The following is a 288,358-nucleotide window of genomic DNA, read 5'->3' as shown; positions in this document are numbered from 1 at the left end:
CACCACCCCAAAAATCCCAAAAGTGATGCCCCCAACAGCGACAACTGATGTATATTAGTTTGAGAGGAGGTCAGTTGTGGGAGATACAAGGTTTTCATGGGCACTTTGTTAGTATTAAGAATTGCTGAATCTGTCTCCTAGTTGCTCAGGAGTCATCAATCCACAAGAGCTGTATCTTGGACCAATAGTTAATCTCTCCACTATCCCGCTCTGTCAGGATAAGTAACAATACTAAGTCTTCATTTGCCTCCTCTTGCCACTCGCCTCCCTCATAAATAAACTAATTTACTTGGGCAGTGCTTGGTGAGTGGCTGCCCCACACACATACAAATAGTCACAGGAATGTACACACCTGGACATGCACATATACTCAGAGATAGATATCCCGAACACACATACACTCACGTATTCTTGCCCACTCGCTCCTCCTTTCCTTCCACATGGTCCAGATGAATACAAATCAAGAAGATGCTGGTAATCCTACTTCAACCACCGGGACAAGAGTGTTATTTCAAAGATGATGATTCTTTTCAAACATTTGTGGTTCTTACTGTATGTCCTCACATGGATCCCTAAACTGCCAATTCACTAGTGCCCTGATAGTCCAGAATAAGTTAAATGGAAGAGGGAAATACACGATTAGATGGCCAACAAGTGCTGGTTTTTGCAACGCAAGTGGCGTTGCTCTATGGATGGCAATGTCAATCTGTCGGTCCAGACTGAAATATCTCAGCAACTGTTAGATGGATTGTCATGATATTTTGTACAGACATGAATGATCCCCAGAGAATGAATCATAAAGACTTTGGTGATATTTATACAGTGATTATTTTCCAGAATGTCAGAGGTCAAAGGGAAAGGGATTTTTGGCAAGTTGTACTTTTTGGCTTATAAAAAATAATTAGTAAATAATTTATTAATGATTAACTAAGCCAGTAGTTCCAGGTTATTCATTCTTTATAAAGAAAGATTTAGTAGAAGGTGATACCAGTCATTGTGTGAACTTAAACATCAATGAGGCAACATGTCTTTTATTTTGAAATCCTCAGTTTGCTTGTCAGCTTCACAGTGAAATATACAATCTACCTGATTAGTGGGGCTTTATTACTGTGTATTTCATATCAGCATGCTGCAGCAGTAAAAAGTTACTGATTGAGTCTATATAGGTACTACATGGGTGGCAGATAATGGCCTCAATACTGTATATTCCCTTATGATATTGTTTTGAAATCGCTTCCTCCACATCTACCAAAGGCTCCAAAATAACCTCTCATACTCCTCATGGAAACAGATATACAAAAAGCCAATCTATTGCAAAAGCCCTGACAGAAATCGTATACATTATTTTTGGGGAGTGCAGAGGAAGAGTGAGCGTGAGGGTAAAGGTAATCCATTTTAATAGAGCTGTCTCTGTATTATTGGCAACTTTCCCTTCATGCACCTCTTTTCAGTTTCATATAAGACACTACATGCAGTAAGAGTGTGTGTGTCAGCACAATACTGTAAATAATAAAAGAGCCACAGTAGCAATAGGAAACTGCAATTCTTGAAATAGCTTTGAGGGGAGAGAATATTTATTCACTTTAATGATCAAGCCCTTTATTGACTTTTTGGAAAATCCAATATTCAGCTTGCAAGCCAGTGAGAATCTTTCTCATCGCACTGCAATTTCACATTGGTATCTGGGATAGTAAGCATTTATAACCTTTGAACAGACATTACACGCAGGCACATATAGACATCTCCACAGACCTAAATGTAGACAATGATGTACTGTATATGTACATACGTGCACACATAACTCCCATATAGCCTTTAAAGTGAACCATAGATTACTAATAAATGCAATCTATAAGTGATTACTTTCTGTCATCAAATTTTCAGAGGGACAACATATTCATGCAGACGATGCATATGGTTGTATACATATGTACCTATGGAAACGTTAACTTCCTGTCTTTGCCTTTGTCTGTGGTCACACCTGGCTTTCTTTCTCTTGTTCCCAATGTCATACGCTGTTGGTCCTCATCACACTGCAGTAGCCAAGGATGAGACAAAACATGATTTTGTCTGGCAGCAGTTTCTGGCACTGCATTGATACATGGTAATCCAGCTGTCAGCAGGGAGCTGGGGGTGAAAGCTGAAATAGGGAAGAGAAAAGGGACAGAAAAAGAGAAACAAAGACAGTAGGATGGAGAAAGTAAAAGAAATAAGTAGAAAACTGAGAACAACAGGCAACACATATACGATATAGATGGTTTGCAGTATTGCAATGTTACAGCAGACATGTGGAGCGCCATCAAGGAATCCAGTGGAGAACTGGCTGTGCAAACATAAAACATATGACAACCTGCAAGTAAAAGAGAGCTACCTTGAAATGACTGCAGTACTGAGGGGTGATCACTTCAATTAGATTGATGTTAAACCAGCTATAATCAGTATTTTCATTTTAATGGATCACATGACTACTACTACAGCTCTATACAGAGTGTTTCTTCAGCTTATTGTTTTAATTTTACAGCCTGTAACTTGACTGTTTTGGTTCACTCTCACCGCTCTCATCAGTATTGTTTTGGACGGCAGTAAGCAGCTGTTTTCAGCAAAAAAGCTCTGGCTCTGGCTAAGGTTAGCTGGAGATTAAAATAGAGCATTCAGCAGCTGAAGAACCAGATATATCCCTCCAGAAATGGTTGAGACCAAACCAGAGCTAAAAGGAGAGTGAATGTTGGAATTACATTCATCAGGTGGACACAAATGCGACTCCAAATTAATTCCAATATTGCTCCATAACTGCTGAATGTGTAAACAGGCAACTATGCAACAGGCAACTATGCTAACAAGTTCACCATATCAATTTTAAAGGTGATGGTATGTCAATGTTGTGTTTAGCTTGTTTCTGCTGCCCTTAAGTGGCCAAATAAATCTCATTACAAGTTCAAACTGAGCAGTCAGATATTTTGATTTGTTTCCAATTTTTGTTTAACATGACCCAATAAGCTACAAATTGTAGCTTGAAGAAATAGTTAGCTCAGTTCTTTCACACTGTTAGCTGGCTAACTAACCAGCCATCTAATTTTGTAATCAGTGCTATTGTTAGCATGCAAATGCTAACCACTGGTTAAGTTATCTAATGTGCAAATCATGTGTTTATATAGACCATTTGATGTCCATATACTTTTAGCTAACTTCTCAGAAGGAAATATTCAGTTCCCAGCTAAAATGCAGTCAGCTGTTGTACTTGTACTTGTTGCCCCACAGTGAAGTTCAGGCATGGAAGAGTCCACTTCCATGCTGGTACAGTAACTGTCTTGCTCATAGACAGACCATGATCCTTGAATCCAAGACTTGATTATCAGCTGAGCAGGCAAGACAAATTCATCAGTGGCCCCTGACCATCAGGAGCACTGAACAATATAGTAATGCATTTGTGTGTAGATAAACATGTGATATTTCATCAATGTCAGTTGGAATATGTTCAGCTCCTGTGTTCATACAATACCAACCACACAGCGGTTCATAAATGCATTAAATTATCCTGCTATGATAGTGAGAGAAGCTATCAGGAGACAAGCTGTCTGCACTGATTAAATGTCTCCAGTCTTGGTATTAATGATGTATTATTGATTTTGCAGTTAGGTGTTGGGATTGATTTGATGGCAAATGTCCAGTGAAAGCTTTTCAATAAAGACTCTTGAGCAAATCATAATTTCTTTGAACTACTTAATCCTAAACTTACATTTTAACCACAAAATGCTATCATGTGGTTAAGATAACATCTAAACAAAATGTACCCTGGTATTTGCCTCTTCTTTTGCACTACACAATTATTGTGTCCTAAGTGTTTCTGCCCTGTTGAAACCATTTTTTATTTTGGCAGTGGGTTAATTTAAGCCTGTATCTCACTGTTAAAGCCTGTACACTTTGCCCTTTCTAATCTGGTGAAACAATCTCAATGTATGACTTAATGGTTGTATATATCTGATTCCTTATTAGACCCAAATCTAGTTGTTGTATTATTTCATTTTGCATAATGCATTTTTCATATAATCCAATAGGTTTTTAGCTTTAGATGTTTTATTTAGTTTAAGAAGTAGGATCATTTTCTCAACCCATAAGGAACACTTAAAACTTAAAATCACCAAATTTGGAGACACATGGTTTTCACTGGACAGTAACAATGTTGATATATGATCTCTTAATTGGCTGGGTATTGTGTGATTACTTAGCGGTTTTGATTTCCACAATTTGTAGGGCAAGTACTTGACCTGATAGGTACTTAACGGGGCCGGGTGCAACTACAGGCTCAGTGATTATGTGGGATGGGGGGTGGTGGTTGGGGTTGGGTAGCATGGACCTACAGAAAGAAGGGGTGGTCTGCAGCTGCCTTGCTGCCCAGTTTCAGTGTAAATGATTCAGACACATTTGAGTCAGAATATATTCTGATATATCAAAAAAATCATTATAACATGTTTTTTGTTTGTTTGTTTGTTTGACCAAAGTTGTTGCTCCTGTGCATGTTACTGTATTCATGAAAAGCTTTCGAAAAATAATTTGTAAACAGTTTGTTATTCATGTATAAATGTGTGACTGAAGCTCTGAAGTTAAATCCTGTCAATGTATTTCAGATTGTAAGATCTTTTTTACATGCTGTGTTTGCCATGTTTACTCTAAGGATAAAACTCAGTCTGCATGACATGGCTGTACAGATTTGAAAGTTTTCTGTTTGTTTCTTGCTGTAGTAGTGGAGCACAGTTGGCATACAGAAATATACTTAGCAGTACTTAACTCCCCATGGATTCATATTGAGCAGCACCAAAACAAGTGGTGGTGGTGTTGGTGAAAATCCTGAGGCAGTACCAAACAAACAAGAGTAGCAACATTTGTTGCATGTTGAACATGCTGCCAGTCTTTATACTTGGCTATAATCAATATGGGCCAGTTAAAGCAATAATGACAACTAATATTTTGAGTGCTGTCTGCACTATAGAGCATAGCTCCATGTCCAGAATTAGTGTGGCAGCATATAGCCTTAACAGCAGTGTTGTGGAGCCCTGAGGAGGGCACTGTGGAGACATGGACAGAAACAAGTCTGGATTTAAAGAAGGATACAGTTCAGCAGCACAGCTGATCAGACTGAAGCTCTGTTCTAATAGAGGACATGGGATTGACTTATTATGCATCTAGATAACTTCCTCTTGCTCAAGGGAAAGCAAAATGAACATTGTACATAGGCAATAAATATGCACAAAGGATGGATATAATTTTTTTCAGACAATGCTTGTGAAATGATATGGATTGCCCACATACAAATTTCTGCCATGTATAATTGCTCATTCCCTAATTATTTTTTTTAAATTATAGGAGAGTTATAGGGAATTATAGGGTATAAAGCATAAAGGAATGGACTCTTCAATTCAAGCTGCTTAAAAAACTAATTTATTTTTTCAATGGAATTGGGGATGGTGGCATTGTCTACTGATAGAGAAGGCAAGAGGTGTATGTTATAAAACAATGTTAACACCATGGCTAACACCCTGTGTGTGTGTGTGTGTGTGTGTGTGTGTGTGTGTGTGTGTGAGAGTGTGGGTGTGTGTGTGTGAACGAGAGATAGAATAGTTTGGACAGAAAACTAATCAATACATGGAATCCAGGTCAGATGAGGAGCAGATAGTCATTTCGGAAGGCGCCAAATATTATGTAATAAACAGCAACACTCATGGAATCCATTGGCGAGACAGTGCAAAAAACAATGACTGGCTTGTTAAAGAAAGATACATTTAAAATGAATTCTGTAGTGATCAGTTCAGTAATGTCACCCTGAATAGTCTGATAAGCTGTTTTTTCCCCCCACAAAATTTAGTTTAGCATGAGACAAAACTGTCCAGTATTTAGTCTGTGCTTCTTATTATGCAATAACATTTAGATGTGGATATTTTTTATCTTATGATGTTTGACATGTTGACAGATTGGATTTTTTTTTGGATTTCAATTTCATTTTCATTGTGTGTTAATAGCATATAGAAGACTATTTGAGCACCATGGCCAACACTGTGTGTGTGTGTGTGTGTGTGTGTGTGTGTGTGTGTGTGTGTGTGTGTGTGTGTGTGTGTGTGTGTGTGTGTGTGTGTGTGTGAGAGGCGGATGCTGAGTGGATGGACAACTAATCAACAGATGGAATGCGGAGCAGATGAGAAGAGAGCTGATACTCATTTCTGAAGTAAATAGTCCCATGCTTATTGTGACCAATTGAGTGTGAGATTAATTATTAAGCATACTCAGAGGAGACTCTCAGCAACGTTGAGCAAGAGCTATACTGTTAGTGGCCTTGGTCCAGAGGCAATGTTTCTCATGGTTATAGAAAATGAATATTTTCTACTGTATAAATTTATTCATATTCTGGAGCTGGAGCTCACAGTTCTTTAAGCCCTGCAGACACCCTGCTTAAAATGTCTCCCTTTCACTCCTGAAGTACCTACTATCATATCATATTTTGTCAGGTTAGTTAAAGCTGCTATAATCAATATCTTTATATTAACATTGGATCTAATAACTACGTGTATTTGAAAAGTGTCCCACAACCCACAGAAAATCATGACCCGACTACAGTTCCTCTCAGCTTTTTAGCACCTTTAGGATAGTAATCATGTGGACTCACTCTGGCGCTGTGACTTGCTCACAGTTTTTGACTAGAGTGGTAATGTTACTGGTAGAGTTTGAGATGGTGGCTATACAATATTTTTTTATTTTTATAAATTAAAAAAAAGGTATTGTATGTTATTGTATATTTACCACTTTTCTGGCAGAATGATTAAACTAAGCATGGCCATCTTAAAGGGACCGTTCACTCCAAAATCAAAAATACATATTTTTCCTCGTACCTGTAGTGTGATTTATCTATCTGGGAACTATTTTCTTTCTACCGATAGTTCCTACATGAAACTGCTCACGACAAGGTCTGTGGATTATTATGATTTCTGGAAAGAGACATTGCTGTTGAGTTTTTCAAATGTATTTTTTGGCGCTTTGAGCACCACATGCCAAATACCATATACTCCTATTATATTCAAAAAATGCAGACATCTCTATGGCCGATATCTCCAAAACTCAACAACTCACACCAAAACAATCCAGATGGATAAATGGCACTACATGTAAGAGGAAAAATATGTATTTTTGATTTTGGGGTGAACTGTCCTGTTTGTTGCTTTTAAGTAGCTGGGAATATGATAAACTCTTGTAGAAATGCAGAAAATGGTATTCAAATGTTTCTTTTACCCCTATGGTGGGTAATGTCACACACGACTCACAAAATGCATCGACTTTACAGATACCAAATCTTACTTCAAACTAAATTGAAAAGCTGGCAGCCCTGGTTAACAAGTTTGCCATATCAACATGATAATATGTCAGTGTTGTGTTACAGCATGTTTCTGATGCCCCCAAGTGGCCAAAAAACCTCAGTTAAAGCAGGTTTAACTTATATCTCAAATGTCTGTATATGAGGTATTATTTGACCCCATATTTAAAGCTGTACTAAATAGATAGATATTGGCGCCGACATCTTTCTTATTTTCTACTATTTTTCCCCCCAGTTCTTTTACCTTACAGCCACCCGGTATCCAGTAGATGGTAATTTTGCATATTGAGAGTGCTTTAGTACATCATATTCTGTAAGCAATTACTGCCAGCAGAGAATTGCTGAGGCCTGGATGTAATAAAACAGAAACCCACAGTTCATAGCACAGTCATAGTTATAAATCTGAAAAGCAACACAAAATATTCCTCAAGATTGTAAGTGATATATATGATATAAGTGTTGATACACAAGTAAATACTAAGTATGTAACAATATATAAAAATGAACATTTGACAAATGGTGCTGAACATAAGAAATATCAATTGCCAGTGATATGATAATATGATTGCGATGTATACAGGGATGTCAGAATAGTGAGACATAACTTTAAGCAACCAATTCCATGGCTTGAAAAAAATCAGTTAATGGACATCTAGTCTTGATTTGTGTGCCATTTAGTGTAATGAATAATGCCTCTTTTCCATTACTAAGTGCAGAGAAGGAAAGGTGAGTTCTTTATAGATTGGACCTCAGCAGGCAGCGAATCATTGGGCACAACACCTGGCAACTTTATCAGCAGAGATGCTTTTGAAGAACTGCATTTCACAGATTTCATACTCTGAGGAGTTCAAATTGGTGTTTAACTTGATCCTGAGGGCATGAAAATAGGTCAGGGTATAGGCCTACCTCCCCTGTCATTTCTTCTTTTTGAAAGTCTTGTTGGAACCTGAGGACACGAAAGCAACTCATTCACTGGATTCATGGTATATCTCTTTCAGGTTGGGCAGCTAATTAGACTGCTTTCTAGGGAAGTACTTGACTGCAGGAATGACTGCAATAAAGACAGTGCTACTGTAGGGTGTTGATCCTTTAGATGAAACATATGGATACATGTTTCTGAGTTTGGACCTGGAAATGGAGAATTGTGATCAAGAAATAGGGACAGTCTGTGGTTCTTGCTCTTGGCCTCAGTATTCTGGCTTAATAGCAGAAAAAAATGAACAGGTTTTTCTTTTAAGCATTTGATCTGCAGACTCCTCAAAGGAAATCTGTCATTTTTAGATATGAATCCTTTCCAGATATGAATCCTGCATGCTAACTAGATTATTCTTTCAGTACTGCAGTTTACAACAAGGTGGTGTTCACAATGGCATTAGAAAACACAACTAGACAGAGATGTGAGAACAGATAATGCTCATACAGGTGCATGCAGTACACATGGCAGGCACAGTGCGTATATACACACATGCGCACACCAGGTATTTTGAGGCAATGTCTTTGTTTTTAACACGTAAAAGCTGGCAAAATTGCCTGGGGATTTGGAATCAGAGCAGCGCCTACAATTGATTCTGATGTTTGTCCGCTCTCTCTGCATCTAAATGAGGACAGGAAATGCTTGTAAATACTGACAGTGCAACCAAGATAGTCTCAGCACAGATCCTTCTGGCTACTCACCCTGAATTTAATAGATGGTATACCATACTTAAGCCTTAACATTATGGCTGTGTCTGTTTAAGTGCACGTGTGTGTGTGTAAGAATGCAAATCAGTGATTCAGTTCCATAGACATGATTGTCATTACACATCACAGCTGCTTCTGCCAACCTTGTTTTGTGCCTCCTTACTAGTTCTGTTCAGTCTTCTCCTGGCTCATGCCTCCTATGTGCTGGACACTCTGTCTGACCACTGTGACACTGTAAAATATGAATTCACCTTACATGCCCAGTGAAATTGCAGTGTACCTCACAGTAAAGTAGTTCAAGAAAATGAAAAAAGGGCCAAAAATTGACAAAACAGATGCCTGTAGGGAGTTTGAACTCAAGATGTTGTTCCTTAAACACTCTGTGAAAGGTTAGATACCCATCCAGCACACAGGGGCGTGACATTTTGATTGACATCCCTGAGCAAGCTGTGTGGGGAGTTTGTTTCCAAAGTAATGCGTATTCGATGCTTTAGTACATCTGTTGCGTGCTTACAATAAAAAATGCCTTCTATCACCTTTCTCACCCCCCACCTTTCTCAAAAAGAAAAAAATACACAAAATGTACCCAGCAGAAGTTGAACATTTCAGGAAAGTCACAAAATGATAACACACCAAAGCGTTAGAGTAGTAGTTAGGCACATTTTCATTACAGCAGGGGAAAATTGCCAGTGCCAACGGCCCTTTAATTTAAAGATAGAAACCATCAGGGATCTAACAGATGTCAAAATTTTGACAGGAAACTCTGGGCTTCTGTTGAACATCCCATCATCTGCAAGACAATAAAAAAAAGTACAGATTTGGCACAGTTCTACGGAGCATTTGCAATTTTGCATTTAGCCAGCCACATTTCATGTCAGACGCAGATCATCAAGTCATGATTAAGTTCTGCCTATTGGGAGATCAGATACACAGCATTGCTTGTATTGTATCATTGTTGAGAAGACCCTTTTCATGCATATTTATATACATGTCATGTTCTGATTATGAGTGCGAAATTTACATGTTTCTTGCACATTGTCACATCTTTACCTGTTCGTACGCTGCAAATCTTTATGATTTATTATATAGTACTCTCTAATTGCCTACACTCACGTGGCCGCATGCCCCCCTGTAGATCTATTATATCTCGAATACATCTTTGCACACATGCTAGGCTTAATCACATACATCATTTTTCTATTCACATGGTACAGAAGAGAACACGCCAAGTGTTGTCCGTGCCAAACTGTGCTTTCATTTCACATTCTCAGCAGGTGATTTCTGAGCCCACCCATAACGTACACAGTGCTGTTTATGTTCTGCTTGTGAGCAGAGACACGGTGTGATGGCCCCTGTGCTGTAATGACATCACGGTCAACTGACTGGCTCAAGCATGTGTGGCCATGCAGGGGACAGGAAGCGTGAGACGGTGACATTTAAAGTGTTCAGCAGTGTTGTTTGGAGCTGAGTTATACTCCTGCATTTTTGTTTCATTCATCTTGCAGATAGCAGCCTCAGCTCCCCTTGCTTGAGCTTTTTCCACAGCTGTAATGAAAGTCCATCACTCCCTTACAATGTTAATCTCAACAATTCCTGCTGCTGTTTAACAGTAAAAGCCTTCCAGATGTGCAGTATACAGTTTGGCTCAGCACAGGTATCCACAGCCCAGGGAAAAGTCTGCCCATATTTTTTTCTTCTTCTCTATTATTTCTTTCATTGTTATGTAGATTAATGCCTCTTATGTCCCAGTATGTTCTGCTTCCATGGAGACTGTTACAGCTGTTTTGCAATTAATATCTTCTATAGCTTTTGCACATTTTTAATCATATAGTTTTACCTTAATATATTGTGTCAGGATTGTTGGTTGGGTGTGTTTTTTAACCTTCATTTGGTATATTATTAATGTTCATTAATCCACCACTTGCTGCTGCAATGTACCAGGGATTACTGTTGTTTCATTGCATCAAATCATATCTGAAAAGCATAAATAATCAAAGACATTGAATATGAGTAGTTTTTTCTGAACAATTCAGATGAATGCTGCGAGTTCATAAAGATTAAAGATTCAGTGAAATAGAACATGAACTTCAATTCTACATACTGCAGTGCTCACAATCCAGCTGCCAATTTCCTCTGCCTGTGATAATGCACAGACATAGAGGAGAAATCTCAGTGTCTGAAGCTGAATTGAATGACCTGACTTTGTTTCTCAATACTATGGCAAAACAGATTTTTGTTGATGCTATGCAACTGTTTTGGTGAGATTAATGGCAGGCGTCCATAACTGCTAATTAGGAAAAATTGTTTAGAACATTCTAGGAGAACAAATTGTTGTAAAAACTATGAAATCACCAAACGCAGCTGCTAGCCAGTATTTGTGTATTTGCATATATTTTCAGAAATTGCTGGAGATTTAGGTGACATTTCTGAAAGAGGAAACTACATGAACCTGCAAGTAATGCAAGCAAGCAATCTCCTATGATATTAGGACATTAAATTTTTTATGTGGCAATGACCTATTTTCAAAATCAAAGCTCACAATGCTACCTGTTCTTTAAAATAACCTGAAAATTGTTTAGCTAGTTGGCTTTAGTAATTGCTATAAATAAACTTCAAGGTGGGGTATACGATTCTAATCGTTATTTGAGTGTCAGGTAAAGTTAAATGACTTGCCCACGGACAATCAGCTTACTTTCTAGTTTGCCAAGATTTGCTGTTGTTGTGCTGTTAGCTATAGTAGCAGGAGAGTTGTGAGTATCGCTGTCTGGAGCTCCTTTGCTGGCTCTAGGAAACCGTGTCATCCTCCCCTGTTGTTAGCTTTGCAGCTGCAACTGTAGGGACAGTTTGCTAACCCATAACCTAGCAAAGCTAACCCACAACCTAGATAATGTTAGTTATATTACTTGCTGTGTCGCTGTTTGCTCCATATCATGGTATTTGTCATGGTATTGAATTTCTCCAGAATTGTATACACCACCTTTAAAGCCATCCAATTCACTCAAGCAACATTGGACCCACTTGTGCCCCCCTTGGAAAATTCAGGAACCAAGGTAAACCTTGCATCACTTTTTGTTTAACCTAGCTTTAACTGTTATTACTGTTGACTATCACTTTAATAAAATATATTTATGTCACATAACACACACTTCTCATTTTGCCTTGCTATTTCTTCAACAGTTCTTCTTGAGTTCTTTAAAAAGTGGTGAAACAGTGCCCCCCTGGATTGTAACGGCTGGTCAATGTTAGTCAGTGTGGTGAAAAAGGGCACTGCGTACGAAGAACGCGAAGAGAAGCCAGGTGAAGTTGATATCACATGATTACATAGATTTTAGTAGTGTCAAGTAGTCAGATGCAGCCATTTTCAACCCACTGCTGCACTGTGAATGGACAGGACTCTGGAGAAGAAATGAATTTTGAAAGGTGTTGGACTACAGTGCTTTTAGTTTGATAGCAGTGATGGAAGGTTTGAGATGAGGAGTTCTGTCAACAACTCCACAAAACTACCATGGCAACAAGTGCAGAAATTATTACATGGCTGTATTGACCACTTCGCCTCTGTGAATGAAAGGAGAGATGACTATAGCGTAAAAGGTGAGTCAAACACTGTCCTTTTTTCTGCTTGCTGATGACTTAACTGTTGAAATGGATGTGTATATATGTGGTTGTTGATATGTTGGAGGTTATATTGGTCAAATGTACTGTACTGGATAACAAAGCTGTTGTGTTATTGCCTATTTGCTCAACACAATAAGCAGGGACAAAGCAACTTTTTGGAATTGCCCCCAATTTTGTATTATTTGTTAATTTACCTGTTGACTGTGTGTAACTTAATTTGTGGTCTGGTAGTTGCTTGTTAGATTTTTTTATACCCATGTTCTGTTTGTGCTGTATAATGATTGATTAGCTTTAAAACTATTGGCCTTGTGGACAGTTTTTGTATGCTTAGCATTAAGAAAAGATGAGTGTATTTGATACATGCACTGGTATATTTTTATGTGAACATAAACTTTAAAGTGTGTGAATGAATACTGTGTGACGTTTTAGTATTCAATACTGGTCTGTACATGTATCAGGGTAAAAGCTTTGTAGTACTGTGCGTATGTGTCAAGATGAAGCATCTTTGATTTTTGCAGTATTTCTTTTAAACTGAATTTAAATCTGTTGGCTAAATGTTGTGCAGCGGTTTACTAATTGAATGTAATGTGATTTGTTGTAATGCACCACAATGGAGCGGTGCCACAAATCAGACTTGTTGGAAAAATAACAGTGTCCTACTTTAAACTTTTTTTTGGACCTGTCTAACTTGGCTGTCTCACAAACTCTTCCTGAGCTACACCACAGCTAAAATGAGCCCTCACAGTATGTTCACCGTTAACTGGTGCCCCTAAAACAACACCTGGTCCCACTCTGGCCCATGCAGTTTAAAGAGGCCAGGATTGCCACTGTCTTATAGAATACAGAATTTTAAAATCATAAACATGAAATCATCGTATCATGATATGGTAGAAAACAGTGACGTATATAAAAGTAAACAGAGTGTGGCAGCTGTTTCAAGAAACGGCTGGATTTCCTGAACTTGGGCAACATGGTGCTGCTGATCCCCGGAGTAAAGGTACATTACACTTCATCTTCTACCCTCCTTGGACATTAGAGCCCCCCCCCCACACACACACACAAACTCATACACGCTCACTCCTCTCTCAACTGAAATGAAATAAACACAACTGAACTGCATTCATTCTGAGTTGAAAGGACATATAAACTGTTCCCCAGTGAACACACACACACGCACACAACTCCCACTCGACAGCCTTCACTGAACGGTGTTTATCTGGAGTCATTTATTAAGGGACATTTGATTTTCTTATCAGGAATTTGAATTTCCTTTCTGTTGATTAAATGGCATTTTTGAGTGAAAGACTTTAGTGTTAGCCATAACCATATGAGATGATTATCATTCAGTTTAAATACAACGCGATTTATTCGATGAAACTGAAATGATGCTGTGTTTTCTTTTATCTTGTGTACTTTTGTAGCGAGGGTAACAAGCTATCCTGGTCATCTATCCAACTTGTTTATATCAATAATTTTAAAGTGACAGGTTAGGAACGTGATTATTCTCCTGTCTGGCGCCCAAGTCTTACTTTGGATATTTGGGGATAAACCTATACTACAGGATCAACGCAAAAAAACTAGTATTGTCATTAGGCACTCGTGTTGAATAGCATTGCTTATAATGGCCTAAAACAACGAGAAGCATTAAACCCATAGATACCTCATTAGAAACAGTATGGCAAAAATGTGAAGGTTATACTGTATATTGTCATATTGCCCAACCCTGTTAGAAATACAACATAACACTCTAACATCTCAGTCAGTCTTCAAGTGAGTTTTTGACAGATGTAATTCCTGTGAGGAATCCAAGCAAGACAGTTTTAATTTCCTTTGAAGCCAACAGCATGTTCTTCTATTATTGGTGTTTACAGTTGTTGTGCAGGTTAATGACATCATCAGTGCACAGTTGTGTCCAGTAATTACTGGCAACACAGGGCTGTGTGGCTCCATAGCGTTGCCCAGTATAGCACACATTACTGTTGATCACATAATGTAGCGGCTCATGTTCCCTTGACTAAATGTCTGAAGTTAACGAGTCATGAAAATTTGCAGTGTGCAGTCACCCACTGTGGTGGTGTTGTTCCTGTTGTGAACATCTGATCGTTTAAAAAAAAATTCTTATCAATTCCCAACACCTGCCTTGATGACATCAATTGACATTTCTAATGTTTCATTAAATTATTGAAGCTGACCTTTGCGACATCATACATTTATTTATGAAAGGAGCGTAATTTATTACACCATGAAAGTTTTAGCTGACCAAAATAGCCTTTTAATCTTCTAATTCAAGTGGAAGTGTCTTCTTTTACTTTGTACAGAACCCCCCCCCCATTTCCCAAAAAACTGCAAAACCTCTTCTCTCTCTGTGTCCTCTGGCTGTCTCAGTCTGACTCCTGTCAGACCATCAACAGATAAGATGGGTGCTGCATGCAGTTTTCTCTATGTTGGCTGTGCAGAGTTGGTTTCTTCCAAATGGTCAGAGGTGCCTGCCATAAACACCCAAAGTCATGTTTGAACATATATGGCTGTTTAATTCCTTCTGAAGCTTCCTTGAATTGTCTACTTCTAGTGTAACACAAGCTAATCCTTACACGCCTGTCAAGTCCCCACATTGTAATGCTGTGTCTTTTTTTTGGAAAGCTGCCGCATTAATTCATTCTCACCTTATTCTATGAATGGGAAGGCATTAAAGGTCTCCCAAGTCCCTCATCCTTTTGTGCCACTCCCCAATGGCAACACCTAAAGTATGAATAGAAATGTTATTTCAGTAATTTGAAATTTAAAAAGAGGCTCCATAAAACACCCTGCTCTTGAAGAAATTTTGAAGAACAAGATGATTACATATTCTCAAGTGTGCACTGGTTGTTCTTATCAACTGATTAGACAGTTTAGGCAACAGCAGACTCATTTTATGAGGCACAAAAGGGTCATTTACATTTAGCTATTGCATCTAATGGTCATAAATGTCACTTGGGTACGGGTGAACTTTTACTGATTGGTTGTTTTTTAGGAGTTATCGTCAAAACAAGTGAAGTATGCAAGTTTCCAAATGGACATAAACCTTTTAGTCTGGATTTAATTTGAGATGTAAGAGTTTTAAATATTAGTTGACAACTCACATTTCCCCATCTTGTTGCTTCTATTACAAAATGTTCATGGAAGAAATGAATGCTGAGCCACTCAGTCCCTAATTTTAGCTGAAGGCATTTTTAAACTTGAAGGGAGAAGATGCTACACATTAATGGGCTCTAATTGCTAAAATATTTCTGTGTTGCCCTCTCCATATTTCATAAATATTGTTGTTCATTCTCAGTTGATCTCCCCTTATTGAATTGATGTGCATACAGTGAGGATAGGGATGGCTAAAACAGAGTTTTTTGTCAACAGAGCAACAGTCTGATTACAGAGTGATGATCACAGTCCCAATCTGGTCAGGAGTACTCAAGGCTGAGCACTAAAGAGGAGGCAGGCTGTAATTTTTGGTCAGGCTAATGGGCTATTTCTCACCTCTGCAGAGCATAACTCTGCCATCTGCTGCAGGGAGTCTCTCTCAGCGCCTCGCTGCTCTCTCTGGAACAGGGAATGGACAAATGGCAACCTGAGAGCTGCACTGAGCAGCTGAGTACAGGACTGGACGCACATGGACTCTTTGCTATTCTCCCTTGCCTCATCCCCCCACCTTTTGTCAATTTTATTTATATAGCCCAATATCACAAATCACAAGTTTATTTCAAGGGGCTTTACAATCTGTAGCGCATACGACACCCTCTACCGTTAGACCCTTGATTCGGTCAAGAGAAAAATTCCTACCCCAAAAAACTTTTTAACAGAAATAAATATGGAAGAAACCTCAGAAAGAGCAACAGAGGAAGGATCTGCCTTCCAGGATGGACAGACATGCTAAAGATGTCTTTCTTTGTTGCTCTAACCTTTTTTAGTTTGTCTTTGAAAAACAATGACACACAGTTGCATGCACAAGCATACTGATGCATCTTACAAGCTTGAGTTTGTAAGAAATGAAAGGATTCATTAAAGGTCCTGAAACTACGGAACATATACTGTATACTACAACCTTTCCTGACAAAAGCAGCACCCATGTAGAAAAATTTGCAACTTGCAGTAATTTTTCCTTTTGACATTAAGTGGGTGTTATTGGGTCTTTCTCACTGACTCATGTTCGAGCACTCGACTACGAAACTAGGCAAACAGAACTTCACGACATGCTCCTCACTTCTCCTTCCAGTAATTTTCTCAAACTTGTTATAGATGTCTAAACACTAGCCCTGTGCTAAAATAAGCCGAGACAGTTCGGGCATCTGCTTTGAGCTTCCTTGACCCACTCTTTTAAGTCTTCTGCAATGCGCACAGATAAGCAAACCTGGGAGAGATGCTATCGGACCTTTGGGTTAAAGAAACTGACAACTCCATCACCCCTAGTCAGATCAGAAGGGAACTGGAGAGCAATGCATATGGAGTAGTTTGAGATGAATCCTTATGATTCTTCGTATGGCCATTATGGCTTCTCTGTGTGACGCTCTGCACAAGATATAGCTCCATAGGAGGGCATAGACTGCATGCAGGCTTTGAATAAATGCAGGGGAAGGGAGGCATTTATATGTCAGACTGTATTTAACAATCTTAAGTCAGACATGATGCCCTAATGTTATGCCCTAATGTGCTGCAATTTGTCTTGGTTTCTGTATATATTACATTCACACATTTACTGGGTAATACTATATTGCAAAATGTGTATGATTACAGATTATCTGGAGAAATGGAGGTTAAAACATTAAAAACCTTTTTCAAGGCGACATTTACCATTTTTGCCTGTATTAGATGTATTAGGATACAGCTTTTAGTGCCTCTCTGACCTAAGGACAGTGGCAAGGTGAAATGCAGAAGGTTATGCAACCACAGGCCAGTCCAGGAGAAGAAAATTACAACAATTTAGCAGAGTGACAAGCCAGGCCTGGAGGCACGGAGCCATATCACTCATGTTCCCTCATGTATGACAGCCGGGGCACACTGCCCTCTCTGCCGCCTTAGGAATACAATAATGACTACACATTGTGTGTGTGTGTCTGTGCGTGTGTGTGTGTCTATGTTAGCCTGTGTGCCTGTGCCCATATGTGTGAGTGCATACTGTATGCGCACAGGCTGTGTTTATATGCATACATACGGTATGTGTGAAGGCGTAGTGCTGCTAAAGCAAACCTTAGCTCTGCAGAACAAGAGAAGTCATGATTCTTCTGATGAGCAACACAGTCGGGCGATTAGGCTTTGTTTTTGTAATATGGTGGCATTCTGCCTCCAGCCTGCAAGTTGAGGCTGAACACAGAGGCATCTGTATCCACATCCTCTGAGTAGTCTGAACATGTACTTGGTATTCCTGATAGGACAGAGCTGGCTAACTGAGCTTTCCTGGCAGTCTGGCAGATCTGTAGAACACATCTCTGTGGTGGCACAGTAGAATAGCAGTACAAAAAACAACAGCAGCTATGGATAGGCTCTGAGTCAACTGAATGGACTGTGTGTTCATGACAGGAGAAGAATAATTGGTCCAATTTATGCTGTGTGGATTTATGGCAAGCTGTCGCACATTTGGTACAGGCCTTAATGTTTTTTTTTTCCGGCTTCGATTTGTCATTGATGTGTCAGGGTTTAAATAAATGGGAGCGCATAAACACGCGTGATGTTTTGAATGTTGGCAATTGTTGCCGAAAGAAAATCTGTTTGTGTGCAAGCAGACAAATTCAAATGATCACAATATTTTTATCTTGCCATTAAACCCAGTAAAACAGCCCAAATGGAAAGATGCAAATGGGATTCTGGCGACTGCAACAGAAATCTGAAAATGTCGTCAGCGTTGCGGTGCATGCGCTCGTACTCATATCATTTCAGTGTATCCCAGAGCCAAGTCCAACTTAACTGTACTGTGATCCTGTCTCTTGCATATGGATTGCATCTTAGGTCTTTCTGTCCTGCAAGGTTTTAGAAGTGTTAGCCTGAGAGATCAATGAAATGTACTCCAGTGGAAGCAGGAGTGAAAACGCAAATCAATGTACTCGTAACTGTCAGACATGAAGAATAATATATTCCTCCTGCAGACTTGTTATGTTGATCTGTATCAGTGCATCTATCAGTTCAGTACTAGGCTCCTGATGAAATACTGAAGTAAAGAATATTTATGTTGCTGTGCATATATGCATATGTACATTAGTAGTAAATATAATACTAATATAAATTAATACTCTGGTTTTGAGTTGGGCTATGCAAATGCAAGTATACTGCAAGCATGATAAGCTCTTTTCTGAATTCTGAAAAATCCCAACAAAGTACTTTGAATGTTGAATGAAATGTGTGATTTCTGTGTACAGATGAAAAATGCATCCAGGGTTAGCGTTAGGTTTAGGGTTAATTATTACCCTGACGTTACATTAAACTATCATTCCATTATTATTTTATTATTATAGGGAAGTCCCAATCCAATCCAAATTATCACAATTGGGGCCAATCCAGGGATACTTCAATGGATCATGTATGTTGCTCCACATATGCATGTGTCAACTGTCAAGAATGCCCCATCACGCTCTGTTATTACACACTGGAACCATACAGCTTTCTGAGCTAGTTAATACTGAGTTAACCACAGACCATATAAAATGCATAAACAGCAGCTAGCTTATAGGTTAAAAATGGTTTACATTTTTGTCAAGTTCAAACCTTCATTTTTGACAAAATCCTTATTGTCCGAACAAACTCTCTCCGAATGAACTCTTTTAAATATGCTAGATCTTCTAAATTAACTTTTTTATTTTGCCCCCATGGCTAAATTGCTAGACCCCAGTTGCAGTATTTCTGCTTGCAGCTGTAATCTTATTGCTTTGCTCATTTAAGAGGCTTCAGTTCTGCTGCAGTGTCCTTGAGCAAGACACTTGAATATCAGCTCTAGAGACACTGATAATTTCCCTGTGGAGATGAATTGTCATATTACAATTAATTGACTGTCGCAAAATACACTAACCTAAATGTGTATGAAACTAATAATGTAATGTCTTTTTTCTTTTCAACAATCATTATTAGGCTAAGATCTCTTCAAATACTGAATACATTTCACACTATGCAAATTGCAGGGTTTAAAGAAAATACAGTAGTTAACTTTTTTTTTACCGTCTACCGTATGCTTCAGTTTCACCTGACAAACACCTAACTATCATAACAGCTGCAATCATGAAACAGTGCTGTGGGAGACAGCCTGGGAGCTATTGATAGCTGCTGAAGTGGAAATATGGAACTTTCCCTCTGTTCTCTGCAGCATGTACAGGATAAATTGTAGGATTCATACTGAGATTCTCACCTTCGCCCACATCACCGGGGCCTGCTGCTGCTTCCTTTTACAGAAGCTCCTCGCATCGATTGCTCTGATATCCCTCTGCACCCGGTGCTCAGTTGAAACAGAGTGTTTTTTTCCCCATGGAAGATTAATAAGGGGCACAGCGGTGGGTCGCTGGAAACGGCAGATGAAAAGAAACACGGGCCAGAGAGAAGGTCGTCTGTAGAACCCGCACACCTTTAAAAGAGCATGGGATCGCTGCATCACATGGGCAAACGACAAACTCAGTGTAGACACACACAAACCCATGCTCGATTGTTGTTGTTTTCTGTGAGGTTTTTTCTGCTGTCAGCATGAAGCATGTTCTCTCATTCCCCAGGTAACTGGGAAGATGAGATTAATCCCGGACACACCACTCGGAGTTCTTTCCATTGCCCCAACACACCGCCCATTCCTCATGTCTGTCGCTGACCTTTCCTTCACTGACTGCTCAACGGTTATTTCAGTAATAACTAGGCATCATTCAAGGCACACTCTCCACAAACAACACTGCCAACACTCAAGACTGTTTTCAAATTATTGGTGTGGATTCAGCAATCCGTTGTTTATAAGCATGCAAGTTTTTTTGCTGAAGTACAAGAATGTTGAGATTTAAAGGCTGTGAGGTTGTTAGAGGGAAGTAGCAGATGGATAAGGACTGTCTGTTGATTGGCTCCAGGAAATTAAAACTGTCTTTATTACCACTCATCCTCTACCACCCACCCCCCATACAAACACACAAACACACACACACAACATTCCACTATTACTACTACAATACAGCATTGCATGGCAGCTCCCAAAGCTCAGAGAGCGGGAGAGCGAGAGAGAGAGGAAATGTCAGGATTATGTGAAAGCGTGAGCCGTAATGAGATGATAATGGCTTCTCCCATGCTGACGAGTTGACAGAAGATTGAACAGGCTTCTGGGATGTTGCCGTCAATAACCTGCTGAAGCAGATAAAATTACATTACAGTCAATTAGCTCTCGAGTTTGCATGGATGCATCCTGTAGCACCGCATTTGGTAACACAACACTTGAACCCCCACAGATCACGATGACACTTGCTGTTTTGCTGTCATAAGCACAGCCAAACATGTCTTACATTCTGTAAACAAATTACGGTAATGTATTATATAATAGCAAATTTTAAGCATTTAGGAAGAAACTACTAAAAATGATGTTTTGGATGATGGGTAAGATGGAAACTAATTGCAGCTGGCTTTGCAATTGTCCCTGATATAGAACACATTTTGTATGCCATTCACAAAGCTAATGAGCAGCGGACTGAAAAGTACATTGACAGTATAGGGTGAAATATTTTATTATAACACCTCAGTGAATGCACAATGTCTTGCCCTTCACTTGTGAAGTGTTCACGCAAAAGCTTGTAGGCACTTTCTTTAATGAACATTACGATGCCTTCTGTTTCACTTTTATCAAGCTTTCAGACTTCACAGTGATCGTCACACAAACGAAAAGAAATAAATCCATAGGCACCAAGGAGGGGAAAGAAAGGAGTAAAAAAAATAACTCACATATTTTTTTGAACCCAAGTGTAGAGTCTGTTTCATCTTCATAAACTCACCTCCACTCCTCTCCACTCCCCTTTCCCTTTCAGTGCGCCTCTCGCTCCCTCCATGTGCTCAAATCACCATCTGGGAAAGCCTGATAAGCTCAGAGGCAGACACCAGCATTTGGGCGTTGAGTTGAAGAGCTGCCTTTAGACAGCCGGTAGGTTAACCCGACCAACTAACACCCTTCCAAGCATGGAGGTTAGGAAGTGGCACACAGTTCATCCTCTGCCTGTTTGTTTCTGTCTGTCTTGTTTATGTGTCTCTTTGTCTAAATATGTTTGTCCCCCTCTTTCATTCCTCCTCCATTTCCACTCAGGGAAACTGTACGATTGCACCCTATTTAAAAGGAAGTGAAGAGATTTACGTTGGACTTATTTGTTAAAGGGACTTAAAGTATGTGTCATCCTGCAGGTGTGAGAGATTATCCTCCTTCTGACAGTTTATGTTCTCCAAATATAGGGAATTTTCTCTACTGAAGGCCATAATTAAACAAAGCTCATGTTTATTCATTTGATCCTTAAACCCAGACATAATTAACACTGGAGCTCAGTTGTCACAAGCTGGAGTCCATGTGTCCAAACTATTAGTCACAACCCTCTTTGTTGAAATCCTGCATGGAATGGATTTCGGTGTAGTTCGCTGAAGGTCTCCGAAAAGCTGTGTGTCTGACATGCATAAATACACTTGCAAATGATACTTTGCAAGACCCCAGCGTGCTGTCACCAGCTCTTGCAAGCGTTTAATTTGGTTGCAGTTTCCTTCATAAGGGTCTGGATCATGCCGTCGCTTGAAGTTTGGCTAGAATTCCTCTGCGGATTTCTCCATGGTCCTAGCTAGCAAATACTTCCATTAAAAACACATTACCTCCAGTACACTCTTTCTCTTCCTCTCCACTGTTTTTGTCCTTTTTGCTCTCTGCGTCTCTCCCACACATAGGTGAATGTGCAAACACAAAGAACACATTCCAATTAATAAATGAAATTATAGTTATATCTAAATATAATCAGAAGGGCTGCCATCTGAATGTGGCAGCTCCAAGTGACAAAAAGCATGTCTGTGTTAACCTCGCTCCATAACTTTTCTGCATGAAACAAAATCATTAAATAAACAATTGAATGAATGAATTGCCAGAAATAAAATTTAAAATTATAATGCAAAGCAATAAAACACTCCATTGCTCAATTTAGTAGGGTTTTGCTGCTACAATCTTACTTGGTCTGGTATGAGCAGTAGCTTATGGTGGTTAATGTTAGCAAGTGGTAGCAAACTTGGATATTGCTGTATAATGGGCATTACTGAGTCAGTTCACTGACTTCATGACTCTTCTTCACTTGTGCTACTCTAACTCTAGGTTTTTGCATTCAGCATTACCCCATAATTGTCACTGCTCAGCAAAAGTTACATAGTCTTGCTTTAAAGAAATAAAAAATAAAACTAGTTTTGTGTTGATCTCTCTGGCTTTCATTATCGATTAATCGGCCAATTATTTTCTCGTTCATCGATCAGTTGTTTGGTCTGCAAAATATAATACAATTGTGAAAAATGTTCATAATTTCCAAAAGTACAAGGTGATGTCTTCAAATTTCTTGTTTTGTCCGAATAGTCGAAAACCGGTTAACAATGATACAAATCCTCATAACTAAGGGTAATGATTTGCGTTTTTGTTGACCGAAAAGATTAATCAATCAATAGTTGCCTTAAGAGCTGAAATGATAAGTCGATAAGTTTATTGATAGAAAATTAATTGGCAACTGATTTTTAAACAAAAATAGCAAAAGTGCACTGCTTCAACTTCTAAAATGTGAACAGTTTCTGGTTTTCTTAGTCTTCTATGATTGTAAACTGAATATCTGCACTGTTGGTTGCACAAAAGACAGAATTTTTGTTTGCAATTTATAGACCAAACTAGTAATCAAGGAAATACTAAATTAATCTAACGAAAATAATTGTTAGTTGCAGCCATAGTTGCCAAAGACCTCTCTGTTGATCGACTAATCGACTAATTGATTAATCAACTAATCATTTCAGCTATAGCAGCAACCCTGGACATTTGATCCAAACTGGCCGTCACAATTTACCCACAGATACTCCACCCACAAAATGGACACCTACAAAATAGACCAAAGCACATGGCTTGTTTTTACAAATATTTAAAATAAAGTAGAGGTTTTTTATATGGAATGATACATATACTTGATACGTAACGCTTCCCACTCTGACTGTAGTTATCTCTGTGTTTATGCATGCTAAACTGATAACTCTTTGTAAAAGGCACCTGTAGGCAACATAATTTTAACTTAAGTTCTGTCAAAATTTCAGCACACCATAATCAGTCTGTCATTGTCAGCTCAGTGTCGGAAAGGCAGTGTGCACTAAAGTGACATGAAGCATTTCTATCTAGGCTACATCGCCCACACACCTGTATGGAGACAGACAGCCAGTCAAACAAAGGATCAAACAGCATGGATTTTTTTTTTTTTTTCAACCTTTAGACTCTTTGCTTGATTGCTGGCCCACAGGTCAAAATTCCCACGTGGAAAAGACCAGATGGCCGTTTTGCCTTGAATGTGAGGTGGTTTGGAACAAAAATCAAAATTACTAATTGTGTCAAAGGCTAGGGCTTCAAAATCCATGAATCCAGTCCTGAATAATCTAATGTATGCAGATTTATTTACAATATTTATGACAAAAGCAGAGCCCAAATTGCAAAGACCAAAAATTGCTATTAATACCAATACCAAAATTTTGTGTTTTAAATATTTGACTGGTCAAGTATATGTTTGACATTGAACCCTGATCTGATGTAATGTATGTTTGCGTAATTAATTCAGTCCACCTGATGTAAGCCCTCCTGTCTAGTTAGATCCTCAGTTTCTTGTGCTCAAATACCAAATGTAATGGTTTTGTTCTGCATAAAGGTTCTGTTATAGTCAGAACTTCTTCGGCTCTACAGTGGAGGGTTTTTTTTCTTCTTCTACCTCCTCTGCAAATAAAGATTTTATGCATTATCATTTAATCTGACAATTAGTTTCTTTCCTAATTGATTAATCATTCCATCTTCAAATAGAGTATTTTGTCTGACCAACACCCCAAAACCCAAAGATATTCAGTTCTTCCCAATTCATCACTGGAAAGCTCAAACTAGGTAATGTTTAGCATTTTTGAAAAATTAAGATGACTAAAAGACAATACATTTTCTGTCAATCGAATAATCAATTAATAGACTTGAATTGTTTCATCTCTACTCTTTTGCACTATTCTTTGTACCGTGTGGTTCGTTCGTGTACTGCTGCTCTAACATGCAAATTTCCTCCCCGGGGATAAATAAAGCATCTGTCTCTCTGTCCCTCTCTCCACTGCATACTATGCCTACAAGAGGACACATGTTTGCCAGTACTTGTCCTATCCCCATGTTCCTTTCACTGCCCTCTGGTATTGTGCTAACAACTGCTCAATAATGGCAGCTCTGAATGCATCCTGGATTTTTACATGATTGCTGCTACATTATGTAATCATCAATATATTTACACACTGTCAATATATATATTATATACACTGCCTCCAATTCTAAATATTCATATCAAGTGATCCACAACATCACTGATTCAGGCTGGGACCTTAATTTAGAAGAATGGGAATGTTTTGAGGCATCCTAATGTCTGTACTCACAGACAGTCTTTCTATTCGTGCCTTTCATTGATATCTTTGAAACTCCTGCCTTTGAGGTGCTAGCAGCATCAAAACATATCAAGACATTGCCTCTGAGGACTATTGAGACATTTTTGTTTACCATTTTCTCTTTATTGACACATTGAACCGGCATCCTCATTGCAGTCTTGTGTCCCCTGGTAGCAGCCGGCACAGCAAACACATTAGAATCCATTTTGTTGGAAAATTTAAAATCATCTTACTTTGCTTCAACCCACAAATTTAAACACCGTTCTTTTTAACTCTAGTTCATGTGTTTCAGTGTCTTGGCATGTCTCTTGAACCATAGAAAAAGTAATTAAATAGGTAGTCGCATCTGCATGAACCTTTTTCATGCGAACCAAATGTGTGAATCATGCCTTTGCCCTAAATGGACTGTGTTCCACGAGGCAGGATGGGGCATCCCAGAGGATATCTAAAGAGATCTAGACAACCCTTCCTGGACACTCACTTATTCATGTGGAGCTGTGGGAGGGAGGAGGGAAGGATACACGCCAGCCCAGTAAGCCGAAGGCCATATGGTCTAATGCAATGCAGGATGAGTGTGCAGAAAGGCTTGCAGGACAGATATCAGATAAGGTCAGGGAAAAAGGGATTTGCCGTCCATTCCTGGGGATTTGATAAGTAGACCATTGCCAACAACATCCACCCATCCCCTGTAACACTGACACCTCGAGCTTAGTTTGAGAATATCAAAGGTCCGATGGGCAGTGAAAATTTGTTGGGTCGACTCTGCAGTGAGTGATAATGTCTGGATTGATGATTTGAAGATTGAACTTAATGCACACAGATGACTTCACTGATGGGTCATTTAGAAAATTTGTTCTGAATTCAAATACAAAAAAGTTTTAAATAACGCAATGCAAGAAAATGAAATGTCCTCGAGGACCATGGCAGAAATGATGCTGAATATATTTCATTGTGTAAGCTACACATTCAAATACAGAAGAAAAAAAGTGTGCATAGTGGAAATGAAAATGAAAATAGTATGATCAAAGGTCTAATGTCCTTGCATTTTAAACCAAGTTTCATTTGGACTCCCTCCATCAACTTAACAGGCACTCTGGCAGCTGTTTCTGTAGTCCTATAACCTCTGATGATAATTATAACCCCAATACTATAGAGAGGGGATTTATTCAAATTAGTCATGTCATTATCCCCAAGATCACTCCACTAAATATTACTTAGTCATGTCTAGTCAGTGACAAAATGTCCTACTCTGCACCGTCTGACCGTGTCACGGCAAACCCTGAAGAAAATTAAGCTGAATGTAAACTATGCAAGAAGGAGGGAGTTGCATGAAAATATTGGCAGACAGCAACACATCTGCTACACATCTTTCAGGAAAATGGCGACACAAAGAAAAAGGGATGAAAGACAGTTGCTGATGTATAATTTCCACTTTCTCCACCACATCAAACAAGATTGGTTGAGGAGTGTTGTATCACACTGAAGCAGTGTTTAATGGCAGACATGTTACAGGACTGTAAGAAGTACTGCAATGTCCTTGTGCATCTGACTGGCGTAGAGTGCAGGACTAGATAACTGGGGTTGCAGTGTGAATATAGAATAATGAACATAGACAAAAGGAAGATGGATCACATTAATCTGAGCAGCAGAGTCCCCTCCCCAGCTCTTCTTTTTACTGTGAATACTGCAGTTGTGTAGCTGACACCGCAGCCTTCCCATTTGATGAGCAATTAGCATACTCTCGCCTGAGTTTGTATCGTGATGATCCATTCATTTCCATGGTGTAATTATGTGTATAAGCCTGCTCATTTGGAAAACATTGAACTCATCAATCTTTTTGCACCCGTTTTCTAATTCGGCCCATTGAGAGAACCCTGGGGGACACCAAAACCGCACTTAATTGTCCTCATTCCAGACAGCTTCTAATTACACCCAGTGCTTTAGATCTCGTTAGAAAAAGTTCAAGATCCTCCTTGCCTTTTTTTTTTCCTCGCAGAATTGTTCTCAATGTGTATGGAGCAACAGGGAGAGAGAAATTCCCTCGCCACCTTGCCCTCTGGCAGCTGCGCCCTGGATAAACAAACACGCGTTGCTGCACATCAGTCAGCCAGCTGGGAGCTGGGGCTTGATTAAAAAGCTCCCTCTGCTGTATCTCCATGGCCTTGCCCCTGTTAGTGTCCAGATAAATAAATTAATGAATAGCTCTTGTTGAACTAGTGGAGGGATGGGGGTGGTTGTCTTAACAGCTGCTCTACTGTATTGTGTTAAATTCATATGATTGAGTGGCGAGCAGAGCACATTGAGCCACACTATAAATCAGTGGAGTCCCGATTAGCACTTAACACTGCCAGAACCGCCAATGGGTAAGATTTACCCGCTGCTGTTTTTCAATTGTATGTAACTTTGTTTCTATACAATATTCAAGTCCCCCAGTCGTTGACTTTTGCTAGTGTGTTATGTAGCACCCCCTTTTGTTAAAAATTGTCAAGATAAAGCCAGATTTAAAAAATGGGCATTTATACCTAATAGAGAATGCAATCATTTCCCCCCTATTAATTTCGTGCATTTAGATAAACATTCTATTGGCACCTGGTCATAGGCTAACCTTCAGTTTGGATAAGAGAAAGAGAGTTATGAATGCAAAACAGGCATTAGACTTGCTCTATGCATTGACCTCAAGGAGAGGTTTCAGGACTGAGCGACCTGTCCTGGGTTGATTGACGGGTCATCATCTGACAGCGATCCAGAGCCTTTGTGAAAAGTGAGGCAAAACTATTATACTAATATTATCAAATGTAGCCTATAAACATACTGTATATGAAAAAGACTTAGTCTAAAGTAGTCTTTCCCTCTGACACAGGTGTGTTTTGCGGCCCCTTCAGGTGGTGTGCGGCTCCCTTATGTGTTTTTTGAACTGTGGAGAGTATGGGTTTTTCGACCGCAGTGTAGGCCTATTGTTTAGCAAAAGTGGTCATTATATTTTGTCGTTGGGTAAAAATCTACTTTGAATTTTGGAATTGATTAGAATTGTTTCTTTTCAATAAATATTTTTGTATGCGTAATTGTTTGGATGCACGCCAGTCCGACACAAACAAACAGGAAGAACTTAGATTATTATTCTACATTATTATTATTATTAATATTATTATTATTATTATTATCATCATGTAGGCCTATAAAAACACTGCAATAGTCAATCGTTTTTTCTTAATTGTATGCTGTATATGTATTGTATTGACTGTTTAGAATATAACTACAACAGCGCAGAGTGGATGGCATCAAAAGAACAATCACGCGTGGATGTGCCCTTCACAGCAAATGTTGCATCTGACCGGAAAAGTCTCTGCCTACTAGGGTTGGGAACTTAAAAGTGGTTGCAAATTAGAGCCAAATCGAAAACGCCAAGAACCAGGTACCCGTTAAATTTTTTAAATTTTGCTTCTGCTTATCGGTTCCTAAACGTGATAACCATTTTACTGTAGCAAACAAAGGCTACATATCTGCAAGGACATGGCTGTCACCCAGGACCTGTCTACGTCATGCATCAACGCAACAGTGTGTCGAGTTATTTAGATAGAGCGTGCATGTCTAACGTCACAACAGTAGTGAAAAATGGACCGCAGTATATGCTCAAAAGTGTGGCTTCACTTTATTAAAAACAAACAACGACAAGGCAAAGTGCAATGCATGTGGGAAGCTAATTAGCTGTAAGTCAGGTTGCACATCAAATTTGACCAAACATTTAAGGCAGCATTACAAAGCCAGGGCTACCAAGCTGCGACACACCGTTCTCTTTGGCAATAAAGAGAAAGATGACCAAAGAGAAAACTGAGTAGTGCTTAAAAGAATAAAGATATTTTTGTTATCTATTTTTTTTTTTTACCATATTGGAATTGAAACTGGGAATAGATAAGCAGAATCGGAATCGATAAAATTCAAACGATAGCCAACCCTACTGCCTACATCTCTGGTTTAAGAATACAGATGTAAGAAACTGACACAGGTGGTGGAGTTAACTTAAGTTGCTCATTAAGTCAAAATCTGAAGGTACAATGGAACATTTTGTTTGTGTGGAGGACAAGGGAGAATAGCATTGGTACACACTCAAGCTGGCCTCAATCAGGCTACAAAGCACCCAAGGATAAAACTTATTTCTCTGTTGAGAGATAGCAAGAGGCTTTATATAAGACATAATGTTCTGCAGGAAAACAATGGTTCTTTGAGAACATATTAAACTGTAGTTTATGTCGCACAATGACACCCCATACAGAGCAATTGCCTTCAGCAGTGATTCACTTACAGCTTTTTATTGTGTGTGGCAGGCAGAAGACATTGTATCTGTTGCAATGTAGCACTTATACACACCATGTAATGTATAGAAAGATGCTAACAAAAGGTTAAGATGCATTCTGGAGGTGTCAAGTTTGTCTGGTGTCTGCGGTGGAACTCATTAGGTTTGAAGAGTGAAGTAGTAGAAATTAGTGTATTATTTTCTAGTTCATCAAGGAAAATCATACTGCAAAAGTATGAACATGCATCAAGAGACACATTTGTGCTTTTGCGCTTTCTCATTTGCCCATACTACCACAATATTTCACATTTTCACATTATATTAGTTACATAATAGGCCTTTTTCATAGATGACATTTTGACATGTGACAGTAGGAAAAACAAATGCAAATAATAAAATGAATGATGGCTGATTTGGCTGCTTCAGTTTCAGTATTGTGCATGCTGGCTTGCTGTCACCACGTTAATGTTTAGTAACACCTGTGCTTTTCCTACCGTGGCATGTCAAATATCTCTTGTGAAAAGGGTCTATGGTCTAAATCATGCTTTAGATTTACATAACATAAAAAATGAACAACAAACAAAACAAACATTTTTTGGATGAGTTTCATTTGCTGTTGATAGTGTTTACATTAGCTCACTCCCTCTGTCACCGAGCTAAAGAGCTCGCAGAGCTATGATAGGCAGATAGGCAGGTAGTTTTATTTATTTAATTTTTCTCCTCCCTGTCTTTCTATTTATTATTTCTTTATATTAAAAAAACTCATAATGCAATTATATGTACACACACATAATTATTACCATTATTATACTACTATTTTCATCATTATTATTATTATTATTATTATTGTTGTTGTTGATATCGTTATTATTATTTTTATTTATTTACTTTATTTTTATTTGATCCCCAATTTTTGTTTTTTGGATTATTAGTTATTTTTTATTTCTCTTCATTTTCTGTTTTTCTTCTTTTCTCTCCTCCCCCCTTTCCCCCCTCTAGAATCTGATTGCATTCATAATAGGTAATTGGTAACTATAACTCCTGTTGGGATTTACAGTGGTTAAAGGGGCACCAAATTGTGTAGGTGTAATCAATTCATTATGGCTATAAGAATTATCAAAGATAATCATAAATAATAACTTTAATGAATAAAGTCATCGGGGAAATCACTCTTAAAGAAGAGAAAATTATAGCCAAATAACTGAATGTCATATACTAAACTATTAATTTGAGCTGATTAATAGAGTTGGGTCTACCAAATTGGCATGTGACAATGTCCACAGTGAAACATTGAGATGGACGATAACATCCTCATCCACTCCCAGTCTTTCTTTACTTTTCCTCGCTATTTGTTTTAAAAGTAGCGTGGTTCCTTTTAAGTAACAGGGCAGTGTGTAGTGAGTTTGTGGGTGAGCGAGAGAGAGCGTGACGATGACTCAGTGTAGACAGGTGCTGGCGATCGGAGCAGAGGGAAAGGTTAGCAGTGACGTTGTGTGGCAGTAAACATACAGTGTAGTTTAGTTTGCCCATGAATTAACGTTTGAGCTCCTCAATACCCAAGATGTACCCGTGTCTTGCTTCCCATCTGCTGGGTAAAAGTGAAGGGGGTTAGCCCCGAGGTTAGCAATCAACCTCAGCCCTGGAGGAAAACAAAGTCTTCCCTGTGCTTCCCAAACACAGTCCGAAAGCTGCAGCAGGAACGGTTAACACTATGCTTAAGTTACATCCAAACATGCACACACACACATATTACAAACACATACCCAACTTAATCTAACCTTATCTCTACTCCCTCTTATTATATCATCACATTCATCATTGTAACTGCTTTGTTATTGTCTGTATGTCTGTCCATTATGTCTGTCTTATTTACTGTATGTTCTATGTCACACTATTTCCCCAATAAACACATTTTTGTGAAATTAATTTTATGTCCTGTATAAAATTGGTGTGCGAGTGTGCAATTTTATAAACACATTTATTCTTTCCTGCTGATTACTCGGTTGGTACACACAGTCAGGCTTTGGACAAAAATGTATGTTGGATATGTTCAGAACACACACACACACATATACATACACACACACACACACATAATAAATATATATATATATATATATATATATATATATATATATATATATATATATATATATATATATAAATACACAGTTGTATGCAAAAGTTTAGGAACCCTGACAATTTCCATGATTTTCATTTATAAATATTTGGGTGTTTGGATCAGCAATTTCATTTTGATCTATCAAATAACTGAAGGACACAGTAATATTTCAGTAGGGAAATGAGATTTATTGGATTAACAGAAAATGTAATGTATTTATAAATGAAAATCATGGAAATTGTCAGGGTTCCTAAACTTTTGCATACAACTGTGTGTGTGTGTGTATATATATATATATATATATATATATATATATAATCGCATCTCGCCCATTTCCGTCTTTCCGTTGCTGATGGCAACATCAGGAAAAAGGGACATGAGAAACTACAGAAGTACCAAGGGCTCAGAGAAGAGCTGGAGAAGGCCTGGAAGGTGAAGGCAACAGTGGTGCCCGTGGTCATCGGAGCACTCGGGGCAGTGACCCCCAAACTGGAGGAGTGGCTACAGCAGATCCCTGGAAGAACACCAGACATCTCGGTCCAGAAGAGTGCAGTACTGGGAACAGCAAAGATACTGCGCAGAACCCTCAAGCTCCCAGGCCTCTGGTAGAGGACCTGAGCTCGAAGGATGAGACCACCCGCTGAGGGTGAAGGACAAAGTTTTTTTTTTGTTTTTTTTTATATATATATACATATATATATATATATATTTTCTTGCTCTCCCCTGTAGAGATACACTCACATACATGTAAAACACGTTAACACACACACGCACAGACCCCTGCCGCCTGCTAAATATCAAGGTCAAATCAGATCTGTGTACCTGAGCCAGATCACACAGCTGGACCACTGCGAAGCTAATGACCTTGTGTATCTCCCTCTTCCCCTACACGCACGCGCGCACACACACACACACACACACACTCTCCCATGCTTGCGTGGTGTGTGTACTGCGATCAACAGTACACTTGCACAAACGCACACCAAATGCATTATTCAGAAAGCTATGTACATGTAAACATCTCTTCAGTTCAACACATTAATTGAATGGCATTTTTGACCTGTTGGCTCTGACTTAGCAGTCAGATGCAATCATCATGTAAACAAAGGTCCTGCCATCACTATTCACCTTTTTGAAACTTCAGAGCTTCAAATAGGGGGTCACATTTGTAGGACAAATGCATTTCTTGCACTTGTGCTTTGTAATATATGCAAGGAGTCAACAAGAGCATAAACCAGCTGTGTGCACGTAAACACTTGAGCAGACTTTGAAGTAGTGTACAGTGGTAGAAAAAAGTGTGAAATGTGGTGTGACAGCCTAAAGCCTCAGCTGAACTGAATGTGAACTGTAGACTAGCAACATTACAGTATACTGTCTATCGCTTCCATTTTTATCCTCTATCAGTGGTTTTATTTTGAACAGGCTATTGTTTATCATGCTGAAGATGTTGCAGGACACTGTGGAAACTTCCACGTGTGTGCTGAGCCAACAATGGCTACATGCAGCAGCATCAACTGGAGTATGCAAGCCACTTCATTGTTGTATTGATTTGTACCAGTGCTTAACTGACTATATCGTAGCATGGAGTATCATGATTGATTATTGATATCAGAGTGTCAGCAACCCAACGCATTAATCAAGCCTCTTCTTCTGGCAGTGACTCTCCACACAATTCACATTTGAATTGTAAACTAGGAGAGAACAAGGTCTGTCTGCATGGTTGTGTGTGTGTGTGTGTGTGTGTGTGTGTGTGTGTGTCAGGAGCAGAGAGCGAAGCACCTGAATCCTAATCACATTTGCTGTTGCAATCGAACGCACACATGCTGATTTCATAGAATATTTAACAACAAAACAACTGGCTGTAAAGAATAACTTTTCTGCAGAGCGGGCAAAAACAACTTTGCAACACATTCTCTTATCTCTTCTCCTCTTCTGATCTCAGAACAAGTGAATTAACAATCTGAAGGATGAACTTTCCTCAGCCTCAGCATAACAATCCTGTTTGAATTTGGGCCGTCAATTTACTTTTGCCAGCTGTGAAACCGTTCACATGAAGCGAGCCTGTGTGTAAGTGTGTTTAGGTGGGTGTGTTTGAGTGTACACTGTGTGTGAGACACATCAGCATGTGCCTGCACGTCCAAAGAGATTAGTTAGTCATCTCACACTTTGTGATTCTCAATCCTCAACATAATTTTCTTAATTTGCGTGATTATCAAGAAACACTCACCTGTGAATTTCACAATGTAACACCACAGGATAATCCTGCTTCGCTCTGTATACAAAATTCAGACAGAAAAAACATTGGAGAAATGGAGCGAGATACAGTATTTGTCGGACTGAAAATGCTTTTTAAAACCTACTGTGCTTCAGGCCGCCGAATAGATCAAATGAAACAATTTTGTTTTGTGTGCATTTTTCCTTTCCTTGTTCAAGAGTTAAATTATGTCCAGAAATAATAAAGGTTATACTGCTGTGTTTCTGTCTTTTCAACTAATTTACAATGGAGTTAGGTAAATTACATGGTGCCGCTTGCGAGGCCACAGATTTGTGCACATATGAAATCAAAAAGCCTAAGCTTCTCAGAGCTTATATTTTTTAACCAGTTTTGCAAATACATAGCAGTTTATCCTTTCTTCTCCTCTAGTTAAAGTGCACCTTACATTGGGATGTCACTGGTGGGTGTGATTATAGGTGCAATAGAGCACCCATCAGTGATGTCGGGTGTGGTCAGAGGTGAAACAGGAACAGAACACTTTAACATTAAAACTCACAAGCACAGTGGTGAGTAAGCACAGAAAGCTTTATCCACAGATGGAAACAATTGCTTCTGTCGTTGCAGAATCCTGACAAAAGGGGTCTTAACAAATCTCATCACCATAGTGCGGATGCTACTTATCACATTGGGAAGAAAATGTTTCAGTGCCTCTAAAAAGCTTGTTATCTAGCCTTGTAGCAGTGGCCAGTACCACAGGTGGCATATGGTGTAAAAACATCCTGCTGCCTTAAATGTGCAGACTTTTCTGCTCAGAATTACAGAGGACAGTCAAAACCTCCCTGAATTCACTTTAAAAAATAAATAAATAAATAGAATTACCTTTGATTACCACCTAATGTTAAGGAAAGGCTGGACATTGTCATACATGATTAATGAAATATAATAAATGAAATGCTGACATAATGTGTAAGTTCTAAAGGATCAATCCAACAACAAGTAAAAAGTTGATTGGGCCAAATCTGCCAGCTAAAGATCGGGCGTGCTAAGAGCAGAGTGGTTTTCTGAAATATTGTACATTAACTAAGTGGTTTTGTTTGGTACTACTGATTAATCAATAGATGATTAATAAAGATCGTGTGAATTAATTCACACTTACTGTTTGTCCTAGCAGAGTTTGTTTTGGTTGATGACTCCTTGGGTTGTTACCTTTTTTATATATGTTTTATTTTTCGCTGTTGTGCCTATAAGGAGTTACATACGGAGTTCTATGTTGCCCCAGAGAGCCATATGCTATATGTTTAGTAAGCCAGACTGATTGTCAGTAGAGTTAAATGGTACAATAGTGTTTTTGTTTTTTCAAATCAGAGAGATCTATTAGAAAATGTGTTGCGTGAAAATATGTGTAATATTATTTAATCCTCAGGGGAATCAAGTTACTCACATTTTGATGTTGTCAACACTTGTTCATTAACTCAACCGTTATTGATTTAAATAAGCAGAGAGGTATAAGTTTCTATTGGTGAGGCAAGTGTATGCCTTTAGTTGTTGTGCGACTCTATTTATGCTAAAGGAATATCAATGTCATGCAATCGATTCCCTCAAGGGCAGCACAGCTGCATGCAAACCCACTGGCAGAATATACACAGGCCACAATAATAGCTTCTTTCTCTCTGACATACATTAATATGCTGTTGTCATAAAAATTTGATTATTGTCATTTTTTCATTTGATACACAATCACCATAGTAATGTAACAGTGATTAAATAAAGAATTCTGTATCCCTGTGCGGACAGTTTCCCTATTAATAAAATGTCAAAATCAGGTTATCCAATGCATATTAAAAGTCAGGAGGCTGCATCCTGGCTCACTGGCTCAAAGCTCATCTCAGGTGGTGATTTGCAGCCTATTTTCCATAAAAAAGAGACAGATTCCAGTTAATTCATCAAGCTGGAAAACCAGGAGCGTCTAGCTCTCTGATATAGTAATTTGCTACTGTTATACCTGAACTAGTTTTCAGTTTGTGCTCTGGCTTGGTTTCTGTCGAATATCTCCATTTCAGCCTTAACCTCCCAACACACACACACACACACACACACACTCAATCTCATGTAGCCGCTTCCCGAGGGACAGGAAGTGCTGCCAGAGAAAGTGTTGTATGTTTATGTGTGTATTTTCTGTCTGTGCAGTTGTGCACATAAGACTACACCCTTTACGTCTCTGGGGATTGAATCAGGCATCATTCACAACGCACTGAACCTCAACCTGCCTGCTCTTTTCACACACACACACACACACACACACACACACACACACACACACACACACACACACACACACACACGAATGCGCGCGTGCACACACACACACACACACACACAAAGTTTGCAGTTGTATAAACGAAGAAGAGAGAGTGGAGTCTGATGGAGTTTGAGTCTGTGGGAATATAGACTCGTGGGTCTGCGCTTCATGACTCAGAGGTGGTGATGGGCAAAATTACAATAGCAGAACATTTTATAAGATTACAATATTAGATAGACGAAGCATTAAATTAATGCTAGTGGACTGAAATGCTGAAACAGGGCGGGAGGGAGTGCAGGGAGGCTTTGCCTGTCTCATATTGCTATTCACTCTCTATTACCGGACCACAAGAAATAATATGAATGTGGAATTATATTCTCAGAAAAAAACTTTACTGCTAGCTTGCAATTGTTTTTATGCTAGAGAGACTATCTGTTACTCTGTGTAAAGCCAGATCGAACTCAAGAATACAAATGTTTCCATTACATGCATATCCCTACTGTAGAACAGACTGAAAAATATAAATAAACATCTCTGTGCAACCAGCCCAATCTTTTAGCTTGTCATTACATTCATAACAGTGGTTGGTTGTGATCATACTCTAAATTGTCCAGGTGCACAAGCAGACTCAAGCCCCCGGCCTCATCTCTTCAAATCTACCTTGTGACCATTGCATCTTATCCCATCTGTCTTTTGTTGTCTCTCTCTGCTCAACAGCATGTAATGAAACCAACGTTAGGGAAAAGCAAAGGTTTGAAAAAGATTTAGTCTGGAGTCATCCGGCGAGTAGGGAGAATTGGTATGGAGCCCATGTGTTCTTTGTGAAACACGCTGAGTCCCTGTGAGCTCTGTGGGTGCTCCTTTCTGCTGGTCTGTGCTCTTTGACCTGCCAGTGGAGGGGGCAAGCAAAACGAAAACGTGCATATGACGATAAACTCAAACACTGGTATCATTGCTGTTGTGTGCAACACACAGTCCTATAAAGGCTTTAACAGTGCATGCATTTCCTGATTATTTTTAGGCTGTTACACTGTTATTGGTGCAAAGTAGCTAATTATGAAGAGATGTAAAGTAAATATATGTATTCATTAGTTGTGTTTTCACGTGCAGTGCATAAGGTATTCATTGGTTCCAATATTTTTTGTTTTCATGAGCAGAATTATTTTAAGGCATATAATATACCTAACATAATGTAATGCTTAAAGTTTGATTATAGTTCAGTGCAGAACCCTATACACGCTCTGTGCTTGTGTTTGGTGGCAGAGTTAAATGATCCAGTGCACACAGTCATGTGGAGATATGATGTATGAGGCTTTATATGGAGTCACCACATTGTTTTTCTGTTTTGACACAAGTGTTGATACATAATTTTAAAACAGTCTGGAAACTTTTTACTGTATTATAAAGGTATTGGATCGGGCGTTCCAGATAGAAAAGCTGTGAGGAATTAGATAATAAATTGGTCTGAGCGATATCAGTAAATTGGTCTGGGCGATATCACCTGAAATCATCATCATGATTAATTGCCACATTTACCTCTTAAATGATCTCTCTGATTATATGACACAGTTGTTAAAGAAAACAGAATCCATCCTGTCTGAGCACCAACCCCTGGCACCTAGAGTTTCCCACTAGCCAAAACCAACTGATCTTCACACCCTCAGCCATTTCACTGCTAAACTCCAATAATAAAAGGTAAAATCAGCTGGACCACCTAACCACGCTTGGTTAATATTGCTTAACTTTTTGTCATCAAAAGTGGACCTCATATTAATTATAATATTCTATAGTTGAAATGTCTACTTGTCAATTCATTACAATGTAGCACTTACTGTTAAATTTGTCAGCCATCAGATATGTTTCCAAATGTGTGTATTTCTCGCTCTAATAACCCTGGTTGTATTAAACCCTTGTGGGCAATATTGCAAATCAATTAACAGGACTGATTTATCACAATATTGGGGTGTTATATGATTTTATTCCCCACTCCTTACTGTGATTGTGAATTTTATTTTTATACAAACCAGTTGTGTACAAAATGGCAAACTTGAGCTGTTGAATTTCTACGTTTTTGTCTTTAAAATTTTTTTTTTTATTAAGATTATAATTTTTTTTTACACAGATGAAGAGAGACAGGAAATGTGGGAGATAGAGAGGAGGGTGACATGCAGCCTAAGCCGCTGCGGTAAGGACTCAGCCTTGTACATGGACGCATGCTCTACCAGGTGAGCATGTTTTTGTCATTTTGTAATGTTTGCAGACACACTACTCATGTAGAAGTAACAGACCAAAGAAATCACAAAACACTGAGAGTGTTGGCTTCAGCATGACTGTCAACAATCTGGAGATGCAACACTAACACCGGGCCAGAACTGTAAGCTATTACAAATTTTAGTAGTATTATGCTTATTATTACAGGTGAGCAATGATTTGCAAGTGATAATTATCAGTAAATTGAGAATGCATTCATTAGTGATGTGTTGTCTTTACGTAATTAAATTATTTATAATGTGGTTAATTAGTCAGCCAGTAGATAATATACATGAAATTAAAACTGCATCTTCAATTCTGTGTCTAATGTAATGACTCATATCACACTTATAGCACTTTTCAAACAATTTTCACAGGAATGTTTGCAATTATCACAGACAGTAGCCTCCCTTTAGTAATGAACAAAGATCTTCCGACAGTCTGGCTATAAAAATGTGCTTGGAAGCACAATAAATCTCTCTATAATCCACACCAGCTAGCTTTAGAAATACTGAATCAAAAATTCAGACAACCTTTAAAGAGAGATTTCACCACTGGAAAAATGGTATTTTCATAAAATTGGGCTGTCTATGCAATAGAAAGATTCAATATTTTTGTAATTGGTGCTACATGACCAGAGAAAACAGAGAAAAGGGGCTGTAGTATTCCCTTGTGCTCAAATGGTAGAAAATCTACAACAACCAGAATGCACTGCGCCCGGTGCCTTCCAAGGCCACTCCCACTCCTAAACTTCCCCAACTCCTACAAACAGCTGGTCAGAGCTACTAATGTCAGGCTAAACTCTGATAGCACCGCCGGGTAACAAACTTGTATGTGCTAAGCCTCATAAAAAACTACTGTATGTTTTCACACTGTAATCTTGCCCTGCTAATAACAAAACACTGTTGCTCAGATGTCCGCTTTGCCCCACCGGCTAAACTCTTGACAACACTACCAGGTAACAAACTGACGTAGCTTGTATGTGCTTAGCCTCATAAAACTGTGCATTGTATGTTTTCACACTGTAACGTTGCCGTGCTAGCAACAAAACACTGTCGCTTACTCTATGCTCAGACGTCCGCTTAGCGATATAACAACTGTTTCTGGTTAAACAAAAAGGTCTATCTCTGTAGGGTCCTTGGCATAATGTTGTCACTTAAAATAACAATCTGAGCCTGTCTGTGAGAAAAACTTATGTAACTTTTTCTACTGTTGCTGTGCTAGTAACAAAACACTGTCGCTGTTGCACTTACTCTATGCTCAAATGTCCATTTTGGCCCGATGGCTTTGGTTGTTTTTTCCAGTGTCTTTTCGGGATCCTGAAGTATGTCTCAAACACTCCCCTGTCCATATGTGGCCCAAAGCTTTGGTGTAACACACAGTGACTCCACTTCTGTTTCTGTTTCCATTGGTGCACATTTACTGCAGTGGCACCACCATTTGTCCCTTGTACAGGACAGCTCTGTGCCGCTATCCTCACCGGCTGGCGGTGCTTGACTCTCTGCTGTGGCGGCCTCTTTCTCCTCTATATAATTCCTAAGTAGCCCAGAATGTCGGATTCCAGTATAACTATTAAAATAGTTTTCTACCATATCTACAAGAACATTGCCTTCTGCCAGTGGTTGTTGAGCCAGTTGATTTTGGACAGGATGTTTTGATTTTGGACTGTCCGTGGAGGTGGGCATACAAAAAATGTGGAAGTACAATCTGTAGTTCAATCTGTGGTCCTACAGCCAGCAAAAGACAGACTTTTGCCAGCAAATAAACGGGGAGCTCTGGGTGCAGGCAACATGGAGGGAAATTAACCATTGTTCCTTTGCATATACTATCCACACTGTAATTATACAAAGCTGGTTGAAAATCAGCAAAGTTTCCCTTTAAGTGTTTGGGTTTTATAATTGTAAGAATAGTTACTATGACAAAGGGAAGCAAAATGAATGGCAAACAATCAAAAACAAAAGTGAGGAATTCAGATGTCAAGGTATTTCTTTACAGAGTGCACAATAAAAAAATCATCTGTCACTGCTGCTAAACCGGGTGCTTTAGAGGTAACACTGAAACCAATCATGAGTGCTCTGACTCACTGTACTTAAGTTCAGTGTATAGAAAAAGTTCTGCAGTATCAAAAACTTTGGCCAAATCAAGGATGGAGTCTAAAAAACATCAGCTTTCGATAAACAATCAACCAAAGATGGTTCAGTAGAGAAAACTAGTTTTAAGGTCTGGTGGGCATTTATAAATTGTGATCATTTCAATTAATTGTCATTTCACACTAGCCTCTCATACTATTGGTAACTGTCCATGTTACCAAAAAATACTGAGACACAAACCTAGAATACTTTGAATGAAAACTCTCTGTCCACAGAGGAATTAGGAAGTGACTGGCGCGGCTAAGGCCAGTCCATGGAGCAAGCTATTGATATTCTTGTGAGGGTCCAACAAACTAATGCCTCTCATTTGTACCTAAGGCACATCATAAGTGCCAGTCTTTACCCTGACGATCTGGCTCTTTGACTTCAAAGGGTTGCGTGAAGAAAGATCCTATTATTCTGCTGCAGCAGAAATCATTAGACTCCAAATCTCTGATGTGGCTGTTGAGGAAAGTAAGTGGTGAATTAATACTTAGCCACTGTACTACTTCTGTGGTCATGTCTTGCTCAGAATATATACAGTATCCCTCTCTCTGTATATATCTGCAGTATGGGAGTGAGAGAGAAAGACTGTAAATGAAAGGGATCGATCCACAAGAATTAGCTTACACAACATGAAAGCTAATGCTTTTTGAAAAATGATATTTGCCACTCAAGTCCAAAGTGCTTTTGAAATAGACAGTTTACAAGTTTTTCAGAAATGCATTTGTTTTTCTCCAAAGTCAGCATAACCTCAAAACAAGCGTGTGTGTCAGGAAACTATCCTGCTGATTGTGTCCTTGAGCAAGACACAGAATCCCTACCTGATATAGGGATGCTGTTGTGTAGCTGAGTGTAACCTCTAGCCTCCATGTGGGGGGAGATAGGGAAAAAAACAAACTTATTTAAGGTCAAAAGCTTGGATTTTTTTGTCCTCTCCAGTGGTGAGCTGGTTACAATTTTATAATTTCTGCTGTTTCAGTTTGTGAGAAAGCCATAATTTTGTTCGCATTGGTTTCACTGCATTGACTTTATCGGCCACAGGTGCAAACTGACAATGCTGAATTTATATAGCGTCACATCGAGTATCGTATTACTGTAGCCAAGTTTCTCTCCAAATGCAGCACACATTTTAACTGACTTTCCAAAAGACTGGCTAAAGAAAATGCAAATTAATGTGCATTTCCATCCACTACTGTTAGGCCAATATTAGGAGTTGGCCGTCTCGAGTTGGTGGCGCTAATTCTCCACTCAGGTGCTAATAAATCATTGCAAAAAGGCTTTTATAACGGTGTCAAGAATAATTCCCTTGACCTCAACTACAGTGGTACCATTTGGACTTCTCATAAAGATGTCATTAAATGTGATGAGGCCTTTTTTTGACGACAGTACCCAGGTGATTCACGGAATTTCCTTATGGACAGATAGCTTTACTTTTTGCTAAAGTAGGCTAACTGTTGCTAACTGTAGCTGTCGTTAGTTAGTTAGCTTGATTAGCCATGCAGCTAGCCTTCCCATTAGCTGACTCAGCCACGGAGTGCCAAGAGCCAAACCCGGCAAGGAAACCTTGGCAAAGATGATCTGACGCAGAAGGAAGCACACAGACTTAAATACACAGGTAAGGCCAGGATTATTAGACACAGGTGCAACTTATTAGGACAGGGCAAACAATCAAAACTGTAGAGAAAAGCAAACAAAGATAGGAAGTAAAACTACACAAGACACATGAGGCCGAACACATTACAAAATAAAACAAAAAATAGCTGAACACAAACCCAAAACCATGACAAATAAATTACTTCGGTACTGTACTCTGTTGTCAAACTGGCCTCATAACATGTTGGAATCTGGTAGGGCAGGTTTGGTTATTAGCAAATATCAAAGATATTTATTGATAAATAAAAGTATTAATAGCAATAAAATTATTAATAGAAGTTAATAACGTGGCACCAACCTGGAATCAGGGACCAATAACTGAACCGTGGATGCAGTCTTAAAAAGGGGGTGTTCACTTAAAAATGTCAATATTTAATAACTATTTTACATTTATAAGGTGAACAGTGAAGTGTTGAATCCGAGCACTGACTGTCACAACCAACTGTTACCACAAAGCATATGCACAAATAATCACAGGCAACTGCTCTGTAAAAGTACAATATAATTTATTTAACTTTAGCAACAATGATCAACAATCATTAATACTTCAATCAATAAACATCCATTGTCCAACTACAACAACAAGCATAAAGGTAATAAGCAAGCATGTGGCACGTGAATGTGTGTATGTGTGAATATGTATGTGTGGGTGAGTGTGAGTCAATAAAGTAAACCTTTCACAAAAATAAAGCTTAAGTTACAGTAACACACTATTATTAACCTGTGTTGGAATTCAGGAAGGAAATGTTTGGTTATTATATTATATTTTAATAACAGTTGTTTCTGTTAACAAATAGGTAGTGTAGGTAGAATACACTCATTATTATATATTTCACTTGCTGACTAATATACTTAAGTAAATAAAAAAAACAATTTGCATTTACTACCTTCCAATTTTTTTTTACAGTGTATATGTAATAAGTGACATTTCTTTCTACTCTGGACATGAATTTAATATTAGTATTCAACACTCATGCACACACACGCCAAGGCCAAACATGTACAGAACATCTTGTTGAAGGCAATGGTCTCATTTTAAATTTTGTAAATTTTTTTATTATTCTCAGTTTACACAGACTTAACAACATGTGTTTTGAATGTGAATACAGCTCAAATCCCTGCAGTCACACACAGCAGTGGAACCAGAATGATTTGGAGCTTATCATGATGTGCCATGTGTAGTCTGGCTTATATTTTACATGGAAAATTTGATTCTCATGTTGTGACATTCCTTTATATTGTTCAAAGATAAGGCTGTTGATATTCTTTATTTTTCTTATTGTCAACAAATCCCATGACCAAAACCAACATGAATTTATTCTGTGTAGCTGAAGCCTGATATAGTTTCCTCTGCGCCATAGATGTCCATTGTTGTCCAAAAACTATTATAAAAACACATCAATGATCCACACTGTTACGCTGAATACACATTACTTCATTGAGATGAACATTGGCACTTTACTGTAGTGTAGCATTTACTAATGCAGTGAGCACTACATTGCCAGAGTAAAAGACTTTAGCTGTGATGCTTTCTGTGCTGCTATTATAGTCCTGTTTGAAAGCAAGGCCAAAAATCCATCAATCTCTATTTAGACATTTTCTGCGCTTTTGTGTTGGCAGATCAGTTTCGAAAATTGCAAGAGAGGAATGGCAAACGAAGATGCAGCCATAAGTGAAGTGATTAGATGAAGAGCTGCAGGTGCTTATTGCACTTTGAGCGAACCGTAAACCTTTACTAGTCGCACTTTTTCCATTAAGGATACCCAAAACGTCCTGAGCTATGAATATCAAAGCCATTTCAGAAGAGTCAGATATTTAGCTTCTGCCCAAGGAATGTGAGTGCCAAGGAGTTCACCGTCCAGAGGAAGGCAGCAAATTAAAAGCAACATAATATTCAGCACCTGTAGCCCAGCATATGTATCGTCCATTTATTTGTGAGCAGTCAGGACTTTGGGTTGAAACTAATTGTGTTGATTAATGGTGGAGAACCAGCCACCCACTGATTAAAACAGGCATTAGGAAACAAACTGGAGCGCTCAGGTCAAATTAACTAGGCTCTTTTTTTTTTTTTTAATCGACAGCAAGTCATTCGCTAACACCAGACAGCGGCTAAAAAGCTGCAGCAGTGGCCTATGTAAAGACTGGAGAGAATGCAGAACTATTCAGTGCCATTAAATGTACCCAGCCACTGTGTAACAACACATCATGCTGTTGTTGAGTAAATGAGGATACATGATGAGTAAATGTGCTTGTCATCAAGGTGATGATGAGCAGTATGTCAGCATCTCATCCATATTTCAAAATATACTTGTAATTTCAGACTATACCTAGCAATTGCTGCCAAACTATTACTTGTTAACATATAAACAAACCTGCAAAAACATAACTTAAAACATAACTGATAAATGCATTACAACAGTCAGGTAAGACACAGATTAGGCGGAAAGAATAACAGCTGCACTTAATGAATAGCAAATTTGGCATCTTAAATAGACTGTCCAGTAGGTGTTGACAATATATAAGCTCATCTTAAAGCATCAGCTGATTCAGGATGCAGCGCTACTCAAGTTTTCTGCCTGAACTAGCCGGCAGGCTTTGCGTCATTAATATTCAGCACTAGTCAACACTTGAATGCCAACATTTTATAAGCTAAGGTATTACATTAGTCAAATAGTGGACATCATGTTTTGGATTCAAATCCCGAAATACTTTGCATTATGTGTGTCACACTGCAAGAAATACTTTGAGCAGCAGTTTTTTACTTTCTACAATCCCAGTAAGGATGTGCTCTTCTACTATTTCCGTCCTGCATTTGCAAAGCTGTTGTTGATATTCTTTTCAGGCAACAGCAAACCACCAAGCACCTCCAAAACATTTGAAAAATGTATGACTGAAACATCATTTGCTTCAGTCCTCAATTCCTAGCCTACACTACATACCTCCTTTCTGGTAAGTGCACACATACATCATAAGACTGCATAAAACAGCCAAAGACCTATAAATCATGCAGTAAGACACATTTTCAGTGCTGCAGTCTATATGCTTTTGTGTTTCATATCCACCCTATCTTTCAAAAGCACCACTCTAATGTATGTGCACAAATATTAGCCATATAATATGGCAATATACTGTTTCTAAATTTGGGGTCTCATGTATTTATTAAAGCAGGAATGGCTATGGATCACTATTTGGACCTACGGATGAATGAACAGGTAGTGTGAGCAGAGTTTTACAGTATAATAGAGCGAGCCTGCATGTTTGATTGAAGCTTAAGCTTGCTTCAATTTCCACAGAGCAGTGTTCAAAAATTTAATTTGGCTGAATTTCAATTTTCTAATCAATCAGCCTTCTTTTTATCATAGCAAGTTGACTGGAAACTATTGTGCACGATTCATTAGCGGAATGAAGACGGAACAATTCTGCTGCAGTCTTTTCAAAAGCAAATTCACGAGTACATATTGGCTGCGGACGTCTGAGAGATTGTTGGTAAATTGTTTTGCAGATGAAATGGGCAGGTGACAGTAAGCAAAAGAGCTTATCACCGGCATACATCTCACTTTCGGAGCACCTTGGTATTGGTCTTCTATCTGATAGGAGCTCTCTCCTTCCACTTCACTGACTGTCCCCACAAGAGGAGAGCTCTCAGCTCCAACTCCAACCACTTTCCCATTATGCAAATGATTTCCCCGCAGAAAAGCTCCACGCCTGGTGCCCATCAATTCAGCGAGGCCTCCAGTTTGAATACATGCGTTTTTTTCTCTCCTCTACCCCCCACTTCCTCCCTCCATACTTCTGTAAAGAAGGTCTATTTCTGATGCATAGCACTGGTGTTCACATTGCTGTGGTGGGGGAATAGAAAGAGCTCTTACCCAATCAATTTATACAACCCCCTTTTGAAGAGAATGCTTTTTTCTATGGTGAGGAGTGAAATTATACAAATGTATGGGGAATACCAGCTGTAAAAAGTAAGTTGCACTCATTCCGCCATGGGTTGTTTAGGAGTGACAGCATTGCCATTCCAAATGCATACATCATACCAGGGTACATAAATAAACTTCCACATTTGATTAACTTCTTAGAGGCCCTGGAGGTATGTGGCCTTAAAACCTCACCATCGTTTAATCCTTTCTTCTGCAGAAAATTCCCGGAGTAAGACCATCAAAAATATCTTCATTTGCTGCATTGCCACTGGCACAGAGTCCATCTGCAAACTGAATACGTAGTGAGAAGTATTACGGTTATTTTTGTATTTTCACTCATACTAGTCTGAATATGCATCTTTGTTTTCAACCAATAGATGATAGAAAGATAACACATCATGTATAGATAAAATTTGACCTAATATGCTATAGAAATGCCATTTATTGAAACATTACCACCTAATGTGTTTTAAGCATCAGCACAAACTTTAATAAATACCAGTGAAATAAACAAGGCACCGTTTAGCAACTGAGAAGTTTTGGAAAGTCCAGGGAGATTATTATTAGGAATTATTGCTCACCTGAAGTACTCTTTCATACCTATGTTGATGGGAGATCCTAATTTCATTCACTGTTTACTAATTGTCCTTATTAAACTAAAGCACCAAACCCCATATCACAGTGGAAGTATCTGTTGTTTCATCGGAGAGATGAAAGGCGTTAGAGGGGAAAAGTGAAGCAGTGCCATTCTTCTTGGGCACTCTGTGGGCAGTCGGTCCTGGTAGGCATCTGGGTTAGCCCTCAGTTCCAGGTGAAACTCCTCAGAGTTCCATGTTTCCGGATGCGCTGTTGGTCCCGCTGGGCGACTTCGGTTCGAGTCTTATTCCTCCTTCCATAATCAGGCTGATGATGTTCGGTTGCAATGGCAATGCGGTGTGAGCGTCTTGCCAGATGAGTTTAAAGTTTGTAACTTGTTAGGACTCAGGTGCTGCATCCAGTTGCAGCACCTTCTTTAATCTGTTAGCAGCAATTTAGGACCGCTAATAGTTTCTTTCTTTAAGTGTTAACTCTTTGAGTCTCCTTCACTCCATCGCTCTCCATTTTTCCTTCTTTGTACCACGTGGCTGGTGCGTAGGGCCCAGGGTTTTTTCTTTTCTAATTTTGTCATGTTAGATCTCAGAAAAGGCACAGGCTCTTTTTAGCAGGCTTCTTTCTTTCAGAGTTGTAGGATATCTGCATTTCTCCAACATGTTCTGTGTGCCTTCGGTTCCTCTGCAGGTCGGTTGAAGTCAGCGGGCCTCTGGTTGAAGTCATCCCCCCCCCTTCTCATCTTCAGTAGGGGGTGAAGTGCAGAGGATAAGAGCGTAAAAGAGTGAACAAGAAGTTTAGTCTCATCTTAAACTCTTCTGTAAGAAGGGGCAGGGTTGTTTGTGCACCCTGTGCTGTGTGGAGGGGGGGGCAGAGATGACATCGCTACTTGCATTTCATCCTATTGTAAGCTATGATCAATTCATTTGTTGTGTTCATGCATATTTACATTTCCTGTTTCATTAGCTATTCAAAGAGACTAAACACATCATTGAGGCTATAACAAGTGGAGTGAAGACAGAATAAGGCATCATAAATCATAATACATCATAATAGGCTAGTATGTAACATCAAGTAACCTTAGGCATGTTTAATTGATCATACACACTTCATTGTTTGTTCATTGTTCTTTGTCTGCATCAGCATGACAACATCGAGCTTCACATTCTTCTTATACTGTCAATTAAGCACAACATATCAGTTAATATATTTTGATCCTGTATGGCAAAGTCATTTCTCTGTTCTGTGTCTTAGACTTAGTTTTAAGTCTTGAGTTTCACTTGATGGAAACCAGAGGTAGTGGAGTTTTCAGTTTATACCAAGTTGGTGAGGGTCATAAATGAATAAACTGGATTATCACCCTCAACTAGCACTCAACATTCCTTTGTGATTCCTGCAACATAATGTGACGGGTATCCCTACAGGATATCAGATTAGTTTGATTTCAAGTAGACCTGCCGTAAATCGAGAGATTGTCATTCAACTTTCCATTAGTGGCCTGGAGTCCGGCAAATGGTCATGCGACAGACGTAGTTATTGGGGGAAAGCTTATCAGTCCTCTGTTTGTGAGTCAGAGGCCAACTTTCAGAGAAGTTAAATTCTTTTGTCAATTTATCAATTTTATTCAATTCTTTTATCAATAAGGATACAAAATGTGAATCCGAATCGGGGTTGATCACGCTACATTTGGCAGACATGGGTGTATACTAGACCCTCAAGCAGGAAATAATATTGACATTTTAAAAGTGGTAGATCGTCACAAAGTGCAGGTTAAACTGGATCTGCAGGTTTCAATTCTAGTGATAAAGGGTGTGTTAAAGGGCGTTAAAGGCCCTTCACACCTGTACAGTAGTTTTCACTTACCAGCAGTTGATTACATTGAATTTGGCGGCACTATGCAGGGATATAAATCATGTCACCATACTCTGTGTGCTAATAAATATGACGAAAGTGCCCCACCCTAACGTGCTCAGGAAAGTGAGATAGATGGCAATTAAGTACATTCTGTATACACCCACACTAATCAAGAAAAATAATTGAAATCAACTGTGTGGGTGACGATGGTAGTGTGAGGGCTTTTAAGACAACGTAATATATTTTCATTTTATTTTATTCTGGAGTCTTCGCACAGTGTGTATCAGACTGTTTGTCAGTTGTCATTTTATACTGAAGCATGTGACAGCAAACTTTCATTTTAATGTCCTCCCTTTGAACTTGTCACATCAGCTGGCATTTAATCAATACAACTTGACAGCTCTCTTCTTTCATGCTCCAACTGTGCGAAGTCTCCCAACTAGTGCTGTACCGAATGTTTTTTTTTTTTTTACATTTGACGCTATTGAGGTTTTCAAATGAAGCTTCGAATGTCTGTCATCATATTTTATGATGTCATCACCCTAAAAAAAAATCCTCCAACAAAATCCTCAATTTGAATAAAGTGATTCATCAGATTAAATAAGTTAGTCTTTTTTTTTATTAAATCAACTTTCTTTAATGAATATCACTCTTTGGTGCTGTTAGAATGGTGCTAGATTGCCCCTTTAATACAGGTGCGTACCTCCCTTTGCATGCGGCAAGCGGGAGAGCAAACAGCTTTTTGACCACAGTAAAAAATGTTGTTTTTGAAAGTCTAAATGCCAACAAATTTGGATTGAAGCTGAATATTTCTTTAGATAAAAACATATTGTGAATTTTGGAAATGATTTGTTCAATAAATTTTGACTTTTGGACTGTACGACGCTCTGGAGTTATTGGAAATGTCTGGCTCATATGAGTCGGAAACAATCCTACGCAGCCACCACTGGAATCTAATTCTACAAATAGTATAATCCTAATAATGTTAGTGTAGCCTAATCTTTATCTGCAACTGTGCAGAAATACTGGGTTTAAACAGAATGAATAGACGGAATTTGGAATTCAAATGTCAACGTTATGAATGAAGCTTCGAACTATTCGGTACAGCCCTACTCCCAACCATCAAAAATTGGACACTGCACTAACTCAACCTGACCACAGGTTAATTCATGAGATTAACAATCCCCCGCAGATATCTTGCATAGAACTGCTGATCCTTACACTAACATTAGTTTTTCCATGTGTGTGATCTCGCACAAGCTGTCACTGGCAGTGGTTGTGTTCACATTTACTTCTTCTCAGAATGCCAGCAATGATTTTTCATTCCATCACAGACAAGGAGATTATCTCTCCAGGTTTATAAAACAAACACACGGCAGATGAAGAGGAGGCATGCCTCTTAATGAGTGAGTGGCCCGTGCTATTTCCTTGTGATTCACCAGCGATTAGTGTGATTACAGTGTGACAGCTGTGTAATTACATGGGAAGCTCCCAACAAGAGAGTAGATGACATGTTTGAACAGCTGCAAACAGTGACATTGTCCCTCTGTCACTTCACTGTGTATCATTCCCTGATTGTGCATGAGTCTGCATTTATTTGTGTTCCAGAAAACATTTAATGGACAGGTGATGTTGTGCAAGACTTTGTACCATAAGAGGTACCAGTGTAGAAAAATGGTGTCGGTAGATGTGGTGGTGATGACGGGGTGTGTGGGTACCCCCCATCACATGTTTTGTTAAATTAGGAGCATGATGCCTCAAAAAATCTCAACAGCTAACATTTTACAAAATCGGTGTCTCACAAATTACTAAAAAAACTGCATGAACTTACTTGTGACCCCTCTGTTTACACATGGCACATTTTTCAAAAATGTTTACAGTTTAGGGTTTGCTATTGTACAGATATAGATTTTAAATAAGGCTGCACAAAAGTAAGGCAAAGAAGTGATGAAATGTAAAGCAATACAAGGTGAAAGCAGACTGTTCACTTCTGCTCTGCCAATAAAGTAACACAAGTCCTCCCTCAATCTACCTCACTCCTGTAGTTATGAATATGATTATTTCTGTTTGTGGTTATTTTTGCGATTATTTTCACATGAAACGAGGTGTCTAAATAAAAAACGAATTGAAATGGAAAGTAGTCTGGACTGTAATATGATACATTAATGATTCACTGAATTTGTGATTGAGGATTGCTTTGGCTAAATTTCCCTAGTTTCTTCCCATCCTTTGCCTTCTGAATGTAAAGCAGAAGACACTGACAGCAGCCCGCCTCTCTGGGTGTAGCGTTCAGGTTTTTATTCAACACAGTCACACTACGAGGACATCCCTTTGGATTTACAACGCTGATGTGGAATGTAAGAAATAATGGTAATAAACAAGAAAATAAAAATATATGTTTTTAAGAGGTGAAAGTGAGATGTGTAAACTTAATACTCACTCCCTTAACTAATTTTTCAGGATCACAGTGTGCTCTTCATAGTAATACTTTCTTCACATTTCTGCTTTATCGGATGCAGGATCTCCAAGTACAATTACCCTCATAATCAGATTCTGGAACAAATTTTCTTCTTTATTAAATTATTTGTTAATATAGTTTAAAGATGGTCACCACCCCCCAGTCAAAATAATTTAGCAGTTAAAGTTAATTAATTGAAGAAGAAAATTTGTTCCTTACAGTATGTTTAGGCTGGTTGGAATTTAGATGCTACCTGAGGAAACAGAGCTTAAACAGGCCTGCATTTAACCAATCTTCTGCTGCTTTTTAAATGTAACGAGCGATTAAAAAAGCATCTTAATTAAAGAAGAAACTGATGTTGTAAAGCCAGCAATTAAGGGGAAGGTACACTGAGTACATATTGAGAAGCAGGACTCATCATCACCTACTTATCGATGTTCTTTGTTAGTTTCTTTTCATCTTTTCTTGACACTCTCTGTGACTAAGGACTCTATTTTAGTCTGGTATATTGCACAAGGCACAGCTTTGCGCTGTTGAAGTGGCGTTTTTCCAGAGCAGTGAGGTTTCTACCTGCCTGCGTGTGTTTGGAATTTTGGTGACTAACCAAGTGCCTAAGTAGAAGAGCAGCACAGCACGGGGGTGCATAGTTGGCAATTCACTACAATTTTGGTATCAGTATTCACAATGTTTGGTGGAATGCGCTGCCAGCGTGCCTTGTCCAGGTCAACATGTCAACACGTATGCTGCATCTGTGTTCTGTGCTATTTTCTTCACTTTAATTGGTGGAAACATACTCACACAAAACCCTCCAAAATAACGTAAACCCTTTCTATGTATATTTAGCTTGTCGGTTTCATTTTCACTTTACATTCATCAACATGTAGACACATCTAAATGCACAGCAAAAATACAATTTCACAACAATTATGTCAATAATGCCAGGAGGGCACAGTAAAAATTCATGTCTATTCTTATTAGCATCTCTCATCCACTTTCGAGTTAAGCTGATCAACTCTCTTTACAGCCATCTGAAGGTGACAGGTATGTTTTCCATCTACAGTCTCTAATTTGAGTGACACACATTGTCAAAGTCTAGTTATGCATGCCAGATCCACTGTGGTTAAATTGATTAAATCATGCACAACCACACCAGGCTGCTGCAGAACAAAGATGCCAACATCTGTGCTCTCATGCACATCAAACTGGTAATTTATATCCACACAGCCTGCCAGTTTATGTAGTGAAAATCAACAGGTGTGTTGCAGACTTGGGAGACATCCTCAGGACACACTGGAACACATTTCAGAAAACACAACAACATTTCCCAAAACACAGGGACATTTCACAAAATCATGCAAAGGGTTTTGTTTTTTGCGTTTTGACCCTCAGGGCCACCGTACTGGACACTCGTTCCACTTTCCATTAAATCAAAACAATTGACCGTTAGCTAAATCCCTCTCCTGAACAGCATGTGTCCAATCATAACTTAGCAACCATAAATGGGAACAGCTGGTCTGTCAAGCTTTGGATTTCTCCACATGCTGAAACAGTGTACATGGGGCTATAATAATCAGTCCACCCAATAGTTGTGATGTTTCAGTATTAACCAAAAATGTCATCTAGCTGGTGATGCTGTAGGAAAAGTCAGGGATCACCAGAGTCAGTGGGATACATTGTCTGGGAACTATTAAGGTATGTACAACATTTTGTGCCACTCCATCAAATACATGTTGAGATACTTCACTGAATAAGTCAAAACTTTTCATCCTCCAGGGACTTTGAATATATATAGCAAATTTTGTGGCAAGTTGTCAGGTTATTTTACTCTGAACCACTAATGTCAACCTCAGGAAAAGTCAGGGATTTATCAAAGGCAGTAGGATACATCCTCTGGGGACCATGAATGTCTGTACAACATGTCATGGCAGTCTATCTAATACATTTAGAGAGATTTCAATCTGGACAGAAGTGGTGAACCAACTGACTGACAGACATTGCCATCCCTGGAGCCATGGAGACGCTAGCATGTCTAAAAATGCTCTTGTTAGAATATTGTACTGACATATGTACATTTGGGAAGCTGTACATTTGCAATTGTGACTCTGAATGTCCTCAAACATCCAAGGAGAAGCTGGTCTGCACTTTTTGTTAAAAAATAAAGGATGGTCGGCTATTTTTGCTGCTGTTTAAGTTTTCACATTGTCACTTTTTTGAACCACCTGTCTTTATTTATCACACAAACTGCGACTGACTTCAGTCTGCATCTGGCATCTTACAGACTGTGATCGTTTTATACCCACAATCTGTCTGGCCAAGTTGTGACAACAAGCATGATGGCTAATGTGTATTATGTGTCTGTTTGGTGTGGTTTTCTGTGTATTTGTGTATATGATAAATGCTAACACATTTGTTCTTATTGGCCTCCCTAATGGAGAAGCATGGCTGGCTATGAAAGTCTGTCAACACAACAGCAGAAAAAGATCTGTCTTCTCTGTTTCATACTGTCTTTGCCAATCCCCTTCTGCCACATCAGTGCTAAGCTGTCTCTTGTGAACCCACTCGCACAGCACACAACCCCCGCTATCACTTCTTTTTGGCAATCATTTCTTCTTTTGAGCAGGAGATGGACAATTGCCATGATGAACCTGTTGTCATTCGGAGCAGACAAAAGTGTTTACCAGTTGTGGGGTTTTCAAAGATAAAAACATCCTGTTGTCTTCACACTGTCTTGGGTCACAGAATGCAAACAAATTATCATTTTACAAACATAAAAGGTGTTGATGTAAAACAGATGCAATCATACCCTGCTGTCCCTGGTTCTGTCTTTTGTTAGTCAAACTTTGGAAGGAATAAACTATGTTCACTTTCGGTTTTGTAGATGTATAAGTTACCCGAGTTTCTTTTCACACAGTGGCCATGTCTGCTGATGCTTTGACAATATGTGGCTGATGGTTGGTTTACTGAACAAAATCTCTTTAAAAGTGTTTCTAAAACATCACTATCCAGACAAAGAAATGTGAAAAGAAGTATAAAAAAAATAAGGTGGCTTCTTGCTTTAGGGAAAGATTTTCCAGGTAGAGAGAAAAATAAAGTCTCCCAAAGAATGCTGTAAATACTATATGGGAGGTTGATGGATGAGATGATGTAACTCTAGTACAATTCAGTGTTTCTGCCAAGGCAATGGATGGAACCAGAACTGTGAGAGGTAGATGAGAAGCCATCACTAGCCACTAGAGCAGGACAGAAAACTTGATGACACCAGTATGCCCTTCTAACAAGAAGCCACAGTTCCCTGAGATGAGTTTTGAAATAACACCCCGTGTTTTCATGTTGGTTGTCCTCAGAGGATCTTAGACCATTCAATGTCATTGAAAATGTGTTTTGATGTTTTTTGAAAACGGTGTAATTCCTTTTGTTCAGATTCACAGCATAACATCCACGGCTCACAGCATGACATAGATTGTGTGTGTTTGTTCGAAGTCTACATTGTGACGATGTATACATGCATTTTTAGTGCCTGTTTTGTATCTGGGCACATGAATTCTAGCTTTAGTGCTCCAGGAAACATAGGGCGAGTCTACTCATTTACATAAAAGTGTAATGGGAAGTTTTCGTAATGAATGGGACAAGTGCTGCTTGTAATGCTTACATGTGTATGTTTATGCGCATGAACAGTAAGTTTAATTGTATAGGAGTCTTCCAGTGTGTGTGTTTGCATCGATACTGTATTTCCAGCCTGCCTGTGTGTGTCAGCCTGCTCCTGTGTATGGTGCTGCAGAGAGCAGAGCAGGACCACTGGGCTGAGGCTGTGCTGCTACAGTAGTAATGAGCTGCCTGGTGCCTCAGCATTTCTGATGAAGTCTTCCCTGTGATCACTTCTCTATCTAATCCCTGTCGGCCAGGTTCCTAGCAGCCTGCCTCCCATTAGTACAGCCACTATCTAATGCATGCTGAGGAACTCTCACATTAACTCTCTCCTGACCGGATTAATAAAAGCTTCTGTCCCACAGTGGGGCTTTGCATGTATTTCCATGCTTACAAACCTCTTGTAAAACATGATGCACATTTCGCACTGCCTAATGAGGCCTAGATACAACACAGTGTGCAAAAAAGAGATAGTCTGTCTTTTCCAATGATGCAGCTGTTTCTACTAGTTCTGATTTCATGGGTGTGTAAGGTCAGATCTTACGGCGATGTGGATTAACTTGTGCTCTTTCCTGCTAGGTTATGTCTCTCGGGGTCCTTGCAAAGGCCCATCCGTATGCCACTGTATCCGCGGATCCTTGTGTCCTTCTTGTGGGCTGAATTATTCATGTACCGAAGCCACTGCTCATATCTGTGGAGGCAGCAGCTTCCCTGCGTTATGAGCCTGCAGTAATGTGACTTTATGGGGACCAAAGCTCCCTTTACCCAACCAGCCAATCCACACTCTTTACTCTCTGCCTCAGACCCCCCCCCCAACACCAACACCACCACCACCGCTTTACCTCTGTGTTACATTTTTCAATCCCTTCCTCTATCCCTTTTCTCTCTCTCTCCATCTTCTGTGTCCTTCTCCCACTCTCTGACTTTATAAGGACAGACACTTTATACCTTTTGCTTACAGGTTTTCTTTTCTCTCCCTCTAATATTTCACTCCCCTTTTTCTCCCCCTCCAGCCTCTGGCAGTCAAACAAAAAACCCACTCCCACATATCTTTGAAGCCCTATCTCTTCCTCAATCTTTCTGCCACACTCCCTGTTCTCACCCTTCCTGTTTGTCAGTCTCCTTACTTCTCCCTAAGCAGTCACTATCCACCCTGAGAAGATGCTGACCTGCCATTTACGTACAGTAATGTGTCCTAGATGCACATCCATGCCCCTGTCCTGCACTGCCCAGATGATAACTGGATCCAAGGGTGTTTGTCATTATTGCCATTGAACCATACAAAATAATGCATGTGAGATTTGCAGGGATCTCAGAGACGCATGGCTGCCTCTAACAAAGTGGCCCTGTAGGAGTTATTGTTTATTGTTGTTGTTAGTTTTGGGTGCTGTTCCGTATGTGTTCAAATGTCACAAAGTCAGGGGTTGGAAAGTTTCGAGATCCCTAAGAACTTGAACTGATCACATTTTTTGCTGCTGATACAGATTGCCAATCGTCTATTATAGAAGTTATTAGTTGTAACCCATAGAAGACAATCCACAAATGTGTACCATGACCCACAAATATTTCACTATGCACAAATATGTATTTTTTTATCTGTGTTGTGTAAAGTCATATCCACAAAAATACAGAGCAATTTGCAAATACGCATAACTTAGCCTACTCTGTAAAAACTTTAATTTCATATAATGATATAGGTTTTACAAATGTAAATAGTTTCACCACAACAAATACATGTAAAGGGATTTTCCTTTCCCTTTCCTGTCAGCTTGTGCCACGTAACATTTGTGACTTCCCTCCTATGTATCTGTGGAATTTTGTCCAATTCATACTTGGAATCTGTAATGTGAGGTGCAGTTACTAGCTACACCAGCAGGTGGAGAGATTTCCTCACATGAGCTGACAGAACTACAGTCTGTATTTGAAGAAGAGTCATCTGTAGACCTGTCCCTACTCTGCCTCTGATTGGCTATACTGTTCCAGGCGTCTGCTAAACGCTAATGCTAGCCTAGCTATGATTCTAATCGGCACTACGACCTAGACAGGCCCTGGAGAAGAGCGACTCAGCCACGGCAGCTCACATTTTTGTTCCTGTAGCACCAAAGCAGCAGAGAGAAGCTCCACAAACTGTTGCGACCGCAAGCTAGCACCTGCAGGGGTCGCTAGCACCTGCAGGGGTCGCTAGCTAGCCAGCCGGCCAGATGCGCTCACAGACGCCGCTGTGAGCTGGCTGGAGCTCTCTCAAGTGACCGGTCTCTTACTGGAGCCACAAAAGGCTTTATACAATTTTTTCACATATGCCATAGTAGTCCCCAAGACCTGTAAACTACTTTAATACTAATACTTTTAGAGACAAATTTTGACCTTTTTAGTGATACAAACTAAAAAAGTATTTTTCACATAGACCGCAAATCTGTGAATGCTAATTCGTCTTCTGAATTAGATTTTCCTCTAACATACAGCAGCACATCAATGCAGTGCTTTTCAGTAGCGACTATATGATCTTGGATGTCAGAAAATCCTTGAAAATTGTGCTTGCAACTGCATAACCACACAACAATATCATAACTTTGACAGCAAAATTAAGGCAATAAATTCTTCACTGTGATAAATTACCTATCTCAAGCAAGTTCCAGTTCCCTGTGACACGCTGTTAAAAAAAAAAACAACCACCCAATTTATATTTAATGGACAACCACATGTAAAGGTGACACATTTGTTACTGATTGGCCTAGACAGGCATGTCATCGTTCATAGGGAACAACATGTTAACTGTTGCCATGGTATCTTTTTTTGGTTTTTCAATTTCACACTCCCACACAATTGCAACTGATTCAGGCTGTTACCTTACCCTACATGACATTTCAACAACTGAAAGTTTCTGCATTCAACTTTACATCAAAAAGAACTCATATACAGATATACAGTAAAACTCAAATTAAAAACACTTTTATGAAATCAATAGGCCAATGTAATAAAAACATGAAAGGAAATAAAATACAAAATGGTATTTTATATCATATTTTTATTAGGCCAGCAAAACAGTTCAAGGAAGTAGAGAGAGAGAGAATTGAGGATGATTGTGTTGTAATGAAGATGTCTGTATTTCACTATTGGCACCCATGGCTTTCCTGTGTAAGCTCTATGTCTATTTGTAGCCTGGTTTTAACGTGACTGTGTCATTGATTTTGATTTGTATTAGCTCTGTGGGCATTCACAAGTCATAGAAATGTCTCCACACCATTTCGCACATTGTCACACACAGAGCAAGGGGTCCTTCAGAAATAATTAGTTTGTTACATGCTGTCAGGACCAGTAATGCAGATCATGGTCCAACATCTTGTTATGTGATAATTTATCGATCCAGTCAGAGAAGATAACATCTAATTAACTAATGGAGGCTGACTGTACACCTCAGAGGGGGGAGAGAGCAGGAGACACAGAAGAGACTGGTGCTCTACTCAGCCGGCTGGATGAGTTTTTTTTTTCTTCCTCCTACTATGTTATCTGAACAGCTTGCTAATAGAAATTCTCTCTTCCTATTCTCTCTCCTATCCTACACATTGGAAAGATATTCATCACACTGCTTTCAGTGAGATGATGCAGTAATGCATTTTGGACAGACCAATTCTCCTGGAAGCTTAGCAAGAATAACATATTCTTTTGGTATTTTTTCTTTTTCTTTTCAATTTTTGATATAAGGTGTTGGAGTTTCCTGCGTATACTAACTCCTTGTCTTTTGGGGTCAAAATTCAAAACAAGGGCAAAAATGTTGTTCTATACCAATGCTACAAATGTTGAGGAGTCACTGAGTTTTGTAATTGTGCCAAGTATCAGAGCTGAGCTTTAATATCAGTCTCAGAGGTAGTTTCACCTCAAGATGATGTATCTGCCAAAGTGTCAGACATACTGGTAGACTGATTAATTTTTCTGCCTGCTGATTTGAAACTGTGAGACTATACTTTTCTAAGGATATGTCTTAAGAAGCATTTTATTGCTTTTGAGACCAGCCAAGATCTGTGTTTTCCTTAGCGGCGTCTTTTTCCTTTGAGAGCTTATAAAACATCCTCAATGAAGACCACAGTGTTCTCTATTTGTTGTAATAGCACAACTGAGCTGCTAGTTTTATCGTACCAGTACACTATGTTATTATTGAAGAACTTCAGTTCTGAGTGTAATCAGGAGAGACCAGTTTACAAATGTAAGCCGTTATTTGATGAAACAGAATATGATTTTGAATCACTCTGCATTTTATTCTTGATTATGGGAATTAGCCCCTTAGCAAGCAACACAACCCACCAGTCATCACAATGAATGGAGTCCAAATGCTACTGTTGGTGTGGAAGATGGTGGTTGTATGTAGGTATTAGAGTAAGATCTGGAGGCAGCATGCTACAGGTGCAGCTAATTGGGTTTATAAAAAACATGCTAATTGGTAATTGACTCCTGTGTGGGTAAGAGGTGAGTGGTAGTATTAGCTTACTTGATAAGAATGGTGTGAACCAGGAGGGAGTTGCCTATTAGCTTTTAATCTGATAGGATAATAGAGGGAAGTGGGGAAAATATATAAATGAAAGACGATGTGGCTTTAGCTTATTAGAGGAAACAATGAATCAAGAGGAAGAATGAAGAAGTATTCTTACAGATTGAATAGTTTCTATATTCAGTTTTATTGTTCAGATGAAGGTTACTTCACTGAATAGAGAAAAGACCATTTTTACTGTGTATGATAAATGCTAATCACATCAAATATGTTAGTACTGGTTGTGGATGAGGATCAGATTCTCAGAAAGAAAAAGTTCAGTATTTGCAGCAAAATGTACTTTAATATAAAAGGTATTCATTGTGCAGAATGGCGCCCTTCAGGAGTGTAATATTGTTATATACTGTACGTATTACATTATTGGATACTCAATATTGATGCATAAACATGAATGCATTTTAATGTTGTAGCTGGTGAAGTTGGATATAATTTCAACCACTTTATACTGTTGGGAAGATAAAACACTGTGTTATATTTTATAAACCAATCCAATTTTCTTGCATATAAAATGTTAATCTGCAAAGTAACGACTAACTGTAGCTGTAAAATAGATGAAGTGAAGCAAAAGCATAATATTTACCTCTAAAATGTAGAGTGGAATTGTGAAGCAGAATTTAAAAAGTACCTCTAAATTGTAGTTAAGTTACAGTGCTTAAAGGCAGAATAAGTAGGATTTTCCTAAAAAAAAAAAAACAATGTATAGACTCATACAAAAAGAATCCCTCTCAATCATCACTTATGACCCACTAGAAGTGTGTGGCGGTGTTTGTATCTGCAGAGACCCTGCCCTCTGCCTGTGTTTTCTTAGCTTCTTATTATTTTGCTGTGTTCGGGCCTCAATCTGGTGTGTAGCCTCCAGCCAATAACAGCGCACAGACTGTGAGGTCGGGACTCTGTAAAAACGTAGCGAGCAGGTTACATCGGTGTCTCCGTCTCTCTCTTCTGCTCTCTGTCTGTGTCACAGATGTATCTCCAGCACTGGCACAGTGCTAAAACGAAGTGTGCAGATAGGTCTGGCTATGTAGGACTGTAGATGTATAAAGAGTTGCTCTTTATTTGGTGACTGAGAGCAGGGCTGCACACACACAGGCAGAGCAGAGGCGGAAGCCTTGCTTCGCCAGCATTCACGCGAAATCCGACAATGTGCCTCCTTCCTGCAGGGTTGTGTGGAAGTGTGGCCGTGTTTATTTGTGCTTTAGAACGTAACCACTGTGAAACGATCAGAAAATAACATTTTATTTCTCTGATTCACTGCTTTGTTCTCGCCAATGGCGCTCTCTCTCTTCATTCACTCTCTAGCTCTCACTCTCTCTCTCTCACTCTCTCTGGGGAGGAGGGGCCAACTTTGAATCGTGTGTTTACAAACAGCAACCAATAAATTCTACTTATTCTGCCTTTAAGCGAATATAATTTGTTGCTTTCCACCACTGTTAGTACAGACAATATTAAACATCTCGCTAAGCTTGACTTATACACCCTTATCCGAATGATCAATTTAATGTGTCTGGGCAGTATAAATCCTCACAGCTGTTGGTCTGACATGTTTTTCTTGAAACAAAAGTTATTGAAAATATCAACTGGATTTTTGATAGTTTCAGCACATGTCCATCAGTGCAGAAATGTACTGTCATCCTGAATTGAATTGTTTTTCTTATACACTATGACAAAAACAAAAACAAATGGAGCTGTGCAGTGTCAGTTCAAGATTAGACTTTCCTCACAAGAGAAACTACAGTATTTGTGGTTTGTTCAAATGCCTCTGTTCATATGTATGTTGACCGGAAAAGGACCTCTTGTGGATGCGTGAATTATTACTGTTGTCTGTCAGAGGCAAAAGCAGAAGTAGCACAAAGGTTTTTATCAGCGTCGCAAAACCTTGTAGGGAGGAGGTTGATGTGGATGGATGTATTTTTTTCTTGTTACTCTCTGAAAGTTGATGTTTTTCTTTTGACCATGTCTGTGATTCTTCCCTAACCTTAAAGCTGATAAACATTATTTTTATATTGGCAATGTATCAAATGTCTGTGTATGTGAAAGTGGTTGATTGTAGTGATGAACTCACAGAGAATTATCACCTGACTCTGCAGTTCCCCTCAGCTGTATGACACTTTATAGCTTCTTTTAGCTCATGGTTTTGGTTTTTACGGCCCACCCTTTCCTGTTTTGCGCCACTCTTCCTGCTTTCATTGACATCGGTTTTAGTTGCAGCAGGCAGCTGTTTTCAGCAAAAAGCTCTGAAAACCCAATCTGTCCAGCAACAAACGGCAGGCAGACATAGTTAGCAACTAGCTGGTGAACATCGTGGATCATTTGGCAGCTAAAGAGTCAGATATTGCTGGCAGGAAATGATGGAGACCAGACAAGAGCAAGAAGGATAGTGACTAACATTCATTTGTAGACACAGAACATGAAAATTAATTCAAATGAATGCTGCTCCTTATCTAATGGATGAGGCAACTGATGGCAAAACATTTGCCATATCAACTTTATGAGGTGATATTATGTCAATGTTGTGTTTACAGTTTGTTGTGCTGCCCTCCTGGGGCTGAAAAATCAATAAATACGGGTTTATCCAAGTAGTTTTTTGCATAAACCTAAGCAAATCATAGCTTTTGTTTGAGATACAATCTTCCATGTGAATTGATTCCAGAAAACAAATAATATATGCATGGACAGACAGCCACCTGCCAAACCTACCAACTATTGCATGCACCGACTAGCTCTAATCTATGAACATTTTCCAACCAAAGCCCCTGAGTGACGCTCTTTCCTTTCATGTCCGCTGGAGCTCTGGAGGAAGCTTCATCAGCACTCTCTTCACTTCTTTTCTTCCTCTCTGTCATATCTGGCGTATTTTGGAGGTTTGCGCTGGCATCCCTGCTCTGTCCTGACATCCTGACCCTCCTTACTACAGTGTGGCACAGCACTCCTCGTTGCTTTGTCTGCAAATGCCAGAGCCGTTTTGTGCCTTAGGGAGTATGCAGAGATCAAATGGCCACAATTCAGTGTTGTGAACCACAGAAGAGGGAGAATGTCACCAGAGGTCTCCCTAGAGCAGACTGTGTGCTAGGATGAAGAGGCTTGCTGATCACTGACTGATAGAGGTCTCAAGGATAGCACCTGTGCTTTCCTCATTGATATTGGCTGTCCCACTGACAGATAAGATGGACTTTGGTGGGAACGTGCTCTTGTGATTTCCCCATCCTCTTAAAGTGTCCATAAAAGAGGTTTTTCAGTATGAAATTGTTGCAGGGGTGTGGGATACAGGACCTTGAATTACCTTGCTGATATTCTTTGAAATAATGTCTGGCTACTTTGGGAATAAAAGCTGAAAAGTGCTGAAAAGTTAGTTTAGAGCTAGTCTTTCATAAAGTTTAAACCCAAAATACATATGTAAACAGCTATCATGACACATGACACTAATAATTTAGAAAAAAGATAATGCATGATGAGTCATCTTTTAATATGTAGTGTGCATGCATGAAGGGTGTTACTAAAATAAGTTATTTGCATTTAATTAGCCATGAATAAACATGAGCCAAAGAAGAACAAAGGACAGCCACATGAATTTTCGACTCCAGCCCCTGTAGGGTTGGTGCCTGTATGAAGCTCTGAAAATGTTATGCTTGCATAATAACACTTAACAGCACCATGTTCACAGAGATGAATAAAACCTCTCACTTCCAAATAATTTGCGTTGTCTTGGGAATTAAAGCTTTTTGCACACTTCAGTAAGAATGGCCATACTAAATGCTTACACAAGATACTGTTGTTGTTACATAAGAAACACAAACACTTTGCAAGGCTAGCCCGTTTTAGGTGTTGATATGCCATCGTCTCTGAGTGCATCGGTACGTGGGCGGTGTGCAAACCAACACTGTGCAGGAGCCGATCGAATCTGCACTGTCAGCGCAGATGGGATTTCCTGGACAGGCGGAGCTGCCTCCCTGATTGGCTGTCACTCAGCGTCAGTCACTCGCAGCACGACTATCAGTCATACAGAACACACACACACACATACAAAGAAGTGAATTGGGCTTTGGAGAAGCCAAATTATTTGCAAGTAAATTGCAAAACTTTCATTCAGAGAGAATTACCCCCGAGAATGGATTGGGAACGGTTGCCTGAGCCCACAACTCTTCCGCAGCAGCAGTTTACTTGTTGAAATGTGAGAGGCTCATTAGGCCTAGGGTTCCCTGATGAGACAGTTTAATTACATGCCATTGGGACTTGTGCAAGTGGTAGAGATGCCATTACAACCTTTATTAGCACTGTGAACCAGCAAAACGCAACATAAATTCTTTATAATGTCATTGTTTCCACTTGCAATAGTCTGCACAACTGTGTGAGTCACACAAGGTACATATATGTAGCTTTTGTTTTGTGAAGCTAAGGATTTTATTTTGTGAAACTGATACATTATAGTGCTGTGAACCATGTATCTCTAAAGCAAGGTGAACAGCTTCCATTCAGCACTAAAGGGCAGAGAGTAGGTGCCAGTTCTGCTGAGGATTTGCTTGCTTGTGTGTGTTCTGCATTGTGTGCACATACATGGTCTTCTAATGAAGTGGATGGTTATTGCCAGAAACACCTGACAAGTGTTTGCAAGCTGATCTCAGGCGCAACAGGTACTCTGACATGTACAAGAGGCCACCCAGAGTGCGCTGTGCTAGTTCCATTTGTAACTGATTTACCTCTTACTTTGCCTCTCACATCCTTCAGTGTAGACCTTGTTCGGTTGAACCCTGAGCCATACCTCTCAGGCAAGAATCCTGCTGGTTCTCCCTACAGATCAGTTCCTGGAGAAAATTGTTCCCATTTCCTACCTCTGTGGAGCCTTTTGTTTCCCTGTGGCCCAGCGGTCTCTTTAGCATGCAGATGTGATTAGCTAATGTCACTGCGCACCAGGCCTGATTCAGACCGTTCCTCTCTGTTGGAGTCGCTTAGACATTGCAATCCCGGGAAAATCAAATTATAGAGCCATTAATTTGTCTAGGTAATCCAGCCTGTCTGCTGCTCTGGAGAAGTAATCTCCCAGGACTGCGTTCATCAAGTGTGTGATGCCAGCAGAAGTGAAGCATTATCTAATTAACAGGAGAGGACAGAGTGGCTAGGAATTACATCAGGCCTGAATCACCTGCCTTCACACTAAAACTGTGTTGACATGTAGATGATGTTGGGTATGTATGATTCTAAAATATAATCTACACTGATTACCTGTTAAAGAAAAGGCCTGAATCCCAGGTCCTGAAATTTAAAGTAATCAAATAATGCTCATTGTTTCTGACTTGTTATTGTACATGACTGATGTTTCCACTGAAGGACATCACACTTGTGAACATCCATAAGTGTATTCTATAAACACAATTTGTAAAAAGTGTGGAGCTCGCAAGGCAAGTGAGACAGGGTCTGCAAGAAACCAATGCATATTCAAGACTAGGAACTCTTAGAAAGGATACAAACTTCCATGTCAGCAAACCCTCACAAGGTGACTGCCCAATATTTAGCTTATTTGTACTGTTGAAAGTGCACAAAGAGCAGTTACATGCATTTTGTTGTTCTGCTCATTAATAGAAGGGGACCTTTTTGAGTTGATTCATTTATAGCTGGAGTGAAACTTCTAATTCAGGCAGTTAATTATATAAAAGTAGGTGACATTATGATCACTACAATAGCACCAGCAACAGTAATCAGATAAGGCACTTATTATCCTGGACTGTCTTCAAAGGCACATTCCAGTTATATTTTTGTTACTTTGGTTACCATTCACGTCGGTAATAATAATGTTGTGCTCACCAACTTAATCTGAGATCTGGGAACACAAGAAAGAGCAAGCAGTCGGGTGATCATACAGGTTTAAACAAACCCCCAGGTTAGCCAAAATTATTTTTGGAAGAGAACAAAAGCTTTCTTAAACAAATAACTTAAAGAATATTTAAGTTAAATATTCTTTAGCATGTTACATAATTTAGCATATACATTGACAACCAATTCTAGAAATGAAAACAGAGAAAATAGAATAAATAAAATAAATAGCTAAATAAACATCAGTACTGTATGTTCAGTATCCGTCAGTTGCTGAAGTAGCAGAAAATGCCATGGAAATACTCAAGTAAAATACGTCTAAATTGTACTAAAGTACAATACTAAATATACTTAGTTACATTCCACCACTGCTCCCTACTAAACCACATATTCTCTTACTCTATCAAGCTATGAGATTCATGCTACAGCTTTGTTCCGATTCTGAACCATTATTTCAATGGATTGAACTCCAATCAGAAATACTTTTTTCTTGCTAATCAACATGTCGCAATATTTCGCTGTTAATGTCACAAACGGTCACAAACATTAACTCATCATTCGCTGCTGCCAAGTCATAAGATTAACACCGCCTCTGCCATAAACATTCAGGGGAAACACTCAAAATATCCAGTGAAAAAACAGGCTCCTTATGGCTGGCTAGCTACCTCACTAACACAGCAAACAGTTGTGATAAGCATGAGTGACGTGACGGTTGTCAGGGACAGGGTTATATTAGAGTTATATTGAAAGGGGAAAAGGATGGGTTCATTGTTTATTAACTTTCCAGAAATGTATTTCACAAACTTGTTAGCAACTTACCGCAAACACGCCGCTTTGACTTCACTATGTCTGTTCAGCTGTGCGCAAGGCACCCTATTACATGTGCTGCCTGGTGCTGAGAGTATAGTAGCCATAGCGATGGCCCACATTTCCCAGCATGCACTGCCTAGTGCTGTTTCTTAAGTTAGCTGCCTTATGTTCCAAAATGCAAATGTTACTTTCTGTTAGTGGTATGACAGATTTTTCTGAGAGCTGCTTCTTCTCTCTAATGTTACATTGCTTGCAACTGTAGTGACAGCCCACTCTGCTGGCTGAAGTTTGTAGTGAAAACAATATATTAACTCAGGCCTTTCTTTCTGTCTAACATATGGAAAAGATAACAGTTTTATATCGGATAACATAAATGCAAATACCGATATATTGGTATCAGCGATAGGCCAATGTCAGCTGATAAATTGGTTGGGAAATGATACCCAAAACTATGTGAAGAAGACCCACATTTTAATAAACCAGAATCTTCCTTTAAATACAGTTTAAAAGCCAAATCTCAAGCAAACTCCAGCAAAAAATGTAATACTTGACACCTCAGCTGGGTCGATGCTTGCAAACTCAAGCATCCACCATCCAGGTGCTTGAACCAGCACACTTGGGTTAATAGTGCGACTTTTGCTCACTACAACACCCTGCTGCCCTTTTATATTCACAGTTTGAACCTCATGCACCTAACCTAAGGGTTAGTGTCATTAAAGGATGATCAGAACCTAGATTTAACTGCCTGAACATTGAGCTTGATCTGAATTCTGTATGCATGGATCATGCAAAAACATGTTGATTATATCCAACTTCCTGATGATGCTACAGGTCTCTCCTTCTGCCTTTTTTTAAGTGTTCAAATGTATTAATTATTAACAGTTCTCAGTCTGACAGTAGAGTCATCTAAGTCCACATTACATTATGCAAAAACCTCAAGATACATTAATACGTCCTTGATACTACAGGTTGCTTTGATACGTATCTGATCTATCCTTCATATTTTTCTCATTCAATTTAACCAAACAGATTCCAGTTTCTGATTCTATTTTGAGCCGCACATAATACAAGCAGTACTGCTCTGATTAGGCTCTAACAAAAAGGATATGGCCAAGAACAGTAAAAACTATCTTATATGATCTCATCTGGCACACTGTAAAAACACAAATGAACTGAGCTCCATGCTTTGGTCAAAAGGGAGCGGCCAGTGAAGTGATCCTGTGTAATGTAGAGAGAAGGCAAGAAGGGGATAATCAAAGAGTACATCAGCCTGTCTAGTGTATGTACGCCTCTCTCATTAGCAGACATGAATAAAGTTGAATATTGCTCAGAAAATATGATTTTGAAATATTAATTTTCTACTTGATTAGATATGAAACTGATGAGAAACCTAAAGCGTAATTAGGCATTGGTAATGTCAGCCTTTACAGCAGGACTGCAGTGAGAGAGTGAACAGAGAGCGAGGTATAGGAGCATGTCTCTCCTGTGATCATTTTAATTTCGTTGTGGTTTTAAAGCAAGTAATGTTAGCAAATCACTCAGTACTGAAAGACGTATGTTCTCACCCTGCTCTCATTTGTTTTGTTTTTTTTTGCCATGTCAAAGCTTTTTGCCAAACATCATCCCACTTAAAAAAAAAAACACTCTTCTTCCTTGCTTCCTTCTTTACCATTCACTTTCAGCGCTCAGGGGTATTACTCTGTAATCACATTAGCAGATCATTTGTGACAGCTCTTTCACAACACGCAATGTGTTTAACTCCAAAAAGATCTTTTCTGTTTCAGCAATGTGCCAGGAGGAGTCTTGAAGCAGACATTTTGCCAAAATAAAGACTCGGAGGATACAAATAGAATGCACTTTTGTAATTCTGAATGTAATCATCGGCAGTGTTTGTTTGCATGCAGTCGAATGTGTCTGCACATGTGAGAGTGAATAAAAGATAACGAGACCTCATTATCACCAATCCACTTCCTTTTTGTGTTAAACGTGGCCTCAATCCTGTCAGAGTATTCCACCATTTTTAATACACACAGGAGAGCTGGTGTCGCAGGCTGTTGAATAAAAACAGCAAGGAGCTGTTTTTATTCAAAAGCACTGAGGACGTAACCAAAACCTTTGCAAATGTCATCTTCCCTGTGAGTTTACTGCTGCTATTTGTGTCACAACAAACAACCCCTGGGTGTGGATGATTGACAAGTTGTGAGTGATAATTTGTCACATTCTGTCATTATTCCTTTATGCCGACTCAGTGTTGCTGCGCGTTTCAGAATAAACAGTGTCAACCGGAACCATGATGACACCTGACAGCGAATCATAAGAGAAGACAGGATGCTTTTATATATGAGTGAAAATGTTTAAACTTTCAGTTTAAGTGTTGGGACTCCACAGATGAATTCATTCATTTGTGTGATTTTTAACTGAACTTTATTAGGAGACTGCATTCTCTTTTGTTCCACAATCCTGAAAGCTATTGAACGCAGCATCCCAGCCACAAGTCGCCAGTCTGACCTATGACCCGTGATGTCACCAGGTCAATAAAAGGGGTCATAGGTCATTTATTCTCTCTCTCTTTCCTTCTGGCTTTGCCTCCAGCCAGCAGCAGACGGCTGCCTGCTCCCCGTGTAATCTGCTTGGAGCAGCACAACTGAACTCTCTTTTTTACTGCAGTGACGCGAGAGCCTGCATAAGATTCCTGCAACCAAGTTTAGTTTGCGCCAGCAGCTACCACACAAAGCCTGCCAGCTAACTTCTCATGCTAACAGTAGCACAAAGCAAGTTAACACCAAGCTGTTAGGACAACAAAGACGGAGCGACCGGCTTCCTCCGATCTCTACAAGCAGACACTGCACAGCAAAGACTTTCCCTGGTACCACAATTCTTTTCAGCTTGGCTCTTCTACAACAGATGGACCGCCAGCCAACAGCAGCACCAAGGCAACCTTTTCCCTCCTTGGACTGGTAATGTAACTTAACTGGGCATTATATAGCTTCACATAGCTTAATTGTGTACTTGGCTAAGCACAGGAATGTTTAGTTTTAATGATGTAAATGTACTTATGTGTTCATTTGAATTTTATTGTGGTGATGTGGTTTCACTGTTAGGTCTTTTGGTAGTCACATGCTAAGTTGATGTTAGTTAATGTTTTGCTCCACACAGACAGAGTCTTTGCATGCTAACTAACTCCTTTTAACTTGGCACCATTATCCTAAACAGATCATACACATACACCTCTAGTTTGGCCCTTAAAGACAACCACATCCCATGTAGAGAAACTTTACTGCTCCCTCTGCATATGCTTTCTTGTTCTGACCATGTGTGCTCGTGCACGTGAGACATACAGAGGCAGAACAAAGAAACATACACCAGTTCTTTTGCTTGACGCCATCTTAGATCCAAACATTCATCTTGGACACATACACACACACACACACACACACACCCCTTTGTTCTATAGTTTAGTATTTAGAGTTAGACTTCACACTGTGTTTTTGCTTTGTTTATTTTTTAAATAAATGCTTGTGTTTAATTATGCTGGTTTCTGAGTAAAGACTGAATCATTTGCCAACCTCTTCTATGTTGAACTCCAAATCCTTCAACCTACTAGCTATTAATGGTAATTTGGGTTATAGTTATTTATTTAATTATTAATCAGAGTTCCAAATTGATAGTGTAGTGTATTTTATGAGACTTAATCAATTAATTGGCTATCATTTCTCTTCTTTAAGAAGAGTGGTGCCCCTGAGGACTTCTATCTATGATTGGACTTATCTATGATTATCTTTGATAATTCTGATAGCCATAATTAATTGATTGCACGTACACAAGTGGGTGCCCTTTTTTAACCATTTTAAATCCCAACTAATCGCACACTGGGAAAAATACATGTTTGCATATCCCCTTGGGTCAGTCTTCATACTATCAACTTCCTTTTTCCATTTTGGTTATCTTCATTACCATTGGGTGGGAGGGTATTGCTTTAAAGGCTGCTGCCACATGTGCTTTTTGCCTAACAGCACATCTCAGCTGAAGATGAGGCATGGTGTGTGTGATGCATGTGCAAAAACCCCTTTATAAATACATAAACAGGCCACAAAAGTGCCTCGCATCGACCACAGCCGCCATCCCGGCAGTCAGCTCTGCGCGGAGCTGTTTAGCAACTCGCGCCATTGATCGCTTAAAGTGAGTACCCGCCACAATCGGCATCCTATGACACAGGGGGGAAGCGGGGGAGTGCAAGAGGTGCAATTAGCCGCTCCCAGGAGCACAGAGGGAGTGACAGACAATCAACATGGAGAGAGAGAGAGAGGGAAAGGAGTGAGGAGGAGGATGGGGGACAGAAATACAAAAGAGGGGAGGAGATGAAGGAGAGGTGTATATAAGAAGAGGGAGGAAGGGAGGGAGAGGGAAAAGATGGTCATTACCCAAATGGGTCGTTATGCCCCATCTATCCATCCCATGCTGCCATACCCCCTCGCCCACGCCACAGGAGTTTTAATTGGCCCAGTACACAGTGTTTGCTCAAGCACTCTCCAAGTTTGGAGAAGGGCTCTGTAGGGGAATGTGGTAAGCTCAGTCATGCTGGAAATATATAAGATGGAAAAGAGTGGGTAGAGGAGTGAGGTCTATTTGTCTGCGAGTGTGTGTGTGTGTGTGTGTGTGTGTGTGTGCATATGCATGTTTATGTATGTTCTAATGCACCTGAAACTCATATCAACGTCAAGAATTTTATATCCAGCCACGTGGATAATGAGCAGCTAGAGTTTTGATGATTTCCTGTGTGGGGCGCATAAAGACGAATCAGCAATCTTCAGGACTCATTATATTGCTGCTGTCACTGCATTAAAAGTACTGGTCACTAAACCTAAACTCCCTGCCAAGATGAAGCCTTGCTTATTGTAGAGCTCTATATGACTCGACAGTGTTTCTCAGAGTTGATGCCATGAGAAATAAGTTTCCAACTTGACTATAACGGCTCAAATGCAAACCGTCCTTCCGCTTCTGCACTGATAACTTTACTGTGTGCTGTGTTCATCATAAATCCCCACTCATATCCATATGCCTTGCATCTCATGGAGCAATGTTAATTTCGATCCCTTTGCAAGAGCGGAGTTGACTTAAAAGTTGAACAGACTTTCTCGCCCCCGGCAGAAGGTAGAACTGAAGCTTCCAGTTAGAGATAATGTGATGTAAAGACTGAGTGAAGTCTTGTCTTTTTCAATCTAACGAATACCCTCCATGGGATTATCTCACCTGGCAAAGATGGAGAGTCTTTGGCCACAGGGCAAGTCTTTACTTGTGGCTGTGACAGTATTATATCTATAGTATGTGAATTATACCATCTCCAAGTGTTTGTGAATTTTTTTGTGCCAGAAATTGTAGATTAACTTCAACAAAGTCACAGTTTCTTTCAAACTGTCCACCACCACTGCTAAAACCTGATCATATTGAGCACATTGTGCAGTTACAAACTCACAGTACAATCCATATGCAATGACATTGCCTTCCTATGAAAACATAGAAAGTCTATTCAGATTATTTTAAATCTGAAATATTTTTTCATAGGGGATAAAGTTTCTACTAGATGGATTTCGATCTTATGTAATTACTATTTTGAAAATGGCTTCAATGTGATGAGCAGCAGTTAGCTTTTCTATTTAATATATTCCATTTTTGATCAAATAGTCAAAGAACTTTTCACTTTCGCTAACTTTTTACTTAGCGACTGAGTTTTTTTCAGATATTTTGAGTCAACTTTAGCTGTTTACTGAACAGACTGATTTAATTTAAATGTAATTAAAATAATCTTTCAACAAATGCAACAAAAATAATAAACAAATGTGGTAATAGCACCATATTCCATCAGTGATCTACATAATTTAATTAATACAACTGAGATAGTGAAACTTTGACATTTGTTCTTCTCTTATTAAGAAAATTGGACTTTCAATAAAAGGATAAGTCTGTTTGCTTGAAGCAAGGGTTTGTTTACATTTCTTATGTTTTTAAAATGTAATGAAATCAGATTTGTGGCATCATGGGTTACATGGTAAAACATTCACATTTAAAATGCAAATTTAAGTTTGAACCACAACATTTTATTTGATCAAAAACCCAGATTTGGCCTTTAAACATATGATACAACAGATATAAAACAAGTCTACACATGAAGTGGAGCCATGCTGGCAGATAAGTCTCAGCATCCTGACTTACTGGCAAATAAGCTTTTTGATCAACTTTGAATTTAGTTTCAGCTCCGTGTGTTCAGTCTCTGGTGCGTTCCAGAGAGTTTGAACATGCTGCAACACCAGCTCAAATTTCTCCTCAACACAGTGGGGCTACAGAACTGCAATATACTGCAACAAACATCTTGACATCTAAGTCTAAAGTTGTAAAAGATGTTGCAAATTATAAACAATAATAAATGTATTATTTCTATGTGTGGAAGCAGTTCATGTGGAACAACCAACAGTTTTTGCCTAAAATACACTGAACTCCTGATTAAGTCTTGCCCGTTTGCTTGGCTTGTAGGGAAAAAAACGCTTTACTTCTCCTGCCTCTGAAGTTTTATCTATCTATGAATTTTACAAAGCACAACAAAATTGGGAGAGACATTTAGGACACAGAGATAGGGTCACTCATATCTGTGTGACTGACTACTCTGTTTCAATTTGTATTTAACATGATTTTATGATTCTTTAAGTCTTTATACATAAAGTACATACCATATTTTTACTCCTCGTGCAGAAAAAGATGAAGCTGCTCTGTGGAATACTTCAGAACAGATATGAGTGTATCAATAATTTTTCAATAAAAATTCTTCACATCACTCTTTCTCTATCACTCACTCTCTCTTTCTCTCTCTCACACACACACGCAACTGAACATTTTCTGATAGCCTTGTCAAACGAAAACATCACACACACACACTCACACACATACACACACACAGGTCCATATTTGATGTGCTCACCTTATCCAGTTGCAGCAGAGGAATGGAATGGTGAATTAATCATGGAGGGATGTCTGTGCAGTCTGAGAGAGAGAGAGAGAGAGAGAGAGCATGGACCTGCCCTGATGAGTGATGATGAAGGTTAGAACCGGCCGGACCGCAGCCATGAATGTGCTGAACAGGACAGGCCGAGCACAACATCATGTACAACCACATGACACCATGCAGTCCATGTGTTGTAATAGTCGACCTCATAAATACAGCAATGGATCACTGATGGAAAACTATTAGGCTTGAATAGAATATTCATCACTCAAACGAGTTTCCTGCATTCAGTCACAGCAGAATTATTGTCTGTTGTCCATTTGATATCGGATGAGTTAACAAAATATTGCCATTCCCCATAATTTCCCTGTAATTGCCATTGGGAACACGTCCCCCCCAATGTACGAAAGAGGGAATTTTGCCCCCCTCAAAAATTTGTGCATTGTATTACTCAAACAACAATTGCATAACAATATTGTTGGCAGCATGTCGTGTGCTGAAGTTCATTATTTCAGTTTGCCCGGGGCGAGAAAAAAAAGTTTGTAGAACCTGGCTAGCAGCCAACCTCCATGTTGATATCTGTTGTCCTGAGGTCTCTGTCTCTCTTTGGGTTACTTGCTTCACTAAAACTAACATTGGTGATCCTGGATGACACACACACACACTCACTCCCCACTCGGTTGCCCCCAAAGTCTGAGTGAGGATTTCGCCCTTGCTTTTTTCATTATATAGCCACACAGAGAGAGTTTAGCTGAATTGATTCTGTATTTCTTCAGTTAAAAGTAGTTTTTATCCCAAGATGGATAGTTGTAGATGAAATGGACGACCTTTTTCTGGAAGTATAAAAATCTTTAAAACGGTGGGTAAAATGGAGGGGCAATTCAACATTGGAACACTTTGTACACACCATGTGAAAAGAAATATTGAGCATCATGTCTATGCAAGGACGTTCAATATGGAGCGTTGGATTCCCCACCTGCCCCGCTATTTCTCTGCTTTTTCATTATGATTACAACAAACTCAAAAGGCTTTGACTATCAGTCATCCATTTGTATCTTTCTTCTTTTCACTCTTTGTCAATGCTGCTGCAGCAAGAAAGTGCATTCAAGGAGAAGCAGAAATCCACAATAACAGGATTTTCACAATGTATTATTAATAATAATAATTCTCGTGTCAAATGAAACATTAACCATATATCAATCCCACTGTTTTAGTGAAGCTTGCACACAAACTGACTGGTCTATTTCACTGCCAAACAACATACCAATAGCCCTGGTCTTTATTAGCAAAATGAGCCATCATGCTTGCTTTTAACCCCTCCTCGTGTGTTGTCATGGCAATCCAATTGAGATGTTTGGTTTTGTCCCATTCTTCCTAATGGGGGAGAGGCTGTAAAGAGTTCACTGGAAAGTTGGAATTGTTGGGTCTAGACCTGCTTTATAGGAATTGTGCAATGAGATCATTTCTGTTATGAATTGGCGCTATATAAATAAAATAATTTAAAAAATAAAAAGTTGTCTCTGTTATTTATTGGTTATGATGCTTTTGTAAATAATTCACATTTTAGGAGTCGACCCTTATGAAGTCAGAAAGGTTAGAGACATGGTTTGATTTCAGTAAATGTTTGTTATTTTACTTCAATTCTCACCCATTTTATTTATTGGTTATGAGGCTGTCACTTTCATCAAAATGAAGTAAAAAAAACAAAAAAAAACATACAAGTAATATGTGCCTGTGTGTGTGTGTGTGTTTGTGTGTGTGTGTGTGTCATTATGGCAAAATGTGGTCCTGGAGCGTCCTACTGCAGCGGGAATTACCACACAAGCGGTTTTGAGTACTATTCCAGGTGTTCATATGTCGGTCTGTCTATCTGTGGACAGATTTTGTCAACGCAATAGCGTTACAACCATGCAAGATGCAGTCACGAAACTTTACAGGTGTGTAGTTGAGATCAAAATGAAGTTGGGTCTGGTCAGAGTAAGGGGAGTAAATAAGGAGGTAGGAAGTAAGGAAGGGACCATTGGCCCCCCCACTTTAAGACCGTGGCCCACATTTGTTTTAAGTCACGGAATTAGCTTTGCCAAGATGGCAAGATCCAGGCAGACCCATCTGTGCATAAAGGAATGGATCATCTTGAGACCTATGCCATTCACCATGCTCCCCCACTCCTACTATCACATGACGTGTCAAATCACTTGAAAATAGCTCACCTTGACGTGAACTGTTTCCTAAATCATCTCCAGGACATGATGTCATGTCAAACTGATAATTTTCCCATCAACAACCTGTCTTGGTGAGACAAGTACATTCTGCACCTTGACTGTGTCCAGCAAAAAAATGTGGCATTCTCTTCACTGCCACATCAATTCTGCAACCATTCCAACTTCACCAGCTTCCACCACTACTCCACCATGATCCCACAGCAGTGATGGCTCCTCAAAATACATGAACCATTTTCAGTTGTTGTTGGACCTTCAATATTCATGTTCTTGCCAAACAACTGATAATTTTTCTCTTGCCAATAATGACACATTCTACATTCACGACTAACCATGTTTGCTGTAACCATGTTCGTGTATCAAACCAGGGAATATTTCAGCAAAACACATGTCAAAACTAACATAGGTTAAAAGTTGGCCAGCCTACTATTAGATATATTGAAGAAATCTGGCACAGTTCTCCTGTTTCGCCAAACTCACTTCTCTCATGTCATGTGTTCCATTGTACCATACACACCGATTTGGCGTCGTGGCTGGTGTGATCCCATCGCAAGATGGTCTCTAGTTATTAAATTATTATTAAATTATTTATCATGCTTTCCATATCATGATCATGTAAACTATCATGATAGTATACAACAAAGCCACATAAATTACTGCATTAATAATGCACTAACCCAATAATCACCTATAATTTCACCTGATACTTTTTGATGAATATTATTACCTTTATGTTATATCAAAAAAATTTTGACAAAAAGTTCAAACTACAATTTCCATTGTCAACATTGAGCTTCAATAAACCTCAATCAACTCAATGAATAACGTTTTACTGGAGTGGGAGTTTTAGCGAATGCATGCAAGGTGCACCTCTATCCTTTTACATTATCATTTTAATATAGTCCCCTGTAGGCTTCCATAAGTAGGAGACATGTTAACAGAAGATAATTATGTATTCCCAGGATTGACCAAGGTCACGCATTTAGGACGGTACAGACATAAAGTAACCAAAAAATACACAAAACTACACCTTATTTAAAAATAAGTGAATTAATAAAAATATAGGCCCATAACTACTCCAATTCTCAGAAAGTAGAAAATAGATCAATAATTACCAATGAACACACTACCTGATTATTTTGTAACAGTAAACAAACAGGGGGCAGGAAGCTGTATCAACATCATCATCTCCTCCACCTGCTGCCCTATGAGCTGCAGGACCTGCTACTTCAACCCTCATTCTCTCTCTCCACCAGTTGCAGTGGATATAGTGGTGTATATTTTCTGCGTCTTAACCCATCGCTTTATCATTTTGTTAAAGTTATTTGACTCTTAATGGCATAATAATATAATTGGACCAACCTATTTTCACATCATCATTTTAGGAGTAAATGTTTTGGAATGAAGATTATTACATTATTATTCCTTTATGAGCTTGATGATCTCATAGAAATCCCACCACAGAACTGCACCTATGAGGAAAAGCCACAATCACATTATTATACATACTCTGATTGGTACAGCTTACGTTCCAATGACATGAATGTTATGTATGTTTTAAAATAGTAATCAGTTTGGCAGGAAACACATTATAAATGAATGATGAATACAGTAGATACATATACATTCATACAGTATTCATACAATACAATGGATTCAGGGGAAAATCTAATCAGGCACAGTCTGAAATTAACACCCGCCAAGTGCCAAATGCGTTTGGTGAGTAAATCTCGGAAGGCTGTCCGCTACACTGGTGGGTAAATGTTTGTACCAAAATAGTCACATAATAACAAACTATGCTGAGAATCTCTACCATGTGTTATTGGTGTCATTTACAAGCGCACTGCTTCTGTCCTCTGCTGTCTGTGTCAGAGTTTGACACACACACTGACACTACCATAGGTGTTTTTATGCATTTCTAAACAGTGCCGTGAAGCTGACCGTCTGAAGCACTCCTAGTTTCGCAGCACAATTTACCAAATGGGACATCAGATACCCCCACTATCACTTGTCGCCGGCCTGCTGCTGCAACCCGGTATCACACTAAAGCGTTTGTTAATCGTGTTAATAAACACACTGGTCCACCGTGGCAGTGTCACGTTTTGCCTTGCCTAGGTGTGGTAGTGTCACGTTTTCAACGGATTCTCATTCCGCGGTCTAGTGAGCAATGATAAATATGCAATGTCCAGTTAGACTTTCAAAATAAAGCTTACTGAGAAACATTTCAGGTGACGGTTGCAGTTTGGTTACGTTTAGGAAAAGATCATGGTTTGGGTTAAAATAACTACTTCCTTAAAACAATTAATGTTGACTATTAGACCTATTACTTATGTTCGATCCTTAAGTAAAATTAATAGCAAATACGTATTTTAGAATTTTGAGATCAACACTTCTTGAGTTGTATTCAGGCTTGAACTGATAAACTGTTGATTAATATATTAAAATAATTTTGCTTCAAATTTTGCTCTGGCCTCTTCTTTACATTTGTATTCAACATAATATCTAACTATCTCAATGAAATGTAATTTTAGGACCAAATGCAAAGCATAGGAACTTGGAGTCCTGTCTTGTGAAGCAGGATCCCTGAGTTTTTACTTCAGCCCAGGTTCCTGAGATTTACACAGTACAGCTATCTATTAATCCTGCTTGTAGCAAGGCCTTAGATAAATGTCATATGACGAACTGTTTTGAAGGGACAAGTTTCAATCACTTTGGATTTTGAATGACTTGCGCTTGGACCCAGTGGATAAGAGAAAAGGGCAGAACTGTAGTAACTGACAAAGTTATGGCTGAACCTGGGGAAATAACCCACAGAGTAAAAAAGCAAACACATCCTGAATTATCCTTTGAATTGGGAGCTATTCATCTTGAGCCCCCTGGTTCAAGCCCATGTGACTGTGAGCTTTCAAGTCAATCATCCTGTAAAACTCATGTATCTGCCACTGTACAGTACATAGCCTTTGAGCGCTATGAAATATCTGAGTCTGGCAATACATTTTCGTTGTATGAGTGCAACTTAAATGGTCTATCAGGCTTTTCAATTGCAGCAAAAATGCCATCAATTTCACTAATGCACCTTACAAGGGCAAAACGACATTGTACTAAGAACAACTATGAAGTTAAATTTCGTGAGCAGAATATCAAGTCCTGGACCATTTCAGCTTCAAGGTCTGATATGAACCAATGTGATAGGGTGACCCTGGGTGGGAGAATGGACTTTTGAGATACTGATGTTAACAACAAAGAAAAATCAAAGCCTGAAGAGACATGAATTTTACTAAGACTCAAATACCATCTAATAACTGGTTCAGATGTACTGCAGAGGAACCATGTGCTAGGTCGAAGTCTCATGTTTCATGGTCCAACTAATTCTCTGTCCCTTCCTCTCCATTCCCTCTGCACACCTGTTTATGCCTCTCTTTTCCTCACCATCTCTGCCTGTCTCTCTCTAAATCTGTTCTGCTCCAGCGGACTCTCTTCTTTAATCCTATCTGATGAGGACCCCAGTTGTCCCCGCTCACTATCGCATGGAGAAATATATGCTAATGTGGCCCGACTGCAAAAATGGAAATTAGACTCCTTGCACTCTCGTAGCAGCCAGATACAATGCAGCCATTGACAAAAAAAAAACAACAAAAAAACAAAACAAGACGCAGCATTGTTCTACAACAAACCCCAAACAGGAAGATAAGAATTTGTCAAATTTGATCAGCGATGAATGTGCAATATGCATCACTGGCCACTGAGTTTAAGTGTTGTGCTTTTTGATGCATCCCCTTTTATCTCTTCATCTGTTTTAGCAATCACAAACTGCTGTCGGGAACTCTGTCTTTATGTACATTTATATATGCGTGTGTGCATACACAGTGTGCAATAACTCTAGTGTGTATACTTCTGTGTGTGTGTGTACCGTAGGTGTGTATAGATAAGATATAGCCTCCAAAAGTGATGACGACGCAGAGACAACAGCTTATTTTTGTATTCCCATTCTTCAGGAAAAAAACCCAGCATATTGTAAATTTAGATCCAAAGGCAACAAAGGCAGCTTGTAAACAGCTATTCCAGGGTAACTTTAGATATAAGCAGATAGAAACCCTTATCATAGATACCTCTCCATCTGGGTGAGTGGTTGGGGAAAGAGCTGCTAACAGGATTATGCCTTGTGTGTTCACCTTTACCAAGCAGACAGAGGGGCTTGATCGATATGTGACTAATGTGATCAGGGAGGGCTATCACCCCTTGTCTTGTGCTTTCAATGAATCCCCATTAACCATGTGACTGTGGAGCTTCAGCAATTTTTCTCATCTCCAAGCCCTACAGTGAGCTAATTCTGAGAGCACAATACGTCCCTGAAATGGGATATGTCTGATATCATCTGATGTCTCTCAGTTTGAAAATTTGTATCCATAGTGGGGCAGATAGGAAAATCTGCTGTATTGCTTACAGATCACGGTTCTTGTCGGTAACAATTCAGCGTGCCATCCTGGTGCATTTTCATTTACCTACAGGACTGCAGGTAGCATGAGCTGAGCATATCTCATTAAAATAGAGGAGAATGGCTCTGCAGTGTCTATTGTGCTCAGTAATTCCTTGGTGATGTATTCCTCCCCCATCTTGCTAATGTAACTGCCTTTCAGATCCTGAACCCCCTTTGCCTCTCCATTTTCTCCTTCTCTGTGAAAGAGAGTCTGATTTCCCCCAAGTTAATGAAATTGTCACAGCACCTTATGAAATCGCCACCGTGTAAGCAATAACATCTGGCAAATAGATGGCGCATGTAATGTCCGCTGAGCCTCACTACACACAACCCTGTTAATGAGTGGAGAGACAGACCGGCAGACAGACAGGAGCAGATTGACAAACAGGATACATGACAGACAGACAGGTGGATGTCTGCATCAGTGTGTGAACAAAAAGACAAAAAAAAAAAAACATTTTTAACATTCCACATGGTGTAATTAATTGAAATTTGACAAAAGATAACCTTCAATCTCAAACAACAGATTAAATAATATTTTGTGATGTTGTGTGCCCCCACAAGAAAGTTCAACCTGAACTCAAGAATGAAGTTCTGCCATCAAAGTGTGTGTGTGACAAGGCCTTGCAATAAATAGATTTTTTAAAATGATGGAGACTTGGAACATTTGCCTCTTTCACGCTTGGTTTATTTATGTGTTTCTCTGTGTGTGTATGTATGTATGACAAATGGAGAAAAGATGGAGAGATACATCATGCAGCATGTCTTTATACAGTTTGTGTTTTTAGCCACATCAGTCGGTCTACCACTGTTGTCCCGACTGAAATATCTCAACAACTATTGGATGGATTCCTATGAAATTTGGTTCAGACATACCTGTCCTCCTCATAATGAATTATGATAACTTCTGTCTTTTCATCTAGTGTGACCAAATGACCAAATACCTGCAAAACTAATGACAAACAAATGTTAAAGCTAAACTAAGATGGGAACATGGTAAACATTATACCTGCTAAACATCAGCATGTTAGTATTGCCATTTTGAACATGTTAGCATGCTGACATTAGCAATTTGCTCAAAGCACTGCTGTGCCTAAATATAGCCTCACAGAGTCACTAGCATGGCTATAGACTCTTGAGGGACAGATTTACTGCAGCTTTTGCATCTGTTTTTGGCAGGTGGTCAGGTGGTGAGCCACTGTCTTAGTAAATTGGTGGTGAGCCGCTGTCTTAGGAAATTAGATGCTGAATACACACGGATTGCGGTCGCAAACTCAGTGAAAACCACAGGGCACATTTGCGCAATGCCATTTTCTTAGTAAATCTGGCCCTCAGTCTCGTTTAATCCCGTGTTCATGCATACAAGCTACTTGCATTATAATTTTGCAAATATCTGATGTGTGTGTGTGTATATACCGTTGAGAGCAGTGCCAGTATGTGTGTAGGCACTGTGTGGCAATGTGTTTTGGTATTTATATAGTGCATCTGCTTTTAAAGTTAGGACTTTAAATAAAATATATTTGGATGAATTACACCAAAAAATGGAACAGTGTAATTTGTTCTTGCAAAATAGGTAGTTCTGGATACTTTGTTCTGTTGTTGTAGGGACTACTTGTGGTTCATGCAGTGGCTACAGTTGGTTGTGGTTAGTTTTGTTTGCTGTTTATTTGACAGAGCAGGCCTATGTGAATCTAGATGGTGTGACACAACTAATATGAAAACTCGTTCTGTACGTTTTGTAGTCTCCCATTCTCTCTGTTCCCTCAAAATTCGTGAAAGGACTGCACAACTTTAATTTGTGAATCTACTGATCACAGAGAGTTCTGTTGAAATTATTGTGGTCCGAATTTTTCCTGTTACTGAGTCCTAGTGTGAATGCAACCGCAAGGGGGCACAAGCCAGTGTCTTCTTGTGCCATTCCCAAGTCTGGATAAATGCAGAGGGAAGAGCATCCGACGTAAAACACATGCCAAATTAAAAACGCGAATCGTGAAAATGACTTCCATACCGGATCGGTCGGGGCCCGGGTTAACAACGACCGCCACCGGTACTGTTGACCTACAGGGTACCGGTGGAAATTGGACTACTGTTGGTCAAAGATGAAGAAGGAGAGGAGGAAGGTGTGTTCGTAGGCAGAGAGAGAAGAGGAAAGCTAAGAATGTAGGACTGACAGTAGGGACTTTGAATGTTGGGACTATGACAGGGAAGGCTAGAGAGTTGATTGACACAATGCAGAGAAGGAAGGTGGACATACTGTGAGTCCAGGAGACCAGGTGGAAAGGTAGCAAGGCTAGAAGCTTAGGAGCAGGGTTCAAGTTGTTCTACCATGGGTCAGATAGGAAGAGAAACGGAGTAGGAGTTATCCTGAAAGAGGAGTTTGTGAGAAACGTTCTAGAGGTAAGAGTATCAGGTTGATGAGTCTGAAGCTGGAAACTGAAGGGGTGATGTTCAATGTTGTGAGTGGTTATGCCCCACAGGTAGGATGTGAGTTAGAAGAGAAGGAGAAATTCTGGAGTGAGTTAGATGAAGTCTGCAGATGGTGCATCCCCAGAGGTGAGAGAGTGGTGATTGGTGCAGATTTCAATGGGCATGTAGGTGAAGGGAACAGAGGTGATGAGAATGTGCAGCAGGTTAGGGTGATTAAAGATAAGGATGGTAATGTATTGACAGGTGCCAGGAGTCTGATGGAAAGATGGAAGGAGTACTTTGAAGAGTTCATGAATGAGGAAAATGAAAGGGAACGAAGAGTGGAAGAGGTGACTGGTGTGGAGCAGGAAGTAGCAAAGATTAGCAAGAGTGAAGTGAGGAGGACGTTGAAGAGGATCAAGAGGGGAAAGGCAGTTGGTCCTGATGACCTGTGGAGCTATGGAAGTGTCTAGGAGAGGTGGCAGTAGAGTTTCTGACTAGTTTGTTTAACAAGATCTTGGAGAGTGAGAGGATGCCCGAGGAATGGAGGAGAAGTGTACTGGTGCCAATTTTTAAGAACAAGGGAGATGTGCAGAGCTGTGGCAACTACAGAGGAATAAAGCTGATGAGCCATACAATGAAGTTGTGGGAAAGAGTAGTGGAAGCTAGGGTAAGGGCAGAGGTGAGCATTTGTGAGCAGCAATATGGTTTCATGCCTAGAAAGAGTAGAACAAATGCAGTATTTGCTTTGAGGATGCTGATGGAGAAGTACAGAGAAGGTCATAGGGAGTTGCACTGTGTCTTCGAAGATTTAGAGAAAGCGTATGACAGGGTGCCGAGAGAGGAGCTGTGGTATTGTATGAGGAAGTCTGGAGTGGCAGAGAAGTATATTAGAGTGGTGCAGGACATGTATGAGAGCTGTAAGACCGTGGTGAGGTGTGCTGTAGGTGTGACAGAGGAGTTCAAGGTGGAGGTGGGTCTGCATCAAGGATCGGCTCTGAGCCCCTTCTTGTTTGCTCTGGTGACGGACAGGCTGACAGATGAGGTTAGACAGGAATCTCCATGGACTATGATGTTTGCGGATGACATTGTGATTTGTAGTGAGAGCAGGGAGCAGGTGGAGGAAAATCTAGAGAGATGGAGGTCTGCTCTGGAAAACAGAGGAATGAAGTTTAGCCGCAGTAAGACAGAATACATGTGTGTCAACAGTGCCGCTGCTAGCCATTTTGGTGCCCTAAGCATAATTCCTTCATTATTCGCCCGCGCGAACAACCGGAACGGACCATCCGGCACGGGGGGAAGACTAGACTAGAGCAATTATTAAATATCTTTCTTGTTCCCCCTTTTTTGTTACATATACATAGCTAAAATGTGCCTAATATTTCTATAGGCTAATGAAATAATACCGGCATTTAAAAAAAAAATTCATTAGGCTATTTTTGGTGCCCCCTCAGCACTTGGTGCCCTACGCACAGTGTGTGATGCGCGTGGTGGGAGCGGCGGCGCTGTGTGTCAATGAGGTTACAGGGAGCAGAGGTGAAGAAGGTGCAGGACTTTAAGTACTTAGGGTCAATGATTCAGAGCAATGGAGACTGTGGAAAAGAGGTGAAGAGGCGAGTGCAAGCAGGTTGGAACAGGTGGAGAAAAGTGTCAGGTGTGTTGTGTGATAAAAGCGTATCAGCAAGAATGAAAGGAAATGTGTTCAAGACGGTGGTGAGACCAGCGATGTTGTACAGCTTAGAGACAGTGGCACTGAAGAAAAGACAAGAGGCAGAGCTGGAGGTAGCAGAGCTTAAGGTGTTGAGGTTCTCTTTGGGAGTGACGAGGATGGACAGGATCAGGAATGAGTACATCAGAGGGACAGCTCATGTTAGATGTTTCGGAGATCAAGTCAGAGAGGCCAGATTGAGGTGGTTTGGACATGTTCAGAGGAGAGACTGTGAATATATTGGTAGAAGGATGCTGAGGTTGGAGCTGCCAGGCAAGAGATCTGGAGGAAGACCAAAGAGGAGATTTATGGATGTAGTAAGAGAGGACATGAAGTTAATTGGCGTGAGTGAAGAGGATGCAGAGGACAGGGTTAGATGGAGGCACATGATTCGCTGTGGCAACCCCTGAAAGGGAACAGCCGAAAGGAAAAGAAGAAGACTGAGTCCTAGTGTGACTCAGCTCTTAGGCTTGAGAGTAAGCATGTAGTGAAGAGGCTTAAACTGAAGGTTGTGGGATAGGAAACGAAATATAGTCACTGCAGAGTCTTGTGTGTACTGTAAAGTGATACAGATCTGGTGTGTGTGTGTGTGTGTGTGTGTGTGTGTGTGTTCCCTGTTACTGCATCATGCTGAGCAGAACGGAGAGCGCCGGGATCCTCGGCAGCCCTGGCAGGCCTCTGACAGTTCGTGCTGGCTGCCCTCCCAACCTGCCCTTCCAATGGGATGCCAGCTGGCCCGCTGCTGCCGCCGCTCCACCACAGCCACCATCATCACCAGGGAGGCTGGCTGAGTGAAGACGGGGCGTAGAAGGGGAGAGACAGAAGATGGGAGCTGCCAGCTTGCACCATCCTCACCCGCACACTTAGATGTTAAATCTGTTGTCGGCCTCTCTGCCTCCTGTCGCTGGCTCTCCGATTTGTATGCAGGCGGTGAGTGTAATTCATTGCAGACTGCCTCCTTTACCCACTCTCTCATCCAGGGGCACACTCACATCCCCGAGCATCTCCTGCACCCCGCACTGTTTTGAGAATAATTCATGATAACAACAGAACAATCAGTGAAGTAAAACACATTCAGGTGTCAATGCGGTCAGCTTCCTATAGCGAGAGTAATGCTGTTTCTTTTTCTTTTAATGAAGCCCTGCCTGAGCAAGCTTTTATCGGCCCGAGAGGAGGAGGGGGAAACTGATGTGATTACCTATTTATTAAGCAGCCCTCCTTGCCTTATCCCATGTTCTCTGGCACCTGCATGTCCCATTAGAAGGTGTTCGGTCAGCAGTGCTGAGGGCAGCACATTGAACCTCCGTCACACCATAATTAGGCCCCCCCTCCACATATCACAGTTCTGCTTGGCTGTGCTCTCCAGAGATGTGCTATCATGTCGACACACATGCCCCGGATACCCAATCTCCGGACCCCTCTGACACACACATATGCCAGAGAAAAATACCCTCTTACACACTCTCAAACAAACTCATGTGTCTGTGCACACATGAAGACATACATTATAATGTGTATATATGAAGAAAGATGGGAGCGATTACAAGTTACACACATGCGCTGTAACGGCATGATGTGCTGCTATTGTTTATTGATTTTCATGGTTTCTGCTCAGCTTTTTCTGTCCTGTTTTAGGTGGAGTAAATGTACACATTGTTCCATTAGCAATTCTTCAAAAGAGATGAAAGAATCAAAGTAATGAGTTTTTGATTAGTCACACTTGATTATAGTACATGCTGTCAAACTGCCAAATCCTATATTGTAACAACTTTTGCATTTATATCCACTTTCTGCAGCCACTGGTGTCTGTCTCATTTTATATCTGTTAGCAACATATAAGTCTACAGTGTTGGATGCCTGCCCAGCAATTAAATGACAGCCGGAAAATGTGATGAATGATGATAGGAGATAAGTACATACTTAAAGAGAAAAGACAGAGATGACTGAAATCTTCTATTCCCCACAATCTTAGTTAATTTTAGTTATATCTATGTTAGGTGGTACATTTGCATACATGCTAACAACATGCATCCAAATGAAGTGATGTGAAAAACAACGCTAGGTATCTCAGGTGCAATTTGCATTGGCATCTCAGACAAAATTAAATCTAATTTCATAATGAGCTCAGTAGGAAGATTTACAGTTGCAAGCTCACAAAATCTACAGGGAAGTGAGAATTCACCTACTGCTCACAAAAACTTCTATTATCATGAAAATTTTGTCTCAGTTTCTTGGACACAGTAACGAGAGTCACAGTAGACACAGAATACAGGGAATACAAGCTGAAGGAACAGAGTTTGTTACTGAATTAAATATTACTGCCTTTTATTTTGTCAGCTATGCACCAAAAGCCGATCACATCCAAGGTGTTGCTTTGGGTGAAGATTTAAATTTTCAGACGAGGTGGATGCTGTGTGATGAGGTTTCAACAACCTTGGTAAACTGGTTCTCTGTTACTGTGGAGCTTGCAACATCATGAATATTTGAGATGTTGGCAGAGCATGTTAAAGTAAGCTCATATCACTCCCCAAAAAGCCCACTTAACGGAAGGTTGAGTAAAATATGAAACACCAACAAACTCTGCCAGACATTCAGATAGTACATGAAAAAAGCATGAAAGTAAGAATATCCATGTAATTGTTGTTTATTACTAATGCATGAATTGTATCAGGCATATTATATGGTATTTATGTTAATATGTTATTATAACTCATCTGTTGGAAGTTACCCAAACTCAAATTGATGTAGCAAGGCTTTGACCCACAACATCACTGAGCGGCTGAGCGTTGCAATATTCATGATGACAGCGTGTGCAATGAACAAAGGTTTTCTTCAACCACTGACTTTACAGCCAAAGTCCACAGACAGCAAAGCTTTTCATGTAAGAAAAAAAAAGAAAGAATCTCAAATGCATCCATCACCTGCCATGGAGTAAGCAGTAGCTCACTTCTAAAATTTCATGACATATTGCAAAGACATCGTTCCCCCAGGCTCTGTCTTCCTGGATATATATTGGCTGCTGCTGTCACGCCATTCCTGCAGCAATGTTTGACTGATGTGATGAGCTAAGTATGTCAGTGTATATCCGTTCCTATTGATCCCAAAACCGGTGTCTCTTTGTTCAGATATATAGAGAGATATATATATATAAGAGAAATAAAACAGTAAAACGTTTTTTATATGAATTTGTGTTATGAAATTTTAAAGATTAAACAATGGATAAAAATACTATGCATAAATTGAAAGGGGTCATTTAGTGAGTTAGCAGAGTTAGTGACCCAACTCTGCAGGTCCCCTCAGCTGTACTGAGCATTTTAGCGTCTTTCAGCTCACTGTTTTGGTTTTATGGCTTGCAACCTGAATGTTTTGCTCCCACCGGTCTCATTAGCATCCTTTTCAGCAGCTGTTTTCAGGAAAAGCTCTGATAAGCCCACTGTATACTACCTACCCAGTACTAAACAACAGACAGACAAAGTTAGCTGGTGAACATAGCCGAGCATTTAGGAGCTAAAGAGACAGATATTTTTCTCAGGATTTATTGGAGATCAAAACAGAGCTAAAAGGAGAGGGAATACTGGACTTACATTCATCAGATGAAGAGAAAAATGACTAGCAAATGAATGGTAATGTTGGTAACTGTTTGCTAAACGTTTGCCATATCAACTTTATAAGGTGACAATATGTCAATGTCGTGTTCACAGCTTGTTGTGCTGCCTCTGAGTAGCCAAAAAAAAAAAAAAAGAATTAATGTAGGTTTAAGAATTCATAAATTATTAGCTACCTCTGGGAGCTAGAGCTATGAGGAGAAAAAATGGACCAACTGGAAGTATAGCTTTATGACTCATATGTTTGTTGTTTGTTTATGTTTCCATTAAAATTAGCATGATATGATAGATGGGATAATCAGTGTCTGTGGCTTTGAACCTGCCCTGGCCAGCTGGAGTCTGTCTGTGCGGAGTACACATGTTCTCCATGTGTCTGTGTGGCCTTCCTCTTTGTGCTCAGTTGTCCTCCCACAGCCCAGACACATTCAGGTTAGATGAAGTGGAAACACTAAATTGCCTGTAGGTGGGAATAAGGCTGTCTGTCTTTACGGTGTATGTTAGCATTGTGATAGAGTGGTGACCTGTTCAGGGACCCTGCCTTTTGTCAAATGCATACTGAGATAGACTGATGCCCCCCCGACCCTGAACAGGTACAGGAGATGGAGGGACAGATGGAAAGACTTGTCTGTAATGGTAATGTATGGAATAGAAGAACAGTGCATACAAAAAAGGGTATTACTTGCATATAGAAAAAAGATTTTATGGTGGTTTATATTTGTATTGGTTCTGCATATCAATTGGTTTGTAACTGACTTCCTTAAATGCTTAAAAACAGCATCTAAAACCCCAGTGTTTGCTCATATTTTCAAAATTACCTTTTGGTGGTGGTGGTGCGTTTGAAGCCAGAGTGAATACGTGCCAGGAATAAACAGCAGTGTGCACTCAGATTTTTGTTTTAAGCCAATAGCAGAAGAAGACAATTTAAAGGACAACCGGGTGAGCAGATGGCAGAGCCATTATTACCCCACATCTGAACCACAGTGCAAAACAGAAAAGCCAATGGTTACACAGCGGCTGTTTCAAGCTTTGTTTGACCACTCGATTACTTTTTAAAGTGGGCACATCAGAAGGTAATGTTGGGTGAAAATAAGGGACACAACATGATGTGATGCTGCCGGAGAAACATTGTTTATCGGCCACGCATGATAGAAACATAAACATGAATGGGTTCAAGGTAAAAACTCCTTTTCAATGTCCTATGGAGGGACCGTGTTTATGTTGTATGTCAAGAAAATGAAAAGCAAATAATTTAGAATGGATACCTTTTCAAGAAATACATACGTTATGCATTTTTTATCATTATGTGCCACATGTCAACTGCATGTTGGTTGCTTCTCCCTTCTCTATGTGCTGACTTGTGATTAGAATTCAGTTTCCATGGAAGTGAATATCCAGCCCTGTAAATCAAATCTGCTGGCTTATGAAGGAGAGGCAACAACAAGTTTGAGAGCAATATGCAATATTCATTGTTCATAAATAATTAATTTGTTTGCTCACAACTCAGCCTAAAGTGATTGTGGCCCTTTTTCATTTGGGTTTATATCTATGGCAAACTCTGTCCTGCTGAATGGAGAGGCATTTTTATTTCATTCACACACACCACTTTACCCATACTTCATTGCTTTCTGCTATTGCTCCTGGTCCTACTATGGTTTCAGAAGAAGCTCACAATGAGGCTTTCACGCAGGATCAGGCACAGGATCTGCCGCGGATAAAGAAAATAATTACACTGTAATGGTATCTTTCTTATGAAACACCCAATTATCTGCATCTGTTTGTATGCTCACACAGGTACAAACAGTGATTACTAATGGCCTTTCGAGTGGTAGAGGTTGGACTAGTGTGTAATTTAGTGCTGATCCGAGGCCTGCCGAGATACAAACCAATACTTGAAGTTTACTTTTAAATATGGATTTCCTCTCTGTCACACTTTACCTGCAATTTTATGTGGAGTTAGTAATGTAATTTACTGTCTGCCGAGTGCAATGTGTACTGTGTAATGAATGTACCCAGAATGAGATCTGTTCTGAAGATTTATTTTCCTGCTCCGGTGCAGCCAAGGACACGAAGGCTAACATGGGCTTCACTTTACCTTCTTTACAGAGTGATAATTACATTCACAGACACTGAGCCAAGTAGCGCTGCATACTAAACTGGGAATCACATTTTCTATGCAGTTGAAGGGGTTTAAATTGGGAACCTGATTGTATTTGCTGCACACAAAGCAGTAGAAATACACAGCACTGTATTATGACCACCATGGGAAAAACAAATTTGCACTGTTTCTCATTATAATAAGTATTTTTTTTCAAGTCAAAATTCCTTGTATGCTTAAACATACTTACATATTTTGTTTTGCCAACATTAAAATACTCACATCTCTATTGTTAAGAACAGAATTCTCCCCACTAAAGTGCGTTTTAAAAGTGGAACTGTTAGCTGTTAACTGACAAAATGCTGAACAGCCATCAGATTGCAGTGTTGTCTGTGGGTTAATCTTTTTCCCAGCAAAAATAAACATATGAAAATTTCTTGCAACCATCTTTTCTTGATGGTCATGTTGTAATAGCAAGAAATGTAAAATATGTATTATTATTTTTAATATTAATATCTTGTTAGAATAAGAAAAAGAGAGGTAGCACTTTACATTATTTTTACCATGTAATTTTGCATATATAAGCAGTAAACATTTAATAAATGGTTTATAACATACTATTATGTAGTTATATATCTACAAATATAAAGATATTAGTGTTTGTGTGTATGATTTGAATGCGTTTGTTAACAACTATAACACTTTATAAAGTGTAACTGGTGTGTAAACATTTGAATGATTGACAGTATAGCGTAGTTATAATCATTTAAAGTATGGTGTCATATTTTCTATTAATATAATTAAATTAATATAAAATATATCATGTTTATTAATTATATTTGATCACATATTATTATATTTAAGTTTGCTTAGTTGTATTACATACATTACATTTGTCAAGAACTGAGAAAGAACTGAGCAAATGTTATCTGCTGATGAAAGCCATGAAATGCAGCTGAAAGCTCAAGAAAAAATCTAGTAGGTTGACCTTGAGTTAAGATTCTGTCAAACTGAACCTTTAAGCTCCACATGTCCTCACAAGTTTTTAATACATAGTTTTACCTGCGAACGATTTGTGCATAACTAGTTAATAAATGTTTCATAACACACTGTAAGGATTGAGCAGCTTGTATGTGAGCAATTTGCTGCCACCGTGACAATGTGAAGAAAATCTGCAGCAGCACGTTTTATCCTTTACAATTTCATCTTCAGACTATCCATTTATTTGATCACTTCATAACCTTCTAAAATTAAACAAATCTCAGTTGTCTATATATGATGTCAAGTATAGGGCAATTTAATTGGTAAAGTAGGTTCATACAGCCTAATTAGCATGCCATGTTAACTCTGTGCTGTCTCACCAAAACAGCCATGACAGGATCAATCGGCGTTGGGAAGAATCACTTGAGTGCGCAGCTGATCGATAGGCCCATAGGAAGTTGTCCCGTGTTAAAATGGACGGCTGCAGTATAGCTAGATAAGGGAGACATAACACCACAGTACAGACGGATGAATAAATTGATTTGTGGAGATTTTAATCAGATTGTAGTGTTGAAGGGTGTGAAAAAGTCCTCTTGTGTGCAAAGCAAATGAAAATGGTAAATATTTTTGATTTACAAAAGTGTTTAGGCTACAGTGGTGAGCTTTACACTTTTCACACAGTGGTGGCAAGTTTTTACAAAGCTTCAGATATGCAGGTAACTTCAGACCACTTCAATGAATTCATTGACAATTCAGCCTCTGTGGAGACCAACCCTGATATCTCACCAGGGACCATCACAAAGGGCTGCGGTTTCTGGATTCTGATGGCATCTTGATACCTCCTGCCATGAACTGCTGCACCTCATTGTGAAATCTACCTCTTTTCACCCCAGTTATGTGTGTAAATACTGCTGACAGGCTTCCTGCTGCAGTGAATACTGAGTCTGTCAAAGTGCCGCTACCCAGGGAAAACGGGGGGGTGTCTGAGGGAACATTTGTAGAATAGAAACACATGTCATGCCTGTCAGGACTTCCTTTTGTTTTTATAGTCAGGCTAAGGCCTGTCTCTCAGCATGAGATCCTACACCAGTCCATGTTAAAAGAGTGCACTGAAGATGATGCTTTCCTCAACAGAAAACTAAAAACACTGGATCTATATGGAGTCAGCTCTTTTCATGTGGAAGGGCATGCAAGAGCATTAAGAACAGATGCCGACTACATCCCATTAGCATATGAGAAAGATATTTGCTGCCTTCTTAGAAAATCAACAGTGCAAGTGTGCATGGACTCATCAGTGCTAAGATTTTTATTGGACTAAGGGTTGCACTTAGTCTTTACATCTTTTTAAACTGCAGCCTGGAAGAGAGACATGAGTGTTCTTGTTGGATGTATTTTTACCCGCCATCACTTTCCCTCCAGCTGGACTCAGATAAGCCACATGCAAGGCATTACCGCACTAAACGAATCACGACACGCAGAAACTAAATCATCTGCCCTCTTTTATATTTTGTCCTTTCCAAAATCTTTCTGCCAGCTCGGAGGTGACCTATTTTCTAAGTGAAACATTCGTCAACAGTGGCACACGGGGGCATGCTTGGTTGTGTCCTGTGAGTGCGTATACTGTAGCTAATATGCATGCGGGGGTGGCAGGAAGTCAGGCATATGCAATTTTTGAGCGAATGCAAAAAATGTATATACAGTACCATACCCCCATGGGTTCAGAGGAAAACTGGATAACTGCAGTTTGTTTGAACCACTAAAAGTCTTTTAAATCCAAATGCTCAGGCCTGTGTCATTTCTATCTCACAATTCCCTCAGGAACATCTCTCTTGTTCACCAGATAGAAGTTTAAAGTAATCATTCACTTCAAATGCCACACTCGAATGGTGATGCTGACAATTTAAATGAAGCAACAATAACTGTGCAAGTGAGCATTGCTTGACAAGCTTTGAGCTGCAGTAGTCAGTGGAATGGTTTCCACAGGTGGCCACTGGCTGTTATATGACTTTTAAGCCATTGAGATGGAAAAATACATGTTGTTCCATTTGAGATTTGCTGCTGTGTGATGCCAACCAGAGCAGAATATTGTCAGAGTACCAAAGCCATAACCCTCTCATGTTTTTTCTCACACACACAAAGATACACAAACACAGATACACACTCCTCTGTGGCTGACCCTGGCCTTGTATTTCACTGACATCATCTAGGTCTGCTGCGTTTGAAGATGAAGGCAAAGCCCAGAGAGGCTTCACCAAATGCCAAATTGTCTTGTTTCATACCATATCCAACACCTCATGCACTGTATGACTGAATACATTTAGTGAAATGTCATACAGCTCCAGCTATAATAGTAGTGAGGGCATATTATATTTATAAACCCCCTCATGATGCTGCATGGCGAGGCTGCACTCACAATGGGCTTCATAATCGCATTCCCTCCAGTGTCAGTGCACCATAGTAGCATTAGACATCTTGGATAAAAAAGGTTGCATTATATTCCACCAGGGAAGGAGAAGACAGAAAGATGGGGAAAAGCTGAGAGTAGACTTTTCCACAATACAGACAGATGGGGAGTTAAAGTCTAAGCTTCCCCGGTGGTCTTCCGCTCCAGTCCATATTGGATGGGTGATGCAAAGGTACTGTAATAAACATGATGATTAGCAGCAAGCAGCTGGGGGATAAGCGAGAATACACACACACACACACACACACATATCACCATATGACAAAACACACATTTATATTAATATCAGGACATTCAACCAGCTTGTATTCATATCCAAACTGCTTTACGGTAGCCAAACAGTCCTGGCAACCTAATATTTACCTAAGTATAGATTTTTTGTTTTGGAAAAAATATCTGTATGTCTGTCCGGGAGTTGAAGTAGGTTAATGTCCAATCGTGTCAAGAACTTTCCCAAAAAGTGACAATTAAAATAAAACATACCACTCCACTTGAAAATCCAAGCTCAAGTGGAAACTCAACATTAAATGACTTGTTGAATGGCAATTTTGTGTTTGTTTTATTTATCTGACAATGAAAGGACCACTTTCCTTACGCTTACAGACACAGGTATACTCTCACAGAGAGGGAGTGGAAAGACAGAGAGCAAGAGATAGTTAACTATCCTGAATTAAAGAGATGATAAAATTATAGAGCTCTCCGCTCCACACACCGTTTGAGATTAAACAAAGCCAGTTATTGGCAGAAAATAAAAGATCTGAAACGTTTTAAAAATTACAGTTGCCATCTTCACTGCTCCACCACTCCAGCATTCAAGGGCACCACACTAATGACAGTATGAAACGGATGGACAAGATTAATCATTTAGATTCTAAAATTTAATTTAGAATAGCCTATATCAAATATTAACTCCACTAAATTCATTTTACTCTTCCATTCCGCTATGAGGTCCTCATCTGAGGAGCAGATATTGACAGCTCAGCTGAATAACAATGAAAGAAATCTCATGAGGCAATGAAATAATCATGATGTCATCTTTATATCGATTTTAAACCGTGAGCATGTGCAATCAAAATTTTAGCCTGGTCACAAACTGGGTATAACCCCCAATGATTGTCTGATTATGTATTCATTTAATGGCGTCCTGTAGAGGGCGCCAAACCACCCACTGGTGCTCCAGCAGTTACTTCCTCAGCTGCCTATAAAGATGAGGCCCTCTGAGGAGAGTGTCTATGCTTCAAATAGTATTTCTTTCCTGTTACATCATGAAATATATATAATTTTTTCCTTAATTGAAAGAAAAATTCAACACTCAAGGGTAGATAAATTACTTGTCAAGACAATGTTACAGTTTTGAGAAGAAATTAATCAGATGCTGGACTCTGCCAAGCCTTCTACTTCGACTTAAATGACAAAATACCAGAAAACAGTCTGGCTAGCAATCTGGATATAGTGGCACTGGTAAGCTTTTTTTTTAAATGTATGCTGCATATACTGAATTAACAATTACTTTCTATTCGACTACACAGCCTTAAAATACAATTGTTTGGCATTACAGGGAAACCTGATTTGATGATGAATTAAAGCTGTGTGCTTGTTGGTGTTTTATACTGTATGTTTAATCAGAAATCAAACTGTGGCTCTTGACATTCATCCCCTTTACTCTCATTGGGGAAAATATTATACTAATTAATACCATTTAATTGGAATTGTGTTGCTAGGAAATAGCTTTAGTCCAACTGTCAGTATTAATATTACCAAACACTTCAATAGGAAATGCAATAGTGGAGCCGTTTACAGTATAATGTTAGTTGGAACTGTACTTGGAGGACAACGGTGAGGTGAAACCTGCGGTCAGAATAGTCCTTCTTACACGTTTTAATTGGGACATTTCTAGTCACTAAATATGGCAAAATTGAATATAATAAAATGGATTTTCTCATTTTGCTGGAGCCCCCTGGAACTGCCCGCAGGACCCCAGAGGGCCTACTGGGACCCCATTTGGGAACCACTTAGCTGTACCTCTTCAAAACTTTAAAAGTCATGTATTGCGAAAAAGTTGCCAAAAACATGTAGGCCGGTGGCAGCAGCAGTGTTTCAAGCCAAAGGACCCGATGTAGCAGATGAATGCTACAAGACAGACAGCATGTCATCCTCCGAGGTCTGATAAAGGAGGCATGGTGAAACATGAGCAGACAGAGTAGACCTATAGACTGCGTGGGTTTTTATTTATTTATTTATTTTTTGGTGTTGATTGCAAAGGTCTGTCAAAGCTAGATCTCCTGAATTCCAATGGACCCATCTCTCTCCCCCTCTCTCTCACAGCATCCAGCAGCTGCGCCTCTCATGCCTTTCCTGACGCTGAGCGAAGCCTCCCATACAGATGAGCGCTGGAAGCCACGCACCTCTTGACGTAGCCACAGACCGGTTGCGGTGCCACTCGGTCTCCGTAGCACGTATTGCGCAACGTGACTGATGCTCAACTGGCTCCACGGCGGGCACATCCGGCTCCCACTGTCGCCTGAATTCATTCAAAAGTGGTCTCATAACGCCGAGACAGCAGCAGGCATCGCCGAGGAGCTGTAGAGAAACCATCCGCCGCTCCTCACCGGACTGGACCCTCCCCTTGTCATTGCCACCGGGAGAGATGAGTCGAGCGCGCGGCGTCGGGGTGCAGTCGTGATGTGACTGTGTGAGCGCACGAGCTTCCACAACAGCAGCTTGACGACTTCACCGCCCAGGAGGTGAAGCCAGTGAGAATTTTGACAGTGTGAGCGTTTTAGTGAAGCAGTGGTGATGGCTTCGTTTGGCAGCATGCAGTCAACGCAGCATCCGCGGAGCGAGCAGTGACCGCAGCTGGAATTGAGGAGCTATGTCCGTGGGTACCGAGCCTCTGTTCGCCTGCAGTCGACAGCATCAGTGTGCCACCTCGGTTTGGCGCCTCGGGGGTCTTCGCTAAAGTCCAGGAGCACCGGGTACCAGTGGAGCGCACCGAACTGGAGTGGAGGAGAGGTTGCTGTTTGATATAAGGCCGGGCTTTCTGCAGCCCACTCCCCGCGCCTGCCTGCTTCCCCGCATCCTCCGCGGCGTCTCTGTGCCGCGAGCGCCACGCGTTTTGACTACACGGCAGCGGGCATCAAAACCATCACTACCTGAGTCTGTTTGCCTCCTGCGGCCATACATACCTTTACAGCGTATACTGAGACTAAATTAATCGACGTGTGGATCGGAGCAGTGCTGTGTCTATGCACCTCAGTCACACCGCCCCGGAAAGGACTTCTTGCCATTGAGAGCTGGATATGCAGAGATTAACGTGAAAGGATGGATCTAATTATCTGTGTTTTGGGGCTGCTGGCGCTGATCGTGGAGGGCATCCGTTGCCAAGGAGTGTACGGTGAGTGTATGCAATTTGCTCCTGCTGAAACCAAATGTGATCATGACCTTGTAAAACAGTGGTCGCTCATAAATCGCCACCTTTTAGACTCACAAGGTCCCTTAATTAAAAAAAAAAAACAACAAAAAAAACATGCAACATAAATTCGTGTAAGGGTGACAAACCAGGTCTGAATGTCATGTTTGAGTGAGAGGCTCCAAATGTTCTTAGCAACCCTGAGGTTATACAGCAAATCGCGTGTAGCCAATCAAGCACAGCCCCCTTTTCTCATCCAATCCATCACTCATGATGGTCGGTGAGCAGGCTAAATTTAGTAGGGTATATTCATCCTGTAGCCTCTCAGACTGATCACCTACAAAGATGTAATTAGTTAATTATCATTCAAAAGGTCGACATGGTACTTGTCTTACATTAGGCCAAATGTATTTTTGAATGTCATCATAAGGATCTGTTGAGCAATGGCATTTAGTATGCACAGTCATGAATTATTTTCATGTGTGGCGGCTCTATCAGCCTACCTCTTCCTTGTGTCAGAATCTCTCTCCCTCCCTTGCACACACTCATACACTTAACAGTGAGCACACATTTCTGTCTCTTACCCTGTCTGCTTGTGCAACCAGTGGCACAGATGATGTCTCATATGAGTCGTCATCCTCAAAGCAGCAGCAGCAGCACTGTGAGGAACTAATGATTCATGTGCACTAACATTGGGACATGGAGGAAACCTTGAGGCGCACAGCCCTGACCCGTCGGCAGTGACAGTGGCTCTGACCTAAGCAGAGGCTGTGCAGGGGAGAATGTGAGGTCAAGTGGAGATGTGGGATGGTGTGTTTCAGAGGCCATTGCGAAGCACTAAAAAAGAGCTTTGTCGCCATGGTAGGTGTGTGTGTGCAGAGATGATGTAGTAATAAAAGGTTACTGTGAGCATGACAGGAACAGTCATGGTGCTGCACCTGACCAATGATGCGCCAGGATTTTATGTATTCTTTTGCTCTAGAGGGAGGAGGTGAATAAGATAATAAATCACGGCACATGTCTGGGCAGCTGTAGCATGGCTGCTCATATATGTGCACAGTTCCTCATATTACCACATTTCTCTTTCTAACACCTGTTGATATTTCAGTGAAAAGATGCGTAGCGTACACATATCGATTTTACCTAATCTTGAAACTTCTAAGCACTCTCTAGGCAGTGTAAGATTTGTACGTAGGTGTTGTTGTTTGGAGTTAGTGAATTCCTCCAGTTATGCGTTAAGCCTGAGGGCATAACCTCTCATCAAACATTCATGTCTCAAGAAAGCATTGCCTTTACTTGATTTGATATCTGTATCTACTAAATCGGTCTCTCCGAGATGTACATGTATTCAGGGGAGACATGGCATGACACCAACCATCAAAATGGAACACATGAATGTCAGATCAGAGTGGGCGGATTTTCGGTGTGAGCAAGCTGTCCATGCTACAGCGTGTGCGTGCAGATGAAGATGCGAGCTCATTAGAAGGAATCATCTCCCATAATGCTCGATGTGGTGTTGCCATAGAGGTGTGTGTGGACTACTAGGCTTATAGCAGCAGAAGCGACAGGGCGATGTAGCAGATGGAATTGTTTGATCATATAACTGCCTGTGTCTATGTTGTGCTGCCTGAAAATTCCCTTGAGCACAGTCACCCCCCTTTTTCCCAATACTACGGTGTTTCACTTATTCCACAGAATGTGTGCTTGAGTAAGGATTTACATATGTCCTGCTTTCTCGCTGCTGCTGTATATTCTGGTACTGCAACCGGAAGAGGGCTTAGACAGATATCAGAATCAGAATCAGAAATACTTTATTGATCCCCGAGGGGAACTCTTTATAGATAGATAGGTAGATGTTTATGGACTCAAACTTGTACATCACATTGCTTTAAAGTCCTGTATATGCCTCATGTTTAAAGCAAACTGCACATCTCCAGGGAGGTGGTCTGAATGAAAATGTATTAGCAAGGTTCAAAAGTCAACATTTATTATTGATAGTGGCGAAACATTAGCATGCATGTTGTGTTGCCTTCCATTGCATTCACTGAAGGTTTTGACACGTGACGGAGGGGGGGGGTCAGTGAAATGGAGTATTGTGCACCGCAGGTGAAAGGCAGTGGGTGTGTGACTGAATAAAATGAGGGCTGTGAGAGGATAACACATAATGGTGCCAGTAACTTTGAAGTTGTAGACTTTCACAACAGGTTTTTTCGAAGGCAAACTCAAAATTCTTTGCCGTGGTCATATCCTTGAAATCGGGGTATCATACAGTTCTGGATATTCATATTTTTCACAGTCAAATGCATTTCAACAATAAATAGTCACACTGCTTTTTTTTTTACAACCATCTCTTTTTTGTTGCGTTCGAAGCATTAGCTATCACTTTCTTTCCCAGATTTCCAAATTGACCCAAGAGCAGATGAATGGGACAGTGAGACTTTCAACGATTATTTTTATCCCAGAGCATCTGTATACGTCATCGCCGCCGACTAAATCGTGGAATCATGATGTAGTAATGAAGAAATCACATACTAGCGCGTTAAGCGGTGCTGCCAGAGTCATTAAAGAGGATTGATGAAGGCTAGTCATCCCTCCATGACTCCAGGCTACAGAGGGGAAAAAGAGACACCACTAAAGTACAACATCTGCTCCACTCTCTCTCTCCCGCTCTCCCTGTCTTTTCCTCTTTTTTTCCCCTCGTAGTGTGTCTCTCTTTTCTCATCATTTTCACCACACACACACACACACACACCCCTTCTCCAGGAAATTGTTCTATTATCTCGACCTCTGCTCATCTCTGTGTTGCTCTCCAGAGCTCCAATAGGCCAGTAGCTGCTCTTCCATCATAGCAAATATAAGTACCTACAAACCTACTAAATATTCTCAATTGGCATTTATCTCTAATGTTGCTGACAACCAAACTGCACTAAATAATAATATCTAACGGCTACAATGGAACATGACTCTTATGATAGCATGGAAATGTTTTTCTACTTGTTACTTTATCTGGAGATGTACCGCCTTCAGTATGTTCTCTTTGCATCAAAGTCAGTCAGCAACAACCACCATGGGATGTGCAGATGTTCCTGATCTCGTTTTGTGTTATGCTACTGAAGAGAAAAACTTCCTACTGCTTTTTCTCCCATCCCACTTCTCCCTCCCTCCCTCCCTCCCTCTCTGTCTCGCTTTCTGTCTCTCGCTCCCTCTCGTTTGCATTGAAGTCCAACCAATTGCTGGGGTTTCTTTTCATGAGCCCCGGTTCAGACGCTTTGGCTTCTAAGCTATGCAAATGCATTCTGCCAGTGAAACTAAAGCCGTCTTTGTTGGTTCTCAGAGGCCTCCTCCACAGAGTCCTTCATCATTCCCTTGGATCGGGACCCTCACATTTCCCACCGTAATGAGACCACGGATAACTCTATCTCTTCTCCTCCCTCCCACTCTCAGTCCCTATCTCCCTGCCTGTCTCTCTCCTCTGCCTGTCTCTCCCTCCATTCCCCCCGGGGAACAGAGGATGGACGTCTACAGTATATGCGCTTCAATCAGGCAAATGAGGATATACAGCTGGGTACGGCGCAGAAGAAATAATTTGTTACAGTAGAACAGTGTGAGGTGCACATTGGGGATTACTAATACACCCCTGGGTGGGGCTTCAGATAGCACCAACTTAATCATACCGAATGTCAGTTCTCTTTGGACCGAGTCCTCTGAGACTGGCACTGAATATACACTGCAGAGAGAATGTTGAAGCACTCCTGCTGTGCTCAGTATTCACTGGATAATCTTGACACTTTTACTTTAATACTCCAATACAATGAGATTAAGGTGAAACAGCTGTTTTTCAGTGTGGTGAGTTTTGGAATCCAGACCTCAAATTCTCTCCAAGTTCACATTAAAGAGGCACTCCACCAATATAGTATGGCACATCCATTAAACTGGGGGACTTGTGAGAGACAGAAGGTCAAAAAGGTCAAAATTGAAGCCACAGAGGCCAGGATATCCTGACTAGTCCCTAGTTTGGTTCAAGAACCAAAAAAACACTGGATCCTACATTTCCCATAATGCAACCAATAGCATAATTTCACTTGACCCTCGCTGCCTGATAAATGCCCATGTCTTTCAAACCTCATGGTCCCAGTTTGTAATGCAGGCCCTCTGTTATAAATGTGTAATCTCAAAGTCAAAGCCAAGATAATCCTGATGACATCAGTGTGACATCATCAGGTTTATTTTCTCAGACTTTAGAAAGCTCCTCTTGCACCACAGAAGAAATTATGCAGTTTTATAATGTTTTATGGAGAAGTATGAGAAGTATGACTCATTTAACACAAGTCACGCTTCTCATATGCGTAAAATCAGTGTAGTGCCCCTTTAATTATATTACTGTGACTTCCTGTCTATGTGAGGTGTGTGTCTGTGTCGGGATGGTGCGCACCACTGGAAGGATGCCACTCTCAGTTTTGTCCTCTCTCTGCCCCCTTTAGCTATTTTGAAAGATGTGGCTGAGTATAGTTTGACAGTAGGCAAAATGGAGCTGTAAGCTTTAGGGTTGTAGCAGGAATTTTAACAGCGTTGTCAACTAACTACAATGTCCTCTGCACAGAAAATAAGCAATTCCATTTCTTTTTTCTAATGCATAGTTCAAAGCAAAGATAGAGTCGTGCGTAGCTGTGATGAATGGAATATATTTTTAGGAATGGATGTTCACTGAGTGTAATATTTTTTCTTGATGATTTATGTTCAAAACAAACAAAAAAAGAAGATAGTATAATGTAGCTATGGCTACTTTGCACACATCATGAACAGCTGTAATACTTTATTCCTTCTACTGTGTGGATTTGGATGAGTTCAGGAACACAATTTACCTCTGGATCATTCAAGGCCAAATCCCCGCCGCGGACCAAAGAAGCTTATTGTAACCTGGCTGGCTGCTTCAACTGTTAAGCCCACATCCCCAAACCCTGAGCTACTTGTCCTGCTCTATACAGTGCTGAGGACAGAAAGCTGCTGCTAATGATCTTGTAGTCAGTCATTCATTAAGTCCTGTTCTGGTGCATGACTAGACCAGCCTTGTGCCCCGGTTTATTTAGAATCAAAAGTAATTCTGGACTCGTAATGAAGTCTAGTATGGCCTCTAACCTGCAGAGAAGACCTGCACTGAACCAGAACGGATATTTTTCCCTTTGTCTCCTGACATTCTAATGAAGTGGCCATTTATCATCTGGACCATTAAAAACAAGATTTAAATCTTAAATGTCAACCTTGGTCCTGCTAATATTACCTTGTACAACAGTAAGGTTTTTATCTTTAGTGTTTTAATTTCTTGTAATAGTGTTAATTTCCTCATGATGACAGACACGTGGTCCAACTCCAATAAATTAAAGCTACAATATCTTGCTTTAAGAAGCTAAAGTGGTCAATAGTGCTTGTGCAGTTGTAGTATGACTCATGACAGATGTAGATCCTTGGAATAAGACTCCCATTGGCATTGCATTGTGCTTCCCTCACATACCGTTCCGGTCTCTGTTGCTATTTTCATGAGAAAATTAAACATAAGAGCATAAAAAAAACATTTACACTGTGGAAATGTAATACCATGTTGTTGTTGTTGGCTGTTGTCCTCATCATTTGTAGTGAGAACATTAGCCAGCAACACAGTAGCCTAATGTTTTTCCTGAAGATGATGGAATGCTAGAGTGGCTAAGTTTGACCATCATGAAGACTATTGTTATGCTTAAAAGATGAAATATCAGTGACAAGGGCGTCCTGTCGGCCTAGGGATTTAGGCAACGTCACCTTTGTAGCATGTCATCCCCCACATCTCTCCCTTTCCATCATTTCCTGTCTGCTCTATACTACATGCTATCCTAATAAATATAACAAAAGCCAAGAAAATATGTTGTCATGTCAACATCGCTTGCTCACTTAAGACTGTAATGTAATGAGAGTTCATTCTGACTCTGGACTCTAGACCTACATAACACTATATAAGGAACACTGAATCTTACTGTATTTTTCCAATTAGTTTCACTTTGCAGTTTAGATCTGACAAAATTAGTTTTCTTAAGAATAGGAGAGATAGTGCTGCTGTTTTGCATTAAAATCAAAATGGCTAAAGATCAATTATGGCGAACATATGCACAATGGATTTGCACATTATTGATGAAATAAGAAAAATAAAATAGACCTTCCTAACAATTTACTATATTGTTTGGTAGTTTAATCAATAATAATGCATCATATTTTATAAAGTGGTCATATAAATTGTATGTATAATCTTAAAGCCCTTGCATACCTATAGTCCCCCCACTCAGGTATTTCCACTTGTGTTCCCTAATTAGACCTCTTCCCAGGGAGAAACTGAGTTTGACTGACCTCTCCCTCACCCCTTTTGTGGATGTTGTTGCACCTGTTGGGGCGGGGCAACATACCCTGTCATGATTCTTATTAGTGCGTAGAGTTTGGTGAAATTATGTAATTCCAAGCATAGCTCCACCCAATGCACCTGGCCAGGTCTAATTAGCCAGAGTAATTGAAAACACCTGTGTGGATGTAAACTAACTAGTAGCTACAGCTGTCAGATAAATGCAGTGGAGTAAAAAGTACAATATTTTCCTCTAAAATGTAGTGAAGTAGAAGCTTAAAGCAACATAAAATGGAAATACTCAAGTAAAGTACAGTAAAGTCCCTCAAAACTGTTTTAAATATACTTAGTTTCATTCCGCCACGAAATGCATGCACCTACAGTTTCTGAGGTCAAGATTTTGGCAGAAAAATTTGAATCATAACCCCCCTCCCCCAATAGGCGTAAGCAGGATCCCCTCATGTTAGCCAGAGCTCTGCTTTGTGTTTGAGTTTTACATTTAACATCTCATCATGCATATGCTGCTTTTTAGCATAAATGCCACTTACTGGATGTTTTTGGTTCATCCAACTGCCTCCTGACCCCTTATGCTGTCATGCCTCTTACATGCATCATAGTTTGGCCAGCTTATAAATACTGTATCCTGTATGTGAATGGATAAACAAGGCCGAATGCAGAGTGAGGCATGCAGCCGTACATGCTGCATGCTGATAAGAGCAGACCAAAATCCCTTTAGCCAGGTTTATAATTTGTCCACAAAGAGAAGAAACAGGTACATTGATGCATTTAGAGAGGCTGAGAGGGAGTGAGGCTTATGTCCTTTTACCTGGTTTATAGCTAATGTAATGACATGTTAATTAATGTATGACTTAAATGTGTGTTAAAATTCATTTTGTTAATTGAAGATTCATAAGGTATTAAATCATTACATAAACTTGATCATTTATTAATATTAAGATAGCATTATATAATCCATTAATACATGCATTAGATCTTGATGAGTCATGTATTTAAAAACATCAGTTGTATGCCCACATAAAGTGCTACAGATTGTTGACGAACAGCAGGATTCGCTGCTAAGATAGATCCTTTTTAGTGTCTGTGGTGTGTTTCTGTATCTTGAGTTATCATTTCCATGATTGGCATCACTTCAAATCATAGAGAATTATACATGCTAGCCAGCTTCAAAGTAAAGCAAATGATGAAAGTGGCTCATTGAATATGAATGTCTCCTTCTGTCTTCCCTTACGCATTTCAGTCAATTGAATTGTCTTTGTTAAGCCAAACTGGCAGGACCTGCATTTGCACACATAAAGTACAAATCACTCAGCAATCCCAATAGGTAGCTGACAAGAGCAACAGGGCGCCTTTTAGCAGTACTATGGAGGAAATAAAGCAAAAAGCAAGCCGGGAGAGGATTGGTACGTTGTGGCACCCACAAGAGGCTAATGCCAACCTTCAACTATGTCACTTCAGCCCACACAGGCATCCTAAGTGCTGCTCCTGTGAAGTGATGTCTGTTGTCATGGTGACAGTATGTGAGCCTGGCATTGCACATCCTCTGACTTCCCTGTTGCCTCCCTCGCTTGCTCCTCCCCTCCCTCCCTCGCCGCCTACCCACTCGCTCATTCTCTCCTTCCCCTCACATGCCAGGAAATCAATTGCTGAAACAAATATGAAGTGATTGCAGAAACGAAAGCTCCTCGCAGCAGCCTTACAATTGTGTGTGGACGAGAGCAGATGAGATTGCTGTGTGTGCGTGTGTGTGTGTGGTGTGTGGTGTGTGGTGGGGGGGTGCTGAATGTGTCTCTAAAATCACCACCATTTCATTGCTGTGAGGCAACTGCAGGAAGGGGGCTACTTATCTTTGTAGCGAATAATGCTTAAGCTTCTCTGACAAGCAGGAACAGTGGCGAAGTAAATGTGTTGACAATGACGCCTTCAGTAGTCTCTAGCTTCAAAACTAATGCCAAACTGCCTGACATCAGGGGAGCTGCACATAGAGACACCACTGCATAGGACTACCATCATATTCATACCCCCCCAACCCCACACATCCATGCAAATGCAACTAAAAAAACACACACATCCATGCAGCATTTCTTCCCCTCTTCTCGCAAATCTAGTCATTCTCCTACTGGCAAAAGGAGACTGAGAATCTGGAGTTGTGCTGTGGCGCCGCAGAGGCACTGTGAAATTTCACCACAGATGAACATGCAGTTTGTTTGTTTGTGTGTGTGTATGTGAGTGTGGGAGCATGTGTACTCATTTTCTGAGTGCGTGTGTGCTTTTATATCTATCTAGGGCAATACTTTGCTGAGATATTAATTTAGCAATGTGATTTATCACCGCGATCACACATCAGCCCTTCTGAGCAAGACTCATCATGGATGCTGAACGTGCCTCAGAGTGCCTGCAAACATGTGATGCAGTCATTATGTGTGCTTTCACACTTGCGTTTCCACAAACGTTTACACTTACTAAATGTCCTACCCTTTTTAGAGGGATAACTAACTGTCTGCTGAGCCTTTTTTGTATTATTTGCCTTTCTGTGTATCCCTCAATAGTCTCTAAAAACCTTATTCTTCTAACATAAATTCACAATGTAAAAGCTAATCTCTTAAGCGTCATGCTCTCTTCATCTCTCCGCCAGACACAGTATATCCCAAAGGCTGTTACACCCATGGGGATAACCTCAAGCCGTGTTCTCTCAGTTAATGGCTTCCTATGGCACAGCAAGCAGCGTTATCTGGAGTAAGCAAAGCACTTCTCCACTGAGATTTCACTAAGTGGAGAAAGAAACATCAGAGCGAGATTTAATGCAGATGTTGGAGTTCTCGCCCAGTTCTGATTGTCTGTCGCCTCCCTTCTTGTCTTTATTGAGGCTGCTGCAGCAAAAGCTTTACACTTCATAGTCATTTTACCTGGAGTTGTATTTGTACACTATAGGTGTACGCATCATGCTGAGAACAATACACCGATAACGGTCAAATAAGTCGAGAATCCGAGAAAAACAATTTAACTCTGTGTTGCCCAAGTCTGCTTACAGTCTGGGATGCTTTAGAAATTCATTCTTTGGCCTTCCGTTACTAGCGATCCAATCTGGCTCATGGCCCTGTCTATATGTGTCTGCACAGTATGAGGTGGGCTTCCTTATGGAGAGCTTTTCCCTCGCCAGCCCACGTTTTGTGCCTTCAATGAAATTCTCCCTTGATTTGGTTTACTCTTCCCTGGCCTCAACAAAGGTTCGCATCAACTATTCATGGCACGGGTTTCTTTTTCTTTGAGACAATCGCTTTTGTTTTTTGTATCCAGATGTTTTTATTTTAATAGGCAAATCAAATCATTCCAATGACTTTAGCAGATAAAGACTTAACATTAACATATCTGAAATTACTGATTAATTCAAAATTCAGCATGCGTGCTGGTAGGACATCTGATGCTTTTCCTTAAAGAATTTTCAGTTAATCATATCTTGACATACTGTGTGTGATGCAGTGAGTTAATATATGTGTTAAGACCATTTATGCCTGAGTGAGAGAGGTGTGATCATGATAACATAACATCAAAATTCAGTTAAAAGAGTCAGTCAGTGATAAAAGTGACAAATCAGTTACAAATTTTGTAATGTGCCCAAAAGAACGGTCCTGGACTTGAAGAACAAAAAACTCACATGCATATACATGTGCATACAGAGAGACACACACTTGGACGTCCTTTCTACTCCTCTTTTATGTCAGTTAGATGCGTTTCATCTGAAGATGACTGAAGCCTGAAGGAGGCCTCCTCAAATGCCACATTCACAGCTTGAGCTGACCTCCTGCCCTTTTTCATTATTTCTGCTTCTCCCCATTTCCCTCCATTTTATTTCTCTGTGCCCCTACATTGCCTTTTCCCTTGCACGCAATATTATTACTCCTTCAGTTCTGGGTGTGTCCCAAATGCCTTAATGAGTGGCATCATCTCTGAGCAGTTAAGACATCTTAATAATGAGTGTGCTGGTTTGACCTGTCCAGTGACCCTTCATTGGCGTGATTACCTTGAGAAGGTTGCTAAAATATATGTAGGAGCAGAGTTTATGTCCGTCAGCTCTTGAATTTTAGTCAATGGTCTCCGTGCTAAGCAAAAAAGCTTTCCTGAACAGCAACTTTTTCTTGAGCCAACAGCCAGACTCGCCATGGATTTTATCCTCCAAGCTCAATTGGAGGTAAGGTTGATTGTGTGAAATTGCAGGTCAGTGGTCGAGCTATAGTTGATTGTTTGGGGACTGCTGTGCCAGTCTTTGGGATCTAAAGAAGAACCAGTATTTAAACACTGAATGCATATGTTGCTTCTGTATTTTAGGGCTGTGTTCTGGGTTGAGACTCAAATAAGAAAGGATTGAATTTGACCAAAATTCATTTAAATACTTTAGGAATTAAACTTATAATAATTAGAACTTTGAATTAGTTATATTGTGGGTGTATTTACCAAATGTAGAGTCATTTTCCCTCTAGTAGCACAGGTGATTTAACATTACATGGATATCAGAGATTTATCAGCTTCAATAAGAGAAAAGTGTTGCTCCAGGCCATTTTGAAAGAAATGACGAATCTTGTATAATTAAAAATGTACCACAAAATCGATTTCATTGTAACATCTGGTGAAGTATGATTTCCCATTGGCCTTCGGGCCCCTGTTTTAAGGAAAGAGGAAATATTCTTAATTATTATTATATTATTAAGTTATTAACCTGTGTAGGCAGAAGTAAAAAAAAAAAAAAGAAAGTCTGAATGCATTAATTCCAGGATGTTGTGTTTTAAATGAGTTTGGTCTACGTGTTTGGTGTGCTGATGTGGGACCATGTAGTTATTAAAGTTTGTTGGTGGGGATATTAAACAGCTAGAAATCCCAGCTTTTGCCACAGAACAGAGGACTTCAAAACAGCTTTGAAATGCACCAATAAACCTCGACATATTAGTGGATGCACAGGTCCTCTTGGCTCATCAGAGGAGCCCATGCAAATCCAGTAATAGCTTCTCTGAATGCATTAATAATGCTCTCCAAAGAGGTGGAACCTGGGTGGTGTTTCCATATTGCTATCCATATTTATATCATAAGCCACATATCAACACATGCTGATAATATTCATGAATTCTGTAGCAACCGATCCAGCAGCAGAATAGTAAAATTTGGCTGCGCCCCCTCTGCGGTGAGAGCCTCATGCAGTGGGTGTCTTACATGTTGGTGTGTGCGTGGGTGCCCGCGTGTGAATGTGTGTATCTGTCTGTTTGTGTGTGCATTCCCCGTGGATTTCTGTGATGCTACCGAGGTAATTGGATGTGTGACGCCCACCAAAAATCCCCTTTAGCCCTGGGCAAGCACTCTTTCAATCCCAGCATGCCTCTGTGGAAAGCACAACCCAAAGTAAGGCTTATTCTTTCAACTGGCAAACATCAAATGGTTCCCTGTTCTCTCCATCACAGCCTCCGTCTCTCTGCTCCGCTGTAGCATAAGAGGAAAGCCCATTAACATGTAATGACATGACCGAGCACATGCACGGCAGTAGGCACAGGGAAACATACAGCTGGGGATACACGCCCTGCTCACCACAATTTTCCCAGTTAATAACTGTTGATTTTTCAGTGACAATTATTCTGGGAGAAATGGGGAACTGATTGTTCTCTCATGGAGCTGATGCAGCTCTGGGGCAGGTGCTCAAAAGTATCAAGAGTGTTAAATGATCCCTGATGAGTGGAGATGTACCTAAACCCTGGCATAGTGTTGCGTTTTACACAGTCTGAATTTAATTAACGATGGCTTGACTGTTGATGAACAGCTACAGCAAATGTTAAAATAATGGCTCCAAGCTGACACAACAACATTAGCGTGTAAATAACCAGGAGGCTGTATTTGTGATGATATATGGATAGTGGTAACATGGCACGTGAAGTTCTTATAGTTACTATATTATAGGGCTGCAACTACAATTATTTTCATTATCTATTAATCTGTGTATTACATTGATTGTTTAGTCTATATCAAATGTCAGAAAATAGGGAAAAATGGCAGAACAGATTTCCCAGAGCCATGTTAGATGTCCTCAAATTGCTTGTTCTGTCCAATTAACACCCCAAAATATTCAGTTTTAGGGCTGCAACAAATGATTTTGTTTCATTATTGATTAATCTGTCACAGACTTTTTCAATGAATTGATTAAGTCCAAGATGACATCCTTAAAATGCTTTTGTCTAACCAACGACCCAACACCCCAGAGATACTTTGCCTGCGCAATAGTTCAGAATCCCAAGATATTCAATTGACAGCAATATACAGTAATATAAATAGATAAAAGCAGCAAATTCTTACATTTGAGAAGCTGGAACCAGCAATTATTTGAAATCTTTGCTTGATAAATGACTTAATGGATTGTCAAAATTGTTGCCAATTTATTTTGAATCTTTCAAATAATAGATTAATCTACTAATCATTTTAGCAATGACCACTTAATCATATATAATCGAGAAAATCAGCCAATCCTCATATTTGGGAAGGTGGAACCAGTGAAAGTTTAATAATTTTAGGGATGGCTATGTTGGCCTTTTGGTCTGTCTGTCAACCACCTTTTTCCAGACTGATGTATCTCAACAATACTGGATGATGTGCCATGAAATCTGGTGCAGGCATTCATGTCCCCCACAGGATCAATTGTAATCACTTTGGTAATCCTCTGACTTTTCCTCTATCGCCATAATCAGGTAAAAATTTCAATCTGTCCAATACTTTGGTTTATGAGTAAATACCTGCAAAACTAATGACATCCCCATTAGCCTCAGCTGTACTTAGTGCTAATTAGCAAATGTTAGCTGAACATGGTAAACGTCATACATTAGCATCAACATGTTAGTATTGTCTTTGTGATCATGTTAGCAATCTAATGTTAGCATTTCGCTCAAAGCGCTGCTGTGAATAAGTACAGCCTCACAGAGCCATTAGCATGCCTGTAGACTCTAAGTCTTGTTGCTGAAAAAACGACTTAAACGATTAATCAATTATCAGAATAGCTTTTGATTAATATCCTTGACTAAATGAGCATCACAATATTCAAAGTTATTTATTCTCTTACAAAGCAGTATGGACACATTAATACTTTTTAGACTGCGTGTTATGCATGTCTTTCTTCTCCTTTGCAGTAGCTGGTATCTTTAATCCTCAGTGCAATGCAGAAGCAATGTGTGACGCCTCTTTAGCTCACCAGGGCTATTTTTTTTAACTAGAAGCCTTGTTAATAATGCATGACAAAAAGGGGGTCAGAATAAGGTTTCTTACTCAAAAGGATGCCTTGTTTAGGAAATTTGATCTTAACCGCGGGTGAGTATTAGTCCTCACAGTTTTACACCTCACTGCATGCAGCCTGAATTTCACAGACACGCGCAAACACAAGGACACGATAGACCATGTCTTGTTCAAGCTGACATGATCTCTCGAGCTGCCAGTGTCTGACGTGTGTTGATGTTGTGTTTGTGCATGCGACTGTGTGCGTGTACATGCGTGTCTGCAGGCATTTGTATGCCTTAGACCCTGCAGGCTCTCTCCTTCCAGTGGTCTAACCTCCCACCGAATCACACACTGCAATGGGCGCGGGCAGAAAGAAAGGGAGGAGGAAGAGGATCTTCCTTTCCTTTCCTGTTTATCTTCTTTGATTCTTCTCTGGATATTTCCGTGACCTTGTGTTTGAAGTTGCATAATACGGTGCTGGAGGTTTGGGTGGAGGGCAAAGGGAGGCAGCGGGGGTGGAGGCAGGACACTGATCTAAACTGTGATGACAGCTTAGGCTTTCTCCCTCTCACCTCCTCCACACTCTTGAGGGGAGGTGAGACTGTGGCGACAGAAAGAAACCTTAAAGACAGCAGGGGATTTCGTCATTGCCACAAACACGAGAGGGTTGTGGGTGAATAAAAGAGAACTCTCTGAACCATGCAGCTCATTCACACATACATAGATAGGATCACACTTTCATGGGTTTGCTCTCTGTTCCTGTATGTTTTACTCCCCTGCTCTCTCTCTCTCTCTCTCTCTCTCTCTCTCTCTCACAAACACACACACACACTCATGCAGGGAAAACAGAGAGAAGGCCTCTGACTCATTTATTTCGCCATTAAGTGGCTTGTTGTACATGTTACGAGGTTATATGCTGCGACGGAAGTGGGAGTCAGCCATGATGATAACGTCATTGAAAAAACAAAAGGGGAAGAGCTTTGGGAATTGCTCACTGCCCTGTCGGATGACATAATATGCTAAAACTCATTAACTTATGGCATAAAATTGCGTGGTCACACATAGCTCTGCTGCAACAGTGAGCACAGTTGTAGACGCCTGAGCTTTTTGAAAGACGTTTGGCTTGTTATAGGAAACTGTGCAATAAGGATTGGGCAATATGGCAAAACCCTCTGTCATGGTATATATTAATTTTTAATTAGAAAATAAATGTATATCATGGTATAGTAAACTTTCTGGAAAATCAATTTAAATCTTCATAGATAAAATAAGTAGATGGGAATGTCTGTTTTTCTCTAATCCAGTGAGTTACATGCCTTTGTTAGGTATTTAATTCACCACACTGATGCAAAAATCATATAAAAATCCAATATTACCATAAAGTCATATGGTCCTGCTCAGTGATTGGCAACATTACCCACAATGGACTAATACACCCAGGAAGGTTAAAGGGATAGCTACAGTGCTACTGTAAAACTTATACTTATTATAAAATATACATTTATATCAGCTTTCAATATATAGTATACTGTATATTGTCATATCACTGACCCCTAATTGCAATTTTGGCATTTTCACATTCAGAGAGTGGACTAAATGAGAGAAACACCTGTAATATAAAACAATTGTTGTTATTATGTTAAATTATTGTCAGTCCTGTTTCAGCGAGGTGTTAATCCAACTTTATGGTAGTTTTTAGGCTTTAGTTTTTAGGTGGTGTTGTATTAGATTGCATTATATTGAAAATATAATTAGATTAAAATTCTGCATGTCTACCATGTCAAGTTATTTATTTTGTTTTTGTAAATCCAGGAAGTCATTAAGGATTCTTGTTCCTTATTTGATGGTGATGATCTTAAATTGGGTTTATATGCGCTTGATGTGGCATCTGAAGCTTGGATAGGTATTAGTCAAGAGGATTATATTGGTTTACAGTAGATGATTCATGTATTAATTGATATACAGAGCAGGAAACCAGAGAGACTTGTTCTTTATGCATCATGGGCCCTCATGATGTAACTGTAGGTCCCTAATACACACTTGCCTTGCCTGTAGCTTTGACTGTGTCTAGAACTGACTCACAGCAGTCTCCCATGTTTCCCAAAACCCAAATAGGTGGTGTGTCAAAAAAGATCCATCACTGAACTCCTGTAACAGTCTGCTTTGCCTGATCCTTTCCTGCACTGTAGTGACACCTCTGGCTGATGAAGGGCATGAGATGCTGAATCCACCACACACTCCATTAGGCATTTCCCTCTCATAGTGGGTTAAGATAAATCAGATTTAATACAGTATATTCTTTTTATTTCAGGCCTCATTGAATACTTGTAGATTATTGCTTCTGTTCATGATAATAGCACAGTTTTGTGGGAGGCTGCGTGTAAGTCTTTGCCTAATATTTGAAAAGCTTTCTTCATATTTTCCCAGCATGTTTTTAGCCTTGTAATCCCGGCTGCCACAATGCAATGCAGATGCCTTTGCCAGAAATCCTTAACATATAATACTCTCTGTTTTGTTCCTCGCATTTGTTTTAAGTGCTGCTCTTCTCAGATATGTGGTGCCCCCCCAGATATATTGGCACTCTCAATAAAAGCTAAACTCCAAATGCTGTAAAAAGATAGAGAAGAAAATTAATGGACCATATTCTCAACTTGAAAAAGTAAGCAGCTGTTAGTAATCGCTGGTATTCAGGAGTACACAAAGGCAATGGTTATATATGCTGCACTGCACAGCTTTTTAAACTTATTTAAGTCAAAACAACACCCGTCAAGATCAAGAGATCAAGCTCTTGTGTTAATATGCTAAGTGTTCTTTGCAGCATTTGAATTGCTTTATCCCGGATTTGCATTCATTTGCAATTCATTGCCATGTTGTATTTGATATTTGACGTTGACTTTGTTTTTTTTTTCTGGATGGATACTCTCTAGATGGACTATTAACGGTTCTTTTCGTAGGTTTACGAGTCTTCTTAATGCACGTACATCAGCTGACATTACCCGATTGTTAACAGCAGTATGTCATCATGCGTGCTAATACGTGACTGCTGTGCGCTGTGAATGTTTTATTGGTATACAGGGAATATGTGAGTGAATCTATTTACATAATGGAATGTCTTTTATGGCAGATTTCACTGGAGACAACTCCCTTTGGACAGAGGTTAACTGGTTCTCTGCCTCCACCACATTATGTATGTCAAAAGGAGGACATTGAAGATTATTACATACCAACTTTTTTTTTTTTACATGCAATTATTAGATCACGTAGCGTTATATATCAAAAGTGATGCATTGTGGTTTGTGTTTTACAGAGCTTGGTAGCTATTGGTATGCTGTGCAGTCACTGAATAATGAGCATCAGCTCTAGCTTTGACAATGCTCGCCATGGTGTCCCATAAACAAGTCCAGGATCCAACAATGCTCTCCTCATTTGTTGGCTTCACCGCAGGGCGCCAGCTCTTTAAAAAGAATGAAATCTTTCTGCGAGATAAAGGGCACATGGAGCTCACTTAAGAGCAACCCTGCCTTGTTCTTTTGCTTGTTTGCAGGCTTACAGTGCAAAAACGGGGACAGAAGAAAAAAAGAGCACCGCAGGATGGTAATTTTTAATGAGGGGAGTTTTAGTGGATGCACATGATTCTCAGTAGTCAATTTCCTCAACAACTAGCTCCTCGGTAACATTATATGACCACTCAATTTACATACGTAAAGAGAAGAAAAGAGATTCTGCATCAGCTCTGTGTTTATCTTCCTCAGCGGCGCTCTGAATCTGGGGCTTATTTCCTCCTCCTGGTTGGCTTTACTTCCTCTATCATTTCTTGTTTCTTCTTTTTATTATCCTAAAGCCAAGGTGCACAATGTAAGCGATGGCTCCTTTGACTGGGATTCTGAGGGAAAGTGTTAGCAAGCGTGAAGAGGAGAGGAGGCTCAGCAGGGAGAAGATTAAATTATCTCCTTTGAAGGTGTGCTGGCGCTTTCATGAGACAGAGGCCATTATTAATATGCAGTGACACATGCATACATCCAAAATGATCCTGGACGCTTCGTCATGGATCATAAAATTCCCCAAGGTGCCTTTCGCTCATTGCATACTGAGAGCCGCCACCACATCTCTTATGAATCATGGCGGTTCCGCCAGGGTATATGGGAAGAGGGCAGGAGAGACCGAAAAGAGGGGAAATGGCTCTTGTGTTTTATTAGATTGCCCAGACAAAATTATATTAGTTTTGAGCAGTTTGACTCCATGGCAAGCCGCTGTGGCGCTCCGTCCACGGGTGACAGGAGGGCCAATGAACAGATTGTGGGGTTTGCGTGGCTTGCAAGAAGGTTAAATGGGTCATGTAAGCTACTGTCAGTCTGGGGCATGGTGATCTCATCTTTTGATTTGTTGCTGGCATTTAAAGTTGAACTTTTGTCTCATGCACTGTGTACTAAAATGGACTGTATACGATATATTGCTTTAGACAGGTATTTGACAGTATAGCATGCTGTTCTCTAATTATTCTAATCAGCTAAAGGTAGCCAGGTTCAACCAGCTATATGGGATAATTTGCCTGTCACAGTGTGACAGCAAGATAATACCTGTCTGTGATCTCATCTCTTACCTTCCCAACTGCTCCATAGAAGCACCTGGATCTTCTTTACATAGCAATATTCATTTTATTCTTCTGATTTTTAAACTCCATTGAATAAGTTATGTCCACAGCATGCTCATTATACAACTGGATGGAGGCGTCAACAACGTCAGCCAGATGTTTACAAATGGTCATCAACTGTGTAAGTGGAATTTCTACCCTTTTATTCCCTTACTCTGCCTTCCGCTGGTAGATAGCCTAAATGAGCTGTCATCCATGATTGATTTTCACATTTCAGGGATGCCTACTTTGACTAAGCACTGACTATTAGAGAAGCTCTGTCATGCCTGTGGCACAGAGTGGGTCGTTAAGTACAGAGCAGGAAACAGTTTGGCTTGGGCACTCTCAAGCTTAACATGTAACATACATGCAAATAGGCACACATGTAGTTTTGTGCATGGTGATGAACTAAAATGGATGAGGCAATAAAAGCCTTTATGATCTGCAAACTAAGCTGGCTGTAAAATTCTCCTGCTGGAAGTGTTGCTGTTAAGATGGCAGCTTTGAATGGTTCGCAGTGGTAAGGCTGCGTTCGAGATATCTTTACATGGGTGCCTTTTAGGTCTCTGTATTTCACACCATGTTATTGTATGTCATGGCCCACCGTGGTGTAAGAAACGATGTGTAATTTGCTGACAACATAATTAGAAGCCTCTCATTGTGAAGCAAAGTTGTAATTTATTTGGTTTAGTGTTAGAGTTGGTTTGATTTAGTGCACTTGAAATATGCATAAACGGTGCCATTTGAAAGTCTCACTAATCTGGTTTGGTTTCACATCAGTTTCACAATAATTTTAGCCGCATCCAGGAGCTATTCTAGGTCATTCTGTTGGTAACTCAGTCCCAAAATATTCAAAAACGTTATTATGCATGTGGCATTGTGGGGCACATGCGTGGTGGATCAGTTTACCTGTGAACTGGTGGCAAGCCCCCGTGCCACTTGTGCAAAATGATTATAGTCTATCATAAGAAGCTGGTTGGTGGGTGTAGTTTCTTGGGTTCTGGTGTGATGGTCCAGTCTTAGTCAAATTTCCATGGCTGCTTTTCATCTCATATCCTCTACTGCACGCCAGAGATCCTGGGTGCTAATCCCAAATGAGTCAATTTAATGGCAAGATGGTTAGAGCTAATCAAGAATTTTGTGTTTATCTACTAATAAATTAATTGGGCCTTTTCTCTCAGAAGACCACTTCAAAAACTGGGCCCACCGAGGGTGGGCGATAATTTAGCCATTTCATTCACACAATTCAAATATGGTTGGGGTATTCAAATGGACATCTGATAATTCAGTTCATGTAAATGTGGTTGAGTGAAAGCTATGTTGTAATTGTCATAAATTGTCACATCCTCATGTGCTCCACCTGTCCAAAAACAGTAAACCATTTTGAAGGCATATCAGTAAAACTGTACGATTAATAAATCTGATGTGTTTGGTAGCAGCTAGGTGCTGGGCCTTGCCTAGAAATGATATACTTTGACTAACACTGTACAACACCAGACCTCCCCTTTGACCTGTTAGACTTTATGACTGGACATTGATTTACTCCCTCCGTGTTTTCTGGATGGATGATCAGGGCAAAGGCACTTTTCTCAATTACAGTGTGAAATGGAGTGTATCCAAAAATATGATTCTTTACGGCAGATACACTCATGCCTACACAAACTGCCTGCACACATGCACATGTATGGACGTGCAGACAGATTTAGAGCAACAGGGTGACATGGCACAATCAGACACAGTTTACTGTGCGTGAAATGAACAACACGGACATATGCTCCTCCCCTGCTGTGGGTGTAGTGTGTTTTAGTTTGCTCAAACATGTGATGGCCTTCTGTATGCTGCAAACAAAAGAGATTTTGTTCCACTTTGTAAGACCACGCTTTTTTCTCTGGATAAACAAGGTATGTCATGGGTATATATATTTTATATTTTGCCTCTTCTGGACACAAAAAAAGGAGGAATCCCTTGTTGAACTGATCACAGGCAATCACAACCTATAGATGAGGGGTGGCAAGCTGACATAGATTTGTTTAAATGAAAAAACAAATCTATGAAGAGACCCTCTACAAAAATTAGAGCACAAGTTTGTACAAAACCTAAAAAAACTTTTTAAAAAGGTGCAGCCTCTGGTTCATGCATTCCAGGATGCATAACTGTACTAACACAGAGCCAGATACACATACATATGCAGGCATGCATTCACGGTAAAATCCACAGATCCTACACATCAGGTCCATAAAAAGTGTCCCAAATGTATTTGTGATTGGATATGTAGCACATGACCTTAAACCTGAAGAGATGTCAAATATTCATATCATTCCTGCTCCAGGCTACTTGCTTCCTGAAGCCCTGTAGGTGTCTGTGATGCCCTTCAGGGCAAGGTCCTGCATTTTATATGCAAGAGTGGAGGTCAGGGACAACATATCAGAATACGGTTTTGCCAGCAGGGACCCTGAGGGTCTGCTTTAATGATAGTGATAGTAAGAGGCTAGGAAACAAAACCAAGTCCTGTTTATGAGAGGAGGGGACTGGTCCGGGATGGGGCAGAGATTAGTGGGTGTACGACTTTTAAAATTTTTAAAGACTTAATTGATTTTAAGTCTGATCTATATTGTGATGGTGTTTTCAGTTGTATTATGAATGATTAGGGTACAGGAGAAAAGCCCACATTTGTCACCTTCACTTAGAAATAACAAATAACACATTAGATTTTATGATCATAAATCAAAGGATGTAATTTGGCACTCAAGTAATTCAGCATCACCTTGTTCTTATTTCAATGATTTAGATGGCTCATATGTTCTTTGCCAAAAATAAAATGTAATTGCTGAAGGCTATGAATCATTTAATGGTTGTGATCTTATGTCCCTGCGAGGCCTGCTGTCATTTGTAATACAGAAAGTTGCAGACTTTCCAGGTGTATAGAGGGAACTATTTTACACTTATCTCATTTTTCATCTGTAATACCCCTATATATCTTTCTGCCTTTCCCCCTGATATTTAGATTGATGTGAAAAATAAAGAACACAAAGAGCAATTTAAATCAGAGCTGGCTTAGAGCGACAAAAGTACACGCAGTAGAGGAAACATATAGTGAGAGATGTTTTAGTGCGGTAATGCCAAAGAAAACTCTGGCCAGTATGGTTAACATCCTCTAAAGGTTAAAACAAAATTCTAAATTACATAATGTAACCATAAATTGAAAATCTTGGATAACAAATCTGATTTTCCTTCCATTATGATTGCATTGGGTTTCATGTGCTGTAATCCATCTTTGACTCAAATCACCGGTGAACACCTTACATTTTCTGTCACAGCTGCCAGAAATAAAACAGCTGGATGAGTGATTACCTGGCTCACTCTCTTTCTCTTCCTTTTGTTCCTGGACTGATCGGGCTGCAGCTCTTCTTGGTGTTTGGCGGCTCCTCAGTTGGAGAACTGAGGGTCCTGGCCTGTGAGGAGACATTACAAGTTGCTCCGCTCTGACAGGTATCTATAGATGCCATTGACTTTAAATTAAAGCGGGGTGTGAGGTGATCATTCATAAGAGTGCACTCCGGACACAGCTACGGTGTGATGCATGGGCTTCCCTCCCCGGGCTTCACGACAATGCACTGCGATCAGAGCTAAATTACCCCAGCGACCCACGCTCCTTTTCCTCTCTCCTGCTGTCCTCCCTTTCTGCACACTGCCAAACCCTCCCATTTTACACTCCATGGAGCAACAGCGTTTTTTTATTACCTTACTACACCCCTCACACAACCACTTCCAAAATGTTGCAGTTTTTGCTTTGCAGTATGTTAGACCTAGAAGTGCACTATATGTCAGGGTGGAAGTTTATTACTCAGCTCAGGTCAGGGACACCCCCCACACCAGCATGTTATTGTATACCAGACATTTTCCTTCATGTTAAGATTGAAAGGGCTGTCAGTATTTGTGACTCAGGCCTAATTTGATTTTGGGAAATGCCCTAATTTGCTTTCTTGCTGAGAGTTAGATGAAATGATTGATACCACTCTCGTGTCTTCATGCTAAATATGAAGCTACAGCCAAGAAATGATTAGCTTATCTTAGCATAAAGCCTAGAAACAGGGGGAAATGGTTAGCCTGGCTCATTCTAGCAGTAACAGAATCTGTGTATCAGCACCTGTAAAGCTCACTAATTCACATGTTATCTCTCATTTGTTTAATCTGTACAAAACCGAAGTGTAAAAATGATGCAGAAGGTTATGTGCCGGACTATTTGTCGGCCGGGTGCAGTGACTTCCTGGAGTCTCTGCTGGTTGCCTGGAAATCTTAAAATGATAACACTCCAAGAAGTTACTGGTCCTGGCCAGTGAATAGTCCTGAGCTAAGCTAAGCTAACTGACACCCAGCTCTATCTCTACACTTAGCATACAGACATGAGTGGTATCAATCCTTTCATCTATCAGCAAGAAATCTAATAAGCATATTTCCCAAAATAACATATTGCTTTAGGTAGTGTGTGGGTTTTATTGGTTTGTTCCCAATGGGATGAACTCGACATATTTTACTTGAGTGAGAGTGAATAATGTCTGGTTGAGTATAACCTTGTAGGGAAAGAAAATGAAGAATCACAGCTAAAGAAAAAAACGGTGCAGAAAGACTGCTGCATATTAGAATAGTGATGGGAGGGGTGCTGAAATTGAAAGTCCTATTTTGTTTTGCAAGAGATGATGTTAGGTGATAGTCATTAGCCAAGGTCAAGGTCTTGACAGTTTATCTGTGTGACACAGAAGTGCGAGATTGTCCCCCCACGAAAAACAACAATCAGTTCTTTCAGCAAATACCCCAAAACGATACATTTTAATGTTCAAGTGACAAAGCCCTCTAGACACTGTAGGAATAATGACTCTAGTCCATGTTTTTTATCATTTAATTTGGAGGACTTGTTGAGAAATGCAAACAACACAGCCTCTCTAGCAACATCTTTTTTTCTCTTTTTTTCACTCTATCTCTTTATTTTCCTCCTTTCTCTCCCGCAAAATCTTTATACAAGACAAGGTAACAGTGCTCAATTTCATGGTCTAATGAGCCTCTCATCGCATGAGGTATCATACTGGCTCACAACATGTCAAGTTAGTTATAGGAGGGGGGGGGGGGAACTTTATTTCAATTAGTTTCTTGTACTAACTGGTATGGAAGACTGCCCACTCCCAACAACTACCTGAGAAAAAGAGACACTAAAGCTACTCAGAAAAAAAGCTTTTTGTGCCAAAAACTTCAACCGATAATATGTTAAAGTGGTCATATTATGCTCATTTTCAGGTTCATAATTTTATTTTGGGGTTGTACCAGAATAGGTTTCAGCACACATCCTCACTTTTGAAAGCAGCGGGGAGGCTCCTCATATGGTGTCATTCTCACATATGCACAAATGTAAACTCTCACTGGCAGTAAAAACACACACACACACACACACACACACACACACACACTTGATGAAAGGATTCATAATCAGAATTGGTGAACTGAAGAAAAGGCTAATGAGCCTATGCACTGGTGTAATATACCAGCACCATCTTCACCATTTTTCAGCACACATTGCAGCAGGAGCAGCAGCCTTGGAAAATGATCAACTGTTATGTGTAGACTACAGGCTAACATGCTTGCCCGCTTCCATTTACTGCAGCTTGAGAAAAACACTAATTCAGCTCCCTAAATCCTGATGACCAGGGTTGCTGGAAGAACTATGGGATCCTTTGTTCCAGTTCGTGTCAGATGTGATGAACCAAGAGCATTAGGGCTCAACCATAACACTGCACACTGTTGTCATTCCTTTGCTGGAGCAGAGAGGTTTCTTATTTTGGATTTATTGGTGGTTTGTTAACATCTCACGAGCGCATTACTGTCAACCGCTAGGAAACTCCCCATTTGGAGTTACAAACGCAGCTCAAATGGATTCTACTTTTCAGAAGTAGAAAGTTTCTCCAGTTGCTATTAAAGCACAATGAGGACAGAGGAAGAGGCCAGACATGAGAAGCCTACTTAGGTTTTCTCCTGAATGGGAACTTATTTTTTCAAGTGGAAGGAGAATGTAATTCAGGTCTGCTTGAATGGCTGGAGCCTTGTGTGCAATACAAACTAAAACAGGCAGGCACTGTCCACATGAAAGGAAAAAATCTTATTTCTCCTGTGTGTGAAAATGTTATTTCTTCAATTGCCCATAGCACCCACAGAGAAATGGACAAAACATTCCTATAAAGGCCTCCCTGTCTACTGCACACTGTTTGACCTTTCTGCTGATTTAGCGTGTCCTCGTGGACAGTGGGTTTTGCGCCAAGACAGAAGACATACATCGCCTGAGCGGACGTTCATGTGCTCTCCAACCCATTCATTCAACAAGAAGAAATTACATTTTCCAATTGTCTGTGGCAAGATGATGGAAGTACATTGAGGGCAAGAGGATGTGTGGAGAAACACAATCAGCACAGAGTAGAGCCAACAAACATGCCATCAAAGTGAGTTTCATAGAAATAACATTTTTAAAGCACAATCGGAGACTTTTGACCTTTGTGCTTTTGCGAGGAGCGTGATCCTGGCTGTTTGTTTGTCATATTTGTTAAGTTTCACATGTTCCTGGAAGCACAATCCTGCTGCATTAATTACGGCTTTAATTGGGTGATATACAAGTATACTAAGTTAAAAATATCTTAAATGTGCAACACATCTCTGCAGGGATATGTCCTCCTAGGAACATTATGTTGTAAACAAAGAAAAAAGAAACATTTAGATAAAAAAAAGAACATAATTTCCCCTTATTGGCTATATCTGGGAGCGCTAGAATTTTAAAAGCATATTTGTTGTTGTTCAACTGTTACAACAAATAAACGTCCTACCTTTGGGGATCACTCACTAATGCTGTCGGGAATTGCTTCATCATATTGTCATCTCATCATTGTCTGTTTGCCCATTTTATTCGATTTTTCATCCGCACTCATGATACAACTGTGCTATGATTAAACCACAGTTTGATTGCAAATGACGATCCAATTTATTGGCTTAAAAGTGATTTGGGAGCCATCACCAAAAACTTAATTAAGCACATTCACAAAACACCGGGGATGTATAATCAACCGAAAATCAGAAACAGCTGTCGGACGATCACAATCCACCTGGGTTATTGGCAAGTCCACCAAGGACAAAAAGAGTGAAGTACAGCCTAATGTCATGATAATTAGCTGAAACCGTAAGACTAGGCGTCCTGCCTATGAAAGCAAGAGAGGTGCTATTAATATAACATGGAATGAATGGCCTTGGAAGACTTCATGGGGTTCAGAAGCTGTCATCCACTCCGCTGCTCATAGAAGTCAGACTCATACAACCTGTGTAATTACCACATATAATTGCCACATTTCAAAGTTGTAATTATATTTCTATAGCAGTAATTATACAATCCCACCTTTAGTATGCACATTCAAATGCACTGATACACTGCTCACATACAGTAAATGCTCACGTGCACACTTGTACATGTACACAAGCACTAACTTGCTAACTTGCTTTTAGCAATCAAAACTTGAAAGAAAAAAGAACATGCACTGCTTAGCATGCCTGTGCGTAACACACAGACACACACAACACACGATGGCATCATCTCTGTTGATGCACGTATAAAGTTGAATTAAGGAATGCAAGCACTTTCGTATAAATGTGATTTTAACTCTATTTTATTATATGTTTAGTTGCTGTAATTTTACCTGATAACTGCTGTAAACTGCTTTTCCTCATCAATACTATCTTCTTAGTGTGTTAGCTGCTGTATGGATGCCCTGATGATATGAATGAATAGTGATGTTATTACAATTAACTAAAACTGGCCTAATAGCTGTATCAAAACATTTTAGGTTCTTTTGGTTGCATCTTTTTCAGTGTGTGAGAGAAGAGAAATTGAAGTTTAGTTTATGTACTGTCTATCATAAAGGACAATTGTGCACTAATACAATGGAATTACATTTTTGTGTGCTGAATGTTGACCAGAATAACTAGAACCTAGTATCCATGCGCGGTTGAAACTGTTTACTGGTTGGTTTAGAAATGTGGGATTATCTATAGCAGTGCACACTGTCCTTGGTGCTGAAGTGATGTTACTGTAAGTATTTCTGTTTGACTGTGTGAATGTAATTGTGTCCCTATTGTTATTCCCAGTGTATCAGGCCTTCAGGTTGAATTGTATTGAGCTGTATGGCAGAATACTGTGTGGATTATTTCCTTGAGTTGGCAGCAAGATTGGGCATATGTGTTGTTCTCCAAAGTGGCAATACTTGTGGAACTTTGGCTGTTTCTTAACTAACTTGAATGGCACAATATAGGTCCAGTCTAACAGGGTACATACTCATAGTTTGAATTCGGTCTGTTATTTAATATCACCAGAAAAGTATAGTGTTTAGGAGAACCTAAAGACAGCTCTGTCACCATTCTTCAGTATACCCAGTAAGAGATTATTTGTTAGAGTCCCCCCCCCCGTCAGCCATCTGGTTCTTTTTGGCAATAATGGATCACAAACCATGCAAAGTGGGCAACTGGGCCCCCCCAAAGGTCCAAAATTGTCTGTGTGGCAACTACTTTGTTGTAATTTGATTAATTCCAAATTCGTTTGGTACTACGCTAACCTGAAATCGCCAGACTAATTTGCAAATGTGAATTAGTCTGGGACCTCTCAGTTCATTTTCGATTTCCAAGGGGTGTTATCAACGGGCACAGACCAAAATGCCTCTGGACGCAATTGGATAGACCTACAACTAATCAGAGCAACGAAATGTTTGACGTAGCGTAGTTGGTAAATTAAACTTACCAAATCCTGTTGGAAGTACGGCAAACACATCTTTCTTATCAATAAAAGCTTTAAGTGCAGTTGTTTGTTCTTCTTTTAGAGAAAATATACCATCCAGTTCGTTTAATACTGATGCGATAGTGGATTCAACAGAAACAGTTCCACATCAGCCGCAGCCATCTTGGTTGTTGTTTTACGAAAATGCCTCAACGGCCAATAAGGTCGCTGCTCCTCTGTACAGTCATCTTATCAAACCCACCCCATATTAAATAAATGGTTGTGAGTGGCCCGACCAGATCCAGGATGGGTGGAAATCTGTCTGAATGAGTGGGGGGCCAGAGCAAATAAAACATAGAAAACACTCACAGATTCGTCTGGTTCCCAGGCTAGTAATGTGCACGACCAAAGCACAATTAAAAATTTAAATGGTGAGGGCCCTAAAGTGGCTCATGGATTTTGACCCAGGCTTAAGGCCCTCTCTTATAAACGGGTCACCACAGCTCATTGTTGCCCCGATGCCCCCTAGCAAGTTGTTCCAGCCCTGCTTTTAAGCGCATTAAACACTGCTTTAATTCGTACAAGAGTTCAAACTTGAGAGTTATGCTGAACAATTTCAAATCATAATAGCATGCTTGATAAATGGAAGTGTTGCTGTGACTCCTAATCTGAAGACCAACATGGCAGAGTGGTAGTCTTGCCTGATGTTTTGTCCAACGTTAAAAAACCTTACATGTTACATGACAGCAGATGGTTTGCAAATCTGTTATCACATTTAATTGAAATTCTAGTGTTAGCAGCTACACTGTCAGGTGTTCAGCTTTTAGGGTCCTACAATCAGTACAGTCGTTTCTTTGGTGAGAGACTAACAGCTAACAAAGTGTTGAAATTAACTTTTTAAACTGTAGGTCAACCCTGTATTAAAATAGCTCACCTGGCTTCTATGTCAGACTGCTTTTTAATCAAGAAATTAACAAGCCTGCTTATTAATTGTAGCCTAATACTGTTGAGAGCTTCTTCTGCAGTGTGACATCATAGCCTGCTGCACTCACATTTGTTGCAGTCAATAAAGTGATTTTGTTTGCGGCAGTTGTAACGCTTCTGCGTCTTTATCCCGCCATGATGCACACAGCTTAGCTCAGAGTGAAACGATCTGCAGGATGAGAGATCAGTAACTCCCTGTGAATAAACCTGCTGATATCTCAGGGCACTGGCTATTGGGCCTCTGTGTCGTACTCTCTCTCTCTGTCTCTCGTCAACTCACTTGCTTCAGTCACTGCTTTGATTTGTCTCTTTCAGTGTTGCTTTCCCCTGATTACTGTCCCAGTCACTCCCTCTTGCTCCCAAGTCTCATTGTTCCCCTCTCTATTTGTCTTGTCTTATCTCCCCCATCCTTTTTTCTCTCTTAACTGTTTCCGTCTCTTTCTCATCCTCCACGCCTCTCTCTCTGTCTCTCTTTATCTTAACCTCTCCATCTCCTCTTCTGCCCCGTTCTCTTCAGACACACACCCAGAGTAATGCACAAACACCATCCCTCACATCTCCAATGAGTACCTTGTTATCATCTTGTCCCCACAGCGGCTTTCTGTCTGGCTCCGTCTCAGCTTGGATTCCGTCACTAATGGGACCACATCATTTTAGACAGCTGCAATTCCTCAGCGCTGACAAACAGAGATGTGGTGCAGCTCTGCGAACACAGCTCAGAGGGATTGTAGACTAATGCCTCAGTCTGATTTACACATTTACAAAGGCCTTTTTAAAACATAATTTCTCTTTGACACAGACAGGCTGGTTTGCTTTAGAAATGTCACATGGCCTGCAAAGGCAACATACGTTTATAAAGCTCACTTGCCCATTTTTTCATTTTCAATCTCTAGTCAGAATCTCTTCATGTCGCCTCATCTCACTGTCTTCTGAAATGTCCTTTTTTTATTTAAAGTAATGCCAGCCACAATCTTAGTATCAGGGAACACAATGAATGAAATATTTATGAGATTTGAGAGTGCAGTGACAACAGACAGTAACTTGTCAGTGTGCTATTCTTGGTTCAGACATCTTAGAAGTTCGTATGAGACTCCTCTGGCTCCTCAGATCTGTAGAAGAGAAGCTAAGTGAAACTTCATGAAAGCTTCAACAATAGCACATGTTAGAGTTTGTCTGCCTTCGATCTCTCAGCCCGCTAATCGTTTCCACTGGGTCCTGCAGGGCAACAACAAAGACTCCCAGCATTTGTATGCCAATCTGTTATTTCTTTTGATTGCGTTCTTAACTAAATTTACTTGTTTTTGCGGGCACTTAACAGCTGACTTGCTGGTGACCCAGGACAGGTTTTGAAAGCAGAAGCACACCACAGATTGCAAGATCAAATGATCTGCGCAAACAACTGTTTCTGTTGTTTTTTAAATTCCTGTTTGTTATTAGGCTATTTAATTTAATGTTCAGGAGGAAGCTACTGTATGTTATTTATTCAGCTTAATACCCATTCTGTATTAAAGGACAGGTTCACATTTTTTCAGATCTGTATTAAACAATGCTCACATGCCCATATGTACATTTAAAGAGTTACTGGATGGTATTATCATTCCTTCTCTCCATATTGGCTGTGAAGAGATCCCTTTCGAATGCGATTGTAATGTAAGAGAGTGGGGATAAAATCATAGTCACAGTATGTGAAAACATGCATTCCACAATTCAGTGACTTCAGTGAGTCTTCAGCAGTCTGAGGTAGTTACAAAGTTACAATCTTTTTAGTACAAAATTCCCTTTTTATGTGTCCCCAGACAGTGTTTCTTTGCTGAGCTGCTGCAAAAGAGATAGTAACATTTTGTAATTTTGTACTAAAAGACTGTAACTTAACAAATTTTTACCCTTACTTTATTTATATGCTTTTAGCAAAGTCACTACATGTCTTAGCCAGGCATGCCATAGATTGTTATTTTCCGAATAAATTGGGCTACTCAAAAATGGCATCATTTTGCATATGAGTTAAACTATACAGTTTTTTGTCTGTGTGTCCACAGGTTTTTAACACAGGGCAATGTATATGTTATGGAAGTGTATATGATAAATAGAGGGGAGTGTCAGTTTTCCAGGAATATAAGAACCATGTTGATGGGACATCCTGAGCCTTAGTAATGTCAAAAAGATATATTGATGTGTATGCTTTGGGGTATATAAACAGAAAGTATAATGTTATAATGGATTCAGTCAGTTAACCTGTGGGATACAACTTGAGTTTTTTCTATATTTGGTTTCATTTTGGCAATTTGGCACCATTAAAAGTATGCCATAAAAGTATATTGATGGAAACTTAAAAGCATGCCTGATGATTCTCAGGCAAGCTCTTGAGTTATAAGGAGTATCTTTTTTGTTTATGATTCCTAAAAGGATCTATGGACTTTTATTCACGATGGACACTGGAGATAATGATATCCTCAGGAAGTATTCAGATTTGAGTTATGACTCCGAGAAGGAGTGCAATTATTGACGTAAACTGCAGCAATCTGGCACAAAGGGTTAGTTTGACTAAAGAAAAGAATACTGGGTGCTCACGGTTGTGAAATGGTGAACTCCAGGTAAATGCCAGGTGCTCTTGAAGTCAAATAATCAACTGTAGAAAGAGGGTAGCGACTAGGCTTACTTCAGGCGCACTCACACAGAGCTAAGGATGTAGTAAAATGCCATTATTAATTAGGGCATGGCAGAGTATAAAAAATATCAAAAAGGTCTATTAACATTAGAAAGCATTTTTGTACAGAAAGAGGACTGTGGATTTTGTTGCCAATCGCTTACATCTTGGAGTCCCTCTAGGAAGGGATCTCTTCATGGCCAATATGGAGAGGAGGACTTTTTACAGATTGAGTATTGTTTTAAAACAGACTTGAACAAAATGTCTTTTAAAAGCACTCCTACCAACTTGCAGTTAGAAGGGTAAAAGGGCTTTTTGGGTTGTTTTTTTATAGACTCTGAAGCAGTCTCCAAGGTTGGACTGGCTAAGATGGTAGCACTCAGAGAGGACATTTTAATTTCCTGTTTCCTGGGTATTCAGCAACTCACGCAGTGAACTGAGGAGAGCTGTGTGTTGAAGCTTATCGTGTTTGAAGAGAGGCAGGTACACTGATCTGTGTTAATAACGTGGTGGGAAGAGCCGCTCGGCCAGCCAGCGGTTATGGCCTGCCAGCATATTACCAGTGACATCACAGATCAAACTGCATTTGGCTCCGCTCGGCCTGCTCTCATTAGAACAGACATTCTACAGGAGACCCTGCTGGTCATATACACACTGGCCTTTAAAGTACAATACAGATAATGCTTTAAAGCTGTTATCAAAAAGCAGTCGGTAATACTAAATAGTATTAAATGGTAATGTAATATTGTGTAGATCAGGCTTCCATTTCATATGTTCATGTTTTATAAGGCTTCAGTAATGCCAAAACCAAAGGATGCACACTTGTGAACAATCAAAAAAAAAGATCAAATATTCCATTTGATGTGTTTCAGTTTATGTCTGCCTCACAGTTCAGCGAGATGACTCTCATTAGATTCCAGTTTCATTGAACATTCATTGATTTTTAGCCACAGTGTGTTCCGGTGGTGGCCTGTTTGTACTTCAGCCATGGGATCTTGGGCTCTCATTGGTAATCTTATTTTAATCAGGATTTGCAGAAATACTTTAATTTATAGCTGGCCAAAAGTCTCTCAGAGCTTCTTGGAGCATGAACAGAGCCGGAGCGTTAAATATTTCAATAAACAAGTAGATTTTGAATATTTCATGCGTAGAACGATTGATATGAACTGAAACTACTTTATGAAACATTAAAGGCCCCATGTCCATCTGAACTATACAGATTCACAGGCTTTCTCAGAGCACTGGTTGTGCCATGGCCTCTTTAGCCGCATTTAAGCCAGAACACTGGAGAAACACATGCCGTGCTGTCATGATTGTTAGTGCATTCATACATCATGGGAGGAGGGAAATTTGTTTAATAGGAATTTGTTCTCTCTACCAGGCATTTTCCTTCCTTATCTCACCCTGACGCTCCCCCACCACTCCTTTCTCACCCAACACTGCTCTCTCTCACTGGGGTGAATATAGAAGAATAACATTGCGTAGGATTTCAAAGGGTGAAAAAACAACACACATTCAAGATGTGGGATGCGGCCAAGTGAAAAAAAATATCTCTGCAGGGTTAGGGAGTAGTAGCAGAGGGGTTTATCTTGTATCCTACCATATCTATGCCTTTTTGCAGAGATGCAGCCCTGCAATGTTTGGTTCACTGAATATACTGCAGTACTGATTCACTCTGATAAAACACTTTACTCTTCACTAGTGTACAAATCCCAAACTTAATTATTGAGAGCCGAAATGGAAATGAACTCAATTATGAAGATATTGCCACATATTTGCCCTTCAGTCTTTTTTGTATCTCTTTGTCTTTTGCCAACATTTCCCAACTTTGTTTTCATACTGGAAGTAACATGGTGTAATATGAAATAATGTAGTAATAACAAATATAAAACAGTTTTTAAAGTTATATTTGCAACAGGATTTTACTGCATACGTACACAGTTGTTTCTAATAAATTAAGATAAACGGATTGTTTTCTAATGGTCAGAATAATACAAGAACTTTGTTGATGTCATCTATCCTGTTTCTGTAGAAACAAAAAGAACAGTTTGGGTAGTCATTTGCTGAGTCACAACTGAGCACCACGATATTTAAGCTACAAAAAATTTCAAGAAATAAAATCAAGCATAGCCTTAGCACTTTTTTTTCTCTGGCATTTGTACACACAGTAAAGTATAACTCCAGACTGACTGAATCAGTATTAAAACAGAATGTCAAACAAGAATGGTCAAAACTGAAGCAGCAGAGCTCAAGATAACTTCACTTGAAGCCCCTATCATGGGTCCACACTTCCCAGAATGCAAATTGAAAGTGGCTTTCGTTTGACCCTCCCTGCCTTGTAAACATCCAAGTCTCTCAAACTTGTCTCCAGTTTATAACTATAATTTTGTAAATTTTCTTTGACACTTAAAATTTGTGGACTTCCCCTTTAAACTTAGATCTGGCAATTTTCATAAAACACAAAATTGATATATAGTGTATTGTACTGTCAAGTAAATGACAAAAGATTAATGAAATCTAACCATTTTATTATCATACTGTCACATGAATGTCAAGTATCATGTCTTTATCAAAATAAACTGCAGTAATCCACTACCCCATGTTCCCGCACTTGTAGAGCCTGTTGATCCTGAGAATGTCGATGTCGGACATGCCCTCTCTCTGCCCAATGGGAACAGAGGGGTCAGGGATGGGAATGATGGTTTCCAAGCCATTATTTCCAAAGGCAGTTCTACAGATTTGGACAATGGTAATGAGACAAAGAGTGATTCAGAAATCATTAGAATAGAATTAGATTCAGCATGGACTTATTTGATTTGGTGTAACGTTGTTGTTCTACCTTACCTTCCATACTGCATTACAGAGGAGTAGTCATACGTAGTGTTGAGATTATTCGTGTCATACTTTTCAAAGTTGTTGACAAAATCTGGTGACAAAAAAAAAATCAATAAATAGCTAACAGACTAAGAAATACATCACTCTGAATCAATCAATCATAAATGATGCTGTGAGATTCTTACATTCATTGATGTTTTCCCACTTGATTTTGACATACTGGTCACGGTCGCTCCGATTGTGTTCGTGGTAGAAACCCAGCACATGCAGCAGTTCGTGCTGGATGATGCCGTGCTGTATGCAGCCATACTTCTGCAGTGACAGCAGCTGCTTGCCTCCAGTACGACCCAGTAAAGAGACACAGCTAATAGTGGAGAGAGTGAAAGAGATAATTAATATGCAACATGCAACTTGACATTTGAGTAATAAATTCATGTAATTTATCAAAAAAATGTGTGTACATGCTTAAATAATTAGCTTTCTGATGATGTTTGGGGAGTTTTTTTTTAGGCTGTCAACTACATACATACATCAATGATACATCATTCGAACAACAGGCAAAGACAGCTGTTGTGAAGCTAAACTTGCAGTTCACTGTTCTTTTGTTTCGTTCTTGCTTCTAAAGCTCTTGTTGTGAGCTGATGGTCGAGTCTGACTTGTTGCTGTTTCAAGGTAGAGAGGTCACAGAGAGGACTGACAAATGTTTGGGTAGCATTTTGACCAACTAAAGGAAGGAGGGCTGGATTTAAAAAGCAAGAATGATGCTGCAAGATGCATGTTGCAGCTTTAACCTGTGTGCATGGACAGATTATGAGATAATGGGCCCCTGGGCACAGACATGTAAAAGGCCCCCCACCCCTCCTTCATAGGAGCATGACCCCCAGACTGAAAGAGATGCAAAATTATTACAGTCAGTCATTTGCTTCTTTGTAGTCGTTTTACATCTCTTTGTAGTCATTTTGCATCTCTTTGTAGTCATTTTGAGTCCCTTTATTGTTGTTTTGCGTCTCTTTGTAGTCATTTTGCTTCTCCTTGTAGTCGTTTTGAGTCTCTTTGTGATTGTTTTGCATCTCTTTGTAGTCGTTTTGTGTGTCTTTGTACTGACACTCCTCTGCACAGATATATACTAAAAACTAGAGTACACAAAATATTATAGGAAACCACCAAAGAAGAATAGCCTGAGATGCAGAACTGTTCTGCTGTCAGACTGATTTAAAAAAGCTTCACTAATGTTGTAGCCTTAGTATGCTGTGCAGCTGTGATATGAAGGAAACAAATCAACAAAAACAAATATCGGATTGAATTTGGCTTGCAGATACTAAATATTAAAAGACTGAGCAGGAGCAAACTACTTATAACTGAGCTCTGTGACTTTTTATCAAGAAATGTTCAACAGTCACTTCAAACAGTAGGCCAGTTCAGTAATCCATTCATGCCAGTGTGTCTGCATCAAGGCAGTTGATGCAGACACACTGAAACTTTGTGCTGAGTTGAATGAAGTTGTGATTCACAGGAGGGCATCCTAACTTTTAAGTACATTCAGTTGCCTAAACTGGAACTGATTGTGTTGCCAAGAGTGCAAAACCTGATCCACCTGGCACATAGATGGATAGGTTAAAGTGAAATAAAGTAATAATAGATATATGTTATGATATATGTTTTGAATACATTTTAAAACTATTCCAAATGAACCAATGCATTACATAAGTGTAGATAAGTATTTTATATATATTTATGTTTCTGTACTTTTTCCCTTTACATGCAGCAGTGCTTTACTTATTGACTTACCCATATCTTGGTTCAATGCTTAAGTACACCTTCTGAGTTTCAAGTGGAATGAAGCGAATGCAGGTTTTTAATTTAAAGTCCTTCATGGCATTTAAAATCTCATTCCTCTCTGTGTCCTCTACAATTGTGGATAAAAGGACTTCATCAGTAACATCATCAATACAGTATGTGAAAGAGACATGTTAATATGCAAAATCCAGTTATATTAATGTAGTACCTTCAAAAGTAAAACCTACCATAGGTTTGGCTTATAATGAAAGGGATTTCCACTTTCCCATTAGCAGACTTTGGCCACAGACAGCTGTATGCGTCATTTAAGCACTTCATAGCATTCCTTGTTTTTGGAATCAACACATCTCCTTCTAGCAAAAAATCTCTAGATCCTATTAGAAGGAAAAAAGCATTTTAATTTAACTGTCAGAGCATCAGTAAAATCAAAGCAAAAAATTGCTGTTTGTCAAAAATGCGTTCCACTACATATTGTTTCTGTTATTGAATATTGAAAATCTACACTAATATTGTAAGAAACTAATGTTCCCTCACTTTCCTTGTAATATCATGATTGAATACTCACCATTGTTGATTCTCAGAATAGTCGTGGTAAAATCCTCCATGCCAGACTTAACCACTAATGTCTCTAATCAATGGAAGCAAAGGAGAAGTCATACAACTCTGTTTTCAGAATGACACATAGTGTTATATCTGATAGATTTGGTTTGTTAGACAGGGCTGCAAATAGATGCACTTAGGTTTGGTCACTTACCATTATCAGCACCATGATACTGTGAAAAAAAACAATTTTACTTTATTTTACAGTATTTAAACTTAGTCTAATGCAAGGATCTGGACAAAGATAGACACAGATGTTATGGTTAAATGTTTCATTCATTACATACAGTGCATACTAGCTGTTCTACACTGTATTTAGTGAGTTATTTCTTACATCGCCATAGTGAGCGCTACAAAGGCCCAGAAGCAGCAGCAGAAGAAGAGAAACTGTTGTTCTGAGGTCCATTTTTGTCTGACAGTGCTGATGCTTAAGATGTTGCTTCTGAGACTTCACTGACCAGTAGGGGCTGAGTTTTTATGCAGACTATCAGGGTGTGTCTATGTCCAGAGATTAGTGGTAGGTGTTCAATGGGCTTTGTCTTAGACACACAGCTGATGGGAGTGCCCTGCCCACTCTGGCCCACTGTTTCCACACAGGATAATCTTATTCTGAGGAGATTACAATGACCACAGGCTGCTGTCAGCTTGTTTAGCATCAGATTTCAGATGGCCTTTTTAACCAGCAGGGCGTCCGCACATGAGAGCTGGGCCTGTCCAAAAGTGTTATTCCAAAAATAACATACAGTATAAACCATTTGAAACAAATAATGCCATGTTCCTATTAAATATTTGCAGGCACTGAGGGGCAGTGGTAATGTGGCTTTTAAACATTTTCCAAAAAAAAAAAGGTGAAATAAAAGACTATTTCAGTACTAAAGAACAAATCTGCAGTGTTGTTTCGTTGTACGTATGTGGTGTTTTAAATTGGAGCTGAAATAATTAATCAATTAGTAGATCAGCAATTGATCTTCAACTGTTGATAATTGATTAATTGTTTCAGTAATTTTTCAAGAAAAAAAGCCAAATATTTGCTGGTTCCAACTTCTCAAATTTGAGTATTTGCTCCTTTTCTTTGTCATATATACTAGTACATTGAATGTTTTTTGATTTTGAACTGATGGTCCAACAAAACAAAGAATTTGAAGACATCACCTTAGGCTCTAGGAAAAGGTTATGGCCATTTTTCACTATTTTCAGACATTTTATTCGATTGATCGAGAAAATAATCGGTAGATTAATTGATAATGAAAATAACCGATGCTATTTAAAATAAACCTACAGAGGTTTTCAGAAGAAGAATTAGAACAATTACATAAACACGTGCTTAAGTTGACCAAAATATGCACTGAAAATTGTGTGACAATCCTTCATAAAATTTAAAAAGTAATAATTATTTTAATAATGATAATGAAGGGTTGTAGAAAATGGCATTGTTTGGGCAGAGAAAAATAAAGAGAAAAAAGTAAACCCCATACTGATAAACGTCCTCTGCAGTCATTTTAATACTGTGAACATATAATTATTTGTTGGCTCTATAGTTTCTTGTATATCTTGTTCATACCATATTTTTCCACATTTCCTGGAATAATTGCATGCATTTTGAAAAAAAAACAACTTTATTTTGAAGTAAAATTCAAGATTATTATTTGATTTCTCTTTGCTGAGGGAGCTGCTCCACCACTCTGAAAATCTCTTTGGTTTGGAGCTGCCGTGCTGTGATTCTCCCACACTGCTGTGTTTTTTTTCTAGAAAATATAATTTTATTATGTCATAGAGCAACTTATTTCACTATTGGTATCAGAGCAAACTTGCTTTTTGATCCAAGTATGAGCACTTAATAGCTTCATCACTAACAACTGCAGTGCTACAGATACTATCAGTGCATCTCTTAACGGAAACTTAATTTCCTATTAAACTAAACAGCCACTGTGGCCTTTACAACCCTTTAGATTCCACAAAGAGCTTTGTAGTTTACGCTGGATGTGACCAATTGTTGTGCGGCTCCATTTAAAATGTGTTGCTTCAAATAATAATAATGGCTCAATTAGTGACTGGCTGTAAAGTCCTGGATTCATTATTGAAGCGCTGCTGCTGCATCAGTGATGATCTCAGCTGGAAAGACCGGGCCTTGGCCTCCAGACAGTGATGAACAAAAAACAGCCTTCTAAAAACTCTAAATCCAGAAATGGGTTGTTTAGAGAGATGAGTATTCAGATTTATTGGATGCCTCGCTAATAAATCATCAGCTTCCAGTGGATTGTTTACAAGAGAAGAGGGATGCTGTCTGGCTTCATAGCGCCATAAACAGTTTTAGGATCTGATTTCGCATGTCAAGGCCGGCAGCTTCAAACAGAGATTCCATCACGGCAACCTTTATATGATGTGGTCCTCCGCTGTACATCACAATAATGTGGCATTTATTATCCGGGAACAGAGATCGCACTGTGTGTGTGTGTGTGTGTCTTAAAGAGAGATAGACTGCAGGTGCTGTGTGTACTGTATGAACTCCCTTTAGTGCAACCACAATAAAACCCTATGGATTTGTAAATTTTACAATGTTTGCATCATGCATTTTGCACATGCATGGGTATATGTGCCCCTGTGTGTGTGTGTGTGTGTGTATATATATGTGTGTTGCCTGTATGTCTGTGCTTGTCCAATTCGGGTGATCCGCGTGGGTGCACAGGTAATCCAATTTGTGTTTTAGAGACACAGCACAGCACGAGTAATGCTCAATGATGTATGACCCATCCATTCGGTTGAGCTTTATTCCTAATGCCTCTCCAACTTCAGGGGAAAGTAGATCTTATTCAATTGGATGTCAGTCTGTGGCTACCCACAAAAAAAAGATTTTTTTATTTCTCTCCAAACATCTGCACTTTGTTAAGCAGAGGAGAGGCTTTAGAAAATCATCAGTTGTCAGAGTAAAAGTATAGTGGAAGACTTTCCCAATACCGTATTTAGCTTTATTTTTCATTCTTTTCCCTTTCTCCTTCTACACTTCTCTTTTTGATGGGTTCAATGGACTTAAACCTCAACTCTGATCTTGCTCCTTTCAACCACATTTCAAAATCAGCAGGTAACAGCATTTAGATTGTGCTTTATGACTGTAATTCAACCCATTTCTGAATGTAGGGGTAGCACTGTTCACGTGAATTTAAACCACATAGTAAAAAATAGGCGCAAATTATGATATATAGTAGGGGTGTAATGGTGCACAAAAGGGAAACAAAACAAAAATTGAAAATAGTATTTTTGTCATTTATTTTGAAAAATGTAAACATTCAGCAGTGGCTCATTGGCCGTTATACTTACTGTAACAGTTAAGGCACTCAAATACTGGCATATTGTCAATAACAAATAAATAACAAATGTCAGTAATGCTTCATCGTAAGACTCTGACCTGCTGATAATTCCTGAACAGCTGCAGCTTGCGTTGTTTTATACAGGGCAGGCACAACAGACTGACTAAAAAGCACACATGAAGGCACATTGTAGCAGGGCTCAAGCACTTTGACCATATGCTTACATAGCCCTACACAAGATTTTGAATATGATTCTCATTTCTTTATACTATACTAATACTTTAACAGTATTAGGAGGTGGATTTGTGTGGTGGGAGGAAGCGGAGCAGATGGGAAGTTTTGGCACATTGTTTCTGAACACCAAACAACAGTGATGGCATACCCTCTTAGCCCTCCACTGCGCTAGAGCACATCTCTGTCTTTTTCTCTGACACTACGTGGGCAGCCAAGGACAACAGTCAATGAGCAATATCAATTTACGTAATGGACTATTAAACAATGTGCTTAACATTTAGGATCGCTGCACTGGTGTTCAGTGGGAGTGTGTGCCAGGAAGTCCGCTGCCATGATAACCACCCTGTGAAATGAAACACATTAGCCTGCTCTGCTGCCTCTTACTCACTCTAGCTCCTTCTCCTCCTACAGTCGGTTGTCCTACCAGACACAGATGCCCTACTTAACTCTCCCGTCACTCGCCTTTTGCCCTGCATATGACTGAATGTCAAAATAGCAATTAACTGTTTTGTACACTACATTCATGTCGAGCATCCCCTGTGATCCAACTCATTATGCATAGTCTTTAAATAAGTCACATGTTTCTTCTGATATTTCCTCACTAGCTAACTAATTTCTCATCTACTTGAATGTCTACGGGTAACAAGTTGTTTTTTATAGAGTTAGTAATTCACAGTAATGGATTTATTTGTTTTTTCTCAGACAATACCTTTGAAGACTTTCTAAAAGTAGCTCTCTGCCTGTCTCCCTTTGTCTCTTTTTTCTCTGTATTTGTTCTTTATACTGGAGTCAATCTGAGAAGGTATCTTGTTTATACTAATTGACATTCAGACAAACAGGAACAAATATATTGAATATGAAAATTGTCTTAATTGGTGTGAATTACCAGACTTGTAAAAGTCATGCTAATAGTAAATTAAATCAGGTGTGTTATTATAGTAAAGCAATTGATTAAGCCACAATCTAGTTGCACAGTCCATTCAAGGAATAATTGTGTTTGATAGATGAGGTGTCAAGTGCTTTATGAGGCGGATTTGAAAATGATACTATAAAAGATCTTTGTGCTGAGAGGAATAGCAGTGAGGGTAAAAAGAAGATGTCGTAAACAAGACAACTTTAAAACTTTTTTTTTTTCTGTCAGGGTTTGTTGCTTGTCTGGTCAAAAGGGTCCACTTGAAGAGATAGTATATTATTCCAACTTGTGTTTTTTGTTTTTGGTTTTTTTTTACCATCAACTTATTTAGATATTGGGATATTTAGGGATATTATTGGGATATACAGAGAAAAAAAACTCACTTTAAATTCACAAAACTCCACGTCAACATACTTAAGCATCCCACCCAGTCCAGTCATTTAATTGGTTGCCACTAACCCAATATATGCCTTGCTCAACGGCACCTCAAAAATGGTGTTAAAGGAGGGAAGAGTGCGACTCATCCACTTTACCCGTTTCCCCTAGAACTAATGTTAGAGAAGTGGTTGCAAGCCCATTTCTCTTCCTCCAGGCTACAGCCACTGATATAAACCCTTTCTGTTAGCATTTCATTGTAGATTATATTATTATTTGAACTTGTAGAAGACTTATAAAATAATCTAAAATTAAAAAAAACTTGTTCCTCGCAACCTTAGTTTGAAGAAGCACATCTTCCATCGACAGAAAAGCTTGATTTTTGGTCATTATTCCTGTATGTCCTGTAGACATCAGCATTGAAACTTTAATGTTATAAGATATTAGTACATTGTGCTCAATATATAATATACTAAATAAAGGTATGCTTTTTGTGTAAATATCCTAAAGCTGATGAATATAAGTGGGGAAAATACATGAGATTTAGAAATGATTTGAGTGATCCTCATCATTCTGTCTTTTCATATTCCCATTGTCTCTTATTTGCTTTGAGATCACTTTGGTGATCTCTTAATGTTTCATCTAGTGTCAAAATCACATCATAATGTAATTGGTCCATCATACTTTGTTTTATGATCAAATACCAGCTAAGCTAATGACATGCCCATCAGCCTCAGCTGTACTTTGTGGTGCTAATTAGCAGATGTTAGCATGCTAACACACTAAACTAAGATGATAAGCATGGTAAACATTATACCTACTAAACATCAGCATTGTCCTTGAGAGCATGTTAGCATGCTAATGTTAGAATGTATCTCAAGGCACCACCGTGCCTGAATACAGCCTCACAGAGCCGCTAGCATGGCTATAGAAATTTACTCTTGTTAATAAGGCAAATACTGCTGCACATCAGCAATCAGATGATTTTTGAGTAAACTGCCTTGTGTGCTGTGAAGAATTTGGAATTGTAAATACCATGACAATACCATATGTAAGTCCTGTCTCTAGGTGCAAAACTGTAGGGTTGTACTGGCTTAACTGTGATTATATGTAGTGTTTTGCTGTTTAGTCACACCCAGGCTAATGGGTGGTGCAAATGTAGTTTAAGGTGGACACTGTTCGTGTACAGCTTATTGTATCAAATTACACAGTGCAGGGGTCCTATCTGTCTGGCCAGTTTCATGAGGATGTTTTTAACCACCTTCTGGTTTACTTTTTGACATTTTTGGCACGTTATGTGGTGAGCAAAGTACTGGAGGTCATGGGGAAACATGAGCACAGTATGATAGGCATTCTTTGAATATGAGATCAGGAGATCTGTAATATCTTATACCATGATACACTTGTGTGCTTTAATGGGGTGGCTCCTCCAGTCATGAGTTATTATTGCCACCCGCATTTAGTCATGTGAAATCAGCTTGCTTATGCTCTTGTCTAACTGATCTTTCAAGAATGACTTTAGTAATTTTGATCTACCATGTTTTTTGAACATTTTGTTACATTTTTATTTTGATGTGAATGTCTAGAATACTGTATGTGACAAAATATGCGAGGACAAAACAACATGTAAACAGTTTTCAGTTCAAGAAGAAAAATCTCACACTGTAGACAGTGTTTTTTTTTTCATTTTGGTTAATATATAGTTTTTCTTTTTCTTCTGTCTCTTAATCTTCTTCTCCTCTGCCGCCTCTTTTATCTCCTTCTTTAAATGTCCCAGTCAGTGCATATGAGCTAACTTACTTAAGTTTTTTCTCCCAAATGTAGAAAATCCCCTAATGAGGCTTTAGGCGCTGCTATTTTTCATCTTCATCATTTCGCTGAGCTGTATTTAACATCACATGGAATAAGCACCCTTCAGTTAACAAGACTCAGTGGAAAAATTCAAATTCATTAAATCTCAAAAACCCTCAGACCCAAATTAATTTGCACAAGACTGTAACAGTTTGTGTTTGGTGATATTACAGTACGTGCCTAGTCAATTGGTTTTGATTTTTGGTGAAGTGCCGCAGTGTGGCTAACTTGTGCTGCTGATATTGGGAGACCGGTAGCCCCTGCTTCCAAGAGCATAGCTCAGTGAGAGATCTCTAAAACCCATTTCCTGCCTGGCTTAGAATAATGAGGTGTTAGAGCCTGCTGGCAGGGCTTAGACGCACACCTCCCCAATGGAAAAGTTATGGATGGTAAACAGTCACACACACTCATACACACTCAAAGACATGGACATATGCCCCCTGGAGGTGTTATGGATAGCTCTATATTGCAAAGCCAGCCAGCAAGCAGCACTGTCAGCCTGCACTGTGGGCATTGATAGGACAATCAGTTCACGCTGGAGTTGCCGCAGCCAATCATCAGACAGTTTCTTGGCGGGCAGCACCCAATCTTCAGAGGGTTGCCAGATACTCTATACTCAGTGAGCTGTTGCTGGCTCGCTACTAGCCAACCATAAAGAAAGCTGCTGCCTTGCGTCAGCCAATCGTGTGAGTGTTGGCCAGAGTTAGACCTATCGACAGAGAACTGCTGCATGGTTACAGCCAATCTGGGCTTTATCCTTCCCTACAGATGTCCGATTAGTGTTGTTTAGGGAAATCAAACTGCCACAACAGGCCCACTATGCCAATGTGGCACTGTGAATAGAGAGACTGGTAGAATGGGATAGGAAAAACCCACAAAGGCTTACTTAACTGTAACACTGTGATACACTGGCTGTCATGCTGTGATACTAAGTGTTTGACTGTGTAGCATTGTTGGAAGGAAAAGTATAGTTTCGCACCTCAGCTTGATGACCTTTCTTATTAATACCATGAGCTAGCAGGTGCTGCGTAACTGTTGAGGTCTTTCTTTAATGAGATTCTAAATTTACCAGCATGTATTCGTAAATGCCTAGAAGTTTATTCCTCATAAACCTGTACTGGCTTACACGGACCAAGGACGTGTTCAATGATCTCTGGTCATGTTCAGTTTAATGGGCCTATAACACATGCCTGCGCCTTAAGTTGACATAGGCATTAGATCAGAAGATAGTACAGAGGTTTTAGTACTGCTCAAGCTTTCTATTTCCACTGCAAAATGTAGTAGGTAATGTGTGTGTGAGCATTTTTATTTTTGCATGATTTTACATGTTTTATGTTATTCTAACAATTCATTAAACCCCTATTCAACATTGCAGTGCTCATCACTTGCAGTAGCAAAAAGAGCTAACAGCACCTGAAATCTCTGCCCATTCCAGAAGAAAACAAGCAATTTTCAATTAAACAGACTTTACATTCCCTCCTCTTCCCTGTTTTTACAACACATTTTAAGGCAAACTTCGCAGATACACAGAAGTCTTTGTAGTTGTATACTTTTTTTTCTTGCACAATATTTGATTATATTATATTTAATCTAATTAAACACAGCTCTTAAAATAAGATGCTATTTCATTTTGCAGAGAAGCCTGTGAATGTTTTAAATATATAATATATTATACTTAAAGATGTTGAAATTTTCTAAATATCACTACATCATATTATGGAAGAAAAGCTTAAAGCTACTATAGATCTTTTTCACACAAGACAATTTGACATGTCATAGCAGCAAAAGCACAGGTGTAATTAATAAAAATAAGGTGAGGTGCTTTTAAGATAAGTCAAAATGTCAGCTGTGAAAAAGGTCTATTTCTCTATCTAAATGTAAAAAAGTGGAACATTTTCTCTCGCTTCTTTTGCAATGCTGGTGGTTGAACTGAATAATATTCTATACAAGTATGATTATTCCTTTTTAGTCGTAGAGAAAATGTCTTTCAAACACTTTTGTGTGTCCTTGCAGTGCTGAAAAGTCATATGCATGCCAGCAAACTCTCAAGCATCTTACGATATCTGATGAAGCGTGTACATGAATATAGGGAGGTTAAAATCAGGTGGCTTCAGGTTTACCATCAAGATGCTCAAATGGGCTATGCAACTAACAATTATTTTCTTTATCCATTAATCTGCGAAAAAAAATTATATTAATAAATTAATTATTTAGTCCTTAAAATGTTAGAAAAAAGTGAAAAATCCCCTTGGTACTTTAACAGATTCCATGTTGATGTCTTCAAATTGCCCGTTTTGTCTGACCAACAGTTCAAACAATTTACTACCATAGAAGACCAAGAAAATCACCAAATATTCACATTTGAGAAGATGGAAACGGCAAATGTTTAATTGATTCAGCACTACTTGGAATCTTGTATTGCAGTACAACTACTTATAGCAGATCTCATATCAAAAATGTTGGGAATTCAATTTTGTAAGGTTAAATGCCCAAAGTGCTGGTGTTACATTTGAAGGAACACAGGGACAGTAAATCCAAGATGGTGGATTTAATGCATTGAGTTAAATGAATGCATGTGTTGAGATAGAATAAACCTTCAGTGTTACATTAGTAACGTCCGTGTGTTTGGTTTGGTTAGATGCTTACATTGCGTGTAGGCAGCAGGCATAGCTGTGTTTTTGCAGTGGGATCTCCCTGCATGGCTAAAATAACACCGGCTGTATGCTTCAGCACCATGGACAGAGACAGTACCATCACAGCACTGCTTCAAGCCAAACACAAAAGTGCATCTCACAGCGTTTTCCCTGATATTCTGTACTGTTAACTTCACACGTTTGATTTGGAGTAAAAACTAATTATCTACTAATCGGCTTTAAGTAATTCATCAGATGAAACCAGGCTAGTTTGTGTCATTTCCTCAAGATGGTTTTCATGACATAAAGCTTGCATGAACATAATGGATGCAGCTGTATGCAGTCAAGCTCCATAACCCCTGCTGTGGAGTGCTGAAATGTGAGAGCAAAGATGAATCTGTCTTCTAAATCTCCCCACCTTCACCCTCCACAGTCATCTCTCTTTTCTCTCTTTCCATCTCAGCAGGGCTTTGGCAGGTTCACACTGGCCTAATTTTAGAGTAACAAGGTGTGTGTCAACGTGTGTGTTCATGGGTATGTCTTTAGTATGATTGTGTCTGTTTTCTATAAATAGCACGTCTGAGAGCCACAGCTGTGCACGGCTTGTTTTGTGCTCTTATGGTGTTCCATGTGTTCCATAATGAGCTATCTCAACTCAAGCACCCGATGTATGACAGTAAGCCTCAGTCTGTCCCCTTGTGCCACATAAAGACCACATAACATGTCTCTCTTGATTTTAATAATGACTGAATGTCTTTTTTTTCTGCTGAGCTGGACAGACTTGTCGTGTTTTCTGTGATGCTGTAGTCTCTGCACCGTATGAATGTCTGTGTTTTTCAGTCCTCAGTACACACTGTGTGATAGATGATCTGTGCTGATAGTGCGAAGCCGGATCTATACAGAGTCTCATTTACAATAACCACGTAGGAGCCGAGGAGTGCATGCGAGTGCATTACAGTGTGTCATCAATACACTCTGACAACCCCTGATGTAATAATATGCATGTGCTGCCGGCAAACCATTTCAAGGCCTCACACACATGGATCACCCCATAGATGAGTTTCTTCTCAATTATACAGCAGGAATTGTCGGGTGGAGTGTAAGCTTACACTTTCTAAAGTGTAAGGCATGGGGGAAGGCTTAGAAAATAGCAGAATTCATTGTGTGAGGCCTTTGGGTAAATATGGTCCACTACTATTCTCAAAGTTAAAATCCATTGAATTCACACTGATAGAACTGATGCCAGTGTTCTGCATCACCCGAGAGGCCACGGCCACTACTGCGTTTAACCATAACATGAGTCAAGTTCAAATTTATTATAGGTGGGTCTGCTCGGCTGTGGCATCAAAGGGGGCAGATGATATCAATCTAGTTCTATAATATCTACTATATGGTCACTATAGATTTACTATAGCATTACCATCATTATTATAGTAGATTTTGGTTGGGTCATACATTATGCTACTTGGAAAGCTGCACTCGTCAATATTTTTATATTAACAATGGATCAAATTACTACGTGTAATGTGAAAGGAGTCACTCATAGTGACAGACTCTACGGAGCATTTTAGTCTTACAGCACATTATTTTGGTTTTATGACCCGCAACTTTACTGATTTGGTTGAGTCCCTCCGCTCTCATCAACCTTGTTTCCAGCACCAGCTGGCAGCTAATTTCATCGAAAAAGTTCTGATAAACCCACTGTACACTTCTTCCAAGCACCAAACAACAAACAGACAAAGTTAGCTACGAGCTGGTGAACATAGTGGAGCATTTAGCAGCTAAAAATTGATATATCCCTCAGTAGTTGGTGGAGACCAAAACAGAGCTTAAAGGACAGTTGCTATCACGTTTGCCATAACAACTTTTTAAGATGATAATGTCATTGTTGTGTTTAAAGCTTGTTCCACTGCCCCCAAGTAGCCAAAAAATCTATTATTGCTGATAATTGAACATAATAGAACAGTGTATGTTGTTGCATCAAAACAATAACTTTGAATAAAGAAATATAATGATATTCTTCTTACAAATATAAAGTTAAATTCATAAGCAATACAACATGTCTTAGCGTATTTTAACTCAACGGCTGTGGCTCTACAGCCTTACTTGGTCTGTTATGACCAGTAGCTTATGGTCATGGTAGGCTTATGTTAGCTAATGTTAGCTAACTTTAGATAAATATTGCTGTGTAAGTGACATTACTGAGCCAATTTGCTTTTTGTTACATGATTCCTCTGTACTTGGGCTACTGTTATGTTGCACTATGTTTTAGCATGTTACAAATAAATATTTCCGTGTTTGGTGAAGTGTGCGTGTGTGTGCTGCAGTGACTCTCATGCAGTAACCATTTTGACGTTCGACAGCTTTTATCTCTACTAGATCAGTTATAATTCTTTAATCAAGCAGTAATGTGTATGAAATTTTTGTGCCTTATGTTAACAGTGCTGACCTGGGACAAGTCTGTTTGAATTGATCAAACACGGGTTAAATGTGTGTTCATTATCACTCATCAAAAGCAGAAATCGTATGTGAAGGTGGTATTAATTAACAATAGGCGGTGGGTGACCAGTTTTTGAATATTTTTTCAAAACTCATAATTTTGGGGGATATTGGCAACATCTAATATGACTGTGTTTCGTTGGCATTGTGCAGTTTTATGAATTGACTTTTTCCCCCCACAGTCCCTTTATAACCAACTAGAAGTTTATTTCCAGTGGTCCTGGCACATAATTCATATTCGAGTTTGGTGTGATAACAAAACAATTTTTTTGTAAACTGTTATTGTATGCATATTGCAGATGTTTTTCTCCTTCTGTTTCTCACTCTGTCCTGTTTCTCACTATCTGGCTCTCACATTCTGAGAAGGTGATCACAGAGCCAGAAAACTAGCAGGATATGGTTAGTGGTCCTGAGGGGTTGGTCTGAGGACATTAAGCCCACAGCGACAACGAGCCCCAGCTGTTGGAGTTTTTTTCACATTCATTTGTTTGTCAAATTTAGAGTCTCTACCATTGCCAAGAACCCCCTCTGCCACTCAGGCACTCCAGAACCGTGGTGACAAGGCTGCTTTTAGCCAAATCCAATTTAATCTCCATCGGCGGTAGTGGATAAAGCTGTCTCCATCTCCCAAAACTGAGGCCAAGGAAGGCTAGACACTCCATTGGGAGCTGCTCATTCAACACACAAGGACATAATGCACACTCAAACACAACTTAACATACACACACATGCATGTACAGACTAAAGATGAAGAGAGAGCACTAAACTAACAGTCTAACAAGGACAATTGTATGTGCAGAGGCAGTCTCTTATTCTCCTCCCCTCACCTACCTTTTCTCTCCCTGTTGTGTTTCTGCAGAGGGGGAAATGATGTCACTATTATGGAAATGAGATAATGAATGAAAAAAGAGAAGCACATCTGAGACTCCTGCTCCTAGCCTGCAGCTCCTCCGCTTCCTTTTTAAAAAAAAAAGCTTAGGTATCAGGAAGCTACATGTGTGTTAATTGGAGTGTGTGTGTGCCTGCAGATGGTTGGGTGGGTGGGGAAGTGCGGGGGAGTGACACTACAGCCTGAGATGCACATTTATGCAAATTTCAAAAATCTTAACCCACAGGTTCAAAACAACATTTGCTCAACATTTGCAACAACGCCATTTAATCACAAGTGCTTGTAGAGCAAAAAACAAGTGATTTCAGAATTACTCTACATTAGTTTGACTGTAAAAATTCACTCAGTATTTTAAGTAGCATTGATTTTCCCTGCACTGTTTTGCACTCACATCAGTGTGAGTGGCAGATGTGCTTCTTATGCCAATGCCAATTCCTCAACCAGCAGGGAAAAAAAAGATCAGAAAAAGTAGCTAATTAACATCCAAGTGTGCAACTAGCAGTATTGTATTTTTCAGCTCATTGCTCTCAAACGACCTCTGCTCTGCTACTCAATGTATATGACCACTCACTCATGTAACATCTTGTACTTTTGCTCTGGAGAGATACAGGGAATAGAAGAAGGTGCTTTAAAAAATTCAATTATTGATTAATTGGCCATAAACATGTATATGTAACTTTTTAATAGAATTTTGAAGAATGTTGAAGGATACCTCTGATGACACAGGCAGACGTTTTAGGGAACTGCTGGAGGTTAATTTACTGTGCAGCCCCCCACATTTTAGTAAAGGACTATCACTGGTGGGAAGTAACTAAACTGCATTTACTTAAGTACTGTACGTCAGAACAATTTTTTGTACTTGAGGCACTGTTATCAATCAAACTACCCAACAATATATAAAATAAATTCAATTATCTTGGTTTGAACCAATTAAAACATTGAAATGCTGCTCACACATTAAGGCATTAGTAATAATAATTCAGTAATATAATATACTGTTTGTGTTAACACTCTGAATGGGGCCATTCTACATAATTAGTACTCCTACTCTGGATATTTGAAGTACAGTTTAGCTGATAATACTTGTGCTTTTGCTTAAAGGCACCCTGTTTTGACCACTAATGGGGCTATGGAGCAATGTTTTGATGAGTGACCTTTAAGTATGATTACAACAACGACTTTTACTTGTAGCAAAGCATTTTGTGTTGTGCTTTGTGCATTGTGCGTTTATTTTTGTAAAGGATCGGAATACTTCTTCTACCATTGAGGATTGGTTTGAAACCAGTATAGAGCATTATACAATACTGTGTGTGAAGTAAAACTTTTGTTGATTTAGTAAATTCACAAGGCGCAAATGTTGCAAATCCATAAATGTCAGGGTTAAGCCTCAGCAAAATAGTAGCAATTATGTGCATCCTTGCTTTCTCCACTACTGGAGAATATATGAAATTAAAGCAAAACAAGAAAACGTTATTAACCTACTGTACATTCTTATTGACCCAGTAACAGGTATATGTTTGGTGCACTTACTGGAAAATTAAAAGACATTTTCATTACACCATAACATTTCCAGACAGATTCTTAGTCCACATAATTAACTTTTTTGGAATGTAGTTGAGCTGTTAAGGGATATAACCAGCTGTGTCTGGCCTGCTATGATGTATTCAAAGCTTTGTTTGCCACCCATATCCCCTCTACCAGGACATCTTTTATCGCAAACCTGTCAGCGCGTTGACATCTCACTTTATGCAACCCCAAATCCCAGTGCATTAATGTCTCATTATCCATTCTTAGATATCTTTTCTGAATGTACTATGAGTAGTTACTGTCAGTGGAGTATCAAGCAGCTTTCATGAAAACTAAACAAACAGGAAATTATGTAGTAATGACCGATTTTAGTTCATGCTTTGGGCCAAGTGATCTGAGAGAGCAGGTCTTAGCTACAAGGATATGTGCAACTGTGAGAACACTATGGTGCTCATTATGCACGGTTAATAGAGGGTTATTTGCTTTTCTCGCTGTAAGCTTAGTGTTGTCTGCAAGAACAAGTGTGTGTTTATGTGTGTGTGTGTGTGTGTGTGTGTGTAGCTGTTGCAGTAGCGGCTATAGCAGTTGAAGATCATTAATTACGGGTGTTTTCCTACTTTCCTTCAGGACTGATAGTATGCTGCAGAGATACTGGCTCATTGGAGTAAATGGCATTAGTACTTTGTTCGGCTAGTGCCCTGGGGTCTTTTTTCTAAGCCTTTTTTGTTTCAAGTGGCAGCCTTGAGTGAAGCTCCCTTATCCCCCCCTATGGAATTCACCACCAGTGTATTCATCTCCAAATGGAGAGAGGAAGACAACGAAGGGTTAGAGCAAGAACAGTCCAACAAGGCTTTATAAGTAGCCATTTTCATCTGTATCGGTGTTCATCAATCTGCGTAGCATTTCGGCAGGCAGGACAAGCCCGACAGGGCATTAAGCTAACAAGCTGAATGGGACAAACAGCATGGTTGGTAACAGGGAGGGACAAGTGGTTAGCGCGTGGCTAAGGGTACACTCTGGCTGAGACTCCCAATGCAGCGTTAGGGAGGAGTGTCGCCACGCTCATTAGCATCGCAGCCTGGATAGAGGTAGAACTGAGTCTGCTGCCGGGGCTGAGTCTGCAGAGAGAGGCCCACACAGGAAGCTGCTCCTCCAACATGAAAGGCACACTACAGTCTGTAACTCGTCGTGATTTCTGCTTGATTTATTTATATTTTTTCACCAATTTGTACTCCTCCTCCTAATCATATCCCGTATCCGCTCTCTAAATCATCTCATCCCAAACCTCTTCACTAATCATGTAAGTTGGAGAGGAATAAATGCTTAACAGATGCTAGTATTGTCAGGGGTCGGTTACATGCAACTGCGCTTTCACAGCCCAGTGAAACTGAGCGTTTTGGGCGGTTTACCTAAGATGACACATTCTTCCCTTCAGTTTAACCCCCACCACCCCATGTGCCCCACCGTATGTTGGGTTGTGGACAGATTGAAATGTCCTTACTGTCTCACAATGGTCAACTATGGTGGAGAGAAACCCCAGTGCAGTAATTACAGCTGTGGACAAACAGGTGTGGCGAGAGAATTTTTCTGCCCTGAACATGCCTGTGCTGCTGAATAGGAAGCTTAATTTGCCCATATCACAGTGTCTGGCATTTTTCTATCCCCAACTGCATTACATTGTGCACAATTGTGCGCTAAAATGAATGTGATAAATGATGAGTTCTGTCCCAAAATGAGATTTAAGCATGGACGCCATTCTCCATATGGTCTTATGACAGTTGAGAATATTTAGGTTACTAGTGAAATTTTATGACAGAGACAGAGTCAGTGTTTTTCAACATATTGCTGATTCATTTTAGAGAATCTTCATTTTCAACGTGTACATACATATATAAGATTTTGTAATGAAACCCTTCTGGAGTTGTAAATTCATTCTGATATTTTCCCATAGCAAGGAAGTGAGGAGGATAAGGAGAGAGAATGAGAGAAATGACTTGTTTTGCGGCCCACCATCAATTGTTTACAATTGGTCATCTACTTGACACTCCATTTGAATTATTGCTGCTAACACTGGCTAATTTGGTTAAGATGCAAATTGAGTGTCACTCTGAATCAAAGTGGAGTGATACTGATTGGTTACCGCTTTTGCCATAATCTATTTCCTCCATTTTTCCTGTGAAAATGTAGCCAAGATAGTGTGACCAGTGGGCCAAGGTACATCAGAAAAGGTCTGCAAGTACTGTAGTGGGTCACAAGGTCAAATAAAATGACAAAAATAATTTAAAAAAAAGACAACAATGTGTGGGCTTTTGACACCTCTCGTGATAAGAATATTCCTGAAGTAGCATCAAGCAACTTAAGTCTATATCAGTTTGGGTGAATTTAAGGCCCAATCTGTAGTTTATGATCACATAAATCACACAAATTTGATGTATATTCACATACATGAATGAAAAGTAAATAGGGCAACTCAACACTTGTGATTATAATTGAAAATATAGGCTCATTTTACTCGTGTTTAGAAATGTTACAGCTTAATGGCATCGTGAAACATTAACTTAGACGTGTTGTCACTGTATTAAAAGACCTGTCAGTTAATCTGAGTGTGAGAGTGAGGTTTACTTTGTGTTACTTGTGACTTTTGGTGGTGGGAAAACCTCTTTGTTTAAATTATGCATTGTGCCTTTAAGAGCCGATCAAAATGCTAGGTCATGCATCTTTTTGTGCTACCAACATGCATGCATGCATGCATAGATAAATACAGTAAGAAAAAATGTTGCTTGCAGTTTTTCATCTTAGTTAGTGCAAATTAAAAACAGAAACGTAAAACACTGAAAAACTTTGATCTTGTGCACTAACCAATGCTGCTTACAGAAAAAAACATAAGTAAGGTTTGCTCAAGATTAGAAAAGAGAAATAAAACTTCCGCCATTTTTCAAACAGTGCTTGACAAAACACTTGGCAGCACAAGCCCTATCAGTACCGCATGTTTTTGTCTGAGAAAGCGCTACTCTCACAAGTCACTTCTAATAAAAACGACGTCGTTAGCACCTTTTCTCGGCTTTGTATTTGATATACCAGCAATGTTTGAAAAGCTAAACCAAAGTGAATGCTATAAAAGTAAAATGTGTGTCAATTTTTTTTTCTTTTGTCTTGTACAAATACCTCTGGTTTGTTGTGTGCAGTACAAACGTGGCCGCAAACGCTTGATTTCAGTAAGACCAGCCTCTTAATCAATACACCATCTGTTGTGCTAAACTGCTCATTCCTTCAGAAATGACCAGAATGCTAACACGCTTTGTGCTTTTTCCTCCGCAGCACCTCCGACTGTCCGCATTATACACTCAGGGCATGCCTGTAATGTTGAGGAGGAGAGGCACACGGAGAGAGTGTACACCATCAGAGAGGGAGAGACCCTGGAGCTCACCTGTCTGGTGACGGGGCATCCTCGACCACAGGTAAGGAACTCTGTACCTTTTCGTCCGCCCTTAACTGACAGCGTGAACAAAAATAGCTGCACGAGGGAATCATGGGACGGGATGCTAATTTCATAGTCTGTCTCTCCTTCCTGTCTGTTTCTCCTTTCCTCACTCTCCTTCAGCAGCTTTCTTTTAATTCCATATTAGCGTCACTGAGTGGCACACCACGTACCTCTGCACTAAACCAGCTTAAAAGTTTAATCCTTTAATTATTGATGGTTTAGGTTGCATTGTGCACCTGCATGTTGATAATGAAAGCTTCCAAGTCTAATGAGAATGCAGAAACAAAACAGCTGAAACATCTGCCAAAACAAAACCGTAACGAGTGAGAAACAGGCCACAGTAAAAAGACTCTGGGTCATGTGAATGCACATGGGTCCTCAGCATCTGAAAAGGAGTTTTTTCTCAAACTCTTTTATTTACTGTTGTGATCTGAACTAATTAAAAAACTTCCACCTTTTTCTGAAGAAAATAGCCTTTTAATTAGTTCTTGTGCCTCTTATTGCTTTTCTCATCCAAATACAGTATAAGAAGTACGTATATAAAGAAATATGATGATAAAAGTAAAAAACAAGCAGAAACCAGATCCCATCTACTCGCTTAGACAAAATAACTAACTAACTTGATCCACGCAGGTATAAATGTCAGCTCTGCCACAATATTACCTGACCATCACATTTGGGCAGGATTTGCACACACTAACCTTTCGAACATTTATTGAATGTTGTTTCCAATTTGCTTGATAACACAAATAACACGGAATTCATGTGGAAGTTTTTATTGGAATTTATTATTTGTAACCCACAGAAGACAATCCACTAATGTGTACCCTAATACACACATAGTCCACTATCCACAAACATGTATTTTTTAATTTGTGTTGTGTAAAGTCAAATCCACAAAAATACGGAGTGATTTGCAAATACGCATAACTTACTCTGTAAAAACGTATTTTAATTTCACATAAAAATGTAAATAGTTTAATGTCAAGGGATATTTACGCATTTGTGGACCATTTTTATGCATGAAACGGGGTTTGCACATTTGTGGATTGCTTCCTGTCAGCTTGCGGGCCACGTGACATTTGTGACTTCTCAGCTCGTACTGCCGCAGATCTGTAAAAAAAAAAAAAAAAAAAAGAATCAATGTGATGCAGTTACTACTAGTCCCTCACTTGAGCTGACGGAACTACAATCTGTAAGCTGCTGGAAGAAGGCTGAACAAGAGTCATCGTACGACAGGAGCAACCCAGCTAGCTTCTACCAGGAGGTGAAAGACAAGGTGGAGCATTTTTATTTAACCTAAAGGCCGTGATTCAGCATCGGTTTCATCATTGACATCTCCAGGTGAGTGTGCTGTGCTTGCTTACTTACTGGCGTTACCTACAGTTAGCTAACGTTAGTGTTAGCTAGCTGTGGCAGTGGTGTACAAGCTAGCTCATGTTAGATTATTTAAATTCGGGGCCCTGATTCAGAAAGCGGGTTTAGTGAAAACTCTGAGGGAAACTCTGGGTTTTCAGTTCCAGAAAGAGAAGTAACTTTGGATCAGTTACTATGGTAACTGACTCTGTGAACCTAGCCTGCCCGCTGGCAGGTCTACTTCAACAAACCCTGAGTTTCTCTGTGTCTCCTCCAGGAGAGTCCGATTCAGACACAGCCATTGATTCAGTCCGTATCGAAGCGCATTAATTAGCGGAGGTTTACTGTCAGAATCTAAATCCTGGTTGGTTATTAATTTGTTATAGACAAAACAGTCAGGACTGTCTGAAGTTACCACTTTTATGCGCTGTCAGTCTTTTCTTTGAATAGCGGATTTTGCCCTCACATTCAAATATTACACAGCATCAAGTCGCCCTCAGCTCAGAATAAAACCTCTGCATGTCCTGTTTTTATAACACTGTGGCTCTGTTTGTTAGTCAATTTGTTAGAGCAGTTCCACTAAAATGGTTATTGCACATAACAGTAATTTAAAAAAAGTGAAATGCCTTGTGTTTCTGCTACATCCATCCATCCATCCATGATGGTCCCGTTAGAAGTCGCGGGTGACTCCTGACTTTGGGCCTTAGGCAGGGTGTTTCAGCATTACTCTCACATGATTATGGGAATGATGTGACTTATTTTCTCAGAGATATCGCTGACCCTTTCATCCCTTTCTTTCTCTCCGTCTTCTCAGCAGCACCTTGGCCTTATCTCTCCTGTCCCAGCTGTTACCATCACCGGACTCCAAGCCACCATCAACACTGCATCTGCCACATCCTGCTATCTCCGGACAGGACTGAGCTAATTTACATTAATTCATATAAAAATTCCCCTTTTGATCAATAGACAGGGCCACTAGTTTGTACACTTCCCCTCAGGGTGCCAAAGCAAAAGAGCATATTGATTTTTTTTATATTTCAATTGAAAAGGTGAGGCCTCTTCAATTAGCAAGAGGTTCAGACACACTGTTCACCAGCTTCCGTCGTCAGGGGGGGCAACTTCACATGCATCCTCTCTATCTTTCCTCTCAATTAGAATTTCTGAAAAACAGAGCAGAGCGAGGGGAGGGGAGGGGGAAGAGGAGAGTGGGAGATCAAAAGCCCTGCATGGCTGTGGCAGAAGAGGCAGGATCTCCTTTGAAACAGAGTCATTATGAGACTCACACAGATCCCCTGGCACAGCGGGGCTCGGCTGTGTCTCTCCGGACTTTGGGACGTGTCAGCTTTGTCCCCCTCTGGTAGTGGCATGGGACCGGGAGCAGCGCACACTCATTCTGAGTGGTTTCGGAAGCCGAGGAGGTTATCTGGGGTGGCAGCAGACCTAAGGCTGGTTTTGTGATGTTGGTAGGGAAACACAAGGGTATGCGACCTCATTGGAAAACAGACTCTAACGGCTCATCTTTTCATTAGAATTAAATAGTAATACGCAGAACATGTTCTGAATCTTTCTTCGCCCCAAAGTTCCACATTTTAATTGAGTTGAGTTTCTTCATCTTTCAAGAGCATATGTGGAGAAAAATTAATTAGTACTTTTTGCAAAGGTTGTAGTGCACTTTCAATGTGTCCTATCTTGATTAATGGCATGGGCATAGGATTGGTAGGGAATTTTTTTGTCAAACAGTATGAAAGGTTGTGTGTGTGCGTGTCATATGCACGCATGCCCATACACATACTGTACTTACACACATGTTGATTCTGCAAAATGTTTGCTATATTTATTTGGTTGTATAATAATACAGTACAGATTTTTTTTCTGATTTTATAAAGATATTTTATGTATATATTTTATCTAGATTTTATTAGATTTTATCTATCTTTTGTTGTATTACTATAAATCTGATACATATGATAGATTTTAAAAATAAATGTTACAAGAAAATGAATAAAAACTAACTAACCAGTAGGTAATGTGTTAGTCTGTTTCAACCATCCATTGTAAAACTTCCCTTGAGATTCTGGGTCCTGTCTCTCAGTTTGTTGATTTGGACCACACAACTCAAACGTTTGCAGCAGCTGATAAAACGCAGCATCCTCAGTAATGAGCAAACAATCAACTAAGCATCATGACCTTACAGTATAGCCAGACATTATATCATGACACCAGAGCTCACCTGCCTGAGAGCCTGCATTTCACCTGCATGTGATACACTTTTCCTGATAAGATGATACATGGCAAAAAAAAAAAAAACTTAGGAAAAAAAGTGGAGTGGGGAAGGGTGGTGTTAGTTAACTACTGTATGTATACTGAGCCTCTTTGGCACAAATATTTCCTTCAGAATGAATACAATTCTGTCTTAAACATTAATGCTACACAGATAGATAATAAGATAACTGTTTGCTTATCTCTGAGAATTCTTATTAGCTAAACTGGTGCTGACACATTGGTTCCTCTGAAAAAAGGAACTGATGTCCTCCATCTTTTGCTTTAGGCATTTACATCGATGTTAAAATGACATGTTTGAGCAGTGAATACAAATTAGCCCACTAACACCTCACGCCTAAACTTAAACTTGAAATCAACTGTATGATGTTAGTGAAACCCAGCGAAGATATTATTTTCAATCCTGTGATGTTTGAATAGTTTAACTATAAATTCCAACCACTTCAAATTTGCCACCGTTCAGTCATCTCACAGGCATTACTGCCAATGCTGTGCTGCAGCTACCTGTGTAGTATAGCCTGAGGGTTGTCAGATCATCAGGGCAGGTACCCCCCCAAATCTTGCTCTTTCACTTTTTGCAGAAAACACACAGAACTGACAACTCTGCATATACCTTACTAATAACACCATGTGTAATTACAATGACAAAATGAGATCATTAAAAAATATTGGTTGGGACAATTCATTAGCACCTTGACATTGACATTGACATGTCTTATTGTCCATAACCCAAATCTACACCAGGGGCAGTTCTATGGTCAGTGGCGATCTGGGGCTTAGCCCTTAAATCTTTGAATGAGTATGGGGTCATGCTTCGATTGATAAATATTGCAATATTAAAATAATATAATATATTATAAAATAATAAAAGTGCTATTAAAATAAAATATTATTGTTATTACTTCAAACTACATTGTTAAATTTGCCTCCTTTAACATATATGAAACAAATAAAAACATTGCTATATTTTAAACAATGTATAACAAACTCATCCTAGCCTGTAATCTGACTTTACCACCAATTTATTTCACTTCATTGATTTAAAGGGGCTTACCTTATGGAACAATAAATCCTATAAGAAAAATCTACATAAATTAAAAAGCCACCAAGGTCTACACAAGTAAAATTAGCAACTGTCAAATTTTCTGGCAAACATAACAAGGTTTCATCCAGTTTTAAACAACTATTCCCGCCACACGCTGCGACTTCAGCACTTTTATCACTGTCATCATTATCAGGGACAAAGCGGCGTCTGTTATGTCATTCAGCTTTCTGAAACATTTTAATGTCCAGGACTTGCTTTTTAACAAAATGTTATATGTTCTATGTTTTACAACATATCGAGCTTTTACAACTTATTTCTGAGTAAACTTATTTGCTCCGTGTGTTGTTTACTCTACTTGCTTCATTTTAGTGGCCTGACTGTCGGGGCATAAAAGCTGGCCACTGGAAACTCTCCCGGCAGATGCTCCAGTGACGGGCTGAGCAAAAAGACTACACCGGGGAGGGGCTCTGTTTTCGGTTCCGTCAGCACTTCACTCCGACCACATCGCTCAAAACACATTGGTTCCTACGCAGCTATGATCTGGATTGAGTACAGAAAAATGCCACACGTGATAAACAGTAAAAGATTTTGGGCTGTGCCGCCGTTTATTGTGTTTCCTTGAACAACCTCCATACCAGCAGTAACTTAAACCACACTCTCCATCTGCACCACAATATCACAGGGGGCCAAGTCACACTACTCAATCACTGTAAATGGCTTCAATTAGTTCTGCATTAGCAAATCACAAAATTGCTTTTTTCATCTTTACTGTCCAGATTTCAGTCTCTTTCCCTGACTTTGAGATACTACTAGCTCCCATGATAATACATTTACAGAGGGGTGTTGTGCCAAGTACAACATCAGCACCACAAAGGACCAACTGCAAAATAAATGGGACCACGGTTGGCAATTTCGCCACAGTTTAATTCTTCACATGTCTATCAATATGCACACTTCTTAAATTACATAGATGCCCCTCAGGCCTTCCCACTGATGGAGTCTCTGGATTGTGTCCAACAAGGCAGCAGCTTCCTCACAGTGGGCCTCTCTGTCAGCCCCGTGCACATCCGCCCACCCACCTCGGAGGAAAAACAGAGGCTTTCTAATAATAAAATCATACATGGATCCAACCTCACACGCACTAAGACACACACACACACACACACACACACACACACACTCATGGCAGCGGCAACACTTGTCTGCCTTCCCATTTAATTGTCAAATAAATATATGTTCCTGTCAGTCACCCGCACACCGTATAATATGTGCTTTTTTGCTGTGCCTCGTGGGTTTGGCATTTCAAGGTGTTACTATGGGCTGTGCAGGAACACTGGGACTGTTGGCATCTGGCAGGCTCAGGGGGCAATGAAGTCCAATTCTCATAGATGTATAGTGCAGAGGTCACTGGAAGGATTTGTGGAACTTGGCTCTCTGAGGAGAAGGATAAGACAGAAAATCTTAGTTGTGGACAGTTCTTTTCCCTCACTCTCTGTCTAAAACACTAGCATGTTGCTCTGTCGCTTCCTTTTATGTATTGCTGAAGAAATCGATCAATAGAGAATTAATCAGCAGTCATTTTGATAATAAATTAATAGCTCTACAGCCATGCTAGCAGCTCTGTGAGGCTGTACTTAGGCATAGCAGTGCTTTGAGCAAAATGCTAAAGTCAACATGCTAACATGTGTACAGTGATGTTGCTAAAATGCTGATATTTAGCAGCACGTTTACCATGTTAACCATTGTAGTTTAGCAAGTTGGCATGCTAACATTTGCTGATTAGCACTAAACACAAAGTACAGCTGAGGCTGATGGGAATGTCATTAATTTTGCAGGTATTTGGTCACAAAGCAAAGTATTTGAAAAATGTAACTCTTGATCTGATGATGGCAGATTCTTGGCAATTTAAAAATGTCACCTTGGTCTTTTGGTCTCCTTGGCATTTTTCACTTTATTTTGGACATTTTATAGATCAAAGGATTAACTGATTAGGTGAAAAATTAATTGATCGATTAGTTGACTGTGAAAATAATTTGTTGCAGCCCCAGCTCTATCAAATATAAAGTCTTGAAAACCCCTTCCCTTTCTGTCTCTCTCTCTGTCTCTGCATCTCTGAATTGGCATAAGACACAAAATGTTTGCGTCTCCCTACTTTACACGTCTTTTTAAAAGACAAGCATGTCCATTCTCTCTCTCTCTTTCATCTCCCTTTATCTAGTGCTGAAACAATTAGTCTATTAATCAAGTCGTCGATGAACATGAAGTTAATCTGCTACAATTTTGATAACTGTGTCATTTATCAAGCAAAATTGCCAAACGTCAGCTGGTTACAGCTTCTCAAATGTGAAGATTTGCCATTTTTCTGTGTTTCATATCAATGGAAATTTTCTTGACATTTTATAGATTAAAGTATTAAACAATAAATTGATAAATTAATGAATAATCAATACTGAAAATTAATATTAGATTCAGACCTGCCTCCGTTAAATAGAAAGACCCATAAACCCTTTCCCTTTGTCTTTATCACTGTCTCACTCTTTCTCTTTTTTTCCCTGTTAAAAGGTATTTTTTTTGGGTAGTTCTTTTTCCGAATCGAGGGTCTAAGGACGGAGGGTGTTGTATGCTATACAGATTGTAAAGCCCCTTGAGGCAAATTATGATTTGTGATATTGGGCTACATAAATAAAATTGACTTGACTTGACTTGATATCTCTGTATCAGAACACCACATACATGTACAGCTTTATCTGTTCATACTTTCATGGTTGCAGTTCCCCAGCTTCACTCATTGTCTTTGATGCCGTGAGCAGACATCAAAGAGTCCCTGATGATGAAGCCATCTGCTCCCGTCTCCCCTGCCCTGGCCTCCATCCACTCTGTCCACACTGCTTTGTTTGAGTACCAGGCTCCAAAAGCCAGCAACAGCACATTGCAAACACCTTTTTTTGTTTCAATTATTGGCTGGCCAGATTCAACTCACAGCGCCACGGGTCAGCGAGTACAAATAAGCTGACCTCAGGCCCTGGGACGTTTCGCTTTATACAGACCAATTGGAGTATATGATCTGTTTTGGATGCTCCCATGACAGTTAGCCTACAGTGCTGGTGTCTTTAGCAGATGGTGCTTTTTTGAACATTTGTTAGCCTTCTACTTTTTCACTGTTTGCCATACTAACTACAGTTTCAGAAGGGGCACTGTCTCAGAGTTTCCCCTTGAACTAAACCCTGTCCAATGCAACCAGTCATTTACACTCAGTCGTCAAACATACTGTATGTAGTTCAACACCAAGGCAAATAAAAGCTGATTAATTTCATTTTTTTGTTTGTCAATGTGCATTTCCTATTAAATTCTGGTTTCTGTTTTTTAATTTCATTATCAAAGATTTCGCTGTGGTGTGTTTCACATTGTCATCCAGTTTTTAAGAGGGCCGGTATTTTCTGATACGGACCTGTAGAGTCTGTGCACTCGCCATTTGTGATTTGGGCCCCCTGCTACTTCTTCTGATCGCTTGATTGTCATGCTCAGCCACACTTGGCTGCACCACTGAGCGGCACAGACCACCATCAGTGCCTAAAAGAAAAGATGGCAAGCAATTAGAAACCAGTCTGTAGTTAGGGAGAGCGAAACGTCACAGCAGGCATTATGGGAGATTCACCGAAGATGCGTGCTCCAGCATATGATCCATGCATAACACCAGACACTGGGCGCATTTTAATTAGTTCTTGCCGTGACATCGCAGCATGTGTGGTCTCAAACACTGCTGGGATTTTCCGTTGGATACTAATCTAGACGAGATTCTACTTTACTTGTAAGCAAATGTTGGTGTTTCTATAGAGGTGTCTGACTTAAGAGAGAATGACGTTATTATTTTTTTCCTCCTGTGGAACTAATTGGTGTCATGTTTTCTATTCTTTTCTAAAAATAGAATGTGCAAAATGTGAATGCACAACTCCTTTTTTCTAAACAATATGAGGTGAAATATGAAAACCAGACCACATTTACATACATACATAAAACGTGAACGTGGTACGTCTTGGGCAGTTTGACTTATTCCCCAGTGTGTACTTGCAGGCACCTCATGATTTTCAGCTGAGGAATGAGAAAGGAGCAGTGAAAATAGCCAAAAAACTCAGCCAGGCTGCCAGTGGGCTAGGAGGAGCAATTATCATATTGCTCAAATCCGCCAGCTCCTCTCAGATCAAGAGTATTTGCATTGCACTAAGGAGAGTGAAGAGGGTCAAACTGTTCTCACCGGGCATACTTCAGGACTCCCCCTGTGGGTAGAGGTGCTCAGATGTAAAAAGTCAAAGGAGTGGAGGAATGAAAATAGCTTCAGGGTACAGGGAGAGTTGAAAGCTCACCAATAATGTGATCTGCTGCCCCCGTGAAACAAACAGGAGCACTTTCCTTTTGAAAATATGAAGAGTTATTTGAATACCCACTTCTTAGTGTCACTCTAACAATGCATTTATTGATACTGTGCTTTCCTAAAACTCAAAGCTCTTTACACAAAAGGCAAAGGAAATGACTGTGGGTATAAGCTGGGAGAATATTGAATTCTGCTGAGGTCGCCATAAGCCAGCTTGCTTTGTATTTGCATGGTGGGATCCAGAGCACTGTAGGAGAGTGACACAGAATTCAAAAACTTTGCTCCATCTAATTTATAACCATAACTTATTTAACTTTAGGGCTTGTTTTGCTGAACTCATGATGTCCCTAACTATTGTAATAGGGCCCCAGATTTCCTAACAGTGGGGCTTTAGCATCGATCAGTTGCTGAGTTTAGGCGTTTTCATGGAGTGCTTTCTCTCAATGTCTCTTGAAGCATTTGAAACAGGCCAAGTGAAGCCTTTTCAGTGCAGTGTATTCATTTAGAGGCATTTATTTTTAATGGTAATATATCCACTTAAAGTCTGTATAAAAGGGATGGGACAGAAGCACAGTCTGGCTACAGACTGTCTTTTTTCAGAGAAAGGGGTCGATGAAAAGGAGAAATACAGCACACACACACAGTCTTTGAGTTTCAGGATAGCCAATTTATTTCTTCCACTCTGAACAGTAACACCCCAAGCAAGACAGAAAATCTGAAACTCCTCTGATAAACTTTTGCTGCATGTGAATTCCTCTCCTTGTCATCCTCCAGCCCCGAGCGCCAAAAAAAGCTTCTGGAATAGGGCACCATTATCAGGTTTTGGGCCACCCACCCTTTCATTTCCTTTCTCCCGTCTGTTTGGAAAATGACCAAATTTCAAGCTGTCGTAACCTCAGGCTGGAGTCGTCATGGTTAAAACCCCACAGCTTGTGCAGCACTGTGGCAATCTCCCAAGATAGCACCCAGTCCCCATCCCCCCATGCAATGATATCCCTGTTCCATCTGATGCTATCTCTGTAAAATGGGATGTTATCAGTATTCAAGATGATGCCACACCATACAGTGTGGAGATATTGGATTCTAATTCATAGCCTCCCCTGCATAGACAGAGATATGTGAAGCTCTGCAGGCAAAGCCAGTCCATCTGTGGCTTACTTAGGATGAGGGATTGAATGGAGCTTTATGCTCCGTAGTTCTGGCTGTGTGGCCCCCAGGCCAGAGTTGTCACAGTACCTGTTCATGCTGTATGCTTTAATGAGGACAGGAGAGGGAGATGATGGAGAGTCAATTACAACCTCATGTTGGAGAGTAACACTATTTCACCTTTCATTACACCTCAATGCCATGGGCTAACTGGGTCTCATCAGTTAGTGAAAGGTACTCACGCTGAGAAGGCCACGCTGAGGTCAGTATTGTGTGGAACAGAGGAAAGAGGGAGGTTAGAAGAAGATTTTTAGCTATCAAGTCCTCATTTGTACTGTGGCATATCACAAAAAACACAGGATATTCTTCATCAGTCATCTGTGCATTGTATTAAATATTATTTTGTGTGAAAAACACAAGACAATATAGCAAAAATGCACACAATAACTTACTTTGAATCTACTGCAAATTCTCATGCAATGGCCTTCACTTACTTCAACTACAGAGCGAAATAGACCATTATTTGAAACAGATTCATATTAGACAGGCCTTTACTTCTAATTTTCTCTGTTTTATAGCTATATTTATTTATATTTTTGCCCGTTTTCTGATCTGTTCCTGTTTTAAAGGAATAGTTTTAAGTTTGGTGAAAACTCTTATTCCTGCCGAGAGTTAGATGAGAAGATCGATACCACTTTCATGTTTGTTAGATATATATGAAACTACGGACAGCAGCCAGTTAGCTTAGCTTAGCATAAAAACCGGAAACAGGGGGAAAAGCTAGACAGGCTCTGTCTAAATCTGTCCCACCAGCACCTTTAAATGTCACCTATTGTATCTTGTTTGTTTAAAAAAAGAAGTTTTTTAAAATGACACGTTGTAGTTTTATGGAGGCTTACATGCCTGACTATTTCTTGGTCAGGCGCAGTAACTTCTGGGAGTCTGGTGGTTGCCTGGCACCCTCATATGACAACAAGACTCCAGGAAGTCACTTTGCCCAACCATGGTTGTTGATGTTGTTTGCTGTTAATGCAATACTTACCTGCTCTCTTGATGAAATAAGTTGCTCTGACTTTCTTTTCGCAAACAAAAATGCTGATTTAATTCACTAGTTATTTCTAGTGGCTTTCAGTTTGTTGTTTTTCAATCAGTGTTAAGCTACTAGTCAATGCAAAGACATTTCACATTAAAAGCCTTCCAGTGACTCAAAGGGCATAACCCATCCATTCTCTGGTAGGCTTTTAATTTTTAAAATGTGCAGGAAGTGATGAGTTTCACTAACTGTAGCTTTACAGCAATCCAAAGAAACTGAAAAGTCGAAGTGATTGGAAATAATTAGTAAATAAAATTCATATTTCTGTTGACAAACAAAACTTATAGCTGCAGACTGGTGTCAGACTGCTGTGGAAATATATATGATGCTGAATTTACTATGTGAGCTATTTGAGTAAAGGTAATTACACCCCTTCAATGTTTATGTACCAGGCCTGTATTAGCGACTGGCCTTTATTTATTCGTGCTGGCCATGCCTATGGCTATTATTTGAATACCAGCTTTTATTTGAGAATTTACCATATCATCTTGATTTATACCATATATCTACTACCTACCTGAAGCTCTGTTGGACCCCTCACTCTATTGCATGCATACTAGACCAGAAGATGAACACTTGAAATCAGACCTGGAAGTAATTTCTTTGTTCTTCCCAGATCCGATGGACCAAAACAGCCGGCAGTGTGTCGGACCGCTTCCAGGACTCCAGTGTGTTCAACGAGACGTTGCACATTGCAAAGATCCTGAGGACCCAGGGAGGTCGCTACTACTGCAAGGCTGAGAACGGCCTTGGATCCCCTGCCATCAAGTCCATCAGGGTGGACGTCTACTGTAAGTGTGATTTACATGGCTCAAAATTGGACATGATGCATCGTGGATATTTTTCATTCGTCATTTAAACTGCAAGGCTAAGAGAGAGAGAACTAAAGATTTTACCCATTATTCACCAAACACAATTGCCCACTGTTGCTTCACAGTAATAAGGTTGTAGCTGTTTTGTTTCTTAACTTTCTTAACCTTTCTGTGTGGAGTTTGAATTTTTTCCCTCTATTATTATGTGTTTCTTCCTGGTTTACAAAGACATCCAAATGAGGCAGATTGAATATGGTAAATGGTATGGTTGCCCAAAGGTCTGACTTTCAGAGTCTGTATCTGTGTTACTGTGCGGAGGTCTGGCCATGGTGTCACTTTGTCTTCTGCCTAATTCTCTGCTAGGGCACATTCCAGTGAGCCATGACCCTGAAAAGGTTTCTATTCACAGTTCTGATTATGCAACAAAGTCAGTCTCTTAGCAGTGCAGTAAAGCATACTATAGTGCAGCTGTCAGTGCAGTTAGCTTTTAACCAGTATATATGATTTATTATTAAATCCTAGGAAAGAAATTATTATGGGAAATGAAACAAGTACTGTAATATTATTTTCTAAATTTGCCCGAAATGTTTTAAATTCCTTAAGAAAAATCTTACTGTGAACCCAGACAGCTGCAGCACAGACGATTAGTGCTGATCAGTGTGTAACAACATGAAACCTTACAGCCCAATATAGCAACATTCCATATTTCTGCTATAAATGAAAATGTAGGTATTCAGAGGTAGAGTATCCAAAGAGAACCCTGTGCTCTCCTGAGAATGTTAATGTTTTTATTATCCTGACACAACCATTGACCGTAAGTGCAGCCTCTTTATTTTTAAAGTATCTGTACGACAAACGGTGAAGGTTCATTAGCATTCATCAAAGAAAATAGTGATTTAGTGTTATCGTTTTTATTGATTCAGCATTGATTGTCCTATTTCACCTGGTGAGTGGTCGAAGAGTGGCGAGACAGGGACTTTCATCACAGCCGGACCCCCAGACAACCTCCAAGTAGGAGTTTATATCCAATGAGTAATGTGTAGGTGTATTGTAATCAGCTGTATTAAAGGCAGATCTCTAATCTTACTGTTTCAGCTTCAAATCTTGCTGAGATACATTTAAAATCACGTGTTTGGAGCCTTTGAAAGATCTCTAAGACGCCTACTTAATTTTTCACTACTGGTTCAGTCTTTGCTCCCTCAGTAGCACTCAACCCTTGCTTTCTTTTTTATGCCAAGCTGCAAAGTAAAAAATATGCTATATCTCTAAATTGTTGACCTCTCTGCCCTTAATTTGTTGGCAAACATCCAATTTACAGTCAAAGAGGAAAGAAAGGGGTAGTGGAGCAGAACGTTTTTGCACTAAAAAAGATGCACTTGAGCCCTTTCTGGTCCATGACACCTTCCCAGTAAAACCTACGTTCATCTGATGCATTTTTGAGTGGTAACACTGGCCTCTGTCTGTAGTTTTGTGAATAATACTCCAGCAGTTATGGGCTTCTCCTCGCTTTTCCTCTACCCATATTTTCTTTCCTGTCTCTGTCTTATTCTTGCCCTCTCGATGTGTGAGCCACATCCTTGTATCTGTTTATTTGGATTGACATGGGCAGAGGTTGTGGAATTGAAACTTGTTTAGAAAGCTTGTGGAAGGCCTTAGTGGAGCAGCAGAGCAAGGGCTGAAAGCGTCTCAGCAGACAGTCAGAGCCACGTTCCCTCTATGCACCATTTCACCTTGGCTGCACTAAAGAGCTGGAGGGGCAGATGTGGAAAATAAGGAAAAGAATACCTTGATAGAGCATATAATATAATATAAAAATACAAAAATAACAATATAGTAGTAATATAGTATTATTATATAGTAATGTTAGTAATATAATGCAGTGTAATATGGTAATATATTACACATGCATCAACAAAAGGGGAGTAGTGAAAACATATAGGAAAAAGCCTTCAAATAATTAGGTAAAATCAAAATTAATATTAAGCAGATTTTTTTTACACAGTAGCGTTTCAAATTGTTTTCCTGATGATGTCCTTGCATCTGGCCTCGTAACACAGTATGTGCATACTTCATTAGCTTGCATTGTGTTATGTTGCACATCCAGCAAAAGCACATAATTTCTCCTGAACAATGTTATAGCTGTCCCCTGGGGGGGGGGGGCTGCTGATGGGCCTCTGCAGTACATGCTATTTTTAGTCGTTTGCAGCTCTGATTTTTAATTAGTATTAAAATTGGTGTTTTGGAGATAAACCTCCCAACAACAACACCTTGAATTGTGTTTGCTGACTCTTTCATATGTATCTATGTATATGCACGTGTGTCTCTGTTCATATCACTTTGTTTATGTCTACACTGGCAGTTATAATGGACTACACCATTACTGCAAAGGGAAGATACTCCCCGCCCCAGCATGTTTCACATTAAGAGGCTTATAACCTGAATGATCTTTCTACAGTCTCTTCCTTGGTTTTCTTTTGAGACCATTTATTTGCTTTTGCTTCAAGGGTCTTGTTTTCAATTTTCAAAATAAACACTAGAGATCTTATTTATATGTGCACCTTTATTAGATCAAAGTGTACTTTCCGAAAAAAAAACCCTTCTTCATAAATGTAGCCTGCTTGTTTCAATTAAATTAAATGAAGGAAATAAGAAAAACTAAATGTAGACAGACAAACAGACAGTGAAAGTTTTCTGTAGAGTTGACTGTGAGCAGCAGATGAAAACAGGAAGGGATAATTAATGGTAATAACTGACCTCTGCAGCCCAGAGGAGCTGATATTAGCTATATAGCCAGCTCAAAGCTAACATATTTACAAAGCTCAGAAGTCCATCTAAGCACATTTTATACCTGCTGACACTTCAGTTGTGTTTGTCGGCAGTTAGGTCTGTGGAGAAAGCCCTCTGCAAAGTTAATAAAGGACATTGCCCAACTCCTACACTGATTGATTTTAAGCTTAAGATGCTCACTTCTTTTTCCTACAGGGGAATCTTTTCGATGTTTTCATTTAATTTCAGCTGCATTAATTTTGCTGCAGCATCTAATGTTTCATTGAGTGACTGATCGAAGAGGGCTTAAGAGGCAGCTTATTGCAGGCTCAGAGTTCATTGACCATCGCCAGCACAATATGTCTAAAAGTGATTTGGCAAGGAGGCGACCAGGGGAAAATGTCCACCGTCCAAAAAACAAACTTAGGTTAGGAAAAGAGTTCAGGGGCTTGAAATATTCCAGCATGTTGTTAATTAATTTATACAACTTTTCAAACATATGGCTCACTCTAGTAATCACCAGTTTTCAAAATACATACTATTGATTATATACAATGTTAATTGGTGCTGAAATGGTAGTTGATGAATCAATGTGTCAATCAAAAAAGCATTAATCAGCAATTTTCATCATTCATTTTGCAATAACGCATGTGCCTTCTATGTACATTCTCCAGTTCCAGTTTCACAATTGCAGCTTTTCTGTGTTTCATATTATTTGAAATGAATGTGTTTGTTGGACACCACCTAGGCCTCTTTGAACCTGTAATGGGCATTTTTCACAATTCTCTAACATTTTGTCGACTAAATGTTCAATTTATTCAAAGTATTTCGCGAAAAAAATAATTGACAAGTCAATCGATACTGAAAGTTAGTTGCAACCCTAATATTAGTCCGCTGAATGAATCCTGCACAACTCCACTTGCCACTGATAACAATACAATCTTCAAGTCAATTATTGTTGCCCAAATATACAGGTTGTCAAATGAAATGAGAGAGAGTGAAACAGAATGATTTTAGCTGAGGGACAAATGGAAAACAAATTGCTGTGCCTTAAACCTGCTCTGTCCAGGTCAGCATTTACTGTACAGGTTGTGATAAAGGACCACTTTAAAACTCACTTTAAAATGGTATGAACAAGCCCGGCAAACCTGAATAAATTGAGAACACAGAGATGTAGTGCAGAGAAGAAAAAAAAAACATGCAGCCAAGTTTCCCTGTGTTCTCAGGAAAGAAAAAGCACTTTGTACTGTTTGTCCATATGCTAATGTTGGGCAGATTATATTAATGTTGTCTGCCTAGTCAGCCAGTACCATTTTGTCAGTGGCTGTGAAATAGTAAGAATCAGGTGGTGCATATATTGTGAGAAACAGCCACTGGACTGTGGATATCATTTTACTGAAGCTTTCACACACATATTCATTCTTCCCTGATATTTCTCACTACGTTCCTTCAAAAGAAGGATTAGAATAAGACAATAGTCTGCTTTCTCTGTGTTATCTCTGGAAGGACTTACACAGCCCTTATTCCACACTGCTGGTGCAGAAGCCAGAGAATTTTAATGAAGATACTGTATGTTTGTCGGCACATGGCTTGTATCATTTTTTTGGCAACAGCAGCTTCCATCTAGATTTGAGATGTGCAAATGTATGTGTCCATTTCTTTGTGTGCTCATGCGTGTGAGAGGAAACAAAAATAGAGGCTGCCCATTGGGTTCAAGCACATGCTTATGCATGAACACACTCTCCACCGGTGAGGTCCTGACTCACACACACATGTCAAAGGCTTAACTTGTCTTGGCATACGCCTCCTCAGCTGTGCAACGCTGTGCAACAGCATGCAGTGTGAGGATGACTTGAGGAAGTGTGTCTGCTTTATGTTTGCCTTCCATCGATGGAGTTCATGAAGGAGCTCAGGGACCAAACAGCAGCTGATGGTGTTTGTTTAGCGGCCATGCTGGCTTTGCTTAATCCAGTCGGTCAGTATAACTGCCGCTTCCTATCTCATCAGGTGTCCAATTCGTGCCGCCCTGCTGAAAGGTGCCGAGTGTGTGAGAAGGTAGAGGGTTTGGGAGAAAACATTGACTCACAGAAACACAGAACATGGTGATATAGAAAAATCGAGTTTTGACTGAGGCTTATGAGGTTCCGATTAACTTCTGTATCCCTTCATTACTGGTATTTGCACTTGTATTTTTATACCCTGGAGAGGCTCTTTTAAAGTGACTAGGTAATATCTTTGCGTATATGCAGAGGGAAGTGTGTGGGATGGTGATCTCAGGGGAGCCTATCGATTAGTGGGTTCAGTTGGATGAAGCAGGTGCTGGAGGCAGGTTCAACAGGTTAGAGTTATGATTTAGATTGAAGGCAGATATACTGATTCAGCTGGCACGTGTCATCACTGTGTGAATAACATGTAGTGTAAAGTGACCACTCAAAGTAAAGTGCTAGAAAAGCACTATACAAGTACAGTCCATTTACCATTACAGCCCCATTCACACTTTGCTTTGACTTGTGGAGAAATCCAACGCTTGACAGACCTGCTGTGCATAGTTGCTGTCACTAAGCTATGATTGGTTTGTGGGAGGGGTTTAGGTGAAGTAACATTTATTAGCATGTTCTTAGACTGTAGAACACACAGACACTGGGGAGAATAAAAAAAAGAGTGTAATTCTTATACCATCCATTTGGAGCTTATTCCATGCTCTTTAAAACTGAATTCAAGCAATACAAAACCTCACATGACATCATCATCAATTTTGGGACTAAAAACAGAGTCATGTGCCAAAAACGGTATCTTGGTATCTCAGAATGATGTGATCCTATGATACGAGGTGATGTATTATACAATCTTCTGAAAAGATCCCATAATGTATGTAGACAAAGATATATGTGCAGCGGCTCGTAAGTGCTTTTGGATGTAAATGACCTGGTGTGATGAATGGTGGGATACAGCCACGGTGAGTTATCTGAGCCTTGTTTGAATCAGGACAGAATGAATCAGCACATTATGTGTACATTATGTAAATGTTTGCTGGTTTGGTTAATGGAGGTAAAGCCAGTTCACGACTGCCCATTACTCTTTCAAGGACTTGCTCTGGGGAGGAGCCCTTAATCAGAGTAGTGGAGTCAACCTCATCTCTTGCCTCTGTTTTTCTCCCCATCAGGATCTTAAAACATACTACACTGCGTTTGTGTTGTGTATGCTAATGTGATTATCAGAATTTCATTCTTATCTGCTTTTTGTTTTTTAACATTTTCTCTCTGTATGAGGAAAGGCCACAGATGATGTACTGACAGCTAGTTATTATTTCTTTTCGCCAGGATTTTTGGATATGGACAACAATATCCCCATTACGAGATTTGACTATAAAGTATGAATCATGAAGAATAATGATAATATTGATCTCGAGCTGTACTCATTTATAAAACAGATTTATCGAGCAAAAAAAGTATTTAGAGACTGAATGATACAATGTTATCTGAAGAAGTCTCATGAGGATAGAAGTCTTGAAATGTTCTAATGTTTCAATAAATATCATGCAGAGCTTTGGTTTGTGTGGTATTACCAAAGAAGACCAAGGAGACAAGAAATGAAATAGTTGTTTACTGATTTATTTATTTATTTTTGGAGAGAGATGGACAAGATAAAGAGAATCAGTAATGATTGTATGAAATGTAATGTCATACAGAACACTAGAGGCGTGCATTAAAGATGTAAATGAAAAAAAAATTCAGTTGAAACAGGATGTTGTGGCAGTTTGAGATCATTCTAAAGAGTGAACCAATGAAATATCGGTTCAAGAAAGAAAGTATCTCACTTGATATAACGACCAAAAGGGCAGGGCTGCTTTTACAGAATGAGGTCACCGTTTATAAATTTGATGTTTGCCAGGACATTTAAATGCCAATTTTATAGTGTCTTTAAAGAAATGCAGTGTGCCCTCGTACGTCAGACATTACCTCAGTGGTCAAACAAGCATCAGCCACCTGGAAGCCAGCCTGCTGTAGAGAACAAGGCAGGTCAATAATGAATAAAATATCTTGTTATTTTCTTTGAACAACAACACAACATGTGGAATTCCAGCCTTTTCACAACACACATACGCACAAACAACTTCTATACCCAACACAATCCATTTAAGCCACTAAGATACATGTGTTGCTTTATTAATATTAAATGAGAATACTGTTAATATGGTTATTATAGGTATTGAATTTAAAAAAATGAGCCTGTGACATTAGCAGAAATATGAATGGTCAACTTTTTTATTTAAAGAAAACGCTATCAAATCCTCATTCAGGAAATATCTTCCATCCTTGGTTGCTCTTTGTCCAGGCCGAACAAAGGAGAAGGTCATTAGCCTGAAACCACAAAAGAACTCCATCATGTCACTGGTGCTTTGCCTCCAACTCTAATGGTGGCTTTCTAGGTGTTGTTGTGTAGATCAGTGGTCTGTGGCCTGTTTGTTTTCTAGGTAGATGAATTAGAGAGGCTATGGGCTGAGGCAGACGCTACAGTCTAAGGAAGAGGATGAAGAGGAGATTCATTACTCTTCACCCCCTACACACACACACACACACACACACACACACACACACACACACACACACACTGGGCCTCATTATTTCCTCATCTCCATCACCCAATTGAGGGGTTGCAGGCTCAGCTGTAAGGCTGCTGACGTCTGCCTCTCCATTTATCTCACACGTTGTCCATGTGTACACAACCCCCCCATACACATACATACATTGGTCTTGTACACACATCTACAGACACCCAGTGTTCCTCCAAAGACAGCATAATTGGAAAAGCACTGTCTCTGAGGAAGATGGAGGCAGTCCTAAGTGGGCTGCAGCTTCCTGAACACAGCTCCAGCTCTTAAAGCAACAGTTTAAACAGCACAGTTAAAGTGCAGGATGACTTCATCTGGCTAGAGGGAAACATCACCCACTGTTTGAGCTTAAACATAATCTATTTGCATTTGACTTCAAGGGAAAAAGAGCAATCAGAAGTCTATATTGAAGCTCTGAAAGTTTGTTTATAGCACAAATAAAATGCTTTTTTAGATCCATACTGCACAATATCTTTTTTATTATTTCTTTTACACATTAGCATTCAGTAACTTGAGGGGACAAGCCCACTTTACTATACATTAGAGTATCTTCTTGCAATGCTAACAAGATCATTGTCCTCTATATCCATTTAGGCTTCTCTGCTAACAACAGTGTAGCATGTTGTATCGTTCACTATCGCTCCATTGAGTCTATTCTGCATTGCTTCTTTAATTGGCAGTAATTACACTTAACCAGGCCTGATGACTGTGGCCTCAGAGAGGGAGTTAGTTACCATTACCTTAATGCTCAACGCATATCCTATGATGACAAGAGAGAGAGAGAGAGAGAGAGAGAGAGAGAGAGAGAGAGAGAGAGAGAGAGAAAGAGAGAGAGAGAGAGGCACAGAGAGAGTGTTATTATCTTTATCTTATCTTACCTATCTGTATATATTTTAAAGGTGGAGTATGCGATTGTAATCCATTACACATCGTTTTGTCAAATTCAACGAATATATCCTCATGATCCGCTAACTGTCTGTTCAGCGTGTGAGCTGAAGAAAACTGCTTTTGTACACAGCCCTGGCCAGTGGCGTAAGGTACATACGATGGGCCCCAGTGCACGCTATTATGACAGGCCCCTGTGCACGCTAATTGCTAGTTATGAAGCGCACACACACGGCATGTATGTGTATATATGGGAAAGTAGAGAGGTCAAAGAGAAAGCTATCTAAACCATGGATACAGTCAAAGTTCTGAAACTGAAAACAAGCATCAGCTCCTGGGAACAGAGGAGCTGTCTATTTCACTGTGGTGCTGAAATGACCTCTGACTTTAACAAAAGGCATTTTTTGGTGCAATAACCTCACAAGAGCTATTTGATATAAAGGCAAGGGATGATAGTAAAATGAAGCCTAGCCAACCAAGCAAAATGATTAATTATCTTGTGTAAAAATAACAGCAGCCCATCAGATACCCCAAATCCCCTTGAAAAAGCACTTGTACTCACCTACAACTGAGTTACTTGTAGCCCACTTGTAGCCTAGTAAGCCTACCATAATATATGTATAACTTGTATTGAAATTTATATCTAACACAATATGGTTATTTAGGACTAACGTTATATCTAGCTTGCTCTCCTAACATTACCTGCCTCATCGTTGTTAACACGCCAGTGTCACGCCAGTCGAACTGCTGCATTGCTGCTATGCGGGGGGGTCGTCCGTGGGCTGACAAAAAAAGCCAAAGGAATCTAATTTAGGGAGCTTTGATACCTTCTCCTCCTGTTCTTATCTCTCTTGTCTTTTCCAACTGTCGCTTTTATGTTTGAGAGGCATGACTGTTCACTCTGCTTGCAGATGTGCTCAGCTTGTCAATCTTGACAGATTTTGCACCTAAACTAGCTACCGTATATTGTATCTTCTCGTCACATGATCATATAAAGACTTGACAACATTGGACAACATCAACATACATATTACCCAGCAATCATCATTGTATATCTGCATATGATAAAAATTCCAAAGAAAATAGATTATTCATTTAATTGAATATTTTTTTATAGCTCTACAGTTTCTATATTTTCTGTAGTATAAGTATATCATTTTGTTATAGATTGCTACTGACTATTTTACAAAAAGAAATGAAAACCACGACAGAGATGGGTTTGCCTTTTCGAGGGCATATATAACAAAAGGCAACAAGTTATAAATAAGTGTTAGTTGAACTTGGATGTATTTCAAAAGTGGCTATCTAAATTATAGTCAGGGGCCCTTTCTGTAGGGCCTTCTCTCCTGACAGTCCCCCCCTACCTCATTGGCCCCAGTGCAACTGCACTGTCTATGCAGGCAGGTACCTTTCTAGCCATGATATGAGTGTCAGATAAAAGCAAATGACATTCGGCATACTTTCTAGTTTGCCAAGATATGCTGTTGTTGTTGTTGTGATGTTTGCTATAGTAGCAGGAGAGTTGTGAGTATCGCTGTCTGGAGCTGTTGTGCTGGCTCTGGAAACCGTCCTGTCCTCTCTGCATGTTGGCTTCACTGCAGCAACTGTAGGGACAGTTTGCTAACCCACAACATAGCTATCATTAGTTATAGTACTTGCTGTGTCATTGTTTGCACTATATCATGGTATTGGATTTCTCCAGAATAGCATACCCCACCTTTAATAGCACATTTCTTCTGTTTATGGGTATGTTTTTTATTTCACACTTGCTTTGGCAATGTTAACGTCTGTTTCCCATGCCAATAAAGCCCCACTGAATTGAACTGAGAGAGAGAGAGAGAGACAGAAGTGTGTTTCATGTTCTTATATCCCGGTGGGCACTTTAACCTGAATGCACACTAACCCATGGAGACTTGTGTCACCTTGGGGACAAAAATTGACTCAGTTTTGGTCCCCACGGATAGAGACTGCTTTTTGAGGGTTAAGATTGGTTTTAGGGTACAAGTAGGTTAAGGTTAGGGTAAGGGGCTAGGGAAAGCATTATGTCAATGACTGTACCCCACGGGGATAGTGAAAGGAACTTGTGTGTGTAAGGGGATGGGGAAGACAAGTAAAGGAGAAGATTTTATAGAGAACGAAAGAGGAAATAACCCCCCCACCCCCCCCCGCCGAAGAAATTTAAGTTCAAAATAACGCAGGAATGTGGAAATGAATAATTAATGAATAATTCAGGACTTGTTACATAGTACCACAGATGCATGCCAAACAGCAGTCGTGCCAGGGGTGGTGTGTTGCCCTTTACAAACCTTAACCCAACTTGTCCAAACTCCCCCTCGCTGTGTTCCTGGCAAAGACAGAAGAGTAGCCTTTATAAACCCCCAATCCCAAAGGTCTGCCCCTTTACAGTGTATTAAAACTGTTATTTCGACCCCTGGCAACTGACCCACTGATTAAATTTCAATTCCAAACTTCAAATATTAAAGCCTGGATGGGGAGTTGTGTAATGAATTGTATCCAAGACACACACTCTCTCTCTCTCTCTCTCTCACACACACACACACACACACACACACACACACACACATAAAGCCATCTAATCTAATAAACCTGCAATGTTTTATTATTACACCACAAGGATTTGGATATTCATATATTGTTCAACTGATGCAACCAGAACAAAAACATTTTGATTCAAAATTTAGAAATTGTAAATGCCAGTGACAGAAGTAGGAAGTAGGTAATTATGTGTTTAAAATGTGTTTTTAAAAGCATGTGAACAATGTTTGCACATCTCTTTCATTGCTTTCACTTTGAGCACTACATTTTTAATCATTCTTATTAAAAAAACATGGAGTGAGTGGCTTAAATGCATGTCACAATAGTCACAGGATTGAGTGCAATAACCTCTGTGACCATAACCTCTCTCTCAAAAATACCAACAATATGTATTCACAAATATATTTAAAAAATATCAAAAAATGAATGAAGATTAACGTTTATCCAAATCTGCAAAGATGGCTCATCATTAGATAAACTCATGAATAAAATCATGATTAGGTCCAAATCACAAAAACAACAATTCAAAATATTATCAAAATGTTCATACTGTATATACAGAATACACACACACACAGTATATACAGATATATATATATAAGGAAATTTAATTACATGAAACATAGTTAAATGATTTAAAACTTGATAAATTTAGTTATAACATTTTAGCTGAGGTGCCCAAATTTTATACAGCAACCGGATAGTATATTTCAAGATATTTAAATGTGAATAGTCAGAGGTTTGGCTTGAGAGGGATATGTCATATGTAAAAAATATAAATATATAAAATAATGCCTTTTGGATAAAAATAGATGTAAAATTTGGAATAATACCCATAGATGTGTGAGATATGTAATATATATAATACTCAGTATCATGAGCAATAAAACATAGGATATAATGTTAATAACACTGACATGCAGTGATCCACCATGAAAGACCATCATTATTATTGCAAGTGCCTTGGTCAAATTAAAGGAATAGTTTGACATTTTTTCACTTTCTTGCTGAGAGTTAGATGACAAGATCAATACCACTCTCATGCCTGTACGGTAAATATGCAGCTAGCAGCCGGTTAGCTTAGCTTAGCACAAAGACCGAAAACAGGGAAACTGCTAGCCTGGCTCTGTCCAACAGTAACAAAATCCACCTTCAAGCACCGTTAAATGTCACTCATTAACATGCTGTTTAATCTGTACAAAAAGTGCAAAAACGACAAGTCATGTGGGACTATTTCTTACCTGGGAACAATGATTTCCCAGAGTGTTGTCATCACCGTGAGGTTTCCGAGCAAACAGCGGAGACTCCAGGAAGCCACTGCTCCTGACCAAGAAATAGTCCCCCAGTGGTATGAATCTTCTCATCTAACTCTCGGCAAGAAAGCGAATAACTATATTTTCCAAAATGTCAGACTATTCCTTTCAGGTAGAAATTGGGCTGAGCTTAACATTTAACTAACAACAGTTTAGTCAGCTAAACTTGTAAGAGGGGGCAGCCCTAACATTTCCGTAGACAAGCAGTGGCTAGTAGTAGAAAACGTGATCTTTAATGCTTCAAATTAACACCTTAATCTGGTTATTTGCAGCAATCTGTTAACATACTACATGCACATACATGCATATATATATATATATATATATATATATATATATATATAATGATGTGGTGAGATGCACTTAGCTTTCTTATTGTATGATATGTCTAGTCACTGTTTATGTGTTTCTCAAAATAAATATATGTGTTACACTGCCACATTCAGATATCACACACCTATTATTATCCTTTTATCCCCCCCCCGACAGCACTGAGAGTGGTGCAGCACACGAAGCTGCTCACGCTCGTATCTCATGTCTCGGAGAATGATATTCAGTTTACTGAGATATCTCTGTTACACAGGCACCATCGTCAGAGTGAACTTATTGCAGAAATAGATGCATCATGCCCTCTCCCACCCTCCAAACACATCCATCCGCCACCACAATCACACTTTAGTATGAAGCAACAGCTGACACCAAATAGATACAGCTAGCAGGAGCTAGTTATTGTGGAGTGTAGCCATGAGATAGAGGTCATTGTTGCCAAGGAGTGGTGAGATGGAGAGAAAGGAAATGTTCTGACAGTAAATTACATGCAGGGTTCACATACTCCATCAGAGGCCTCCACATGAGGTGTATGTTATATATCACAAATATGGCCTTATTAACCTTTTGACCCACATAAGTGAAATGCATTAAAGTGCACAATTTAGCAAACAGAAAATACACATCTATATCGTGTTTTAGTTGTGCTGTCTCATTTGATGAAGTGTGTTTACACATAGTATACTGATGTTGCAAATTGTTTGCAATTTTAGGTCTTCTTACAGTACATTAATCCCACGCATTATGCATCAGCATGGAAATATCTCAGACATTGAATCACTCCTCACTGCCCATTATCTCATTTTGTTATCAGAGGATTTTATTTAAAAACAGCCAGCAGTGATATTTTTAGAAATCACACAAACTCCACTATTCACATTACACAGATGCCTTTGACGGACATTTAATCTGGTCGGAGAATGTCTAAAGAGCCAGAATATTATATATAATTCACCTCTTATTGATTCCTATTTATGTGGAGGTGACTCTACCATTTTTAGGATTTGCTTTTAAACCCCAGCTTCTAAAAAGAGGCTTGAAGGTGAGGTCCTTCACAGGGCAGGCTGCCAAGCAATAACTTTTCTAATCGCTTATGCCTTATGCCCATATTTCTACCAAAAAAATCCTCTACAAAGAGAGCACGTCACCCTTATTTGGAGTAAGTGCAGGAGACAGCTGCTATACAGTATCATCACCTCATTAACCCTGCATCTGGATAGCAGCAAATTAGATGTTTTTACATGCTCTCAACCCTTCTTTTCCTCCTTTTGTCTCTCTTTCTCTCTGACCACAACCTTTTCTCTCTCCCCCGCTGTCTCTTGCTGTCCCATGGCACAAAATAAAAGCAAATTGCTTATCTTTGACATAACAGGGCTGTTTTCACTCATGAAAGACGTTGAACAAATGCCATTCAGGTCATCGGCTCCTGCTGGTAATCAAGCTGGGACAGTGATTAGGTGAAATTAATCACGGGCCTCCGTCGCTCATGGCTGAAAGCCTGGGAGCCTGATAGGTGTTCTCTTCCCAGGTGACTTCGGCGGGCGGAGAGAGTAAAAGACATCAAAGCCAAGAAAAAATAGAAAAAAACTTGCATTAGATTAACACCCAAGAGACCAATAAAAGGTGTGTGTGGATCTGTACAAGGTTGTTAGTGTCTGTGTGTGTGTGTGTGTGTGTGTGTGTGTGTGTGTGTGTGTGTGTGGGTGGCTGGGTATGGGTAGGTGGAGTGTGGTTGTGAGTTTTCCTGCAGGTGTCTGCTTTTTTTTGGGTGGGGGTTGGGGGACATGAAAGGAAGGAGCTCAGGTTTGATGTGATAATGTAGCACCTTCTTTAATCTTCATCTTCTCTTTTATCCAAACCACTCACTTGTGCCTATTTGTCCGACAAATGTTTTGGTAGGCCTATAAAGTAGAAACCTGCTTTCTGCTATTCTAACTGGAATATCGACATTTTCAGGTTTTGTTTGAATAAAAAGATTGGTGGTAAGCTGAATATTATGCCTTTCCCTCCCCCCTGCTTGTCCTGTGAGACCTCATCTGACACACACCAACACGTCTGGCGTTTGCACATTCGTGTGTCATGCTGCCCCACCCCCGTGTCTTAATATCAGTGAAATCCAGAGCTTTAAGACTTGTCTTGGTTGATGGAAGTGAGCAGGAGTGATGCTAAGGTTAGCTCGCTGGAGCGATTAGCTGTACATGGGCAGATTTACCGGCCTGTGAACCCATAAACCTGCAATTACAAACCCTAACAACTCTGGCGCAGGCGGCCTGTACACCGCAGTTTTCCTCTGGGCTCGAGGATTTAAGCTTCACAATCAGTCAAGCGTGACTTCAGAAGCTAATTGCACAAGAGTGACACACACACACACACGCACAACATCCTTACGGGAGAAAAACTGATGGTGGAGGTGGAATTTTGTTTGAAATTCATCAAATTTTAATCCAGTGCGTACATTTCCATATTTCCATATTTATCTCTTTGCGCTTCTAGCATCCACTTCCTCTCTGCATATCATTTCGGCCCTATTAATAGCTCAAACCGCTCCTTACCTAATACACAAACATACAGAAACACAAGCTCACGCTCTTGTCACCACAAGGGGGAGACAACCTCCTATCAGGTCCGGCGTTCAAAGACATGTGTATCCCAAGGTAGATAGGACTGTCAATGAATCACTCCATTTCTGCCACAGTTGGTAAATTGACTGTTTGAAGCAGGAAACAGATGAGGGAGACGCTGGGTAGAGTCAGAGATAAGATGTAGGATTCATACTCTCCTCCTCCTCTCTATAATGAATCAGTGTATTTACTTAGAGCAATCTGCTCCCCTAAAATGGCCCTGCAATCGCTCTGTCTTCTCCGGAGTGTTGTCACCCCCTCCCCTGTTTTCCCCCCCCCCAAAGGTAATTGCTCTTACCTGAGACACTGTAATGGATCCTGGATGAAGTATTGACCGCTGCTAGATTTTGATTAAGGGGCTGTAGGGCAGAACATGTCTTTAATGAAACTGAGGAATCAGCATTCTCTGGCTGGTGCGTCGAGGCTGGATGTTGTGCAGTGTGGCCCACAGGCACCTTGATTAGGACCTGATCCTCAGCAAATCCAGGGGTGGGCCACAGCTACTGAATTAAAAGCGATGAATTCATCCATTAATAATACCTGAGGCGTGTGTAGTTTTTCTCTGGAGGCTTATAATCGTTAAAGATTTGAGTATTCATTTACTGTAAGCTGCTTGCACTCAGTCATCCACCTTGTTGCTCACTCACTGATACACTAACTCACTCATTAACACACTCAATCACTTTCCCCGTTATATGCAAAAGGTCAGCCTTTATCAGTTAGAATTTTAGCATGAGGGATAACTTGCATTAGCTTCTCTCATCCTCTCCCTTAAATTGCCTTTTTGCTTGCATTAAAACTGATTGCATCTCAGACGGAGATGAAAGGGAAACAGCTAGCTCCCCACGTTCTTTGAGCGTGCAAATGGACATAATCTAAAAGGCGAGTATTAGCATGCTAAAAGACACCACAGCTATGATGAACACCATTTGCCAAGGCTTAATGCGATAGCCGGGTAAGATGATTAACTTTTTATCCATTTAATCAACCACAAGCGCTTTCTCAAATAACCACTGTCTAGTGTTGGGGTAAAACTTCCCTCAGATCCGTTGGAAAATGGGTAGAGTAACAGATGTGTCAAATCACAGCGTGCCTAAATCAGAACAGAGGCCAGCCAAACATTATTCTTTGAAATGACAGACATCAAACATCATTTTGTGCACAGTATTTGTCATCCCCACTCATGCTGATAAATGGCTCTCCTAATGCAATGAGAATTCTGACCCTTTTGGTCAGATCTTTAACCACAATCAAGACGCACGGCTCGTGGGAGATTGTATTTGTGTTTACTGATGATATACTGTAAAGATTGTATACCTGATTTGTTTATTATTTCTACCACAGCTAGGCAAATATATATTTATGCGTGAAACGCATGATTGATCGATCCCAGAAGTCTTCACCTCATTCGTCAATTGAACAACTCATGGAAAAGCATTTATTGATTGCTTCCTCCTCTCTGTTTGTTCTCCTCTCACAGACCTTGACGACCCGGTGGTGACGGTGCACCAGAGTATAGGAGAAGCTAAGGAACAGTTCTACTATGAGAGGACTGTGTTTCTGCGCTGTGTGGCCAATTCCAACCCGCCTGTCCGCTACAGCTGGCATCGTGGGAGAGAGGTGCTGACGCAGGGTTCGGACAAGGGAGTGGAGATATATGAGCCGTTTTTCACACAGGTAAGACAGAGGCAACATGATATGGATGAAAGAATCAAATCAGAGAGAATAGTAGATGCAAAGAAAGATGTATTGTTTTATTCGGTAAATACCGCACAGGTAAAGGCTTAAAGATGTTGAATATGGAACTTGAGGTCTTTTAATAATGCTTTATGCTGGCTGTCATGAAGATACGCACCTATAGCCCTAACTCTGCACACTACAAAGAAAGGATAAATAGGCTGATGCAGAGTAGAGAATGTGAAACAACCATAATACGCTTTTGAAGGCATAGCAAAAGATGTGTTCATCAGGTGCTAAATTTGCTGAAGCTCTTTCAGACAGGGCTCTCTCATATTAGGAGATGCTCTCACGACCAGTTGCACCCTTCTGTGCGAAACCAAAATAAAGGGAAAAAATCCAGCAAACAAGCAGCGGAGCAGTTTTTGCAGAGCAGTTTCAGAATCTATTAACATTTTCAAATTCTTATGACACAATGATCTCTCACCATGAGAGAGTGTGTGTATTATGTTTTTTTGTATGATTGCTAATTTATGTGTGTAAAAACAATTTTTGCTGGTTAATGTTTCAATCACAACAGATAGAGCGAGCAAAGCATTTTTGCGACAAAAGATTGTGTTTACTCATGAATTGTCTTGTGATCCTGATGACAGTGATAATTGCCATTTCAAAAAAATAAAAATGATGAGCCCTGCACATGAATGAAACCAATTTTGATAGCGATGCTATCATTATTATTATTATTATTATTATTATTATTATTATTACTTGGAATTAAAATTCTAATGCATTGTAATGCAGTATATTGAGGGTCATGTCCTACATACGCTGTAGGGCCGTAAACAGATGCTACAAGTATGTAGATAATGATCTTCATCAACCTCTTTTCACAACACACACACACTGCATTTTCACAACAGAGATGAGTAAGCCACAGTAGCTAATTAATGAATCAACACATCTTGTTACAAAGGTGACGCATTGCAACGTGAAATACGGTAATAATAGTGTTGCTATTTCTTTTGCCTATATGTTTTGTTAGTATATGTTAGTAGCATTGGGATGGTGTTTTTTGTTTCACAAGCCTACCCCAAACCCTAACACTACCCCTTGTTATGCTATGGGACAGTAAAAGTTTTACTCATTAACCCTGTGCATAGCAATATCACTTTCACTAACCCAGTTTCACAAAGTTGCATGCATATTGAGAAATTACAGACACAGAAAGATTGAGTTCCAGTTCTCTCAATCGAGCGAGTGGATTTTCTTTACAATTTGAAAACTGAAAAGCTTTTTTTTTCTAAAAAAGGATCTTGTATAGTCAACAAAGAACTGATTGAGATTCTTCTGTCACCAGTAAGGGAATTGTAGTTTTTGAATTGATTGAGTTGAATGTGATTTGTGTGTTCTACGAGGAAGAGAAAAAGACATGCGAGAGAGGAAAAGAGGCTTAAGAAATAGAGAGAGAGAAAAAAAGGAAGTGAAATTGATGTTCAGCCAAATGGGGAAAGATGGCTGGAAACTAATGGAGTGGGTGAAGGAGGCTGAAGAAGCTGCACAACTGGGCCTCATCAGACTCATCAGCTCTTCCCTTCCCCATCCTGCTCTTCATACCTCTTTTCTCCTTCCCTCACTCCTTCATCCTGCCCTCTATTAAAGCTTTAATTAGGTCTGAAAATTTGAGGGCAACCCAAACCCAGAGATTAGCTTTGTGTGAGTCCAACCCCAAATAAATCCTGACTAAACTCCTATGAATTTGCTCATGTAAATGGCTTATAACATTATTTTTCAACAATATGTCTGAACTTGCCTGAAACATACTCAGGCAATTGAGTTAAAAATTCATAACTGACCGAAATCGAGCTTACAGGATCAAGCTGAGTCCATTAGAGTGCAGCCAGGCTTCTATTTTGGCCAGGCAGATTTGTGAATTAAGTTCATCTCTGTGGCTTCCTCTCTCCATTACTCTTCATTCCAGCTCCATTCCCTTTTTCAGTCCACCAAATGTTTTTATATTCCCACTGATACTTTAGAAATGCGGAGGTGGCATTTCAAACTCTGTAGGAGAACCGGTTCATAATTAAGTGAGGCCCAGAGCTGTGCTTTTATTGTACATACCCTGTCCTTTCTGCTGTCTGTTCTTTTCTCCTCCACCTCTCTCTCCATAATTTCCCCCCCAAAGTGCCAGAGAATAGCACAATTATTGAAGGTATAATGGAGCCATTTCTCATCTCTCGCCAGATTCTCACCTCTTTATAGTAGTCAATATGTTTTGATGTTTATGATGGGGTTTGATGTTTTCTTGTGGTATGATGTTCTGTTTGAGCATGTTGTCTAGATCTTGAGGAGGTAACCATTTAAAGCCCAGTTAGCAACATATTGCTCATCACCCAGCTGAGGCACACATCCCATTCATGTCTATTAAGACATGTTTATATAGCTCTTCTGTTCAACTTCCTCACTCGTTTTCATGGCCCCCATGTAGTCAACACGTTTTCTTGCTGTTCACCAAGCTGGTTTTGATTCTATGTTCCCAAAGATGAGCATCTAATTCCTCAGATAAGTTAAAACATGAAAACAAAACTGGAGAAATACTATTTTTAGGTGACAATGACAGTATACTCCTCCATAATTTCTTTGCCCTTTACCGCCATAAATCCTGTTCCTGTAGCTCTTGTGTACTTTAGCGTTCAATCTTTCCATCAATATGGCCATCAATCCCCCTGTCCAATTTGGTTTAATGTTTTTGTCCTTTCCATTCCTTTCTCTGCCGCTTACATTTTCCAAATATATTTTCCTTCCAATCTGCCCCCCTGCTGTGAGTAAAGCTTGCACTCTGAATACCACAGATCTCACATCCTGATATCTGCTCCAAAGCAAAGGAGGTGACAGAGAAGAAAGGAAGTGGACTGTGGGTCCATGGCTAATCTAATACAATACAATTCATTTATCCATGAGCCTCATTGGATATGAAAGGGTTTGAAAGACGTGAGTGATTGTCATGTTGTGTGGACTGCCGCAGCGTGTGGCTGACTCATGTTTTAATCTGCCGCCTCCCCCTCCAACCCAACACCCACGCATTGAAGTCAGCCAGATCAAAGGTTCACATCCTCATCATAGCCTTCTGGGCGGGGCTCATGGTTGACAGGCCAGGCTGGAATCAAACACATTCTGTGGAGGGATCCCCTACTGAGCCCATCCATATTTCTGTAGCTGAATGGTGGAAATACTGCAGGGCTATTGACTAGAAAGTAATCCACACGTTGGTATTGAGCAAGTTGACACTTTAATTTTCTTGAAAAATACCAGCATCATTTTTTATAGTGATTTTACAGTAATGTTCTTGAACTCTGCTACCTTTTCGTTTCATTTTTGGCTTCATTAAAACTATATACATCTCTTTGACCTTTCTTTGGAGCTGTTTGGCCTTTGTCATGTCCTTCCCAGTACCTAGTTTTCTGCATTTCTTTTTCTTGATTATGTTGATATTTTTGCACACATTTGCATACCAGTGTTGGTTTGGTCTGAGCTGCAGGGGGAAACGAAGATTTTGAAGCTGAAGAACCTGCGTCCTCAGGACTACGCCAACTACAGCTGCATCGCCTCTGTCAGAAATGTGTGTGGGATCCCTGACCGCAGTGTTATCTTCAGACTCACCAATAAGACAGGTGAAGACTTTTCTGCATGATCATTTTATAAGCATAGTATACCGAAAAATACTTTTTTTGCAGTGATTTTGATATTATTCTAAGTAGACTGCAATATGAAAACAGCCTTGTCTTAATAAACGTGGATAGACATGGAAACAGACAGGTAAAGTTGTGCGCAGTCTCTCAACTGACATATGCTGTAACTGTCATAACTGCCAAAGTTGTCCATCTTCTGCCAGTCTTTCTAAGACTCCACACGCTCTTTCTCCACAGCCTCCCCATCTATCAAGCTGCTGGTGGAGGATCCTATCGTGGTGAATCCTGGCCAAACGGTATCCTTGGTGTGCATCACCACTGGTGGAGAGCCACCCCCAATTCTCACCTGGGTCAGCAGTAATGATAGCCTGCCACAAAGGAGCGTGGTGAAGGGGGGCACACTCACACTTCCAGCTATCAGCTCCGATGAGGCGGGGGTCTACAGCTGTGTGGCCAGCAACAACGTGGGAAACCCAGCCAAGAAGTCCACCACCATCGTGGTGCGAGGTGAGAAGGCATGACTGTATGACCAGATATATGGAGCCCCAAGGCATTTAGTATTGCATAAATAAAGAAGACATTATGAAATAGAGTAAAATCTATAAAATAACAAATAAATTGTGAAATAATGCGATCAATTATTAAAACTCAACACATTCTGAAATGTTATTTCATCGTTCTAGTTTTCATAATAATTCAAGTTTTAGAGTACATTTTTATTTAAACACAGAAACTTTTATTTCAAAATGACACATTTTATTTTATAATGTTACTTCATGACAGTGGAGCCGTCATCAGCAAGCTCAGCAACTGTCAGCTAACTAGCTAGCTCCTGTTGGCTGCAACTACCAATGAGGAAGACTCTTTGTGTTTTCGCAGAGTTGTGCGTCTTTCTCTGAGAACATTTATAGACTCAAAATGCAACCACCTAGCTGCTGCCGCTAACATTGACTCTTCACTTTGATGCTGAGTAATAATCTAAGCTCACGAGCCAACCCAACTAGTTAGCTGCTAGTTAGGTAACGTGCAGCCGTGTTAAGCTAAATAGAAGCGAAAGATGGTTACTATGTCTGTGTACTGTGTGTATGTACAGCAGCAGACTGTAGTTAGTTGATTCAGAATTACTTTGACATTGTAGTTGTTCTAGCTAACAGGTGCTAGCTGGCTAAAGAGGCTGATGGTATGTGAGGGGGGCGGTGACTGGTGACAACTCCATGAAAAGTGGCATTATGAGATCAAATTGGCGTGAAATCAAAGTGTCATTGGGGAAAATGCCATTATACTGTAAGAAGATTTTTGAAAAAGGGAATCTTAAAATAAAAATGTAATATAATTAAATAAAAACATCATATCTCACTGTTATTGCTGCTTTTGGGGGTAAAAGAGTATGAAAACGTGAATTACAGTAAAATACACTGATTAAAAGAGTGGTTAACACCAATTTAACAAAAGCAGCAGGGCGAGGGCCATGGCTGCCTGTTTGGCCATTATCAGGGAAATTATTTTTTCCAAGCTGTTCTTCACCTGAGTGGCACACGAGGCAGAAGAGCATCTGAGCTTGTTGTAGCTCATTACAGAAAAAAAAACCTTATCAAAGTAGCCTACTACTTTTTGCATGCTTGTCATATTGATAGTTCTCTATCAACGTGGATACACAGAAGGTGAAGTGCACTTTTACTTGTCACCAGCCACGTGATATGTACAGCAAAATGCAAATAAACTACTTTGAAGGTTAATACTCAAGACAGGCAATTTTACCATATGCAAAGAAAAGCTGTTTTGATATGAGACCTGCACAGATGCGACATGATGCATGAGGAAATCGACTTTCATACTCTTAAATCGACTGCTATCACTAAGCTCGAGGATTAAGGGTGGTGTGTGACTAGGCTTTCATCTGTGACATAACAGAGGATCCCAACGCCCTGAATGTGAAACTGCAGGATCCTCTTTCAGGTGAATAAAAAGATGCATTAATTAGTGGAAGCCTTACAAACAAAACAGCATTCATGGGATGATCCAAATGTGAAATTTAACTTTCCAGAGAACATCATACACATACAAATGGGACACATTTGAATCCAAGTTCAACAAATTGGCTCAGAAAGTTTCTCACAGAGTTTTCTCTTTTCATCTCAGAGATTATGCCACAGCTCCATCATCAGGTTGCCTCTATGTTCAGCCTGTTTGGAAGCATTTATTTATGCAGCCATATGCTCCCTGGGATGAAAATCAAATCATCAACAAATCATTTCTGATGGCCCCCCTGACAGATAAACCCCTTCTCTGTATTGTGAAAGTGCCCATATAGTTGAGGACTTAAGAATTGAGAGGCTTACATCAAAGATAAGGTGTCAGGTGTCCCATGGCAGCAAATAAGTCAGAGCCAACTCACTGCAGGCAATCGCTGCAATAAATATCACGCTTTCATTGATGTGTCATATACGTCTGGAGCTGACAATGATTCTCATATGGGTTCTTGCTAAAATATCAAAACAATTCACCACCTTCAGGCTGCTACCATTTGGCTCCATCAATCCATATACCAAAGCCAAATACAACATATTGGTTCCTTAATATTGCCCTAATCATATAACTTATATATGTTAGCTCTTTAAAAAAAATCATATATGTTAGGATAACATTGATCAATAGACTTGTATATTCTCCTAAAGCTTAAAAGCCATCAATGACATCTGTGTGACTCACTAATTTACTGCAGATGTTTAAACAAAAGGCAATCAGAGGGGGTTAAATAAATTCACAAGTGACAATAAATTCTGTCCTAAGTAAATCAAGTCAGTGAGTCATCACACATCTTAGTGTGAATTTGGGGTGAAAATAAACTAAACCAAAGAAATCTAGGCAGTCTAAAACTAAATGGGGAGAAGCTTAAATTACATAATTAATCAATGCGTGACAAAGCTAATTAAGGATCAATAAAACAGAAAATTAATTGGAAACATTCTTATGAGATTGATGAACAGTCACTCTTGGCAGTGCAGTTGTGGGATCAATAGTTATAGACAGTCACTTAAGAACAGAGTGAGGGGTTGTAAATGACATCAACACAAAAAGTGCAAATGTACTTAAATGACATGTCACTTTAGCTTGGACATTGAGAGATACTGATTATCAAAGTAAAGGAAGACAAACTTAAATGATATCACCATTTGATGGGAAACACTCTGATGTCCAACAAAACATCACTGATGTCAAAATGAATTTGGACCATATTGAGACCTATAGGTGCTGTAAAAGCTATAAAAGCCAAAGCATTAAATTGTGGGACGGACTGATGAACTACGAAAAACATTCAGCACGTTATCACACATCTCAGTGTGGCATCAAGATTGTTCCCCTGAGTCTGATGAGCTGTCACTGACGCAAATGCAATTTTGGGATCAACATGCACCAGATGACGAGGGTGGGCGGTATAACCGTACATTAGTAGACTACATCATTTATAGAAGTATCAAGTATGGATTTTATTTGTTTCTTAATAACTTACTGCATATTAACCAGTGCAGCAGCCATGAAAAATGGAGTGAAATAATGGAGACACACATCGCTGTATGCCTGACATACTCATGTTCATGGACTTGTTTAATTTTTAAAAAAACATAGCTTGTGCAATATGTCAACAGGAATAGTCTACATATTAACTGTATTCTGCTCGGCAACTGCCTTTTCAAAAACCAAACCATGTCCCTGATCCACCCTTTTCTAGAACAATTTCTCCATTGTTTGCTCATGCCTTTGCAGCATGTCTGTGGCACAAACTGATCCCTCCTCACTACCGTAAGTGAGTGTCACGCTGCATGAAAACAAGCTTACAGCATCTTTCCATATTAAGGGGACTGGCTGGGTGGGTGGGTTGGGTGGGAGTGTGCTAAATTTCCACCATTGGCATGAAATTTCCATCACCATGGATACTGTTAGATGTTTGAATTTAGAGTGAGTGACGATAAAGTGATGTTTTTCTTCTTTGATTTTAATTTCTCTCCGTGTTCTGTTAATTTTGTCCAAACCCACCATAAAAACACAATGTAAAGTAAGCAAAGATTTATGAGCATGACAAAACTAATGTTCGGAAAGTTGCCATACAGAATTTAATTTTGCTGCATTCTCTGACGTGTGCTTCTGTTTATGGGTAGTGGATTTAGCCTGATAATGGTAATTGAAAGTCGAATATGGCTATATCTCCCGATATTCTTTTGTTTTTGTTGTTTTTTACATAAACACACAACAAAAATGTTTAATGGATCCCTTAAAGCTACTTTTTTAAAGAATTATGACCAAGATATGTACTGAGTGAGACATTTTACAGTTTAATTAACTCGTCAGTCCTGTTTAGTTGACAGACTATGTACCCCAAACATAATTTCTTGTTACTTATCGGCTGACATATTTACGGCCATACCGATATATCTGTGATAAACTCATATAACCTGTCTTCTTTGAATTGTATTAAAATTACACAGGAAACACTTTGGAATAACTACCATGACTGTACTGTATATAATACAATATACAGTATACAGTACAGTCATGGCACTTGAATTGAATGTATTGTATCTCCTAACGCCGTTCCATCGTGAATAAATTCTAATCTAACCATGTAGGAATTAAGATAAACCATTGTGTTTTGTTCTCCTGCTAATCTCACATGTTGCTTCTTCTCTAGTTGGATGGATTTTTAATGAAAATGATTGTAATGGTCGCACCTAAAATTTATTTCTTTTAATTAAGTTTGACAAAACATATAGGACAGTTGCTCCACTGGCAACTTTTTACTGACGTGATACAGTACATTGAAGTGAGGCGAAACGGAAAATTGAAAGAGGGTAAGGCAGGCTCACGGCTAGAGCACAGGCAGACCTTTAGTTGCTCTTTGTTTGTGTGTGTGTGCAAGAAAGAGAGGCAACAGAAAGAGACAATGTCTGCCTATGTGCATTTGGTGAAGGCTGAAATGTTCAGAATTATAAGCACTTGGTAAGAAAATGCTGGTCATCTGTGCGTGTGTGCGTATCTGTTGATTGTCATGTGCATATACTGCACGTGTACATGAAATTTCAATTGATTTTGTTCTTCTACACTCAGTTCATTTTGCGTGTTTTGCAGGGTCACCCTGTGGCCTCATCGTTGCCTATCTCAGCTTGTTCACCCTCCTCTCCAGTCCTTGAGAAGCCCTCTCAAACTGCTGTTGCCAAAGGGGTCTGTGTGTGTGAAAACACACATCTCTCCCCAGCAGATGGTAGTTTCTCTGGCCATACTGTCCCACCAGCCAGACTGCCTTCCAGGGCTTGGCCACCTCCACAGTCAGCCCAGCAGGCTACTGGCATCACATCACCCTGTTGACAAGATCCCTTTTATGGATTAAGGGTCCACAACACGTCTTCAAATACAGGTCAATACCCTGCTTTCCCTGGCCACTTCAGTCCATTATGTCCTCCACAAACACGCCAGTCTGTGATATATCTGCTATGACAATGCAAAGATACTCTGCGCTGCTTGTTTCTTCCTTTCTTCTGTTGCTCAAATATGAGTAGGCAGCTCTCAAATGGAGAGTTGGTGAATTGAGACAGAACTGTCTGTAGATGGTGTTGTTGAAATGGGCAGCTGGCCTGGCATTTTGTTTTCATGTCTCCCCGCACACAGACGAGCAGACTCTGTGCATGTGTTTCCCGTCTTTTCGCTAAGCAATGAGTTTTCCCTCTGTGTGATGTAGAGAAATGTGCATTGCCGTAGCTATCTAAGATTTAAAATCAAATGCTGCTGTGTTGTCATCGGATTTTCTCGACAATTCCTCCTGTAGTTCCTGACAAATTCAGGTATGAAGCATTTACGGCCAAGACATCCATCATTCCGACCTGCTAGCGTAGACACAGCTAATTCCGCACACCCACGCACGTACACACATTCGAGCATAAACACAAAGTCAAACATGCTAGCAACCATCCACACTTTGTAACTCTGATTGGAAGCTTGCTGTTATTTATAGAGAAGCAAAAATGCAATCTTTTTCAGTGTGAGCTCCCCGCTGTTTATATTTAGACTTTTTGGTGGGGAGAAAACAATCATGACGTGCCTTGTAAAAACCTGGCTGTCAGCATGTGAATCAACATGTGAATGACCCTTATCAAATTTGCTTTGGAATAAATTCTGGTCGAAAGCTGAATATATTTCCATTCATGAATGCCAGATTTAATGGCTGGATGGCCAGAACTGGCACAGGCAGGCTGGTCTCTTGGGCTGCGGCCCTAAGGACTGTCCGTGTGTGTGTGTGTGTGTGTATTTGTATGTATGAATGTGCCTGTGTTTGTGTGTTCAGCGCCTGTGTGTGCGTGTGAATCCCTTTCAACATAAATTAAAGCCGGAGGTCAGCCTGAAGGTTGAGAGCAGTATTTAGGACTCCTTTTTTTTCCCCACCAAAGAATGGACATGTGTGAGTGGCTGTGATATTGTAAGGGTGCTGATGCATGGGAAATGTGTTGGTGCTAATGTGAAGATGCATGGAGTGATAATAGGAAAATGAAAGGTGTTTGGATGGTGGTACGAATGTGTGTATACCAGTGTGTGTGAATGCCTTGTGTTTTGAACCGTGCTAATGCATGTTGTCCTTTTTTGTGTTTAACCTTGAGCGGAGCAGATGAGGCAGAGAAGAGTGGCAGTTAGAGAGACATCCATCTGCCTCTGAGAGATGAGTTCAACTTCACATGCTGATATTCTCTGCAAGAATGAATGGAGAGCACAGTATGATGCCTGCTAAGAGACAGACAGACAGGATTGATTGAAAAATGAGATGGACTGATGGGTAGACAGGAGCATAATGATTCAGAGTGAGAATGGAGTGAGACATGTCTTTCTTCTCTACCAGACAGAGGCAGGGAGAATCCACTGGAGAGAGTAAGGAGGGAAAAAACACATTCAAGCATCTTTTTTTCTTGCACTGTTGCTGCATTTGTGTGCACATAAGTGATGCCATTGTGTCTTTGTCATTATGCGCCTACATATGTGCATATTATAATCAGTATGTCAGTGCTGTGTGTACTTTTGCCCTGCTAAGAAGCTCCCCTGAGGTGATATTGTAATCCTGCCGTGTGACATGAGCTCTCTGTAGAAGAAGGCCTCAACCGGGGCTTTTCTCTTTGTGTGATTATCTGCGCTTTTTATGTACAGGCCACCCATTATTCCCACAGGCTATTAAAGCTATGGAGAATCATACAGGCCCGCTGCAAAAGGCAAAAGCACTTGCAGTTAAACAAAGGAACACAGGGACACTGTAAAATGGACGGTAATGATACAAAAGAATGCCTTGAATATCCACTGGATTACCATTGAACTACATGCAATCTGTCACGCAAGGAGACATGTAATGCAAAAGTACAAGCAGAACCTACATTTCTTGTCTTGATAGTACCATGAAGAAAGTAGCTCCTGTTAAGTGTCCCTATAGTGGATGTTTTACTCCCTGGCATGTTACCACAGTCAAGGTTCAATGACAGGAACCTCTGATGATGATGAAAGGAAACCAGCTTCCAAAATCATCAATAATTCATGCAGAATTTGTTTGTGCATATGTTGACTTGTGTTTTTTGCCCCAGTGATGCCTGTGATACTGGCAATTTTTTTTTAAATAACGCTGGATTTTCTACACTGGTGCCTGAGATGATTCCTTGCTTTAGTTGGCACCTAATGAAGGAGCTACCACTAGACTAGCCTAGATAACAAGTTATGGTATTCTGTAAATGAATCCTGCTGCGAGCCCTTAATATTTAACACAGTACAAACACTAAAGATGATCTTTATAAAGCTTATAATGTTCAACTTTTGTTGACTCTGACAGAGATGCCTTTATTCAACTTTGTTTTTGCCTAAACAACAGTTGACATCATCTCAACAAAAATGTAACATTGTGCTTCTTAAAAGTTACCATGAAAGCTCATTCTTGACCTTTTTTTTAAAGAGCTTTCAACCATACATCAGTGGATGGTTTACTCAATTGCAGAGGTGTAAAGACTAACCACTAATACATATCAGAAAACTGATACAAGACTTGGTGATTAGGCTACATCGCAGTACGACCACAGATCCGACCCAAATGCTGCATGAAATTTGGAAATTCTCCCTGTGCACACATCAGCCTCACACACTTGCCCCCCTTTTTTTTTGGTAGCATCATTGTACACAGAGCAACGCAGGATAACAGCGCAGCAGGCTACAAACAGTTTTGTTTCAAAAGTACAAAACTAACTGTAATAGAAATAGAGAAAAGAGGCCTGAGCAACTTGTTTCCATTCGCTGCTCTAGTGCTCTCAGCTCCTGAATGAAAGCGTAGTTGGATAAACTACGTTTGAACCAGACATTAGCTCCACTTCGTCTACTGCCAGCCAGCGTGATCACCACTTCAACTGGCAGCCCTTTCAGGAGCCAGGCAGGAGACACCAGCTTCGTGGTGAGCCAGGATTTCATTACTGAACTATGACCGTGTGGAAATCTTGATGTTTTCATAACGCAGATGATGATCAAAACACTATAACGTGAGTCGTGTAGGTACAACCTGAGTTGACATGCAATTAAAAAATTCTGATTTGGGTACAGCCCTAATTAGCATCTAATGCCACTTCCAATTGGGCCCTAATTACAGTTATCCAGTTTATCACTGCCGCTGCTGTTGGTGCTTACTCCTGTTGGTGTGGCAGAAGTCTAGAGTATTAAAAAAAATCAAGAAAATAATTTATTTATTTTAGTTTCACTTAAAATATAAAATTTTAATTATGGATGAGTCGAATTGTACAGAATCACCTTTGAATCGCAGCATACACACAGATACACACCCCTACTCAGTTGTCATGGAGATAGATCTGAGCTCCCATGTCAACAGATCCATCGCCATAACAACTGAGCAATATATACATACAGACTCTCTAACTCCTGCTGTATACACACGTACTCTTGTAAGATATTAATGATGTTGTGGAAATTGTGGAACAATAGTCGGAGACACAGTTTACCTCCAGAGCAAATGGGAAAGTTCTGTTTCTAAGAGGAGCCCTCGTTAAAGATTCATGTGACTTTTGCCATGAATTGGTTATCAGAAATGGGAAGGAAGAGCGACAGTGCGCCATCACCCGATAAAGTCTCCCAACTCTGCACTTCTCACCTCACACACTCACCACAGTCCCTTTTAAAATACCTCCAGTTTTCAAATTCTCTCCCATGCATAAGGGAACAGGCACCATTTTAGTCACTGCAGCTGTCCAGCAAAATTTACTACAACCAGGGGACGTAATGCCCACTTATCGCTCTTGTACACAAATGTAGTCAATTTACAGGAATGCCTACTTGCTATTCAATATTTATGGTCAGACAAAAATTGCAGGAAAGGAGGTTTGAATGTGGAGGAAGGCAGGAAAGGAACCGATTCTGAAATATGCATGAGTGCACATAGGCAGCACTGGCTATTCTGATGTGCACTGAAGCTCTGTGCAGAAATGAAGGAAGGCTGAGTCCCCATGAGCAAAATTGTGGGGAAAGTAGGGAACAGAAAAGTGACCATAAAGATTTAATCAGACATTTCAACTCTGGGTTTAACTAGTAGTTAAGATCTGTGGTTATGGAATCTAAATCTAAATCTGTGTGCAAGTGATGGGAGCGATTTTCAAATCAGAATGTACCATTGCACCTTGCACTATTTTTCTTAACAAAGTTGACGTACAGTAAGTCAGTAAGCATTAAGTCTGAGATTGTGGTTGCAGATATTCAGACACTGTGGTGGTTTTCTTTTTAATGAAAACATAAAATTTATGTTATCTCTGATGGGTGACATGTTCTGATCACTATGATAATATAGCAAGTCTCCTTGGTGTGCTGGTATTATCATAGATATTAAAAAATGGAGCACAAGCACCCAGGTCAGTGAGGACTATAATCTGTTCTTCCCGTATGTCAGTAATCAGTCCAGAACTTGTTAATCAAATTATGCAAGTAGATGGAGAATATGTTTCTTTCTTTTTAATGATTTGGTTCTAATCTCTTCAGTTTTATGTTTTAGTTACATTTTAATTTGGAGTCAAGATAAATTAACACCCACATTTTATATGTAAAGCCAACCATCCTTTATAGCACTTGGAGCTTGCAGCCCTGTTAAGATGGACATATATTCAGCAATGTTTGCAAAATGATGGTCCTTGTGTTAATTCATGTTCTTTTGAATATTTAAACAGTTAAATAATGCATGGTTATTCATAAATGTGAGCAATGAAAGGCTCACAACTTGACTTTTCAAAGGTTAATTTGCACCAGTTGACGTTTTTAGGGACAACTTGCCTTGATACTCTTGATGCTGCCTGAGAAAAACCTTGAAACACATAATTATATGTGATTATATGTGTTATTGTGAACGGAGCACATAAGCCATTGACTGTGCCCTTTTTAAGTCCTTTCACCCTTTTCAATGAGACATCAATCTGGCCTGTCAGTCATCAGTTAAATTTAAGGGATATGAAGTGGATACCAAATAGTAAGAAAGGGTTAAAGAAAAGGCAAATGATGCAACACATCTGGGTCCAGTTTCTTCTAGAAAGCCATCCCATCAAGTGCACATTGGTCCACACTGTATTGCGACAGGATTGCAGGGGCCATGGGGCACTTTAGAATTTGATTCATCACATCCTGTGGTCAGTTAAGTATATCTACACAGCACCAGAATTTCATTTGGCCAAAATGGGCCAATTTTGTTCAGCAGCCCAAACTTTGTGTTTTCTACTGATAAGATTAGTGTGTTGTTAAATACATTGCAGGTACCTCAAATTTACAAGTCACGCCTACCTGGAGCAGTGACCTCCCTAATGAGCAAATGTATGCTATATTTACCTCCTGCATGAGCAGTGTAGTTTAGAAGTCAATTGAGATTTATCAGTCATGGTGATGAGTGGATAGCTGATAAAGGGGTTCCACAGTTACCTTTCTTGGCAGTAAATGGGTAAAGGAAGGGGGGTCGATGTGTTAAACACATTACGCAAAAGTGGAAAAATGATTCCATTGAGATTTTAGAAATGTCATTCTGAATGTATGAGTTGATTGTAAATTCAGGCGAATAAAATGTATGACAAAGAACAAAATAAATATTAAATAGAATTGCAAAAATGACTTGCTGTATAGAAACACAATGGTTCAGCCACCAGCAGGCACACCATGTCTTGTTTATTCTCTCAGTTCATTTTAATTGAGACTCTACAGTTAAATACCTGGAGGTTGGACATGGATGTAAACTGCAACTTGACTGGTTGGTGGAGGCATACATCTGTTGAGCGGTAATTCTATTTTTTCAAGAGTACTGAATTATTTTTTTTGGCCAGTTTAACCTTACAGTAAAGTAGAGCTGGGTCGAGGATTGTTAAATGCCTAACTGTGTTACAGTTTCTTAAGTTGAGAGAAGAATATACTTGAGCTGGAGGAAAAAGAGGAAAGCAGTTAATCCAAATGTTTATCCGGTGTCACCTGTGACAGCACAATGACTCATAGAGATGTGTGGAAATAACGTCTGTGTGTGTGAGTGTATGTTTGTGTATGAGATAATACTTGGTAAACTCTGCTGAGGATGTCGCTGAGACACAAACGCCTTTTCACACTGTCAAGATATAACTACAACTCTGTCTCCAGGTGTTTTCACTGTCTGACATGTAGGAAATCTTTGTTCCCTCACAGATATGCTCGCTTAATGATTTCCACCATGGACTTAGTACTGTCTCATTAACCTTATACTATGTATGTTGGCTTAAGGCAATTGAATCTTGGCATGTATGTGGTAGATGTACACTGTGATGCAGAGCTGAGCCTAAATGGGAAATGAAGGTGGGTTGCAGGTAATGCCTTGTATTATATTCATATCCATAATGGTCACAGATATATACTGCTATTATGCTAATTGCTACAGTTTCTATGCCAGTACTATTGAATTATACAACATGACTGATAGGCAGTGTCTTGCAGAATAAGTATATATGGGATACAAGAATGAATGCAAATGCACAGTGGTGTGTGTGAGAGTGTTGACATGATTGTAATATTTGTATCTGACATGCGTCAGAAATAGAATTCTCTGCCTGCCGACATGGATTTCAAACGCGAGAAGGAAGATCATGTCAAGGAGGTGTGTGTCACTCGTCTCTCCCCTCAATGTGCAGCTCGGCAGGCATCACAGTGTTTTGCACATTCAATTTCCTGTGTTTAAATCTGACACGCAGGTTTTGTTTTCGTTTTCCCTTTACCAAACTGAATATGATAATGTCACTTGGGAATTGCTAGATGAAAAGATTTCCATGGTGCCGTCAGCTTTTTTTGCTGAGGAGATGAATTGAACAGTAGGCGCAGGGGTTTGGAACCAATACAGCATGCATTATAATGAAATCATCTTCTTTTTCCGTTCAGAGAAGCTATGCTTTGAAAATGGAGTTTGCAAACCAAATTGGATTAGAAATGGTGGATATTTTGTTAGGTATCTCTCCAATTTCACAGTGTGTGTGTTTGTGTTTGTGTGTGAACCTGCTTGAATGCTGTAGGATTCTTCGGTCCGTAGCTATCAATATTAATGTTGGTTCAAAGCTTTAGTCTTCAAAACAAACATATGATTCTGCTTTATCTGTTAAGTTCTTTGTTTGAACCTTCTGCGGCATCAAAAGCTAAACTTTCAGTTGTTGTTTTAGAAGAACAGTTACAGTTGTCATATCCATGTCTACTCTTACACTTCTGGTTTAATACCACTTTTATGATTTCATGACCCCGGTACTGAAGTGCATCTAGATGTGCGAGAAACATGTTTTGCTCACAATGCTATGCTCAGATCTGTTAAATCAGCAAGCTGTGACACAATCCAGTCTTTCTATGTATTTGAACAATGTGTGAGTGTGCAAATACTGAGCAGGTACGAGTAACAAAGTCAAATTTAAAGTACATTCACTGGAGATGCATAACAGCGATTGTGGACCAAGTGTGGATGTTGCGAAAAGTACAAAAAAAACGCTGGAAAAATCTATTTAAAAAATCCATAATATCCTGTCTTTGGGATTATATCTCAGAAATCACATCAATATGACAAGCAGAGCCATAACCTACAGTAAATATCTCAGCGTTTGTTCCAGCAGCACATCGCAGACTTGCAGAAGGAACAAGTGCAGTGTACAAATGTAAATCTAGTTCTAATAAAATTGATTATCTCTTCACAGCTTTGAAAAAGGGGCGATTCTGGATCACTCCTGACCCCTACCACAATGATGACAACATCCAGATTGGACGTGAAGTCAAGATATCTTGTCAGGTATAGTTAAGGAAAAGCACTGGCAGAAAAGCACACACATGTATACCTATATATAATAAGTTTCACTAAGTTACTCATCAATGCAACACAAATAACAACAATGTGCTGAATGTCCAAGGTGGAGGCAACCCCACCAGAGGAGCTGACTTTTAGCTGGCTGAAGAACGGCCGTGCCCTGCGGAGCTCAGAGCGCATGGTTATCACCCAGACGGACCCCGACATCTCCCCCGGGACCACCAACCTGGACATCATAGACCTCAAGTTCACCGACTTCGGCACGTACACCTGCGTGGCGGCGCTGAAGGGAGGAGGCATCCCTGAGATCAGCATTGATGTCAACATCTCTTCCACAACTGGTGAGCCTCACACCCCTTTGTGTCAGTGGCGCATCTACACACCCCCCCAACACATTTGACACAAACACACACATAGACATCGTATAGCTACTTTAGTCATACACACATGCTTTAGATGATCATGAGAAGAAATTGAAAATGCCTATTGACAAAGCAAAGGAAAAAAAACTGGCAGTGTATCTTAGACTGTGGGGCTTGGGACTTCGACTTTTTAAAGGAAAATTCTTAAACAATTTAAGTCTTATATTTGTAGTTTTTGCTATCAATCCTATCAGTTTTTAAATCATTTTACTCTAATCATGTCCATTCAGGTCATCTAAACCATTTCCTTTTTTATTATTATATATTATATTATAACTCTATGCTTTTACAGCTATGTTAAGTACAGTAGGTCAAAGTTGAGAAGAAAATTACTATCCACTATCTAATGAGCATTTACAACTGACAGATGTAAAAATAACTTTAATGTTCAGCTTGGTATCCGTCTCTATGTAAGGTGTATATAGTATGATTAAAGTTGAAAACCTGTCTGAAGGCTTATGTGGTTGCTCTTGTATGTGGATGTTTCTAGTACAGTAGGTATTTCCCCAGATTTCAGCAGTTACGTTGGTATGTAACAGATAGGAATGGTAGCAATAATGTGAAATAAGACCAGATTGTAAGAAAAGTAAATTTCTCTTTAAATGGTCAGTTCACCCAAATCTTGGAAACGTTATTTCTTGTGGTATAAAGCAATGTTAATACCTTTGGTTTTATTGACCCAAGGGAATTGAAAAGAGAATTCTGCACCCCAACACAATGGTGATGAATTGAGTTTTTTCTGTGATGTCAGAAAACAGTTCCCAATGAAATGACAATTGACAGTGAGGTCTGTGGATTATCCAAACTAACCAAGACAAGTTTTGGGGGAAGGACTTGTTTTTTGTATGCGTTAGTAGCACAAACAAAACTCAATTTACCGTCATTATGCTGGGGTGGCAGCATAAATCTCGGGCCTCAAAAACTCAGAATATAAAAACAGATTTTTTTCCAGTATGTGTGTGATTTGGGTGAGCCGACCCTTTTAAGCCCTCTTCCTGGATCGTCTCCACAGGTTAAGAATGCTTGTATGTCTTCTTTAGAATGTTATTCACTGCCTGACTAAATTCCAGTAATTTGTCCTCAGCTGAAAAATGTTCAAGAACCACTGGCTTCTACTGTAATTTCTAGTTACTGCAGACAATTGTATTACAGCACCAACACCACTGTATTGCATTGACTGTTCCATTGGATTCTTGTGAACCAAAGCTGACTCCATCAGTCCGACTAATCAGAGACTAAACATCCATCGTCCTCCCATCTAATTGGCTGCTTCCACCACTGTTCCGACTAACGTTTGTATATATGTGCACAGCATGTTAATAACACAACATACCAGTCCACCTTGTCTACTGAGCTGCATCATTGTAGCTTCAATCATGGCATGTTGAGTAGTCTCATAGAAACAGAGCAGTGTTACAGCAGCCGTTCATTGTGTCTTTTAGATACTCTGCTGCCCTATTGCATCAGTTGTTTCAGAACAAGGCAAGACGTAGGTGCTTGGATAATAAAACATTTTCAGTCTTTAAAAGAACAATCAAAGGACAAAATCTGCTGCCAAACATCTATTTTTCTATCTGTCGTTTCAGATTTTAACATCAATCAACCCTCTTCCTGTCACATTTTAGCCTAGAACAGCTTCACAGGCAACAAAAGAGAGCCTGACTTTTAGAAGATTGCTGCATGGCACATTTAGAACAGTTAACAATACGTTTTGTGCTTTCTCACTTCCTGCAGGCGCTGCAATAATGGTGAGATGCAGTGGTTAGAGAGACAAAGCGATAACATATGTAATGGGACAGGAATTGTGGTCTTTATCTGTAATCTTCAGTGTGAGGTCAATCAATGAGCAGCAACTGTGTGGTGAGGCTCCGGTGTCACCACGCATTACTTCATCGCCCATCGACTCCACCAAGGGGTGCGACCCAATTGACTCCACACCTCAGATACACCACGATTGGGAGTCTCCTGCTTGCCGCTCACTCATCCCAGATTTCCAGATCTTCCATGTGGAGGACTCCCATTGGTTGGTGTTGCCGCTGGCACAGGAGATATCTGTTTGTACTCTGATAAGTGACTTTTGGGTATTTTGCAACTTGTGATTGGGTTCATAGCGAGCTTCATATCCCCTTTTGAGCACACACGCATGCACACTCGTGAACAGGCACATTGACACACTCACGCACCCTTACCTCCTCTCACCGTCTTGTTTTTCTGTGGCACACACACACACACACCTCGCTGCCACTCACAGCATGAACATGAAAGTGGTGTGTCGACCTTGGGTGCATAATTATTGTTAGATAATCCTTTGATAATCCCTACGCTATAAAACAGTGGGATCAATCGCACCTGCCAAGATTGTTTCCTCATTATCTTTTAAGTAGTGCAGTCTCTTCTTTTGGAGTGCCTGGGCGATGCCAATGCATTAACACAGACCCTTTAATGTGTAAAAAAATACTGCTGTCTGACTGAGGAAATAACCGAGGAAATGACTGACTCTATTGTGATCATATGAAATGAAAGGTTTCCTTAAGGCTTAGATGAGATTGCTTTTTAAGCTTTTATTGTTCCAGTCAGATGTCTGGGTATGAAGTATTATGAAAGTGTTGCATTGTCATAGAGCTGTTCCTGTCATAGGAAATAATATATTGAATTTTGCTTCTGCCAGTTACAATTCCCGCTGCTTTACCTGGATGTGACTTGGCTGTTTTCCTGAAGAATGCCTGTTATGAGTGGCGTTTCTTTCAGTCAGATTTATGCCATGAATCAGAAATGTCTTAAATGAGTGGCACAGTATAGCTGCTGTGTACTAAAGCGCCTTGTACCTCTGCCTTGCCATATGCCTGCAGCCTGTTTTGGGGTGAATAAGCCCTGTTTTTGTTCCTCTGCCTGTTCTCCTGAAGGGAGAAAGCCCGAGCTGCAATTAGAAGTCTTAATAAAATCGTTTAGAGGAGATTACGCTGCAGGTCTGCCAGGGTTTCGTGCTGGGGAAGTGGTTGGAAAGCCTAAAGTGTCTCTAGTCTTAGAGTAACACTTTGGAGCTCGCTGGCTGTTCCAGTATTGGCTCCGGTTCCATATTCCAAACCCGAGCTTAGCCCCAGCTAAGACAATGACAATGACAATGCAGCATGTCTTTATAAAAGAGAATATTTATTATCTTCCATTCTTTCAACTTTTGATGAACACAGATTTCAACAGTCTTGATGATTTCTCCCTTTTGCAAAACAGCACTAATATTTACTATCATGACACACTCATTAAATAAGCAACTTCTTTTCTCGTCGGGGGCTCCCAGAGATTGCAAGGCTAATGCTTATTTATGAGCGTGGTCTGGAAACGAGGACACAGACCTCCCCTTTGGATACTGTCAGGATTAAGAACCACAAGACACAGGAAAAGTTGAAAAGAGTTACGAGCATTAGTGTAAAACATAAAACATCCCATAAACTTCTAACAGGAACGAGCTGATTAATCCTCTCATTAGTCTGTGTGTTAAATGTGTGTTTAGTGGGTGTGTCTTGCTGGATTATTGTTGCAGTTTTTTTTAATGGAATTTTTGACATTCTACGGCTGTGACTCTGAAATGTTATTTGGCTTCAGATTGGAACTACCACTGGGACCATCTTAGAGATAAAATTTTAATAGCATGTAGAGTTATTACAGATGGATTCTTGACATTTAAAGCCAGTTTTCAATGCTGATTCACAAAGCTGATACCCGCTTATTGCACTCGCTGTACTATAATTACTATAAACACTAGCATCTACCATCTTGGTTAAAAAAAATTACATTACTGTCCTTTAAACAGTGGCGGCGTGAATAGTCTCTGTTGATTCATTTGAGCATCAGCACACGACAGTAGCTCATCCTCAGTCTGATTGATGATCACAAAGTATTAGGATTGAAAGTCACCTCTCTCTTCTTGTGAGGGAGATATATCCTTCCATGATGAGTCCCTCAATTAGCATCCCGCTCACACCTGAAACTCTGGCACCACCCAGTGTTTCTGTCAATCTCAAGAATCACTGCAGTTAATGAATTAAGCAAATCAATTAAGTCTTCAGTTAATTAAAAAATTAGCTGATTTAATAAACACAATGTACAAGCTCTTTTTTTCCAAAATTAGTTTAAGTCATCTAAAGCTTACGGCAGCCCGCTCGTCTCTGTCTATCCTCCTTTCAACCGTCCCGTTGTCTGTTTGACTCTGATTCATCATGAGCTGCCATCATCCGAGTGACCGTGCCACATGTGACTCTAATAGGGACAGCATGACCGCTGGCTGTTGACCGCGCTGATGTGCTTGTTTCAGCAGCAAATTCTCTGACCCCGATAAAGAGAAACCTGGTCTGCATCCTGACTCACCTACATGGTGCAAAGGTTCAACTGCTGTTTGGTCACTGTGGGTGGAAACAAGTTGTTTGCTGCTTTATTTTTCCCTTCATGTTGGGACATGTGGAGTTTTCACAGAATGTGGTTCTTTGTTGATGCTGGTCACATGTCCATTCTCTTTCATTGCTTTTTCTTTTGTGCTTTACTTGTGCAGTAGGGATCCAGTTGGTTCAACAACTGACAACACATTGAAAAATAATGGGGAAATACTTTTTTCATAGCATCTGTAACCCCACAAAATGTTGTTAAAGAGGTACTGCACACTTTAACCTCCCCCAGCCCCTGCCTTTCAGTGGGAGTCTGTGAAAAAGCGCTCATTTTTAAATATATGCAGATCGAGAAGCATCATTCATATGAGTTTACTCTATATTTTGCTAACCCTCTACTTAGTGTTTGTCTATTTTGGCGCAATAATTCTGACTTGTGCTTTTGACGGCTGCATAAGCACCACCGGACTGCATTCTTTCCCTTGATGATGAGCTCATGATAAACAGCAGGGCTACGACTACATACAGACACAGACACACACTCACCGGAGAGCCACTCAGCCTCTCTTAGTCGCTATCGTTAGCTCAGCTACGACACAGGTACCACACAGAAACTTATATGAAGGGCCATGAATGTGCTTCTAGTGACTGTCAAAGCTCCAACGGACTGTCCCCGGTGCGGGGTCCGCAGGCCAAAAATGACATCATTAGCCTTTCGTGTCGGGCCGCAAGCTTTTGTGGCGCTTGGTCGTGCACCTCTGAATTTTTGTAACTAGGCAGCCAGGGCACGGTGTACTTTTCATTTCAACATGGATGCCTAAGCTGTCCAAGCAGGTTCGCCTCTACAAACACCTCTACCACCCTTTTTTGAGAGACCACCATGTTGGATAATGACATTCTTTCGGTAACACTTGTTGACTTCTTGCTTAGTCACGTAATATTTTCTTTGTACGCCCTTGGGCTAGGAAGTAACCATGGATGTATAAAGAGAAATGGATACAGCATCGTAGGTAGTAAACTAGTTAGCCATACATGCTAACTTGGTTGCAGCTTACATTAGACTAGACAAACACAATGTTAAATCCATTCCTTCACTTTTGCTCTTACAGTATGGTTTTGGTTTTAGAAAGGTTAAAAAAAGACACCACCCTCCAAACTTTTTTTAAGTGCAGAGTATAGCTCTTACTACAGCCCCATCCACACTGCTTCAACACGCAGGTAAATCCAAAGTGTCTAGTTATAGTCACTGAGCTATGATTGGACATTTGCTTGTCAGGGTAGCAAATGGTCAGTTAGGTGACATATGTGTCTGTAATAATAAAACTGAAACAAAGAGGAAATGTGACATGACTTATAAAATCCCTCTACATTGATAAGATGGTCCAGTCCATTCATTGAAATGAATAATGACAAAAATAATGTGAAAAGTCTTTGAGCGTGTACTGTATGTGTGCGATCAAACCTAAAAACTTGAAATTAAATATCTCTGATCACTGTAAGATGCAAAATTAAGTTAGGAACTGTGAACTGGGCTAAAATAATGACATCTGAAAGTACTAGATCCCAGCATTGGATTAACAAGCCAATAGAGGTCCAGAAACAGGTCCAGTGAGCTGTGAACTGGGATGAAGGGTCCTAACAGCTGTCCCAAAGCTGGGAGGCTGTCCTGAGAAATATGCCATATGACAACACTAACCCTGCCACGGCCATGCCACCTCTAGAATGTTAAGCATATAACCACCTGGCAGCATATGTCAGCACAACACCTGTGATGTTTCTGGGGAAGACTGTAGATGCTGAAACTGTCAGAGTAAAACAACACTGTAGTCTGTAAACACAAACATGTACATTTATGGAGGTCTGGGAAATCAGAGGGTGGCAGGCAGAAGCACCCATAAAATATGTTAATAAGACTAGATAACTTGGCACATTATGCCCAGCGTACCTGCATATAGCCTCAACTGCACTACCTGAAGTCATGCTTTATGGAGGTGGCCATCTGGGAAATCACCTCCCTGTCCAGCTGGGAAAATCTGGGAGGGAAACATGAATACGAAACACTCTTCCCTCCCTTATTAACTACTGTCGAGGCCCCTTGAGTGATGTACATAAACCCTGGTCCTTCCAGGGGAGTTGCTCACTACTTAGCAGCAGAAAAAGCAGTGGTACTGGAGGTGTGTATTTGTGTGTTTCTAAACTGGGCAGTGGGCATTCCTTTTACTCTGCCTGTTTGGGTAAATGTTAAAAAACAGAAGGGCAACATTACAGAGAGCAATGTGACCACAAATCAAATTGCAACCCATGAGAGCTTTGGTATTGAAAGCCTGCTGCTCTACAATCTCAGCCACATGAATTCATGAGGGGTTTGTGTGATTGATCACAAGATAAGTTATAAAATCTGAAGGGAACAGCATAGAGCTTAAAAACACACACACAGTAGTATGTCGCTGCAGTCAGTGCACTAAGCCAATTTTAACACATCTGTGGATATTTATTACACTTCAGCAACTCGAGGTATAGATGCAGCTCTCCCACTCACGCACAGATTCACAAATATATCCACAGTGGACCTGTGGGACTCCTCTCTCTGTCCCCAGAGGTCCAGGACACAGAGGAGCAGAGACTCCTGTCACATTGTGACCAACTCATTGGCCTCAAGCTGTCTAAATACACACTCTCACACATTCAGACAGACACTCTGCAAGAGTTGCAGTAGTAGAGAGCGCTACGTTGCCATGGTGATGGGGAGTGATGTCACAGCACTTACCCGAAAAGGGGGCAGCGGGAATGTTGTTTATTCTCAAAGATGTCCGTGTGCACCACTCTGGCTCCCGTTGCTGTAAGAAAATGCAAAGTGCCAGATATTTCCACGTTTTGCAGTCAGCTCACATTGCACTGAAAGGCTCCAGCAATCAGCCTCTACACTTGGAGGATCATTCCAGCTGAGGCTCTAGAGATGTGCAGCGCTACTGAGGCCAAACAAGGAGGTCCAGTCCCTAATTTAGGTCCACCAAGTACACAAGCACATACACACACACACACACACACACATAGATGCAGTATTTTCAGTCAACAACAACAACAACTAGAAGCATCCCATTGAGGAACTGAGGCAGGATCACAGCATGGTGTCACCCGTGGGCGAGAAGAGAAACACTCAGCTATACACACATGCACATGCAGAGACATAAAACCACGTAAGCGCACACTATACAAGCATACGCACACAGCGGGCATGCCCTGCAGGCATCACTGGCATTTGGATGGCTTTGGCACAATGAGAGCACAGTGAAGACCAGTAGCAGGCTCTCTGCCACACTGAGCATCTCAGTGGTCAGTCTCACACACAGAGGCAGGGTGTTCACTTGGAAAGAGAGAGCAGGAGGAAGAATGAGATACAGAGTAAGCAACAGAGAGAGATGAGCAAGTATCTGTGTGCATGTACGCCTGTTTGCATTTCCATGATGGTGCGAAGAGAGACAATGGCAGCTGATAGCCAGTATTTGTGCTGCCAAACCCAATAGGCAGCAACTGTAATTGCCTGCCTAATCTGGGCTGTGGAGAGGCCAGGTGTAATGATGGCAACTGAGTGAATACACCTCTCCTCCACTCGCTAATGGATGCTTGCTGCTCCCCTCCTATACCGCTGCTGTCAATTCAACATTTCACTGGTTGGACCCAAGGAAACGTTTGGAAAAGTGGAGAAAATATGCCGTGGAAAGAAATATGTCAGCTCTTGACACCTGGCTGCCTCAGTCGAGACATTATGTGAATACCAATCAGCAAATGTATGAGAGTAAAATGAGTGTCCGCTGTCATTGTCTCTGCGGAGATCATTTTTGCTGCTCCTTTGGTGCCAAATAAGCATTGCCAAGACTTATCTGTGAATGACCAGTCTTCATTATCCCATGCTAATGACAACATGTTTATGCATTACTTACCCAAAAAGTTATAGATAAATGTTGAGCTAGCTGATTAGAGGCTTTATGTGTGGTTTACAGTGGCTGAAAAGGCACCTTATCTTTCATCTATTATCATATAATGATTAATCAGTGCAATATTTCCCATATATACTAGAATTGTTTTAAAGCTGTATTAACAGCAGATCAAATGACCACATGTGTGAAAGGGTGTCCCTCGTAGAGACTAAATCACAAGTAATTATCATCCGACTACAGTTCCTCTCAGCTATATGAGCCGTTTTAGGATCTTCATCATCAGCTCATTGTTTGGATTTTATGGCCCACAACTTTACTGTTATGGTTCACTCTCAACACTGTCATTAGCATTGTTTACAAAAGCAGCAGGCAGCAGTTTTAGTGAAAAAGCTTTGATAAACCCACTCTGCGCTACCTGCCCAGCACTAAACAGCAGACGAACAAAGTCAGCAACTAGCTGGTGACCATAGTGGAGGACCTAGCTGCTAAGGAGCCAGATATTTCCATCAGGAGTTGGTGAAGACCAAAATAGAATTAAAAGGAGAATGAATATTGGACCAGAAACACTGTTTGCTAACACATTTGCCATATCAACTTATGCAGTGTTGTGTTTACAGCCGTTATTATAGGTTTTAGGTTACAGGAAAGATGTTTCCATAAATACAGTTCAATGAGAGAGGATTTTGTGACATTGTGCCCCATTCACAACCTTTTCCAATTTTGAGACTCACTCGTACTTCTTACTGGATATTGACTTTTTCAGTGCATAACCTGGGGTCAACAATGAGCTAAGTTTACAGTTGGTGTAGTGGGGTTTAGCACGACCTTAGAATCAGTGCTACATGTTCCGCTTTTCCTTGTTCCTACCAGTTTGATTAATCGATAAATCACATCCAGTTTTACATACTGTAGTTCCAGCATTTTGAGTAAGTTAGTACCTTTTGACCTACTTTAAGGACCAAAGGAATAACCGACAGTTGCAGAATTTAGTTGGCTATAGGATTGTTACCTCTTACCCAGACAGAAATGGGGTCAAAAGAAATATAGCTGGACTCTGTTTCATTTTCTGGAGATTGCTAGTGATTTCATCACTATGAAACTTCAATGTGGCTTGACTTCATTCCAGCTGCAGCATTGTTTGGGCAGAATGACAGTGATTCGAAAATCATCCAGGAAGCATGACGCTGTTTCATCATTGCTGAGAAGATTTTAAATCCTCGATTCGTTGGCTGTAAACTATTTTTGGGAGCAGTGCTACAAAACAGTCTTGGAGTATGCTGATGGTTTGGACTCACACTAAAATACATGAACACACAAATACACACACCACACTCTAGGAGCCGGTAGAATTTGCCAGGTTTACTAATTAAACAAATTTACTTGGCCAGCATGCTTGATGAGGAACCAGACTGCCTGATCCAACCTGCTAGTTTCCCTGCTTTCCAAACATAGAGCACACACACACAGGCACAGTCAAGGAAACCTGCAAATATGTCCAGCAATTTGGCGCTTTGCACTTCTTTCATTATTCATTGTTCACTTTCAGCCAGGCTCTAAAATGTCTGTTAAACAAAGGCAAAATATTTATTGGGTCATATTTTGTTACACGGCCAGCAATAATGCTATATCACCTTTGGGAGGGTTCTGTTGTAAATGCTCTGAATTATATGATGCTGTGCTGAGATTGAGTAGCTGGATGAGGAGGAGGGCAGAGAAGTAAAAAGCTGTGGAGAGTGATGGTGATAGGGGTAAGAATTATGAATGAAAGTAATGATGGTGGTGAAAATCATCCTGAAAAATAGTGTTTGATGAGGAAGTGATGAGAATGTGATGTGATGATGAACATTATGATGAAAATGTGACAATGATGACGATAATATTGTAATGCTGATGATTGTAATGACAATGCTGACAATGATGGTGGTATCTTAGAAGGGTAATGCAATATCGCTGCTTAAGATGTAGAATGGATAGAATTTGTTTATAGGAAGATTTTTAGGTGGATTCTATTACCTTCTTATTTAGTTATTTATAGCCCATGTCCACTGCAAGAACTTTTCCAGGGGCCCAGAAACTATTTCAGGAACCTTACTACCATTTCGACCTGAGGAACCATGGGCTAAATACTAGTCTAAAAAGAGCAAGATAAAGAGAGAGAGTGTGTACGAACGAGCTGAGAGCACGACCGAACAAGAGAGATAGGGAGATCAAGCAGCGATCAAGTGAACATAGCAAGGGAATCAAAGAAGTAAAACTTAAAGGAGAGACAGTCAGCTAAGCCAAAAAAGACTGTTAGCTGTCCAAAGGTAAAACAAATAATTAACATGTTATATCTCTTTGGTTTCCGAGATCTTGGAGAGTCAGTGCCTTCCTGGAAACTTGTCGTCACGATGAGGTTGCCAGGCAACCAGGGGAGACTCTGGAAGTCACTGAGTCTAGCCAAGAAATAGTCCGTCCGTACATACGTTAGTGGTGTTTGTAGGCGGATATTTTAACCTTTGGTCAGAGCCCCTGCTTATGCTAAGCAAAGATAAGCGGCTGCTGGCTACAGCTTCATATTTAATGGACTCTCAGCACGAACTATCAAATTTTCCCTAACATTTGTTGATTGATTTTTCCACCTCTGTGGGTCTCTTTTGTATAAATTCATTAAATGTATTCAGAAATCAGTCCAATGACTCAGCGTTATTTCTTTGTGTGTGAAAACTGCGTTTCAAATGCAATTTTCTATTATCAGACTAATTTGTCTAATCTCCACAGTTCTTCGGATGCAGTGCAAAAGCAAACAGGGATGCGCAACAAGGACTTTTAGTTCCTAGTTTAGACCCTGAGTTTAGTTCCTGTGGCTCTTTAGTACCTGGAAACTTTGGGTCAAAAAGGGCTATTATTGATCATTTTCTTTGACTGTTGGTCAAAAAGTGCATTTGCTTGTCAGCGCATCATTGCATTGTTCATTGTTTGCCATTGCTTGATTGCATTTAACTTTCTCACTGCTGCCCTCCATGAGGGTTTTACTTAGAGTACATGCTCAGATCGTCCAGTCCCAACCGTTAGCCATTGCCGCTGCTAATATTCGCATGTCCTTCCATACAAGCTGTGTATGTGGCTGAGACTCAGATTCATTGCCATTACAACTTGGATGCTCATTCGCTTCCCTCATACCTTCCACGCTACTTCTCCCCCCAGTCGACCATTTCCTTTTACCCCGCCTGCTGACTTTCTAGAGCCCCATATCAGTCCCTCCTCTGTTTTTCTCTTTCTTAGTTCCCCCCAACCTGACAGTCCCCCGGGGCAAGTCCCCCCTGGTGGCCCGCGAGGGTGACACAGTGGAGCTGGAGTGCCTTGTTTCAGGGAAGCCCAAGCCTATCATTCTGTGGTCGCGAGCCGATAAGGAGGCGCCTATGCCAGACGGCAGCATGCAGATGGAGAGCTACGACGGTGTGCTGCGTATTGTTAATGTGTCCAGGGAGATGACCGGCTCGTACCGCTGCCAGACCAGCCAGTATAATGGGTTCAACGTAAAGCCCCGGGAGGCCGTGGTGGAGCTGATCGTACAATGTAAGTAGACAGACTGTGGGTATTTTTGTCTATGTATATGTGTCTGTATTTGTGTATATATGCATGTTGCAGTGTTGTGGTTTAACTTGTAGCAGTTTATATAGTATATGTGTATATCTATGTATGGTGTGTCAAATGTCTCTGTGATGTATTTTCTGTGTGCATTGGAATTCTTTATGTGTTCTAGTCCAGTGTGACCAAAATTGAACATTCTCATATTTCTTTCCTTCCACGCCCATCCAATTTCCTTCTGAAGGCTGTAAAATTAGTCCAATCCCCTGGTACCCTCATTCAGGTCTGAGAGGAAACAGCTCTGACTCCACCTCTTACACTAAGGGGAGGACTTTATCTACTGAGCATGAACTGAGCAGAACTAATATGAACGTGTGTGTGTGTGTGTGTTTGTGTGTGTGCATGCTCACATCAGACAAGACCCAAAGACTATGTGCCATATCCCTGGGCCTTAGACCCCCCACCATTGAGAAACCCCTTCCCCTCCTTAAGATGTGACATTCAACGATGGCTTAACGGCTAATTAGCGAGCGGCTAATTTATTCCCACTAGTATTCATTTTGTATTCATTTATGGAGATTTGAATGGAATATTTTGAATGAACGTCAGGGATTCAAAGCGTTGTCACTCATTCAAGGGCTGGGGATGTTTCTCTCTGCCGAAAAAAGAACGGAAGATGGATAGGAAGGAAATGAATCCATGTAGGGTGCTACCATTCTCTGGCAAGTGATTATAGGAAATGGAAAAACAGAGTCCCATAGCCACAGTCCCATTGTTTTCCTCATGGCCTACTTAGTTAATCCATACATTCTTCCATCTCAATTTACCCTAATCTAGGAATAACCTGTGCAGCAGTATGTCACTCTTAAACTACTCTGATATGAATGGCAATTAACATGCTGACTGCCATGTTTTAAATGTCCTCTCCATTGGACTTGCCAAACATAAGACCGTAGAAAAATACTCAACAACTTTTAAAGTGTGAACAATAAAACAGAATTATGGCCGCAGCTCAACCAGAGTTTTGATTCTAGTGGAACTTGACACATCCACAACCAAAAATTTGATTGAAGAGGAACATGAGCAGCCCCCGTTCTGTTCTTGCTGACAAGGATTAGCGCATAATTCTGCCCTAATTTTTTTCAAGAGTTTTGTTGTACTCTTTGCTGTAGCATTCACGTTTCAGCTTAGCTGTTACCCACTGTGCTGTGTTAAGAGAATTAATGAAGTTTTGATGTGCTTTGAAGAAGACTGTGTCAAATTATTGGCTGAATTGATTATGATTATGCAGTGATGACAGCCCATATCAAAGGTTAGTGGCTTTGCTACTCACCAAGTTTGACACTAAAAAGTAAACAAAGGATTTGGACTCTAAAATGCCCCTCATTAATTAGCTACACTTGGTGGATCTGCTGCCTCATTCAAAGAGGGTGCAGTGTGATAGAGACAAATTGTTGAATGCAAAATTAAAACAAGACTGGTGTTAATGGCTCTTTTTTTAAAAATCAAAGTTAAAATGCAGCTAAATACTGCATTCTCATGTCCTTGTCCTGAAACAACAATTACATTAAAATATATATCCACATGTACAGTAGTCGAGTTGAAGAATGGATAATGCTGCTTTCCCCTCTGCTCCCTCTCAGCAGAGAGCAGTTTACTGCCACAAGCAGCAATAGGTCACAGTGATCTTGCCGACTATTTGGAAAGCAGCAGGGGCACATACTGTATTCTTTGTACCATTTTTTCTGAGGGCAGCACAATTAGAGTTGGAAAAAAGCAAAAAGATAGAATAGAAGATTAAGAGCATAAAATGTCCTCAAGCCTTAATGACAAATAGAAGTCTTTTTCACATAATAAAAACTTTGGATTTCATAGAGTACATAAAACTATTCAAGAAATTCAAAAAAAGCAATATGTTATTACTCTATGATGTTAGACATGAAAACATATATACAGAGTTGATTGTTTATTGTTTTTTCACAAAGAAGATATCATGGTAAAAGACATACAATAAGAAAATTACCCGTCGCATCGCGTTCCAGCACCATCAGGGCTGCTGGAGATAATCTGCTGCCATTCTAACCGGTGTGCCAATGTCCACCAGGCACATGACCAACGTATCTCACTTGGGGCTCTTTTCTCTGCTTTGCTATCTTTAGGCACTGGATCTATTTTAGCTAGAGCAGCTTGTGTCTCTGAAGTGTGAAATTCATTTGAGTATACAAAAAATGCTTACATTTACTGACAGTTGACATGACGTTAATATTTAATTATGCATTTCATTTGTTATTGGCCTTGATATCAGATTCAAAAGACGATCTTTGGCACAAAGACACCTTCTGCTTTAACTAACTTACAACTAGCTCAACTAGCTCACTGTGTGTTGCAGTAGCTGTTTGTATGGTTGTATATATTTTTCAAGAGCTCTGATGCTTATCAGTATGATGATGCAGGTTATTAAGTTATTAAAATTATTTGCATTCTTCACAAACAATCACTAAATCAGCTGATTTTTAATATGATTTATCAACATGAATTAAAATTGTAACAATAATAATTGTATTGATAATATAATTTGGAATAATTAGCTTGTTACACAATTATAAGCACGTCATGGAAGAACGGACTGTGTGTAATAATGTAACTGAGCAAGTGAGTCTCCACTGTGACTCTCTGTTTTTGATGAAGAAATATTGTATTAACACACGCTTTGAACAGACAACTTCTGTTATGATATCATATTGTTATACACACATAAAACACAAATATCATCACATTCTGACTAGTCACCATGACTATTATAACAGTAACATGACCAGCTGATCCTGGCGCTGTGTGGGTGGAGAACTGAGACGATTAGCGCTGCTGTGTAAATAGAGGTTGATGTTTGTCTCTCATTTTCTTCCAGCTCTGGCAGTCCTTCACACTGTCTTGTTTGTATGTCACTTCTCCTCCAAAGTCTGTGACAAAGGATAAGGAATGCTATGATTTTCCTTCCTGCTAATATGCAGTATTCATGAAATGCAGATGCAAAATTAAGATAAGACCCTCTGCTGAAGTACAGAAATTGAATCCAGTAAAATACAGCCACAAAGTTCCTGTTACGACATTGGACATAAGTGAACTGCTAACGTGTTTTCAATGCACAAAAATGTAGGCAAACAAAAGTATCAATTCATATTAGAATATTGCAAATGGTGCAACTGGAATGCGACTCAGCCAAATCCACGTGTAGAGGAGTAGGGAAGTCTCCTCTAAGTCCACCGCAGTCTGAAAAAATGTCAAATTTGATCAAGAGTAATCATAAAGATGAGACGACAGATAAGATGTTACAAATAAGACCAGAATGGGTAAAAGAAATGTAAAACTGTTTGACGGCACAGTATTTAGAATCATAAACAGCCCTGTTGTCTGGTATAACAGAGTATCTCAAAGGAGGAGAGGAGGAACAGGACATTCAGACTATATATTCAGGTGGCCTTAACGATCCACTGAATGTACAATAAACACTAAAAATCCAAATCCCAGGGTTTTATATCCATTATATACTTTCATGGTCCAGTTAAATCCGAAATGATACAGGAAAAGCTGAAAAACACATCTGTAACTGAAGCAAAGGCGTAATTCCCACAACCTTTGAATGACCCTGTCTCAGAGTGGAGGTCAATATCACGGGCACTTTTGGGCAACACTTTTCTCCTCTGACATCCAACCAGGAAAGGTCATCTCCTATCACACACTGCTGCTGCTTTCAGTGGACAGGGGTCACTTACAGGGAGTGACCGTTTTTAGTGACACTCAGATGGAGAAGATATGCACGAGGAGGTGAGGAGGGGGAGACTGAGAGGTGAAAGACACATTCCATTACATCTGTTCCTTTTCTCAGATAGATTTGCCCTGGCATGCGGTTGCATCATAGGATGACACACACAGTGCAAGACAGGCAGTGAAGTACGTCAAATTCACTCCTGATAATTCTCCTCCTTTCAACAGAAAAGATTGCAATTATTTTTCATTATGTTACATTATTTTAATAAAGAACCTCTCTTGCACTAGAGTTCTTGATGTCGTACAGCACTTTCATCTGTTCACCATCTTCAAAGCAGAACACATAATGAAGAGAGTTATTAGGGCTTTGGTAGTGATATATCAATCATTCTGCCATGTTCTCACTTCAGGAGGAGCCAGTTGTGCTTCTCGTCAGACTCTTGTTATTTATTAATAGTTGGCATCAAGGCCCAAGTTTAACAATCTGTACTTTTTCTTTTTATTGTTAGTTGTTAGATTGCTTGGACACAAGTTGAGTATACTGGGGAAATGTGTCCACCATGTGTACACATCAACGCACACTGTTGATTCTGTTATGTTTGCCAAATACATAGACCTTTGCTCGTCTTTGTCAGCTTGAGAATTTAGTTTATTAACACAATCCGGCCCTGCTTTTGTTGTTTGCTCAGTACGACTGTCGGTATGCCCCCTCCCTTCTTTCTCTTGGCCTGTCTCATGGTGTGTAAGCACAAGCCAATCCCTCTGAGATGCTTTTCTCGCCTGCATTTCCAGGTCCCAGCGTGAGCCACCCGCCTTTGGTGGTGAGCCATGCGCAAAGCCTCGTTTAGTAACTTGATCAAGGGACCGAGGTACAGTCCTCTGAAGCAAAGAGCATTAGAGGCGTGAAGGAACGACTCTGGCAAGTCAACAGCTTTGATATGTAAAAACCTGCATCTGCTGGCTGGCAGAGGCAACGCCAGGAGGAGAGGTAGAGGGAATGGAAGACGTCTGCCTTTAGAGTCATCGCTCTAATAGAATTGCAAACGCCAAATCCCAAGCTGTGACACCCTAATGTTCTTAGTCAAACTGACTTGGCATGATCCAGGGGCTTGAGAGAGGGAGTGAAGAAACCGAGTGAAATAGAGGGAAGAAGGAGGTACAGAGTGGTCTCCTGTCCTAGATACCACTGTCTGTCAGAGTGAGAGTTATCAAGCTCTACTTGAGCCCAGATGCACAAGAATCTTTTATCCAGGCTTCCCTTCTGTTCCTCCTCACATCGTCCATGACACCTGCCTGATGAAACTGTGCGTTTGTCCCCCTGAGCTAGCAACTCGCTATCTGATATACATCAGAAAGACACACCAGGATAAAGAGCTGTTGTCTGGGCAAAAGTAATGAGCAAAATTACATGATTATTGTTTTTAATTAATTTTCTTTTCTGCATCAAGAAGGCCTGCAATGCTGGCCCCTGAGGCCCACTCTAATGTGAATCATATTAGAGCGATTCACATTAGCCTAACGCCAGCCTAACACCAGCAAATTAATCTTTTGCATTACAGCAGGGCTCACACACCGCATTTGGGGATGAAATTTTAATAACTTTTTTTATAGAACAATACTGAATTGATCAGCCGCATCAAATCCACACCAGAAAAGGTCAGTGAATATGTAGGTTGTAAACGGAAGCCTGCACACAGCTTAGACAGAATAATTCATAACTTGGTCAATGACTGAGCTAAACCTATTAGCGGATCACCAGGCCACTCCTCGCACCGAAGACTCTACATTGATTATCATTAATTGTATATTTAAGTTCATAAATTATCCCTAAGTTTTAATAACAATATGGTAATGCAGATGGTGCTTAAGTTCTTTGTTTGATTGCAGCGGCTGTAGCATGAGGGAAGGAGGGCGCATTGATGCAGAGCAGCGGTTCCCTACATTATTCAACACAGGGACTCATTATAAATCAGTTGAATCAGGGTTATCATTTCATATTCTGTATATATCTGTTTGACTTCCTAATGAATGTTATTTCCTCTATCAAGACTTGATATTGAAGCATGTTAATGCTACAAAGGTTATCCTCCCACAAGAATGCTTTTGTTTCCATCTAAAAACAAGGCCTTTGTTTCTTTTATACTTCCACATGCAGCTGCTGAAGGCTGGTGTGTGACATATTTCTGAATGGAGCACTGGTATGTCACATGTCAACAGGCAATAAATACATGGATGTATCAACAAGGAGCACTGATGTCACACCAGCCATCCAGCAATGGTGGAAAGTAACTAACTACATTTTATTTGTGCTGTTTATTTTTTAATTAATTTTGAGGTATTTGTATTTTACTTGAGTATTTCCATTTTATGCTTCTTTATACTTCTATTCTACTACATTTCAGAGGGAAATATATCAGTAGGCGATTGTTAAATGTTGTGTTTTTTGGCCGACTGACGAAGAAAGTCAAAGTGCAGACACATACGGGGAGAGAGAAAGAGGCGGGTCAACCCGGTGTGTGCAGAGACCAGAGGTGTAGGTGTGTGTGTGTGTGTGTGTGGGAGGGGGATTAAGTAGAATTAAAATGGTAACATAAGAAATAACCTACTAGAAATAGGGTAATTATTCTTTCATATATTTCAATATTGTAAAATTTTCAATAGACAAATATATGTTTATGTACATACTTTGTTTCTTGTTACATTTGTTTGTTTTTAAGAGAAAATTATTGAATAAAATATTGAAATATTAATGAGACAAGTTTTTGATATTTATTTTGGGTAAATGAATTGTTATATTAATCAAATAATTAAAAAATATCTTTAGAATAATCCACAAATTAGTCATTAGATTAATTGATTAAAAAATAATCGTTAGGTGCAGCCCTACAATACATTGTCAAATATTCAATCAATGGTTCTCAACCTTTTTGGCATATGACTCCTCACAAAAAGCAGTGCTTAGTTGGGGCAACTTTTACACTTTTACTACATTTTTGCTGATAATAGTTCTGTAGTTGTATTTAAGTTTAATTTTGAATGCAAGACTTTTACATGGTGTATTTCTATATTGTTGTATTGGTACTTCTGCCACCAACTACCGTCCAGTGAGCCATGAGGGAAATCATTCTGTTGCTCTAGGAGAAAAAGGATGAAAGAAAAACAAGAAAGTGAACATCCAACCTTATAGAAGGAATGCAGTCACATATACACACTTCATGTGCACATGCACACACAGTACAGTACAATCTACTCTTGCGGGCTTGCCCACAGGAGTTGCATGTCCTTCTCTTGATGCACTCACCCGAAGCACATGGAAGAAAAATGAAACCCATTTTGACTGAAGTTTATTGTAAACCAGTCAAGCGGTATTTTCAGAAATGCAGGTGCACGCATGCACACCAATTCACCAGACACACATGCATATTTAATCCATGTATACTCGTGTCTTTGTTCTGTCCTTCTCCCTGTAGATGGCGGTCTATATGGACCGCCGGGAAAAGGCCTCCCTGCTCCTAAATGTTGTTTTTCACCACATTACTGTCAAGGTATCCACCGGTGACTGATGATGGATTACATCTCAGCCATTGCTCAGGGTTTTCGCTCAGCCTGTGACTTACAGCAACTCCGAGCCCTCGCTGCCCTCGCTGCTACACTAACCATGGCAAGCACTGCTCAGGGAATATCACACAGGACCTTTTCGCTCCTTTCTCCTCATGTTTGCTGGGCAGCTGTTTCACAGGAGATGCACAGGGGGGGAGATGAGGCATGTGCCCTTGTTTAAAGGATGTTTTGGTTATATAAGAGATTGTTTTTCTTTCTTTTTTTTTCATTTGCGGCACATCCAAACCCTGTCTTCATTTGTCTTTCTGTCAATGGAAATGCACTTACTGCAATTTGGTCTAGTGCCACTCAGAGAGGCTGTGGAGCTGGGCTGTGATTCACCGCCGCACACAAACCTACAATTTTAATGTGATAAGTAGAGATTCAGACCCTTCTTTTGGAGTCAGAAATAAGCCATTGGGTTTGGGTAAAGGCCCAGACCAGGCTCATTTGAAGAAGGAACTGATTGCTGTTTCATTCAGCGGAGATGAAAGCCACTTTACTCTCCACCTTGTGAACAGCATCAGGTGAAGTTGGCACTTACGTAGTTTTTCTTATCAGTCCAAACCTCTTGGAAGATTTGTGTGTACTTTTTCTGTCATGTCCTATGTGTTGATTATTTTTCACATTTCAGCCAGTCATTATCCAATCTAATGGTGTGTCATTAATCATAGTAGCTGCTGTGTAAATTCCAGGTTTTTGTGTGTGTTGTGTGATAATTAGCATTGAGGGCAAGAAAGTAAAATCCCACTTTGGAGTGTTGGTGGTGATGGTGTATTATTTTGCATACAGTATGATGTTTACAGCCCACGTTTCCTAGTGCACATCTCTGGCCTGGAGGACCTGCCCTGCTCTACAGGCTGGGCTGAGGTTAACTCAGTTATGGGCAACAGAAAAACAAAAGTGAACTTCTCTAAAAACACAGCAAAAATGTTCTGGAAAACAGGCGAGTATTTATTAGATTCTTTCAAATGATTTATTTTGTGAGATTTTAGGATCTTCAGCATCTTTTAAAAAATGGCTGATTAAGGTTGTAGATAATGACATTAATAGTGTTATCAAATAATGTGCTGTAAATTTTAATAAACTGTTCATTTAATTGCATATCCTATCAAGCTTGGAAAGCTCAGTAATTAGATTATATTACCGTGTGTGAATAATGTAGAGGATTATGTTGCAGATTACAGTTTCAATCAGGTAATCAGTGATCTGTGACATATTACATTTTAAAAGTAACATCCCCAGCCCTGGCTATAGCTACCCGTCTCTCCTTTACTCTGTCAGGAATTATGCAAATTTCAGGCAATTAAGGGGCTCTGTGTCATTCTGTCTCTTCTCCTCAGCATTCACTGTTGTTTTTCAAGCCCCGCTGTGACTTTTGTCAAGCATCTGTATGAGCATGTCAAGTGCAAAGATGCTTAAGATGGGGAAATTATTCATAACCATTTCAGTGCTTGCACGCCCAAGCACTTACACACATTATGCCCTCACAAAAACCTCCGGCCACATTTTGTCACCATGTACATAATCCAACACACATTTAACATAGAAAATAAAATATAAAATCACGCATATCATGCAGAGGAAGGGTCTGGGTTGCATCAAGGTCATATTCAGTCCATCACTTCACTCAGAGACGACTGGCTAAATAATTCACCACCAGGTCATCTCTATGGGAAGAGGCGAAGCCTGTCAAATACTCAAATAAGTTATTAATTTTCCATTTTGAAAGCTTGAGGTGCACTTCATCATCCTGTTACCAATTTTCCGTGAAGCGTGACTGATTTCTTTCAGAACATTGTTCTATTTTTTTCTGCAAAATTGATCTTCCTGCACTGCATTGTCGCACTCCCCACACTTGTTTTCACCCTTCATTTATTGCTGAGGTGTATTGAATTTGCAGTGCTGATTGTTTAAAGTTTACTTACAATATGCTTAAATATCACCTTTTTCTCCCTGCTGCTCACTGCTCTCATTTATGTCCCAATATTAGACTCTTCCTCTAAAATGTTTCTCTTCCTCTCAGTGTCTGTGCTTGATTTGAATATTTGTTGGCTGTCAATAAAAAAGCTGCAATTTTCTTTCCAAGTATGTCCTTCTTAAGTCTTTGGTGAGCTTCGATTACATTCCTCAGAGCCATTTTCCATTTCTTTTCACACTTTAATAACATGTCCTTGTTTAAGTTTTTAAATATATTTCTTTATTCATCTCATAACTAACCCTTCTAGACTTGGTATTCTGACTGTCTTTTCTGCCTTCCAGATATTTTTTATCTGTAAATATCTCTGGAGGTCAGAGACAACCTAGTCTGACTGAGAGGGCCCTTGCCTGAATAGCATCTGTCTTGTATAGACACCTTCCTCCCACTCACTCTTTTTTGCCCTCTTTATCTAAAGCTTTTTTCATATTATTTCAAATTTCCACTGCACAACATCCTTGACTCACTTTTCTGTCCCTATCAAATGTCAGCTGAACTCATCTGAGCCTTTCTGTCTCCCCCACAGACCCTCCGACAGTGGAGCCGGTTTACATGGAGATGCGTCAGGGCCTGGGGAGGCCTGTGGTGATGACCTGCAGGGTGCTGCGAGCCCACCCCTCCCGTGTGCTGCGATTCGAGTGGCTTCTATCAAACCGGCTGCTCCACGCCGGAGCATTCGACACCCAAAGAGACGAGACAGAGTACACTATCCGCAGCCTGAATCGAGATGGCTGGGGGGAGTATACCTGTAATGTCATCAACGAGGCTGGAGCAGGCAAATGCACCTTCCAGGTTACAGGTAAAGAGTGCTTGTCACTAAAGATTTATCTTTCACTTTTTTATACTGTTGGGAATGGACTGTTCTCTAAGCCCTGTCCTCCTTAGTCACTGTTGCTACGCCTAACCTTTCTATTCTTGCAAAACACATGCCGATGCAATGATAATGGGTGCAGATTTGTCATTCGAAATGCTTGATAATTTTTTAAACAATGGATTGTTCATTCCAGACAAAGACAAAAGCAGCTTCCAGTCAAATGCAGCTGCTACTCAGCGACCGTTGATTTTGCTGAAATGTTGCATGCAGATTTTGTTAGCTGTAGCTAGCTAGCTAATTAAGCTAACATTAGCTCCATGAGTTGATTGAAAACGCTGTCTCTGGCTGACTACTTTTAAAAGAAGAATCCTGTAAAAAGGTGTCATACTAAAAGACTGAGGCTAAAGCTGCATGTCTGTAGAAGACATGGAAATAAACAGAATTGTTGTTGTACTGCAGTGTATGACACTACAATAGTACAACAAGAAAAATACAAGATAAGACTCATTTCATTCTAACATAACCCTGTTTGGCTTCTTAGCTTACATACTTAGACAAGCAAGACAGGGGTTAATTGATGCTTTATTGTTCATATTTTCAAACAGTCTGTTTCCTTTTTAACGTTACAGAGAAAAAGCTTTCAGGATAAGGACTAACCGACGTGTGTGGTGAAAATAGCGTTATTATCTCAGATAATGAGTTTGGCAGGGGTTGCTGGAGTGTAAATTTTGTCAAATCTAATAAAGAGGACAGAGCCGCTAACATTAGCCTAAATAGCTGATAGTAGCATCCAGGCAGCTTCCACACAGTAGATGTTCTATTGTGAACTGTGCATTTTTTAACATAACCTGTAACCCCACAAAACAGTGTAGTATGAAGTAATTCTTGCCCATGGAAGTAACACTAAGTTATTATTGTAGGTACTAAGCTAGTTAGCCGGGTATGCTAACGTGTGCCCACTCATGTTAGAGCACACAAACACACTGTTAAATCCATTACTTGCACTTTTGCCCTTGTGTTTTTAGTTTTGGAAAGGCTAAAAAAAAAAGACACCACCCTCCAAAATCTTTAAAGGTCTAGTATGTAGGATTCAGTGGCATCTAAACTTACTCATTTTCAGGTGATTATACACTAATGAAAACATACTTCAAAATATTATATTCCATTTCTGCCAATAGCTCCTCCTGAATACTGGACCTTTAAATGCAAAGTGTAGCTCCTACTACAGCTCCATGTACACCGCTTTAACATGTAGAGAAATCCAAAGTTTTACAGACCTGACAGCCTAGTTACAGTTTATAAGCTATGATTGAACAATTGCTGTTCAGTTATTTGAAGTTAGATCTACATACCATACAAATACCATCTTTCATGCACACATTAGTGGTATAAAATGGATTGTCAGTGTGTTTCATTCACCTTGAAGCTGCATTTGATGGCAGCCATTTGTCTCTGCATCTGCATGTCTACAACAACTTCTTCACTACGCACAGCTGAAACTGGCTCCTCAAACATATAACAGTCCTTGTCAGTCCCCTGTGTTTTGGGGTCATGGATGTCTCTGCGTGTGATAGAATTAATTTAAAAGAATAGTGAAAGAAAGAAAAAATCATAGATCTTCAGTCTGAATGGGACGCGTCAATCATGTCGGCTCTTTCTCTGTCTCCCGTAGTAAACCTGTTCTTTCAGATAATACACACTTACCCCCTTCCTGCTATTTTTTTGAGATTGCCAGTTTTTTTTTTTTTTTAGTTTTTTTTTTTTTATCAAGAGCTGCAAGTGTCCATCTCCTAGTTGGTTGTTATGACAGGACCAAATTAGTTTAGCCGCGCTGAGTGACCGCAGGAACTCTGGCCAAGGTTTCAATCTCCCAGACCCCCCATTAGAGACAGGAGCTGCAGGGTCACAGGAGGAGTATTTGTCACTTTGATCCTCTGCCATTTAGGTTGCTCCCCTCTTTGATACTGTCTATTTCTCTCCATCTATTGCTGTCTTCTAATTGTACCTTTCTGCACTCGATTTTTCTATCTCCTCTCTTGCTCTTTCTTTCTCTCTTTGTCCATGTTTTCTTTCCATCATTCTTTGTCTTTCTAATTTTTTCTAAATTTCTCTCTGTCGAGCTGGACAACCTCCCCACTCCCAGCCATGTGTGTCATATTTCAGTCCTCCCTGGTGAAACAGGTAGAGCAGAGACACAGAAGCAGATAGTCCCCTCCAGCCATTTGTTTTCTCAACATCGCTGGGGTTTTGCCTGCTATTGCTCACTCTTCCTACCTCCACTCCCCTTCCTTCCCTTTCATCCTCCATCCCTCCTTCCGACCCTGTCTCTCCCGCCATGGCTCCATTCCTCCTGCCCAATGCTCCAGATTCCCACCATCTGGACTCAGTGGTTGCCAAAGGTATGGAGGCTCTTTTAGTAACCCCCTGAGCGCAGGAGCATGGTGCAGAAAATCCACTTTGGTTCCTCCCATCATCCATGAAATCTGGCGTGCCAGCTTATTCTTAACAAAAACCCATTATTTTATGCTGAATCTCAATAGCCACTATATGAGATCAACACTATTCTGAAACTATTACTGGCTGAAATAAATAATCTACTGGAGAGAAAGTGGATATCAGCTCCTCTCTATGACTTTTGAGCCCACTTCAAGATGAAGCTCATGAAATTTGTTTGTTATGGCTCATGCAGTTAGGTAGTATCTTGGTTTGCTCCCTTTACGGAGTGAAGACAGGTAGACACCTCAGTACATATTCCCTCACCGCACTCTCCCTGACCTCCCCTTGAGCTGTGTTGAGGTGTAATAAACAAATCAGTCAGGAGTTTTGGCCTGAAGCCAAACACTGGCTCGATTAAACTCACAGATCCAGTCAATATAAAACATACATCTTACCATGCCGACAGACACATGCAAACTCACCAAAGTCAGGCATCAGGCCATTGTTTGGCTTATATAAACGTTGTCGCCTAAAAAAGTATATTTTGCCAGGGGAGAGTGTGTGTGGATGCCCATGTGCCATGCCATTGGGACATCTGTGGAAACAGTGAGTTGGCTGTAATGGCCAAGTTGGCCATTAAATTGTGCCAGGGGAGAGACCCCTCACAGGGATGTAATGTGTACCACTGAGCTTTGGCTCAGGCTCTCTGTCATGGGAACCCTGAGTTTTTAGTAAATGCTGAAATCATGCTCCTCTGAAGAGTTAGTTGGGAGAAAAAGAGAAAAAAACATTGTCTTTGAGTTTTCATGCTGCTTTTCTTCTCTGATTTCATTCCAGTCCGATGCAGTCTGTGATTTATGCACAAGTCTGCATTTACTGTACATCCTGTCCTTAGGCTGCAAATGTGTACTGATGAAGCAGTGATAGGGTGAAATACAGGTCACAGAATACACAGACATGACACAGAAATTTAAAGGTGTACTCCATCAACTTAGTATTGCACTTCATAAAGTTGGGGGACTCACAAGACACAGATAAAAAGAAAAAGGAATGGTCAAAATGGAAGACGCTGACATATTCTGACTTTTAGCCTTGAGTATGAGCTACACCCCTAAAACCCTGGGTCCTACATATCCAATAATGCAATTCAATAATCCTTTAGACCTCCTCTATCTCCTAAATACCTACTTCTTTCAAACCTTCAGTTTTTAATGCAGGCCTTCTATCAAAACTGAGATAATCCTGATGACATCATCAGGGTTATTTTTAAACTTTGTTGTAAAGTGTTCTCACAGGCTGAGTAGGATTCACGGCAAAACTGAAATTTATAATAAAACAACTAATTCTGCAGAGCTAGTCCACACTTCTTCCTCCCTCTTTCTCTTCATTGACCAGTCTCCCAAACAATGCATACTGCAGTTTTGTTGGAATTCTGAAATTCACAAAGAAAGGGCAAACAATGTTTCTCATTTTCCCCACGTTTAATTCCTCTTTTTGGCAGTCTGTCATGAATTAGAAGAGAAAAACAAGTAAATTCTCTTGGACAATGTTCAGATATTCATTGTCTGCATTTTGCGAGTTTGCTCATACAATGAATTCAGAGTCTACATAATGATGTGCTTGTATGGTCCCAGTTTCCCTTTTTACTGTAGCCATTGTTCCTAATATGCAGAAATCACATTGTGGTGCCCAAAGTTGGCTGCAATAAGATACTTGCGTATGTTTTAGGAGGAAAATGTATTTGTTTTAGTGTGACACACACACTCTCACTATCTCATTTCTGTTTGCCTTGTCTGCACTCAGTCCATTTTAATATAGTATTATTTAATCCATCATCTGTTTTGAGTAATGTTTTTGTCATCTTGATTTATTTTTTGTATGATTGTTTGGCTTTGAGGTGTGTTTTAAATAGCCTCTTGGGCCTTTTTTGAGCTACAATACTACAATCTGATATTTTTGTGTGTGTGTTATTTTTGCCTAAATTGATTTTACCTTCAAACCTGCACATTCCCCTATCTCAGGGGTTTATAAACCTTATCAGTGCTGGTCTCCCCTGAACATTTCTGCCTTAGCTTTGAGTTTCAGACATGGTTTGTAGTAACTCAGCTATCTGCCTTTATAATCTGTGCCCAGTGTACCTGGGTTGAACTTCACTCCTGCAGTAGAGGGTGGGTGATGTTGAATACTTTCCGCAGCTCAAAGAGACATACTGACATTGATGGATCCTGTAGGTAGTAACGACTGACATTACATGATCAGAGTAAAAAGGCAGCATATGAATAATGTTATCTGTGATCAGACTGTGAAAGTCTGTCAGACTTGAAGGACAGACGCAATCTATTCTGCTATTTTTCTGTCCTTTGTTTTTTTTTTATTTCCTGACCTATTTTTTGTGGTTCTGCTTCTTTTATATCAATACAATATCACAAGATTAGTCACTCTAGAGCAGACTCCTATTTACACTGACCAAGAAGGATAAAATCAGAAGTCACAGTGGGTCAAGACAAAGAAAATTCAGTTCAAATGGTCAGCGATTTCTTATCGCTGAGCAATTTGTTTTATTTTGTTCAAGTGGATTAGGTGAGGACGGAGGAAGTTGAGGAAGAATTAGCTGAAAGAAGTGGAAGCGACTCATTACAAGTTCAATGACATTTCCCTTAAAGAAAAAAAGCCCCAGAGAGATTTCATTCCCTACCCCAGAAGGACACTACCAGGCTATTACCTCAAGTCTTCTAATGTCTTTTCCCTATAGTCAGTTAGCTATTTGTGCGGTGGTGTTGGGTCTGTCTCCGCCAGCTGTGCATCCATATGTAAGCGTAATTTCTGCCACAAAAGCATACATCACAAATCAGTCCAGCACCATATAGAAATGCTTACCATATGGTGGGACAAATTGTTTTTCTGAAGAAGAAAACATGTTCATAAACCCTTAAAAAATTAAGGAAGTCTACAAACAAGGTCAAGTTCTTGCCTGAAGGGTCTTACTGAGCTGTTTTGAGTCATTGCATTGGTTCTGCTGTTAATAAACAGGATTTTAAAAAATCAATTAAGCCTTATGTACTTTATGTTTGATGTCTCCTCCCAGGGTTATCTGTTTCAAGCAGTGTAAGTGGGTTAGGTAATGTGCCTCACCACACATAACGTATTTTTAGGAGTGAGGGCTATTTTGCTTCATTACATTGTAGATTTAAATAAAAGACAACAATTCACTCATGAGTTTGTGACAATGTCTCTGCTTTTGCTGTAAATGTAATCTAAGAAGTGTACTTTTAAAAGATTTTTCTCAATATAAGACTTACAATTGATGTAATAGATTAGTACAAAACGCTAGGTAAATTAATGTATTAATGTAATGTGTCTTTTATAACTTCTAAAGGCACAATGCGCACTTGAATGAATGCATGAATATAATCCTTTCACTCATGTGTTCTAAAACAGTCTGTGTGGAAATCTTTAAACGCAACTTATGAATGATATGAGTCAGTTTAATTAACCTTTCATGCCTTTGCTCTACTGCAAATTACAGCGTCTTTACTTATTTTATCACCCTTACTGTACAGTATAAACTGCATGAACTAAAGTGAAAGTATCTACCAGGCTGCCTGGCTTATGTAACATTTACTGTACAGTATGCTGTAAACACAGCTGGCTCTATACAGCAAAACACTGCCAAGTGAAGTGCAGACAGTATTTGTCTTTGCATTATTATTTTTTTTTGTTGGAAAATATGTTTTTCTAGTTGCATTAGCATCTCGACGTTTGTGTTATTGCATCTTTCGGTTCTCATCGGTTATAAAACAGAAAGGTTCAACTTGCTGTTGACTACTGATGCCCTCAACATCTTAACCGTTTGCGATGCATTTCTTACCTGAACATAAATAGACAAAACATTTAAAAATAAATTACATTGTTTAATTAACAGTATTTCTCTTGCCTTTGCTTGTTTTTTTTCTTTCTCTTGAAACGATTTTATCTGGCTGATGAATGAGTGTTCCTTTCCCCCAGATTAGAATATTGTATTTTAAATAGTTTTATTCATGTAAAGGCCAAGTAATCTGCAGTAGGGTACCCAAAGCATCATTAACCTGATTTATTTCTAAAATGCAGTACAAAATGCCCTCAGTGTTGATTTTGACTTATTATCGTGGACGATTATGAGAACTGATCGAACCAGACAGAGGCCGAAAGAAACCGCTTTTTAATTCTGCAAAGGCACCTTGTTGCTTCTGATATGTTTAAATTTGAAAGATTATATCAGAAGTGCATGTGTTTACAGCTTAACTGGGGTACAATACAATCAAATAAATTATTTTTACATTTATTTTACATTTTACGTTATGGATTATGTTTTCTCCTTAAGTGTTCTGCAGTGTTTGCCCCATATTGTTTTGCTTGTTGAGGTATAGATTTCATTTCAAGACAATGCATATGTTTCACATTAGTTACAGCTGATGTTGCATGATTATACATCTGACTGAACACTAGCACTGATTCTCGTCTTTTAACTTCATATGAATCATTCTTAAAGTATAAGGCTGGCTTTATTCTATATTTGTCTTACTGTCAACAAATCCCATGGAAAAAAACAAAACCAACAATGTGTTTGTCCGTATCTCAATACTTTTAATGACTTCTCTCCCCAGTCTGTGGCTCTCAGCCTTGTTCATTTCTATTGAAGACATGGATCACTATACTTTTATTTCTTTTAAAGTCTAAGTCATTTTCTAAAACAGCTGGACACTAATTGTTTGCAAATGTTACTCAAACAGGAGTAAATGCTGCATTTGTTGGGAAATATATTCAGCTGTGGATTAATACACTGCTGGTGTGTTAGTGAGTATTTATGGCAGCAGGGTGGTGTATGTGGGATCGTCTCAAAACAAACTACTAAGAAACAGTGTCTCATGATGTGCTTTTAATAGTTTTTGGACAACAATGGAGGTCTAATGACAGAGGAACAAGCTGCTGGCTACACAGCCAAAGCCCAACAGTAGGATCATTGTTGGTTTTGGGCTTTTCATTTGAAAAAATAATGAATATCACCAGCATTAAGTCCTGGTCACACCAGAAAGTGGCTCAACGACCTCACTGAGTTAGCAAGCTAAGCCATAAGTAGCTTGCTCGGTTAGCTAGTTAGTTAGCTCGGTCACTACCAGCGCAATGAGTTCACACAATTTATTCAAAAGACACATCAGTACCATCGATTCCTGTCTCACAACTCTCTGCAAACCGTACCTTTTTTGTAGAGCAGTTTATACTCCGATAGAGGAGGTTCAATAAAAGTGGATGCTGCAGCACAGCTAATAAGCCACGATAAGATATGTTTTCTCCATGATGTACTCTCCAGCTCTCAGTTCCCTCAAATATCAGCACTGTCGAGACGGTTTGCTATTGGTCAAAGGTACGAATTACTTCTCCCCCACGAGCAAATCCACTAATTGCAGTGATTCCAGTCGTTTGAATTGATTTCCCTTCAAAATGTCACCGCTTTAAATGCTGTTTTGAGAAGTCCCTCTCCTTGTTTCTTATCATTTGAATAATGTCTCAAGAAAACATCACAGATCCAGAGGCACTAGCCTACTGTATTACTGTAAGCAGGGAATTGAAACCAGACATATAACCCTTTGAACTTATGACCTTCACAAACTCCCAAGTCACAGTATATTTCCTCCACTGAGTGTCATACAAATCAAAGGAAACAAAATGGTTCAAAGATCTGTTCACACCAAGGAGCCCAAAGGGAGACACCCAGGAGACCTCTAAAACTGTTTAGGAAAATAATGGCATCATAATTCATCAATGGCATAAACTAACTTGACAGGTTTATCCCATTGCCTGACATACACCAACTCCTTGCTGCATCTCCACATGGGTACATCAAATCCCAGTGCTGCTTTTGTTTGAGCTAACAATGGCTGCTCTGCTGTCTTTTCTATGGCTATTAAAAAGCATCTGCCTTGGGTATTGTCATCCTTCAATAAACAAGCCTAAATAGCAGAGGGACCGAGGGTGAATTACTATTCTTTGCCTGGAAGGTCATCCTGTAAGCTTGTTTCTAGATCTTGATTAAAATACAATGTTCTGCCAGCTCTTACTTCAGCTGTCAGAAATAAGCTTGCAGACTGTGGCTGGAAAGCTAAAAACTTGAAAGATGTATTCAGTTCTTGCCACGATCGCTGGAGAAAAATAAATCCTCACAGATTCCAACAAAGCAAACCGTGTTATTGAAAGAAAAGGTTTGAGAGGATCTCTGTGGTAGTCCGGATCCAGCTGTATGAATTTTATTTTTACAGAGGAGGCAATTCTGAGTATACAGACATCTAGCACTCAGGTAGGATCTGCCATTGCATGGGATGGACACTTAAGGATGTAGTTACATTCTTGAGACATATTAAAATCTGGTACAGCTTTGAATTAATGTACTCTATGTCACGTAACAAAATATTAAACTTTAATGATCCTTTAAGTTTCATCTTATGTTACGTGACATATCCTTAAAGATCCTTCATAGCAGCAACAAGGAATATCATATAGAGTGGATAAAAATGGAACAAACAGAACATAGTGAAGATGAAAGACACTGTACATCTTTTCCATGCTAATTCAGCTCTCTTTTTGGCTTTAAAGCAGTCTCACTATGTCAACAAATGAAACATTTACAAGTTTACATTTACACTTGAGTATAAAAGCATGCCTGCCTGGTGTGCAGAATACACCACTGCAGCAGGGCAGAGCTTGTCTGTAATGCATACAGATGCAAGCAAAGAACTGAGATCAAATAATAATAACAATTGTAACCTAGCGACTTTCAAAAATTACAGTTAGAATTCTCATCTATTTCACTAAATAATAATATAGCCCTAATTGCACTGACCTTTCAAAATAAAAACAAGCACTTTATGCCTATTTGTTTACCAACTGCATTCATACTGACTTACTGTAAAATCATGTAAATGCTTTAAGATCAGCACTTTTTTCCAAATCTGCCATATAATCCATTCTACCAATGTGTTAGTGTCAATGTGTTCGTTAAGAAAAAACATACATGAAGAAGTGTTATAGGTACTGTGAGACATTGGCACTACTGCCATGGGGCTGTAAGTCTTCACAGAAGCAAAATCTTGTGTTTATTTGATTATTATTTTTAAAATTCGAGTCACTGGCTTAGTGTGTTTTGCATCTTTCCATCATGCATTGATTATCCGAATGTGTTCAAGTGTTAATTACATTAACATTACAGGTACAATTGCTGTGATTTAAGCATTTCTGAAATGTCTGATGTGAATGTCATTCACTCACAATGCATAATAAGAGGTTATTGCTTATAATATGCTTCTTTACTATACATGTTTTCACCCAATGATAAAGCGATGCCCCACAGATTTTACATGTCAAGATCAGGATACTCATCATGGCGAGTACTACTCAATCTATAAAAGCTGTTATAATATCTTCTATGCAGGAACGGTTCCAGGGTCAGTGTAGATCCAGAGCTTGCCCCTGAAATCTTTGAATGAGTCTGAGGTCAAGCTTTGATTAATAAATATCGCAATATACTGTAAATAAGTGCTATATAAAAAATTATTATACTTCAAACACACAGTAATCTGTCAAAAAACAGCTTTTGCCTCCTTTATGTGAATGAACAAATTGGAACACTGCTATAATTAAAACAATATATGAGTAATTAATTCAAGCCTGCAGTGGTGTACCTTATGGAACAATAAATTCAGTTAGAAAAATCTGCATAATTTAAAAAAGCCACCAAGGCACACATTAGAAAAAGTAAAATTAGTATCTGCCAAATTTTGTGGCAAACATCACAAAATTCTCCATCCAGCTTTAGACACAAATCCAGCCACTCTGTGTTAGAAATAAGGGTTAATAAATTAACGCTTATTATCAGCTGACACTGAATGAACAAACTGGTTAACGTCATGTACACGTTAAGGCACAAATGTGGGGCTCTGTCACCTGGTTGTTTGAGATCCAGAGGACAGAGGGAGTCCGGTGGTCTGCAGGTTGGGCTCAGACTGAGCAGGTCTGTTCTCCGTTCCGTCAGCGTTTCGCTCCGACCAGCCCATTGGTTCCTACGCAGCTGTGATCCAGGTTTAGTACAAAAAAATGGCCCGTGTGATGAACAGTAGATTCAGGGCTTTGCTGAAAACAATCAGGTCTTAAGCTATGTATGCCCATCCGTGCGTTGCCTATATTTCTATGAATCTGAAGGGAATTTTGGAAAGTTAGAAAAAATAACCCTGATAATGTCATCAGGGGTAGGAGTCTGTGTTTTTGGAGCTTGACTTTAGACTGTACTAGAGACTTAAAGTCAGGATATCTCTGCCTTTGCTGCTTCAAATTTGACCTTTTTTTAAGTGCAATACTAAATTACTGGAATAGTCCTTTAACACAGTCCTGGGAATTTTCTAGGTAGGCATGAGTTGTTGGGTTTTTTTTTCATTTTAAATGAGCATTATCATTATCACTCTGCTTTCTCTCCAGGCAAGGCCTACCCTCCAGAGTTCTACTATGATACCTACAGCCCTCTGTGGCAGAACAGGCCCAGAGTCTACGGTTTCAAGCTCCAGTGGACCCAGATGAACCCCAATGCTGTGGACCGCATTGTCGCCTATAGACTTGGCATCAGACAGGTAGGATGACTATGTCTCCTCCTGCATGCTGATTTATTCTCTTTCTCTCTGTTTAACCCTTGGGTGCATCACTCAATGTTTTTTGCACTGAAAAGTGTTATTCAGTCCCACAGAACTCTATTCTACAGGTGACAGGCTGGCAGCATTGATGGATGGCATGGTTACATTTTCTCTCTTTGGCAATCAATGTGTACCTTCCTATCTCTCTCTCTCGCTCGCTCTCTCTCTCTCTCTCTCTCTCTCTCTCTCTCTCTCTCTCTCTCTCTCTCCATGGCAGTTTAGAGCACATTTGGTCTAGATAGATTTTTTTTACAGCAGCAGGTGTGGCCCCACCTTCAGTTTACATAAAGTTTGAAATAGTGAACTAGCTCCATTAACACCACAGATTTTCAGATTAACAGCAATTAGCGGTGCTGAGCCGCCATTCAGGAGCCTTTTTTTTTAAAGAGCATATATCAGAAGACTGTAGCACATGCTGAAATGCTAAATCCATCTCAGTTCTGCTCAGAATTAGCAAGCATACCCTGACAGTTGTGTTTGCAATGAATAATATAATTTCACATTTGTTTCACACTACACCCTCAAGGAATTGAAGCTTGAAAGCACCTTCTAAACCAGTTGTGTTTGTGTAGCAATGATTTTTCTGTCAACGATCTCAGTTGGTCTGTTTGGTAATAAATGGTGTTTTGCTCGCAGAGCCCATGTTTGCGCTTGCCAGGCATTTGTCTGAAAACTTGCCAGGAATATACATTTGCTTTTCCTGTTTCCAGCTGGTCCAGTTTTTGAACTGATTATAATGTCTGCATGCTGTGATAGAAAGGACCCACAGTAATTCAGAAATCACATTAACATTTCAACCTTTTCTGCATTTGTTTATTAAAACGAGAACATCACTACACCAGTCCATTTTAGCAGACAATCAGTGTTTGGGCAAATTAATTTCTTTCCACCTTCTTGCCTTGATGTCTCAAGAGGGTACATTTTGTGACCATTATTTCCTTCCTGCGAGGCATAAAAACCAATCTTCCATTGTCTCAGATGAAAGCGATTCTTTGCTGTAGGGAAAATTCTGACTTTTTCACTGGCTTTACTATACAGTATACCCTCTGTGATTGATTGAGTCTCAGCTTTGAGTATTGATTTAGACTGATAATGAGAGTTTTTTAAATGTCTTTTGGTGAGGAAGAGTTGGAACTGGAAAGAGGCAAAAAAGTCAAGGCAGTGAGCAAGAGTAAATGAGAGAGAAGAATAGAGAAATGAGTAGGAGGAGAGGCTCCCTTTGTAAATAAATAAATGCAGAGATACCCCTAGACTGACTGTGAAGGAGTGATGCAGTAAAGAAAGCTTCGGCACGTGGACTACACCACTTCGATCTAGTTATAGATCCAGCAGCCGCTCCCCTGCCGTTCCCTGAGAATTATTGCTACTTTTGAATTAATACATTGAGCTGGTAGACCTTATGCCTCTGTTATGGATTGCTCTGTGTTATCGTCCAGTGCCCTCGTGAGAGACAGTCTGGCTGAAGGGGAAATGGGAATGAAGCTCTAGCTGAAAGGCATGCACAGACGAGAATCACAAAACACAAATCACCGCACCTGTCAAGGATGCAGTGGAAAGGTGTGACATCTGCCCTTGTTTTGATACTGTAGCTGGCTACTTCAAAACCTTCTCTGCTGTCCAGAAGCTTGATTGCCCATCTCCAACCCCTGTAATATAACTTTTTCAACCTACATCTTGCTTCTTCCATCTCTTCCTTCTTCTCATCTTACTCCTCCCCCTCTTTCATCTTTTTCAATTGATCTGTCAAGTCAGGGTGTGCAAGCAGATCAATAGGAACCATACTAATTGCATGCGGGCAATCTACAGTAGATCAGTGCTGATCTGACATTACGCCATCACTTTGATTATTCCTGTGTTTCTTTTTGCTCCTGCTATTGCTTTGATCAATCCTGCTGTTTTTTAAAGTTGCCATAAAACTCCCATGAACTGCTGCCGCAATCAAATGAAATTAAATCAATATGGCACTCTGACTCTGTGGGGAAAATGTGGAGAATGAAAGGTAATGGGATGTAAACAGAAACCTTAATTGAGCACAGACGCTGGGATTCAGTGAACATTAATGAGAATAAAAACAAAGGTGCAAAATCCATAAGCCAATAAGTATGTGAATGATTCAAAACGTCTGAAAAGTTAAATGTTTTTCTCATTCAACATCTCAAGTTTGATTTGATTTGCACATTTAAGCACAATTCCTTTTTGATATGGAAAAAACTATTTACTTCCACTTGTTGTTGTTGAGGCAGCGTTTGCCAAGACTAGCATTTAAGTCCTCCCATCTGCCTGGAACTTTGGGGCACATACACACACACACACCAGTCCCATATTAGACAGTCTTTTCCCAATTCAGAGTTTTTAACTCTGACACAGTTCTCCGAAAACTAATATACAGCTCTTTTTTACAATTTTTTTTTTTATGCTCACGGCATTACCCTAAACATAAGCAAAGAAAGCAATGTGGTGTGGGAATTTGGGAACAATAATGAGGTAAGATACAAACCCCAAGACATTTTCATTCTCAAAGTAAATTGACAGGGTGCTCCCATTACAATCTGGCATCTTCTTTTATGAGACCTATACAGTACTTTCTATTACACAAAAGTAATTAGAACATTTTATTAATTTTATAAAGTAATAATGCTCAAATAAATTATATGTGAAGTGCAAACGTACAACCACAGAGTGCTTGTTTGGGCCACTGACAAATATTTGATCAACATTCCATATAGGTCTCATATTCAGACATCTGCGGTTTTATATAATATAAACTGATAACAAATTTGTCGCAGACGCTTCAAAGAATTGAGCATTTATAGAAAATGGTTATCCAGTTAGATTTGGTGGACAAGAGTCTGCTCCCCCTTACTAACACATACATGAACATAAATCTCATTAAAATTAACAATGCAAAAAATATAGCACATAAGGAGGACATTTGGATGGTGGGGGGAGCGTATCAGCAGACTGACAGTGACACTGTACACCTGCATGAATATGATTGGACATTACCATTCAGTTGATGAATAAGTCAATGATTGTGAAACATGAATGATGCAGCTGATTCCAATCAGCTAATGCAAGCACAACTTTAGTTCTCTGCCTGAACTAACACTATGCTTCATAAATTCGACTTAACTGGATTTTATGATGTCAAATGGATTCAAATGTAGAAAGCATGAGCATATACAACAAAAATACAGCAAATACACAGCATTACAAACACAAGAAAATGTCATGTATTTTGTGGCTGATTTTCAGAGGAGATCAGGAATGTTGTGATGGTATGACTCCCTCCACTGTGCCTATCTACCTCTCCTTGGCAAAAAAGAAAGGTGTGAATTTGCATAGACAGCTTTGCTATTTATTTTTATTTTTTGTCCTTAACGATACCACTCCAAAATACATTAATTAGGACAGGTGCATTAAATGTTATAGACACTGCTGTCCATGTGCAAAACAGTTTGTGAGCACAGATTGATAGATCAGTATTAGTTGTTTTAATGCACACATATGTATTAGCACCACTGCTAACATATAATAGGTGATGTAGTTTCTCATGTGTATAAATAACTTCTGAATCGTGCAACTGCCTGTCACTGCAGACCCTTCTCTTTGGCATATGGAAACCCCTCACCACCAATCTACAGACATTCATGTCATTTTAAATGCATCTCTGTGTCTGTTTGGAAACAGAAGATGTACTTTTTTGTCACCATTTGCATAGAAAGGTTGTTTTCACTCTTACTGCAAATATCAAATGTGCTTAAAATGATACGTCCTCTTTTTAGAGTGTTCAAACACACACACATACGTACAGACCAACACTGTGTAATTTATGGCAATTAGCTGCCATGCCTTATGTACTTTAGAGGATAGCTAAAATTTTCAAAGGATAGACAAGTGCTCCATCTGCAATTACTCTATTTACCTGCAAACTAATGGTGATGAAAACTTGAACCCCATAATTGTGGATCATCCAGGCTCCAAGTAATTACTTAATTGGTATTGTTCTTACACACACACAGACTGACTCTGCTTCACTGCTATCATACCTTCACTCGCTCTATCTCTGTCTCTCTCTGCTAGTAACACACTTCCTCTTTTCCACTGACTGAGAAGGACATGTAAAGTCACTAATTGTGATGCAGAAGCTGTAACTTGTCTTTGAGCTTTGTGCAGCTCTTCTCCTTAAACTGATTCTCAAGGATAAAATGTACCCTACTTCTCTTCTCATTGCCCCCAGCAAATGCAGCAACAAGGCCTCGTTTTGTTTCTTTCAATTTTGGAGGGGCTTTATTGTATCACAAGACATGAAAAGCATGAGCTAATTTTGTGTGATACCTGAGCTTAGTCATCTAAAGACAGGTTTGCTCGTGTCCTTTGCGTTGTGCAAAGACAAGATATAAAATTCCTGTCAGTTCAAGGTCCCTGTATAAAAGGATAGCAAAACATTGTAGAGCATGATTAAAGAAAAACTTTAGAAGAATGAGGCATTTGTGTACAGAGCACAAAGGTATTGTACTTACTGTACTCCCAAAATGCCTGTATTGCGAGTACAGTAATCCATATCTTTAATGGGAAAATTAATCAGGGTTTTTCTCTCGGCAAATATAAGAATATCTCTGCTGCTTGCTTATAGCAGTCTTTGAATTCAGAAGCTGGGAGCTGCTTTGAAAGTAAATGTGGATAATGAGCAGCTAGCTGTCAACAGCTTACAGAGAAAAAAACGTTTTTATTGTGTAGCATTTAATGTTGGCGGATCATACAAATGCCTATAGACAAGGTTAATTGGCAGATGAGATGGAACATCCTACACTGATGCCGAAGGGAATACATATTTGCTGTGGTCTATGTTCCCAAGAGCAAACTCTTCAGAAGAATGTCATTACTGTACATGCTCTCCTTTTGTGGTGATACTAGATACAAAATCTGTAGTGCCTTGCATTGTATGTATTTTAGTTTAGTTTATTTGCGATGGATGACATTCAATTACATACAACTACTAAAATGGCAAGGATGCAATGGAAATTTAAGAAATCTCGACAGATGTAATTGTTATGATCCAATGTTAAAAGAATGTAAATTGACTTGGTACCTGTTTGCAACAATCAGTGTTATCCATGTTTCCATTGATACTTGGTTTTTCCATGAATGATGTACTATTAATGTGCTGCAGTTGATAATTAAGACCAAGACTTATTCCCATTAAGGTCCTTGATGTAAAGATAGCAAAGATGCAGGAGTTCAGGTGACTAGGTGACATTCTACATCCTAGGTTGATGGCCACTTGGCGAATGTATGTCCAACATTCACTCTCCTTTTAGCTCTGTTTTTGGTCTCCACCAACGCCTGAGTGAAATGTCTGGCTCTTTAGCTGCAAAATGATCCACTATGTTCACCAGCTAGTCGTTACTGTGTCTGTCTGCCATTTGGTGCTGGGCAGGTAGCACACAGTTGGTTTTCAGAGCTTTTGTGCCTGCTAAAGCCAAAAAAGCCTGAACCAAAACAGTAGAGTAGCACGCCTTAAAACCAAAACAATGAGCTGAAAGTCACTATAAAGCTTTGTAGAGCTGAGGGGAACTGCAGATTACAATGAGCGACCCCTTTCACATACAAGTAGTCAGGTGATTCAGTGTTGATATATAAATATTGATTATAGCCAGTTTAAAATTGTGGTGGTTACTTATTCGTTTAATGTGTGAAGGTAATTGTTCCAATTCCTGCCAACACAGAACCTAAAGGAGCAGATACCCACGTTGGTATTAAACAACAAGCTCTAGTCTAGTGGGCATGAGTTCCCCCAACTCTACAAAGGCATTCTTTGAGATGCTCAGGGGCTCTGTTGTTGTAAATATTATGTACCTCACTGACTTGTAGTTGTACAGCTTTATCCTTCAAGGGTGAGGACCCGAGTTGGAAGTGCTGTTTGCCAATATGTGCCCTTGGGTCCAAACCCAAAACAACCCTCACTAACTTGGGAGACTTGGGGGTACTCTGAGAGATCTGTAGTTAACTTGAGGTGTTTTTCCCAGACCTTCAAACCATGAACGTAGTGACTAATGAAAGCAACTCAAAACAAGAGAATTACCCAACAGTCTTAGATTTCCTTTAGGGTTTGGCAGAGAAAAATCTGACCATCTAGGACAATACTGGTCAAACTTAGCTTGCTTAGCTAGGATTTAATCCAAAGTGACAACTTAGTGTCTACAAGTTATTTTTATCTTACTGAATTCCTCACTTAGATTGTCTTTAATGTGTTCTCATTCTATGCAAAACCAATAAGCCATTCACATATAACAATAAAAACAGTAGGAGGCCCAAAACACTTCCCCGTGAGACTCCAGATATTATAGGTTGACTATCAGGTTATAGGATAACCATGATCCTCAACTCTCTGGACCTATGGGTAAAATATGAATTAAAATATTTTTATTGTGATGGATACAAACCCATTGCTGACAGCTTTTTAACTGTGTTTTTAACTTTGACTGTGGTTCACGTTCCATATTCTTTTTGTAGGTCAATTATGTATAAAATGTCTGTGTGTTTGTGAATCAGAACTTTTATTCTTTTCAGTATTTTCAGTAATCTGAACCTCTTGTGGTTCCTCCTCCCATCCAGATGGGGTTGCAGCGCTGGTGGGAGCAGGAGATCCCTGTGGACGGAACAATCAACAAAGGAGAGCTCATGACACACAACCTGACTGAGCTCATAAAGCCTGAATCCTACGAGGTGCGCCTCACCCCCATCACAAGGTTTGGAGAGGGCGACTCCACCATCCGAATTGTCACTTACAGCGGTGAGTGCTGTATACTAATTCTAGGGATGTCTTTTTGGAGGATAGTGATCAGTCTACTCATCCTGCAGTATTTTAATGTTTTCATGTTAGAGAGGAAAAACAGGGAAGGGGAGAGACAGGAGAGCCGGATTCACTTTAGTCTTCTGCTTACACATGTGGTTGCACAGGTGGAAGAATTACAGCTACAGCTGGTAATGTTATCCTTCAGCTAACTCAGGAATACTCTTAAATTAACTCCAGCTCGAGCTTGTGCTGCTGCATCATGACACATGTTCATCAACACTGATGGATATCAAAAGTTCACTGTGGTATCACCAATCATTCTAATGATCACGATGATGACATGTGATATGTATGAGGAAGGACCAGTAAAAAGTGAACTCATTAAAATAATTTGATTTGCATCTAACACATTCAGTCAGCTTGCTTTGCTTCGTTGCCAGTTTGAGTGAATGCTGATCAACTGACTAATCATCTCTTCCTCGTGACCTTTATTGCTTGAGTCAGGTCTATCCGGGACTGGGGCAAAGGCTGACTTGTTGTTTCTGTGCATGAGAGATCATCATGACATCAAAGCATCAGATGACTCAGACATGTAGTTTGTGGTCAAAAGACCAAACAGAGCTGGTCAAAGATGAGTCATGTTTTGCTTTACTCAGTTTCCCCCAAAACAATGTATTTTTGTGTGTGATTTCTTCTCTTCTTTTTGCCAGAAGATGTGAATTGTCTCCTGGTATGTTCTTCATATAACAAATAGCTTTTTTTGATTTTATATTGCAAATATTTTGAAAAGTCCTTGGCCTTGCCAAGCTCTACATGACCCCTCTAACATAATAAAACCTCATTGTGCCTTACCCCAGAAGCAGAGAGGACAATAACATGTTTACTGCTGTCATATTTTTTAATTTGGTTGATGTAGGTTTTGAATCAGGACTGTAGTAATACAATAGCAGCCAGAAGGACATCATGAAGATGTTTACTGTATGGCATGCCAGCCTGGTCAGGCCAGTGAGAATACATCAAAACACACTGTATTTCTCTAGATAGCAGCTTGCAAATGGAGGTACATTCTTTAGCCTGTGGGCTGACATAGTGGCTGAAACTAAAAAGCTACATTAGTATCCACAGTAGGCCCAGCACTTCCATTGAACAGATGCACAGGTACTTGAGATGTACATTTTCAGAAACAAACTGGCTGACTGTTTTATGTCGTTCACTGACTGCCGAGGTCTTCCTGAGTGGTGCTGCTGCAGTTGTGAATTATTCAGTTTCACTGCAGCTCATCATGGCTGGTGAAAAGAGAATTTGAGAAGAGAGCGAGATAAACTATCTCTGCTGTTATTTTTGTAGTATTTTGTGATATTGCTGCTAAACCTTGAATTGAATTCAGCTGAATTGAATCAAATTGAATCCAATTAAAGTGAAGTAAAGAGAATTGAGGCTAATTAAGACAGAGAGAGGCACAGACGAAGAGATTGAGACAGCCAAGTTGGGACTGAGGGGGGAAAAAAAGATACAGATGAACAAAGAAAAGAAAAGGAAAGAAGAGAGCCAATGCTGATGTGCGAATCGACTGCCCAACAAGAGACTGGACTAATTATCACTCTAGGGCTGCTCTGTTCTCCCACACACAGCATAGCGTCACTGTAGCAGCCTAATATAGGTCTGAGCAGAATCCACTCTGCTCAGAGAATGTGTCCCGTAAGACGGCCTGACTGACATGTGAAATACAGTCCATGATCATCTCCATTATCACTTCCCTTTCACTCTCACTGGGGAACAGGGACCTGTTGGGCGTCTGTATACAAGTTGTAGCACAATGATTTGATATTATGGTTTTACAAGTTTATGGTGAACTGAAATGAATGGGAGTGATTTTTTAATGATGTTATATGCTGTTATAATTATTCAGTATGTTTACATTTGTATGGAATGCCATTTTTCTTGGAAGAAAGAGAAAGCCTGTTATTCTTGTACTTGGACCTGAGACACTTATCTTGTTTAGATTTTTTACTGAGCCACCTATATTTAGCACTTTCATTACTAACAGGCAAACTTCAGTTTGCGTCAGAGACACGTCAAAGAACTGACCATTTATAGCAAATGGTTATACAGTTAGGTTTGGCGGAAAGTGCTCTTCTGTTTGAGGGAGCTCTGAAACAATCTGAGCAGCAAGGAGGATTCTGCTGGGAGAGCTAACCCACCTTCAATAAACACACATACATGAACATTATATCTTTGTTAAATCCACAACACCAAAAGCTTAGCACAGGAGGTTGAGGTGGTTGAGGGAGCTGCAGCAGTAAACAATGTTAGAATGAGTGCAGAGTACTGAGCAGACTAATAGTCATTAGTGTCATGTTATAATGACTGTGCTGTACACCTGAATGGATATGATTGGACCTTACTAGTCAGCAGGTGGGGGTCAGACAGTGATTGTGAAGCATGACTAAAGCAGTTGATGCCAGTCAGCTAATGCAGGCCCAACTTAAGTGTGCTGTGTGAATTAATGCAAAGCTCAATTTCTTTACATACTACATCTCAGCAGGTTTTGAGTATGAAGTGTGTTTGGAAAAAAACAGTACACTCGAAACGGTTATTATGCAACACAGATTTGTGAGTGTGCTGTCGATGTACACTACTCTACCACAATGCAATGCACAAAGCAAATGAAGGAGCTACTCACAGCTGCAAAAAAATAAAAATAAATTTGGATGATGGTAACAGTTTTGTGAACACCCCAGAAAACAAAAACAACCAAACTTTTTTTTTTAAATATTATGCTGTCTATTGGTGAAGTTTAATTGGCAGTGACATTTGATTAATGTGCATGATCGGTGCATGCATTGTATAATTTCTTATTAGTATAAAACCTTTAAGTATGTTTTTTTTTTGTATACTGACAGCTAAAACAGTGTACTAGTATTTAGTATACACTGTTTACACTTAGCATGTAGTATGGAATTGGGACACACTGCTTGTGTAGATAGCAACCTGGACAAGGTGTTCCACAGCATCCCAATTTCTTTTGGAGTAACCCAGCTGGCATTTTTAAGATTTTAAGGGCTTGTCTGAGGTTTTGTATGACATTTCCATACTCAAATATGCAAAAACAAAACTAGCACATTTGCAAACTGGTACTCAAGCATGTACAAGATTTTATTGTATAGTTTGCCTTACAACTGGGACATATGTTTAATTTTTTAATATGCTAAAAAATGCACAACCCACTTGCACACCAATATAGACTTTTGCAATTTAATATTTATATTACATATACAGTATTTCTAAATAATTCATAAATCTTTGATTTTTTTTATCCTTTATGTTTCTTATTCTACTATCTGCACTACTACATTCTAATCATCATTCTTTATTGCACACTTACCTTTACATCTCAGCCTCATATTCTATGAGCATGTGAAGCAAAACATTTGAATCTTGAATCAAAAACATAAACAGAAAACTCCAAAAAGGCGACAAACTACTGTGCATTTCAACTGGGTCATCAGTGGTTAGCACTGTTGCTTCACAGCAAGAAGGTTGTGGATTCACCTTTAGCCCTGGTTCTTACAGTGTGGAGTTTAAATTAATTCCAAATAACCTTCGGGTGTGAATGTGAGTGTTTTTGTCTCTGTGTATTTGCCCAACTATATGTGGTTGTATGTTTGTATGAATGCTTCCTGCCTTTCACTACAGCATGTAGTCTCTTGCTCCCCATGACCTTTAAAATGAATGTTTGTGTACGGAAATAAACAACAAGCCAAACAAATATGACTATTAGCATGTTTGGTAGCTGTTAGGATAAACATTGCTGTCCTACTGTGAAGTTTTAACATAAGGCCTCTACAATCTAAGTACAGTAAGAGTATGAGTTTGCTCATCATTGCCCAATAGGCAAAGCAATCATTCTGATGCACATAATGCCGATGGTAGCAGCTTTTCTGTGAGTTGGCAAGAAAACACAAAAGCGGTTATAGTGTCCCCAGCTGTAAGATGAAGGATGGTTGTGTCACCAATTCCAAAGACACTCTTTTAAATTTTGCTGCAGTGACAAACTCAGCATCTGTTTGGTGTTCCTCATAACACTTCTCTCTCTCTCTGGTTTCCTCCAAGATGAAGGATTTAATGTTTAAGCCTCCTGTCAACCTTCACACTGGCACAGTAAAACACTGCTGCTATTTCTTAATTTTCCATTTTTATGCAGCTCGTAGTGACATAAACAGTAAGATGCCTGTCCTAAAGTCAAAACCCACTAAATCTTACATTAAATACAGTCTTCAGATTTCTGTCACCTACTATAGCTGTATAGGTGTGTTAGGGGTGTTATTATTTGGCCAGTGGAGGTTCAGTGTAATCCCACTGGGCTTTTGTTCAGTCATGACCTCAACTGTCTGTTTACCTGAGAACTCAGTGAAACACAGTTCTTCAAAGTATTATATATATATATATATATATATTCTTTTTAGCTTTTTTTTTTAAATAGACTTATTCACTTTGTTGTGGAGAGTTAGATGAGAAGATCGATACGACTCTCATGTCTGTTAAATATTAGGCTACAGCTAACTGCCAGTTAGCTTAGCTTAGCACAAAGGCGGAAACAGCAAGCCTGGGAGCAGTAACTTCCTGGAGCTTCTGGTTGCCTGGCAACTGCTCAGAGCTAAGAAACAGCTTCATAGTTAATGGGTACATTACAGTGTACAGTAAAGTAAAATTTTGGGAATAATTGCTTTCTTAGCATTACAAGAAAGCAATTATTCCCAAATATTTACTTTTCAACAAGTAGTTTGAAACATTATATCTGTAGTCAAACTTTAGCCAAAATGTGTCCTTTTCTGTCATTTCCATCCATTCTGCAACCTGCAAACAATTTGCTTATGTTAGGTTGCACCAACGTAGTTTGTTTGGTTGGTTGTTTAGATCTTACACCAGCTGTAGCTGGTGCACTCTCATCACATGGTTTCTGGCTCTCCTTACACTCAACCGGATGCTTCCGCTTGAGATATTGAAATAAGTTTGTTGCATTGGCCCTTTTACTGTAACCATCATCTTACATATTACCATGGTTGGTTGTAGATCTGACCTTCAACAGCCAAACTACTTCCACATCATCAAAGTCGCTCCATTTTTTGGCAGCAGAGTAGGCAGCAATGTTACATTTGCTTTCAGCCATGCTTGTTTGCAGCTGTATTTGGTCAAGACATTAACATCTTGCAATACCATTAATAGGATGATATGACACTTTGATTAAATAAAAGATTATACTGATATTATCATAAGTGATATAATATGGTACACATCTCATGGTTTCTATTAGTTATACGTTTGCATTAGCAGTGTCTTCATTTTGCATATATTACCCAGGGCACTTTGCTGTTTTTTTGCCACACTTTTTTTTTATCTCAATCCTCTATTTACTATTTTAACCACAGCAAAGCTCATCCATATGAAAGTCCATTAAGGAATCACTTACTTGCATCAATGTGTCATATGCACACTGATGCAAGAGAAGGATAACACAGGAAATTATTGTACATGGGTTGGCTGTGTTTGGGTGTGTCCAACAGTTTACATCCTCTGTTAGGGAGCAACAATTTGATTGAGGGACACAATAGCGTGATGTTGCTAGTGTTATTTTTGAGACATAAGGGAAAGATTGCTGAATTACATTTGCCAAAGCTATTATTATTCCAACTGATGGTTGGAGCTGTGAAGCCGTCACAGAGCTTTCACAGATCGTGATGATAAATATGATGGATGGGAATCTTGGAGAGTGTGGATTATAAGAGATCTGTAGCTAGGCTGCTGTTGTCTGTGAGGACACTTGGCTGCAGTTATGGAATTGTCTGCTGTTTTTATAATACGGCCGCAGGCCAGTGGGCAGGGAATCCTGCCAAGATGAAGTCAGTGTTTGTATCCTCAACAGCCTCTACGGACTGCTGTCCTTTGGCGGTCAATGAGCTCACTTTGTGTTTCAATCAAAATTAGGCAATTTGGATGGAAGGCACTCATGCATCAAGCAGCAGTTTGTTTTGTCCTCTCAGTTGGAAAAGTAGAAACCAGGAATCAGACATGCACCTAATACGTGGGTTAAGGACATAACCTGTCATAACAGAAGCTTTCAAAGAGCTGCATTGAAAACTCACATCACTTTACTTAATGATCACTGGGACTGTTTATCTTGAGAACTATCAAAATGACATTTCATCCTCGAACATTATTTGAGGATTTTTTGGCTGGAGGGGAAAGCAGAGTGCTGCAGCATTAAAACATAAGTAAGAGATATTTTTTAAAGCCTCTGCAGCTTGCTTGAGGGCTCGTCACACCTGCTTTAACAACATTTTGAGGAGAGTGTTTGACGTCCACTCATCTTTTCAGGATCTACAAAAGTATTCAAATACAAGGCTGTAACAGTTCTGAAAAGAATGCTTTATTTTAAATGGTTGGAGTCAACAATACATCTCAATCTCAATTTATTCCTTGTTTATATCCAATACAGTCATCTAAATTGGAAGTTGAATTATCGGTTAGTGTGTGTGTGTGTGTGTGTGTGTGTGTGTGTGTTTTAGAGAGAGAGTGTGCATGCACAGCAGTAGTAAAGCAGCCTCTGGGCCTGCTCTGTGCTCAGCTTGATTTCCTCAGTGGGGGTAGAGACATTGCTTGAGCAGACACATTCATCTGGACTAAGGCACAGTGAATCAGCCTGGGGAGGCTGCAGGTAAAAAAAAAAAAAATGACAACAAAACATATTTTCATAACCACTTGGAAGAAAGAAAGAGGGAGGAGGGGTGCCAGGAAGGATTGGGGAGGGGGTGAGGAGAGTTGTAGGAAATGGGAGGTTGAGAGGGAAAGAGCCCTGAGAGGGGGGCTGAAAGAATAGAGTTTTGTCAGAAAACTCAGCATCCGTTTCACAGGCCTGAGGCTGTAAGTTGTCGTTTAAAACATTTTCTCTGCAACAGCTCGGATGATTTCCTCCTTCTCTGCAGAGTCTTTCATTGCAGCAGTGCCACTCTGGGCAGTCCAGTGTAGATTCAGTAGGAAGCATCGAGTGTTGGGATGCAGGTATTTCAACAATCAGCAACATAAAAGATTATTAAAGCGTTTATGCGATGAGAGCGTACAGCTCGTGCCCCCCTCATGACAAGGCTTCAGCTGCAGCGTTGCAGTTCACTGAATGTTTTATATGATTCAATTGGAAATGCAATGGTTTGTACTCTGTGTGTGTGTGTTTGTGTGTGTGTGTTTGTGCTTTTTTCTCTTTTCTCCCCACTGCAAGTGAACAAGTGGACATACATTTCCATGAACAATCCAGCAATAAACAGCAATCACTACTTGAGTTTCTGCTTTTAAAAAGACCAATTCCACAGCCCCACAGTACTTCCCCCACTCTTCAGTACATGTTTTCCTTTGTAGGAATGATTTGTTATTACTCACTTTAATTGGTTGGATTAAAATCAATTCCCCCCATGAACAGCAAGGTTTCATAAATCACACAGCGACGTAGTTTTGTGGTAAAGCCGATGTATCGCATCTATTCAGCCGGTCAGCAATCGATCATGAAAATGCCCATGAATCTTCTTGACAGGTTAAATGGTATTTACTCTGCAAAAAGTGAAGTGCCGACTAACTGGCTCGTTGCAACTCTGTGTGATACCCTTGACCTTTCTGTGTTTGCTGCGGCGATAGCCTCTTAAATTATCAATGAGGGAAGCATTGAACCACAGTTAGGTGGACAGAATGCAAAAGAAGCCTAGCATGTATTTCAATGGACTCAAGTCATCAGTGTTTAATCTCAAAGTTTCCATATGATGGGGTTGAAAACGCAGAAAGAATCAAGGATGTTACAGGAAAGTGATTAGCAGACACACTTGTGATTATTACTCATTTTTATGATTTATTGGATTCTAAATGGAAGTATAAAATAGGCTTAGTGCTCTAAATGGAAGTCACCTTGAACAAGAACATCAGCAATGCTGGTAAATGGCAATAATGATAAGCAGTTGCGCTACAAGCTTATTAATGTGGTCAGGCTAGTCTTCCTAATCCCTCTGTCTTTTACACTTGATAATAGGCAGAGAACGACTGCTGTCACCTTTTCCACTTTAAATCCCAGACATCTCTCTTTCTGTCTACTCAATAATCATCGCATTGAGTGTGCCAGTGGATTGCTTCCTGTTTAGTTGTGTTTACTTTTTGTTTGTGCACTGTGAAAGCAACAGAGCTTGACGAAGATAGAGCATACACACTCTAATATGCTTCCAGTGTTTTAATATCACAGGACAATATTTCCAGCCTTCCCATGGGCCTCTTTCATTTTGTTTTATGACAGTAGAACACTGAGCAAAGTGTGCAAGCTCTTAAGTTTTATACATGTAGACTTTTATTAGCTCTGTGCCTAAACAGTGGATGACAGCAGGGCGAAAGGTTAATAGCAACAGCTACTGTGTGCATGCTTGTGTTGTATTGTGTGTAACCTGTAGTAGAGCACACAAAAGATTATATCAGCCACGTTTCTTTAGTGCAACAGTTTGAGTACTTGTACAGCTGTGTGTGCGTCTGTGCACATTTTCTTTGTGTTTCACGTATTGACAGATGGCTCAGATATTCTGTACTAATGACTGTCCCTGGCATTTCTCTTTCACAGCTCCCATCAACCCTCACCTGAGTAAGTAATGTGCACCACCTCACTTAGCATGTCTCATCAGAGAGTGAACTCCTTCTGTCGTAACACAGTCTGTGAGAACAGTGGGGAGCCTTAAAGTAACTGCACATCCCGCAGAGATCTAACTCTCAACATGTCACACTGCACTGGAAGATCCTTCTAAGTCTTCTTAAGTAGTACTAAATGAAGTATGATAAATAACACTATCCTTTAGGATTTCTGTTCTGCTGTTTGACATGTTGAGAGCTTTAAATCTCTGCAGAACATTGTGCATTTTGGAAAACCAGATCTAATGCAAATACGGAGTGTATTTGCATTAGATCTGGTTTTATGTGTGTGTGTGCATGAGTACATTTGCACGCTCTGTGCTTTGTGAGCATTACTTATGCATGCATTTGTACCGTATGTGTTTATATTCTTTAATGTTTAGTCCCATTTATGACACATTCCACTGTTGAAACTTTACAAATTCACATTATTCATGCCTTGAGAATCCACACTTAATCATTGTTTGCTGTGCTGCAGTGTGCTATTGTGTATTGTGGTTTATTTATTTATATAGATATATATTTTGGTGGGTGTTCACATAAACATTGCCAACATAATAACAAACATCCTAATCACCAACATCATTATCCAAATCCCTAAAGGAAACTATCTTACCTGCATGCCTCCTCTTCCTCCCTCCTTCCTCTGCCTCTCCTCCAAATCCTCCTATCTCTCCCGGGTACAGAAGGTGAAAACATTTAGTTTAGCTCACAGTGGATGGGGGCGTTAGCGTCTAGCGCCAGGGGCTAGACCTTCATTTAAATCTGCATGACTATGAGGAGAAGAGTCAAGAGTGCCTGCAACCCAGCCCCTTCCTCCGCTCTCCCACTCCACCACTTCTTTCTCTCCTGCTCTCACTTTGCATCTCTTTCTCTCCCTCTCTCTGCCTCGCAGCATCACTGCCCTCTTGCTTCCCTCGGTCCATCCACCCACACTCTGCCTCAGTCTATGTTACCTCCATTACCTGAGTAAAAGCTGCAGATTCTGCTACTCTCAAGGTCACCACTCCAAACCACTCCCAGCTACGTTTTAATAAATCAATGAATATTTATCGGAACACATGCCTGCATCCTGAATCTAAATGTTCCTTTTTACTATCTCTTTGAGGACAATGCTGCTCGGCAGCACCATGTCCTCTGGTTAGGTGTTTTGCTTTGTTTGTTACATGGATTAAATAGAGGTTGTGACACTGCTGATCCTGTGGCTACCCCTTCATTAAACTGAGTGGGTTAGTTCTCCACATGAGTGATTTCCGACTATTCATTAGTATATTCGCTGATAGACATTCGCCTACATGTGACCCATCATAACCTTGTGCTAGAGTTACAATTACTTCTTTTTTTTTTTTTTTTTTTTGAAGGGTGACGAAACCATTCCCTTCATACCCTCTCTGCACACTCTGCTAGTTTAAAAATTGCAGTCAAAGGGGTGTGGAGAGCAACGGAGGAGAAGGGAGGGCAAGGGGGGGAGAAGAGAGAGGAGGGAGCATCCAATATCTCTACCTGCACACCCACTCCAGAAAAGATGGAGAGTGATAGAGAAGGAAGGAGGCGGTGTCAATTTTAGAAACTGATTACACAGAGTCCGACTAGTGAGACAATCCAAGGGCAATCAAATTTTTTTTTTTTATCAGTCATGAAAAAAGAGTTATTGAAAATGATTAGCAGTTTAATAGATTCACTTTTTATGCACACAATACTCCTTCTACAATGTCAAACAATCGCTAGAAAAACATTAATACCTTTAAAAAATTATTTAGTGTTTCCACCCTGTTTCACATGAGATTTTTATATTATTTACTAAGGCTGTGTGTGTGTGAGTGTATGTTTATTTAATGCTATCGACCATACTTCAGTAGTGGGCCGTTAAGGTATAGTAATAACCAGTTTTGATACACACACACACACACACACATGCCATTGGGTGTTTTCAGGGTGCAGCACTCTCTCTGCAGAGACTTCCTTTCTGAATTGAACTAATCTGCATGTCGTCGTCAGGGAAAAACCAAACACTCACTGACATCTGCACTACAGTCAGGAAGAGGTCACATCTTAAGTTAGGAATTCTGTTCACTGGATCGCATGGTGTAATTAGGACTTTGCTGATGTATCCCTCACACACACACACACACAGACACACTCCAGGAAATCTCATAAATACACAGTAGGTGTCACACTGCACATACTGTATCTTCTAGGCAGTGTATAACTTCTCGCTCCTTTATAATGATGTGAATGTAAGAGCTGGTTCTGCTCTGTCGCTCACCAGGAGAGTTCCACTGCAGCTTTGAGGAGGAGCCCATCTGCATGTTCACCCAGGACAAGAATGATGATTTTGATTGGACGCGGCACAGTGCTGCTACCCGCGATACCAAGTATACACCCAACACTGGACCCAGTGGTGACCGCAGTGGTTCCAAGCAGGGTAAGTAGTTCTGAAAGTCAAATATTGACCTAAGTCTTGACCATTCACTAAACCCCTCCCCAAATAGTGTCCAGTCATAGCTTAGCTGTAGTAAAAGCAATACTTGGTATCCAAAGAGTTTGGAGGATGGTGTCACAGAACAGAACAAGAGTATTTACAAGTGCAAGAAATGGATTAAACAGTGTGTTTATCTGATCTAATGTAAAAGTCAAATGTTGGCATTCTCAGCTAACTAGCTTACTACTTAAGGTAGTAACCTAACATCACTTCTAAAGCTTATCATTAGCTTACCGTACTACTGTACAATATTTTATAGGGTTACAGTTGACTTTCCACATAGTATTTTCACATTGTATGGAAGCGGGTTCTGGTTGCCACTGTATCAAGAGTTTAGGGTAACATTAGTGTCTCTTTATAAACCAGACCAGCACATACGGGTACTTTGTAAAACATCATGGCTGTATCCCTTTTTGGAGCATAGAAAGATCGAAGATCCTGTAGATGTCAATGCAGTTTGACTTGTATGTATTTTTTTTGTTTTAAAGACATGTCTAATAGTTATTTTGCTACCTTGCCTAAATCTGAGCGTTTGTGATACCTTAATAAATTAAGGTTGATCGGTCAGCCGTCATGCCCTTTCATTCTTCCCCCATCCAAGTGGATCACGCCCCAACACAGTGGCCAGATATTGCTTATTCGGACATCTATAAGTATTTGATTGAATCACCAGGTATCGTTTGGCGAAATGTTGTTTGTAAATAACCAACCTGTTAATAGCCATCTCTTTGAGCTAGGCTAGGCTGAGATTTAGTTGGAGACGACAGTCTGATGTTGCTATACTGTACTCCAGCAGCCTCCCACTCAAACTAGCTATCACTAACACTACATATAAAACCTGAGGGTTCAGACTGCAGAGACTGGGATCTGGATTCGTATGTTTATTTGTTTAACAACCTGCTACACAACAGCTTTTCGGCATTTTCCTTTTTCTCTTGTTAGCTATGTGAAAGCCCGATTCTTTCCCCCAAAAGGGGACGCAGCCTTGGCGCTTGATGACGCGATGCTGGGCTGGTCTATTGGATTTGAGAAAGTTTAAACTCCAGCAAACCCCAGCCAAACTTGTTATCCGAGATAGCATTAGATTTGCCAAACTCATCAGTTAGTATTCATCCTCAAAGCCTTTTCTCTTGTGAAATTGAAACACTGTTAAAAAATACGAAAAATAAAGCATAAATCCAACATCCTTATCTTTATCCAAATGTGTTTTTCTGTAGTAAGCATCCAGTCAGTAGAAGTTAGAAAGAAATAACCCAATCTATCAATTTGTTCTTGTTATATTGTACAACAATACAAAGTAGCTGCAAATGCTATAAATTCAAAAAAATTAAAAATATACAGAATACTAAGTAGCTACACTGTGGGGAGGTCTTTAAAAGATACTCTGACATGTTTTAAAACGTATAAAAACATAAAATAATAATAATGCTTTAAATAACATTTCTTGTCTGATTTGGGATTCCCACATTGTTCTTCCTCAGTCAAAAATCAAGAATCTATGAATATGCAAATGTATTGGACACAAGATGTCTCCCACTTCACTGAAAAGTCCATTCTCAGTGTACAGTATGTACACTTATACATATTTTCCTTTTATCTGTAGTGCTATTTATCCATCTAGATTGTTTTGGTATGAGTTGCAGAGTTTTGGAGATATCGGCCGTAAAGATGTGTGCCTTCTCTCGAATATAATGGAACTATATGACACTCAGCTTATGGTGCTCTAAGCACCAAAAAATTTATTTGAAAACCACAACAGCAATATCTCTTTCCAGAAATCAGTGGTTTCAGTGTCATGTAGGAACTATTTTCTTTCTACCAATAGTTCCTACATGAAACTGCTCACAACAAGGTCTGTGGATTATCTTGAGTAACCGGGTTATGATTTCTGGTCATGACGTGGTCATTGAGAGTCACTGCTCTACAAGGATCATCAACTGGTGATGATACCGAATGTTTGCCTGGGACATGTAGCTTTAGCCTCAATCTTTCAGCTCGAAATCATATATGTAGCCATCAAGTGCGTATTTAAGACACTTTTACAGGGTTCTTGTTTAAAACCAGTCATCTGGAGACAGCATTGGTTCAACCAGACTGACAAGTGAAAGGGCAGAAAGAGACAAAGATACCTCTGAGCAACAGTTAGTGCACAATAATGCCTCTAACAAGCTGGAATTAACAGGTGTGTTGCTTTAGCAAAGCTTTTCTTAAAACTTCAAAATAGAAATAGTAGGTTTGTCTCGGGTTAGAACTACTGGAATTGGATCACGGAATAGCAGCTGAGCATACTATGGACTGACAAATCACAGTTTAAACCTATTCAATCGAACCACTGAGTAGACTGCAGAGGGCCCGAAGAAAAATGGGTTCCCAAAATATTTTGAGCCCAAGGGTCACTTAGGTTTTTCTGGACTAGAAAACAAATTAAAAATTGTACTTTGGGGAAAAAATGGTTACAACAATATTCTCCCCTGTCATGCAACATTTTGGGGACACTGACTAAATGAAAGTTTTACTCACTTAATTATTCTAAAACTCTTTCAAATGTAAATAATACATTTGGTGTATAATTATAATGTTTTTATCTATGTTAAAATAGCCATTATTGAAGGAAAGAAGAAAAACATCAATATAACAAGTCACTTCAAACTTTTGAGCGGTAGTGTATGTATCACTAGATAAAATACCAAATTAGGTACAAATCATCAACAACCTTAACATTCACTAACCAGTGAGCAAGTTACTCAATTACATTACTCAGCTGGGGATTTGTCTATATAGCTGAACAATCGTATTGCAAAATGACACACCAACAGGAAAACAAAAACACAGTTAGTATAAGTGTAAGTAATTCTTTTTGCCAGCTGTTAGTGAGGCTCTGAAAACACTGCACCTGCTCATTGGATTGGAAAAAAGTTGGTTGAATGCACACATTTAAATGGACACCACTCTAGCATTTCTTATGTAATCCATGCATGAACACATGAATTCCCACACTGCACAATCACAACAGTGTGATTATCATGTTATTGCTAAATTACATGGGAAGATATAAAATTAGCAGCATTGCAACACGAATGTGTTGTACCTTTATACAATATATGCACACTAAAAGTTCCACTTCTTTGAAATATTGAAATAAGTTGGAAAGACTCCAGTGTTCCCAACTGCATAATAAATTATTTCAGCTGTACTCATTGTGTCACCATTTGCTTGATACAGCACAATCTAACAATGAGCAGCCTTGATAATTTATTTTCAAGATATACTTGTAGCTGACTCTCTGTTGCTGTTTCCATGGGTACCTAAACCAGAGAACTCTGCATAGTATTTAGTATTCAATATGTTAGTTACACATGCAGGTATTCCATATTCGAGAACTTAATAAATAAAGAATGACCAAAATTGGATTTGTAGGAATCCATCAGAGGATTTTATATGAAGCCTCTGATGGAAGGTATCTGTGGTGGAATATGAGTGCCTATTATGGTGTGGCACCAGCAGCAGCTGAAGCGGTAAATAATGCATTGGCTTTAATCACCTAATGGTTTCAAAATGTCCAGCATTTCATTACCAGCCCCATTCCTCTTTGCGTATAATTATCTGATATGAGATTCAACTGAGGGAGATATTCCATTTGATTTTGGCTGGAGGGGCGTGGAGCCGCTCACTAGCTACCTTCTCTGTGCCTGTGGCAGGGCAGAGATTGGCTTCAGATTATGTAGCTCAGCCACAATCAGAGGGCTGTTTGACTCACTGCCGTCACTGCTGCTGTCCACGACTGAGGGAGCATAAATGTAACCCCACTGTTATTGGGGTTACTCAATTTGCCCCTGGTTATTGCTATTAATAAAGAGAGAACTGTCCTTCGTAGAAAGCCCTGCTCCTTATCTCTGATATGGAAGGTTTCATTTCCATCATGCTATCACAGACTTGCTGAAAAAGAAACTGAGCATGACCAAGGACACCTCGCGTTTTCTCAGTGTTTACAGTGACAAATAATTAGTTGGTGTAACAGTAGGCAAGCAGAAAGTAGTTTTGGGATTCTGAACACTGCCTGACAAAAGCGCTCATATTTTTCAAAGGGTACATCCACTGTTTGTGCAGTTTCCCAATGAGGCACAATAACTTTGTCTTGTGTCCTGAGGATATCCACAAGGCATATTCAGATATTATACTTTCTATACTGTACTACATACATAAGTATTTACAGTAGATATATTTGTTGGGTAATCAGCTTAAAAGTGAATTCTTGTTTATTGCAACTTGGGTCTTATTTGTAGTTTTAACCATTTGTCCTATAGGTAATAATAACATTGTACTCACCAGGTTAATTGCGGAGATCTGGGAATGTGGTAATGGGGAAAGAAACATGAGTCAGACAATGGGGGCTTTTAAACAAACCCCTATGTTAGCCAGACTTATTTAGAAGTGAGAGTAAAGGCAAATGGAAAAACTATTACCCAAACTGTCAGTTTAACCTATCTTTAAACTGTGTACACACAGTTTTGATGTGCAATGATGGATTATTACCAATTCAGTCAACTTCAGGTTTTACCTCCAAATAAAGTGGTTTAGATAATCTGGCTAAAGTCGCGGCTTGTTTACAACCTGTATAGTCATCTGAACACTCGTTTTTCTTGTACAATGTTAACAAAACTGATATAAATGATGACCAAAATAAGACAAAAGTTGTTATAAATCAGAATTATGTTTTAAATGTTGCTCTTCCTGAAAAAGTACAGAAGCTGCAACTTCCAGAATCGTTTTTTTTGTATTATTTTAGGCTTTGTATATTAAGTAAATCTATCTGTAAATATTACTTGCTACCTTCCTGTACATATACATATGTATATTTTTATGTGTCTCTGTGTTTAAAGGTTTCTACATGTACATTGAGACATCAAGACCACGGAAGGAAGGGGACCAAGCACGGCTTGTGAGTCCGTTTTTCAACGTAGCACCTAAAAACCCTTACGGTATCACCAACCCACCTGCGTACTGCTTCGGCTTCTTCTACCACATGTATGGAAAACACATAGGTAAGATACAGACCTCATATGCCTCATTGTTCCCAGTCTGTATAACAAATGTCTGTGTTGCTCTTGGATTTAATCTGCCATATATCCACTGCTGAAAAGATCATTTTGATTTATATTGATTGTTCATGGAAATAGATGAAGAATAGAATAATTATACTCATTCTTTAAGACATCTGTCACTGTTCTGTGCTTTTAGTTGCAGCAAATGCAACTTCAAGTGAAACTACAATTGCTTTGGCAATTCACTGCTAAAGGAAGGGGAGGCATTGTTATTAGTGAGGAACTAAATAATAGTCAGTGAGGAAACACCACAACAAATTTTATTTACCACAAAGAGTCCATCATCAAGCATCTGTGGGACATCACACTAGCTTTGAAACATAAATTGAGAGATGAGATTCTTGGAATTGCTGTCCCCCGCCTACGTGTGAGACAGGAAACACAGTAGTCACGCTGAGAAAAAAAGGGAGAACGGCGACACTTTTTCCTATAAGCAACATTTGTAACAAACTCCTTCAAAGGTGTGTACACAAATCCTGGGCATTAGCTCTTACATTCCTCTCTGAATGTAGTTAACAACCTTGTATGGCCCATTTGAAGATGGCAGAGCGACTGAAGGAGCACTCTGTGACTCTTAGGCTTCCTTCACCGGGGACCCAATCAGCCAACCACAAGCACTCCTGCTCTGAGTGCATGTTGTTTGTGTTTTTGTGATTTCTCAGCTTCACCCCATATCATTAGCTACTGCACAGGTTCATAAGGCAGGTGAGTGGCACCGCTGGGTGGGGTTGCAGGGCCATCTTGGTATCATGGGGGCTGGATGCTGTTAAGGCCTGAGAGCAGTTTGTTAGATGGCAAGCTGATGTTGTACCCTCAAAGCACTGTAGAAAACATTTACAATAATAGCAAGGGATTTAGAGAGCTACTAATGGATCATGTAGGATGGTAATGAGGCTTCGATATCCAGATATTGATGCATCCAATTTGAGCCACTTGAATGCCTCCCAAATCAATGCAGCTCCCACACTGGCCTTTACAGTTGTAATCATGCATGATGGTTCCTGTGTTGGTGCATTTGGAACCATACAACCTCTTCCAGTCATCAGCTGTCCAGCACCAATGTGTGTGTCGTTGAATCATATTTTGGACTGGTTATTACTTGTTAAGGCCCAAGACACCAGATGTCTCCCATTTTTATCTACCATGGGCACCTCTCTTAGCAGACATAGGCGTCTTGTGTTATGGACCATCACCTTTGACATTTGCACCTTAAAAAAACCCAGTGACTCTACAGTTTTGGCAGTGGTAATGTGGCGTCGATGATCATGGCTTTTCACTGCCTGTTTGGTCACATTTGAAGCCCATTCTCAGTGATCGGTTCACATGCAAACCAAGTGTGGACATACATTATAAGCACAGCAGCCTCGAAGCACATTTTGTGTGGCATTTGAGGCTGACGCGCGCAGTGGCGGGCATACATTTTGTACATTTGTATCTTATCATTAGGACTTGCCAAAGTCCGATATTTTCAAATCCTACACATAGGGGTTTTAAAGCCCTTGAAAACTTGGATTCAAAGTTTCTCTCAATAACATTAAATATTCATGACTAAGTGAGCAGCAATCAAAGTTAAAGTTTTCTAGTTAAAGTATTATTAATTACGAGTATCATTAATAAGCTAATCTGCTTCATCAGGACTGTGTTGGTGTGGTTTGATCAGATTTGATTGACAGTGACCAAACAACCCACCAACTGTCATCAGATTCTGATTCAAATATTGCTTAATCCTGTTTGTTGCATGGAAGTACATGACATCACCTTCTCCCAACTGTGGCCCACCCCCTGGGCGCAGATCCCGGGAGGGGGGGTCGGTCGGAGGGGACAAGTCCCCTCCAACTTCTGAAAAACAAAACAAGTTGTCCCCCACAATAAATTATTTCTAAATAAGTTATGTAAAATCTATATTTAATAGAAGCCGACTCCACTATAATAATTCACACATAAACACAACTCTTTTTGGGACTAACTAGCCAACTAAGTGGAAATTTGGGAAATTAAGTTAACAGTTTACTTCATCCTGATACTTTTGCGTGCTATTGGACTACGTTTCCCAGATTCCATCTCTGTAGCATTTCTGTAGCACGTGAGTTACGTCTTCAGTAAATGAGTCTAGTGGCTGGTGACTGCTAAGACCATTGGCTAGTCCTGTGACAGATGCTTTGTAAGTAACTTTGTTCAAACAAAGATAAAGTCTATCCATCAACAGAAGAAAAGGTTTAAAAACGTAACCAGACTGTGAATTAACGTATCCCCAGCCAGATCCATATTTAGAGGTTGCTAGCTATCTTGCTAGTTAATGTTACATTGCCCCCCCACAGTTGTAATGAGATCTGCGCTCTTGTCCCACCCACTTCAAACCAGTGACAAAAGCATGGACAAAACAAAAAATACAGAAATCTCTCATGTGAAAAAAACAAAACTGTTCAAACTTTGGCAGATTATGTGTGTTCATGTGGGACCTCATCGCTCTTAGTAAGAAGCTGATTGAGAAAATATTTTTCAAGGCCTTTTAAAAAGAAACTCACAGTGGCACCTGACAAAAAGAGCGCACCACAGAAATATCCAGTTAGGTAAAAATACCACTTTACTAAAAATATATTTTAGTCAACAACAAAAAAAATAAAAGCATAAAAAAATAGCTAACAAACAACATGAAGATAAAAAAAAGAGAGCAGTGGTAGTGAATAAAGTCAAAGAGGGGACAGGGAGTTGCAATTTTGTGCTCATTAAACTTGAATTGACGTTCAATAAAGTGTGAAATCCCTACAGGCTGGCAACTGCAATCTTCTCTCTTTTGATAAGATGTTTACAGTGAGCATTTGGCTGCATTTACCTCAGTATTCTAGTGAGACATCGGTGGTATCAGCGCCATCTCCACAATCCACCTACTCCGCTCTGAGCTTCTGCTGGACCTGCTATTCCGACTCCAACCTACTCAACTTCTCTCTTCTTCTTTCTCTCTTTTGGAGTGCACTGGCTTATATATTTTTATAAGCTATATTTTCTTTTGTGAATCTTAAGTCATTCCAACTTTTTTTATTATCTGGAGGGGATCATGCGTTTGGTCGTGTGTATGTGTGTGCGTGTGTCTGTCCACAGCTAATTCAATTCAATTCAATTCAATTTTATTTAAATAGCGGCAATTCATAACAGATGTTTTCTCATTGCACTTTTCCTATAGCGCAGGTCTAGACTGTACTCTTTATAATATTATTTGCTAATGTCACATACTACTGGACCCATGAGCCTAATATATTTTGTGCACATTTATGACTGTAAGCTCAAGGACCTCTCATGGTTGCGGTGATTCACAATTTTTGAAAAACCTATTTTATTGATTGCTCCGTTTCATACCGCCATTGACTGCTGAATCCTCACTCCTCTTAACCGGCCATTAGGTAAGTACGTTCGTTACGTAAGTTAAGTTACGTTACGTATGTGACGCAAGTTAAATACGTCACGTAAGTTAAAATAAGTAAACGTTGACTTTTGGTTTCACATGGGACACGAACAGTGGTCTCCTGGGTAAAAGTCCAGCGCAGACTAAATGGCGTGAAATAATGCAAAAAGCAAAAAAGGCGTTGTGATAACACACAAAAGTTAAAATAATTCATAAGATCTGAATCTGAACTGCACTGAATGCACTCTTCTAGTTTCCCTTTGAAGTTTATTAAATTGCTTATTTGCATTAATAAATCTAAATAGGCTTACATATTGAGTTGTAGGTAAACTGCTCCCTAAATAAGTGTTTCGGAATTTTGTTACTTTATTAGTGAGCATTTTTATGCAGCATCACATTTATTTTTCAATAAATTCGACCACTGACCTCCACCTAGTGAGCTCTCCTGGTTATTCAGTGTAATCCATAAATGTCACTGTGAATACTGTAAATGGATTACTATGAGTAACCAGAACATTGTTTCTGGAAAATGTGAATTGTAAAATGTACATTTTCACTGCTTTGAGCACTATAAACTAAATTCCATGTATCTCCATTGTGTTTCGGTAGTGGCAGACAATTTAAAAGCAAATATCTCAAAAACTCTGCAAATAAAACTAAAACTACGTGCACAGCTAGATACCACTAGGAGCAAGTGGTAAAAAAAATAGCTTTTATATTTTAGGTGCCCTTTAAGCTTAACACTAAGTTGACAACAGGACTCCATAAGGTCTGAAATTTGGCCAGGCTGCTTTTCAGCTGTCCTCAGTGGAAAGGCCGAGTGGAAGTGTCCATGTGGGGGGGCCGGACCAAACATCTGGAGAGGTGGAGGCGAGGGAGGTTGAGAGAATATAAGGATAGAGGTGTCGGAGGGCGACTCAGCGGGGAGATGAGAGCTCCTCCGGCTCCCTGCCGAGGTTGAGTAGGCCGTGACATTTCCAATTTGCTCAAATTGATCACCAGCCAGACCCTCTCTTCCCTGCCCTCCCCGTCTGTGGTGAAGCCCATGCCCAGACTGTGGCGTGTTATGATGAATGGGCTAAATGTCAAGGACTTGAAACCCAGCTCAGATCCTCCATAGCTACGCTCCATTTGGTATTCTGCCTCTCCGGACGTGAGAGAAAAATCACCCCTGAGCACACAAATTTTGGTTTGTGATATTTTCTACCAAGAGAAGTGTATGCTTATAACAAATGGTCCAAATAATGTATGTTCACGTATACTGTATATTTCCTCTTATCGCAGAGAACTTTGTCATTTTAAATAGTATTTAAATCATATTTAGAGCTGTGACTCACAAAGCCATGAGACGTGTTACAGCTCTGTCTTGAAATACTGGGAGTTTGATGCTCTTCGGGACTGTGCTGTTGAGGTGAGTCACAGTTAAGTTGTGGCATGGCAGCGCTGAAGGCCAGAATCAGTCGATAAGGAGTTTAGCCCACACACTGATGAGAACAGTGGCACGGGCTCAAAGAAACTCCTCCGTAGTTAGCTAGCGGGGAGATACCTGAGACAAGGTCACACTTAATTACTGAAGCGAACATCAAAGTTTGCCTTTGGAGCCCGTGTCGCATTTGTTTATAGGATTAAGTCTCCAGCAAAGCACACCAAGCAAGTCTGTTTTAAGCCTGACCTTCTGAGAAGCAATGGAGTCATCCTTTCATTAGCAAGGAGGGTGGTACTGCACCTCAAACCCCCTCTCTCTTGTCCTCACTACATAATTTAAATTTCCGGGAGCAATTTCTCACTTTTCACTAGGCTAACATCTTTCTCTTCTCAGATCTTTTTAAATTTCACAAGTGTCTGCCACAGGTATTCCTTTAAAGAAAAAAAAAGGTACTCCAAAGAATATACAGCATATGCCTTTGCTCAGGATGTGATGACATTGACATAACCACCTACATCGCGATGAGTTCAAAGAAAATGTAAGCCAGCCAGCTCAGCAAGAATCCTCCTACATCCCAAACACTTCAACGAGAGATGAAACTGCAGGTCATGTTCTGTACGAGAGCTCATCTCTCACTGGAGATTGTGCTGTCGTTGTGGAAAGTGTATACTGTGCTGATGAGAGAATATGAACAGGGACATACAGTATAGCTTTCCCTCGTTTGCTCACAGAAACGTTTTTTTGAAGGGGATTGTACAGTAATGAGGCACCTCGCTGAGTCAAAGATGCATCAAAAGCAAGATTGCAGCCGTAGTCGCTGCTGTTTTTGTTCACCAGTTGTGTCAACACAAAGGTGCACTTGACTTCAGAGCAGTGATCCAGCTGGGCTTCGTCATGGTGTCAATGCTAACCTGATTTGGGTCTTTGGATGCTGCTCCTGCTGGCCTGTCTTCCTGCATTGCAAATAAAAAAAACTAACACAATCGGTGTGTTTGGAGAGGGGGGTAAAGTGGTTGCACTCTGTGTCATCATCTGACAGTTTTATATCAAAGCCCAGGGCCAGGCAAGAGGTCTCACTGAGGGTAGTCTTCAATTCAGGCCTGGTATGTAGTCTATTCTGTCTCAATAAGTGCCAGTATGTCTGTGTGACTGTAAGGGTTATACATTAATTCAGTTTAAATGGATCTGTCATATTGCATTTTCAAATGTAGAGTTGGTTTTAACAGTGACATCCAGTAGTTTCTCCTGTGCAGCTTTAGTCGAAATCCATGAGATGAAAAAGGAAGCTGAGCAGAAATAGTTTGAAACTAATGATAAATTAGGAAGAACTGTTCTCCACAGGGAAAGTATTTACACTCACCAGAAATTCTCATCACACATTGCCCATTAGTGATAATTAATTTGGATTAATATGAGCGAGAGAATAATTTATCATTGCATGCGGAACCCCAACTTAATAAATGTATCAATTCGTATGACCTGAGTTTAACCTTTGCTACTGCTTGGCTCTGCTGCTGATGCAGAGGACTACATCAATTTCAAATGCAGGAGACGGAGATGAATATTAAGCTTAACAGTCTAGATCCAATTTCACTTGCCATTTCAAACTGGAATTCACAATGGAGTCCCATTGTGTGTGGTTGTGTAGTATCTCAAATATAGGAGTAAAATTACTGCAAAAAAAAGGACAGATGCATTGTTGCAGTTTCAAGCTTTTGGTTTTACAGTACTTTTAAATACTTAAGATGTAGGATCTTTAATACATAGGAAATATGAAGTATTCATGAAGTCCCATATTGTTATGAACTTCTGAAAAATGAATTCTTCCTAATTTTCTTTTTTGGATTTAATTTTTTCCAGTAAATGGTATGCATCCATATTTTAGCACAACAGTCTATCTTGATGTCGCTGCAAGGTTTTTCTGAACACAGTTTTGTCACAATCTTTTCTATAATCTATTTCATGCCATAAAGTTCTTAATAAGGCAAAGTTCTTGATTTAAATGATTAGGGCTACAGTTTTTTGGTTCGACATACAAGACCTCAGAAGAAAGAGATTTTGTATTTCCAAGGTATGAAGCTGGTGAAATTAATATTTTGTTCTTATGTGGGTCTTCTTTTTGGAATATGGAAATGTCATAAGTCATTCTGTACTCAGTCATGATAGATAATAGATGGATTGGTGAGATCATGGGTTCTCAACCTTTTTCGCACCGCAGTCTGTTTTTATAATTTATATATTTTTTATACTGATAATGTGTATTAATTCTCTCAAAACATAATAAACCCTGATATAAGTTAAATAATGACAGAGAGAGAGAGAGGGAGAGACATAATGAAAAGAGAGCACACAAGAGAGGGTGTGGGCGAGCATAAACGCAAAAGTAAACAGAAACCCACTTTATTCGATCTGTATTTCTGTGTGTGTGTGTGTGTGTGTGTGTGTGTGTGTGTGTGTGTGTGTGTGTGCACTGACCTGCTTGTGTAACTGTCTCTCTCCCTCATGCAGGAACACTAAACGCCTTCCTAAAGCAAAAGGGCCAAACGACCTCCGAGGGTCCTGCGTGGTCGCTAAGTGGTAACCAAGGTGACCGCTGGAAGCAGGCCAAAGTAAGCATCCATCCAACATCATCCTTCCAGGTGAGACCAAAAAACGTAATCAATCCAATACGCCGCAGCACCCCCCTTGTTGCCCTCTATTTTCTTCTCTGAATGTGTTTGTATGGCGGAGTATTAGTTTCCTTGGGGGCTGCATATTGATGTAGCACTTCACAAGCCTTGATATTAAGCAGAGAAGTGGACGGGATCCATAGACATTGTTTGCTATTGAGAAAGCAATATCACTCACGCTTTGCCATCAAGGAAGCCTAATCTTTGTGAGTAGTGAATATAGAACTGCAATATTCTCCATCATTTTTATGGCTGCAGTTGTGGAAAGTAATTATAGTTTGCACCTCTGTGTCTTTTTTTGTTCCCACTCTCACATCTAACTGTTCTAACACCACAAGCATTCTTAGTTTAAAATTTTGTGACATTAAAAACTGAAACAAACACTTGCCACCTGCTGTTATTTTTTGGGGCAATTTAGCTAAATTACACTGTGTACTTTAAGATTTTATCTTATAGCAGTTCTAATTTTCTTGTTTTTGTGGTCTATCGAGACTGAACATATAATCAGAGACACTTGTTTTCTCTCTGTAGGTGGTACTCGAAGGTATCCGGGGACCAGGCATCGAGGGAGACATCGCCATCGATGATGTCACGCTGGAGGAAGGGGAGTGTCGAGACCCACCGCCCAGTGAGTAGCACCACGTTTCCGCCTCCTCCATCCCCTCTTGTGTCCCTCTTATCTGAGCTCCAGGTTCTCCCTCGACCTCCCTGGACAAGAGGGGATCTTCTAATCTTAGACAGTTGCCAGCATTGAACTACCATCTCATGGGGAAAACATGGTTTCCATAGCAACACTGTTGTAATCACATGAATGATAGCCACGCTGGCTGAGTGGAGCACTGTAATTGCGCTGCAGGAACAAACAGAAGGTAAAAACAGAAATCAGGACACAGAAAATGGCTTGCTATTGACAAGGTGACATTGGTAGGCAGACAAACGCTGTTCCTTTGATATAATTCCTGCTATTTGTGGTTGGAGGGACATTATTTCCAGAAACTTCTCAAACTTAGGCATTCCTTTAACATACCATAGTTGAATCAGGGTAATCTATTTTCATTTTTCATGTCATTGGGGAAAAATAACCAGGCATCTAAAAAGAGAATCAGTCAGTGAGCCTGGTCTGCAAGATGTATTCTTTTTATTACTGCAAGATTATTATTCATTTGGATCCATTATGATTCAAAGCGACAACATTAATTCAGTTGGACATATAGGAGTGGTCGCCCAGTATGAGGACACAATAATGTTAAGAATTATGGAATTCAATCTCACATTATTAATCTTACATGACTTCATGTGATGCAAGAGGGAAGAATTTAGAAATATCTCATGAGGGCTGATTGAAGGTGACTTCCGATGATGTAACTTAAAAAGAATTGTTCAGAGTAGCTGTTTTAGGATCTGGCCATACAGTACAGGTTAGTTGTGCCGTAAAGGAATAGTTCGATATTTCTTGGAATACATTTATTGGCTTACTTGCCGAGAATTAGGTGAGAAGATTGATGCCACTTCCACGTTTATCTGTAAAATATGAAACTGGAGCCAGGAGATGGTTAGCTTAGCTTAGCTTAGCTTGTAGACTGAAAGCAGGTGTAAACAGCTAGCCAGGCTCTGTCCGAATTTAACAAAATCTGCCTACCAGTACCTCAAAAGCTCACTAATTAACACTTTATATCTTGTTTGTTTAATTTGTACATGAATCAAAGTGTAAAAACAAGGTTGTGATTATAACGGGGTTATGTTATGTTATGTCCATTTCTTGGCTGGGAGCAGTAGCTTTCTGGAGTCTTGACATCACCATAAGGTTGTAAGGCAACCAACTGATTCTCCAGGAAATCACTGTGCCCAGTAAAGAAATAGTCCAGCACATAACCTTCTGTAAAATTAAAATTTAGTTTCTTTGGACAGAGTCAGACTAGCTATTTCCGTCCGTTTTTCAGTCTTTATGCTAAGTTAAGCTGACCGGCTGCTGGCTGTAGCTTTGTATTTATCGTACAGACATGAGAGTGCTATCAATTCTCTGGAAGAAAGTGAATAGGGTCATTCCTTGTCAAATCAGATACAGGGTTTTGTTTACATTTTAGATTTCGGATAAACCTTATGTATATGCTATTTGAGACCAAAAAATAAGTTCTGTAAAAGATTTTGGCTGAATTTTGAGAATTGCATAGGTTTTTGCCACTGGGAATGTTGTCATTTTCGCCTTGGGCGGGAAGCCATTTTTAAGGTTCAATATGTTCAGACATATATCTCCGAGAGCCAGGGGTGGCATGCAAGCCAAGATTCTGGGAGGGCACAATTAGAGCGGGGGCATGGGTCTTTCCCCAGAAAAAAAAAAAAATAACTATGCAATTTTCTGCAATTTGACATATATATTCAAAGAATTTGGGGGGATTATTTTAAAACTTCACTAAAACTGTTTTTGTAACTCACTAATCTCCCACCTTATATTAGGGTAAATACTGTATATTTATTTAGAGATTTTCATGTCAATTATTTGGGTTGTTATGGTGATTGAAAATGATAGTCAAGTGTAGGATTTTCAGGCATTGCAATGCATTTCTTGCATTTCATTTTCACACATTTGAATAAGGGATTTATGCTCTACTAACCACTTCAGCAACACACTGTTAAGCTGTAGCCTACGTCTCCTCCAGCACTGATGCACAACAGAGTGCTGTGTGCGTGCCTACCTGCTGCTGCGAACCGATTTCATCCTGCAACTTTTGGAAGAAACCAATATCATAGGGAAAGGGGGTGTGTGACTTTTTGAGGTATGATCTATGGCATAATTAGAAGAACACATTTGACTCATAATATAAAATGATCATTATCATAAAAAATAATAGTAATAGAATATAATATAAAATAAAATACAAATATCTAAAATCCTGATATCACCCCCCAGCTTGAATGGGCATGACGTGTCTGCCTAGAGCCATGAAATTCGGTAGGGGCACAGACAAAAACGGTGTACAACAGATCCAAATAATTGAAAGGCACAAGCAGATGTCATATGTTTCATTACTGGCCCTTCCAAAAAAAGTTCCAAATGGGTGGTTTTGGGCCCCAGGCAGTCCCCCAAAGTATATACATATGGACGTTTCCATACTTCTGGCTAAAAATGCAGTATTTGATTGATGTTATACCAAATTTCAGGGGCTCTTACATAAACAGAATCCAATATATGGCAAGTATGACAAGCCAAGGATGCAATTTGTTGCCTTTTTGAGATGCCAAAATGGCGATGTGGACCTACTCCTAGGACCATGAAAATTTCTATGAAAAGGAGTCTATATATGTGTCTATATGTGGGAATTTTGTGTTTAAAGTCACAAGTTCCTTCCATGTTGTCTTCTTGTTTAAATTGAACAAGATATGAGGGTTATTATGCCCAATCGACTACCCATGCTTATATTGAGCACTGAAAATCAATTGTACATGTTCTGTCCACCATCCCAGCTCCAGCTACCACTGGAAGGAGAAGACTATACAACCTGGATAGGAAGACCAGAGACATTAAAGCGGCTTTTGAGCGCTTCCTTTCTACAAATATGTGAATGTACAATTAATTGAGGGAAAATCACCTTTTGCATCATTGTTTTCCTTTGTTACTTATAGTATTAATCTCCACCTCACTTGCCATATTATCACAGCACCATGATGTGTTTAATTAGACACTAAGCTTATTGTGAGTAATCAATTTCAGTTTCTGTCTTCGTTGCTCAATACAGGTCTATGCATAGGTAGTCGATTGGTCATAATAACCCTCATATCTTGTTCAATTTAAACATGAACTGTTTGGATTTGATTATTGTGTCTTGTGTTTGGGGGGCTGTGTTTATGTGTTTGTATATTTGTTGTATTTCCATTGTGGGATATCTCCTGGAGCGTTATTAGTGTTTATGTCTATGTTTGGATGATGTTTATGTATTGTGCTGTTAGATGGTGGTGGGTTAACATGCCGGAATGTTTGGCTCACTTGGCTCATTACATGTCCATGTGTTCTTTTTTTGTGACTGTAGGGATGTTTGTGTTTCGTTCTTTGCAGTATATAAAATCAATAGCAACCATTATTTTCTATTTCTTTTACTTCTTCCTATGTAGATCTCAGCTCAAAGGCTCCGTCCACATCCTCCCATATATGGCTGCTATGTGTCACCTTGGTGATGACCCTCCTGGAAGGTCAGAGGTGACCCTTCTCTCCGTCATCTCAGAGGCGAATATTCAGACCCACCGTCTGTGAACTATACCCTCGGCATCCAATCACCAAAGATTCATGCATCTTGAAAGCAGCAGGGGACCCCTGACAGACCATGGAAGGACTGAAATTAATTAAAGAGAGAAAAAATTGTGATAAAAAAGTTACACAAAAAGTAATAAAGAAGATGCGCTAATTTTTTAAAGAGACCTCTTTTACAGAAAACACTCCTCGGTGCAGGACTCGGGACATCTTTACGAGCACAAAGACAGGTGGCCGATGAATAAGCCTGGACTTTGGCAAAAGAGTTCACAAGCGTCGAGGGAGGACAGTTTGTAAAGCACAAGAACAATTTTATGACGTTATGAAAATATCTTTGGAAGGCGGCAGAATATAGACTCTGCTGACTTTTTGAAGAGGAAATAACATTTCCCTGCTTACAAAAACATGGAATCAGACATTCTCTGTGTATCTTTATTTTCATCTTCTTGCACCAGATGCCAATCACCAACACTTGTTTTTCACTCTAGCCCAGCCTCACTTCACACCTTGGCATTTCTTTATCTGCTCGGTGCTGTACTGTAGAAAAACAAGGACTCTGGCAACATTTTGTTCCGTCTGCTTATTCCCCTGTAGCTGCCTATGTATCTTTTAACACTGTGCTCACGAGTCCAAGTGGCCAACCAACGGTATGGTGGCAGAACAATAAATGCAGAAGAATCAGCGGAGGTGTAGACAGCTGGACTGGAGGGCAGAAAGAAGTTCAAGCTTTGGAGATGAAATGAGAGGGAGCAGTGGAAAGAGAGCAAAGAGGAGGTGTGTTGAAGGGAGGAAGAGTGGAGGGAGAGGAGGAACAGGCAGAGAGTAGAGAAAGGTCCGATTAGTGAGGCCCGACTCGAATATTCAGTCAGTGGTCCACCTGTGGAACAGAAGCCACTTTACTTTCTGCCATGAAACAAAGTGCCTTCAGATTACAAACCGAATCGTGAGCCTGGGTGTTAATCAACATCGGACACATCTCTGTTCATGTTTCCTCTGATGGGCTATTTTCTACATGTTTCTTTTGCCCCACAAGTGCTGATGGGAGGGCATGCGTGTTCAGGGGGAGTATGTGGTTGTGCTACACCTGGATTTAACTCCTGATGGAACAGTTGCCTGTGTGTGTGTGTGTGTGTGTGTGTGCGCGTGTGCATGCGCCTAAGCCTAAGCCTATGCCTATGCCTATGCGTAGTTCAATGTGAGGGCGTCCGACCAGGCAGTAGTGGCAGACCAGGTTTGGAAACAATTTGGATAAAAACAGCGGCAACAAAGTGAAAGTGAGGCTCTGGATCTTTTTTCGCAGAGAGACAGTTTAAGATCATACAGGAGGATAAAGACACTTCATCGAATGAATACCCCTCTCTCTCTTCCCATAATTCTCCTTCCCTGCGGGCAAGCATTTTTTAACAAAAGAAAAGAACAACTGCTGAATAAAACATTGTGTTGTACAGGGAGGAGAGTAGGAACTTTGGGACTGCAGGCTCTTCATTAGGGTGATACGCCTCGCCCCTGTCCTCCACCATTTATATGGAACAATATGAGAATAAAAGATAATAATGACCATAATAATAGTCATGATATTTTATTACTCTAGCGAGAATGTTTCTCTGCTTTTACACAAACTGTGAAGATTGACTGTGGAAGATCTACCTGAGACCATAACCTTAACCAGCGGGGTTTTTAAAAAAATGTATTGTAAAAAAGAGAAAATGAAAAATTCCGTTCATTGTTGGTTATGACAAATGTTTTGAGGACTTGTGTCTTGTTTCTTATTTTTTCTGTTGAAGACGACTTAACTTCCTTTCTCTTCTTGTTGTCTCCCTTTGCATTGCTTAAGTATCAAAGCTGATGGAAGCATAAGAAGTAAACCAATTTGGTAAATGTATAACTTGTAAATGTTAAAGAAGCTCTATTCAAAGGTTTATGATAAATGTTTTATGTTGGAGTACAGGAAGCACAACATACAGTTTAAGGTCTCAACATATAAAATTAATTTTATATTTCTCTGCACATACATGACCTACTCCCACAGGCTTTTCAACACTCTGAAATTAGTCCACATTTAACAGCAAATTGATCATTTTTTACTCGTTACATTCATATTTATAGTGCAACCAGAACACTTAAGGACACAAGGGGAACCCAGTCATGAGTATAAATCAAATCTTCATGAATGCAGTTCTGGGTAAAGGTTCAGTTTGTTGTTGCGGTTGTTTAGCATATGTAGCCTCTTCAGTGGAAGCCTGGGTTGGTCTGAGTGGGTCATGTACATGTGTGAGCATAAAGCTGTGTACAATAGGTATGATAAGTAACTGATACATGTAAAGAAGATAAATATGATAAGCAAAACAGAGCAGAATGATGAGCATTTCAGGGCATCCTTATAATATCATTATGGTCTGTACAATGTTGTTACACAGACATGATCACAGGTATTATCTGCTATCTATTTCAGTTTTTTTTCTTTCATTTCTGTGTTTTTATTTCCATTAGGCCCAGATCACAATGAATGTAAATGGAGTTCTGGGGCAGTTCTTTTCCTACAGTCTTAATAGATGTAATGTTTTACTAAAACATATGTTTTTTGTGTGCTTTTCATGATGAGAACTTTCAGACTTTCATAGGTTGTTTTGAACACATCAAGAACATGAAGTTCATCTGACTTTGACACAGACCTTGACACAATTTCCAAAACTACAAGCTCAGATAAAATATCCATTAGCCTAGTTGCTATATCCTCCTGTGATATAGTAGGTAATGAAAGGTGCCGAAGTGCCCCGTGCAGTCGTATGGATATGAGTTCCTTAAGATACTCTGGTAACTGTTCCTTTTACAGCCACCCTGAGCACCTGGCCAAGTCACGACAAGAATACAAAATCTTTGAAGTACATGAATGATTAAAAATTACAGCTGGATTTAAATTTTAAATACAATTTTTGGTATCACTGTGGTGTTGAGGTCAAAAGTTTTAACAGTAATAGTTTGGGCAATTAGCTTATTCGCTTTCTTGCTGAAAGCTGGTTAGCTTAGCTTAGCATAAAGACTGAAAACAGAGGAAAACTGCTAACCTGGCTCTGTCTGAAGGTAACAAAATCCACCTACCAGCAGCTCTAAAGCTCACCAATTAACATCTATGTTTTGTTTGTTTAATTCGTACAAAACCTGAAGTAAAAAAACGACAAGTTGTGGTGTACGGGGGGTTGTCACCATGAGCTTGCCAGGCACCTAGCAGAGACTTCAGGTAGTCATTGCCCCCAGCCAAGAAATAGACTGGCACATAACCCGCCCATAAAATCACAATTTGTCATTTTTACTCTTTGGTGTTTGTACGGATTAAGCAAACAAGATATAACGTGTTCATTAGCGAGCTTTAGAGGTGCTGGTAGGGGGATTTTGTTAGCTTCAGACAAAGCCAGGCTAGCTGTTTTCCCCTGTTTCCTGTCTTTATGCTAAGCTAACTGGCGGCATGTTGTAGGCTTATATTTACTTTACAGATAAAAAGCAAATAAGCCCCAAATGTCAAACTATTTTATTTAAAATAACCACCTGAGTTTGAAAAACTCCTGTATATTCCCTCTTAATTGCCATACTGTGAAATTTGTTTTGTGTATGTTGGAATTATATCAGTATTAGCCTTTCAAAAACTATGGCAGACCTCATTTTTATCCTACTTTTGTGGTGTATATTATTAAATTCTGGGTACATTCATACATATCTACAAAATTTTCATCTGTGTGAAAGAAATATTGACTAATTTTCACAGAGCCGCAGCAGAAATTGGACAGCAAAAGGAATCATTGTTTTGTTTCCATGGTTTTTCAGCTCTCCCCATATCCTTTATTTCCATTTCTCTACCCGTGTCAGCCTCTCCCCTTTGTGTATACGAGGGATGTGAGCATGGTGAGTCGCTTACACACTCAGCTCTATTTATTGATAAAAGTCCTCTAAGCTACTTCAAAGTACAATTGGAGGGGATTAACAGTTTTGGAATATGTAAACAGTGTTGTGTGACAGTTTTCTTTCTTACGGTGTTTACTGACTTTATTTTGCTGATTAGAGGCTTCTGCAGTTGTGGAAGGTGTGAAGTGTTCATAAACTAACAAGGGGAAATGGGTTTGAGGTATTTGTAGCTTCTGATTAGTCTGGGTGCTGGAGCTGAATGTGTCCAAATGTGCCAAGTGGTTTGTTTTTACATCACTGTGTCTGGGCCCAAGACATTTGGTGCATGTTGTTTTTCTGACCAGCACACAGAGTATCAGATGTTTCTCACAGCAGCCACTCAAGTTAACACTCATGCAAGAGTTTACAATTAATAGTGCCGTACATTTTCATAGAAGGTTTCAAAAATAAAATGACAGCACCTTTTCTTCTCAGTAGATTCTGTTAATCAGTACTTGAAAACACTTTCACTATAACATAAAATTTAAAGGTCTCTATTTATTTTAGATTTTGTCTGCAAGAATTGGAATGTGTATACTGTAAGTACTGCAATCGGATGCAACTGTCCGGTAATGAATACTACATTCTCAAATAGAGCAAAGCATTAGTGTAGGCAGAGCACTGAAGTCACACTTTCATCAGCTGATTGGCATCAGCTGTTTCGTTCATGCTTCTCAATTTATGGCTTAATCACCAGCTGTGTGGCTGTCAGCTGACTAGTAACGTCCAATCATATTCATGCAGGTGCACAGCGTGGCCATTATAGCCTGGCACTTCTCACTAGTACTCTCTGTTGACGTTGTGTCAGAAAGGTGTTGATTTAACTCTGTAGTCATTTATGAAGCTGTAGTTTGTGATGGTGCTGTACTGGATTGTATTATGTTTTTGCCCCTCCATGCCATAAATGGGATGGACAAACTTTTAGGGCACCTTTCAATATGATGCAATCAAATAAAACCACTAGAAAGTACAGACTGAAAATACACCATAGAATTCAGTCAACACAAAAACAGCTAAAGTACTAAAGCTAGTAGTTTCGACAAATACTGAACATTATAAATAAGGTGTTTGGGTCAGTTGTATTGCAATGCATTGCATTACATCGTACTGGTGACAGTATACACTAGAAATTGCCTTTGTCCTTTATAACACTGCTGAAAACAAACATCCAAGTCGATCTTTATTGCATAGAAAAGACAATTGCCATTTGGTGGGTGGGAGGACGGAAGCAGTCTGCAGTACGGAGACAGAGATAGTGTTTTCCTTTTTAGAATACAGTTTCCCCTTCCTTCCTGATAAAGTGACACATTTGACTTGCTACCGTTTGTGTAACATAAATGGTACATGTTGGTCTTAATTGAATTGAAAAGGAAATACCTATTGTCGGATATGGTGAGGTCCTTTTGTAACCGTTGGTTTTTGATTGAAACACACTGAAACATAAAACAAAATGGAGCAAAAACCAACGACAGGCACTTATCTTCAAGACAGATGAGTTAGAGGTGTTGGTAACATCTGTAGAGAAATCGAAATATGTTATTTTTGGGAAATTTACAACAACGCTAACTCGGGACATAAAACAAGGAGAGTGGGCTACGATAGCAGACACAGTCTCTGCTGTATCTGGCACATCGTTAGGGTCTGCCATAAGCCTCTCAGTGAATAAGTTTTGCCTGTTGACATTTTGTTGGTTGTGTAAAAGCAATAAAAGAGCGTTAGCTAACACTACCTGGTGGAAAAGTGAAAGTTAGGACAGCTTAACGGTTATCCTAAAGTTAGGAAAGTTTATTTAAGATTGGAGAAGTTAGGATGCTTATGTAATACACTTTTCCTATCTAAAATTAGGATAGGAAAATTGACTTAGTAATTGTTCATCTGCAATGGATTTTTTCCTAAATTAGGTCCTAACCCTAACTGCCATGGTTACCAAACAGTTAAGCTAGGATCTACAAGTTAGGAAGTTTCTGTAATACGGCCCCAGGAATACCAAGGAAACAAACAAGGACTTGTTTTCAATGCTGTTTCATCCTAGATTATTTTTAAAAATCTGTTTTTTCTGTGTGTGTATTTATGAATACACAAATAAATTATGCAGTTGGGCATGAATGTACCCAGTGCTTACATTAATACCATTAAAATGGAGGTACTGTAGCATTAAAGGATGTGGTCTGTCAGAGTTTGTACAGGCTGCAGATTGAACATAATTGCAGCAAAATGCAAAATGCAATAGTATGTTGAAACTATTTCCCAGGTTCTTTGGTAAATTTGATTAAACCTATCCATGTGAGTAGAACCATGACCAGTTGCTCTGTGAGAAAATGTAATTTAAAAAAAAGTATTGCCTTAATTCCCAGAAAGTGCATACCTTTATAATATTATAAACTACAAGTAGAAAAGATCTTGCTTAGAAGATGAAGTCCTGCTCAGTTATGCTGCTAAACACGGGCAGTTTCCAACTGTAATGTCGTTTCTTGGCGGGTTTTTAAAGAAATTCAGCTGTAATTTTCACATTTTACCTACTTAGTTACAGCTATAATTACCAGGTAATTTATTGTTATCACCATGTATTTAAATGCGTAATACCTACTGCTTTGAGGGTCTCTCAAAGGAACAATCCCAACATTTCTTTCTGAGTGGAAATGTTCTTATTTTCTGTTCAACCTAAGAAGTGCTTTGTCACATTGTGCCATTCATTGCGCTATTTTAGCTCCCCGAATAACCATTCAGTTCCACTAGCATGATATAATTGCAGCTGGTAGCCCTAATTATCACTATAGACACCCTGCTTTCTTGATATTGATTCAGCGAAGAGAATTGGTGCCAAGAGGTGGGAAAAGCATTGTGGTTAGGCACAACCAGCACCAAAAGAATTGGCAGTCACAGTGAATTTGGCAGTCAGAAAAGTGTTCATATGAAAGACCTAAACAGGAACAAAATGCCTGTCATATTAAACCTGAAACATTACCACTGTGTTGAATGTTTTTCAAGAGTAAAATTGCCATCTTAATGTGGTGAGTTTCTTTCACTTTCACCCAGTTGCTAGGCGGTATTGAGTGACTTCTCGACAGGAGGCTGACTGCAGTCTCACTAAATAACTGGAAGAGGTAGACGCATTTCAGAGATCTCATTTTACTCTGTCAGGAAAGAAGCAGTATGTCGCTATTTGATGGCATGGCTGCTCAGTGTGACAACTTCACCAGTGGGAAAACTGCCACCTCTTGGTATCTTACTGTCTCTGGTGTTGTAATGAATCTTGTTACTCTACTTCTCGATGGCTTTCTTCTTCTCTCTGTCCTCTCCTTCTATTTCACCTGCTCTGATCAGGAATCACAGGCCAGGCAGGAGCAACATGAATGCTCACAAGGACTCCGTTTTTACTTGTCCAGTCATTTACCATCAGTGCAGCTGACTGTGTGCAGGATGACAAGATGAAGACGTTTGCCGCCACCCCAAACACTCTTGAAAAGACCCCAGGAAATAATGAGATTTGACGGTGTAATATCATGGTTGTTGAGAAAGCTGTGTTTCAGTGATGTTATTTATCTTGTTCTGTGCCGACACCCTGTAATGATGACCTGTCACTCTTCTCTGTTTTGTGCTCTATATTTATATATGATCAGGCTTCTTTTATACTGTATTTCTTTGGATTTAGCACCCATTTTTTGTGCCATACCTGCAACTAATGAAAAAATAAAGAAAAGGAATATTTTATGTGCTGTGTCAAATACATTTTCCATTGTATAGTATGAGAGAACATAATAAAGTAGAACAGAATAGGATTTAATATAATACAATGTCCCATATTATATGCTTAGTGCTTAAAGACAAATCTTCTTGTTTCTGTGGCTTGCCTGTACTTGACACCTTTGTCCCCGTAGTTTTTCAAAGGGAAAGCGAAGTCATTCCCTCAGTGACCACCTGTCTCCCACTCAAAGGGTGGGAAACAAAAGCTTTTGTGTTGTGCAAATTGTTCTTTTGACAGTACTCTCGAGTTTGTGGTTCTTCTGAGGAGCTAGCATGCTTGCTTTCCTCTCAGAGTTGAGAGCATGTGAGTGATTGTGGTGAGGAAAGGACATCTGAGGGAAAGACAGACGAATAACAATTGTGTGCGGAGGGACTTGAAAGTCATCCAAAGGTTAGCCAGCAGGGGCCTCCCGACTGAGGAAAGCTTACAGAGTGGCAACCTGAGCAGAAGCTACTGTACACAGCCTGAAATGACTTTTCTTCTTTTTTCCTGAGCAGTCCACCTCTTTGATATGCTAAACATACAAGAAAACCAACAAACTTTTTTTTCCTTTTTTTTTAATAAAGACCAGATCAGGAAAATTGTATAATACAATAACAGACAATAACGTATGAAATTTAAAGGTTCTCTGTGGAATTTTTGAGCACTATTAATGCTACGAAGAAATGGTTTTAGGTGTGGATCCTTGTTTAGTTTGTTCTCGTGCATGCCACAAGGATGCAATACACATTCCAGCTAATGGTTTCACACTATTCCACTGATCAACAGGTGGCGAGAATGTGTCAAGAAACACTAATACACCAACACAGGGAGTGAAGAAGACTGCAAGCTATTAAGCATGGGTGTAAATAATGCAGGTTTCAAACTTTAAAGAAAAATCTGCAAAATGTTTTATGAGGAAGGAAATGCATTCAACATGTTTGTTAGACCTCACAGATACACACATTTTGGGAGTAACACTGAATGTAAACAGAAACTTTGTTTGCAAGAAAACTCCACAGGGCAGCTTTTTGATAACATACTGTAGCTTCATTTAATGGAGTAGGTCAACATTTTGAGAAATACGGTTATTTGCTTTCATGGCGAGAGTGAGAACAGAACCAGGCTCCAGTCTTCATGCAAAGCTAAGCTAATCGCATTCTGTCTCTATAGCTTATAAATAAGTGTGGTATCAATCTTCTGATCTAACTCTGGACATGAAAGTAAATGAATGTATTTTTCTCAAAATGCCAAACTATTTCTTCAGCTAGAACCATATAGAGCAGCTTGCCTTGTTCTTTCCAAAGTTCAAACCAGCACCTCTTAAGGCCACTTATTAACATGTTTTATCTCATATGTTTAACCCATACACAAATAGTAATGTAAAAACAACTGTTTTTACTCCACTACATTGTATAAAAAATACAGTGTATTGTTAAAGATTAAACCAGTGGTTTCCAACTTTTTGGGCTTGTGACATGTCATGTTTCAGATGTCTCCACCAAAGAAATATCTAAATCAGCTGTACATTTCTCAAATGGTTTCACTGTTTGAAGCACAGACAGGTAAAATGGTCTCTTCTCTAATATATACTAATATATCACTCAGTGGGGCCAATTTTCTGTGGAACAAGTACTTTAACTTTTGATTTAGCTGATAATACTTGTAATGGAGTATTTTTACATGGTTGTATTGGTACTTTTACTTAAGTAAAAGATCTGAGTACTTCTTCCACCACTGTCAGGAAGTCACTACACCCAGCTGTGGATTGCCTAGACATAGTTACAAGAGAGAAAGAATTCCATAAGAGTAGCTGCATCAAAAGATGAGCTCCTGAATACATCTCAAACTCGGACCTAGAAAAGTGAGACATTTTGCAAAATAACCTTCAAATAATCTTCAGAAAGGACTCTAAAGAAGAGCAAAACAACTGTCAAGCTAGCTAGTTGTCAACTACTACCTGCTACTGTTACCAACATTCCAAAGGAGAAACTGCACTGAAGAAGCTAAAAGAAAAGGTACTTCATAAAGACAAGAAGAAAAAATAAAGGATCCTTGTTGGTAACATTAATATAGCTGGTAAACTGTGTATAGTTTAGTTTTTTGCCAGTGTTTGTAGGCTAGAAAAGCTTGCAAAGTAAATTGTTAGCCTAGCTCCCCTTGGAATAAACAAGTTGTCGCCATGGAAATTGGTCAGCAAGCAGCACAGCACAGCTCTTAGAGCAGAGAGCAAGACGATTCAGTACCCTGCTAAATGTAAGAGTGGAACAGCTAGGGAGAAACACAAGGAGAAGACACTCCGTGAAAACCCAGAGGTCCCCTTCACTGACTATGCCCAACAAAAAGATGGAAGGAAGAAGAAAAACCTCATATTCTCATATTGAATTCGGAGAAGTCAGGTGTGGGAGGAGCACAGATGGACAAGGTGGTGGGGTTCCCTAATGGGCTCTCATCATCTTCACTGTCAGAGGGGACATTGATCCTCTTGGTGTCTAGCAATCATGCATATGTATTCAGCGAGGGCATCGGCTCAGGAGGCAGATTAAAGATCTGTAAAGCTGAACACCTTGACAAGGATGACCCTCTGCTTACCATCACAAACTACACCAAAGGAAAGGTCATGGTCCAAGGGAATGAAGCACACCTGGAGTCCTTTCAAGAGGCATTTCCCCTGTTGAAAGCTGAGGTGTACACCAAGAGGATCAATGTACAGAGACACAGGCTCTCCCTGCCAGTGTCCCAAACCCCTGCCTTGTTTCTGTCCCACCCGCTCTGCTCTGCACTCAGCCCAACAACACCCTGGCACCTGCTGATACATCCACACAGCCAGCTGCCAAGAGCCAGGTCTGCCCATCCCAGCTTCCCTCGACTCAGCCTGAAGAGCAAGCCCCACAAGTGGTCTTGCTGGCTGACTCTAATGGGAAATTCCTGGACACAAACAAACTTTTTCCTGGTAAGAAAGTGCTATCTAAACGCTGCAGTACCACAGGTCAGGCAATGCAGTTTTTGAAAAAGGAGACCCTCAATGCCTGGTGATTAACACAGGAAAAAATTACCAACACAGTCTCTATAAAAACACTGCTGAGACACTGAGGATGATGGTGGAGCAGACCAGTAGGAAGTTCCCTGACACCCATATTGTGATCTCCACAATGCCTAGGACAGACACCCCTCCTCATGTCATCCATGACATTAATATGGAGCACAAGAGGATGTGCCACCTTACCCAATGTCCACCTGGCCCTCCACCCAACCATTGGCACCTGGGACCCCTCTATGACAAACTCCATCTACACAGAGAGCAGGTGAAGATATTTGCAAAGACCCTCAAAAGACATGACTCTTGGATGCAATGCCCCCACACCCTCCTCTACTAGGAGCTTTAGAGACCATTCCAGACCTCCTCCTCCCCATCACCATCCCAGGATCATCCCCCGCTGTGAGGAGATACAACAGTTCAGCTTGGACCTCTCACTCACCACTCGCCCACAACCTCGCAGAGGTTACCTTCCCCCTCCTTAGTCCATGCCCACTAACCCTCTTTACAGCATCAGCAACAGAGATATGCAGCAGCACCTGCCCCTTGTCCCCCTAACCACCCACAGCAGCAGACATTTGCAGCAGTACCTGCCCCTTGCCCCCTCCCCACCCACAGCAGCAGAGCTACGCAACAGTAGTTGCCCCAGTCCCAATCCCTACCCACAGCAGCAGAGATATGCAGCAACACCTGCTCCTTGTCCCCCTCCTCACCCACTGCAGCAGAGCTATACTGCAGAAGCTCCCTCTGGTCCCCCTCCCCACCCACAGCAGCAGAGCTATGCTGCAGTTGTAGCCCAGCCTACTGCCACAGTCCCTCCCCCTGCTACCTCTAAGCTGGGAGACATCAGGGAGATGCTGCACACCTTGTGCACCCAGCTTCTGTCCAGCTAAGACACATACTCAGAACACCTTCTCACTTGAGAAACAGAATGATAGCAATAGTAATAGTCAGTACAATAGTTATATTAGTGAAAATAATACAGAATCATGGTGTCAAAATGATCTGCTCACTCACTGTCCTCCAAGATATATGAAGTCATGGTGCCCTCTGTGAAATTAAAAAACATACACAAGGGCAGAGCATTGGGGCGGATCTTGGTGCGGTATAAAGGAGATCTTTCTGGATGGAAACCGGGGTCACTGGTGCCTTGGCCCTTCGTAGATCTACAACCAGCTCCTTTGACTTTGGTGTATTGAGCTGCAGATGGTTCTGCTCACACCATGAGACAAAGTTACCCACCACCAGTCTCATCACCACCACAGCACAGTCATCAGAAAACTTCTGAAGGTGACAGGATTCTATGTGGTAGCTGAAGTCTGTGGTGTAGATAGTGAAGAGGAAGGGAGAGAGGACAGTCCCCTGAGGGGCCCCAGTGTTGCTGACCACGCTGTCCGACACACAGAGCTGCAGATGCACATGCTGTGATCTGCCAGTCAGGTAGTCAACAATCCAGGACACTAAGGGGACATCCACCTGCATCGCTGCCAGCTTCTCACCCAGCAGAGCTGGCCGGATGGTGTTGAAAGCACTGGAAAAGTCAAAAAACATGGTCCTCATCGTGCTTGCTGGCTTGTCCAGGTGGGTGTAGATGCAGATCAGCAGGAAGATAATGGCATCCTCAACTCCCAGCCGGGGATGGTAGGCGAACTGAAGGGGGTCCAGGAGGGGTCTGACCATGGGCCACAACTGTTCCAGCACCAGTCTCTCCAGGGTCTTCATTATGTGGGAGGTCAGTACCACCGGTCTGTAGTCCTTAGAGCCACCGGGACGCGGCGTATTCGGCACAGGTACGAGGCAAGATGTCTTCCACAGAACAGTGACCCTTTGAAGACTCAGGTTGAAGACATGGTGAAGGACTCCACATAGCTGGGGGGCACAGGCTTTTAGCACCCCGGGGCAAATGCCATCAGGGCCTGCAGCCTTCTTTGAGTGGAGTTTCATCAGCTGCTGTCATCGACCCACAGGACAACAACCATGTGTTTGGTCAGTCTTCCCTTTTTACCACACCAACCATCACCCATCGGAACAACCTTGACTCTGAAATAAAGCGAAGTGGCAGGGTGGTAGTGCATCTCTGTCGGGCCTTAGGCCTGTACATAGTTAACGGTAGGTTCAGAGGGGACTCTTTAGGGAGATTCACATACTCCTCAGCTCTCTGGTCTAATGTAGTAGACTATGCAATCACTGACGGACCCCTCCACTATCAGTGTATTCACTGTCAGACAGCAATCCCCCCTTTCAGACCACAACCAAATAAATGTGTTCTTAAACTCTCAGGTCAAATGAGTGACACAAAAAGGGAACCCAGTAAGCTGAATAAATTAAATTCTACTTACAGATGGGCCAAAGACAGTGGAGGCAAATTCATCATGGCCTTGAACTCACCTGATCTGATGAATGACATATCAGTATATAACCAAAATCAATATGTCCCTACCAGAGATGGTGTAAAAAAGGCCATTGATGATATCAATATGATATTTCATAAGGCAGCTGTTAAAGCTAACCTTAGAAAACAAAAATGGAAGCCTGTTAAAAAGCAAAACGCTGACAAATGGTTTAATCAAGAAGACCAACACCATCAGAAAAGGACTGAGAAAATTAGCAAATGAAAAACATCACCAACCAAACAACCCAGCCTTACACATTAGGTACGATGAAACAAATATAAATGTACAATTAGGAACAAAAAACTAAATTACCCCCACATGAAACTTGAACATATTGAAAACGCCATTAATCAAAATCAACTTCAACACAAAGCAACCACAAGCACTACCCATCCAAAATGGTGACATCTGGAGAGCACATTTTGAAAGTCTGTACAAAGATATACCAATAAATCTAATTAATTCAGATCAATGTATTATAAAAGACAAACTCCAAACATTAGAAGAAACAATTAAAGACAACCAAAACCCCCTTGATTTCCCTATTACTTGGGAACAATTGTCCACACAGACTAAGTCTCTCCAGCCAAGGAAAGCTTGTGGTCCAGACAGCATTAAAAACGAAATGCTCAAATGCAGCACCACAGAGATGCAGGTTGCAGTGTTGAAGTTGTTCAATATCGTGTTAAAGTCTGGATGTTTTCCAGACATCTTGTGCAAAGGGCTCATTTCCCCCATTCATAAGAGTGGGTACAAATTAGACCCTGGTAACTAGCGTGCCATTTGTGTCAGCAGTTGTCTAGGTAAACTATTCTGTAGTATTTTAAAGAAAACTAGATTTCCTTGAAAAACACACCATCTTGAGTAAAAATCAAATTGGCTTCCTCCCAAAACACCTCACCACTGACCATGTATGTGCCCTTCACACTTTAATTAACAAACATGTACACAAAACAAAAAATGGTAAGATATTCACTTGTTTTATTGACTTCAAGAAAGCTTTCGACTCTATTTAGCATGAAGGGCTCTATTACAGACTTCTTCATTATGGTATAGGTCGCAAAATGTATGTATCTGGTTAAATCAATGTATTTAGAAAACAGATGTGCTGTTAAAATTGGAGACAAACAATCTGAATCCTTCATCCAGAGAAGAGGTGTTCATCAGGGCTGTAATTCAAGTCCAACTTTATTTATGTGTATATCAATGAACTTGCTGTACAGTTGGATCAATGTGCTGCTCCTGGCCTCTCCCTCCTAGATAGAGAAGTCTCTGTTTTACGCTGATGACCTTGTTCTACTGTCTCCTACTGAACAAGGACTACAGCAACAGCTGCTGGACATAGTAAGAAAAGTACTGTCAGAACTGGGCCCTGGCAGAAATATGAAGAAAACTAATGTCGTGATTTTTCAAAAATGCCCCAGATGTCAGGAGAACAAATACCAGTTTACCATAAATAATCATATAATTGAACACAATATGAGTTATACCTACTTTGGTATAACCATAACAGCATCGGGGAGTTTCAACGTGGCAGTGAATGCACTAAAAGAAAAAGCTCGAAGAGCTCTAAATGCAGCTAAGAGGAAATTTTTATCATTTCCAAATTTCAATTAAAATTTGGCTTAAAATATTTAATAGTGTCATCCAGCCCATTGCTCTGTATGGTAGTGAAGTATGGGGTCCACTCAGTCATCATAGCTATACCCATTGGGACAAACATCCAACAGAATCTTTACATGCAGAATTCTGAAGATACATTTTACACATACACAGAAAATGCATGTAGAGGAGAATTAGGCAGATACCCACTGATAATTAACATTCAAAAAAGAGCGGTCAATTTTTTAAATTACCTTAAATCCAGCCCCCTAGACACACTCCATTCCGAAGCCCTCCAAACCCAAGAGCTGAGCCCACACACATTCATAAAAAAAAATGTTGCAGTGTTTATGTAGTTTTCACTTATTTGTATTTTTAACTGCAAGTCTTTTTTTAAAATCTTACTCATCGGTATATATTTTAATAGCACATTTCTTTTGTTTATGTATATGTTTTTAATCTTATTTTACACATGCTTTGTCAATGTTGACATCTGTTTCCCATGCCAATAAAGCCCAACTGAATTGAACAGAAGTGTTACAGCACATAACTTTGTTTGTTTAATTCGTACGCAAACAGAAATGTAAAAAACGATAATTTGTGGTTTTATATTTTAGTTTGTGTATGGATTAAACAAACAAGTGAGGTTTAAAGGTGTTGGTAGGTATTTTTTAACTTTGATAGCCAGGCTAGCTGTTTCCCCCTGCTTCCAGTCTTAATGCTTAGCTAAGCTAATCGTCTCCTGGCTCTTAATGCACTAACATGAGACTTATATCGATTTTCTCATGTAACCCGCAGCAAAAAAGCGAATAAGCATACTTTACCAATTTACCAAAATTACGAACTAATACCAAACTTTTAAAAAATATTGTACTCATTTTAAAAGGTTATTCAAAGACCAGGCTGCAATTTGCTGTTTATACAATACTGACAAATACAGCAATGTATGTCAGGATGATCTATTTACGCTGTTTTGGCTTCTTCCACATAACCAGGCCTTGCTCTGCAGGCTAATAGGCATTCTCCTCCATATAGTCAGCTTTCCTGAAGGCCAAACTGTGTCCATACTCCTGAAAGGAAAGTAGTTTTTTACCGGGAGTGGAGGAATCTGCCAGTTGTGTTGTTTTTCAGCCATGTACCCCGAGGGAACAGCGGGAGAGTGTTATTGTTTTATGAGATGCAGATTTTGTCATCAGTCTCCCTTTAGCCTCTGGGCTTTCCTAAGGCTGCCTGCCGATTTAGAGAATGCTGAGTGTGTAGCATACTTACATGACCAAAAATTGTGTTGTCTCAGCATTCTTTTTTTTGCATTGATGTGTCTTCCCCAGGTGCTGTTGTGGGAATTCGTATCTCTATGATGGGAAATCAGAAACACATTGTAGCGGATTGCCCATATGTTTGTTTGGGGTGCCAGCCGGAGTTTCTTCTGACAGTGTTAATGTTTGCTATTGTAAGGTCAATCCCCCACGGGGATACATGAATCAGTGCAACATACACTGTGTCATGAACCCACTTCTCTTGAATCCTAACCACCATCAGAATACACATGAATAATCAAAGCAATTATCAGAGTGACAAGGTTGACCCAGGGAAGTTCAATATAAATTTGATTGGTTTTTCACATGCATCCCCATTCCCAACAACAGAAAATGTCCTTTACAGGTCCAAATAAGTCAAATGCAGTCAATTGATTTTCATAAAAGACAAAGAGACCAGAGTTCGACAAAAAACATCACTTCATGGGTATACAACACTAAACAACAACATCGAGTTTGTATTTAAGTTTAGGTATCAAATCTGTCCCAAGTGAACCCTCTTCCCAAACAAATCAATAAAAGATCTCTGGCGTTGTTTCGATTCTGTTCAGTTCACTTTTCCCATGATTAAATCCTCTTCCCTAATAAAGTAATAAAAGAGCTCCTAAAAATGAAAAAAAATACATCCCACATCTCCAACGCTGTCGGAGTTACCTCTGGTGCCAGGTGCCGGTCAGCTGATCCTCCTCCACACGAATTTTAGTGCCTGGTTGATGAAGTTTTTCTGAGAGGTTATATGAAGGCCTGCACAGCAAAGAATATGTAGCTCCGGGTATTTGCGCCTGCCAACCGCGGGCTTTACACGGGCCAGGGATGGGCCACGGACGCTACTAGAACACACTGTTAGACGGACTCTTCACCAGTGATACGGTATGCCACCATCTTGTTTTGCAGTACCCATTTTTAAAGGAAGAGGGACAAAGATGGACACATTACTCATGTGGATGACAGAATCCCATTGGCAGAACAAGGGAACTGTGACTGGGGCGTGAATTGAACATTTATAATTCGGGGAAAAAAACTATATTTATGGCAGATCGCCACAACATGATATCATATTCTGCAGCTCTCACCTTTCTTTTCAGGTTTGTTTTGCCCTGCATGGTAACATAAGCGATGACGCAAGCCTCTTTACTGATATCCAAGTGGTGATCTCTTGTAGCTTGAGCAGATTCATGAAAAAAATAACAACATCAACACCACATTATGGAGTTTGTTCCATTACACAGACAGTTACTGTGAAGAGAATGGCTTGTGCTAACTGGAGCACATTTATTCAAAAGGGTGTTGAGTACACAATCTAAATGTTGTTCCAAATGTTGCACACAAGGTGCTAAAAGTAATTTTACAGTGCTTTAAAGGCTCTGTAAAGTTTGCTTGTGGCCTTTATGATCTTGTTTTATCCTGTGTGCCCTCTGTGAAGCGTGACAAACCTCCTTTTTGTCCGGATAATAAGTTACTCCCATAAAAATTTTAGATTGTTTCTGCGGCTGATAACCCCTGGTAGCATTTGGCCTTTAAAATCCCAAGCACTTTCAATTACCCTGCTGCATGTCCCATTCGTCCACTCTCTTATCGTCTCCCTCCTCTGTTTCAGCCAGCCAGAGGTTGCCCTGTAGATCTGAATTAGAATGCGCACCTGGTATCTCAACCGCTGAACAATGCCATTTTACATTACATTCTATTTCCTTTTCTCCTTGCCATGCACCGCAACAGCACTTTGTTTACAGGGCCACCTCTGCTTTCTGGACGGATGGGAAAATGTCATGGAATGCTAATGGTCTGCTCATGCTCCTCTGACAGGGTTCCCCATGTCAGTCAAACAATATCTATTCAGTAATGCCAGCTTTGTCGTTCAAAGTCGTTCAGGCAAACATGAGATGACCACATCTGTTGCCGGTGCAGTGTTAACACATCAATAAAGGGACACTCATCACTCATTTATTCGCCATCAACACATGTTGTGCTTAAACTAATTTGTGTTCAGCTGAGATAATTAAAGTTGATTGCTTTCGAGAATAAAACACATCAACATTTTTTTTCAATAACAGAAGTAAAAGAGCCACACGGCTGGAATTTTATTTAATTTATTAGTTGGGACACTCTTTGTTGCCTCAGTGCATCTTTTTCCAACTTAATAAGCCCAAGTTATTGTTTTTAAATAAGATTCAAAAGATTTCACACAGACCAAAATAATCTGAAAACAATAAATCAAGTCAACAATATGTGTAGAAGCGGAGCAAACAGCCCACGAGGCACTGCTTTGTTGTTTTCTTCATCACCTGCATCTCGAATACAAAGATGTTACAGTCTACAGTAACTTAGCAATTAGCAATTCTTCCATTATGAGCAGTGATTTGCCTCTCCACATACATATGAGCACCTCTCACTCAACTCATGGCTTTGAGACATCTCCTTGTCCTCTCATGGATGTTGCATAAATTAATCCCTCTCATGTGCTGCCATCTGAGCCGCGTTGATGCAAAACTTCTGGCTGAATAATTTATCTGTCTGCCCTTCAGAAGCCAGAGCTCGCACCGGGTGCCACCACGCATAACTAGAGTTCTCATCACCGACCTGAGCCCGCTGGCATCCGCTCAGACATCTGTGTCGTGTGATAAGAGTGCACATCATGGGAGGAAGACATCATCTTGTTTGAATTGTGGCCACTAGATAGATATACAAAGAGGAGCCAAATACTGCCTAAACAGCTCAGTGGTCACCTTTTCCACATGTGCACTATGCTGTTGCTTCATCTCTAAGGAGGATTACCTCTGCTGTGCTGCAGTATTGAGATCTGCATTGCTAATGCGGGACAGATCCAGAGCACTTTCACAAAGCCTAAATTGTTTCCATTTCATCCTTCCAGGTAATTAAACAGTAGATTAAGAGATGCTGAACTTCTGGTGAATCTTAGTGGATTTTCTGCCTAATTCAATTATGATGACAATGAGTGTCACCCTGTATCACAGCTCGTATATTTCTGTTTTGTAATACTGTCTCATATATAAGATGGATTACCTCCCAGGGTGGTTTTACATGTAGTTCCCTCATGGGTACAGCATGACCCGCTTCTGCAGAACAGAAAGTTTCTCAGAGTTGGTGAGCACTTTTCTTTATATGAGACAAGAAAAATCTGTTAACTCACATTCATTCTTATGTTGTTGATTCTAGCGAGTCAATTTAAATGAGATGTCTAATTCTGCTTCTCTGAATAAATATTACCTTCAGCATTTGTTAGCACAGCGTTCTCTTTGTCATGTCTTATCCTCTCAATGTATAGTTTCCTTCCTAAGTGATTTAGCAATGAATTGGTAAGGCATTAGAATAAAGACAATGCCACTCTTCATTTTCCCACATCACGTTCACAATATTTTTTTTTTCTGGATCATTTCTCAAAGAGCTAATTGACAAAGTGATTTCATAAGCTTTGTTTACTGGTAGGCTATGAGTATAATGCTTATGAGCTAGCTAGATAATGATTACTGCTCCTGTGCATATTAAGTAGGTGATTCATTTGCTTAGTATGAATTTTGTGTTTAACCAAGCAGCATCTCCGGGTGTGAGGACACAGACTTTACATTACTGGTAAAGTTGCTGATACAGATCAAAAGAGCATAAATCTGTGCCCGTATGTCTTCCATGTCAGCAAGGAAATAACTGAACCTTAAACTTGCAAGATTCCATCTCAGGCAGTGAGTTAACATTACGAGTAAGGTTGCAAGCAAGGTTGTTCATCATGTGAGCGTGCGAGCGAGTCCCACCCAGGCCCTTATCCGCCCACCAGATGAGCTGTTCGCTCTCTTGTTCTCTGATGGAGTGCGGAGTGTGGAGGGCAGTCATCAGATCTGTTTTGCATCACCCCGCAAGAACAGAATGGGCGTGATGGCACAGGTGACCTTTGGATCATTTATCAACGCTGACGTCTTTCTCATAGAATAAAAAATGTTGCATTAGCATAAATGACCTTTTCTCATCACCACGTCCTGATTACACAATGCCATGAGGATCCACCCCCACTGCTCCCTTATCTCACTGCTCTTATGAACGGTCACGCCATTAAGTATGAGCCCAAGAATTATAATTTAGAGCAGATTCAAATCCCCTGTTGGAGCATTTCATCAAGTGGTCTCAAATCTGATTTGGCAAAAAACAGGGATTCTTTTCCTTTAATTTTACTCTGTGTTTGAGAGAGACCAATCACACGCTGTGAGGGTACTGAGAAATGACTCAGTACAATGAAGTCACATGCCCTTTAAACAAAAGTAGGTCAAACAACATGAAACAGAGCCTGGAAATGATTTTCCTTTCCTTGATTATCCTTGAGACCGCATGAAAACAAGTGATGCTATGACACAAGCTAATTTGTCTTGTTATAGTGAAAATTTCAGGTCACCCAGACTGTGTATAATGTTTCACTTGAGGACAACCAAAAAATAGGAAAGTAGTCTGTGCCCCTGCAATGTTATTTTATTCGACCAGTGACCCAAAGAAAGCTGAATTTGAAGTTATTTGTACTGTAAGGCAACAAATTCAATTAAAACTGGCTTTGTGAAATACTACTGATACTAATAATAATCATAATCATTATATTCTCAGAATGGATTAGAGCTTTTGAGTAACTTTTGTTTCCTGTTTCTGTTTTCTGTATTTCAACAAAGAATGAAATAATGGACATAACTATTGGTGGTTGACTGAACAGTGAATGTAAGTCCAATAATCACTCTCTTCTTATCTCTGTTTTGGTCTCCACCAATTCTTTAGTGAAATATCTGGCTCTGTAGCTGCTAAATGCTAACTGTTTGCTGTTTGGTGCTGGGAAAGGTGTACAGTGGATTTATCAGATAGCTAAATCTGGAAACAACGCTGATGAGAGCAGAGTGAACCAAAACATCAAAAGTGGCGGACCAGAAAACCAAACAATGAACTGAAAGATGCTAAAAAGCTCCACAAAGCTGAGGTGAACTTCAGAGTCGGGTGATAATTCTCCATAGGTTCATCACTACAAGTGACTCCTTTCACATCACACATAGTCATTTGATCCATTGTTCACATACAATAAATGTTAATAATAAAAAAATGATTAGAGTAGCTTTAAAAAAAAAAGCAATTTTACCCCTCAAAAAAGAAAAACATTCTGGTGAGTCTTAATCCAAGAAGGACCTAAAATTTATTCTAATTGCAAGTGAGATGGAAATATTTTTTTGTGTTTTTAAACATATCCGCAGGTTTAAGTAATTCCACTCTTGTCAAAAAAGCCTGTTAAGATGTCTAAAAAATATAAATGTTGAAATCCATAATTTCCATCCTCTTTTCATCTGTGCTCACCACTTGTGGTTTGGATGTCATACAAGTGTCCTTTGAAGGACAGGACACAGGCATAGAGTGCCTCTCAGCATGAAGACGACAAGTTAGACCAAGCAATTATCTCCTTCTGTTTTTGCATCTGCCAAAACAGACAGACACAGAGCGATAGATAGATAGAGAGACAGATAGACAGATAGATGTGAAAATCCTCCATCTATCCGGAACAATACCGTTCTAGTGTTCTCATATTTCATTGGGTGGCTAAGCCCTTGTCTGTATGTGAGTTGACTAGAAATCAGTTGAATGTTCTGTTGCCAAGTCTTTGACAAGTTTTGCTGATCCCTGGTTGTGGTTCTTCGATTCCTTGACAAAATCCGCCCCACAGCATCGTAAACTAGTTTTCACCCTGACAAAAGGCTGACAAGTCGGGAAATTCAATTGGTTTTATTTTGTTTGTTTCTGTCATGGTTGCTGTGGAACTGTACTGGAATGCTAACTCTGTGGCATGTGTTTTATGTCAAATGATATTTATCAAGCTGGTCAAATGGATTTGAAATCTGCCTTCAAAACCAGGGTTTGTTTCACGCTTCATTTTGTTCTGTTTTGGCCAAAAAGTCATGACTTGGTTCACTGCAGCTGCAGCAGTTTCATTTTGTCATGTCTTGTAGAGAACAAAGCAACCATCCTGTGCCAGCTTTTCTCCCAGAGGACTAAACCTTCTGCTGGGTGAAGAAAAACAACTAGGAATAGAGTATCCCAGAATTCAAGGCTGTAGACCATTTAGTGCACAGAACTTGACAATGTTAAAGGGATAGTTCGGGTTTTTTGAAGTGGGACTGTATGATTTACTTATCCATAGTCAGTGTATTACCTGCAGTAGATAGCGGTCGGTGCCTCACCATTTTGGAGAAGCAAAGAGTTGTACCGGCAAGGAAGCTAAGCAATGTACTGCTATGGACGGAAGCGTCAGCAGCGTAACGTATTTTAGCTACCTAATAGAAGGCCCACTGAAAAAAATCAATATCATTACGCATTAAGTGCAACTTGGCCGCCGCCAGAGATCAGATTGTTTAGGTCAGACTTTCAGTGGTTTATGGTTGAACAGCCAGGAAAAAACACAAGCACACACCATCTTTTAAATCTTTAGAAAAGTGAAGTTTGATTTCAGTCTGATTTCACAACAGCAAAATGTCAGATGTTAGTATTTTCATTGTAAGCATGTTAGAATGCTGACATTAGCATTTAGTTTAGGTACAGCTATGCATAATAGCCTCACAGAGTTAGCGTGGCTGTAGACTCTTAGTCTTGACTAATCACCTCTCTGTGTTCCTATATCTATTAGTTTTACAAGTTATTAGTCCCCTTTAACTTTATGTTTACTGCAAACTCTGCTGTTATTCATTTTCCTAATATTGACAGTCTGTAGAATGCAGTCAAGTGTGAAATTTTAATTGTGTGCTAAGATCCTTCTCCAGGTCCCAGGGGTAAGAGGTGGAGATGTAGATCTGGTTCAGTGAGGTTTTCACTGCCTGGAGCGCTTATTGATCAGGAGAGAACTGTAAATAGTGGGGCAGACTTGGCAACCCCTTACTCTGTAGCTTTCAGTACACACCACCTCAGTTCCTGAAAGATAAACACTTTCTCTTTTTCTTCTTCGACTGACAGTGCTCAGATAGAGTTAGATTATTGAAAATCACAGTTCATTAAGGGGGAAACCAGGGATCATTTAAAACCAAGAATGGAAAAGGGAGGACAAGGGGTGAAAAAAAAACGAGTGGGCGGAAGGCAGTGTACCATAGCTGGCTCTCTCACTTAAGAGCAAACTATTCTTCCTCTAAAGGAATTAATCCTTGTATTGTACTGGAAATTCCTCCTGAAAGAGCTGCAATAAACCAAATTCAGGGCAAGTAGTCTGGTCTGAGAGATTTGTGTCGACAGTAGTGCGCTCGAGAATTTACAAAGACACCAAAAAGCACTTGAAATTCCATTTTGCTTTCAGGAATTTTGGATGGATTTGTATTTCAGTGCTGCAGAGGGGCTGGGCAATCAGACAGCAGCAATGCAGACTAACAAAGGGTAACACTGATACTCTGGCTGCACTGCTCTCCCTCCTCTGAGCTCTGGTGTAAACACAGAGAGCTATTTTTGGTGCTCCTTGGGTGCAGGTGTCCAATTATATTTCACACTCTTGTGAAGGCGTACTGAGAGGCTGCTGGGGGTGGAGTGGCCCTAACTCACTTTACTGCCCCTCAGCGGAGCCTGGTGCCCGAAGAAAAATAAGGAAAGAAGAACATGAGAGAGTCAGAAAAGGAAAGAAAAATCTGGCATCTTTCTGTTTCACTTCCACCATCTCTCTCAGTCAAAGAAAAAGATAATTCACCCACACTCAACATCTCTGACATTAAGCAGCAAGCTCCTCTCCATCAGCCGTAACCTTTAACCTCTGTAGCCAACCTCGACACACTTTGTTTGGATTGTGAACACCTGAGCGTCAAAAGGCTGTTGCTGAGACACCTTTCGTCTCCTGGACAACAGGGGAAGTATTTGTGAGTGCTGCAGAGTCGGGTTATGAGGGGTTGGGGATGTTGGGTGAAGGCCAGGTCAGCTCTGCAGCGTGAGGTGAATTTTTAAGCATTTGATGAGAGCTCACAAAGAGTCGGAGGTTTGTTCCTTGGCTATTTCTTTACAGCTTGTACACATTTTCCAGTCTAGATGGTTTGAGATCCTTTGGGCTTTATTTTAGTATTGTTTAGTTGTCAACTTGTTGAGTTGTCTTTTTTTGTCTTGCTGAGAAGGAAGATGTTGGTGGGTTGAGAGAGGATTTCAAGATTTGTTCCTGTAGGTGCTTAAACGTGCTCCACATTCTGGAGGAAGAGTTTTCTTAAAATCAATAAG

The 288,358-nt window shown here is 39.9% G+C and overlaps 2 protein-coding genes and 1 long non-coding RNA gene across 5 annotated transcripts; 2 read left to right on the top strand and 1 right to left on the bottom strand.

The window, feature by feature from the left end:
• Positions 1–12,387: 12,387 nt before the first annotated feature.
• On the top strand, positions 12,388–67,748 carry LOC122863641. The gene is made up of 4 exons (XR_006375053.1): positions 12,388–12,628; positions 21,646–21,758; positions 38,329–38,431; positions 67,649–67,748. It is a non-coding gene; the product is annotated as an uncharacterized LOC122863641 (long non-coding RNA).
• A 25,637-nt stretch (positions 67,749–93,385) lies between these two features.
• On the top strand, positions 93,386–271,795 carry LOC122863639 (MAM domain-containing glycosylphosphatidylinositol anchor protein 2-like). 3 transcript variants are annotated; one of them, XM_044170307.1, is made up of 18 exons: positions 93,386–96,207; positions 149,666–149,805; positions 161,734–161,908; positions 178,490–178,686; positions 182,219–182,354; positions 182,610–182,879; positions 195,602–195,693; positions 195,812–196,049; positions 207,682–208,002; positions 217,887–218,159; positions 229,113–229,261; positions 235,940–236,117; positions 244,762–244,782; positions 247,096–247,251; positions 252,189–252,350; positions 259,745–259,875; positions 260,437–260,533; positions 264,013–271,795. In XM_044170307.1, the coding sequence occupies exons 1-18, from the start codon at positions 96,135–96,137 to the stop codon at positions 264,099–264,101; spliced, it is 2,898 nt and encodes a 965-aa protein (XP_044026242.1). In that variant the 5' UTR covers positions 93,386–96,134; the 3' UTR covers positions 264,102–271,795. The 3 variants fall into 3 exon arrangements, with proteins under 3 accessions (XP_044026242.1, XP_044026244.1, XP_044026243.1); XM_044170309.1 differs by having other exon boundaries at positions 93,387–96,207; positions 182,222–182,354; positions 207,709–208,002; XM_044170308.1 differs by having other exon boundaries at positions 93,388–96,207; positions 207,709–208,002.
• LOC122863640 (low choriolytic enzyme-like) lies at positions 129,401–132,594 on the bottom strand. Its single transcript, XM_044170310.1, has 8 exons — positions 132,456–132,594; positions 132,276–132,294; positions 132,087–132,149; positions 131,749–131,895; positions 131,513–131,630; positions 129,910–130,088; positions 129,734–129,815; positions 129,401–129,620 (listed from the first exon to the last, which is right to left on the bottom strand). Exons 1-8 carry the CDS (start codon positions 132,525–132,527, stop codon positions 129,482–129,484), a joined length of 819 nt encoding a protein of 272 aa, XP_044026245.1. The 5' UTR covers positions 132,528–132,594; the 3' UTR covers positions 129,401–129,481.
• Positions 271,796–288,358: the final 16,563 nt, after the last annotated feature.

Source organism: Siniperca chuatsi, linkage group LG16 (genome assembly GCF_020085105.1).
Source record: "Siniperca chuatsi isolate FFG_IHB_CAS linkage group LG16, ASM2008510v1, whole genome shotgun sequence".
Lineage (NCBI taxonomy): Eukaryota > Metazoa > Chordata > Actinopteri > Centrarchiformes > Sinipercidae > Siniperca > Siniperca chuatsi.
This window is presented reverse-complemented; position numbering and strand designations above follow the sequence as displayed.

Bases quoted from the DNA above. Each gene is read 5' to 3' on its own strand.
- LOC122863640 (XM_044170310.1), bottom strand. From the start codon at position 132,527: ATGGACCTCAGAACAACAGTTTCTCTTCTTCTGCTGCTGCTTCTGGGC. The intron at 131,896-132,086 runs GTGAGTATTCAA...TCCTTCTAATAG, and splicing joins TATTCTGAGAATCAACAATG to GATCTAGAGATTTTTTGCTA. The intron at 129,621-129,733 runs GTAAGGTAGAAC...CCAAATCTGTAG, and splicing joins TCTGTAATGCAGTATGGAAG to AACTGCCTTTGGAAATAATG.
- LOC122863639 (XM_044170307.1), top strand. From the start codon at position 96,135: ATGGATCTAATTATCTGTGTTTTGGGGCTGCTGGCGCTGATCGTGGAG. The intron at 182,355-182,609 runs GTGAAGACTTTT...CTTTCTCCACAG, and splicing joins CAGACTCACCAATAAGACAG to CCTCCCCATCTATCAAGCTG. The intron at 196,050-207,681 runs GTGAGCCTCACA...GCCCCATATCAG, and splicing joins CAACATCTCTTCCACAACTG to TCCCTCCTCTGTTTTTCTCT.